At 49.7% G+C, this 222,699-nt stretch overlaps 6 protein-coding genes and 1 long non-coding RNA gene across 16 annotated transcripts; 4 read left to right on the top strand and 3 right to left on the bottom strand.

Annotated features, from left to right (window-relative positions):
• The first annotated feature begins 18,625 nt into the window (after positions 1-18,625).
• Positions 18,626-74,089, top strand: Coro7 (coronin 7). Of its 2 annotated transcripts, XM_046444245.2 has the most exons (28): positions 18,626-18,804; positions 21,192-21,288; positions 23,015-23,089; positions 27,070-27,140; positions 27,571-27,754; positions 31,398-31,474; positions 38,444-38,494; positions 45,433-45,519; positions 45,998-46,080; positions 65,989-66,043; positions 66,464-66,521; positions 66,599-66,744; positions 66,821-66,913; positions 67,104-67,235; positions 67,899-68,025; positions 68,416-68,591; positions 69,099-69,207; positions 69,323-69,409; positions 69,487-69,629; positions 69,703-69,807; positions 69,882-69,967; positions 70,670-70,811; positions 70,899-70,988; positions 71,774-71,890; positions 72,138-72,273; positions 72,613-72,704; positions 73,233-73,319; positions 73,450-74,089. In XM_046444245.2, the coding sequence occupies exons 1-28, from the start codon at positions 18,745-18,747 to the stop codon at positions 73,453-73,455; spliced, it is 2,772 nt and encodes a 923-aa protein (XP_046300201.1). In that variant the 5' UTR covers positions 18,626-18,744; the 3' UTR covers positions 73,456-74,089. The 2 variants fall into 2 exon arrangements, with proteins under 2 accessions (XP_046300201.1, XP_058435433.1); XM_058579450.1 differs by lacking the exons at positions 18,626-18,804; positions 21,192-21,288; positions 23,015-23,089; ... (1 more) ...; positions 27,571-27,754; positions 31,398-31,474 and adding an exon at positions 32,665-32,730.
• Positions 50,291-61,079, bottom strand: Vasn (vasorin). Its single transcript, XM_046444260.1, has 2 exons — positions 60,932-61,079; positions 50,291-52,930 (listed from the first exon to the last, which is right to left on the bottom strand). Exon 2 carries the CDS (start codon positions 52,919-52,921, stop codon positions 50,897-50,899), a length of 2,025 nt encoding a protein of 674 aa, XP_046300216.1. The 5' UTR covers positions 52,922-52,930; positions 60,932-61,079; the 3' UTR covers positions 50,291-50,896.
• Positions 74,090-75,989: 1,900 nt separating the features above from the next.
• Positions 75,990-83,852, top strand: Pam16 (presequence translocase associated motor 16). Of its 2 annotated transcripts, XM_046444313.2 has the most exons (6): positions 75,990-76,141; positions 80,890-80,974; positions 81,818-81,954; positions 82,301-82,366; positions 82,804-82,934; positions 83,461-83,852. In XM_046444313.2, exons 1-5 carry the CDS (start codon positions 76,139-76,141, stop codon positions 82,888-82,890), a joined length of 378 nt encoding a protein of 125 aa, XP_046300269.1. In that variant the 5' UTR covers positions 75,990-76,138; the 3' UTR covers positions 82,891-82,934; positions 83,461-83,852. The 2 variants fall into 2 exon arrangements, with proteins under 2 accessions (XP_046300269.1, XP_046300259.1); XM_046444303.2 differs by lacking the exon at positions 83,461-83,852 and having other exon boundaries at positions 82,804-82,956.
• On the bottom strand, positions 83,638-103,594 carry Glis2 (GLIS family zinc finger 2). Of its 3 annotated transcripts, none has more exons than XM_046444289.2 (7): positions 103,510-103,594; positions 89,626-89,868; positions 88,839-89,011; positions 88,162-88,338; positions 87,948-88,081; positions 87,747-87,868; positions 83,638-86,498 (listed from the first exon to the last, which is right to left on the bottom strand). In XM_046444289.2, exons 2-7 carry the CDS (start codon positions 89,795-89,797, stop codon positions 85,708-85,710), a joined length of 1,569 nt encoding a protein of 522 aa, XP_046300245.1. In that variant the 5' UTR covers positions 89,798-89,868; positions 103,510-103,594; the 3' UTR covers positions 83,638-85,707. The 3 variants fall into 3 exon arrangements, with proteins under 3 accessions (XP_046300245.1, XP_046300235.1, XP_046300227.1); XM_046444279.2 differs by having other exon boundaries at positions 87,747-87,865; positions 103,510-103,593; XM_046444271.1 differs by lacking the exon at positions 103,510-103,594 and adding an exon at positions 94,219-94,286.
• A 557-nt stretch (positions 103,595-104,151) lies between these two features.
• On the top strand, positions 104,152-143,799 carry Tfap4 (transcription factor AP-4). 4 transcript variants are annotated; one of them, XM_046444214.2, is made up of 7 exons: positions 104,152-104,611; positions 139,942-140,107; positions 140,208-140,306; positions 140,665-140,835; positions 141,444-141,584; positions 141,845-142,000; positions 142,800-143,799. In XM_046444214.2, the coding sequence occupies exons 2-7, from the start codon at positions 140,033-140,035 to the stop codon at positions 142,992-142,994; spliced, it is 837 nt and encodes a 278-aa protein (XP_046300170.1). In that variant the 5' UTR covers positions 104,152-104,611; positions 139,942-140,032; the 3' UTR covers positions 142,995-143,799. The 4 variants fall into 4 exon arrangements, with proteins under 4 accessions (XP_046300170.1, XP_046300161.1, XP_046300179.1 ...); XM_046444205.2 differs by lacking the exon at positions 104,152-104,611 and adding an exon at positions 132,321-132,576; XM_046444223.2 differs by lacking the exon at positions 104,152-104,611 and adding an exon at positions 136,654-138,191.
• Positions 142,490-145,872, bottom strand: LOC124092531 (uncharacterized). Its single transcript, XR_006851639.1, has 2 exons — positions 145,529-145,872; positions 142,490-142,838 (listed from the first exon to the last, which is right to left on the bottom strand). It is a non-coding gene; the product is annotated as an uncharacterized LOC124092531 (long non-coding RNA).
• Srl (sarcalumenin) lies at positions 145,339-196,921 on the top strand. Of its 3 annotated transcripts, XM_046444171.1 has the most exons (7): positions 157,519-157,591; positions 183,468-184,811; positions 186,608-186,709; positions 187,747-187,842; positions 191,093-191,209; positions 191,930-192,163; positions 193,736-196,921. In XM_046444171.1, the coding sequence occupies exons 1-7, from the start codon at positions 157,531-157,533 to the stop codon at positions 194,545-194,547; spliced, it is 2,766 nt and encodes a 921-aa protein (XP_046300127.1). In that variant the 5' UTR covers positions 157,519-157,530; the 3' UTR covers positions 194,548-196,921. The 3 variants fall into 3 exon arrangements, with proteins under 3 accessions (XP_058435419.1, XP_046300137.1, XP_046300127.1); XM_058579436.1 differs by lacking the exons at positions 157,519-157,591; positions 183,468-184,811 and adding an exon at positions 145,339-145,474; XM_046444181.1 differs by lacking the exon at positions 183,468-184,811 and having other exon boundaries at positions 157,493-157,591.
• Positions 196,922-222,699: the final 25,778 nt, after the last annotated feature.

The following is a 222,699-nucleotide window of genomic DNA, read 5'->3' as shown; positions in this document are numbered from 1 at the left end:
TGCACTTTGCCTGTGAACGACGTGGCTGAGCGTAGCGATTGTAACTGGCCTGAGGATTCTGGCCAGGAGGGGAACTACAAGTCCCTGCAGGCTACGCGGCCTTAGGTCGCGCGGATCCCAGCATGCAGCGCGCGGCTGCCTTCGGCTGACCCTGAAGCTTGCGTCTCTGAGCGTGTGGGTCGCTCAGGCAGCCCCGCCTCCCAGAACCTGCGAGCTGGATGGCGAGAGTTCTGCTCTTGCTAAGCATAGTTGCCTTCTCCAAAAATGTAGCGAACTTGCTGATCATTCAGAATGATAGCGGAGCTCCCCCAAAATGAGTTTCATAAACCTTGTGAACACCCATTGTCTCGTGCATCCGCGGTTTTATGCACTTTGTAGAATACTGGGGATAGGGAGATGAATGTCATACCATCCCTGCCCTGGAAGAGCAAACCTCACTTGAGACAGACTCCGCCGGGCGCAGTGGCACCCGCCTGTAATCTCAACGGCTCAGGAAGTTGAACCAGGAGGATCTCAAATTCAAGGCCAGCCTCTGCAATTTATCGAGGCCCTGTCTCAAAAAATTAAAAGGACTGGGATGTGACTCAGCAGTTAAGCGCTCCTGGGTTCAATTCCCAGTTTAAAAAAAAAAAAAAGCATGGGAGTCCTGAGGTTGGTTAAAGTGGCCCCGTTAAATCCCCAGTCCCCTCTCCCAGAAAAAGAGAGAGAGAGAGAGACGCGCGCTCCTTGATAAGTAACACAAGTAACAGTGTACTAAATGCTATTCTAGGTGTACACTGGTAAGGAGTCATTCTGGGGAAGTTGGATTCAACTGTCAAGGCCTTCTGAGAGGTAATGTTCGAATTGGACTTTGATAAAAAGTGCATCTGGTAGGGATAAAGTAATACAAGGGCAAGAATTTAAAAATCTAATGTCTGGAGATGCAAAAAGTGTTTGCTTAAACCCTAAAGTCAGGGTTTGCAAATAGGAGGCTAGAAAGGTAAGACCTGCCTGATAAGTTGCAAGGAAGTTTCAACTTGCATTCTTCCAAGACCATCACCTCACCAAGCAATAGGAAGGGAACCTAAGGGTTCATAGATGGGTTTAGGAAGATCACTGCTCCCCCTGCTCTCTACCCCCAGTATTGTACAGAATAGTTGTGTGTATGTGGATCTGTCTTTCTTCCCTCCTCCCTCCCTTCTTCCTTCCTTTCTTCTTCTTCTTTTTTTCCACCAGGAATTGAACCCAGGGAGAACCACATCTACCAGAGAGCCACATCCCCAGCCCATTTTTTTATTTTGAGACAGGGTCTCACTAAGTTGCTGAGCCTGTCCTTGAACTTGTGATCCTCCTGCCTCAGCCTCCAAAGTCGCTGGAATTACAGGTGTGCACCACCACACCTGGTTAGGCTTGATTCTTTTTTTTTTTTTAATATTTATTTTTTGGCGGACACAACATCTTTGTTTGTATGTGGTGCTGAGGTTCAAACCCGGGCCTCACGCATGCCAGGCGAGCACCTCTACCGCTTGAGCCACATCCCCAGCCCTAGGCTTGATTCTTAAGAAGAATCTGAGAAGAGTCATTGTCGGGGAGGGGTTGGAGGAAGAAGCAGAGATGGATAGATACTGGGGCTTGAAACCAGGGCCTCATATATGCTAGGCGATCACTCTACTACTGAGCTACACCCCCAGTCCTGAACATCCAAATGGGAGGCATTCGGGCTTTTTCTCTGCCTTTAGAGGAGTCTGGCCTATGGTTTTCTGTTTGTTTGGGGATACTGGAGATTGAACCCAGGGGTACTTAAACACTGAGCCACATCCCCAGACCTTTTTATATATTTTAATAGAGACAAGGTCTCCTGAGTTGCTAAATGCCTTGCTAAGTTGCTGAGACTGGCTTTGAACTTGCAATCCTCCTGCCTCAGTCTCCTAAACCACTCGGATTACAGGTGTGCACCACCGCACCTGGCTGACCTGTTTTTTGACTGGTGTTGGGGTACAGAACAGATACTTTTTATTTTTATTATTTATTTATTTTATTAATTAAATACTAAGAATTGGGAAAAAAAAAAGAATTGAACCCAGGGGCACTTTACCACTGGACTATATCACCGCCCTTTTTATTTTGAGACAGGATATCACTGAGTTTCTCAGAGCATCAGTAATGTTGTCAAGTTTGGTCTTGAATTTGCAATCCTCCTGCCTCAGCTTTCCAAGTTGCTGGGATTACAGGTATATGCCAACACCCCTGAAAGAGCAGATATATATATATATATTTTTTTTTATTGTTGATAGATCTTTATTTTTATTTATTTATTTATTTAAATGTGGTGCTGAGAATCGAACCCAGTGCCTCCACATGCCAGGCAAGTGCTCTACCACTGACCCCCAGTCCCAGCCCCAACAGAAACTTTTTAAATGATTCCCCAACCAAGCTAATGAACCCAATTAATGAGAAGGTTTGGGGAGAATGATAAGTTATTATTTGGGCTTATAATGTTTGAGATGTCTGACTGTCTTATTTTAGGCAATATGTATATGATTATGGAGAAATCTGAAAGCTGTAATGTGCTAAGAATAACTTCTTTACTTCTTTACAGTTCACAGTTCTTCTTCTTTTTTGGTACTGGGAATTAACTCAAGGGCACTCAACCACTGAGCCACATCCCCAGCCCTATTCTGTATTTTATTTAGAGGCAGGGTCTTCCTGAGTTGCCTAGCACCTTGTTGTTGAGGCTGGCTTTGAACTGGCAATCCTTCTTCCTCAGCCTCCCAAGCCACTGGGATTACAGGAGTGTGCCACCACACCTGGCTTCTTCTTATCATTTTTTTTTTATACAGGGATTGAATCCAGGGGTGCTTAAATACTTGAGCCACATCCCCAGCCCCCCCTTTTTTAGTTTAATAAATAAATACCTTTATTTTACTTGTTTATGTTTTATGCAGTGCTAAGGATCAAACCCAGTGCCCACACGTGTCAGGTGAGTGCTCTACCACAGAGCCATCCCAGCACCGCCCAGCCCTTTTTATATTTTATTTAGAGACAGGGTGTCATTACCACAGGAAAGCAGGGAGCTGAAACTCCTAACCTTGATTCTTGTGTTCTGATGAAAGAAGATTTAATGTCAGACACTAAAAATCACGTAAGAGAACTTTATTAGAAGTGAATGTGAGGTGAAAATACATTAAAACAAAAGTGAGCATTAAGCAAAAAGTACTCTCAAGGTAAAGAGTGGGCTATCTCCAAGCAGAGTAGGACAAAGGAGACAATGCCATCCCAATTTTATTACTGTTTGATGTTTACCAGGACAACTGGGGACCACCTTCTATACTCTTTGCCAACCAGGTGCTCCACTCTTCCTTCACATCAGGTGGTGGAGGAGTTTTTTACCTTAGTTGGTCCTCTCTAAAACTGTCATGGTAGCCATCCTATTTAAGGGGGCTTCATCTACAAGTCAATCCCATGTTAATGTGGGCACTAGGATAAATCACTGGTCAGAAGTTACCTTAGTGCACCTGTGCTACTAAAGGAATCTTCCTCCCCAGATAAATGGAGGCACCTTTAGCCATAATTCCTAGCTTCATGTCAATATCAGTGGACCCTATCAAAAGTTAATTCCATTAATCCTTTTCTCTTGACATGTTTCCCGATTAGCTCCTTTTGCTTCCATTTCTTTTCTACAAATTAACTACCATACTTTGCTTTCTTGTTTAGTTTGGAAGTAGTTTAAAGAAGACCCTTAAATAGTTTAAAGTACACCTGTGACCTTGGCTGCATCTCACCGCTTATTACTAGCTACTACCTAACATCAGTAAGTTGCTTAGGGCCTCACTGAGTTGCTGAAGCTGGCTTTGAACTCAGGATCCTCCTACCTCTGCTTCCTGAGCTGCTGGATTACAGTCACTTGCCACCATGCCCAGTTCTTCTGACATTTTATATTCCAATATGATCAGAAACTCTGTGAAGCGGGTAGGAAAGATTATTTTCTTTTCCTTTTTTTTTTCCTTGTACTGGGAATTGATCTCAGGGATACTCAACCACTAAACCACATCCCTAGACCTTTTTGTATTTTATTTAGAGACAGGGTCTCAATGAGTTTCTTAGCGCTTTGCTTTTGCTGAGGCTGGCTTTGAACTTGCGATTCTCCTGCCTCAACCTTCCAAGCCACTAGGATTACAGGAGTGTACCACCGTGCCTGGCAAAAAGACTATTTTCTCTAGTGGACACCCCTTCCAAATACAATAAATTCTGAAAGAATGTAAAGATTTGTTCAAGGTCACATGGCCAGTAACACCTAAGACGAGGTCTTTTTTTTTTTAATTTTTTAATATTTATTTGTTTTTAGTTTTTGGCGGGCACAACATCTTTGTTTGTATGTGGTGCTGAGGATCGAACTCAGGCCGCATGCATGCCAGGCGAGCGTGCTACCACTTGAGCCACATCCCCAGCCCCAAGACCAGGTCTTCTAACAGTGAAAACATGGCTCTTTCCTGTAAACCATGTGGCCTGTTATATCATTAGTTCTTAGTTGCCTAGCCCTTGATAATTTACAAAATATTTTCTCATGTTTCATTTCATTTGATTCTCACAAGAAGAGGGAGGCAGAACAAATATTGTCACCCTTATGTAGGAACTGTTGCCCTGCCTTCCAAAGCCTTCAATTGGGACAGGATACAAATTGTCCATCTCAGGCCTGTTGCCAAAGACTGGGAGGAGCACATGGACCACATCTCCCCGCATTCCTAGGCAAAGTAAGCCTCCTCTCCCTGTGCCCTGTGTTCTCCATTCTGAATTCCCCCATCTTGAGCTTTAAGGAGAAATAAAATTGCTTACAGAGAGCATGCAAGGCAGCAAGTGCATCCCCTCATGTGCTCTTCGTTTTACTAGACCAGTAATTCCACCAGGTTCTCTTCCGATCACATCTGTCGTTACATCTGAACACACTGGTAGACCTCCAGGGTGCGGGTTATAGGTAAAGAAAATGAGTGTCTATTCCATGATTTCTTGCTGAAACCACTGACCATTTGAGGTTAAATGGGAGTGAGCAAGTCCATGATGCCATTTGGCTGCAACCCTCCCATGAGTGAGGAGCCCTTCCAGGGAGGGCACACTCTTCCTGAGGCTATAAAGGCTAGCTCAGGCCAGGCATGGTGGCACACACCTGTAATAATCCCAGCAGCTCCAGGGCTGAAGCATGAGGATTCCAAGTTCAAGGCCAGCCTCAGCAATTTAGTGAGGCATTAAGCAACTCATTAAGACCCTGTCTCAAAATTAAAAAATAAAAGGGTTGAGGATGTGGCTCAGTGGTTAAGTGTCCCTGGGTTCAATCCATAGTACCAAAAAAAAAAAGAAAAGGAAAAGATGGGCTGGGGATGTGGCTCAAGCGTTAGCGCGCTCGCCTGGCATGCGTGCGGCCCGGGTTCGATCCTCAGCACCACATACAAACAAAGATGTTGTGTCTGCCGAAAACTAAATAATAAATATTAAAAAATTCTCTCTCTCTCTAAAAAAAAAAAAAAAAAAAAAAAGGAAAAGAAAAAGCTAGCTTGCTGGCAGCTGGAAGTTTTTCTATCACCAGAGGGCGTAAGTGTCCAACCAACAGCGCCACCTCCATATGCTGGGAGGCCCCCAACCCCCGCAGTTGATAGTTGGGATCCTGAGACAAGGTCTCAAATATTAACATGCCCTGTATTTGAGGCAGGAGGGCAGCGATTTTACCAAGTTTTAAATTTCAAAACAGTGAAGCAGCTAAAAGAGGCTGTAACAACCTATGGTCCTCAAGCACCCTTCACTGTAAGCTTGGTCGAATCCATTAACAACTTGAACATGACGCCAGCAGATTGGGCTAATATGTGTAAAGCTGTGCTAAATGGAGGACAATACCTGTTATGGAAGGTTGCCAATGAGGAATTTTGCAAGGAGACGGCTAGGCGAAATGCAGCAGCTGGTTATCCTCAGAGAAATCTAGATATGTTGTTAGGAAAGGGACCTTATGAGGATCAGCAGCAACAAATTGCATATGATCCTGGCGTATACGCACAAATTGCTGCAGATGCAATTAAGGCATGGAAGACTTTACAAGGACATGGAGGTTTACAAGGTCAATTATCTAAGGTAATACAAGGAGCTAATGAACCTTATGCTGAATTTGTAGATAGGCTTATTCAAACAGCTACCAGAGTTTTTGGGAATACAGAACAAGCAATGCCATTACTAAAACACCTGGCTTATGAGCAAGCGAATCGTTGGTGCAGAGATATCATTAGACCATGGAAACATGAAGATTTAAACACATATATTAAATTATGTAGAGACATTAATGAACAAGAGCAAGTCGTGGCAGCTGCAGTAAAACAGGCTTTAGATGCCAGAGACATTAATGAAAGAATTGATATAAGTTTGCCTTTATTATTTATTGTACTACCAACAAAAAATATTCCTACAGGAGTATTTTGGCAAGAAGGTCCATTATTATGGATACATTTATCTTATTCTCCTAACACTATTCTTACTAGGTATCCTGAGGCTGTAGGACAATTAATACTCAAAGGAATAAAAGCAGCAAAGGGAGTGTTTGGAATTTCTCCCAATAAAATTATTACTCCATATACTATGAATCAAATTGATGAGTTAGCTAATGAGTTAAATACTTGGGCAATAATCATGTGCAAATCTAATGTTTCATTTGATAACCACTTACCATCTAATCCTTTATTGTCTTTTTGGTCATTGCATCCTGTAATTTTTCCAAAAATGACAAGAAAAACACCTATCATGAATGCTCCAAATATATTCACTGATGGGTCAAATAATGGTACAGCAGCAGTAGTTACCCCTGATCAAACTTTTACATTTTTAGTACCCAAACAATCAGCTCAAAAGGTAGAGCTTAATGCAGTTTTACAAGCTTTTGTGATGTTTAAAGATTCTGTATTTAATTTATTTTCTGATAGTCAGTATGTAGTTAATGCTATAGTATCTCTTGAAGATGCTGGTAGGATTTCCCCTTCTTCTACTGTTTTCTCTTTGCTTTCCACTATACAAAGTCTAATCTGGGACAGAAAAGATCCATTCTTTATAGGACATATCAGGGCACATACAGGATTGCCTGGAGCCCTTAGTTTGGGCAATGATTTAGCAGATAAAACTACACATGACATACATATTTTCTCTACACTAGAAGAAGCTATAAATTTTCATAAAAAGTTCCATGTCAATGCTAATACTTTACAAAAGCACTTTAAAATAACTAAGGAACAAGCTAGACAAATAATAAAACAATGTCAAAATTGTGTGACCTTTTTACCACAAGTTAATCTTGGAGTCAATCCTAGAGGATTGATACCTAACCATATTTGGCAGATGGACGTCACACACTTGCCAGAATTTGGAAAATTAAAATATTTGCATGTTACAGTTGATACTTCTTCTGGATTTTTGATGGGCTCCCTTCATGCTGGAGAAAAAACTAAAGATGTTATAGCTCATTGCTTACAAAATTTTGCCACTGTGGGTGTTCCAAAACAGTTAAAAACAGATAATGCCCCTGGTTATACTTCTACCTCTTTTAAACAATTTTGCTCAACATTTGGCATTACTCATATAACAGGAATTCCATACAATCCACAGGGACAAGGCATAGTTGAAAGAGCTCATCAAACTATTAAAATGTACTTATTAAAGCAAAAAGAAGGAATTGGGAAGGGGTATATATTCCCCAAAGATAAACTTAAAATAACCCTTTTTACTCTAAACTTTTAAAATTTGGATTCATCAGGACTTAGTGCTGCGGAAAGGCATATGTGTCCAAAAAATGTACATAAGCCCAAGGTACTTTGGAAGGATATTCTAACAGGACAATGGAAAGGTCCTGACCCAGTAATTGTCTGGAGTCGGGGGTCTGTTTGTGTGTTTCCACAGGGAGAACAGCAGCCGATTTGGATTCCAGAGAGATTAACCAAGGTCCTGACCCAGTGATTGTCTGGAGTCGGGGGTCTGTTTATGTGTTTCCACAGGGAGAACAGCAGCCGATTTGGATTCCAGAAAGATTAACTAAAGCGATTTCTACAGACCAAAAAGAAGATGATTTGGCTCAAATCCATAACAACTGATATCCAAAACTCCAGTTTGGCTATTCTTACATCTGCAACAGAACCAGGATGCTTTTTTCAATATCTATTTTATTATTGCCCTTTGCCATATCATGAAGTTCTATTTTGTTTTTTGAGCTCATACAGACCTAGGTTAATGTTTTGCTGATCAGTTCTATTTTTTGACTATAGAGTTTTTAAACATTGCAATGGAGATTTCACCTGTAAAAAGTTATAAGGCCTTTACTATAATGTTATGTGTTGTATGTATTCTATTATGTGTGCACACTTGTGTTTTGTGTTATATGTTTGAATGTACGTATGTCCATATATCATATAAGATGAGTGCTCATGATAAAATGGATCCAAATATTTTTTTTTCACGTGATTTATATGGTTTAATTTAAATTGGGTAAACAACTGTTGAGGATTGTTTTAATATGTAAACAAAAAAGAAGGTTAACAGATCTGTTTGTTTACTTTCACCTTTCCTTTTCATTATATTTAATAATTCTCTTAAAGATAATGTAAATTGTTAAGAAAATTGTTTTCTTTTAGTGCCTTCTGTAATGTTACATAATTTTTTCTTTAGCCATTATTGCCAGAATTCCTATCTTCATCCCAGTGCCGGTGAAGACAATGTAAATTGTTAAGAAAATTGTTTTCTTTTAGTGCCTTCTGGAATGTTACATAATTTTTTCTTTAGCCATTATTGCCAGAATTCCTATCTTCATCCCAGTGCTAGTGAAGTCAAAGATAAAACCAATCTACAGCTTCTACAATATCCATCACTGAACTGCTTGCAGAACTTGCCTGGACACATTGTGAGCTCACCTGTATGCATTGTGAACTATCTGTTGGTACAACGAATTGTGGTAGTGCTGGAGTATTTTTGCTGATGGTGTCACCGGTGGTACAATTTTTCAAAGGAGCCCTCAATTGGCTTAATGTCATGGCATTTTGCATCCTCCTCTACTAGTGATGGTCTAAAATTTGGGGGCCAACAGAGGTGAGGCAAAGAACCTCACCCCCCCACAGGTGCAAAGGCCTATCCACAAGTATGGCTGTATGCTGGACCGGTAGTCAGTGACGGGTATGATCCAATTGCAGTGGTACCAACCTAAGACAGGAGGCTGACGCCTAGAGGTCAGTTCATCCGATGACGGGTAAGGACCATATGTTGAATTGGACTGCCTAACAGACACGGTCCCTAAGCCACATGCTTGTTGTTTAAACAGAGAGGGGGAGATGTTGAGAGCCACAGCCAAAGGGGCCCCAGCAAACTTCCAGCTGCCAGCAAACTTCCAGCTGCTGGCTGATGATTGGCTCACAGCGGCCCCAGCAACATCTAGCTGATTGGCTCCTCTGCGGTGATGCTCATTGGGCTGTTTCCCTGCCCTTTCAGACCACGGAGCTGCTCATTGGGGGACTTTTTTGACTCCGCCCACGTGACCCAGCCAATCGGCCTCAAGAGCAGGAGGATTGTGGGAGGTGGGGAGAAGCTTGGGTGGGAGAGAGAGGCTTGTGGAAAGCCGGTGGTGGCAGTTGAGGCTCTGAGGGTTTTTCCTGAGAGGCTGTTTTGTTTGGCGTGTGTGGTTCTAAAAATAAAGTTAGTTTCTTTTGACAAGTGGCTCCTGATTGTGCCCAGCCAGACTGCGGCACTAGCTCAGAATTTTTCTAATGTTAGCATTTCCTTTCTTCCTTAAGAGACTGTGGGACAATCCCAAAGGGGTTAGAATGTATGGTACAGATGTTCTGGGTCATGATATCTACAGTGGGCACAGATAAATCCCTACAGATGTTATGAGTCCTTGCCTCATTCACCCGGGACGGCTTTGAACTGACAATGAACACAATACCATTGGGATCACCATCTACCATTCTTTACTTTTTTTTTTTTTTAATTGTACTGGAGATTGAATCCAGGGGCACTTAACCACTGAGTAACATCCCTAGACCTTTTTTTATTTTTTATTTTAAGACAGGGCCTCGCTAAATTGCTGAGACTGGTCTCAAATTTGTGATTCTCCTGCTTCAGACTCCTGAGTTGATGGGATTACAGATATATGCCATCATGCCTAGCTTACACAATTTTAAAAATATATTTAGTTGTAAAATTATTAATTTCTGAGATAACTACATGTATCTCTCTTCGCCAGATCCTGAAGTGAATAAGGTGTGGTTTAAGTATAAAACATCTTCAATGTGTGTTTTAGTAAAAAAAATAAGTTCAGAGGCAGATAACTAGACTTAAGGAATCTGTGATTGACCCTGATGCTGGCTTTATCCATCTCTCTCTCTTGCAAAAACTCTGATTCATGGAAACCACTAATTTTTTTCCCTTTCTATTTTTTAAAACCACTGATTTTAAGGGGATACCATACCCAAAACATTGTTGGCATCACAGTTTAAAATTAGGATATAAAGCCTGGGGACATAGCTCAGTGGTAGAGTATGCACCTAGCATGTGCAAGGCCCTGGGTTCAATTCCTCTAGCTTCAAAATAAATAAAATTAGAATGTGTCCTAAGACTTAAGCTTTTGTGCAGATTGTTTGTTCTTGTCCTCCTTTTTGGTCCCTTCTCTTCTGTTAATGTTCCTTTAATTGGATGACATGTTTTGGGGTTTTCCAGAAGGAGAGCTTCCCACAATGGACTCCCAAATTCTGGTTCACTATTACTTATTCTCAGTTCTTGTTTTGTTTTGGTATTTACTGGGGATTGAGCCAAGGGCTTGACTCATTCTAGGCTCTTTACCACTAAGCTATAGCCCTAGCCCTTTTATTTTTTAAAAATTTGAACAGGATATTGCTGAGTTGCCCTGGCTTCCCTGAGCTTGCAATCCTCTTGCCTCAGCCTTCCAGTAGTTGGGATCACAGGCGTGTACCACCATTTATTAATTATTCATGACAATAGATCCTGTGAAATCTAGATCATTACACCATGCACCACACTAACCAGACATCATTGTTTTGCTGGAATCTGACCTACCCTCTGATAGTTACTGGGGTAGAGAGTTGTTTTCAGCACAATTGAGAAGTTGTCTTTGTTTGTAGATTATAAAGAAGTCAAGCTGGGCTGAGATTATGGCTCAGTACTTGTGGTAGAATACTTGCCTAGCATGCGTGAGGCACTGGGTTCGGTCCTCAGCACCACATAAAGTAAAATAAAGACACCTATAACTAAAAAATAAATATAAAAAAAGAAGTCAGGCTGGTAATTCATGGGCTTGCACTGGGAGAAATTTTGGTGGCCCTCCAGTCCAATTTTGCAACTGATGAAGTAATTTATTCTGCTCAAGTTTGCAGCAGCCACAGTGCTCCAAGCACTACTAGCAGGACTCACCCTCTCTAGCCAGAAAGGATTTGGGAACACATGAAACAGACTGTCACTCCCTGGATCTTGCTGTCTCTTTGTTCCTTTTCTCTTCCTGGTTGTGGAACTCAGCTTGGTCACTGTGTAGATAGAAGAGCTGTCTGCTCTCATCAGGCACCCACCACAGCCAGTGCCTAGGAGAGTAGGTTAAGAGTCACAAACTCAGGTGCTAAGGCCAGGTAGGTAAAGTATAAGAGTGAAAAGCACATGATTGTAGTTTTACCTATTCAAGAGGCTAAAGCAGAAGATTGAAAATTCAAGGTCGGTCTGGGCAATAAATATAGTTAGAACCTATCTCAAAAAAAAAAAAAAGAATTATGGAGTAAAAGGTGATAGAGCACAGTAGAACTGTGAAAACATCTGTTCCCCTTCCCCTGGGAATGAACCCCAGGGGCATTCTATCACTGAGTTATATCCCTGGCTGTCTTTTGAACTTTTAAGAGATAGATTCTTGCTTGGTTGCTGAGGTTGGACTCCTAAGTCACTGGGATTACAGGCATGTGCCACCATGCCTGGCAAGAACATCTACTTTAATTTTTCAACATCCCCATCCCCCAAGAGCACCTGCTTTAAAGGGAACAAGTACTATTCCGCTCTGGACCCATACCTATGTGAAGATATGGACCCAGAATCACCAAATCTTTCATTTTTCAAGAGTCTGAAATCCAATTGGGAATGGTCAATTCCTATATGTCAATCAGCAGATTTGGGAGGCTAAGGCAGAAGGATTGTGAGTGCAAGGCCATCCCTAACAACTTAGTGAGACCCTATCTCAAAAAAAAAAAAAATTACAAATTAAAAGGACTAGGGCTGGGGCTGGGGCTCAGTGGTAGAGTGCTCACCAAACATTTGCGAGGCACTGGGTTTGATCCTCAGCACCACATAAAAATAAATAAATAAATAAATAAAGATATTGTGCCCACCTATAACTAAAAAATAAATGTTTAAAAAAATTAAAAGGACTAGGGCTGGGCAGGGTGACACATACTGTAATCCCAGTGGCCTTGGGAGGCTAAGGCAGGAGGATGAGTTCAAAGCCAGTCTCAGCAACTTAATGAGGTCCTAAGCGACTCAGTGAGACCTTGTCTAAAAATAAAATATAAAAAAGGGCTGCAGATGTGGCTCAGTGGTTAAGTGCCCCTGGGTTCAATCCTTGGTACCCCCCACCACCAAAAAAAAGGACTAGAGATGTAGCTCAGTAGTAGAGCATCCCTAGGTTCTGAAAAACCAGCCTCTACCTCAGAGCAAAGCCTGTCCAAGGAAGGGACATGACCTTTGTCCTTGAAAGACCCACAGAGCACTCCTAGGCACATTCCCACCCTGCTAAGTGGTTTATCTACAAATAACAGGAGAGATCTGCTGCGCCAGGTATCCCTGACTCAGTCAGGCTAGGTGGGGATCCATAGCAACCCCCTAGCAGCCACCAATCAGCATGAGACAGAGAAATACTTGGGATGCCAGATGACCCTCCCAGTAGTTTATGGTGGTTGATAACGTGTTGGGAAACCATGTAATTCAGCATGAACACCCCTCTTGGCTTAAACCAATCAGTTCAAATGAATACCCCTTTTGTACTGACCAATCACCCTTACCCAACTTGTTCCCGCGAGTGAATGTGCTAATCATGTTTTAGAGTTGTTATTTGATTTTCCCGCGGTGTGTGAAGATTTGCTAAGAGATGCTATGATGTATGTGGGGGTCCCTGCCTTCTCCAAAGAATGTATAAAACTGCTGCAAACCCTGGGCTCGGGGCCTCTCAGTGTCACCAGTTGCTGTGTGCACGCAGAGGACAGAGCTAGCTTGCAATAAACACCTCTTTGCTGCTTACATCGATCTTGGGTCTCTGGTGGTCTTTTGGGGGTCCCGAATTCGAGCATAACAGTTCAATCCCTAGTACTGCAAAAGAAAAAAGAAAGTAAAATACAAAATTTTATATAATTTCCAAATTTTAAAAAATGCTATATAGGGCTGGGGATGTGGCTCAAGTGGCCGCGCGCTCGCCTGGCATGCGTGCAGCCCAGGTTCGATCCTCAGCACCACATACAAAGATGTTGTGCCCCGCCGGAAAAAAAAAAAACAAACTAAAAAATAAATATTAAAATTCTCTCTCCCTCCCTCCCTCCCTCCCCCCCTTTAAAAAAAATGCTATACAAACCAACTGAAGGACAGAAGTACTTCTGTCCCAGTTGGCTCTGGCTGCCTTAACAGAATACCACGAGACTGGTGACTTCACAACACACACATTTTTCTCTTGCTTCTGGAAGTTAGAAATCCAAAATCAGTGTGCTATCACAGTCAGATTCTTGATGAGGGCCTTCCTTGGTGCTTGCACAAAAAAGGTGAGTGAGCTCTAGTCCTTTAGTCCTTTCATGACTAGACATGAATGGATACAGCTCAGTAATATGGAGCTTGCCCTCATGGGTCTTCCCCTGTGGCATCCTCTAAACCTAATTACCTCCTAAAAGCCCTAAATCATAATACTACCCCACTGGAGTTGGAGGGGACATCTGGCACATGAATTCTGGGTTGACACAAATATATAATCTGTAACATTATCTGTGAACCAGATTTATGCCATGGCATGTCCATTTGTTACCTCTGGGGTTAATGGCTTTCTCTAAGCCATCTTCCTGCCCACCAGCACCCTGATATATTCCGCCTTCTCAAGAAACTTGCTATATTGATCAATCCTTCCCATTTCTATACTTCAACCCCTCTTACTTGTTCCTTCTCACCAGCATTTTTATTTATTTATTTATGGTGCTGGGGATCAATCATAGGGCCTCATGCATGCCAATCAAGCACTCTTCCACTGAGCTACATCCCCAGCCCTGTTAATAAACTTTTGCATTGTGTATGTGCTTTCTTAGGCCCATCTGACCCAATGGTAAATTTATAATAAAAAAAATTGCAAGGCGCAGAGGTGCACGCCTATAATCCCAGCGGCTCAAGAGGCTGAGACAGGAGGATTGTGAGTTCAAAGCCAGCCTCAGCAAAAAGCAAGGTGCTATAACAACTCAGTGTAGACCATGCCTCTAAATAAAATACAAAAAATAGGGCTGGGGATGTGGCTCAGTGATAGTGTGTCCCTGAATTCAATCCCTGGTACCCCCCAAAAAATAAAAAATAAATAAATACTTCAGGGATAGCAATGAAGTGATACCAAGCATATTTAAGAGGCTTATGTGAACCTTTTCATAGGTGTACAATTGATTCACATTTGAAGCATATTGAGTATTGTGTGAATGTCAGCTTAGGAGAAAGTTAGATCAAATACTACTGATACAAAAAAATTTAAAAATAAAAATAAAATTGAAAAAGCAAATACACATAAAAAATACTACTGATGCAAACAGTAACTAAGGAATGATACTAACCATCAGGAATTTTGACTTAAGAAGCACAATATTCTGGGCTGTGAGTGTAGCTAAGTGGTAGAGTATTGGCCTAGTATATCCAAGGCCTTGGGTTCCATTACCAGCACCAAAAAACAAAACAAAATCCCAAACTCAATACCAATTATGTGTTCCTCAAAAAATTAAAAACAGAACTACCATATTACCAAGTGTGGTGATATAGCCTCTGATCCCTGCTATAGGAAAATCGAGGCAGGAGGATCACAAGTTCAAGGCCAGCCTGGGCAATTAATATAACTCTGTCTCAAAATTTAAAAGACAAAATTAAAACAACAACAACAAACTCCCCCTTCAAAAAAAAAAAAAACACACACACACAAAACAACTTTTGGTATTGTCGCGTTTCTCACAACTAAGACTCTCCAAATGAACTGGGCTGCATGAAATAACCACACAAGAGAAAGAGATACCTTTTTCTGTGGGGTCCTGTGACAGCTCCTATGACAGCTCCTCTGACCTTAAGGGTCCACAGAGAGAGAGAGAGGGAGAGAGAGAGAGAGAGAGAGAGAGGGTCAGGTTTCAGGGGGTTGAGTCTAGCTTTCGGATGTCTGCTGTCAGCAGGTTGACTGACATCTAGAAGGCCACGTCAGAGCCAGAGAAGGGGGACACACAAATGGCACTTCCATGGAACATTCTATCCTAAACAGGGCAAAGGGGTAGTACTACAAAGGAATAGGAGAGTATAGCTCCTGAAGACATGCCTTCTAGTTCCTGGGCTGGGACAACACCCAAGTCACCATGAAATGTAGTGATTGGTCAGAGCCTCCTGCTTCAGGATGAAAGGCTTGGGTCATTCAGAGTGGCTCCCCACATGGTACGATCCTAGAAATCTCATTTCTGGGTATATATCCAAAGAATTGAAAGCAGGGTCTCATGGGCTGGGGATGTGGCTAAAGCGGTAGCGCGCTCGCCTGGCATGCGTGCGGCCCAGGTTCGATCCTCGGCACCACATACAAAGAAAGATGTTGTGTTGTGTCCGCCGAAAACTAAAAAATAAATATTAAAATTCTCTCTCTCTCTCCCCCCCTTTCTCTCTTTAAAAAATAAATAAATAAATTCAGTGTGACAATCTGCATTTAAAAAAAAAAAAAAGAAAGCAGGGTCTCAGATATTTGTATACCCATAACCCATGTTCCTAGCTGCATTGTTCACAATAGCCAGGAGTCCACTGACGGATGAATGGATAAGCTAAATGTGGTACACATACACAATACTATATTAGTCATCCTTTTTTTTTTTTTTGAGAAAGAAAGAGAGAGAGAATTTTTTAATATTTATTTTTTAGTTTTCGGCGGACACAACATCTTTGTTGTATGGGGTGCTGAGGATCAAACCCAGGCCGCAAGCATGCCAGGCGAGCACACTACCGCTTGAGCCACATCCCCAGCCATTACTCATCCTTAAAAAGGAAAGAAATCTAGTCACAGTCTACAACATGCACGGATGAAACTTTGAGGACATTAAGCTAAGTAAAATAAAGTCATGATGACTTGTATGAGGTATCTGGAGTTGTCAAATTCATAGAGGCTGGGGAAAGTGAGAGAGAAAAATGGGGAGTTATTGTGTAATGGATACAGTTTCTTTCTTTTTTGGTAGTGGGGATTGAACCGGGGGTATTTAACCACTGAGCCACATCCCCAGCCCCCCCCCCCTTTTTTTGAGAGAGAGAGAGAGAGAGAGAGAGAGAGAGAGAGAATTTTTTTTAATATTTATTTTTCAATTTTTGGTGAACACAAACAACATCTTTATTTTATTTTTATGTGGTGCTGAGGATTGAACCCAGCGCCCCGCGCATGCCAGGTGAGCGCATTACTGCTTGAGCCACATCCCCAGCCCTTTTTAAAAATTTTGAGACAGGGTCTTGGTAAGTTGCTGAGTCTGTCCTAGAATTTGTGATCTTCCTGCCTTAGCCTCCCTGAGTTGCTGGGTTACAGGTGTGTGCTACTGCATCTGGCCCCTGTGAATGCACTTAATGCCACCAAATTGTACACTTAAGAATGGTTACCAGCTGGGCGTGGTGGCACATGCCTGTAATTCCAGCAGCTCCTGAGGCTGAGGCAGGAAGAACACAAGTTCAAAGTCAACCTCAGCAAAAGCAAGGTGCTAAGCAACTCAGTGATAAAATAAAATAAAACACAAAATTGGGCTGAGGACATGGCTCAGTGTTCAAGTGTCTCTGAATTCAATCCTCCATACCTGTACGCCCTCCCACCCCCCCCCCCAAAAAAAAAAACAGGCTACTGGCTGGAAATATAGCTCTGTGGAGGAGCAATTGTCTAGCATGGGAAAGGCCCTGGGTTTCATCTCCCCCTACCTCAGTTAAGATAGTAAATTGTATATTTTTTTACCATACCATTTTAAAAGCTATAACTGAGGTAATGAAACTCCACAACCAACACAAGACTGTGCTGGAGGTGTCTTTCTGAAGCTGCTGGTATTCCAGATCTGGTAAGTGTGGGCACACTGCACATCTGTGGGTGCCAGATGCTTAAAGCTCTGTATCCTACACTTCAATCAACTCTACTGACATTCTATTTTTTACTCATCAAAAATGCTTTTGAATTGCTTAGTAGGATACAGGTAAGCAGTTTTCATAATTTACCTCTTTAGAAAGATCCATATTTCCGATTCCCTTGGGGCCTGTCAGCATTACCTGGTCTGTGCAGCCTATCACCTGCTGTGGAAAGGGAATTTTCAAAGCAGCTGACCATTCCAGACCAAAATTTCTCAGATCAAAATCCCTTTTACCTGCACGCTTGGGCAAGTGTTCTGCCAGTTCCAAAGCGCATAGCATTCAGATTGCATGGAGTCACTGTTTAGTGATGAGAAGATGGCTTGGAATGAACGGTCACAGGCAGAACAAACACTGTATCTTCTCGAGTCGCTGGGGAACTAAGCCATGCAGCGCCTCTGGAGACATAGCTTTTTCTTTTCTTTCTTTCTTTTTTGGTGTGGTACTGGGCATTGAACCCTGGGTCTTGTGCATGCAAGGCAAGCACTCTACCAACTGAGCTATATCCCCAGCCCAAGACATAGCTTTTTTAAGGGATTCTTATCTTTTGCTCTCTTTCCTGTTTATCGAAATGACTTAATTTATTGCGGGGAGCATTCCTCACTACACCCAAGGGCTGGAGGGGACCCGCCAGGACATAACTCCAAGGAGTTATGCTGAAGCCCCTCACCCTCCCACCTGCCCTGAGCAGGATGAAGAGGACGCAGAGGCTTTTGAGTAGGCCCTGAGGACAGGGATACGCGTCAGACTTGGGCTCCAGTTTCCCCTCTGTCATTTACATCGGTGTTACCTAGGGCCAAAGGCTTATCCTTTTTTTTTTTTTTTTTTCTCTTTGCTGCGGCCCGAAGTTAGGACCAGGAGCACGGTAGACAAGCACTCTACCACCGAACTATATCCCCCTAAGTCGGGTTTCCTGTCTCCGGAATCGCTAATTTCTGCCCTCCCTAATTGAGGAGGCAGGTAGTGCAGGAAGGGACGCCTAACACAATGAAAAGCCTCCTGGGACAAATCCTGCCCGCAGAATCTCCATTGCTGAGCCAGGTCCCCACGCGCGCCGCCGCCGGCAAAAAGCCGCAAGGCACGTGACCACCCACCCGCGCCGGCGCTTCCTCGGCATCTGGGCGTGGCTTCGCGGACAACCTAGCGGCCATTGGCAGGGAGGCGGAGCCGACGGCGCGCGCGCTCCAAGAGAGAGGTTGGGGGCGTGGTCAGGAAGCCCGCAGACGGCTACGATTGGCCGGGGGCGCTCAGGGAGTGGCCGTGGACCAAGGGTTGCGGGTGGGGCAGCAGGCAGCTGGAGTCGCGGCTGCTGAGCGTGCACCTGAGAGCTGACTCCCGGGTCACCCAAGCTGTGTGCAAACGGTCTCTGCCTCCATGAACCGCTTCAAGGTGTCCAAGTTCCGGCACATGGAGGCCCGGCTGCCCCGCCGCGAGGTGAGCCTGCTCCGCTGGCCCCGAGCCCATGCACCGGCCCCCTCGGGCCGCCCTCCCCCTGCGCCGGCCCCTCAGTGGACGCCCCGGCTTGCCAAGTTTCCCAGCCCTACTTCCCCCGGGCTCTCCCTTCAGGCCCAGGCGCCCGGGCCGCCCCGTCGCTGCTAGGAGGGCAGACGTGGCCCCGCTGTTCGGTGATCCCGGCGGCCTGCCTGGCCCGCCTGCCTAGCTCTGGGACCTCTGAGGCGAAGTATCCCTTGCGACTGGGGCCAGGCTTGAGACTTGCGAGGCTGCCTCCCTTCCCTGCTTCCGGTCGGCCTCGTTGGGGAGCTGAGATCTGGAAGCTGCTGGAGCCTGCCCGCTCCTCCCCGCCGCCGTGGACCGCCGTGGACCGCCTCTGCCCGGGGCCAGGCTGAGGGAGAGATGCGTCTCTTTCCCTGGCCTGGGCGAGTCCGAGTATGGCAGCTGTAGAAGGGCGCCGTTGGCCAGAAGCGGGCCCTCCCTCGGGTTTCCGCCAGCGCTTCCTCCTTTCTCTGCTTCAAGCTCTTCCTTTACTCTTGGTGATGCTGCCGGAGCCTGGGTGGGGCCTGGGGAAGCCAGAGCAGGTGGAGCTCAGAGGAAGAGCTGAGCCGAGTGCTGTGTGTGGGGGTACCTCTGACCTCCGGCAGGGCAACAGGTCTGATGAGGGATGTGCTGCACGGATGATGCCAACCTTGGTCTGCTACTCCCCGTGTTATTTGGAAGGCCTGGGAGTGTCCTCGAATAATTGGGTTTAGGAACTGATCTCTAGTGGCCCAATCGCGGCCCAAAGCAAGCCAGGGCCACCGAAATGCAACCGCATTTCCCTTTCTCACTGGTAGCCACATGAAGGAGATAGCCAGCAAGCAGAGAAATATACAAGGGCATTGCAATTTTTGGGGGATGCGTGGGGTACTGGAGATTGAACTCAGGGGCACTGGACCACTGAGCCACATCCTCAGTCCTATTTTGTAGTTTATTTAGAGATAGGGTCTCACTGAGTTGCTTAAATCCTGGCTTTTGCTGAGGCTGGCTTTGAACTCCTCTTTCTTGCCTTATCCTCCTAAACTGCTGGGATTACAGGCATGGACCACTGCACCTGGCCACATTGCAAGTTTTAATAAGTGCATTGAAAGACACTCATGAGGAGCAAAGATGGAGGGTGATGATGTGGGGGTTAATTTCAGTAGGGTGATGGGGAAGGTTGCCTGGATTTCAACTGAGGCTCAAAGGGTGAGAAGTGAGAAAGAGTCTGGTGGAGGACTGAAAAGAAGGCAGGTGGATGGAGAGCAGTGATCAGGGAAGCATAGTGACAATTAAGTGCAGAGCTGTTCTGCCAAGTCTGAGGGGCTGTGGAAGAAGTTGGAGTTTGTTTTCAGTGCAGTGGGGACCCTTTGAAAGGCAGAGGGAAGTTTTTAGTGTTTAAACTTGCATTAAGACCATTGCTGGCAGTGCAGTAAGTGCTCCTCAGGGGGTCTGGAGAGTACTTGGCTGGCCCTGGTGCTTACTCCTGAGTGGGTCTCAGTCCAGCAAGGTAAAGTGCAGAAAGGGGCGCCTAATGGAACCATAGATTGCAGTGAAAACTTGAATTTATATTAGGGAGACAGGAGAACAGGCAGTCTGTTCTCCTTTTCAGAGAGACTGTCTGTCATTATGCTTGTATGGTAAACATGAATTGGGAGGGAAAAATAAAGATGGTACTGATATTTTACTGGTGGCAAGTGAACTTTGAAGTAAGAAATTTAGGTGTGATGCTGCAGGTGGTTGGACTGGGAAGTTGAGTGCTCTGTCATTGGGGCAGGAAGGAACAAGGAGCTATGTTTTGACACCAACAGAGGAAATATGAGGGCCTTGTTGATCTCGTTTCAAAAAAAGCACCCCATGCCTGTGGGGGTAAGGTGTTCACTCATTTAGGACACTTAATGGAAGGGCATATTCTGATAAGGCCAAGCCTCAGTTTTCCCTGTTGAGAATGGGTGCTTTTCTCCCAGTGCTTGGAGGGGTCCCTGAACCCTGGCAGAGCCCTCAGCAGCACCACTGGGGAAGCTGAGCCGTCTTCTGTCTTAGCTACTCACTCCTCCTCCTCCTGCCTCCCTCCCTCCTTCCCTTTTGAAAGAAATAGGCTTCCTTCTGACAGCTTCTTCATCCTTTTTAGGGAACTGACTTATAAGCAAAATCACCCCCCTTAGTGACTTAGGTTATTTCAAGAACATTTTGCATTTCCTAAAGGACTGCGTGAATGGGAACAGGGTTTGAGCTAAATAATGCATCTCTAATGCTGCAGCTTTAGAGTAGAGTTTTCCTCTGCCCACTGCTTTAGTCTTGAGTAGAAATCTGGCCTTTACCACACATTTCTTATTCTTTATTTTCAGGCCTGGATCAATGACATTCGTGCAGGAACCACCCCCTCATGTGGGAACCAGATTAAATCGAGCTGTACCTTGATTGCCTTCAACTCTGACCGTCCAGGTATGGGGTGGACTTGGTTACAGGGAGGACATGGGACTTGGCAGACCAGAGATTTGGAGTGTCTTGGGGTAAAAGGGCTCAGATGAGTGCCTCACAGGGCCTTAGACACCTGCTTACTAGTTGGTATGCAGTAATCTGATCAATTTTTAAAAAATATCTTATTAGTTGTTGTTGGACCTTTATTTTTATGATCTCAGTGTCTTACACGTGCTAGGCTCTACTACTGAGCCATAACCCCAGCCCAATTTTTTTTTTCAAATTTTTTTTTAGTTATAGATGGACACACTATCTTTATTTTATTTTTTATGTGGTGCTGAGGATTGAACCCAGTGCCTCACACATGCAAGGCAAGCGATCTGCCACTGAGCTACAACCCCAGCCCTGATTGATTTTAATTAAGGTGTTCCTGTTGTTATTTTAAGGTACTAGGAATTGATCCCAGGGGCACTTTACTACTGAACTGCATCCTCAGTTTTTTTTGTTTTTGGCCTGGGATTGAACCTAATGCCTTGTCCATGCTAGGCAAGCACTCTGCCAGCTGAGCTACTCCTCAACCCCTCCTTTTTATGTTTTATTTTGAGACAGGGTCTCACTAAGTTGCTTAGGGCCTTACTAAGTTGCTGAGACTGGCTTTGAACTTGTTGTGATCCTCCTGCCTCAGCCTCCCAAGCCATTGGGATTACAAGTGTACGTTACTGCACCCGGCCATCCCCAGTCTTTTTTATTACTTATTTTTTAAAATTTTGATACAGGGCCTTGTTAAATTACTGAGGCTTGCCTTGAACTTGAGATCTTCCCAAGTCACTGGGATTATAAACTATTGATCCTGATAATACAGTGTACTTTTATATAAACCAGTGATTGTGGTCATCAAGAGTATGTCCAGGGGCTGGGGTTGTGGCTCAGTGGTAGAGCACTCGCCTAGCACGTGCGAGTCCCTGGGTTCAATCCTTAGCACCACATACAAATAAATAAATAAAATAAAGGTATTGTGTCCAACTGCTTCTAAAAAATAAATATTAAAAAAAAAAAGAGTATGCCCAGGAGGGTAGAAAGAGGACTGATGCTTCTGTTTCCCGCCCTCCCCATGGGCTACTTATTTTTTGTCTGTGGGCCTGGAGTAGCTGGGGTTAATAAGAGTGCAAAGATTTAAAAAGCCCTTGCATGAGTTGGGACACCCTTGGCTGTTCGTGATAACCTTTTTGGCTTGTCTGAGAAGTCAGGAGCTTTAGGCAGAGCTGTATCCAAAGATTTATATATACTGTTAGCCTCAACCTCTCTCTTAGTCACTCAACACTTCTACTTTGGGGTATTGGTTTCTTTTCCAGGTAAAGGTGGAAGAGGTGGCAGCCAGTGGCCCCACACTGACCTTATTATTATTTTTTATTTCTTTTGTGGCACTGGGGATTAAACCATGGATGCTAGGCAAGTATTCTACCATTGAACAACATCTCCAGCCCAAAGCTGATCTTTTATATGGCTCACAATGTAAGAAAAACAAAACCTCTTTTTTTTCAGTGGCATCTGTGTATCTGATGCACAGATGGTTCTTGTGTGGGGTGTAACCTAACTCTGGGCCACTATGTTCAAAGGGATATGAACTTATAGAGGCTCTGGAGAAGTCCTAGGCTGAGTTTTTGGTTTTTATCTCCTCTGGGAGCCCTGAGCAGGGAGGTAGGTAGTCCCCATTGTCTCAGAGTCAAAGAGCCCTGTGTTTGCTTAACAGGTATGTTGGGCATCATGGCCTTGGAAGGCCAAGGAGAAGACAAGAGACATGTGGCCTACCTGGGCTGTCATTCAGGTGAGTGGGTGCTTGACCCAGGAAGCCTAGAACTGGCCCTTCCTGGGGTCAGGGATTGCTATACATGTGGTCCCATGGTCCCCTGGTCCCATGGCTTATAGTCCTCACTGTGTTCTGCAAAGTGGCTGGACTCAGAAGGCTAGTTTAGAATTCTGGCCCAGGAAGAGAGGTGGGGAGCTGGACATTCCAGGTTTTCTAACCTGAAGGAGGGAGGTGTGCACTTCAGGGTTAGGTTGGCTCTCTGTCACTGTGGACAGAGACACGATGTGGGGGATTTACTCCTGTGTGCCTCCTAGCCCTGTATCTTCTGGAGCCCCATGGGGCACCTCTCACCCCAGGCATCCTCTGCAGTCAGGCCACTCAGGGCCCTCCAAGGAGGTGGCCACGCTGGGCTGCTGGGTCAGAGGTAGGCCCTCACACAGAGCTGATGTCTGCTGCAGCTTGCTTCTAGGGCGCTTGGCAGCCTGCCCATTTTGAGGAAACAGTTTGCTTTCCTTAGAACAAGGCAACACTGGCCAGACTGGCTTTGTCTCCTCTGTCCAGCTGCAGCAGCTCTGGGCCCAAGCACTCTGCTATGTTCCTGGCAGCCTATTGGGAGGCCTTGGGATAAGGGAAGTGGGGAAGATCCTTGATCCTTTGACTGGGTAGGCTGCTCACTGCAGGAATCCTGATAGTGACAATGAAGGCAATTAATAGCCATAGCCAATATTTATCCAGAATACTAGGTGCTAAGTTGTCTGTGTTGTATTTTGTTTTTGTTTTGTACTGGGGACTAAACCCAGGAGCACTTAACCACTGATCCACATCCCTAGTCCTTTTTGTATTGTACTTAGAGACAGAGTCTCACTAAGTTGCCTATGGCCTTGCTAAGGTGCTGAGGCTGGCTTTGGCCTTGTGATCCTCCTGTGTTAGCCTCTTGAGCTGCTGGGATTACGGAAGTACGCCACTGTGCCTAACTTCATCTGTGTTTTCTGATCTAAATTTTTTAAAAATATATTTTGTAGTTGTAGATGGATAGAATACTTTATTTAATTTACTTATCTTTTTATGTGGTGCTGAGGATTGAATCCAGGGCCTCACACTGAGCTACAACCCCAGCCCCTGATCTAAATTTTTAAAAACAACTATTGAGGCATCATTTACATACTATATAAACATTGCCGTTTTAAGTGAATAATTGATGCTTTTTATCAAAGTTTTAGAATTGTGTGTACCACAGTTCAGTTTCAGAATGTTTGCATCCTCCCCCAGAAGATTCCTTTGGAGTTAATCTGCTTCCACCTTAGGCACCACAGCCTCAGGCCACTGTTGATCTACCTTCTGCCTCTGTAGCAGACGTTTGTACATTGTTGTCATATCCAGCCAGCCACCTGTTTTCATAAATATTTTATTGGAACATAGCCTTATCCATTCACTGACTTGCAGTTTGGGCTGCTTTCTTGTATTAACTGCGGTGTTGAGTAGTTTTGCTTTGTTTTGTGCTGGGGATTGAACCCAGGGCCTTGGGCACACCAAATACCTGCTGTATCACCGAGTTATACCTCCTGCCCAGAGTGAAGTAGTTGACAGAGACTGTGTGGTCCTGAAATGCTAAAGTAGGTAATACCCTACCTTTTTTCTTCCCCTCAGTCCTGGGGATTGAACCCAAGGACACTTTACCACTGAGCTACATCTCCAGCCCTTTTTATTTTTTATCTTAAGACAGGGTCTTGCTAAGTTGCCCAAGATGGGATTACAGGCATTTGCCACTGTCTGGCATAAGGTCTTTTTTTTTTTTTTTTTTTTTGTATCTTGCAATAATGACTAATAATAAACCAGTTCTCAGTACTGGAGTAATAAGAGCTAATCTAAAGATACCAGTAGAGACCGGACCATGAGGGCCAAGATTTTTTACATTTTTGTTTTTGTCCACATTGTAGCTTTTGTTTTGGGGGGTTTTGGTTTTTGGTTTTGGCACTGGGGATTGAACTCAGGGGCGCTTAACCACTGGGCCACATCTCAATTCCTTTTTTGTATTTAGAGACAGGGTCTTGTTGAGTTGCTAAGTGTTTTGCTAAATTGCTGAGGCTGGCTATGAACTTGCAATCCTCCTGCCTCAGCCTCCCGAGTCTCTGGGATTATCGGTGTGCACTGTGCCTGGTTCAGGTTATAGCTTTTGATTGAGAACATTAGCAGTTTGTGATTTTTTTTTCCTCTACATTTTGGGGATTAAATAGATCAACTAAGATAACTGAGTATATGGATTATGATTGCTCTAGTGCCCAGTTTTTCCCACTGTAACAGATGGACTGAGTGGACTCATGAGTCCTGCCCAGGTGCCATGATTTTCAGGATCACACATTTTCTACCTTATTCATCTTATAACATAACTTATCCTGTGTGTGTGTGCATGTGTGTGTGTGTATGTGTATGTGTGTGTGTGTATGAATATATATTTTTTTGGTGGTACTTGGGTTCAAACCAAGGGGGTCTCATGCTAGACAGGTGCTGTATACTGAGCTGCATCCCTGGCCCTTCTTAAATTTTATTTTGAGACAGGTCTTTCTAAGTTGCTGAGCCTGTCCTTGAGTTTATGATATTCCTGCTTCAGCCTCCTCAGTAGCTGAGATTACAGGTGTGCACCACACTGGGCCTGGCTTCATGTTTACTTCTCGATGCTTTGTATCCATGGTGGAGCCACCCAAGTTGGTGGGTAATGTCTTTGAAAGGTGGTAAGCCCCGCCATCACTAGCATTCTATAAACAGATGCTGGACCACTCGTCTATGGGGTAGCTAAGCTCCAGCTCCCTCAGAACCTGCCCTGGAAGTACCAGGTGTCATTCACATAAGTGCCATTGGTAGGAGAGACTGGGCCCTGGCTGCTGCTCTGCCTCTGGGGGCTCCCCACCTGCAGAGGCTCTTCCATTTTCTCATCTCGGGGGCATGTCTGCCCTTAGTCCAGCAGCCAGTGAGGTGGGGCCACTGGGACACCTTCAGTGGTCCTGGGGTGTGGGTGGTGTGATAGAGGCTGGAGCCTATACCTGCTCCAGCTGGGGTAAGATACTGTGACCTTCAGCCACACCTACGCCCTTGATAGCTGTGTTTCTCTGGGTGGTGGTATCCTTATCCTCCAATTGGGGCGATGTTGCCTACTGCCTATAAAGATTTGATGAAGTCTGTGCAGGTGAGGACTCAGTGCAGATGCACTCAGACTACTTAGCTATGTTACCACATCCCTTTCCAGTGGGAGATGCCAGGCTGCCCACACCATCTGCTATCTCTGGCCTAACACCTGCCCTGCCCAGAGAGGAGCCCCAAGATCAGGGTAGCAGGGGTTCTTGCCTCTGGGCCCAGGGCTAGTGTGGGCCTGCTGGCTGGGAATACAGGCAGGGCTATCTAAGGGGTGCTTTTCCATAGCTATCCTCTCTTGTCTCTTTTGGCTATGAGGAAACTGTCTTGCTCAGCCCTACGGCAGGTAACAGGGATGCTGGCCCACAGTCCTGTCCACCGTCCACCCTCCCCATCCTCCAGCTCCAGCCCACATCACCAGCCTTGTTTCCCTTTTGGACTCTGGCTGACTTTGAGTGCCCCCATGTCCTGTACCAGCAACCTGAGACTAACTTCTGCTTGCTTCAGCCAAGGAAGTATTTGTTGGGTGACTTGGGACCTTTTGCAACTGAAGTCTGTGCTGCCTTGAGAGGCCTGGATTGGGCCACTATGTCCACACAGATGCCTGGTAACCTGAGGAGCTTCCTGCTCATTTTCCTGTGAGCCTCCTGATGCCTTTGACCACCCTGGGACAGCAAGGCTGTGGTGGACATGTGTCGCAGGAGGGCCCGAGGGCATTTGCTCCCATGGTATCTAGAAGGGCTCTCGCTTTTACCTCTGTCTGGGAAGAAGGTGTTACCTCCATAGACTTGAGCTTTGGTTCCGGCCTGGGGTGGATTCTGCTGAGTTGGAAACAGGACATTACAGCAAGTTCATACATTCTTCCCCCACAGACCTGGTAACTGACTTGGACTTCTCTCCCTTTGATGATTTCCTTCTGGGCACGGGCTCTGCTGACAGGACGGTGAGTGGAGCATTTGGAAGAGCTGGTCATGTCCCACCTACCCCAACTTTCTGAACTCCCACAGGGTCTTCACTTGCTCCCCTTCCTCAGGCCCTTGGGCCCTGAGTGCCTGCCCACAGCTATGGTGGTGACTAGCCTTTACACCATATTATTGCCCAAGGGAAGGAGTCTGGGTGATGTGAGAGACTGAAGGGGACAGCAGAGCCCCTGTCACCACTCTGACCAGCCTTTGGTCACACCCTGTGAGCTCTGAACTGGGTTCCCTCCCTCCCCAGGACATAGAATATGCAGCCCCCAACCCAAACAGCTGAGGTGGGTGAGGTACCCCTGACCAGCCAAAGGGTGTTTTCTTTGTGGACTGGCCTTGTTCAGCATGGGACCTCTCTGGGGCCAGGGGCAGCCCTGGTTTACAAACTCAGTTCTTCCACAGGTGAAGCTGTGGCGGCTGCCAGGTCCTGGCCAGGCCCTCCCCTCAGCGCCTGGAGTGGTGCTGGGCCCTGAAGCGCTGCCAGTGGAAGTACTGCAATTTCACCCCACCACAGATGGCGTTCTGGCGAGTTCAGCAGGCAGAGCCGTGAAGGTCTGGGATGCAGCCAAGCAGCAGTCTCTGACAGGTGTGGCCTCCCTGGTGCCCTGGATAGCCCTTTCTTTCCTTGTTGTTGTTTTGTTTTATTTTTTTGGTATATCCCCATCCCCCTCCTTTTTTTTTTTAATTTTTGTAATAGTAGATAGACAGGGGCTGGGGATATAGCTCAGTTGGTAGAGTGCTTGCCTTGCATGCACAAGGCCCTGGGTTCCACACCCAGCACCAAAAAAAAAGTAGATAGAATGCCTTTATTTTATTTGTTTCATTTTTATGCGGTGCTAAGGATTGAACCCAGTGCCTCACACATCCAGCCCCCTCATCCCTTTTAAACCTTTTTTTTATAACTTTATTTTTCTATGTGGTGCTGAGGATTGAACTCAGTGCCTCACATGTGCTCTGCAAGTGCTCTGCCACTGACCTGCAACCCCAGATCCCCTTTTAATTTTTTTTTTTTTTTTTAGAGAGAGAGAATTTTTTTTTTTAATATTTGTTTTTTAGTTCTCGGCGGACACAACATCTTTGTTTCGTATGTGGTGCTGAGGATCGAACCCGGGCCGCACGCATGCCAGGCGAGCGCGCTACCACTTGAGCCACATCCCCAGCCCCCCTTTTAATTTTTTGAGACAGTGTCTCACTAAGTTTCTTAGGGCCTTGCCAAATTGCTAAAGCTGGCTTTGAACTTGTGATCCTCCTGCCTCAGCCTCCCAAACTGCTGGGGTTACAGGTATGAACCACCATGCCTGGCATGTTGTTTCAATAATATGACTTTTAAAATTCGTATTAGGACCAGGCATGGTGGTGCAGTCCTGAAATCCCAACAACTTGGAGGCTAAGGCAGAAGGATGACAAGTTCAAGGCCAACCTTGGCAACTTATCAAGACCCTCCCTCAAAATAAAATTTTTAAAAGGCCTAGGAATGGAGCTCAGTAGTAGAGTGCCCTTGGGTTCAATCCTTAATACATAAAAAAATTTTTAAAAAGAAAAATATAGCAGGGTTGGTTGTTTAGCTCAGTGGCAGAGCACTTGCCTAGCACACATGAGGGCCTGGGTTCCATCCTTAGCAACACACACACACACACACACACACACACACTAAGTTTGCTAGGCGTGGTGGCACATGCCTATAATCCCAGAGTCTTGGGAGGCTGAGACGGGAGGATCACAGGTTCAAAGCTAGCCTCAGAAACTTAGGCCCTAAGCAACTTAGCAAGACCCTGTCTCAAAAAAATGAAAAGGGGGCTGGGGTCATAGCTCAGTGGTAGAGCACTCGCCTAGCATGTGTGAGGCACTGGGTTCGATCCTCATAAAAATAAATAAATAAAATAAAGGTATTGTGTGCCTCCACAACTAAAAAATTAAAAAAAAAAATAAAGAAAAAGGGCTGGGGATGTGGCTCAGTGATGAAGCACCCCTGGGTTCAATCCCTTGTATCAAAATATAAAAATAAAAAAGTATCAAAATAAAAAAGTTGCACAGTGCAACTTCTGTAAGCCTTATGATAAGCATCTGTCCCTCTCCACATAGGCATCTGTTTTCATTTCTTAGCTATTTTATTTTCTATTGTTTTCCTCCATTTTTCTACATAACTTCCTTATACTGTTATTGCTTGAAAAAAAATTTTATAAATATCTTTCTTTTTGAGTGTGTGTCAGGGGTAGGGGGTTGAACCCAGGGCCTCTTGCATGCCAGGCAAGTACTCTACCACTCAGCCGCACATTCCAACCCCTAGAACTGTTTTCAGTGTTGAAAACAAACCCCTGCCCTCCCAACTGGAAGCGGAGGTTTTGTTTTTTAAAGCACCCCTCCCATAGGTGCTTGTGTCTCCTCCCTCAATCCCCATGGAGAGGTCACGGTGCTGGGTCCGATTCCTCAGTGTTTAAGTGATGGTGATGTTGGCAGCCTGCAGCTGAGACCTGTGATATGCCAGTGTTGGGAGTGGACTGAGCTCACTATAGAGGGCTGTCAGCACAGCCTGTGTCCTAGGGAATCCTTTCCAATGCCTCAGTTACTGAAAATTCAGCCAGTGCCCACCATGAAGTCATTTTGTGCCATGGGGGAAAGGAAAAGTGAAATATAAGGTGTAGGTCTTGCCCTGGTGAGCCCCTGGGGTGGCCTAGAAGACCATCCTGACCCTGGAAGTGACAGTGGAGGTGATGAGGCCTGCCTCTTGTTAGGGAACAACCGCGGCCATACTACCCCTCCCAGGCTCTTTTTGTGTGCCTGACATTGTGCTGAGGGCCTGCACATCTGTCTGCACAGCAGCTCCTTTGGAATGTGTCAGTTCCTGCTCAGGAGGTCAGATAACTTGGCCATGGCTGTGGCACTCGTGGGTAGTAGAACTGGGATTAGTCCAGGGGAGGGAACCTTGGTGGTTATCTATTGCTTTGGAACAAATTACCCAAAACTAGATACTTAAAACAAATACAAGCATTTATTACCTCAGAGTCTTTGAGGGGCAGGGATGTGGGAGTGGCTAAGCCTGGCAGTTCTGGCTCGGTTCTCCTGAGGATGCACTTGTCTGAAGGCTTGACCCGTGCTGGGGGAGCCACTTCCAAGACAACTAACTCACAAGGTGCTGGCTGTGGACAGGAAGGCTCAGTTGCTCCCCTTGTGGGTCTCTTGATGGCTGCTCGAGTGCCCTAAGGGAACAGAGAGGAAGCATAGTGCATTTTCTGACCTGACTTGGGACCCAGGTCACACACTAACATGCCTTCCAGCTTCTGTATTTTGGAAGAGAGTCACTAATTGCTTCTCCCACTGAGAAGTGGAGAGTATTAGTGTCTAAGACTGCCAATGCGAAGAACCACAAATGGGGTGGTGTAAAATATCAGGAGTTGTTATCTAACAGTTCTGGGGTTTAGGAGGCAGATTGAGGTATAGGCATGATCAGCACCTCACGAGGCTGTGGGAAGGTCTGTTCCAGGGCTTGCCTCTAGAGCTCCCTGATTTGTGGGTGTCTATCTTCCTTCTTTCCCTCCATTCGTGTTTGTCTTGTTCCCATTTTTCCCATTCTCCCAAGTTCCCATTTTCATAAGCATACCAGTTATATTGCATTACAAAGAAACAATATTCCTTTTTCTTTTCTTTTTGATGCTGGAGCTCTAACCCAGGGCCTCTCACCTGCTTAGCACAAGCTCTACCCCTGAGCTACCCCAGCCTAAAAGAACCCAGTTTCAAATTATGTCACATTCACAGGTACTAGGACTTAGGACTTCAGCATCTTTTGCAGGGATACGATTCAACCCACAACAGGAAGAGTTTCAAAGAACATGTGGATGGATGTATTTGAAAACCCTTGCTAGGGGAAGAGAGTGGAGTTGGCAGGAGCAGAGGTCCAGGGCTGCGGTGACCCAGTAGGGATGGCAGAGTGAGCGGAAGTGAGCCTGGTAGGAAGTGAGAGCCAGGCTGAGGAACAAGGAGCCACAGGAGGTTGTTGAGTACAGATGTGACCTGACAAGGGCAGAGTTGTAGGAAGAAGCCCCTGGTATACATGCCTCCTGTCTGGAGGGAGCTGCTGCCTGTTTCTTCCTAGCTGAGTGGGACCCTTTTGCTGCTGCTGCTGCTGCTGCCTTAACCCTGGGAGTTACCCTACACCAGGCCTGCCCCAGGCCTGCCCCAGCCTGCTTCTCTGAGAGAAGAGCTGGGGCCTGACTTTGGCTGCTTCTCTGCAGAGCTGGAGGCCCATGGGGACCTGGTGCAGAGTGTTGTCTGGAGCCGGGATGGAGCGCTTGTGGGCACGGCATGCAAGGTAAGTAGGCAGTGAGTCTATGGGCCTCTGCACAGGGCCATCCGTGCCTGTCCTTGCAGGTGTGGCAGGATTTATGAAGCCAAAGGGCAATGAGGTCAAATGGGACATTTGTAAGCTCCCACCCCACTTGGGCTCTATCAGAATGGGCCTGAGCAGCTGCCCACTGCTGGTGCCTGGCCTTTGCGATTTAGCTCCATCCTGTCCTCGAATCAGCCTCACGCTACTGCCTTAATGGTTTATCCAAACTCGAGGCTCATGTTTGGTGGCTTCCATATGCAGGGTTCTGTGGCAGCCCCATGCTGTTGGACATGGCCACCTTCCATGGGTGGTACAGATGAACTGCAAGTTGTGATCTGGGACCTACCTCTGAAAGGGAAGTGGTACTTTGAGTTTGTCAGAGAGGCTAGGGAAGCTTGGCCTTAAGCAGGGGCTGTGGAGCAGAGGTCTAGGGTGGGGAGTAATCCTGGGAACAAGGAGGACAGAGCAAGCTGCTGGGGCAGGTACCTGGCTGGACGCCGCGGGAGACAAGTACCCAGGCCTCAGGGGCAACAGGAAAGCATCAAAGCATTAAAAGTCAGAGGGCAGGGCTGGGGCTGTAGATCAGAGGCAGAGCACTTGCCTAGCATGTGGGAGGCACTGGATTCGATCCTTAGCACCATGTGAAATAAAATAAAGGCATGCTGTACATTTACAACTATGAAAAAAATTAAAAAGTCAGAAGGCAGTTGGTGGTGTGAGGTGAGCAGTTTTGTTTTGAGTGCTTTCCTGGCTGCTGTGTGGACAGAGCATGGCAGATGGGCAGTGTCCAACACTGGATGTTGGACAACTTTCTAAAGGATGGAAAGAATAATTCCTTAGCTAGGGGTGATAGAAACCAGGGCAGACACGCACAGCCATAGGGAGGAGCGCTGAGTGCTAAGTGGTGGATTGAGAAAGGAGTGGACATCATGAGACTGGTTCCTGGGCTCCAGGAAGAGCCCCTGCACTGAGACTGGCATGAACAGTAGGTGCCACAAGGTGCCAGAAGGGCACCTTGTGTGGATGTTCTGGGTACTCCTAGAGTGATTGTTGGTTGTTCAGCTTAAGTACCTGAAGCTGTGGGAGTGAAGCGTCACCTAAGTCTCTGGCCCTAGTGGTGCCCAGAGCTGAAGGTGGAAAGGTGGGCATGGTTTTTGTTCACAGGCCAGGAGTGCCTCCAGGAGGAAATGACAGCTCATTGGAAGAAGGATCCAAAGCCTACAAGCAGAAGGTGGCAGGTAGAGAGCTAAGGCAGGGTGGTGCCTGGACCTAGGACAGAGGGTCCCCAGCATGGCCATGCACCAGGGCCCAGGAAGACCATGGGATCTGGGGATGTGGGCGGCCTTGGTGCTGTGCTGGACCTGAGGACACTAGTAGAGAATGGGTAGGTAGCAAGGGCCTGGCGCCAGGGCCTGGAGGAAGGAGTGGAAGGGGTGGCAGCGATAGAGGTGATGGGAGTTCTCCTGAAGTAGAAGGCTCCCAGCAGTAGACTCCTCTAGGCCCATGGTTCACACTTGGAGGGACCCTATTCTCTGCCTTTTTGGAAGGTGAATTTCCTAGTCCTTACCGATTGTTTTTTTCTGGGTTGTTCATTAAGCAGTAGGTTCCAAACACTGAGCCCTCAGGTTGAGAGGAAATCCAGTGGGGCTGCTGCCCCAGGAGTGCCCCTCTTCACTGCCTAGCTGAGGATCTCCTGGGGCCACGGTGAAGGGGCAGGTGGCCACTAGGGGGCACGCCAGCCCCTCGGATGGATGGCCTCTGCCGCCGGCGCCTGCACCTCCTTCACAAGTCTGCTCCTGCCCAGCCAGGACAGGGCCACTGCAGGGAGGCTGCATCCCCTGCAGGGCCAGCCCTTCAGGTCATACTATGGACTCCTGTTAGGACTTAGCCTTAAAGTACTGTTCCAGAGGGCTCAGCTGCCTCCATGGGGTGCTGTGCCCTGAGCCCCAGTAACCCACCTGTGAGTGGCACTGTTGTCCCATTGTCCTCATCCTCCTTCAGCAGGCTCAGGGCTTGCCCAAGTCACAGAGCTCATCAGTGGTTTGAACCCAGGCCCCTGCCTTTTCTCGCAGCACTGTGGGGTGGAGAGGTATTTCCCTTGACCTTCATCTCTGAGACCTGCTCTCCATCCTGTTTCATTTCCTGTGCCCTCTTTATGTTCTTAATCTATAGTTGTCCTTGTCCCTGGCTGTCTTCTTTGACTCTCACTGGCATTGTTTCTGTCACAGTCCCTGACTGTCTTCTCTGCCTGTCCCTGGTTGGACCTTCTCTGCCCTGTGCTGTCTGTCATCCCCTTCATAAGTGTGGTCTACATATGTCACCCCAGGACCCTTGGAGCCCAGGTTGTGGAGCACAGAGCTGAGAGGAGCTACTCCCTGGATCCTGCCTAGTGCCCACCCGGTGTGTGGCAGTTGCTCAGTAAACTGCATCTGGGAAGGCTTTGCCAGGAATGGCACAGAGCCCTGGGCCCCTTCCAAGTATGCCCACAAGGCCTGGCTTTGGAAGCCCTCTTTGCTAGTCCCTGCCTCAGCTGACTGTGCTCTCCTGCCTTACCCACTACCCCATGCACTCCCCCCATTACACCAGTACACTCCCACCTCCACATCATGCTCGGGTTCTTCCACCTTCCCCAAATGCCTTTCCCTTGCCAGAGTAAGAGAGCAAGTTCTGCTTGTCCTTTAGGGTTCAGCTCAGGTGTCAGTTCCTCCCCAAAGGTCCCTATGACTATTCTGCGGAGTACAGCCCTTGGTTTCAAGTTTAGTGATGGCTGGGCTGTTTGCTCATCTTTCTGTCCCCGGCACTCAGTGGGGGCTTCTCATAGCAGGTATTCACTTGGTTTTCCCTTTCTTTTTTTTTCTCCCCTAGTACAAGGGATTGAACCCAAGGCCTTGTACATTAGGTAAAGCACTTTACCAATGAGCTATTTCCCCAGCCCACTTATCTAAAATTTTGAGACAGGGTCTCATTAAGCTGCCCAGGCTGTCCTTGAACTCACAAGCCTCCTGCCTCAGCCTCCTAAATTGCTAAGATTACAGACTGTGCCACTGTGCCTGCCCCTAGTCCGTTTTAAAATTACTTTTTTTGGTACCAGAAATTGAACCCAAGTGTGTTCTACCACTGAGCCACCTTCCCAGCCCTTATTACATTTTATTTTGTGATGGGGTTTCAGTGAATTGCTTAGGGCCTCACTAATATGCTGATGCTGAACTCCAACTTACAAACCTCCTGCCTCAGCCTCCTGAGCTGCTAGGATTACAGGTGTGGCTCAAAATTACTTTTATGTTGAAATGGGCTAGGGTTGTAGCTCAGTGGTAGAGCACTTGCCTAATACACATGAGGCACTGGGTTTGATCCTTAGCACCACATAAAAATAAATAAATAAAATAGGCGATGTGTCCATCTATAACTAATATTGTATTATTTTAAAAATATTTTAAATAGGGCTGGGGCTGTAGCTCAAAAGTAGGGTGCTTGCCTAGCATGTGCAAGGCCCTTGGTTTGATCCTCCGCACTACATAAAAATAAATAAATAAACTAAAGGTATTGTGTCCAACCACAACTAAAAAATAAATATTAAAAAATATTTTAAATAAAGAAATATTTTTAAAACAAGAAAAAAGAAACAGGGTCTTTCCTAAATTGCTGAGGCTAGTCTCAACTTGTGATCCTCATGTGTCAGCCTCCCAAGTTGTTAGAATTATAGGCAATGCTGCTGTGCCCAGCAAAGATCTCAGCCTTTTTAATTTTATTTTGAGGCAGTCTCTCTAAGTTGCCCAAGCTGATCTCCAATTTGCCATGCTCCCACCTTGGCCTCTGAGTCACTGGGGTACCAGAAGTTTGCTCCCACCCAATTCATGGTTGAACCTTTAGTGTTCTCCTGATGTTATAGGCATAAATTATTTTTTTTTAAATTGTCAGTGGACCTTTACTTTGTTTATTGATTTATTTTTTTAAAATATTTATTTTTTAGTTGTAGTTGGACACAACACCTTTATTTCACTTGTTTGTTTGTTTTTATGTGGTGCTGAGGATCGAACCCAGGGTCTCGCATGTGTGAGGCGAGCGCTCTACCGCTGAGCCACAACCCCAGCCCTTATTGATTTATTTATATGTGGTGCTGAGAACTGAATCAGTGCCTCCCACATGCAAGGCAAGTGCTCTACCACTGAGCCACAACCCTAGCCCTAGGTATAAATTATCTGAAACAGGTATTTTGCAAATATTTTCTTGAGTCTATGGCTTTGAGTTTTGATCTTTCATTCTCTTGACAATGTCACAAAGCAGAAAAACAAATTTTCAGTATTTTTTCCCCAGTGTTGGTGATCAAACCCAGGGTTTTGCACTTGCCAGGCAATCACTACACTGAGCGACAGCCCAGCCCAGAAATTTTCAATTTTAATGAAGTCCAATTTGTGAGATTTTTCTCCCATGATCATACCTAAAAAGTCATTGCTGTATCCATGGCCACCTAGATTTTTCTTCTGTGTTATGTAACAAACGTTTTATGGTTGCACGTTCTGTTCTTAGTTCTGTAATGCATTTTGAGTTAAACTTTTGTGAAAAAGGTAAGGTCTGTGTAGAGATTCTTTTTTCCTTTTTCCTGAGTTGTTCCAGCACCACTTGTTGAAAAGACTACCCTTTCTCCATGGTGTTGACTGGGTTCTTTTGTTTGTTGATGGACCTTTATTTTATTTATTTATTTATTTATATGCAGTGCTGGGCACTGAACCCAGTGCCTCACATATGCTAGGCAAGCACTCTACCACTGAGCCACAACCCCAGCCCTTGATTGGTTTTTGTCAAAGATCAGTAGACTGTATTTGGGGGGATCTTTTCCAGGCTCCCTTGTCTGCTCTATCAATTTGTTTCTCTTTTTAGTAAAATTGGGTTTGTTCTCCTTTATTATTGTGTTGATTATTCTGGGTCTTTAGCTTCTTCATGAGAATATAGAATCAGTTTGTCGATATTCACACAGCAACTTCTGGAACTTTGATTAGGATTGTTGTGTGGACTCTGTAGATCAAAGGTGGAAAGAACAGATCTCTCTATGATACTAAGTCTTCATGTCCATTCATTTCTTTGATCTTCCTTCTTTTTTTTTAAACGCACTTTTTTAATATTTATTTTTTAGTTTTAGGTGGACATAATATCTTTATTTTTTTATTTTTTTGATAAGTTTTTAAATATTAATTTTTTTTTTTTTAGTTTTCGGCGGACACAACATCTTTGTTTCTATGTGATGCTGAAGATTGAACCCAGGCCGCACGCGTGCCAGGCGAGCGCGCTACCGCTTGAGCCACATCCCCAGCCCAATATCTTTATTTTTTTATTTTTATGTGGTGTTGAGGATCGAACCTGGCACCCCAGCACCCCACACATGCCAGGCGAGCGCGCTACCACTTGAGCCACATCCCCAGCCCCTTAAACGCACTTTAAAAAAATATGTTTTATTAGTTATTGAAGGACCTGTATTTATTTATTTGCTCATATGTGGTGCTGAGAATTGAACCCAGTGCCTCACACATGCTGGGCAAGAGCTGTACCACTGAGCCACAACCCAACCCTTTCCTTCCTTTCTCAATCTCTCTCTCATAGTAGAGATGGAATCTAGGAGCACCTTCCACTGAGCTGCATCCCCAGTCCTGTTATTTATTTATTTTTTCAGATTTTGAGATAGATCTTGCTACACTGCCCAGGCTGACCTTGATCTTGAAATCCTTCTGACTCAGCCTTCTGAGTTGCTGGGATTATAGGTGTATGCCACTGTGCCCAGCCTTCTGCAGTTTTTTCCATCAGAGTTTTGTAGATTTTCTCATATTTTGTCAATACATATTTTGTTAGATTTATAAGTGAACATTTCAACTCTTTGAATCTGATGCAAGTGGTAATGTTTTTAATTTTAAATTACAGTTGTTTATTTTTTATAATATGAAAGTAGGAATCTCTGAAACAGAAGTAGAGCTGCACTCAGACATAAAAATGACCTGCTGATGAGCCCCCACTGCCCCACCCCTGGTATCCAGCATTGACACCCTTGCCTATGTTGGTCAGGACCTTCATCCTTGCCCAGAGAATATCCCAAACATATGGGAACGTGGTCACACAAATAGAGATTTTTGTTTATTTTTGACCACAGTAGAATCATAGTGTGCCATGTTATTCTGCAACTTCCTTTTTGCACTTAACAATTTATTATGGACAGTTATGGCCAAGGCTATAAATAGTGGACACAGAGTCTGCCCTTTCTATGCACAGTTCTTTTTTTCTTTTCTTTTTGTGGTGCTAGAAGTTGAGGGGGCCTCATGCATGCTAGACAAGCACCCTACCACTGAACAGTATCCTCAGCCCTCTGCCCCAGTTGTCTATGTATATACACTTGGGTACACGTACAGATACACAGATTATTCCACAAAAATGACTTGAATGAGGTCTGGGAGTTTTATTTCAGTAGAGTTCTTTCTTCTTTTTTTGTTCATTTCTGCTCTCAGGTAGTATGGGTCAGTAACTAAGCTGGGTGGACTGTTAGAAGGTGTTAGCTCCATTTTCTGATTGGAAGTTCAGAAATGCCATCATCCGCGGAGCCAGGACGCCTTGCGCAGGGCTGGACATGCCTGCAGAAGCCTCCTGCTGGTTCTGGGTCTGCATTCTCCTTTTCAAGGGTCCTATTGATGGCACCACTCCATAAAGTCATTGGGGAGACAGGAGAGGGCATGCCTGTGACATGCCTGGTTCATAGTAGGTGCTCAGGAAGGTGAGCTGTTGCCCCCACCAAATGTGGTCTTCTGGGGGAAGTGGGCAGGAAGCAGGACCGGTCCATGCCAAAGGAGGAACTGGTTTGGGGCATGTAATGCCAGCCCTGGGTACAGAGGCAGGGACCAATCAGAATCTGGAGTGAAGAAACGGGCTGACTCTAATAGTATATTTTCTGTTTCCTCTTCTTTGCTTTTGCAGGACAAGCAGCTAAGGATCTTCGACCCCAGAGCCAAACCTGAGGCCTCTCAGGTGAGTTGTAGGGGTGGTGGGGTAGGTGGACACCTCCATGCAGGATGAGGACCCAGAGGTTGCAGCAGGTGGAGGAGGGCGGGCAGGTTCCTGGTGCAGAGACCATGGGCAGTGGCTGCTGCTGGTAGAGCTCTTCCTGGAAAGCCAGTTCTGGGTCCTGGGAGGGCCTGGCTTTGATCACAGGGTGGGAGCAGCCTGGCTGCTCATAGGCAGGCGGAGGAGGTATCCTGTGGCTTCAGGAAGGTAATTTGAGATTCCAGTTTCCTTCTTTCCTTTGTGACCCTCACCCCCCCCACACACACACACACTCTCCTTCCCTGGCATGGTCAGAAGAGACCAGCAGAGAGTATCCCCCAAGTCTCCCACCCTCTGTGCTCCTCAGGCCTCACAGAGACCCCTGGGGTAGGGAGGGCCTATCAGACCTACAGGACTGAGGGTTTCTGCATGTTTTGGTTGCACATGTTTCTGCAAGTGTATATTGCATGGGGGCACATGTGGCCATTTGCATTCCACATAAGGAGGCTGGGACCTGGGTTCATGCAGCAGACACAGAGTCATTGGGGAGTCATTAATTTATCCACCAGACCTAGAGGCAGCAGCCAGTGAGCCAGATACAGTGGCCCTGCCCTAGGTAGTACTGGGGGCTTCTCTTTGGGAATGGATTAGTGCTTTCTGAGCAACTGACATTGGAGCTTCAGCCTAAGTTTCATTTTACCAGGGTGACATGCACAGATGGCCTGAGGTAGGATGAACTTGTCCCAGAAGTCTGCTGAGGGACCCAGAGGGGAGGCAGGCCATGTGAAGAGCCTGTCCCCTGGGCTTTGGAAAGCCCCTAGAGTGTTTTAGCAGGAAGTGAGATGAGTGGATTTACTCCCCGCCCCATAATTTTGTATGGTGCATTATAATTATACATAATGATGGGATTTATTATTACATATTCACACATGCATGTACTATAAGAATATAATTTGGGGCTGGAGCTATAGCTCAGTAGCAGAGCACTTGCCTTGCATGTGTGAGGCACTGGGTTCAGTCCTCAGCACCACAAAAAAATAAGCAAATAAAATAAAGACATGCTATCCATTAAAAAAAAAAAAAAAAAAAAATATATATATATATATATATATATATATAAATAAATAATTTGGCCAATATCGTTCCCATTATTTCCCTTTCTTCCCCCTCCTCCCCTGGTCCCTGTTCTCTAGTAGTCCCCCTTCAGTTTTCATGAGATCCCCCACCTTTCTTTTCCTTTTTTTCTTTCTACCTTCTGCACATAAGAGAAAACATATGACCCTTGACCTTTGACTTTTTGCATTTAGTTTATTTTACTTAACATAATGTTCTTAAGTTCCATCCATTTTCCTGCAAATAACCTAATTTTCATTGGATTTAAATTTCTGATTTCCAATTTGTGATCCTCCTGCCTTAGCCTCTTAAGTAGGTGGGAATTTTCTAGAAACTGAAGTCTTCTCCCTCAGGGAGATGAAGTGTAGGGTCCTATTGCCAGCTCTGGGGAGACGCTCCCTAGCAAAGATACACACCCATCCACACCCTCTCCCCATTTCAAGGGCTCAATGCCCACCTAGGGCCAAGAGTAGATTATCAGCTCAAACCTGGTAGCCTGAAATTTGAGTTTTTGGGGGGCCAAGATGGTACAGTCAGTTCCATTCTGGCTGAAGACAGAAAGGAAGCCCTATCTGACAGGTGAATTGAGATGAAAAGTAGTTTGGTTACATCCCGCCTGTGCATCCTGGAGGGGCTACCTGGCCTCCTCCTCCCAAGAGGACATTTGAGTCTCAGAGAAGTGTGGGTGTGGACAATAGGCCTCACCTGGTAGTTTTCCTTAACTCACCTCTAAGCCTTTACCCAGAAAGGGGTCCAGGCTCTACTTGGAGGATAAACTGAATCCCCCCTTTCCCAGGTCGCCCTCTGCCCAGGGCCTCAGATGCTCGGCCTGGAGTACCTGCACTCCTACCCGCTGGGCATGCCATGCCCAGCCTCTGGGCCAACCCTGGAGTGATTCTTCCTTCTCTCCCCTCCACGCTACCTCCTTCCAGCCCCCGCCCTTCCTCCAGCAGGGCTGAGTGGGGGCTGAGGTGGAGCTGGAGTGGCTGCTGGCCAAGGGAGTCTGATTCCTAGTGGGTGAAGGTCTGTGCCTGGAGGAGCCTCTGAAGGGGCTGCAGCCAGGAGATCTGGGAGGAGCGAGGGCGGCTCCCTGACTGCAGAGACTGTGCCTGGCGCCTCGGCCCTGCTGGTGCCTTGCGGGGGCAGTGGGCCTGGAATGCCGTCCTCCGCCTGGCCCTGCCCCCCACTTCCGCCCAGGGCATCTGGCCCACACCTGGCTTCTATTAAGAAAACCACTGCTGGCGGCAGGGGTGGGCGTGAGCCAAGGGGCCAGCTTCGGGGAAGTCCTTCTAGGAGCACCTTCTCTGAGGGGACATGGCTGGGGCTCCTGGAGGATAGCATCCTCCTCCATCCCATTTCTTCCCCTCACTATTCTCGGAGCCTGAAGGATGTGCTATGCAGGGACGAGTCCTCCCTTCACTGTCTGGACCCTGCTTTGGGCCACCTGAGCTTAAAGCAGAAACCTTTGGGTGCCTCCTTCCGATTTACATCCCTGTTTTGTTTTTACTTTTTATTTTCATGTATGTATAACATGTATTTTTAAATTTGTTCTTATTAGTTACACATGATAGAATGTATTTTGACATACACGTACGGAGTATAACATTCTTCTGGTTGTACGTGATGTATAATTATATTGGTCGTGTAATCATACGTGTGCAATGATAGTAATGTCTGATTCATTCTACTGTCTTTCCTATTTCCATTCTTCCTCCCTTCCCTTCATTCTCCTTTGTTTAATCCAAAGTACTTCTATTTTTCCCTGTTGCCCCCTTATTGTGAGTTAGCATCTGTATATCAGAGAAAACATTTGGCCTTGGCTTTTTGAGTTTGGCTTATTTCTCATGATAGTCTCCAGTTCCTTCCATTTACCAGCAAATGCAATGATTTCATTCATCATTATGACAGAGTAATATTCCATTATGTATGTATACCACATTTTCTTTATTCTGTATGCATGTATTTTGTTTTGTATTTTTCAGTGCCAAGGATTGAACCCATGGCTTTCCTCTTGCTTGGCAAGTTCTCTACCACTGGACTTTTCCCCAGCCTTTTTTATTTTTTATTTTGAGATAGGGTCTTGCTAAGTTGTTCAGGCTGATTTCCAATTTGTGATCCTCTTGCCTTAGTCTCTTAAGTAGGTGGGATTATAGGTGTATACCAACACAGTCTAACACAGTCTGCTCTATATCTTTTCGAGATGTGGTCTCCTTTTGCTGTCCAGAGTGACCTTGAATGCCTAAGCTCAAGCATCTTTTTGCCTCATCCTGGGACTACAGGTGCATACCACTGTGTCTGGCTTCCTCCTTTGTTTTTCGATTATGTTTATGACCACTGTAGGACTTCCACCCTGATAGCCCCCCTAGAAAGTTGGCTCTTTGGATCTTTCTGAAGTCCAAGCTAGGATACCAGGGATCAGGATGTTTCTTTCACTGCTCCAGGGCCACGAGTAGAAGAGCCAGGCCTGTTCTATCTGAGCCCCCAGGCCCCTTTTGCTGCTCCTTCATTGAACCAAAGCCCTGGATGGGGGTTGGTGAAGCCCTGAAGTCTTGACTGTCTCAGGGAAGCAGCACGCTGAGGCTGGGAGATGCTTGGGGAGCAGTGAGGCCTCAAGATCCTCCTTAGGGACAGAAAGGGGCCCAGGATGAGCCATCTGACCTCTCTTTAGTGGGGGAGTATGTGCCTCCTGACCACCCCATATGACAAAGCCTGGGGGGCTGAGCATCTGGAACCCAGCACTGAGCCTGGCTCAGGTGAGGGTCTTACCACTGGAAAAAGTCTCCTTGCCCTAGGAAGGAGCCCAGGGCTTCCTGATGAGCAGCCCTGCCCCACACCGTTGTCATGGTAATCCAGAGGGGCTTTGGTTTCATTGCAGTGGAATGCTGGGTATGCACACACACACACCCACACTCACTGGATGGGCTGGTGCTGCCTGCCTGGCTGCACCTCCTCCTCTCCTCTTCCTGAGGCCAGGTAGCAGGGACTTTGGACCAGAGACTGAGGGGCAGTGAAGCCCTTCTCCATGAGCAGATACCCTGTTGCCTGTGGGGACAAAGGCCACCCCCAGGAGGACCTGCAGCCTCTTTGCTTCTAGGAGGGAACCTCCAGCCTAGCCTCTTGCGCCAGGGTAATAGGATGCCTGGGGCCCAGCTGCAGCCTTCCCGGGGGCCCAGGAAATTGAGATGCTGAGGGCTCAGAGGCAGGGCTTCTCTTTTGCGAGTCTCTCTGAGGTCAGCAAAGAACTTTCTATTTTTGAGATTGGAAATCACTCTAGTGATCTGGGGTTAGAGGTGGCTGCTGACTTTCTTCCCAACCCATGTGGCTTCCTGTGGCCCCTGGGCCAACAGCTAGGTGCACCCATAATGGGGAGTGGCTTTCCGAGTACTTTTGCAGGCCTTAGTGCTGTGTGTCTGGAGACCTGGTGCCCTACCCAGGGTGAGCTGATCCAGGATGCTTGCTGGAAGCCAGAGGGCTTCTGGGGTCGTCTTGGGCTCCCCTAGCCCCTCTCTCTGCTGCATTGCAAGTCTCTTCACCCCCAGTCTCATGTCCTCATGCGGAGTGAGATCATGGGACCAGCTCACAGGACTGGAGGCTCAGGTAGCCTCCAGCTGCATTGCTAGGTGACTGGGGAGAGGGCTTGCTTTCTCTAGGTCCTGGTTTCTGCACCTGTGAACAGAAGGTAGAAGATGCAGGCCAAAGTGCATTTCGCCTCAGCTGTGCCTCTGAATGAGAAATGCTTGGTGACAGCCTGGCCCTGCCTCACTCACCCACCTGTTGCCTGCACCATCCTCTCTGCTTCCATCTCCTGCTGTGTAGGTGTTAGTTCTGCTGTCTACCTCACACCTCTTTGCTCAAATGTTACTTTATAATGACTTCAGTTACACTCTGATTGTACACTGTTATCATCTTTAAAAATAGAGCATTTGAGGCTGAGTGTGGTGGTGCATTCTTGTAAGCCCATGTATTCAGGAGGCTGAGGCAGCAGGATCACAAGATTGAGGCCAGCCTCCATAACCCTGTCTCAAAATAAAATAATGGCCAGGGATGTAGCTTTGTGGTGGGCCACTTGCCTAGCATGCATGAGGCCCTCTATTCAATCCCTGGTACCCCACCTCATTTGATATGTGGCAGATTCTCCTGTGTTAATGTTCCTTGTGGCAGTCCTCCAAAGGAGGTCCTGCTACGGTAGTTTTTACAGACAGGGAAACTGAGGCACTGACTTTGTGACTCATTCTGGGATAGGGCCCTTGGGCAGGTCTGGGGTTTCATTCAGGCAGTCTGTCTCAGGTTGTGCCCTCACTTCCACTTGGCTGCTTTGTGGCGCTTACAGTGATGTTGAAGGCATAGTTATTTCCATTTGGTCTGGTCTGCCTCCCAGTGTAGATATTCCGTGGGCTTGGGGACCTTGTCCATTCTGTTCACTGTGTCTCCAGCTCCTGGCACATTGTGTGGCTTGGATAATTGTATTATGAAAGAACAAATGAAGGAGCAGCTTGATTTCACTCACATTCTTGGTCCTCTGAGGACTGCCCACCCCCACTGCTGGCTTCCAGCTTGGTCCTTGGCCTGAGGGAGGCCTCACATGTTTGTTGAATGAATGAATCATGTGCAGACCAGTTGGAACCATCCGGTTTGCTTCTTACATAGGGATATTTGTACACTGATGAGAAGACAGGAGCCCAGATGACACTTCTCACCTATTCTGGGTGTCAGGGGCCTGACCCTCTTCCTGACCTGAACCCCTCTTAGGTCAGGGAGAGGGGCGTGGGGCCCTGGTTCTCAGGCTCCAGCCCTGACTTCCTGTGCTGCTGTGGCTGGGTGGGAAGGGAGCAGTGAGAAAAGCCCCTGGAACCAACGGGTGGGGGAGTGCTCCAGGTCTCCCACGCTGGGGTCGCCTCTGTAGGCTGAGGAGGGGGCCCTGGGCCAGCTCCTCGCTGGCTGCTTCCCTCCCTCATTCATTCCCAAGGAGATCGTGGGAAGTTTGGAGGAGGCTGGCCATGGTTGGGGTGAGCTATTTTTGGTAACAGGGTCCTTGTCTCAGGCTCCAGGGGCCAGGGTGACTGGGAGAGAGCTGTTTGCATTTCCTCTGGCCCCCTCAGCCTCCCCCCCACCAGGGCCCAGAGGGACAAGGCTGCCTGCCCGGGATGTGAACTTCTCTCTCCTTCCTGGGGGCCTTGAGCCTTCCTGCCGGCAGCTCTAGCACCGTGGGAGGCCACGAGGGGCACTGCACTGCCCTCTCTAGGACTTCCCCAGAACTTGGCCCTAGGCCTGCCCTCTGGCCCGCTGGCAGCTTCCAGAGGCAGTGGTAATCCTGCTAATCCTGCGATTTGCACAGTGCTTTGCTGAGGGCAGCGTGGGTACCATGAGCCCTGTTTACAAGAGAAAAATGAGATTTTGAGAGGGTGTGGGGTCCCCAGGGTCATATGGCTCAGGGGTGTGGGCAGGGTAAGGGATGGGGTCTCAGCCTCTTTTAGGCACCTGCTTTTAGTCCAGCCCTCCCAGGAGGTGAGGCATCCACCAGGGCCTATTGACACAGCTGTCCTGGTGGGGTTGGAAGTGGGCTTTGTCCTGTGTGTATGAGGTCTCTTTTGGCTTAGATCAGCCATAGGAAATTCCAAAGTAAAGACCAATCTGTCCCTCTGTGGGTGCTCAGATGGGTGGGTAGCAGAACTACCCTAGTTGAGGCCCACTCCACATCTCCACCCCTTGTCTAGGGCTCCAGGGGCCAGTACAACTAGGAGAGAGCTGTGTGCATCTCCTCTGGCCCCCAAGGGGCCCTGATGGCTCAGCCCTGGTTTTGCATCCTGTAGAGCACAAAGGCCCACGAGAACAGCAGGGACAGCCGGCTGGCATGGACGGGTACGCAAGAGCACCTCGTGTCCACGGGACTCAACCAGGTAGGGACTTCTCCAGCGTGAGCAGGGCACTGTCACGTAAGTCCTAATCTAAAGGACTAGGGATTGTCTAGTCCTTTAGACTCCTGACCTAGGAAGGTGGGGTAAGGCTGGTGGGAGGTAGGGAGCTGATGTCCAGTTCCAGGCCTGTCCATATACGGCCTGCCTCTGCAGCTGGGTCTCAGAGCCCCAGGGGACTGAGGGCTGTGGAAAACTGGTGAATTCCATTTGCAATAGCTAAGCCTGACCCTGGGAGCTTTGGTGGCCCCACAGGGACCAGAGTCCATGGAGGGAACCGCCCCTGTCCTTTGTCACCTAGGGGTTGTTAAAGGAGCAGGACATGGAAACCCAGACCCTTTCTCCTGGCATGTCTTCCCCCTGCTCTGCCTTGTACCAGGCATACCCTCAGGTATTGGGTTTCAGGAGGCCCTGAGGTAGGCAGGCCAGGACCCTCTGAGCCTCTCTCTGGCCCTCCCCACAGATGCGTGAGCAAGAAGTGAAGCTGTGGGACACCCGTTTCTTCTCCAGTGCACTGGCCTCCCTCACCCTGGACACCTCACCCGGGTAGGAACTGCAACAAGTTGGGGGGGCTAGGACCAAAGGACCAGATGAGTGCTGAGTCTGGGTCTGGTGCATTAGTCATTGGTAAGGGTCCTTAATCCAGCTTGGCAGTGAGTCAGGCTGGTCACCTGTTACCTGGCTGCAGGTGCCTGACCTGGGCTACAAGGTCTATGTAAAAGACTGCTCTCCAGGAGCCCCAGGTTTCAACAGCAGGGGCACTGAGGTAACCTCCAGTTAGACCTGCCCTGGTAGACCCTGGTGGCAGAGTGGGTGCTGGGTCATGGGGTATGGCCTAGGGCTCACAGGTGTATTTTGACATTTGGGAAGGGGATTGTGACCTGGAAGATGCACTTGATTTTGCTGAGGATATTTGTGGGACTGAGGACCCTGGGAGACCTACAGGAAGATGGTTATGGGATGGACAGGTAGAGATGTTGGGAGAGATGAGCAGATTTAGAGGGGCCAGTGGCAGATAGGAGTGGGCTTGGATTCCACTGAGGTTTATGACATTCAGTCAGCACTTGCTACACGGCTGTCCCTGTCCGTCCCCAAGTGGGGCTGGTGCCCAGGAAGCATGGGGGAGGTCCAAATACACCTTTCCTTCCATCCCCACCAGAAGTATATGGAGGAAGGTTTGTGGAAACCCTGGTGGGGTCCCCAACCAGGCCGGCAGCTTTGTGCAGAGATGGCATTGGTCCACAGTGGCAGAGAGCCAGCCATCAGGAGGTCTGCAATGAGCACTTACAAGGGAGCAGTCGTTTAGTCTGCACGACCACCCACATTATAGCTGAGGAAACCGAGGCTTGGGAAGGTTCACACTTAGCCAAGCAAGGATATGGGGGGAAGGGGCAAGGACTTGGTCCCTGTCCCAAAGCTCCAGCTGTGACTCATGGAGGGGCTGGCTTGTGCTCTTCCAGGCAAGGGGATTGTGGACTGCTGGAGTTAGGAAAGAACCTTCTTATATTAAAAAAACTGAGTCACGGAGGGACAGAGACCAGGAGCAGCAAGGGCAATGTGTCTCCTTTGGATCTTCTAGAAGAGCCCTTGGCCAAGTGTTCCCTAGCTGAGAGTGCTTCCTAAAGAGGGGGGCTTGGTGAGGAAGACAGAGACCTTCCATCCCATCCTCTCACACCTAGGGAGAGGGAGACTGGGACGCTGTTGGCATGGGCAGTTTTACAGGTGAGGAAGGCAAGGCTGAGTGAAACTCAGGACTTTCTTCAGCCTCCTGCTGCTCTAGGCCTGGGGGACAGGGGGTTCAGGAAGGAAGTCAGCAGAGCCCAGCCTGCCCTGGGGGAACTGGAACAGCTGGGCCATGGGGTCCTACACCCATCGTCTGTTCCACGTACCCACCCCAGCCCTGAGATTGCCTTGGTGCTGCCCTGGCATCTTGTCCTCCAGACTTTCCCAGACCGTTGGCCCCTTCCCTGCAGGCCCCCAGCAGAGGCGTTGTGGGTGTGAAGGGACCCAGCATCGGCAGTCAAGTGCTCACCCGCCCACTGCTTCCTGCCTTCCAGACCCTGCCCTCAGTGATAGGTCCTCCATCCCCCGCAGAGCAACTCCCACCCAGCCCCAGCATGGCCCCTGGAAGTTAACGATGCTCAGACCCCACGGTGCCACTGGCCAAGGCTGACCCTGTAATTACAGCAGTTAAGAATAGCCTGGAAGGACCAGCAAGGACTGGAGCTTCTCAAATCACTCCCAGATGGGTGTCCAGGCCAGTATCTTGCCCCTCCGTCCCCAGCCCTGGCCCTGCCAGAACCCTTAGCAAAAGAGCTGGCACTCTCAAGCTAGTGGATGCCAGGGACGCATGCCAGCCTCTAAACTGAGAGGCGGTGGGTCCCCTGCTCCCATGCACCCTGGAAGCCAGAGCCCCCCGCTGACTGGAGATGGAAAGTGCACAGGGCGTCAGCTGTGGGCACAGCTCAGGGAGGCTGGCAGCGGTGTGCACTCAGCTGCCCTCAGTTTCTTCTGTTTTACAGATTTTCCATCTTGGTTTGGGCAGAACAGTGTGTGCTCTTAAGAGTTATAGGAGCCAGGGGTCAGGCATTCACCTCACTTCCTCCTCCCCTGGGGCGGGAGGGGCTCTATTGTGGTTCCCATCTCTGTCCTTCCTGCCATTTGTGGAGCGTCTTCACTGGAGCATGCCACAGTGGGAACAGTTGGGTGTACTGGGAAGCAGGCCAACCTCGGGCCGTGTGAAAGGCTGGCGGGAAGGGCAGGTACCTGGCACTTTTTGTATGTAAGGCAGGCCCCCTGCTTTGTGCCGGGTGGAGATGGGGGATATGAGAGGGACCAGCAGAGCTCAGTGTTCAAGAAGCAGCTTTTCCCTGGTCCAGGAGACATGCTTTTGGGTGTGAAATGGGAGGGGGTATGAGTGTGAGGGATCTGGAGGAACCTATGCTCTATCCCCTATAGCAGCAGGGGTCATGGCCACCGAATCTTCCCCTGTGGCTGGCAGCCCCAGCTGGGCCAGGGAGCAGGCTGTGGGCTCATCCTGTTTGGCTGTGAGCAAGCTGCTGCTTCATCTGCCTGAGGTGCCAGGGACAGAAGCAGAGCCCATGCAGCCCAAATGAAACTACACTTGTGGCAGGAAGGACCCAGAATAGGGGGCTGGCATGTCCCCATGGCTGCCCCTGGTCCCTGGCTTAAAGCCACCCTGGGTGAGGTCTGTACCTTTCCTGGGCCCTGCCACCCCACCCAGCCAGTCCCACGGGCCAGGTTTGCTTTGCAGTGGAAACATTTCCTTAGCAGCTGCCGTACTCAGCAGCGGCCCACAGGCCCACAAAGGTGCCTCTGATGGGGCTGCTGAGGGCAGCCGCCTCGCCATGGCTGCTTCTTAATGGAGCCCAGGCCTACAGGAAATCCACCTGGGCTGCTGCTACCACCACTGCTGCCTTAGGAAGAAGGGCCCCACCCAGGCCCACAGCCACCTCCTCTGCCACATGACTTACACCGCCTGCCTCCTCCTCCGCGTGCCAGAGCCCTCAGCAGCCACTAATTGAATCCAGAGCCTCGCGTGGCCAGGCCCGACTCTATGTTGACATCAACACCCCAAGCCTCTGGGCCTGGCTGTGCTTCCTTCTTACTGCTGGGGTGAGGCTAGGGACCAGGGCTGTGACCTGTGGGTGGACACTGTGTGGGGCCTCTGGGAGGCTTGCTCCAGCTTTTGCTGGGCTCCTCACTGCCCTGGGACCCACTGCCCCTCGCCCTCTGAGGGTAACAGGAAGAGATGGTGTACATCCGTCACTGTCCCCAAGCTGCCTTGGGGACAAGGCAAACCTGGCCTGTGGGACTGGCTGGGGTGGGGTGGCAGGGCCCAGGAAAGGTACAGACCTCACTCAGGGTGGCTTGGGACCCACTGCCCCTCACCCTCTGAGGGTAACAGGAAGAGATGGTGTACATCCGTCACTCTCCCAAACCCAGTCCGTGCTACAGCTCTCCTACACATCCCTGGCTCTGCCCCCATCTCAACCTGCAGTTTTGGGGGTTCTAGAGTAGCTGAGTACATCCCCAGTGCAGGGAGCAAAGGGACCCCATGGAGCCACCAAGCCTAGTGCCATCTGTAAGCCAGACGGCCCTTTCAGCCCTGTCTCTGACCTGCTCCTAACAGCTCTGGCTGGCCCCCTCCCTCTGCACCCATCAGGATTCTGGCCTTGGCTATCCACCCTCCCTCTACCCGTACCAAAACCCTCTTCACAGCTGGATCAGAGGGCAGAACAGGACTTCCCAAAAGAGCCTGTGGGACTGTGGGGAGGAGCTGGGGCCACACATACCACCTGGTCTCAGGACCAGACAGCCATGAGACCTGGAATAAGACAGCTTAAGGCACCCCCTCCCTGGAGGTCAGATGGTGAACTGCCCATGAGACCTGCCCCTGAGCAGGGGATGACCTCCCCTGGGTCTCTCTGGGCCCCATATCTGCCACAAGCATCTCTCAGACTCAGGCACTATAGTTCCTGCTGGCAGAAAACTGGATCTGGCTAGGGTGAGGCTGCTCTAACTGGTCCCCCTTTCCCAAAGACAGGTGGCCCTATCCCTGCCTGGGTCTCACTTCACTCCTGGCCGGGCTGCCCTTCTGGCAAGACCCTCTGTGGCAGCCCTTGAAGCCCAGACCTGATGCCCTGTGGGAGATGTCTGCAGCCTCCCACAGAGGCTAGCCTTCCCATCCTCCCTGAACCCAACCTGTGTATCCCAGGCCAAGCCTGAGAAGCACTTACTTCATTTTGTCTTTTATTTTTTACAAAAGGCCTTCATATCATCGTTTATCTTATAAAAACCAAAGTCCTTGTCTCTGAGTTTGAAAAACATTTTCCCAGCATAAATGGGAAAGGATTGCTTATAAATACACTTTAAAAAATGAAACAACAGAAGCAAGTCCACATGTTCCCAGAGCACCTTCCTTTCCAGTTTCTTGTGTTCCTGTGCTTCTGGGGCCGAGGCTGGGGCCACAGGGCCCATCCCCACCCATGTTCTTTCTGGGGGCTTCCTTCACTGGCCCCCAGTCTCCTTGGGTTGGGTGAGCCCAGCAGGGCCCCAGCCGCATTACCAGCACACGGCAGAGCCTGCCAGGCCCCAGGATTGCACATTGAATAGGTGGGGCAGATGCCAACCTTATAAGCACTCAGGCTAGGGGGCTGTCAAAGCTCATTACCTGGGCCACAGCAACTCACAGAAGAGATCAAGGCAGAGAGGGGCAGGGACTAGGAGTGGTCACATAGCCCTACCCAGCACATGTGTCCCCGGGATATGCACTGAGAACTTTCTTGTGTGGCAGCAGAGGGTGCTGGCTGAGAACTCAGCCCATGGCTCTCCCTGAGGCTTAGATATAGGGTTTTGCAGGGAGGGCACCTTGGAGGCTGGGCCCTGGGTAGCCCATGAGCAGCACCTCGCACTCAGGCCCACCTGGCAGGGCCTCCCCAGCACCCTCAGTTGCCTTGGGGCCTGGCTCCAAAGGGGCCTTGACACCTTCTAGCTCCAGGGGCCCTGCCCCTGGTCCCACCTGGCCCTTGCCCTGAGCCATGGCTGCTGCCCGTCCCCTCCGCACACAGTAGGCTGCCCCTGCAGCAGCCAGCACAGCCAGGAGCACAGCAGCCAAGGCAGGTGCAATAAGAAGTGGCAGATTGCCCTCTCGGGCCTGGGTGACTGGGGCATGGTTGGAGCGGACAGCCGGGGGTGTGCGGGCCTCCCCACAGGCCTCTCTGCCTTCAGGTACCCGCCCAGCTCCCAAGGGTGTGACGCAGATGGCGTAGGTGGCGTTGGGTCGCAGCTGGGTGACCGTGTACTCTGTGAGTGAGGCAGGAAGTCGCAGAGTCACCAGCCGCTTGTCAGGGCCTGACAGGTTGCGGTAGGTGAGGCGGAGGCTCCTGAGCTGCAGTGCGCTGCCCTGCAGGTAGCGCTGCAGTCCCACACGCAGGGAGGTGGGGCTCACTGGCTCAATGCCGAGGGGCAGGGGTTGGGGAGGCCCTGGTGTGTCAGGTGTGGGGCTGGACTGCGGCCCCTGCCCCACTCGGCTCTCACAGTACAAGCCCGTGAAGCCCACAGGGCACAGGCACTCCAGGTGCTGCCTTGGTCCTAGCTGGCAGGTGCCCCCGTTGAGGCAGGTAGATGCAGGGCAGTCCTGGGCCTGGGAAGCAGGCCCTTTGGTTGGCAGGGCAGTGGATGGTGGGCTGGGGGCCTTGGTGGCTGGCTCAGTCAGGCTCAGCCAGGTAGGAGCCAAGCTGGAAGGTAAGAGTGTGGGCTCCCCCACTACTGGTCTTGTGGTAGGGGCTGTGGCTGTGGTGGTGGTGGCTGGGCAGCCAAAGTCAGCATAGTCAAGCTCCAGGAGCAGTCGGCCAGCATTCTTTGGTGGAAAATGGCAGCGTGTCTCTTCAGGGCTGGCCAGTGTGATGTGGCTGTCACGTACCCAGGGGCCGAACCAGCTCAAGGGGCACACGCAGTTGAAGGGATTGCGGGCAGCTGCCAGGAGCCGCAGTCGGGGGAAGAGGCCTGCAAGGTCACTTGGCAAGGCCTGCAGGCTCAGGTTGCTAAGGTCCAGCTCCTGCAGGGCGGCCAGGCCAGCCAGGTCCTCAGGCCGCAGCTGGGCTATGCGGGTGTTGCCAGCCAGCCGCAGTCGTGTCAGGCCCCGCAGGACTCGGATCACAGGAGGAACGTGTTCTAGTTGGTTGTCAGACACATCCAGGTCATGCAAGTTGCGTAGGTGGCCAAAGAGCCCCTCATCCAGCTGCTGCAGCCCCAAGCCAGCCAGCCGCAGTGCCTCCACGTTGGCAGTATCCAGGATCCCGGGCTCCAGGGCCGGGAGGTGGTTGTGGCTGAGGTCAAGCAGAAGCAGGCGGGGCAGGTGCAGTGGGGGCAGTGCCCGTAGCTCGTTGTCCTGCAGCTTGAGCTCCAGGAGGCGATCTAGTGCATCGAAGGCGCCCGGCTGGATGTGGCGGATTCGGTTCTTGCCCAGGTAGAGGCGCTCAAGGCGCCGCAGACCACGGAAGGTCTCGTTAGTGATCTCACGCAGTTTGTTGGAGGTCAGATCCAGATTACTGAGGTTGGTGAGTGGTTGAAAGATGCCACCAGGCAGGCTGGTGATTTGGTTCTGTGACAAGTCCAGGAGCTGCAGGCCTGGCAAGCTGGCAAAGCTGCTTGCATCAAGTGTGGTGATGCCGTTCTCAAAGATGTACAGGCCTGCTGTGTCAGGTGGCACGTCTCGGGGCACTGTGGTCCCCTGGCGGGCAGTGCAGAAGACTGTCTGTGGCTGGTTGCACTGACAGCCAGATGGGCACCCCTGCACCCTGGGCCCTGGGACCAGCAGTAGAAGCAGCAGCAGGGGCTGTGGCAGAGGACTCCTGGAGCGCATCTTCTGTCCCTGGGAGCAAAGAAGCCATGAGTCAGGGCTGAGAGGTCAGCTACGCCAGGAAGGGCCAGAAGGGATTTCATCACTCCCCGCCCCCAAATGCAACAGAGCCCAGTGATTATGAGTCAGGTCCCCCGGCCCGGTTCCTGGCCCATCCCCATCACTCCCTTACCATGTGACCTTATCTTTTTTTTGCACTAGGGAGTGAACCCAGGGGCACTTTACCACCAAGCAACATCCCCATCTCTTTTTAGTTTTTGAGACAGTCGCTGGGGTTATAGGTGTGTTCCACTGTGCCTATCTGACCTCACAGTTACGATGTTGGCTGTTGTGAGCACTCCGTACGCTGATGTGTGCCGATGAGCACAGGGACTGAGGGCCACTGAGTACCCAGTGACCATGTACTCTTCGTCCTCCTGAACCCACATCTCCTACCTCTTCCTACCTGTGGTAGAAAAAGGGAAGATCAGGGAAGGAGAGAGAATTGTGTGTCATGGAGTGGCAGTCCTTCCCAGCAGCATCTGGGAGAGACTGGGCAGGCAGTCAGCCCAGGCGCGTAAGCAGAGAAGCTGGCTGCCCCAGGCTGCTGGCCCCTGGGCCACGTTCTTCATCCCTCCCTCCTCCAAGACCGCAGCAGGAAGACTTCACATGGAAACTATGGGATTGGTGTTTTTCCATTTGTGCAGTCAGACCTGCCCAGGACAGGGGCTGTGGGCTGCCAGGATGTGGCTAGGGGGAAAGTTCCTGGAGGAGGGGCAGGCTGGCTGCAGTCCTTGGCAGGTGTCTGCTTGTCCCAGGGAAATGGGGAAGCAGGGAGCCTGCCTCTTCAGACCCATTTCCAGACCAGGACAGAACTAGAGGTAAAGGGCCCCTGAGGTCGGGTGGGGGGCACTGGTGTGAGGTGGCCACAGAGGCAATGCCAGGCTGTACTGAAGCCCCAGGTTCACTCCTCTCATGGTCCTCCAGGTCTGCTCTGGGCATGACACTGAGAATAGTGGGCAGCAGCACCCCTCAGCAGTGGCAGTGTGCAGCTACTTCAGGGGAAGCTGCTCTTACCACTCCCAAAGGGACAAGAGGAAAGGGGGCCCTCAGAGGTGCCAGGAGGTCTGAGCTGTAGCCCAAGGCCTTAAGGGTTTGCCCCTGGGACAGGGTCCATACCTTCTATCTTTTTTTTTTTTAGTTGTAGTTGTACACAATACTTTTTTATTTATTTGTATGTGGTGCTGAGGATCAGACCCAGGGCCCCACATATGCTAGGCAAACGCTCCACCACTGAGCTACACTCAGCCCCAATGGTGTTCTTTTTTTTTTTTTAAATCTTTTTTTGGAACTTGGGGTTGAACCCAGGACTTTGTAAACGCAAGGCAAACACTGCCACTGAGCTACATCCCAGCCCAGTCCATGCCCTCTAGATGAAGGATGCCGTGTCTTGACTCTTGCTCCTAACTGGAACAGCTGAGACAAGATGGTCCACAGCTTGCCCCCTTCCCCCATAATGTAGGTGCCCAGAGCAGCCTGGGGCCATATCCAGGAATGGACCTCATATCATGGGTGCCTCTGAGACTGCTGAGTCTCATCTGGAGTGCCAGCCTCTCCCCCAGAGGCAGTCCTGCCAGTGGTCAGCACCTGCCTGATGCTCACTCACACAAGAGCCTTTTGTGCTGGAGCTGGGCCTCTCCTTCGCTCATGTGGCCAAAGCAGGTAACAAGACCCCCCCACCCAGCCTGCCTGCCCCAGGCTGTGGGGAGGAGCCCATCCACGAGCTCCCCGTCATCCAGGCACATGGCCCCTGGACTGTAAGAAGGAAAAGGAGTCATCCCAGGCTAGATGAGTCAGGTCCTTAGGGTCTTAGGCCAGCTCTAGGTGAAGAGGGAGCCCTTATCACCCAAGTTGGTCCTGTAGGCACTGCTCATCTGCAATGTCCCTTTGCTAGGGAAGTCATCTCCCCAAGGAGCTTCCAGCTGGGAGTCCCTCACTAGTTAGCAGTGATGAAGGCCCTTCAGAGCCCAGCTGTGAAAGCCTTCCCAACCCCCTTGAGTGCCCCCATGGTGTGACCTAAGGCCCTGTGTGCCGCACCCCCAGCCCTGTCCCCCTCTTGAGATCTGCTCCACCCTCGCTGACTCAGGATGATGGGTGGGGCCTAACCTCCAGATGTGGGCCATGAGTGCCCCCCCAACTGCATACATGTGGGGGGTGAGGTGCCGCCTCCTGAATCAACCCTCCCAGAGGGGCCAGGCTGGGGTCAGGTGGGAGGGGACCCTACACGTGGCCATCCTGGCCATATTGCTGCTTCAGCTCCCTGTGGGCCTCCTATAAGGTCATGGTTAAGATTTCTCACTCCTGGCAGGCAGCTCTATGCTGAGGTGTCCAAGCTGTGAGGCCACAGACAGCAGCTACACTCTTGTACCCACATTTTTCATCTATCTACCTCGGACATCTCAGGGCTGCAGAGGATAGGTGCATGTGGAACACTTAGCACTGAGTGTCCAGACTGGCTTTCAGGGGCTTGGAGCATGGCCAGGGAGGAACCCCCTACTCTGCAGGGAGGAGGGGTAACAGCTGTGGGCTCTGGGCTTCCTAATCTGTTGGGCTTTTAATCAGCAGTCATTGGATCTGGCTACAAGATGGCCACCTGGCTTGACAGGTGACAAGAAGGTGCATTTCAATTGGTGGAGAGATAGTAAGCTCAGAACAGGAGGGACCAAGGAGACCCAGCAAGCAGTAGTTAACTGCTTCCTGTTCCCCAAACATGCAGGGCTGAGCTCCTTTGCCAGAGTCCCTGCTCTACCAGGCAAGGGGAAACAGGAGTTTGCACTGGGGCCTTGGAAAACTCCAGATTTTCCAAGCTGTGGTCTTATGGCCAGGGGGCTCCACCATGGGGTTCCTGGCACCAAGAGCAGATGGGGAAGGAACCTGGAGAGGGCAAAGGCTGACCCTGGAGGGGACAGGTGCAGAGCAGCATGAGACAGAGTTCAGGCCCAAATTCTGGTGAAGTAGATCCCCAAGTCCTTTCATGACTATGGGGTTCAGTCACTCACTTGCAGAGCCAGCATAAGCATCTCTGTCTCCTTTACCCTCTGGAGCATTGCTCTGTTTGTTTTGTTGTACTGGGGATTAATCTAGGGGTGCTTTACCAGTCCTTTTTATTTTTTGAGACTGGGTCTCTCAATGTGCTCAAACTTGCAGTCATCCTGCTTCAGATTAAATGCTGAGATTACAGGTTTGAGTTGCTGGGATTACCGTCTTGTGCCACTTTGCCCAAAGCTGTTGTTTGTTTGTAAACAGGGATTCAGATGCATGCCTGATGTTTGTCCCCTTGGGTGGGGATGGAGGTATCTCCTGGGGTCTCTGCCCCCCTGTGCTATCCAGTGATTACAGCCCTGGCCTGCGCTTTGAAATCTGATCTGCCAAGCTGAGGCAGGGTAGGGAAACCTTTCCCTCTGCTAAGGGTGGGGGAGGGTTCTGGAACAACCCTGAGCTCGAGGGTGCTGTGAGGAAGGGAGGGCTACAGTGAGGGCCCCGGCATCATGACACCATGACTGGGTGTCAAGGTTCCACCACTTTTCGTTGTCCTCAGCACTTATCAGGTAGTCAGTGAACATTAGTTGTCAAGGGTGTTACCTGTACGCATGGACTCCTGCCCACCTGCCCACCCCACTAGGGGGCAAGTTTCCTGCAGGAGCCCACTGTGTATCTTTATGCCAACAGGAGGTCCCTGGACCCAGGTTCAAGGCCTCCACAGCAAGGCTGCCTCCACTGTCAGGATGGTGGGAAGTGTGGTGGAGTGTCCTTAGTTTTAGAAATGGGAATGGGGTGAGCTGTCCCTTGGCCAGCCCTCTGCTGCATATGACCTCTGGGAGGGGCTCTATGAGTAAGAAAGACTAAAGGCACTCATCATCTCAGCACCCTGAGGGACCCAGAATGCTCCTCACAATGAGTGTGCGACACACTTGTGGGCAACCACTTACATGCAGGGACGGGCACATGGGTGGGGTAGAGTCTAGGCATTTGGGTGACCACATCAGCCCTGAAGCTGGTACACCACACTGCTCCTGGGGAAGGCCATGTACCCAACTGGGCAGAGGACATTTGGACAGACTGACAGATGACAGAGCTCACACTCCCTCTCCTCTTGTGCTAGATGCTTCAGAGAAGGTGTGGGGGATGGGTGCTTCTAATCTGACCCCGTGGCTCTGGGCTCTTGGCTCCTGGTGCTGGCCCGCCTGGGCCTGGGCTCCGCATTCGCACTGCAGGCCAGGCCTGGCAGCAGCCCAGCCCCAGGAGTCTGCCACCCCCGCCCCTCCTCCCCAGGCAGGCGGGACTATTCTGGCGGCCGCCAAAACGGCTGGCTCCGGTTTCGCTGACGTGTCTGTGTCCAAGAAGGCTTACAGCCCCAGGCCTAAATTGGGTCCACCCCATCTCCCCTTCTCTGGGACACAGCAGCTCTTGGCCCACAAAGCAGGGCAGAGAGGTCAGGGGTCTCTGATGTGGGTCCTCACACAAAGGGCAGAGGGGCTTGGTTTCCTCAGAGGCTGCTCCTCAGAATGCGACCCCTCTGCAGGGGCTGGGGGCTGTGGCCCCTGCTGGTGGTTAAGCCAGGGACTCCCAAGCTGGCTCTGTTTATTCTGTCTGCTCTGTGACCTCACTCCAGCTCCCCGACCTCTCTGTGCTTCCATCTCCACCTGTAACCCTTGGGGCTTTTCCACCCCAACTTTTAGGAAGCTTTTAAAAAATTCTGATACCCTGGGCCCATCCAATAAAAAAACCATTAAGTAAGAACTTCTGGAGGTGAGGCCCCGGCAGAGCTGTATTTTAGAAATACAGCTGAGGTGAATCCTCTGCACAGCCATAGGTTTGCAAAGGGGACAGCCAGGGACATCAGCGTGTCTGCCTATCCAGGGAGGAGGTTCTGGATTCCCTCACAGGTGTGGACTGGCTGGCAGCTGGGCCCTCCCCCTCCTCTGTACCCAGGAGGATGGCCTAGCCCCAAGTGGGTGCCTTTAGTGGCAGCATGGGTGACCTGGCAGCTGCCAGACCTGTCAGCCCAGGGCAGGGAGACCAGTGACTAAGACTAGTCCCTGGCTCAAGTGAGCCCTCAGGGTGGAAGGACGTGCCATTTCAGTCAGGAGAGGTGCCACCTGTTAGGCAAGGACACCTGTGGCCCCTGGAGCTATGTGGTGGCTGTGGCCCAACTAGAAATGGGCCAGCCCAGATGCCACTGTTGGCACGTGGCAGATATGATGCTGCTTGGCCCAGACGCTGGGCCTCCTCACCACCCTGTCCCCACCCAGGGCCATGCACCCATGGAGTAAGGCTCTAACCCAGCAATTAACCCTGAACTTGCTAGAAGAACACTTTAGTCACCAATGGAGGTTGCCAGCCTAAGGTGCCTGGAATCAAAAGGGGTCTTGCCTTTCTCATTCTTGCTGTGTCCTGGGGTTCTTGGCCACATTGGCACAAGCAGCCCTTCCTGGGATCTGGGGACTGCCAATGGGCAGGTGGGCCACAGTCACCAAGCCATAACCCTGCTCCACATGGCTGTCACTGTTGCTCAGTGACTGGGGGCCCAGGGCTAGCAGGGGCCTTGGCTCCTTCTCAGTGCAAGCCAGCTCCCTCCTCCTCCTTAATGAAATCTCTCAGGCAGCCTCCAGGAATGTCTGAGCCTTATTGCATTCCCCAGGAGGAGCCCCGTGGTGGGGGGGGGGCTGTCCCCAGTCTTGGAGAAGAATTGGCCCCTTGCCCTACCCCACCCCCCCAAAACCGAGGTGGCCTGAGGGAGCCTCCCCCAGCCTCCTCACACCCAGGGAGGCTGGAATGAGGAAAAGCGGGGGAGGCCTGTGGGCCTGGACAGCCGCTGAGGGCTTGGGGAAAGCAACCCGGCTGCCTCTGGAATGTGGAAACCGATAAAAGGAAAGAGGCTAAGCCCCCAGCTCACCCTGCCCAGTACACACGACTCCCTGAAGCACCTCTGCCCGCCCTGAACACAGCACTGCTGCAGTCACGCGCACAGGCACACACCCACGCCAGATACACACCCACTGGGCCGCGCTCCTACACACACACACACACACACACACACACACACCCTCCCCCTTCTCCAAGAACTCACGCAAATTCCACAGCACTGAGGGGAGCTGGTTTTGGCAACACAGAGCCTTGGGCTCCCCAGCTCAGGGAGGGGCTCTGAGGGGGATCTGGGGATAGGCACTAAGCCCCTTCCCATGGGCTTGTCCGTGGTCAGGAGTGCCTCTGTGGTCTCCCAGGCCCAGTGCGACCCACTTTCCTGTCCAGGACTGTGCAGCCCAGGGGTGGGGTTAACTTAACCCCACAGGGACTTAACTTGCTTTACCTGGGTCTTGTCCCAGTTCCCCCAGGGATGTAGGGGGGTTAGTAACAGAAGCTGTTGGAATTGTGGGTCCATCTGGGCATTGCCCTGGCCCCAGGGCTGCCTGCCAGAGGGGCCTTCAGAGGAAAGCACAAGTCTGAGGCATGTCTGGGGGGCTCCTTGTGCTGAATTCCTCTTCTCCCATTTCCAGAGTCTGGAGCAAGTGATGTTATCTGGACAAATGTCCCGGGACACCAGCCCCCAAGTCATCCCCATCTGACCCACAGGTCTCAGATGGCTGTCCCAATGTGGCTGTCCCTCACCTCCTTGAGTTTGAGGGTGATAGGGGACAGGCAGTGCCCAGGCCTCCAGGCTGGCATGTGTGCTACTGGGTCCTTCCTCCCTGGACTGGGAGAGGCTAGATAATGGTCTGGAGGAGATCCAGCTGGGCTGCTCATTACCAGAGCCCTCTTCCTGCCTCTGACACTGTGTTTACAGAAGCTCCAGGGGCCGATTCCCTTGGGAGAAGACAGTAAACTCAGGGGACTGCTTTCCCATCCCCCCACCAGCCTATCCCAGCTCTGCTGGGCTTTACCAATAGCTGTGCCCCTACTGGACTTCACTTGCCCACTGGGCCAACTCTAACAGTTGCCGGAGAGTGCCAGCCTAGCTACCCTCTGTGCACCCAACAGCCTAGCAGGAATGGACCTTGGAGATTGGTCCATTCCCCAGCCCTAGGGGCTCCTGGCCTGGGAAGGGGCTCTAGATTCTGGTGCCTCTCTGGAGCTTCACCTGCCCTTGGTGTAGAAAGCAAGCAGGGGGACACCTGGACTCTGAGGGCCTCTTTCTGGGTGCAGACCCCACCCCTGCACCCAAGCAGGAGATGCTGTCAGCAACCCGGTGTAATAGTTAACAAGGGGTGGTGAGGCAGTGGCTGGCACCAGTCAGCTGGACTGCCAGTGACCACAGGGGACCTCGGCAGTCCTCAAGCCTCAGTGCTGCCAGCCCTGGGGACACAAAAGACTAAGCTGGCTCTAGGCCACTGGGTTCACAGCACAAGCAAAGCCCCTTTCCTGGCAGAGGCAGATGGGGCACCCTGATACCTGGAGCACAAAGGCCCTGGCCAGCCGAAGTCCATCCCCCAGCTGGGGGGGATGGGTCAATAGTTATCTTCAGCCGCCCCCATCCTTCTTGAGGGCTGCATGTCTGTGGCCCCCAGTTCTGGTGTAAGTGACACGGCCCTGAGGACCCCAGTCAGCCTGCATGCACTAAGGCACCGAACCGTCAGACCCCAGGAATGAAATGTAACTAAAGAATAAGGCTGGGCCATCCCCTGAAAGGGGTTTGATTCATAAAACTGGTCATGCCGGAGGGCCCAGCCGTGGGAGGAGGAAGCGAGGGAGGGGGTGTTTATTTTGTCTGCTAGCAGCCTCGCCGGCCGGTGAACCATACACACTCATGCACCCTGGCCAGCCGTGGGGCTCCTGGAGCCCTGGGACGGCCGGGGGAGGGGTACAGGGAACCCACCAGCCGCGGGCGCCTGGGACCGCCCAGGTGACCATACGGGGCTGGAAGCCACCGTCCTGCGGAAAAAGTGCGTGTGTGTGCGGCCGTGGTCTGCGCGCGTGCACGGCGAATGTGCGCAGCCAGCCCGGCGCCCCGCGACCCCCAGCTCCGCAGACACTCACCGGAGGCGGCGGCACCCAAGGGAGCCGGCCGGGCCGGGCCGCGGCCTCAATCCTTCGCGGCCGGCCGGGCCCGAGGGGGTCTTAGGTCCGCGCTCCCTGGACCTAGAAGCAGCGGCGTCCGCGTCCTCCAGCCCAGGCTCCGGAGTCGAATCGAGGGGGCGGGTCGCGCTTTAAGGGGCGGGGGCGGGGCCTCTTCCTATTGGTCAGGGCGGGGCCAACGGGGAACACGCCTCCTTTTCGCTGACGGGGTCATTGGCCTGGCCTGGCCCTTTCCCGCCTCCTCCCGACCTGGACGAGGAGAGACCTTTCCTAGACTCAGTGTCAGGGGCCCTCCGCTCGAGTCTACCCCTAGTTTGCTGTATGACACTAGATAGGTTCTGCTTTCTGTGTATAAAGCAAGCAAATACTGATTGTCACCAAGGGTCACAACCCAGATGCCCGTGACACCAGGCAGGTGACATATATATAAGAAGCAGACACCAGGACCTGTGGGGGCCGGTGAAGGTCTCAGCCCCTCACGACCAACCCAGCCTGCTAGAGCTAAGGATCCCCCGCCCCCATTTGGTACCAGGTGTTGAACCCAGGTGCACTTAACCATTAAGCCACATCCCCAGTACTTTTTAAATATTTTATTTAGAGACAGGGTCTCCCTAAGTTGCTTGAGGCCTTGCTAAGTTGCTGAGGCTGGTTTGAACTCCTTATCCTCCTGCCTCAGCCTGCTGAGCCGCTGGCACCACCATGCCCATCTAGCCTTTTTTTGTTTTTTGAGACAGGATCTTGCTAAGTTGCTTAGTGCCTCACTGAGGCTGGCTTTGAACTTGCAATCCTCCTACCTCAGCCTTCTGAGCTGTTGGTATTACAGGTGTGCCACCACCCCTGACCAGAGTTAAGGCTTTTTCTTAATCTTTTTTGTTGTTATTTATTTATTTATTTATTTTAGTGTGGTGATGGGGATTAAACCCAGGGCCTTATGCATGCTAGGCAAGTGTTTTACCACCAGCTAAGGATTTTTTGAGACTGAAGTCCCGATTTTCAGGTGAACTCTCTGAAAGTGTTGCTGTTGTTAGCTAATTCCAATTTCAAAACCTCCTGGGAAAGCGGTACAAAGCACTTCCAAGAGCATTCTAAGTACAGCCTCTGGTGCTGAGTTTGGGGTCCTTGTGTCCCATCATCGGGGTTTTGAGCATCTGTGGACCCTTTCCCCACAATTTAAGTGAAGGACTGAGACACAGGAAGGGAAGTGGTCATCTGCCTAAGGCCCAACAGTTACTGGCAGCTTCAGGTGCAAAGTGTACTGGAGATGGGGGCTGGGATGGTGGGTTTGGGATCTCACCAACCGTGGGTGGGGCCTGAGCTTCAGTTGACAGTGTCCTTTGATTGGGCAGGAGAGAGTGGGTGCCAGGGCCTGGACTAGTCCAGAAAAATCCCCTGCCATGGAGGATTCCGGGAAAACGCTCTGCTCTCCTCCCCCACTGTGTCTGTGGTCAGAGTCACGCCTCAGAGCCTTTGGGGACCCTGCTCAGTTTCCAGCTTCCGGAGAGCCCCTGAATATCACCACCCCACCCCATCTCCACCTGGCCTGCAGCCAAGGCCTTTGCTGGACCAGTTTGAGTCTTTTGGGGACCTGAAGGTTTACCCTGGAGGCTGGGCAACACCAACTGGGGACTTGTGTGGTCTCTGGAGGACTCTTAACTTCAGAAGGCAAGATGGCCTATGTCCAGTTGTTGTCAGGGTGTGACTGGGACAGTTGCCTTCTAGATGTCCCCTCTAAGTTTCTTGGTTTCCACAGGGTCATCTCCCCAGGACAGGTGGGGCTCCTCATTCCATGTTTTCTTGTATCATGGATATGGGACATGCCTGTAAACCTCGGCCTGGGCAACGCTGACCCCTGAGTGTGATTCATTTGGCCTGTGTGGCATGTTTTAAACTTTGAAGCCTTTGCCAACATTGAGAAGTCAGATGGTTTTGCATTAAAATGGGACTTCCCAGCTTGCCTTGAACAGGAAGTCTCAGCTGCCCTCTTTGGCCAGGGCCAGAGCTCAGGCTCACAGTCACTCCAGTCCCCACTACTCCCTGTTGTCTCATGCCAGGCACTTCACTCATTTCCTGCCTGGCCCACAATCATCTGAATGTGCAATCAGTGCTGTGTGGCTTCTGGTCAGACTGTCCCTATGCTACTTTCCTTGAGCCGTGTGTTCTCTGAGACCCTCAGGAATATCCACAGATGCTGCCCAACCCCACCCAGGAGGATCTGACAAACTCCAGCATGATTTCCCCCAAGGAACAGGACTTCCTGATGGCCTTTTGCTTCAGTGGCCAGCTTTGGATGATGAAGAGACCCTTTCCCCCACCTAAAGTGTTTTCCCGTCCTCTGGGCTCACACAGGGCCCTATCTACCAGGGGCTCAAGGCAGCTTCCAGTAGACCTTGCCAGTTTACCCAACTTTTCCTCATTGCTTTCAAGATACCATCCCACTCAGAGACTCTGAAAGGAGGGACCCAGTGAGTGTGGGGCAGGCTTGGCCCAGGGACCTTGGACTGCTCTGGACTAGGGGCAATGCCAAGATGTCTAGGTTAGGAGGAGGCCTGAAGGTGGAAAGATGAGTGGAGAGGAAAACTGGACATGTAGTCCTGGAGCTGCTTTTGCATGCACCCGGATCCTTCCACCATGAGCTCATCACAGGAGTGCTGGTGGCATTATCAGGGGGCCAGAGCCCTCCTTCACAACCCAGTTGATGCCTCTATTGTCCTATCTTTTAGGGCTGGAAGGTGGAGACAGATGTGGGCCCTTGACCTTTTATGACTTTGAGTCTGGGGTAAATCCCTGAACCTGGGGTCAGAGTCAGAGCCCTTTGAGGTGGCAGACCCTGGGGCCATGACAGCCAGCAAGGTACTGACACAACTCACCACCTTTGACTCTCTGCCAAGCCAGGGATTTCCTTCTGCAATCCAGACCCAGACCCGAGTTAGCTCTGTTTATGGGGCCCGGAGTCAGGCCCGTGCCAGCTGTTGGCCAACCCTTGGCTCTGGTTGCCATGACCCCAGATTCTGGCCTGTGCTGTGCTGTAGACAGCAGGATGCTCCTGCCTGGCAGAGCTGCCCAGCTGGCTCTGCCTGAGGCAAGAAGGACTGGCTTGACCTGTTGGAAGAGCCAGCCCTGCCTGCTGTGACTTCCTGCCCCCGCATCCTGAGTGCCTGAGTCAGTAGGCAGGAGCTGATGGGGTAGAGGTGAGAGGCTGGCCAGGCCTCTTCCCCTGACTCACCTGGCAGCAAAGGAGCCACGGGCAGCTCATTTGCTCTCAGCCTCTGCCTCATTCCCTCCTTCCCACTTCTCCTGGCCTGTCTCTGCAGTAGCCAGCACAGCCCTGCCCAGCACCAACCTATCTCCCATTGCTTAAAACACACCATCAGCTTTTTGTCACCATGGTGCACTGGAGGCAGAACTTCCCTCCTGCCACAGGCCTGTTCTATCTGGCTCTGCCCACACTAGCCCAAGACTCAGTCCTTCACCCTTACTGCCTGGGCTACCAGGCCCATCGCCTTTCCCATTCCTGGAAGGGCTGCACTTCCTCCTACCACAGGGCCTTTGTACAAGCTGCATTCAATGTCCGGAACTCTTCTCTGCGATGTGTTTGACTTCCCTAACACTCGAGTTGTAGGGAACACCCTCTCCCCAATGGGAGAGGCCAAGTAGGTAGGCCAAGTCACCCTGCCCCCTGCCACATGTCCTCAGAGGACCTTTCCTTCATCACATTTAGTTGTGGAATTGTGTCTGCCTCTAGCACTAGGCTGTGGAGCTCCTCGAGGACTGAATGAGATCTGTCTGACTGACCTCTGGTCTCATGTGCTGGCCAGGTGAGGACTGGGTAGGCCAGCTGCTCAAGGGAATGAATGATCGTGAATGAAGTCCTGTGGGAGCCACTGAAGGGGACCTGGTGCCAGCCTCAGCATGGAGCACCCCAGGTCACACCAGCTCTGTCTCCACTCACCCCTACCATCACAGCAGGCAGTGGTCAGGACAGGTCTTGAAGGGCAGTGCTGAGCCTGGTTCACCCTGTTGGCCTGAGGTAACTAGGAGTCTGTGTTACTCACAGGTGACCCACTCAGGGCACTCCAGGAAGCTGCGGAGACACCCAGGTACCCACCCAGCTTCCCAGCCCACTGTGTGGCTCCTAGCAGGGTGGGGAGAGGAGGTGTGCAGGGGAGGGGAAGGTTGGGCACCTTGTCATCTGGGTGAGGGACAGTGACAACTGCCACGGCCAAATTACGGCAGGGATAGGGTACAGTCTGGGGGTGAGGGTCCCCAGAGACAGGAAAGTGAGACCAAGAGCAAGAAACAGAAGGTGGCACCTTCCAGTTTCCCCTGGGTGCTTCCCTGAGTGCTGTGGTCTAGAAGGCAGCCCTCACCCTGATGGCTGTAAAGGGCTTCCTCGGAGCCCAGGGAAGGGTGGTGCAGATCCTTGAGCAATGACAGGCACTTGGCCAAGGCTGAGCCTGGCACTCAGTGGGTAGGGGTCTGGGGCTTCATGCCCACCCTCTATATTCCCAGTGCTGCCCCTCCTGCCATGACCTCCACCTCAGGAGCAGAGGGCAAGGAGTATCCTAACCACTTGGCCTGGCACAGGACTTGGGATTGGCATGGAGAAGGATGTGCTTGGTTCTTGGGGAATTTCTGCTTCTAGCTTCACCCCCTCTTCCTCCCTGGCAGTGCTGGTCTGATGTCTAGGTGACTGAGGGGTAGGGGAGAGGGGATGGAATCCATGTGGGGTCTTTTTGGAAAAGCCTGGAGTAGAGGTTGGATCTGAGGTGCCTAGGCCTAGCACAAGTCTGGCTGGGAACCAGGTGGACAGGTGGGGGACCCAGGGAAGGGTGGGTTGTGCTTGGTGTGTGGGCAGCACATGGAGAGGAAGTGGAGGGTCCTATAGGACACAGCAGGAGCAGCTAAATGGCTCCTAGTTACTGTGGCACCCTTCCAGGTACCCTGTCTGGGGTCATGAGGCACACAGCCCTCCTTCCTTCCCTTACCCATCAGTCTGCCCACTGGTCCTCTCTCCCCAGGTCTCTCATGCCCCTGTTGGACCCAGACTCTGGGCTCCTGGTCCTGGCAGGAAAGGTGAGTAAGAAAGATACATCTGGGTTCTTCTGTCATTGTCCCTCACCCAGAGGGACACATTCTGGTCCCTGGGCTTATAAGGTCCACCTCGCTGTCCCTGACAGAAGAGGAACTTGAGCTTGAACGCTGGCTCAGCCCTGAGGGTCCCCCTACCAGGTGCATGTTCACCTGGGTTGCCAAGATGATGTCTCAGCATGCAGTCTATGTCCCATAAGTGCTGTTGTACACTCCCAGTGTCACCACTGAAGGTGATGATGTGCAGATGAGGGACAGTCTGCCAAGGGCTCAGCTTGACACCCAGCACATAGCAATCAATCTCCTAGATGGCCACCATGGGTCTGTGGCTCAGGTCCCTGGGGAGCAACAAGGGTGAGAGCCAGGTATGGTCAGTGAGAGGGACTCAGGCTGGGCTTCTTTCAGGGTGAGCGTCAGCTGTACTGCTATGAGGTCACCCTGCAGCAGCCAGCACTGAGCCCAGGTGAGCTCATCTCTTCCCATTCTGCCACCCCCCTTCCTCTTCCCTCCCTGACTGTCTTCCCATGTTGTCCTTGACAGTGACCCAGTGTGTTCTGGAGAGTGTGCTGCGGGGTGCAGCTCTTGTTCCCCGTCGGGCACTGGCTGTCATGAGCTGCGAGGTGCTCCGAGTCCTGCAGCTGAGTGACACAGCCATCATACCCATTAGCCACCATGTGCCCCGAAAGGTGAGGGGGTGCCCAGGCAAGGGACTTGGGCCTGGGACACTTGGGCCTCACTGGCTGCCTGCCTGTCCATCACCAGGCTGTGGAATTCCACGAGGACCTGTTCCCAGATACTGCCGGCTGTGTGCCTGCCTCTGACCCCCACACCTGGTGGGCCGGGAGCAATCAGCAGGTAGGGCCAAGCCTGATTCCACCAGCCCCTGGAAGCCCCTCAGTTTGGCTGGGCCCTGACTTGCTGGGCGTGTCAGTGACCCTTGAACCCAGTTGACCCCTCCAGAGATTGTATTCCCACCTGGCAGCCTATGCCCCCCCCCCACTGTGGCCCGTACCTACCACTGCCTCAAATGCCAACCTCTCCACAGGTGCAGAAGGTCAGCCTCAACCCAGCCCATCCGCCCCACCCCAGATTCACTTCCCTCTTGGTGCCTGCTACAGAGGCCCCCCCTGACACAGTCCAGTTTGCAGAGGCACCCAGGGCTGATGCAGACCCAGCTGTAAGTACCAGGCTGCTCCCGTCCCATAGCCAGCAGGGGGCTGCAGTGGGTGCCCAGGTGAAATCAGCACTAGGTGTGTTTGTTGTGTCTCCCTGTCTGGTGATCTTTATTGTCCTTTCTAATTATCAAGAATGACAGGAGGAAAAAAAAAAGAAAAAAGAATGACAGGAGGGCTGGGGATATAGCTCGGTTGATAGAGTGCTTGCCTCACACAAGACCCTGGGTTCAATCCCCAGTACCACCAAAAAAAAAAAAGAATAACAGGAAAAAAAAATAAAAACAGGAATGACAGAGGATTGCTTGCTGCATAGATAGAAAACTTGAGCCGACACTGAAGAAGTGAGACTTCTCACACAAACTGGATTTCTGGCTTTTCTTGAAGCACTGGCAGCTCTAACTCACTGGCATATTCCCCCCACCCCACAAACCTGGGAGCCAGCAGCTGCCACCCGCTATCTTCATGGCCTAGAGCTTAGCCTGCCTCCTTTATCCATGTTACCCCAGCCTGTGCTCCCCCTGCCACTGACCATGCCCACAACAGTACTTAGACCCAACCCAGTGTTCCACAGCAGTTCCGAGCAGTGGCTCTGGAGTTGGGTGTCCCCTCTCTCTCTGGCTAGCGTGCCCAGGGATCCACTGGCTGATCTGGGTCCTTCTCCCCAGGGGGGCTTCTCTTCCCCTCCCAGCTCCCTGACTTCGCCCTCCACACCCTCCAGCCTGGGGCCCTCACTCTCCAGCAGCAGTGGCATTGGGACTAGCCCCAGTCAGAGATCGCTGCAGAGCCTGCTGGGTAAGCACATCAGGGTACTGACTCTGTCTACTCTGTCCCTACCCATTCTCTTCTGTCCCCCAACTCTGAAGGGAGGCCTTATGTGGGGCACCCAGACTTGCAGCTCCTAGCAGAATCAGTTGTCCTGTGAGCCACAGTAAAGCTGCTAAGGGTCATCTGTAAAACTAGAGGGTGGCCTGGAGCCCTGGATTCTGCTGAGATCCCTTTGGCTGCAGAGGAGCAAGGGCCAGCTTTCCAGGCAAGCTGTGTGTGCTGCCTCTGCAGAGGCCTCCCCTGGGCACATGACGGGCACCTTCCTATAGTGAGGGTGGCAAGCGGCCAGGAGCCACGGCGCAAGGTGTGCAGACATGGCATCCTTATGCAAAGCTCTGTGTCCCTGCCACCTGCCAGGACCCAGTTCCAAGTTCCGCCACACTCAGGGTAGCGTCTTGCACCGAGACAGCCACATCACCAACCTTAAGGGACTCAGCCTCACCACACCTGGCGAGAGTGATGGCTTCTGCGCCAACCAGCTGCATGTGGCTGTGCCCCTGCTCAGCAGCGGAGGACAGGTGGCCGTGCTTGAGGTGAGGGATTCCACTCCACCAGGGCTGCTCCCCAGGTCCCTGAAGGTGGCAAGGATGCTAAGGGCATTTGCGACTGTCAACTCGCTGAGCGCAGACCATGTATCAGGCTCCTGCCAGCATGTCCCTTAGTCTTCCCAGCTGCCCCAAGCAGTGTGTACCATTCTTGTCCTCATTTTACAGATGAGGGTGAAGAGGTACAGAGAGGTTTAGTGATCTATCCAGGTCACACAACAGCGTAAGTGGAGCTGGGTTTGAACCCAGGCCACCTAAGCCCCAGGGCTGAACTCTTTCCACCACTCTGCATTGCTGCTCTTCACTTTTTGGTGTCTCACACTTGGCATCGGGGGCTCAGAGCATGGGGTGGTTAAGGCAGAGAGCTTGGGTCACCGAGCAGTGGGGGCATCTGCTGCAGAGGGTGGGGACCCAGGCATGCTGTTGCTCTGCAGCACCTGGGACTGGCTCTCCTGCCTGGTTCTGATGGGCCATGGGGTGGGGCACCTCCTGCAGCTGAGGAAGCCTGGCCGCCTACCTGACACAGCGCTGCCCACGCTGCAGAATGGGGCAGCCGTGACTGATCTGGCCTGGGACCCTTTTGATCCCCACCGCCTCGCTGTGGGTAAGGAGGCTGGTTGCCTGGGCTTGAGGGAAGGTACTGGCCCTGGGTTCTGAGTGTTCTGGGGAGCCAGGGATCTTGGGCCCAGTAGTGAGGAGCTGCTGCTCTCTCTCCATAGCCGGGGAGGATGCCCGGATCAGACTGTGGCGAGTGCCCCCAGGGGGCCTGGAGGACATGCTCACCACACCTGAGGCTGTGCTCACAGGTCAGGAGGGCCTGTGTCGGGCTGGGTGAGGCACTGGCTTCCAAAGGGCTCAGCCTCACCCCATTCCCCTTCCTCAGGTCACACAGAAAAGATCTACTCTTTGCGCTTCCACCCATTGGCAGCAGATATTCTGGCTTCCTCTTCCTATGACCTCACCATTCGCATCTGGGACCTTCAGGCCAGGGCTGAGCGGCTGAGGCTGCAGGGCCATCAGGACCAGGTAGGACAGCTGCAGGAATGGGGGCCTAACCATGGGGCAAGAGGCTGCCTCTCACGTCCCTGCCTGTCCCCAGATCTTTGGCCTGGCCTGGAGTCCTGATGGACAGCAGCTGGCCACTGTCTGCAAGGATGGGCATGTGCGGGTTTATGAGCCCCGGAGTGGCCCTGAGCCCCTGCAGGTAAGCAAGTATGCATGGCCTTTAGACCTGGTGTGAGGGACACTAGTTGTGCTTCATGTGCTGTATCTCAACAGGAAGGTCCAGGACCTGAAGGGGGCCGCGGAGCTCGCATTGTTTGGGTGTGTGATGGTCGCTGTCTATTGGTGTCTGGCTTTGACAGGTGAGGACTTAGAGACCACCATCCCCAGGCTCTAGGCACCTGAGTCTCCTTTCTCCAAAGTAACAGACACCTTTCAGGCCTGCAAAAATTGTTCCTGCCCCTCAGTTACCGGGTGGTTGGGTGGGTAGTAGTAGAGGTTTGTGTGGATGGATGGATAAATGGATGGATGGATGATGGTAGATGGGTAGGTGGGTGGGTGGGTAGAAGTGAAGGCTGGTAAGGGAAAAATCAGTCAATATGGAAGCCAGGAGGTGAGAGCCAGGCCCAGGAGCCCAGGCCTGATGGGGATCAGCTAAAGCCAGTTAGAGAGCTCTGAGAGATGGTGCTTTGGAGGAAGGATCAGGAAGGGTCTCCCAAGGGAGGTATCATTTGATCTGGGCTGCTGACCAAGATCTGGAAGACAGAGTATTTGAGCTCTGGGGAAAGGCCAGGAAGCTGCCCAGAATAGGGAGAAGTCTGGTCCTGGGAAGCTACAGTCGCCTGTGACAGGTGCTGGGGTCAGCACTGTGCTGAAGAGGGACAGTGGTATAGCCGGGGATGAGGGGGGAGGCAGAGTGGCCAGTTGGGACATTGCCGCCCTGGCCAGGCCAGTTCTGGGCTGGACTCAGCTCTCACATTGCCTAGAATCAGGGTCTCTGCGGAAGTCTTCGTCTTGCCCAGGCCCCTCCAACCCTAAGGGCCTGCCTCTGCCTCCTCTTGCAGCCAGAGTGAGCGCCAACTCTTGCTGTATATGGCTGATGCCCTGGCAGGAGGCCCCTCAGCTGTGTTGGGTCTCGATGTAGCTCCCTCGACCCTCCTGCCCATCTACGACCCTGATACCAGACTGGTGCTCCTCACTGGCAAGGTGGGCTGGAATGGTCAGGCAGGGTGTTGGGGAGGGGTGGTGAAGCTAGCTACCTGTCACCTGCCCCATCTACCCTCTGTCCCCCAGGGTGACACCCGGGTGTTCCTGTATGAGCTGCTCTCTGAGGCCCCTTTCTTCCTGGAGTGCAATAGCTTCACATCTCCTGACCCACACAAGGTGAGGCCATCCTTGTACCTGATCCATCTCTGTCCCCGATGGGATCTTGGGGCTTCTCCGCCCCCTGGTGGCCATGTGGGGAAGTTAAGGAGCCTGTGAGGTCAGAGCTGGTTATGAAATATCCAGGAATTTTGATAGCTTGCTGCTATACTCAGCCATTATCAAAAGTTAAACTATTTTAAAGTTAAATAATATGAACCTGCAATATAAACCTACAAAAAATATATTAAAAACCAAAACGATAGCCCGGTGCCTGGCACATGCCTATAATCCCAGTGACTCAGGGGGCTGAGTCAGGAGGATTCTAGGTTTGGGGCCAACCTGGGCAACTTAGTGAGACCCTATCTCAAAATGAACAAATAACTGGGTAGTAGTTTAATAGTAGAACTTTTGCCTAGCATGCTTGAGGCCTTGGGTGGAATTCCTAGTACCACTAAGGGAGGAAAAAATAAAGAAATAACTATTCTGATCACTTTCTAATTATCATACTAGATTTTACTATTACTTGTGCCATTGATTGTATCTGGGAGAGTTGAAATGTGCCATGATGGCATGCCACTATACATCGCTTCTCAACCCTGTATTTAATGAGTCAAGTTAGTAGCTTGAGATGGGCCATGGTGGGAGTTTGTACTCTGGAAACAGGCCAACCTTCATAGGGCCACCCATTCACATTACCAGCACACCACTGTCCAGGGGGAGGCTGTGGTCCTACATAGGAATGTTGCCACACTGAGTGCCCAGGAAGAGCTTTTGGCTCTAGCTGTTACTCCTCTCCCCCCCAGGGTTTCATCCTCCTACCCAAGACCGAGTGTGATGTGCGGGAAGTGGAGTTTGCCCGATGCCTGCGGCTGCGCCAAACCTCCCTGGAGCCTGTTGCTTTCCGGCTGCCCCGAGTCAGGGTGAGGTTGGGTCCAAGGATTCCAGCACCCAATGCCCTCTTCCCAGCACTGGCCAGGGACTTTAGTTCTATCTGGCTGTGCTTCCAAACCTTCCTGCTCTCTGTTCTTTGGGGATACTGGCCCCTTATTTGCTGCAATTTCAGAAGTTATGGATGCCCCAGCATGGGGGGTAAGGGTCACAGAGCTTGATATTGGTGTGTTCTAGGTCTTAGTCAATGTCTCAAGACAGTCCCTTCCTCCCCCGCAGAAAGAGTTCTTCCAGAATGATGTGTTCCCAGACACTGCTGTGAGCTGGGAGCCAGTGCTCAGTGCCGAGGCCTGGCTAGGAGGCACCAATGGACAGCCCCGACTACTCAGCCTGCAGCCCCCTGGCATGATCCCAGGTGGAGTAACTAGGGTTGGGGGGAGGAAGCAGGGGAGTCTGGGCAGGGCCTAGAGGAGGGGGCAGAGGCCCAAGTTCAATCCTTCATCATTGAGGGCACACAGGACCTCCAGCTCTCTCAGGGATGGAGTGACCATGTCTTGAGACCCAATCTCTGAGCTCCTGGAGGGTAGTACCTATGTTTCCATCCCACATCCTACCCAACACATACCCTGGTCCCTGGTGCCTAGGGACTTCACAGAAACTTCACTAGCTGTTTATGCCACCTATCCCCTAGGGGCTGGCATCAAGCAGCCCCCACACAGGGGACTCTCTGATACCTGTCCTTGCCTCATCTCAGTGAGCCAAGCCCCCCGTGAAGCGCCTGCCCGGCGAGCCCCATCCTCAGCACAGTACCTGGAAGAGAAGTCAGATCAACAGAAGAAGGAAGAGGTAGGCAAGGGAGAGGGCTAGCTCTGCAGAGTGGACGGGGTCCTAGCTGTGTGTGGTTGTCCTTCATATCTCTAGTCCTGATCAGATGGGAGTTGTATCACACTGATCTCTGTGTCAGAGCTTGGTGGGGAGACCTTTCAGAGTCCTGCTGCTGACCTCCTGCTGCCCCCAGGGTACAGGAAGCCAGGGAAGGTAGGGAGAGCCCCTCCAAAGCCCACCAGGCCTAATCCAACTAAAACTGGAGGTTGGAGAGCCAAGTCCATTTGGGGCCCTGGTGTATGTTTGAGCTTTTTAGGCTATGTACAGAGACAGCTGCACCTGAATCAAGTGCCACAGCCACAATCTCTCTGTCTCTGATTCCCATCTCTTGTCTTTGTGTCTTCTTCAGTGAAAACCCATGAACTTTGCCACAGCTCTAATTAAAATGGCTCTTTTCACAACACTGTCAGGGTTAAAACCATGGGATCTGATGCTCTTGAGGTCTGGAAGTCCTATTCCTTTCAACGCTTCTCTGATCCACTCTTGCAGCTGCTGAATGCCATGGTGGCAAAGCTAGGGAACCGGGAGGACCCGCTGCCCCAGGACTCTTTTGAAGGAGTGGATGAGGATGAGTGGGTAAGTGAGTGGCAAGGGAGACCAGCCTTCCTGACCAGCAGTACCATCCCTCCCAGACACATAGCAGCACACACACCCTCCCTTCCCAGACCCTCTTAACTCTCTCCCACTTCTTGGTTTATCACACCAGGACTAGCCTGCCTACCAGTCACTTCTGGCCTCATCTGCTGCTGCCACCTCCTAGAACCACCTGGTGCCCTTGCACACCTCACATCTCTTCAACCTGGAAGATACCTCTCTGGCCCTGGCACGCCCCATCTCAGAAGTCTTAGTTTATTGCAGGCCTTGGGCACTTCCATGGTTGCTGGGCCTACTGCAACTCCCAGGGATTGTCTGTACTTCAGCTTACTTTGGGACCAGCTGCTTGTCCTCAACCACCTGCTAGCATGTGGAACCAAAGGACATGGGGTTGGGATCAGTACCATGTCCCTGGGCAGGCCCTGGGCTCCCTGTCTCCCCTGCTCTTTCTGCTGACTTGGGCTGGTCCCAGCCTAGGCTGGTCTTAATCCAGCACCTTCAGGTACTACATGCCAACCCATCTTGCCTGCTGTCCTAGTTCCTATTAAGGGTGTTGGGGGCTGGCCCCCCACCAAGCCATTTGGAACAGCTCCAGCCTGAAGGACCTGGGACCAGTTGCCCTGCTTCCCAGGGTTGCAACAAGGAGAAGGGGGCCTCACCAAATTGATGGCCCAATTAGGGTAGTGTGAATCCTGCAAGGACCAGCCTGCACATGCTTGGATGTTTTCAGCAATTAAATTTTTGTAAGCTGACCACCTCTTGTGCTATTCTTGTCTCTGGGATAGCTGGAAAGGGAAAGAGGACATGAATATGAGTGAGAGTGGTTGAATCTGTGCTCACCCTCATCCCAGCTCACTTTGTCCTTATGGCCTTTTAGCTGAAAGCTGCTGGGAGTTCATTCATTCAGCACTCAGGTGCCCAGCAGTACTCTGAGAGCCCAGCAGGGTTGGGGTCTTTCAATGAGCTTAAGCTTTCTATAGCTTTGTTGTACAAGGGAAGTAGACTGTGCAGAAGAGCAGTGTGAAAGGAGCCATGGAGAAGATAACTATGAAAAAAGAAGTGGGGCTGGGGATACAGCTCAGTTGGTAGAGTGCTTGCCTCATTATGCACAAGGCCTTGGGTTCAATCCCCAGCACAAAAAAAAAAAAAAAAAAGGAAGTGATTTGAATGCAGGGGCAAATAGGGTATTGAGAGGTCTGAGAAGTTGACTCCCATTTAAGCTGACACCTGAAGGAGCTTGCCACAGAGAATGCTACAAGAACATCTCTAACAAAAGGAAGGACAGCAGAGGTGCTGAGGGAAGAAGCGATTTTGAGAGCCTGAGGAAAGAAAGGGCAGTGCCAGAGCACAGTGTAGGCAGCCTGACTTCCATCTATTCTACAAATACTTGTGAGCACCTGCCACACGCCAGGCAGCCTTCCAGGTGGAGAAGAGATACACAGCTTGCCCCCTGGGAATTTGCCTTCTAGTGGGAGGGAACAGACTATAAGCAATAAACATAAAGGAACTATATGATACGGTAGAGGATGTAAAAGCCTCAGAGAAAAAAAACAGAGGAGGTCAGGGGGCTGGGGCTGTGCCTCAGTGGTAGTGCACTTGTGTTGCAGGTGTGAGGCACTGGGTTCGATTCTCAACACCACATATAAAAAATGAATAAAATAAAGGTCCATCAAACAATAAATATATATATATATATAAATTTAAAAAAGTAAAGGGGATCAAGAGTGGAGGAATAAGCTGTTCATGGTAATACACACCTGTAATGCCAGCGACTCTGGAGGCTGAGGTGGGAGGATGGCAAGTTCAAGACCAGCCTCAGCAATTTAGCTGTCCATAGTTGCCCTAAGAAACTTAGCCAGACCTTGTCTCAAAAAGATAAAAAGGGATGGGGATATGGCTCAGTGATAAAGTGCCTCTGGGTTCAATCTGCAGTACCAAAAAAATGAAGGAATACCCAGCACCACCAAAAAAAAAAAAAAAAATATATATATATATATATATATATATGAAGGAATAAGCAATAAGCCAGTCACAAAAGGCACTTGTAGTATTGATTCCATTTTTGTGGAATGTCTTGAAGGGACAAATCCATAGGGACAAAATGCAGATGAATGGTTGTCAGGGCAGGGCGAGGATGACTGCTGGTGGGCATGAAACTAAATGGTGGTGATTGTTGCACAGCTCTGTGAATATGCTCAAAGACACTGAATTGTGCACTTTAAAAGTGTGAGGTGTATGGTGTGTGAATTACATCTCAATAGAGAGAATGTAGGGCATGTCATAGTGGGGGACTCGGGGTGGGCTTCATTGAGAAGGTGGCATTTGAGCACAGATTTGGGGGAGGAAATTAGCCTCTCAGATTACCAAACAGAAGGAATCTGGACTGAAATCTATTTAAGTTCCCAGTTTTCTTAGATATTCCAGAAAATTTGGCATCCTACCTCATATTATATTCGTTTATTTCACATGATGTTTTCGTTTTAAGTATTTTTGGCAAAACTAAGGGAAGAAACAGTCTTGGCGCCCCAGCTAGAGGGCCACCTGGAGGGGCTGGGACCATCCATCGCTCGCCTGGTGATCCCCAGAGCCCAAGGAAGGTTCCGCCCACCGAAGGTCCCGCCCCTCCCGCCCCTCTTTCGTCACGACAGCGCTCCGTCCGGGCCGAGGTAACGCGCATGCCCAGCGCGGCCTCGCGCACGCGCCTTGCTGTTTCCTTTAACCTGTGACCCGCCGGCAGCCCTTGAGCCGGCGCGGCGGGGCCAGGAAGCGGGAGTCCGCGACCCCGAGGCAGAGCGGTCGCAATGGTGAGACCCGGGACGCGCCGCCGGAACAGGGAGGCTGGGGAGGGTGATGGGGCTCCGGCCGTGCTGAGGGCGCGCGTGCGGCGGGAAGCGGGGCGGGGGGGGGGGGCGGCCGGGAAACGCCGCCGGCGGAAGGCAGCGCACACCTGGCTGACGCACGCGCGGGTCCTTGCCGTCGCCGCCCGCTCAGCCGGGTGAGAGCGAGCCGCCGCGGGCGACCGGAGGGGGCATGCGCACACCTGTTCCACGGAGGCCTCCCGGGAACTTTGAAAAGGCAGGTTCCTGAGCACCGTCCCTGAAGGTCGCGGAGTTGGTATCCGCCAGTCGATGACTTGAGGGACTGTATCCGTAGGAAAGGAAAATGCTGTGGATAAGTATGATAGGAGGAGGCTGGGAAAGTTTCCCACCGGAGGTGGGCTGTTAGACGTCCAGCGACTCCCGCAGGGCTGGGGTTTAGACAGTGTCAGGAGGGAAGATATTCAAAGTGGAGGAATTTGGAGCACACGTGGAGAAGAAAAGTGTAAGAACTGATCTAGGAGTAGAGGGTGCATTTGCATTATGGGGAGAGGGGAAGGGGAGAATAAGGCGGAGAAGTTAGTTGAGGCCAGATGGAGAGATGTGAATGCCAAGTGGAGAACGGTGTGTGTATTGGGCAATGGCCAGAGCCCTTCCCCAGCTGAGGGGTTAGGAGGCATTTGGAAACCTTGTCTGGGAGCATAGAGTATAAGACTCCAGCCTTGTCTGAAGCGCAGCTGAGGGTGGTGTGGTTAACTGTCCATTCCTGGGCAGCCACATTCATTCAAATGCAGATTGGGCTCTGGGCCCCTGTGGTCCTGGCCTTTTTCCTGCCTAGCTGTGATACCAGCAGCTGTTTGTAGAGGCCCTGAGTGACCAGAGCCCCCTTGCTAGCTCAGCATGTCCTTGAGAAGGAAGTGAGTCTTAGTGGCAGTCTGCTCACCAACCTGAGGGCCTGCAGCTGTGCCTTGAAGGAATGTAGCACATTTGTCAGAAAGCTGAGCTCCTTTCTTGATGTACTTTTAGTGGGATAATCCTTATTTCTGAGTGTCTCCTTAATATTACTTGTGGTACTTTGCCCTAACTTCAGGGCTGTGGTCTTGTATTTGCCATGTTGCTTTACAGAAGAAAAAGCCTATGTGCTGCCCGCTGTGGGTCCCAGGTTGGAGTCCTGTGGCTCTGACCTCTGCTGTCTGCCTACTGCTTGACCCGAAGTTGATTGCCAATGGTTGGTCTTCACTGGGACTTTCAGACCCAAGTATCAGTCAGTGTATTATGGGTTGTTTTAGGTCTTTCCAGGAGGGGCCTCATCTGGTGGCACTTTGGATCACCTGCAGTGGCTGCAGCTTCCAGAACTTTGCCCACCATGAATCCCCAGCTGTGAGCATGGCCTGACCCATAGTCAGTGTTCAGGGAATGTTTGGGTTGGAATAGGTGGATGAGAGTTGGCAGCACCACCTGATTGCCAGACCATTAACACCAAACTGGGTCTGGCCCAGAAGTAAAGCCAGCTGTTGAACTCTTGCTTTGGCCTGCCACTGTGTGTCCAGTTGGTTTTACATGCATTCCTTTATGGCTTTATGACTCTCCTATAAGGAATGTATTCTTTTCTTCATTTTGCAGATAAGAAAACAGGGTTTAGAGAAGTTGAGTAACTTGCCCAGGGACACCCAACTAGTGAGAAGCAAAGTTAGGTTTCCAGTCTAAGTATCTCCCTAACTGCTTCCTGGCTCCCTGGGGAATACAGCATTTTGCAGCCTTCACCCCTGAGGAATCAAATGAACTGCTTTATTATAAACTTTGTTACTCCATACTGTCTAACCATTGCCAAGTTTTGTGAAACAGCAGTAGTTAATGAAAAGCAACACTTACTGATCACCTACTGTATTATTAAGGTCCATGCCAGACACATTATAGGCATTATATAATCTCTGTGACAGCCCTATCATTGTCCTCATTTTATAGGTGAGGAAATAGGCTCAGAGGGATTGAGATCTTTTCCAGGGCCACACAGCCAGGATTTGGCCACAGGTGATCCCGGAGCCTTCTGTTACCACTATACCATACTCCTTCCCCAGTGGTTTGTAGGAGGTGACCCTGCAGGAACTTTGGTGGCCTCCGTCTGCCCTCTATCCAGCTCCCTCCACCAGCCAGGGTAGCTGCTGAAACTTTGTGGGCCAATCCTGCCTTCCCTGCAGTTGTAGAGAGTTCTGGACAGTAGAACCACAGGCTACCATGCCACTTTGATTTATTTATTTTTTTCATTTTTGGTACTTGGATTTAACCAAGGAATACTAAACCACTGAGCTACATCCCCAGCCCTTTTTATTTTTTATTTCAAGACAGGTCTCACTAACATGCTTAGGGCCTTGCTAAATTGCTGAGGCTGGCCTTGAATTTATAATCCCTCTGTCCTCTGGGTCTCTGTTATTACAGGCATGTGCGACCATACCCAGCACAACTTTGATTTAAAACATGGAGGACATGGTTAGGGAAGTTTCCCAGTTACAGCCTTGGTGTTTTTGTTTTCTGTTTTGGGGTACTGGAGCTTGAACCCAGGGCTTTGTGCATACTAACCAAGGACTCTATCACTGAGGTATAGCCAGCTGTCCGCCTTTTTTTTTTTTAGTTGTAGATGGACATAATATCTTTATTTTATTTATTATTTTTTATGTGGTGCTGAGGATCAAACCCAGTGCCTCACGTATGCAAGACAAGCGCTCTACCACTGAGCTACAATCCCAGCCCAGTCTTTCCTCTTAATGTGCATTATTTAGCAATGGTCATTGGCCTCAGCAGAAAAGTAACCAGTGATTACAAGACTATGCTAAGCCTCTGGCAGCAGAGGACAGAGGCTTTTGGGTGGAGGTGAGATCACCTAAGGGGTTTTTCAGGCTCAGGGAACCTCTGGAGGTAGTGACTGCCCTGTCATGCAAGGCCAGTATTCCACCTGAGAGCCTGTAGCTTTTAGGCAAGGAGGACAGAAGACAGGTGAGATTACACAGTCAGCAAGCACACTGCTATTCCTCGTACACCTCCAGTACAGCTGGCTGCAATCTTGCCTTTGATTACATGAGGGTCTTCTTTAGGCTTTACTTTCTTGTATGAAATCCAGAACTTATGAAATTTCCACCTACTTGTGAAATGCAAACCAAATTGTGTTTATTCATTCCCCTGATGGCCCATAATCACATCCCTTCTGTTAGGGAAGGACAAGGCCTTGAAAGCCAAACTAGGTCACTTCTGGAGTCCGAATTCCACTGGAATCTGACAGCCCCTGCCCCTCTTTGGCTTCTGGATCAGTTTGCTTAGTCACCCTGCCTTATCTTGGGATTTTTGTGAGGCAGCAGCCCGCAGCTACCTTGTCACATAGCGCCAGCTCTGGGTTCCTTCTCCCTCACTCAAGTACTAGCTGCCTGTCCTTGGTCACTAAGCCCTTTGAGTTATTGGGATTATATGGCACAAACAATAGAACATGTTTGGCACAGTGCCTGGCACACAAGCTCAATCAGTACTTGCTGACCAAGGGGAACTCTAACCACAGGAAAGTACAAAGAAGAAAGGGCAACTTACTTGACTCTGCCACATGAACACTGTTAACCCATTTTGAGCAGCCTCCTGTGTCCTCTGTGCAACCCTGTTTGTACCATTTCATGGACATAGGATCATTTTTTTATTCATGTTGTCTATGATAATCTGCATGTCACAATATAGTCTATAAATTTTCCCATGTCATATGCCTTTCTGTTCTTATCTCTGGCTGCTCCCAGGATGTATCTTATTCCCCTACCCTGTTCCTCTGCTTCAGAGTCCTAAGATTCGCATCATGATTCTATCTGCTCTTCAGAACCTAGCCCAGGAGAAGCACCATCTTCTCCCAGAACCTCTCTCATTCCTCAGTGTTCCCTCTACTGACTGAGCGTCTGGTTGTGTCTTAGTGAGGTATGTCTGTGGCATGCTGAATCATAGTCTGGGGTCTGTATAACCTTGTTGTGCTGCAGTTGATTTCCATGCCAGGCCATGCAAGTATGTGGCCAGCTCAAGACAGGGACCAGGCTCCGTGTATGCTGTGCAGTGGGTGGTGTAGACTCTGGCTAGTGTTTGAAGGAGTAGGCGAACCAGTGGCTGAACAAATGAACTAGCCCTACTCTTGATAATCAAAAGGTCCTTCCTGTGATTGTCTAACTACCCTCCTAATGGGCCTTTAGCTCCTGAAGCTGGAGACTATATATTCTAAATAGACCTGTGGTAACTTTTTGTTGTATTGAATGGAATGAACTCCAAGTCATAGGACTTTATGGTTAGAATGGATCTGAATTTCCCCACTGGAAAAAAGAAGGTTGGACCAGATAATCTGAGAAGCACAGGAAGAGTCATTGTCAGTTCTGGGATAGAGGGTGAATTGGTAACAGGTCTGGGACTGTCCCTGTGTTCTGGATCCCAGGCCACAGTGTTTCTTACTAACGTCAGTGCCCTCCATCCCCTGTAGCCACATTGCTTTGGTTTTTCTCTGACTTTCCTGAAGGTCAAGGGGGACCAGTCTGCCTCTGGAGACTCCAGTAAGTATCTGAAGCCACCCCAAGCAGAAGCTTTTTATCAGGGCACTTTGGAGAAGGTGGCCTGTGGCTGCAGTGCTATACACCATACTCTCAGTTCCTCAGCAGCCATCTCCAGACTCCCCACTTTGCAGACCCTGAGAATGCAGCCTTCTAACCAGATGCCTATTCTGCCCACAGGCCAAGTACCTGGCCCAAATCATTGTGATGGGCGTACAGGTGGTAGGCAGAGCCTTTGCTCGGGCCCTGCGGCAGGAGTTTGCAGGTAAGCATGGGCCCCTCTCTCCTGAGTTGAGAGCTTCTGCCCAGGTCAGATCTTTCTTGGTAGCTCAGCCTGGTCATGAATGCAGTGATTCCCTCCACGAGAAAGCATTCTGTGGCTTGGGTGGCTTGGGGCACTCTTTTGTGGTAGGGGGTAATGCCAGACTTTGGGACCTTCCCATGTGAGAGAGAGGTTTATGTCCAGTGAGACTTGGTTAACGTGAATATCCTGGTCAGGAGCTGGCAAACTGGCCCACTTGTCCATCTGTTTTTGTAAATTAAGTTTTCCTGGAACATAGCCACATCCTCTGGCTGCTATCAGGGAGAGCTGAGTAATTCCAATGCAGGTGAAATTGACCAAATTTAAAATATTTTCTATCTGACCCTGTAAGGAAATGTTTACTGGCTTCTGATTTTAGTGTCACTAGAGGCAAGCTTGCTTTGATGGTCTGGGTGCTGGCTGGGCAGCCAGGTCCCAGCAGAACTATTGCTCCTCCCTTGACCACAGCTTCACTCCGCCTGGTCCCCATATCCTAAAGTGCCCCAATTTGCTCTGCCCCTGGGACCAGAGGTAGGGGGAGAAGAGGACTAGGTCAGCTTATGATCTAGTAGGGGACCATAACCCAGGCTTGATGGTCAGACCTTGTCCTCCAGTAAGGCTTGTCTGTCCTTACTTTCCTGCCCCCTCCCCCAAAAGAAACCAGTCCTGGAGAAGAGCTACTCCTGGCCAATTCTGTTCCTGTATGTCTCCTCTGTGCCACCTGGCAGGGGTGAGCCACCCATCCGGAAGGCTCAGGGGGAGCTTTGGGCCATGGAGGGCTGAGCGATCACCCATGTGTCCACACAGCCAGCCGAGCCGCAGCTGATGCCCGGGGACGAGCTGGGCACCAGTCTGCAGCTGCATCCAACCTCTCTGGCCTCAGTCTTCAGGAGGCCCAGCAGATTCTCAACGTCTCCAAACTGAGTCCCGAGGAGGTCCAGAAGGTAAGGGTGTAAGACTGGGGTAGGGGAGGCTTGGCAGAAGTGGGTAAGTGCAGTGGGTCTGACTGAAGCCAGCTGGGACTCCCACTGAGGAAGCCACTGTTGCTTGTTAAGTTTTAGGCCCCAGGCAGGGCAGTTGCAGAGGCAGAGCTGTTGGTAGTAGCAGTCAAGCTGTCCCTCTATGGGCATCTGTCCTGTCTCTGCCCCTTTAGGTCATGGCAGCCTCCTGGGTTGCACAGTGTGGCATACGGGGTGTAGAGGTCAGGCCCTTTAACTTCCCTTATCGTCAGCTTCTCCTGGTGTCTCATTCAGAGTTTGCAGTCTGCTCTCCGTCTCCTCTCCCCTGCAGAACTATGAACATCTATTTAAGGTGAATGATAAATCCGTGGGCGGCTCCTTCTACCTACAATCCAAGGTAAGTGCTCTTTGATTCTTCAAGAAGGATAAGCCACATACCTCCTCTCCTCAGTTGGGACCCCTGGCAGGGCAGCTGGCAGTTAGGGAGTTGGCAGGTAGTGAGGTATGCCAGGCCTTTCCCTGGTGCTCTAGCCTCAGAGAGGACACCCACCCCCTCAAATTGCCACTCCTCTGGCTGCCTCAGTTCTGTAGGGCTCAGCTGAAGGGACAGTGGCCCTCCCAGCATTCAGACCTTGAAGGAGCAGGAGCAGCCACTGGTGGTATGTACCAGACCAACACTGGTCTACTGGTGCAGAAACCCAGCCTTTAGGGCTCCTGTGGAGGAGGGCTGCCCTCCAGAAAGGTAGCCTGAGCCAGGAAATGAAGAATCCTGTCTGTAGGTGAGGGGCAAAAGGTAGAGGCTCTGCCGAGCCCTGATCTTTCACCTCCTTCCAGGTTGTCCGGGCAAAGGAGCGCCTGGATGAGGAACTCAGAATCCAGGCCCAAGAGGAGAAAGAGAAAGAGCAGGTGCCCAGAACGTGACCATGCAGCTCTCCTCTCCCTGCCACCTCTTAACTTATAGCTTGGTAATAAATTTCTTCCGTGTTTCTCCTGTGCATGTATCCCATTTCCAGGAGGCCAGTTGCTCTTCCTGCCTATTGTAGGGCTCTGCTGGGGACCCGGGGGGGGGGGGCGGGGTGCGGGCAACAGCTAACAGCCTCAGGAGCTGGGTTCAGGTGGTGAGATTGTTGAGCAGTCCCACCATGTAAGAGCCTGGCTGAGGGGTCACACAGCTGCTCCTGCTCCCATGGCACCTAGTTCCCCTCCCTCCCTTGCATCCTGCCAGATGGAAACCCATTACCATCCCACAGGTCTTTTCCTGCCCCACCCTCAGGGTGAAAGCCCCTGGCCCAGGCTTGGATATGATGTTTTTGGTGAGCTGGGCAGAATGCTCCCGTACATGACTGAGGGAGAACCTTGGCCAGCCTATCCCTGGACCAAGGCATGGCTCACCAGTCATAGCAGGTTAGGGACCTGAACCTTGTAATGCTTAGTCCAGAATCTTCCATCTCTGCTCCTCAGAACCCAACCCTCACGCTTCTTTCCTTCCAGTTCCCGGCTGGGCTGACCTGCTTTCAGCCTCACATTGAGGCTGGCACCTAAAGGCTGAAGAGAAACCCCAGATCAGGGGCTTTAGGTAATATAGTTGGGAGACCCCAAAGCTGAGCACAGAGCCAGACAGTCTAAGGTCAGCCCCGTTCCTAGCATGTTCATGACACAGAAACCATCTTTGCAACTCACTTTTATTGTTTCTTTATAAACTTCCTCTCACATGGAGGAATATATTGTTATAGTCATTAGCTTATCTCTTTTTTAAACTCTATGCTAACAGCAATGGAGCCAAGAGGAGGAAAAACATAAGCTACAATAGAAAGGCACTTAGAACCTGTTAAAATACTGATATCCTGGAATGTGCAACAATAAACCAACAACAACGAAAAGTATACTGGCCCTTCCAAGCCTGGTCTATCACCAATCACATGCTGAGCTAATGTCACCTTCCAGTGCCCTATTCCTCTGCTCCTGGGCTTGAGTCAAACCATACATCCCCCAAGCTAGGGACTGAAGGCCTAGGGCCCTAACAGGGATGAGGGGGGGTGCTTGGGTCCAGGGTGGACCCAAAGAAAGGAGACCTGCTCCTTTCTACCTTGCTCACAGCCCCATCAAGGGGCAGAGCCAGCATGGCCAGGCCCTGTCAGGACTGGGGTTCTAAGACCAGCAGCAGGGACTGCCAGGTCAGGGTGACCCTTCTGGGACAGAAGGGCAGTCCAGGAAAGAGTGGGATCAGAACTGCTCAGAGGAACCACAGGGCTATGGAGGACCCCACTGCCATCTGGTGGCTCTTTTGTTCTATGGGTGGGGAATTGGAGAGGATTGGCCATTTTGCAGACTAGTGACAAAGGTGCTCTAGAAGCCAGAGCTCCCAGCTGCTGGCAGGAAGGGAACAAAAGGCCCAGGGTTGGTTGAGTGGGACATGCTGGGATAGCCTAGCTTCTGGAGATTGGGCAGTGGGATCAATATCCTATATCCTTGGCATACTCTGCCCCTGCATAGTAGCTAGACCCTAGGGGAGCTGGCTGAGTGGGAGTCTCTTAGGATCAGGCTCAACTGAGAAAAAGCCAGAGGCAACAACATCCCAAGTCCAGCTCCTTCCTCCAGCCAGCTCTTCCCAGGCAGAGGGGCTGGGCCTTCCCGTAGCCATGCTTGGCTGCCCAGTCTCCCACAGACCCAGGCCTCAGTCAATGGCCAGAAAGCTCCCTCTACTTCCTCCCCTGCATGCTGTCTTGGTGCCTTAAGACCAGAAGCTGCCTCTTGCCTCAGTACCAGTGCCCTGTAGGCATCTCCATGAGGCCAGTCCCAGCTGGGATGACCAAGATGGAGCCTGGTCTGGCCCTGCCTGTTGGGCTTGGATTAAGTCCTAGCACGAGGACTGTCCATCTGACACCTTCCTTCCCTGGCTCCATGTTTCCCATACGCTCAGGATGCCTGAGTCAGATCATTCCAGGGTATAGGGGCAAGTGAGTGGTCAGCTGGCCCTTCACCTGGGAATGTTGCTGGCCCTCTGGCAGTGCAGTCTGATTCAGGCTGAATGAGGGATGACGGCAGCTGACCAAGCAGGCCTCCCTTCTCTAGCGAGCAGGAAGGCACCTTGTCATAGGGGTGGGTGGGGAACAGCATGGCTTCTTCCTGTGGCTTAGCCAGGGTCTGCATCTTATCTTCTCTCCCTCCAGGGGGTAGGCCAGAGGGAAAGGGGTCTAGGGTGAGACTGCAGGGGTGCTGTGGCCCCGTGGGGGCTCCTCACAGCTCATCACATGAAGTTGGGGGTGGTCCGGACCAGCAGGAGGGCAGATGCTACTTTGCCTGCTCCCAGTGTTGGGAAGCAGTCGCTGCTGGCCTCTGTGGCTGATAAGCGGGCAAGTGAGGGAAGACAACCTGCTCAAGTTGGCCCTGGGATGAAGGAGGCACCAGGGTGGGAAACCAAGGACTAAGAGTCTGGTGGAGGATGGGCAGAGGGCCTCAGAAGCTGTGGGGCAGGGGCCTAAGGGTGAGCAAGGCCTCAGCACCCAAGAGCATGGTCAGGGCCAAGTCCTCACTTGGGACCTGGGAAGGCAACAATGACCTTCTAGCACCATCCTTGCTGCCCAACTCATCTGGGACTGCAGCTTCCCAGGGAGCACAGACCACCAGGCCCCAGGGCAGTAGGACATTATTGCTATTTCGCAGAAGAGTTTCTGTTCGTCAGGGTGGGGCCCAGAGCTGCTGGCTGAGCTGTCATAGCTGGTAGGTAGGTAAGCAGGCTCAGTTCACTACAGCTGGTTTGAGTAGCACAGAGCCTGGTGGGATGACCACCCAGCCAGGAGTTAGTGCCTCTGGGCTGCTGGCTGCTGAGTTGACGCCTGTGGACAGGTCCAGCACAGTGCCTGGAAGCAGGGGGAGTCCATCGGGGCTTGGCCGGGAGCGGCTGCTCTCCGTCCTTTCGAGGGGAGTCTTGCAGCCCTCTGTGCCCAGGGCCCTACTGGGCACTGACCCACGCCCTTTCTCCCCCTCTGCCTTGCCGCCAGCGGAGCCAGTGAGGAGGGAGACCACAGGCAGGCCCAGTCCACCAGCCCCAAAGGGAGAGGGCAGCAGTGGGTTCTTGGCCAGATTGAGGGGCAGAACAGGGCCTGGCAGCCCAGGGCCAATACCCCCACCACCCCCGCCATTGCCACAGGCCAGGGCACTGAGGTCGAGGGGGCCAGGGGCCAGGGGCAGGGGCAGGCCAGGCAGGCTGGGGCCTCCAAAGAGGGCAGCAGGGTTGGGAATGATGATCTGAGCCCCACTAACATAGGGGCTGCTGTCAGGGGTGGGCAGTGGTGGTTTAGGGGGTGGGCGTAGCTGCAGGAGCTCCTGCTGCTCGTGAGACACGAAGTGGCCATGGGCTTTGATGTGCTTGCGCAGAGAGCTGGGGTCTGTGTAGCGCTTGTGGCAGCCAGGCATCTTGCAGTAGTAGGGTTTGTCCACGTAGTGGGTGCGAGTGTGCTTGAAGCGGTCACTCGAGTTGGAGTAGCGCTTGTTGCAGCCCTCATAGGGACAGACATAGGGCTTCTCACCTGCAGGGGTAGGCCACATAAGGGGATCTTGCCCTACTCTCAGATATTCCCACCCACATCCTCAGCATTCCCCAGGCCCAGATCTCTCAGATCAAGGATTGTGATTTGGGAGGCATCCCCAGCAATGTAACACAAGAGCTGACTCAGTTGGCTGCTGCAGGCAGAACCCAACCTGGTTAAGCCCCAGCTCTGCGATGGCCTTGCTGTATACCATCAGGTTGCCCCATGCAGCTGGTAAACTTAAGCAGGCAGAACTCCACCTTGGAGGTTATGTAGCTCTAGGTGGGCTCACTAGTGTTATTTACTAAGCCTTTACCACTGCACTGGCTAGGACAGCAACCAGCTGACTGCTATGCCTTTGAAACGCAGCTGGTCCAGGTAGAGATGTGCTGTGAGAGTGACTTATAGACCAGAAAAAGAAACACCACACTAGGTTTCAAAGACTGTCTGAAGTAAGGATTTTCAGTGTCTTACTGATTTTTTTTTTTTTAAATTGAAATGATTTAAATGGTAACAGTTTAAATATATATATTGGGGCTGGGGATGTGGCTCAAGCGGTAACACGGTCGTCTGGCATGCGCGGGGCGCTGGGTTCGATCCTCAGCTCCACATAAAGATAAAATAAAGATGATGTGTCCACCAAAAACTAAAAAGTAAATAAATTTATCTCTCTCTCTAAAAAAAAAAAAATAAATATTATATATATTGGATTCAATTAAATATATAATTGGGGCTGGGGTAGTGGCTCAGCGGTAGAGCGCTCACCTGGCATATGCAAGGCCCTGGGTTCAATCCTCAGCACCAATAAAAATAAAAATATTGTGTCTAAGTACAACTAAAAAATAAAAACTTAAAAATTAATGTCATCTATTTCTTTTCTTTTTAATGGTGATTAGACAATGTAAAACTAGTTCTATGGTTCTGTGAATAAGAGTTGGCTGTGGCTCTGTGGCTCTGGGACTAGGGAGCAATGCAGACCCAGTCTCTGCTGTCCTGAGGTAGCTAGCTATTAGTCAGATCATACAGATAGGACACAGGAAGTTGTGTCCATGCTCAGTGTATGTTGGGGTCTGACCCTTACGAAGGGCTCCCCCAGCAAGTGGCCTTCTGAAAGGGTCATGATCAATAAGATTTGTTCCTCATTGCTAAGGCCCAGTCCTTCCTGCCTGCCTGCTGGGTGCCTGCCCTTTCTGTCCCTAGCCTGCCCAGCTCTCCTATGTAGGAAAGACCCCCAACCAGGCCTCTCACCTGTGTGGGACCGGTTGTGGATCTTCAGATTCTCCAGGCGAGAAAAGCTTTTATTGCAGGTGGGGCAGCGGTGCGGCTTCTCGTTGGTGTGCGTGCGGATGTGGATGAGCATCTTGTACCTGCTCCAGGGAGGGCACAGGGGCACGCTCAGCTTGCTGAAGACCTAGCCCCTTCCTCCCGCCCTTGCCCCTGCTCCCTCACCTGGCGTTGAAGCCACGGCCATGGCGGGCACAGCCCTCCCAGTGGCAGCAGTACCCTGCGTCCTTCTCAGGCTTGACGTGATAGTCATTGACATGGTCCACCAGGTCTTGCAGGAGCTCGAAGAGCTGGTTACACTGTGGAGCCAGGCAGGGTTCTGAGCCTGTGTGGGGCCCCTGCCCTGGGCCCCATACCACTCTTCATGGCCCCCACTCACCTTGGCCCAGCGACACACCAGCTGCTTGGGCAGGGGCAGCTCTGGCGAGAGGCACTTGTCCTTGGAGGGTGTGAGGAAGGAGGAAGCAGGCAGATGCAGGGCCCCCCCAGAGCCCAGGGGTAGGAAGAACTGGAAGGAGCTGGGGACACTGTCCAGATATCGCAGTGGCTGGAAGTCCTTGGGAGTAAGGGCAAGGGGGAGAGCTGGTCAGTGCCCTCCTGAGACCCCCTTGCAGACCCAGACCCCTTCTGTCCCCTTCTGGAATGGGCTGAATGTTGTCCCCCAAAAAGATAGATTTAAGTCCTAATCCCTGGTACCTGTGCTTGTGACCTTATTTGGAAATGGGATCTTCACAAATGTAATCAAGTTAAAATGAGGTCCTGCTGGATTAGGGTAGCCTAAATTCAGTACCTGGTGTTTTTATAAAAGAAAAGAGAGGAAGATAAGGACACAGAAACTCAGAGGGAAGAAGGCCATGTGAAGATGGGGCAGACTGAGGTGATAAGGGTACCAGACTAGGGCTGCCAAGGAGGCAAGAAAGGATTGTTCCCTGGAGCTTTCAAGGGAACATGGCTCTGCCAATACTTTGTAGACTTGAGCTTCCAGAACTGTGGGAGAATAATGTTACAGAGCCCCAGGAAACCAATACACCTCTCCAAAATCCTCACCCTTCTTACCGGGGCAGTGGGCACTGGAGGCAGGTCCCCATTGCCCTGGCGCTCGGGGGAGAGTGAGCTGCTGCCATTGGGGGAGTCCAGTCCAGATGGTGGTGACAGGCTGAGGTCCACCAGAGGGGCTGCAGAAAAGCGTCCATCCACCTTCTCAGGAAACTTGGGGTTCAGCAGGAAGCCTAAGGGAAAGGCATGATTCAAGATGCTGGAGTCAAGAGTCCTGGTGGGCCAGGTCCTACCACCTCAGGATCCCCACTGTGATGTGGGGAGCAGATGTCAGCTAGGCCCCCCAGAGGACTGTGGGAGTAGCCCGCACATCTGACAGACGTAATGATACTGTCGGCTGTTGAACTTTCATCACCCTGAGCGCTCAGCCAACTGTGTAAGACAAAGTGGGATGAAAGAGGAAGTACCCATTTTATAGAGGAGACTGGTCTGGCACACAGGATGAATAATAGAAAAGAACTTGAACTCACCTGGCTCCCTGGTTGACCAACCTCAACACCTCAAAGCCCAGGTGAGATCTTGGGACCTATGCTACTACTTTTAGACCTCTGAAACCCCTTACCAAATTCTCCCAGGGCCCTCAGTTTGAACCCTGGCTCTATGTCTCAGCTCTCTGCTCCCTTCAAAACTGAACTGTTGGGAGGATGAATGGACAAACTTGTGGGTAGCACTCTAAACTGGAAGACGCCAGGGGCTGTGGCTGTGCTCTGGTGGACACACCTCCGCTCTTCTTACTGTTGTCAATGCTCGGTCAAGTGCAAGTCCCCCACCCTGCCTGGTGCAGTACCTGAGGGTGGGGAGCCTGGGGAGCCAGGTGTGGGGCTATCATCCACCAGGCCCAGCTCCCTTTGCAGAGTGCGGTGCCGGACCACACCCAGCACCCTCTCCCGCTTCTCTCTCGCCGCTCGGAGCTTGGTGATGCTCAGCTTCAGGTCAAGCGGCTCGTCCAAGGAGTGCATGGTGATGGGGTGCTGGCGTTGGAGGGGATAGCAGGCAGAAGGGGGCACCCAGCTGATCTTTAGGCAGGAACCTGGGGAAGGACAGAAGCTGTACTGTGACTCTGACCCCAGGCTCCTCCTCAAGCTGTACCCTAGGTTCTTAGGGAAAGAACCAACCACCTATTCAGAGGTTCCACGCCTACTTCCTCCAAGTTTTGGGGGAGGCTCAAGGCCTCCATTCTGCCATGAATGCTGAATTTTAGAGGTACTGCCTCAGGTCAAAGAGAAGTGGCAGAACTATGAGACTCAAGGCCAGACCTCTGACCAGTCATTTCTTTTTTTTTTTTTTTTCTTCTGGTGATGCTGGGAATTGAACCCAGGACCTTATACATGCGAGGCAAGCACTCTACCATCTGAGCTATATTCCCAGCCCCCCACCCCCCAGCAGTCATTTCTTTGAGAGGGGGAGCTTGCCTGGTCTGGGTCTGAAGACCTAGAAGCAGGCCGTGGGCAAGGAGTGTCCTCAAGGTGCCAGTTGATATTCCTCAGCAATCAAATGCTAGTGTCCCCTCTGTGCCCACCCTTGTCTATTCTCAGCAAGTAGCTCTGTCACCTCCAAGGGAGCCCAGCCCTGCTGATAGGGAAGTCTCAGGCAAGTAATGCAGAGTTTGGCCTCAAGGGACTGGGGACACTTCCCAGGTGGGGCCAGGAGAGGCATCCACAAGCCAATGGGAGCCACAGGGCTCTGGGCTGCCACCAGGGGGCAGATGGGGACTGTGGTCAGGCTGGCCAGAGCTGGGCTGGTGGAGCAGACCAGCTCAGTACATAAAAACCACATACAGTAAAGGTGATAACGCTCTTCTATTATATATCTCATGCTATAATTTTCATATAATTTCTCATTGGTGTAATTTTCACATAAATGGACTCAGGATCCTCTGACCAAGCTGTCAGCTCATCCCTCCAAGTTCAACACTTCATTCTCCCAGCAGCAGTCTTTACACACAGAGAAAACACTCCCACTGTTTCCTGGCCTTTGTTCATGAAGACTGGTGCACCCTGTAAATCTCTACTAACATGAGATCCTGTCACTCGCTGTATTTAATACAAAAGGGTGGACATGGTGGGTGGGCCACCACCTGGAAAATTGCACCCAAATTTGTGTCCTGGGGAGGCAGGATGGTGGTGAGGCTAGTGCACATAGGGATTCAGAGCTGCTGGAACATCCTCAGGAATAGGACAGGGATGACAACCCCCACGTCCCCTCTCATCCCTTCTCTAGACCAAGACCCCTTGGCAACTTCACCCACTCGATGCAGTTCATCCTTTCCCTCTACCTCCTACAAATTCAAAGCTTATTCAGAGACTCCCCAAGCACACAGGAAATAGTCCCTTCCTTCACTTGAGACCCCCTGCTTGCTGGGACAAATCCCCAGATCCTACAATATATGCATGGCTAACATGGAGTCTCTGAGCATAGAGAAGTTGTCCACCCCTCCGAGGCCTGCATCATTAGAGCATGGGTGGGCCACTCTTGGCTTCAAGACCCAGGTCTGTGACTTGTCCCTGTTGGAGCTGTCAGATCTATGTGTGCCACATACCCCCTACCATACACAGATCAAGCATTCCCAACAATATAAAGGAGGTGGGACCAGAGCACCACCCTTCTCCTCAGGAGGTCTAGATCCCAGCTTGCAGGTGGGTAGGTGGCAGTGATGGATGACCTTGGGTCCCCTCCTCCATTTCCCTGAGCAGGGAGCTGTCCTCTGCCTGACCCCCACCTCCCTAGTTATGTCTCTCTGTCTGTGTCTGCCTGTCCTTCCACCTGTTTATTTTTAGACACAGGCCCAGTCCAACCTCCCCAAAGCTCCTCTGTGCTGAGAGCCTGGAAGGAGAGGAAGGAAGTAAATATTTATGCTGATTAAGAATTCAGGAGCCAGGAAGGGCTGGTGGCCTGGTCCCTCTGCTGGCCCAGGGCCACAGGCCTCCCCATAGCCCCTGTCCCTCACCTCCACCCCAACCCTTCCAAAGAAGGGAACACAGGCATAATGTTTGGGGAGCTGGGAATCCAAGTGGATGCTGACTCTCGCTGGCAATGATGCCCAAGCAACATCTTTTGGCACCTGCCCCACTGTCCCCTCCATCCCTCCCAGGGAGCTGTGGGAGGAGCCATGGCCCTGGGTCACCTTGTTCTTTGAACCTGCCTTAAAACTGGTTCCCTGTCTCAAAATTGGGGAGGTCCCAAGAAAAGCCATCTTTATGGGGGGGCACAGTCCCCCCATCAGCAGGCCCAGCCCCCCCCCCATCCTGGTGCTGAGTTCTACCCAGGGAGGCAAGGGCTCATTCCTATGGAAGACAGAACTCAGCCCAGGCACCTCCTGCTCCTGGGAAAGGAAGAAGCCATCCCAAAGCCCTCACCTCCTAGCAATCCCATCCAAGAGGAGCCTGCCTAGAATTTTCCCTCCGCAGGGACCTACCCCCTAGGGAGATGGCCTGTAACCCCACTCCTGCTCTGATCTTGGCCAACCTCAAAGTGTTCCCCCACCCCCATCCACAGGCACCGGCTTGGCTCTGCTCTTTGTTCCAGGGATGGGTGAAAAGCGCAGGAAGGAGAGCCTGGTTCCTGCTCTCTTTAATGCCTCGAGTCCCGTCACCTCCTGCACTGGCCACACCATCACCTGATTTAAGGCATGGGGGGGCGGGGCGCGATGACCCTCGGAAGGGCGGAGCGCCGCCTGCCTTGCTCAGAGAAGACGTGCCTAGCCAGCGGTGGACCCGGGGCCGCTTTGTCCTCGAGGTCTCTCCCTCGCGGCGGGGCGGTCCCGAGGCAGGAGCCCATCCCTCTCGGACAGGTGGCGAGGTGCAGGGCCCGAAGTGGCGGGGTGGAGCGTGCCGACCCGCGGGTCACCTCCCTCCCGCGGAACCTCCCGGCGCGTTGGAAGGCGTGCGCCTCGCGCCCTGCTCCCGCGGCGTGGAGCTGCGATCAGCGACCCGCAGCCGCGGCTCGCAGCGCTAGCACAGGGCGGCCGGGGACGCGCGCGGCGCTCCCACGCCGACGTCCCGCGGGGTAGGCCGCGCGGCCCGGCCTTGCGCGGCTTCTCCAGCTGCAAAAGGAACTAATTAAAGCGGAGGGAGCGGGAGGAAGCGGCGGCGGCGAAGGAGGAAGCGCGCGGGGGCGGCGCAGGGACCACCGGGGCGGCGGGGGCTGTGGACGGCCCTCCCCCACCCTGGGGCGGGGGTCACCCGGAGGGTGGGCTGGGCGGGCCCCCCGCCGGCCGGGCCGAGACAATGGCTGCTATTGTGCGCCCGCGGCAGTCCTGAGCAGACGGCCCCCAGCTGCAGCGGCCCCCAGCTGCAGCGCTTGGCCCGGTAAACCCTACTGCCACCCCCAGAGGGCGGGTCTGGGTGCTTCCATCCCCACCCTCCCAACCGCAGGCCCCGACCCCGGTGGGGAAACTGAGGCTCAAGGTCACCAGGCTAACAGAAGACTGCTAGAACTGGCTCTGGATAAAGTCCCTCCTGCCCTGAGCCTGGAGGGGCAGAAGTGCAGGGTGGGTTGGGGGTTATTTGTACTGGACAGAGTGGGGCGTGACAGATGAGGAACTACGAACTGACAAACAGCCTAACTTGACCAGTTTCCTTGGCAGAAGCAGAGAGGACAGAGCCCTCTGTTAAACTAGGGAAACCTCCCTACTCACCCTACAGCAGCGTAGGTCAGGTGAGTGACCACCAGTGTATCAGTGTTGCCAAGAGCAACTTGAGGGGTACCCCTTATTCCTGGGATAGTCCTGATACTGCCCCTTTGGTCAGCTGTGGCAAGTCCAGCTTGGGCACCCTGTTCTTAACAGATGTTGAAATGGAAGGCCAGAGGGGAGGCACCTGTTACAGCAGGTGCTGTTTCATCCCCAGTTCTTGGATGCAAAAACTGAGGCTCAGAGAAACTTAAGGGGCCTGTCCAGGGTCACGTGGCTTGTCAGTGACAAAACTTTCTCCTGTGCTCATGGATGTGGAAGAAGTAGACCAAGAGCTTAGGCCAGGCACCCCCTCCCTGTCAAGGGGTTTGTGGGGTCTCAGTGCAGAGCCTGGGAGAAGGGGCGGCAGAGAAGGCAGTGGGTGGGCACCAGGGGGAGCAGACCTGGGTGGGGAGGCCCACTGGAGGCAGAGATGCTGCCAAAGCAAACGGCCCCACAGCCCCACATTCCTGGGAACTGGCTGTGGCTCCCTGCTCTAGCCAAGAGCTCCACCCTAGAAGGCCGCCCAGCCACCTGGGCTGGAAGGCAGGGGCAGGGCCTCCCTTTCTGACAGGCAGAAGGCCATGGCTCCAAATATGGAGCAGACCACCTGGGGCCCCAACCTGGCCTTGCTACTTCCTTCCCATGTCACCTGAGCCTCTCCATCCTCATGAATAAAGTGGAATGATGATAAAAGTAACAGGATCCCACCTGAGGTTTGGGGAGAAAGCAAGGCAATGCTACATATCCAATCCTGACTTGGTGCTTCCCATCAGTATGACACATTCAGCACCTAGAACAGGGCCAATCACATAGTAGGTACTTAGTAAAACTTGTCATATAAATTGTCACCACTGCTGAGTACCCAGCCTTTGGCAGTCTAGAGCTGTAGGGTGCTCAAAGCAGGACTGGCTCTCGGCTCTATACCCACAGACAGTTGGGGGGAGAACCTAACCTGGGAGAATCTTGGCTTTGCCAAAGCTACTGGTTGATCTTTACCCCTCAAGAAAGCCTTGGGCCTCTGCTGTCCTGTGGAGTGACCACAGCAGGCCCTAGCCACCTTCCAGAGCCTGAGTACTGAAAGCCTGGATTAGCCAGAGACAGACCTCCTCCCAGGCCTAAGGGAGGGGCTTGTCCAGAGGCCGGGCCCAGCAAGTCCCAGGAGAGGGGCCAGGGAAGGCAGCACTTCCTGGAAGGCCCTGGGGTTAGCCTTCCCTGGGAAACCTCTGACTCTACAGACAGCCCCTCCCTATCCCACAAGGGTACCTAGCCAGCAGCCCACCCCAATGGGAATACAAGGGGTACCCAGGTGGCCCAGCCAAATCTGAACTCTGTCCTCTGTAATGGGGGCTTCAGGGAAGTGCCCAGCTAAGAAGCACCTGAAGACAGTGTGTGCCAGGAACCCTGAATGCTGCGTGACCAGAGTCAGGCTACCTGGTTGCAGCCCCTGTGGCATCTCTGGCTGTGAAGCCTCAGTCAGGTCCCTATCACTCCGAGTCTCAGTTTCCTGGTTGGTAACTCAAGCATCCCGATGATGGTCAAGCCTTGTCCCCCTGCTTGCCACTAACTAGTAACCCTGATGATTCTCATTTCCAGCCCTGGGCAGGGGGTGCCTCATGTAGTAACTGGGGAGCTACAGCTGGAAGGCATGCTGGCTGTCTCCCCTGTGCCCCTCACCAGCCCCACACCAGATGTACTTCCTCGTCCATTGCCAACTGGGAGGGTGATGCCAGGCCTAGGGGAGTCCCAGCACACACGTGCACCCTCATACAGACATATGCTACAGGGCCAGCCTGGCACAATGGCCTCACCATGTCCTGGTGGCTCAGGCTTCTATTGGTGGCCCCCACCCCCTGCTGCCTGCCCGCCTGCAGCCACCTTTGCACAACTATGTCTGGTATTTTCCTGTCTGCCCAGCTTGTGGGGGGTGCATGGGGCTATGAGCACCGCCTGCACCTGGGCCTCAGCCAGAGGCAAGCGCCAAGCAGCCCCCACACCCGCCTGCCTGGCTGGGAAGGAAGGAGGGAGGGGACAGCAGGGCTGGGCCAGGCTGCCCAAATCCCTGGGAGGGGCCAACACTAGGGGAGCCAGACACACACCCAACACGGCCAGGCATGGGCAGCACTGCTGCCTGGTGGGCGGGCTGAGTTGGGCCAGTCACCAGAGCTCTTTGGGGCCAGCACAAACACTGAGCAGAATCCCATAGGAGGTGAATGGGAACAACTCCCCCGCCCCCACCCCGGCCTTCAGACATACAGGCACATGCATATGTTACACCTGTGCACAAACAGCACACACAACACATGAAGGTAACCTGCTCTAGTCTCAGAAACCAAGACTCAGGAGCCTCTGCTTAGGGTTAGCGGGTTGGAGGTCTGGTCCCCAGAGGAAAGGAAACTGCTTCCCAAACCAAACCTGGCTGCAGGCAGACCCAAACCCCCAGGCACCTTGCAAGTCCCAGGCAAAACCCCACCAATGCAGTGTTTGTGGCCCACCTCTCTCATCACCCTGGAGGCAGACCACTTTGAACAATTGCACTTGCCAACTTGGAGAGCAGAAAGGGGGTAAGGCAGTCTCTGGACTCTGGCCCTTCTCTCCCGCCTCATTTGTGCATTCCAAACCAGGCCCTCTGCTAGGTTCCAGGTGCCCCATGAGAAGTCAGATGGAACCGGGCCTTAAGGGCACCGGGACACATAGGCAGTGAAGAAACGGCGTTGGGGTATGCTGCTCTGCTGAGGACTGGGGGCAGATCTGAGTCAGTCATGGATGTGGGGTGAGGAGTCTCGGGGCAGGAGTATGGGGTCCCTTGCCCTTGTTGGGGACCATCCTGGTTCATCCTGGAGGCCCCATGAATGAGGCAGTATTCTCTCCGATTTCCAAATGAACTGCCAAGGTCATAGAGAACACAGCAGTGCAGCAGGGAGTCACCTCCTCACTCCAGAGCCCAAGGAAAGGCAGCAGAGGAAGAGGCCCATAGGAAAGGGCTGGACTGGGGAGCCATGAAGTGCTCTCTTTGTAGAGGAGAATGTCACCTGCCCTTTCATCCCAGAGTCTCCTGTCCTCTGGCTTGCCCCTTTAGCTCTTCCCTTTCTCAGTATCCTGGCCTCTCCAGAGCCTATGGCTGGCCTCTCAGGTGCCAGCTCCTGCTTCACAACTTCCAAGTCTCTAGCTGTCACTTCCCTCCTGCCTGTGTCCTCCAGGAAGTCTTCCCTGATTCACCCTTTCTGGCTTCAGCCTCTTCCCGTTGCCCAAGAGCCCCCTGAATGGGGATGTGCCCCTGTTGAAGACAGGGTGCCTCACCCAACAGTGGTCCTCTGCTACTTGCTGCACACAGCTTGGGTCCAGGCACTTGCTAATGCATCACTAATGCCATAAAGTCACCAGCTCTTGAGCATGCTGAGTGTGCCTGGTCCTTGAAGTGTCCTGTGCACTGTCTCCTGACCCTTATCTTCAGGTATCCCCTCCCTGCATCTAACTTTCAGAACCTCCTTTTAAGAAGGAAGACTTGGAGTAGGTAGGAATACCTCTGGGGCCCTGGGCAGCCCCAAGTCCACTGAGGATGAAAAAGGGAAGACCTTAACCCATAAACTGCTGCCCCATTTCCCATGGCCCCTGCCCCCAGACTGAACTGGGCCGCAATATGAAGTCCTTGGGATCCATGGTCAATAAACAGGCCTGATCTGGTGATGCAAGCCTGTTTCCCCATTTTGAAAGGATGGAGCTGGCCTGGAGTGGGACTGGCATTAGAACATCACAGTCACCCACCTCACATGACATCCTTGCACCTGCTCTTCCCTCTCCCAAGCACTTGGTCCTCAGTGGATGTTGGAGCAAATGAGTAGATTCATTTCTTGTCTCCCCATCAGAAAGGTATGTGAGGGCTTGAGGCTCAAAGAGGGAAGTGGCTTCCTAAGGTCAAGGTTAGAAGCAGGGCCATGTCCCCTAACACGAATGTCTCTTCATTCTGTCTGGGGCAAGGGACTCAGGTAAATACCTAGACAAGGGGCAGGATCACCCTGGTCACCTGGGATGACTGGAAGGGCCTAGCTCCTGCATTTCATCTCCTGCCACTCCCAGCTGACCCTGGCCCAGAGCCCCAGATAGCCAGGCAAGACCAGGTACCACAGGGCACCAAACAACCTCAGGCTCCACCCCATGCTCTCCCCCCTCCCCTACTCGGGGTGGAAAGCAAATCTGGAAGATAAGGCAGCTTCCAAAACTATCCCATCCTTTTCCTTCCAAAAGGAAAAACATTAGGCAGGTCCCAAGGTCCATAAGACCAAGCAAGGCAACCAGTTTATGTCCTTGATGCATAGTTTGCAACACATAGTTTGTGTTGGGGTGGGCGGGAGGGACTTCTGAACAGGGAAGATGATGGAGGACCCTACAGCCTTGGGTAGGGGGCATCACAGCTGGGGTCAGTGTGCATGGAGGTGTGGCAGTGGACAGTGGGGCTCTGGATGAAAGAGGGCAAGGCCCAAGGAGAAGTAGCCCAGGCAGTCTGAGATAAGGGAGTGACAGTATAATAGGGACAAGGGAATGACACTTCCTATGGACACATCTACCTCACATCAGTCCCTTGCAGTGAATTGGGGCCAGGAGTAGAGTTGGGAAGGATTTTAGGCTGAACTGATATTTCAGGGGTCAAGGCCAAGTAGCCCTAGGCCCTCGTTCCCCTCTGATCTTCCCTGACCTCATGTCACTTCAAGCCAACCCCCAAATTCCTAAGGTCCTGAGTTTCCCCCACACACCTTTTATAGTGTCAGTGGGGCACACTGTGCCCATGTTGGACCTTGACCATAGGGCAGGACTGTTCTAGAGGCTCCCAGCCGTGGTCTGACTCAGTTGCCTCAAGGGTCTCCTGGGGCCTCCACTGGCTTCCCACCACCCTTAGCCACAGGAGGAGGGAACCAGGGACTGGGTATGAGGTCCTATCTGCCAAGGCCAGAGAACAGGTGCATATACATGTCCCACCAATAGGCTGGGCCCCTTCCCATATGGGTACTACACCTGGCTTCTTTGGGCAGCAAAGACACAGGACATAGAAGGCCCACATAGCCACCCCCACAGGGCACTAGAAGACACCCAACCCCCCACCAGGGCCAGATGGGAAGTCCCTCAACTGGAATCACTTTCCATCTTCATGCTTCTCAGGCCCCTCCCAACCTGCCACCAGCTAGCCAGAGCCTCCATTCCATCTGGGGTGGGAGAATGGACCCAGAGCTACGGCCTCAGAGACTGCCCAGCCTGGAGACCCTTAGAGGGAGGAATCACAGGACTGCAGAAGGGCCTCCCAGGTTGGACTTCTGGACTCCTTGGGGACCAACTGTAAAGGAGGCTCCCGGAGGCCTTGTCCTGGAGGGTCCCTGAGCCCCAGAGCAGGAAGGGGGAGGAGGGCCAGGCCCCCGACCTCCCATCTCTTGTGGAGAGGCCTGGAGCTGAGTTGTGGGGTTGGGGATGAGACACCTCCAGGGGAAGGACAGGCTGGGGGACCAGGGCACACAGTCACCTGGTCAACCTCCCTCCAGAGCAAGGGCCCTGCTACTCACAGGCAGGGTAGCTAGCTGCCAGGATCCCTAGCCATAGCAGGCCCACATGCCCATTGCAGTTTTCCATCCTGAGCCTCAGTTTCCTCTGTTAACTGGGGATATGTGGGTCTCTCCACCAGGTTAACACAGCAGCGTCAGGTGAGGGATGCAGGCCCCAGCAAAGTTCACCAGGCCAGTGGAAGGCTTTTGTGGTGGTTGGATGTTTTTCCAGGGATCCTTACAAAGTGTTCCCCCCACACAGTATACCACCTCCTGTCCTGCTTGGGAACCTAAGGATGAAACTTTATTAATTGGAGAGATAGCTGAGGCTTATAGGACCAAGTTGGAAGAGGAGAGAAACCTGGGTCTGCCTAGGCTATGCCCCTGTGAAAGATTCCCCCACTCTACACTCATCATCGGTGAGTTCTTTCCTGTTCCTAGGATGGAAACAGTGGCTAGACTGAGGCCTATCAGCACTAGAGGTGCTTGCTGAAAATATCCAGTGCCCACCCTTGGCACATCTGAATTAGGATTTACCAGGTGGGACCCTAGGCAGACACCCCAGAAACCCAGGGGCCAGCAGCCATGTCCCATGAGCCTTGCTAGGGCCATAGTCCCTACACCCAGGGCTAGCAATAGGCTAGAGCAGAGATGATGTCCCACCTCGATCTGGCTCTGGTGTCCCCTAGAATATGAACCCCCACGGGCTAAGGTTGTGGCTCAGAGGAAGAGTGCTCGCCTAGCATATGTGAGATACTAGGTTCGATCCTCAGCACCACATAAAAATAAAATAAAGGGGGCTGGAGTTGTGGCTCAGTGGTGGAGCACTTGCCTCGCAGGTGTGGGGCTCTGAGTTCGATCCTAGCACCACACAAAAACAAATAAAGGCATTGAGTCCATATACAACTAAAAATTTTTTTAAAATAAAAAAAATTTAAAGGTATTGTGTCCACCTACAACTAAAATATAAATGTTAAAAAAAAAAAAAAAAGATGAATCCTCAGTAAAAGTTGAGACCTCAGCCAATCTCTGGGGACCCTTCACAGCCCTGAGAGGAGGCAGTGAGGCAGAGGGAGGAATGCTGTATCTTTTCAGCTGGCTCCTGAGATCCCTTCATCATCTGGGAGAGCCTCCTTTTTTTGGAGGGAGGGTACTGGGAACTGAGGGGCACTCAACCACATCCCCACACCCCCAGCCCTATTTTGTATTTTATTTGGAGACAGAGTCTCACTGAGTTGCTTAGCACCTCATCATTGCTGAGACTGGCTTTGAACTCATGATCCCCCTGCCTCAGCCTCTGGAGCTAAGATTACAGGCGTGCACCACTGCGCCCAGCTCGGGAGAGGCTCCTTTGTTGCTTAGCACATAGCCCTGACAACCAGGGAGGGCCCTCAACCCTGATAAGGGCACTTTTGGGTGAAGGGAGGATCCCCCAGTACCTTCAGGTGTCCCCTCTGGCCTCTGTCATCTGTGAAAGATAAAGTAACCATAACCTGAGTAGAGGAGGGATCCAGGGGAGCTTTCTACAGTCTCAGAAAAGGCAGCACCCCCCACTCATCCCATCCAACTCAGGGCCTCTCCTTTAAAATCCAAATTTCCCACTTGGGTAAGGGGCCTCCTTGGCCTCCCCTAGGATGCAGAACCTATGGAGGCCTGTGGAGCTGCAGGGGCGAGCCAGGAGTGGCAGTCTTCCCCAGCACACCTCCCAAAGAGTTCTGCAGGCCCCAGCCTCAACATCTGGTCCCCTAGCCACAGCTGCTACCCCCCCTCTCTCATGCTGGGATTGCCCCAAACTCTGCCCAGCACTGGTTCCATCCGCCCTTCTCACCCAGTGGGAAATTCAGCCTGGTAGGTAGAAATGCACTTGGAAAAATGTTGTGGGGCAAACATTCTTTCTTCCATACCAATGAGCAGACCCTGGAAGGGTTAGGTGGCCAGAAGACCACCTAACCTGGAGCCAAGGCCAAGCCAGGAAAGGAGATGGAAAGGAGCTTGGGGAGGTAGAGGTAGAGTCTAGTCCCACTCCAGGGCCCAAGCAGGGGGCCTGGCAGAACTTTGTCTTCCAGCAGCCAGTTTACCCTCTGGTCCCCAACTTGTACTCCCTGCAAGGGGAGCCCAGGCAGAAGAAATGGCCATGGCTACCCGTTCACAGCTGGGCTTTTCAGAAACAAAAGCTTTGGGGGGGAAGCGGTTCACGCGATTGTTTAAAATGAGGTTTTGGGATGTCTGTGGCATCCAGTTATTCATACTGGCTCCACCCACGGATAATTGAGAGTTGGCTTTTGTTGGATTTATCCTTTCCTTTCTCCCCATACCCGCCTGCCCAGTTTTCTCTTGGACTCTGGAGCTCAGGAAGCTCACCTTGTCTGACCCCTCAGTTCTACAGATGAGGAAACTGAGGCCCAGAGTGAGGAGAAACCTGGGCCAAGGCCCCCGCAAATTGGTGACAGAGCCAAGACTTGAACCCAGAACATCAGACTCCCAGGCCAGGGGCTTTTCCCATTCACCCTACAGGCCCTGGCTTGACTCCAGCAAATCCCCAAAAGCCACTGACCCCAAAGCAGTGATGCCTGGAAGTGAGGTGACTCACTGTCTGGCTTCCCAGGGCACCCCCTCCCTATTGGTGAGGGAGGGACTGGCAGGTGTCCCTGCACTAAGAGCCAGGAGCAGGGAGAGGCCCCCCAGGGGGCCTGGGCCAGGGTCACTCAGGGGCTGAAGAGCCCCAGCTGGAGGGATTTAACACCAAAGGTCAAAGGTCACAGACAGGGAAGGGCGGGCAGGCATAGGGGGTCAGGGGGTCAGCACTAATGGCAGCTCCGGAAAGGAGGGGGAGGGGAAAAGGCTAAGGAAAACAGGGCTGCTTCCAAGGGGTCCCCAACCCAAAAAACCAATGCTCTAACGCCATCACTGACTCCTGCTTGGCTGGCTGCAGACAGGGCTGAGAGGAGCTGGGGTTGGGTTGAGAAATGGGCTGGGCAGGGCTGGAGTGCCTCAAGGGGAGTGTACTGGGAAGGGCCCCCCAGGTGCAGCCCCTCCCCCAGTGTGGGTCAGGGCCAGCTGGGAGGCCCAGCCTGGGCCCAGAGGGGAGAAGGAGGAGCAGAGGGGGAGGGCTCCGAGGTCACCAGGGAGGGATGTGCGGGCTGGGCTGGGACAGCTGTGGTACTGTGGCACCAGAATGGGGCCTGGGAAGGGGTAGATGGGTGGGCAGGCTGAAGGGGCCACTTTCCATTCACTGAGCTGGGGATTTCAGAAAGCCCTGGAGGAGCACAGGGTCTCTATGCTGTCTTTCCCAAGCACCAGCTGGGCCCCACCTTCCCTCCAGGATGCCAGGACAGCAGGATGGCTGCCTACCACTCAATGTGCCAGCTTCAAGCACCATGGCTCAGGCAGTATCCCTAGACCAGACAAAACCCACAGGAGCCCAGGCTTTGGCCAAGTCCCCTCCTGGCCTGGCTGCCCCCTTGGTGTCAAGCTTTCCCTCCAGAGCCAAGATCCCAGTCTATGATGGCTGGGGGCCCAGGGCTCCTCCCAGTATCCCTTCCAGCTTCCCAGGCCCCAGGGCAGGGCCAGGCAGCTCCCTGTAACCATTGCTCCCAGGGCCACCCTCTGGCTGGGCTGGGCGGGCCCTCCTGGACAGGCAGACAGCCTGCATGCTGCACTGCTGTGGCCTGAGTACCCTGCTGAGCAGGGCAGTGTGCCAAAGCCTCCAGGTGCCAGCCAGGATTCCAGTCCCATCCCAGGGGGCTAGCAAGAAGCAGGCGGCACAGGCATCTCCCTCCCCGGGGATGCACCTGCCTCACCCCCCTCTTCCACCCCCTCTAGTACTTCTGGATACCCCTGCCCTCCCCACCCTGCCAGGCCCTCACCTGCTTCCACCCAGAGGGCAGAAGAGAACCAAACACTAGACAGGATTTCAGCTCTCAGTGCTGACCCTCAGGGACGCCCCCATCCTGGCCCTTCCTGGGCGTGCTATAGACAGCAGAAGGGAGACTTTCCGGGACAAGGGAGGCACCTTCCAAACCCCTTACTAGCAACAGCTCGGACGCAGCCACGGGGAGGGGCGGCTGCCCTGCTGCCCCAGACAACTTCGAGCCCAGGGTCCGGGTGCCCACCTCTCACCTCGCAGCGCACCCCCACCGCGTCCACCCAACTTCCCCGCTGAAGTTTGCGCCGGCCCCGGGCCCGGCCACGGCTCGTCCCGGCCTCCGGACCGAGGGAGGGAAGGAGGGAGGAGAAAGACCGAAAGACCGAGGGACGGGGCCAGGGAGCCGGCGAGGGAGGGAGCGCGCGAGCCAGCGAGCAAGCGAATGCAGGGGCCTCGGCGAGGGCTCACAATGGCCCGGGGCGAGGCGCAGACGCGCGAGGGGGAGGCGACCCTCGGGGCCCTCGGGCCCCCCGGCCCCGCAGCCCCTGCGCGGCAGGCGAGCTCCCCACCCAGTCCCGTCCCCACCGCGCCGCGCCCGGGGGTTCCTACCTCGGCGGCGGGGGCGGTCGTGCTCCCGGCTGCGGGCTCCGGCGGTCGGGGGCGGTGGGGGGCGAGCGGGGGAGAGGCCGGGGCGGGCGGGGGCCGGGGCGCGAGGCTCACGGGGCGCGGGCTCCCCTGGCACGGCCGCCCGGCGCCCGGCCGCTCCGCCACATCTGCAGCTCGGGCAGGGAAGGTGGCCGCGGCGGCCCGGCCGTGCGGGGATGTCTTAGAGAGGGAGGGAGGAGGGAGGAGGGAGGCGGCGGGAGGAGGGACCGGCGGCCGCGGAGGAGGGCGAGGAGGAGGGGCGCGGGGGGCGGCCTCCCTCCCTTGCGCGCCGGCTCGCCCGCTCCCGCCCTCGCTGCAAACCCCTCTCGCCGCGGCGGCCCCAGGCCCGGGGCGCCAGCTGCCAGGCGGGGCGTGCGCGCAGGGGGGAGGGGGAGGCCGGCTGGGCCTGGGGAGGGGAGGAAGGGCGGGCGGCCGCGGGAGCGGGCACCGGGAGGGCGGGAGGCAGCCCGGGTCGCCGCCGAGACGCTCGTCCTGCTCGCCCCCCCCGCGGCCCCGCCCCCGGCCCGAGGGCAGCGCTAGGACACGGCCCGGAGGTGGCCTGGGGGGGGGGGCGGGAGAGACCGAGATATCCCGCCCTCGGGGAAGCCCGGGAGTGGGGCGGGCGCGTGGGCCCAGAGGAAAAGCCCCGAAGACCGGGAAGATGGAGAAGATCTCAGCGGCCGAGGGGGCGGGGACCCTTGCCGCCTCCTGCGGGGTCACCTTGGCCAGGCCCCCCGCGGCCTCGGGCAGCTGGGAAGGCGGCAGGCCTCTCCGCAGGCCCTGATTTCTCCGCCCAGCCCAGTTCCAGGAACGCACAAGCAAAGGCCGCTCCCGATTCCAAACGACGCAAACCGGGTTCGAGGCTTTGCTCGGCCCGTCGCGCCCATGCGACGTGGAGGGTCCCTGCCTTCCCCTTGGCCTCAGTTTACTTCACGGTGGAATAAGGACAAGGCCCGGATCAGAACAATCCGGGCTTCCACTGTCTTGGTGACAGCAATTGGGACAACCTAGGTCCCCAGCCTCTGAACGCTGCGAGGTCCTCGATCCCGCCTGGACCTCTCTATTAGTAAGTACCATGAGTGGACACACGCGAGTGAGAAAGCCTGCGCCCAGCCACTAAGCAGTTTTCTGTCCCCTCACGTTGCCTCAGACTTGTGTTCTTGAGTGTTTTGTTTGGGCTAATCCTGAGCCCCCGCCCAGTATCTTATTGCCACTGTCTTGTCTGGTGACAAATTGTGGTTCAAAAACAGCCCTCCTGCTGCTGCCCAACCCTGCTTCACAATTGGCCCTGAATAGACCAGAAGACACTTTAGATTCAGCATCCTGGTTGTAATTCTGCCTTCGTTGGTGCATTTGATGCCACTGTAGCCCGCCAGAGCCTGAAGTACTTGGGCATAGCACCAGGCATAGCGCTTGGCACATGCTCCTGACCTGGTGTGCAGGTGGGCACATCATAGGTGCTCATGACATGGTGAACAAACGGACACATAGTAGGTGTTCATAACTGGTTGGGTGCATTCATAATAGATGCTCATATGTGTGCTAAGAAACATACTAGGTAGGTGCTTATTACCTATTTGGGCACGCAGTAGGTGCTGATGACCTGTTGGTAGATAAATGAAAGGGATTTAAGAAAGCCCGTTTACCGGGAGCAATAGATGTAAGGCAGCTATTTGGAGGTGACCTCCCCCCGCCCCGCGTTTCCCAAGTGTGGATAAGGTGGAGTGTGGCCGGGTTAAACATTAGCCGGCAGATGGACCCAGGGGAAGGCCAGCTTTGGGAACTAAAGCGTCTAGCCGGGGTACTACTGTTAAGGGCCGACTCGCGATCAGCGGACTAGTCGGGAGGGGCCTAAACTGAGGGCCTCAGAGCGCCCCCTCCCGGCGTCGGGAACCTCTGCGGTTCGGCCGGGACAACGGCCCTAAACCCACCTGGTCACACAATATGGAATCTTAGCCAGGCAGGGCAACAGCCCGCGGGAATCGAGGTGCACCGAAAAAGGTACACAGTAACCGGCTATCTTAAATCTGATAGCAAAGATGTTTATCAAGGGCTGGGGTTGTGGCTCAGTGTAGAGCCCTTCCTAGCACTTGTGAGGCACGGGGTTCAATCCTCAGCACCACATAAAAATAAATAAATAGAAAAAAGGGTATTGTGTCCATCTTCAACTAAAATATTTTTTTTTTTAAATGTTTATTGAGGGCTAGGGTTGTGGCTCAGAGGTAGAGCACTCGTCTAGCATGTGCGAAGCACTGAGTTTGATCCTCAGCACTACATAAAAATAAAATAAAGGTACTGTGTCCACCTACAACTAAAAAATAAATGTTTTTTTTTTAAATGTTTATTGAGGGGCTGAGGGTTTAACTCAGAGGCATAATGCATGCTTAGCATGCAAGAGCCCTGAGTTCAATTGCTGACAGCGTAGAGGATGCTTATCAGTGCCTGAAGGATGCTAGGTACTATGAAAGGGTGTGGATAAACTGCCAACAACCCCAGCTGAGGGAGACTTGGCTACAAGAAACTTCATCCAGGAGTGAGTGTAATCCCAGTTATTTGGAGGCTGAGGCAGGAGGACTGCAAGTTTGAGGCCATCCTAGGCAATTTAGCAAGACCCTGTCTCAACATAAAAAATAAAAAAAAAAAAAAAAAAACTATGCAGCTCAGTGACAAAACACTCCTGGGTTCAATTCCCAGTAGTACAAGGAAAGAGAGAGAGAGAGAGAGAGAGAGGGATAGAAAGAAAAAAGGGACTTTACCCTGGAGGGCATATCTCCAAGTCTGTTTTTTTCTGTACTTGTTCCCAGGGAGAACTCTGACCTGGGATCCCCACTCTCTCTGGATACAGCATTTGGATGACAAATAATATAATACCTCCTTCTGAGGCAGTTGTGAAAACTGAGGTACACGCAATACAGATTAGTAACCACTGCTATATGTTAGACCTGGCCCATGGCTTGGCCAACTCCAGAACCCAACTGGTGTCTCCTTAGCTACCAGAAAACCCCTAAATTTGTCTGTTTGGTTCCTATAAAACCAATAAGAGTAAAGAAAGAACTCAGTAGTGCTGACCCAACCAGAATCCCCTCATCCTCAGCCAGACCAATTCTTTCTCTCTGTTGGACTTTTTCATTATATTCCCAATAGCCCTGAGGATGGGGCCTATTATTATTCCCATTTCACAGAAGTGGAAACTGAGGCAGAAAGAAATTAAGGTAGCCATGGTTTTATACACCATTAGGAGGCATGGTGCAGATTATAATCTCAGTGGGCCTAATGTCTGATTCCAAAGTGCATTCTCAGACCCATTGACTCCCTGGGCATCAGATAACTGGCAAGGTGGGGGACACCCAAGAGGGCTGGCCTCTGAACTGTTTTCTCAGAGTTCTCTGCCTGCTTAGTGAAAGGTGGGCAAGGAGGAATGCCCACCCTTCCTGCTGTCTCCCAGGGCTTTCTCTCTCCAGGGGTCCTTGCTGTGAGCATTCATCCTTCCTGTGTGCTCAGAACATGGCTGCTTGGCAGGAGGATGGTTTACCCTTTTAGACTGAGAGTTCCCCAAGGAAAAAGACTTAGGGACATTGCCCTGTCACTCCCCCTGCAGAGTCCTGCACAGGACCTGGCACGTAGAAAAGCTTCCTAAATATCACTGAAAGGTATATTTGGTGGCTAAATTTGGTGCCCTAAACTTTTTCAACATTTACTGAAGGCATACTGTGCACTGGGCTAGGCACCCCACCCATACCTTTGAGGAGATCTAGTGGTGACCCCTTACCTGTCAGGACCCAGAGGAAATGCTACTCACTCGTCACACACATGTACCTGCCCAATGAAAGGAAAGTGTCCTGTACAGGGTAGGAGTTTACAGTTGGTAGAGTGCACGCCTAGCCTGCACAAGGCCCTGGGTTCAATTCCCAGCACCTCCCAAAAAAAAAAAAAAAAAAAGTAGGAGCTTAGTAAATGGCTCTTAAGTAACACAGTGCTAGGTCCAACAGGAAATCAGAGGTGTAGGGACAGTTCCTATCTTTTCAGAGCCTGAGCTGAGCATGAAAGACACAAGGCAACAGTGAAGTGAGCCTTAAGACCCATGATGCAGACACAGACAAAGGAACCAGGATGGATAAATGGTAGCAGGTCTCATGTTCCAACTCTTGACCTTGGCCAAGCTCTCTGACCTTTCTGAGCCTCAGTTTCCCTAGCTGTGAAATATCAATTATTTTTTTTTTAAAGGTGTAGTTGGACACATGTCTTTATTTATTTATTTACTTTTCCTTTCATTGGGCTGAGGATCAAACCGAGGGCCTCGCACGTGCTAGGCAAGTGCTCTACCACTGAGCTACAACCGCAGCCCTGAAGTATCAATCTTCAGGGAGCCTACCACAGGGCTGTGTGAGGCTCGGTGCAGAATTCGTTGAAAAAACTTCCACCAAGCCAGATGCAATGGAGCATGCCTGTAATCCCAGCGGCTCCGGAGGCTGAGACCAGTGGATTTTGAGTTCAAAACCAGCCTCAGCAATGGTGAGGCGCTAAGCAACTCAATGAGACACTGTCTCTATATAAAATACAAAATAGGACTGGGGATATGGCTCAGTGGCCAAGTGTCCCTGAGTTCATTCCCTGGTACCCCCCAAAAAATAAAAATTAAAAATAAAAAAAAAAGGCTTCACCATCATCTGGCAGGGAGATAGAGGAAAACAAATGATAGCTATTATTGTTATGAATGAACCTGCAACCCACAGCGAGCAGGGCCCAGGCACAGGAAGAGTGATGGAGGGAGTGAGGTCAGGATGACTTATTAACCTTGAGCTGGCGGCCTTGGGAGCTCTCTCTGTTGGTTGGTGGTGGCTTGTTGAGCCTGCAGGGCTGGGGCTGTCTATGGGCGGGGTGTTTATTCTGGGAATCAGCCCTGACTGCATCTCAAGCCCTGCTCCAGGGAAAAAGGAGGTCTTCAAGGTTTGATCCAGGTGGGCTTGGTGTATACGATATAGCCTACTCACAGGACTCAGGCTGAAAAGAGCCTCTGCCCTGAGGGCCTGGCTGGGTCTTGTGGGTTTGGGACATATCCACCTTGAGGGTCTCACCTGACCCCTAAGAAACTTGTCCTAGAGCCAGGCTTGGTAGCACAGGCCTGTAATCCCAGTGGCTCAAGAGGTTGAGGCAGGAGGATCAAGAGTTCAAAGCCAGCCTCAGCAAAAGTGAGGTGCTAAGCAACTCAGTGAGACCCTGTCTCTAGAAAATAGGGTTGGGGATGTGGCTTAATGGTGTAGTAGTGCTCCTGAGTTCAATCCCTGGTACCCCCACCATGCAAAAAAAAAAAAACCTGTTCTAGAGAGACTGAAATACTCAGTTTAGGGGAGACTGGAGACTGGTCCCTGAGTGCCAAAGCAGGATGCAGCTTCTGGGCTCAGGGGAGAGTGACATCACAGAGAGGGAACATCCATGCAGACTGTACTGCCTTTGGAGTCCCTGGGCCCCTTCAAGAACTGTGTAGGTGCACAGGGACAGGTATCATGTTCTGCTGTCACTGGGCTCCAGTGTTTTTATTTTGTATTAAGCAGCCTGTCTTGCCTCCCTGCTGCTTTCCTGTGAGTACCTTCTTCAGGGCATTGGGCCATTGAGACCCACCCCTCAGCCACACCCAGTAAGACAGGATGACCTTAGGGAAGCCTCTTTTCCTAAAGGGTGGTAGACTAGCACCAATCCCCTCTGAAAAGTATGAGGCCAGCTGTGTGATTGTGGTCAAGTGACTAAATTGTTCTGATCTTCTAGATATAACATTATACACACTTCATTCAAATAGTTGGGAGGCTTAAAAGAGGTAGTTTCTATAAAGGGCACAGCACCTGACACGGAATAAAGAATAAGCACTCAGATGCGCTCAGGAGCCAGCTGCAAGGGCGCAGGCCTGTAATCCCTGCTGCTGGGGGTGGGAGTTGAGACAGGAGGATAGCCAGTTCAAAGCCAACCTCAGCAAAGGCGAGGCACTAAGCAACTCAGTGAGACCCTGTCTCTAAATAAAATACAAAATAGGGTTGGGGATGGGCTCAGTGGTCTAGTGCCCCTGAATTCAATCCCTGATACCGCCCCCACAAAAAAGAAGAAAGAAAAGGAAATTAGAACTATTATGTTTATAAAAATGAGAATGAGGGCTGGGTCTGGGGCTCAGCAGTAGCGCACCTGCCTGGCATGTGTGAGGCACGGGTTCGATTCTCAGCACCGCATATTAATAAATAAAATAAAGGTCTATCAACAACTAAAAATATATTTTTTAAAAAATGAGAATGAGGGCTGGGGTTGTGGCTCAGCAGTAGAGTACTCGCCTCGAATGTGTGAGGTCCTAGGTTCGATCCTCAGCACCACATATAAATAAATAAATAAAGGTATTGTGTCCAACTACAACTAAAAAATAAATATTAAAAAATGAGAATGAGAGGGCTGGGGTTAAGGCTCAGTGGTAAAGCGGGGGCCCAGCACATAGAAAACGCTGGGTTTGATTCTCAGCACCACCACATAAAAATAAATAAATAAAGATATTGTGTCTATCTACAATTAAAAAATAATAAAAAATTTAAAAAAAGATATTATGTCCAACTACAAGTAAAAAAAAATATTTAAAAATTAAAAGGGTTGGGGATGTGGCTCAGTGGTAAAGGACCCTGGCTTCAATCCCTGGTTAAAAAAAAAAATGTGGCATGTGCCTGAAATCCAAGGACTAGGCTGAAGAAGGAGGATCACAAGTCCAAGGCCAGCCTCAGCAATTTAGTAAGATCCTCAGCAGTTAAGCAAGACTCTGTCTCAAAAATGGGGTGGGTGTGGTGGAGCAGGCCCGTAATTCCAGCGATTCAGAAGGTTAAGGAAGGAGGATCACAATTTGAGGCCAGTCTGGGCAGTTTAGGGAGACTGTCTCAAAATCAAAATAAAAAGGGCTGGGGATGTAGCTCAGAGCTAGAGCGCCCCTTGACTTAATCCCCAGTACCAAAAGATGATGATGATGATGATGATGAAGAAGAAGAAGAATGAGGATGGGGCTGGGCACGGTGGAGCGCACCTGTAATCGCAGAGAAGAGACTTTGGGGTTGAGGCAGGAGGATTGCAAATTCAAGCCCAGTCTCAGCAATTTAACGAGACCTGTTTCAAAATTCAAAATTAGAAGGACTGGGGATGTAGCTCAGTGGTAAAGCCTTTGCCTCACGTGCGCGAGGCCCTGGGTTTAATCTCCAACACCAAAATTTAAAAAAGGAAAAGAAAATGAGAATTTAGCACAGGCACCAACTTGGAGTGAGGGGAGGGGTCTGCTTCGCATCCTTACAGACCCACCCCCAGGAGGAGTCGTCCCTCACATGACTCCGCCCCTCCGGCCTTCAGAGGGAGGAGACCCCCACCCTCCCGGAGCAGGGACGTGAGGGTGGAGGAACGGGCGCGACACATTTTTGAGTCGTGACCAAGTGGAAACTCCCTCCCCAGGGCGGAAGCCGGGGGCGCCCCACTGGGGCCCGAGTCTCCGCCGGGGCGGGATCCCAGGCCCAGGGGCGGGGCGCCGCGGACCAGCATGGCCCCGCCCCTCACCCGCCTTATAAATATGAATGAGCCGAGTGGGGAGCGGAAGTGCCCGGCGGCCTCGGCTAGGGTAGCCCCGCCTTCGCTGCGGGCTCTAGGGGCGTGGTCTGGTCCTGGCGCCCCGCCCCTCCCTCCCCGCGCGGGGCCTCCTTCCGGCCGGCGCGCCCCGGACGTGACCTCGCGGGTACGCGCTGCAGCCGCTTGGCTGGAGACGCCCGCAACCTAGCGCAGGTGTCGCGGTGCTTTGTTTCTCCTGGGTTCCCCGGGTTCCTCGGCAGAGGAACACGTCTGTGTTGTCGTCATTCATCCCGGTGCTGGGGACTCGAGTGAAAAGTGGAACAGAGCTGTCCTCGGGGAGCTTGCGTTCCAGGCACCAGGAGCCACCTGCGAGACTAATAAATGAAACGTGTAGGCTCTCAGATAAGGACCCAGGCAAGAACGTAAGCAGGGGAGCGAGTCACTGGGAAAGCTGATTGAGTAAAGACCTGAAGGAAGCAACAGAGCCAGCCATACAGGGAACTAACGAATACTTTCCAGAAAGAGCATTCCGGGTTTAGGGAACCAGAGCAGCCGTGCTTTGAAACCTGCTGGTATGGCAGAGGTGGAGAAAAAGAAGTGGGGAGTAAAAGAGGATGGAGTAATGATGATGATGGCCTACGGTTTTGAGCAGGTTCCAGGCAACATGCTAAGGGCATTGTACATCTTTTTTATTTCATCCTGGGGATGGTGGGAGATAGGCACTGCCATTATCTGGGAGGAAATCAGACTCAGGGTGGTTAAATAACTTCCCCAAGGTCACACAGCTTGGAAGTGGCCAGACCTGCATTGGAACCCGATACTGACGTCATTGCCTTAAATGCCTATGAGACCGGAGTGGGACGGCCTTGACCAGGACCTGGTCCTCCCTTTCCTCCCAAAGGGTTGGGACTGACCTCCAGAGGTGAAGGATGGACTCGCAGGGCCTTTTTTTGCTCTTGGGTACCCTCAGAGCTGGCCTGCACACCCTGAAAATCAGTACATAGAGCAAGGGCATGCAGAGCCTTTGCAAAGGTCTATTCTCCCACTAGATGATTTTGTTGTCTGAGAAAGTGTTTGTCACCTTTCCAGGCTCTGGAGCAGGTACTTTGGGGAGAGAGTAGAAGAGGATATGGATCAGGGAGCCTGGTGTGGCTAGTATCCTGATTATCTCTGAAGTAGTAACAAAGCAGTCTCAGCCAGGCTGGCTGTATCTGCCACCAGCAACTGCAGACAGGCAGAATTACCCAGTCATCCTCCAGGCCTGGAGAGGTAAAAGCACAAAACCCACTGACTCCTCTCCTGATGTCCTGAGCGTGGAAGGGCCTCAGAGTGCCAGTCTGGGTGCTGATAGCTCTTCTGGCTTCTCTGCAGCAGGAGGGGAGGAAGAAGTGTTTTCCTCCTGTGAAGGTTGGTCTGAGGTCACTAAAGGGCACAGGAATGGTGAGTCTTCTAGAATTCACTCCTTCCCCAGCCTGGTGCAGCTCCCTATCCTGGTCTTTAGGCTCTGATGTAAAACATGGCTGGGTCAGGAAGCAGGATCCAGCCCTCTTTTGGGGAAGTGGGCTGTTATTTGAGCCCCTGCCTCAGATCACCAGTAAGTCTGAGGTACTGATGGGACAGAACCAAAATGGAACTCATTATCAGGCTCATTTGAGAAGGAGACTCAGAGAAGTTACATGTTTCTCCCAAGAGCACACAGCTGTGAAGTAGGAGGGGTGGAGTTCAAATCTAAACTGTTTGACACTAGAGCACAAGCTTGGTGGGTCCCTTACTTACAGACCTCTTTCTCCACTCCCCACACACACTGGGGAGTTGTAGACATGGCAGATGGGGGGCAGTGACCAAAGGGGACAGGCACTTTCTGCTTTTCTCATCCACACAATACCTGGGCTTTGTATTTGAGGTGGGTCAGCCAGCCCCTCTCAAGAGTGGCACAAGTATAGCTGGAACCAGTAGCTGGGATTATAGATGGGGACACCATGCCTGGCTGAAGTTTGGTCTTAAAGCTGGGCATGTTGGGTGCCTGACTCCACCTGAGTACCTGAGATCTCTCTGACCTTGAGCTGAAGGGGCAACTAGAGCTATAGCACTATCCTGGTGCGTGATGAGTTGTGTGCTGGGGGTAGAGAGGTAGTGGGATCCCCAAGGAGTCTCAGAGAGACCCAAGACCATCCGTATGAGTCATGGAGAGAGGGGAGTGGAATGAGATGAGCAACTGGTGGGAAATAGTCGAGCTGAGCTGAGCATTGCTAAGCATTGAACTGTCTGTCTCCCTCTAAGGAGTCCCTACCTCTCTGGTGACATTCTGAGGCTTGGAGCCCCAGTGGGTCCTTGGACAGGGCATGGTGAAAGTCCAGAACAGGACCCAGGGATCTGTGTTTTCAACAAGTTCCTCAAGTGATTATAGTACACGTGGTCCTCTGAATAAACCTTCAAAACCATTGTCCTGGACCTCCCAGCCAGGCAGCCAAGAGAAACCCCTTCCGGAGCCTTCTAGCAGCCTGGAGCCTGGTGTGTGTAATTGTTTTCCATGACTGAATTTAAACGCATTCCAATCTCTGCAGAGCACTGTCATCAGCCAGAGCTTCTCCTCTGTTTAAAATAAATGTCTCAAGCCATGGCCCTGTCTCCAACCCTCCCCTGCCAAGTTTCTCAAAAGAGTAGGCCACCCCAGGTCACCCAGTCACTGCTGAACTGTATGCTGGCTTTCTTCCTCTTGTGCTGTGTCCTAAACTGTCCCTTACTGTCCTTTTCACACTGTGACCTCCTCTCAGCTGAGGCCCCAGAGCAACTGGCTTTTCCTTTAAATTCCAGCTCCTCCTCTGCAGGTGGCCCTTGAAATCAAGCATCACTGATATCCTGGGACCTCCTTGTCTTGAAACTTTTCCTCTGTCAAAGGGGCAAAGTGTAGGCTGGGGTTGTGACTCAGCAGTACAGTGCTCGCCTAGCATGTGTGAGGCCCTGGGTTTGCTCCTCAGCACCACATAAAAATAAATAAATAAAGGTATTGTGTTCAACTACAACTAAAAAATGAATATTAAAAGGGGTTGTGGCTCAGCGATAGAGCGCTTGCCTCCCATGTGCAAGGCCCTGGGTTCACTCTTCAGTACCACATAAAAATAAATAAATAAATAGATAAATAAATAAATAAACAAAATAAAGGTATTGTGTCCAACTACAACTAAAAAATAAATATTAAAGGGGGGGCAAAGTGTGGGGAACTCCCATCTTCAAGAGTCTCCAACATTTATGCCTGATGTTTGGGACACACTATGCCTGCATTTTTAGGGGCTATATTGAATCTCCCCTGGGCTAGCCCTCTGGAGCCCTTCCAGATAGAGTCAGAGTCACAGAAATCTAAATCACCTGTCACCCTTGAAAGGCCCAGGGATATGGGTTCTTCACTATTCTTGCTGAGAGAGGAAAGAGTACCATCCTTGAGGGACCAGGCTTCACTGCCAGGAACTTCTGACTTATGTTTTGTTTTCCCTGATAAAATTACATGTATTTTTATCACGTTCCACATCCCAGCACCTGAGCCCTTCCCTCCACTGGGTTCTGTCCCAGAGCCCTACAGTCTCAGGGTTGTCTCTTTCCAACCGCCACCCACACATGGCCCACTCAACCTTCGCCTAAGAACACCTCAAGTCATTCCCTCTCTAGGGGTCTCAGAAACCCTGCGATGGCTGTCCCTCTTTGCTGGGGCCCCACAATGGGCCAGGCACTGTGTCTAGGGCATGAGCTGGAGGGGTTGGGACTGACCCATCATCCTGGCTGTGACATTTCAGAGACCTACCTACCTGGCTTTCCTACACCTGTTAGTGTCCTCACAGCACTGGGCCGAAGCTCCTGTCCAGTGTCAGTGGTGGAGTTTAGTTCAGTTCTGGGTTTTGCCCCCACCAGCCTTAGGCCAGATTCCTTGAGCCCTGGTGGGTCTGTTTCTTTTACACGCTGGCAATGGAACCCGAGCACTAGGCAAGTGCTCTGCCTCTGAACTGCAGCACCCCCAGGGCCTGAGTTTTGGTTTCTTGGATCTGACATCGCAGTTGGTCCTGTTTCATGTATTGTGAGGACCAACATGGCATTAGGACATTACATGACCTGGTCCTTAAAAGTTGGCACAAAATATTGCTTGATCTGTATTATTGCATTTAATTCTCAAAACCTCTCTTTGAGGGATTGGGGATATAGCTCAGTTGGTAGAGTGTTTGCCTCACATGCACAGGTCCCGGGTTCAATCCCCAGCACCACCAGAAAAAAAAAAAAAAAAAAAAAACTCTCTTCAGGTAGATCATCAGGCCTCTTTGGCAGATGGCAAGAGGGAAGCTCAGGGACACCAAGTGCTTTGAGTAGGAACACACAGCTCTAATGTCACAGAGATGGGTTTTGGGTCCAAACTGTTTCACTCCACTACCTGAGCTCCCAACCCCTATCTTAAAATCCTTTCTTTCTTTTTCTTTTTTTTTTTAACCTTAACTTTATTTATTTATTTATTTATTTATTAAGAGTGAGTGAGAGAGAGAGAGAGAGAGAGAGAGAGAGAGAGAGAAATTTTTAGTGTTTATTTTTTAGTTTTTGGCAGACACAACATCTTTGTTTGTATGTGGTGCTGAGGATCGAACCCAGGCCGCACGCATGCCAGGTGAGCGCGCTACCGCTTGAGCCACATCCCCAGCCCAACTTTATTTATTTTTATGTGGTGCTGAGGATCGAACCCAGCACCTTGCACATGCTAGGCGAGTACTCTACCATTGAGCCACAGCCTCAGCACAACCCTTTCTTTTTTTACTTTTTTTTTTAAGAGAGGGTTTGGAGGCATTGGGGTCCTCGGCCAAACGGGCAGTGTAGGCAGGGTTGGAATGGGGTTGCCGTTGGGCACCCTGACACACAAGCCAGTTTGAGAGCAGATGGATCACCTGGAAGAAGCCACCATGTTATACTGGGTCTTGGGTCCCCCCCAACCCAGGCCATATCAGACTCTAGAAGCGCTCACAAGCTTGTCCATACTCACCAAGTTCCCCTCCATTATCCACAGTTCACCTAGTTTGGGTTTGGAATGAAGAAGAGGGTTTGGATAGTGTTGCTGAGGCCCAAAGATCCACGAGCTTCCTCCACTGACACTGGCTTCAGCACTGAGGTTCCTGAGGCAAACTGCAAACCAAAACCTCAGGGAGATGCCACTTCATACCCATGAGGATGGCTATAATAAAAACAAAAAAACAAGTGTTGTCGTGCCTGGTGGCACATGCCTGTAATCCCAGCAATTCAGGAGGCTGAGGCAGGAGGATGGCAAGTTCAAGGGCAACCTGGGCAATTTAGCGGAACTCTTTTTTAAAAAGGACTGGGTAGAGTGTTTGCATGTGCACGGCCCAGAGCTCAATCCCCAGTACTGCAAAAACAAAGTGTTGTAAAGGATTTGGAGGGATTGCAACACTGACACACTTTGGGGAGGACATCCTAAGCCACTTTGAAACCTCTGACAGACCCTCAAAATGTTACATAGGGGCCAGGGGTGTTGCTCAGTGGTAGAGACTTGCCCAGCATGCATAAGGTCCTGGGTTCAATTCCCAGTACTGAGAAGAAAAAAAAAAAAGTTTAAGCCTACTTACCGGATGACCCAGCAATTCTACTCCTAGGTGGAAATGAAAATATATATCCACACCAAAACGTGTATGGAAATACCTATTACAGCATTATTCCTAATAGCCAAAAAGCAGAAACAATGTCTATCAACTGATGAAGAGATAAACAAATTGAGGTCTGTTCTCACAGTGGAATATTATTTAGCCATAAAAAGAAATGAAGCACTGATTCATGTTACATGCTGAAGGAAAGAAGCCAGCCACAAAGAACTAGGTATTGTGTGATTCTTTTTATATGTAATGTCCAGAATATGAAAATCCATAAAGACAGAAAATAGATTAGGGGATGGTGGGGCCCCTAATCTATAGGGAGTGACTCTAAGCAGGGTTTTTTTTTTTTTTTGATGATGAAATATTCTGAAATTGATTGTCGTGATAGATGCACAACATCATGAATATACTGAAAATCACTGAACTATATACTGAGGCATAATCAAAGTCTGAATTATTCCAGTGGCTTGGGAGGTTGAGGCAGGAGGATCCCAAGTTTGAGGCCAGCCTCAGCAACATAGGACTTAAGCAACTCTGCGAGACCTTGTGTCACAATAAACAATAAAAAAGAATTGGGGGTGTAGCTCAATGGTTAAGCACCCCTGGGTTTAATCTCTGGTACGAAGAAGAAAAGAAGAAGGAGGAGGAGGAGGAGGAGGAGGAGGAGGAGGAGGAGGAGGAGGAGGAGGAGGAGGAGGAGAAGAAGAAGAAGAAGAAGAAGAAGAAGAAGAAGAAGAAGAAGAAGAAGAAGAAATAAACAAAAAGAACTTCCTAAGTGCGGGGAGGCAGTACATAGGGGTAATACTGCAATGGTTCTCCTGAAAGGATCGCCAAGAAGTGACTGGAAGGAGGAGGTTTCTTTTCATCCTTCAAGGTCTCAACTCACATGGCATGTCCCCAATCAAGACAGGCCTCACCACCCATAGCATAACCCTCCCTTTGTCACTTTGTCCTCTGTCAGCCCGTTTCTTCCCCCTTAGAATTCTTTTCTGTCTGTGGACTTGGTTTTGCGTGACTCTCTTGCTCAACTGAGCTCTATGAGGTTGTGCTTGTTTGTATCTTGTTCCCCATGTGGTAGGTGCTCAATAAATACCTGCTGAATGAATGAACCCATGTATATTGATAACAGCTGTGAGCACAGTGGTCCAGGCTGGGGTCAGTGGCTGGTGTTGGGGAAGCAGCCTATAGGCCCAGAGTTTCTCTGGCCCGGCAGCATGCTCTCTGCGGGTTCCAGTGCCAGTAGAATGTCTCTGGAAAGGAAGCCCACAGCCTGGTCTGGCTGGGAAACAGCAAGAGGGGAGGGGGTGCTGGGCTGCCAGGCCTGGGGAGGAAGTCTGCAGCCCCAGGCTGCCTCGGGCGGGCGTGGCGTCTGTGTTTGCACCTTTGGAATGTGGCTGATTCACTCTGGGGGGAGCCATGGGCCGCTGCTGCCGCTGCCTTGGATCTGACATCTGGAGACTGAATTCCAGGAGGAGAGAGATGGATTCCTGCAAGCAGATGCCAACTTTGAAGGTCAAATGGAAACATGGAATTGCCTTAAGAGGGGGCTGAGAGGATCTATCACCTACTTCCAGGGCCTAAGAGAGAGGAGCGGACCCAGCTGTAGCCTTGACCCAGCTCTGGAGCTACAGTAGCCTCTACGGGTATAGCCTGGGGCAGGGAAAGGGGCGGGAGCTCAGCAGTCAGACCTGGGTTCAAAGACAGTTACTTAACACATCCTGTAATTGCGAGGGCTAAGGGCTAGCTGGGTCTGGGGTGCCGACACTGGCTTGCATCTCTCAGCCAAGCTTCCTCTGCATTCCCTTTACTTTCACCACACCAGCACCTCCTAAGGGGAGACCATGACATTATAGGCCCTTGACCTCCCAGCCTACTTTTCTCATGGGTTCCAGCAAGATCCTAAGTTTGTCTCTCCTTGACCAGAGTTGGGTACCAGCTCATTCCTGAAAGGATCACCATGCAGCTGATAGGATGGGTGTGGGTCAGGAACTCACCCCACACAGGGTTGGCACCCTGGGAGTTGTATGCAGAATATGGGAGTGGGGACCCCAGAGGAAAAATACTGTAGCTCTGCTGCTGCCCGCCTGGGACTGGTTACTGGGACTTGTTCCAGGCATTGAGCCTGGCTTTGTGGGATTTTACTATCAGGGTGTACCTTTGGTTAAGTCTCTGCCTTAAGCTCTGAAGTTCATTTTCTTTATGAAATCTCCAGTTCTTTTAAGAATTGAATAAGACAATGCATGAAAATCCCTTGGCACATGGCTGGTCCCGAGGAGGTACAGCCAGTGATAACTACCATCCAGTCCCTTTCTCTTGGGTTCTATATGATATGCAAGGATGCTGTGTGTGCCTGTGCCTGTGTGTGTGTGTGTGTGTGTATGTGTGTGTACAGCCCCCTTTCTGATCCCTGATGTGTGCTATATTGTTGACATGTTCCCCACCCCGCCCCCAGGAGGCTGGGGGCAAAGAGGGTGGAAGGAGAGAAACACAGTCCAGTCCCAATGTGTGTGCCCCAGCTGCAGGGCCTGCAGGCTCAGGCCTGCCTCTGGGAGTCACCTCCCCCACCTTCAGCCTGCTGGTGGCTGGAGGAGGGGCCCTGGAGACCTCAGCTCCAAGAAGCTGCTGTCCCTGTGCCTCCCCTGCTACATCAGGAGGATGTCTGGCCATCTGACATTGGAAGGTCCCTGGATCAGTCTTGCAGGCCATCTCTATTCTCCGGGGCTTCGGGAGTTTCTGGGAGGTGGAGGGCAGGCCTCCTCTGACCTTTTGCTGCTGTTTGTGAATCACTGGAGCAAAGCACCTATTGGAACTCGCTTGGGGCAGCGAGTTAGAACCAGCGTGCCATCCCCAGCTCAGTGACCTCTATTGCTGCCAGCTCTGCTAGCTGTCACACCTCTAAGCTGCCCCAGGCTGTGGTGCTGACCTGTCCCTGGCTCCACCCAAGTCCTCCCAGTCTCATTCCAGTTCCATTCCCACCTCCTCAAAGAAGTTTTTCTGGATAGCTTTTCTCATCTTCATGACTGGTCTTGGGTTCAATGTGTCAACACGATGGTCAGTGGCTCCTGTATGACTGCACAGCCATCTGGTCACTCGTCCATATCCTGCAGACACAGAACATGCTTGTAACTCCTTGGCTTTGCCAGATTCTCGCTACTCAGCCCTTTCTTTCTTTCTTTCTTTCTTTCTTTCTCTCTCTCTCTCTCTCTCTCTCTCTCTCTCTCTCTCTCTCTCTCTCTCTCTCTCTTTTGGTGGTACTGGGAATTGAACCCAGAGGAATTCTACCTGTGAGCTACATCCCCACATCCCCAGTCCTTTTTGTTTTTTGAGACAGGGTCTCATTAAATTGCCCAGGCTGGCCTCAATCCTGTCTCAGCCTTCTGAATCAATGGGATTATAGACATGTGCTACCATAGCTCACTTCTTAAAAAAAATATATATATTTTTTTAAGGGGAGGGGGCAGAGATCAAACCCAAGCACACTTAACCACTGAGCAATATCCCAGGTTTTTTTTAAGTTGTAGATGGACATGATACCTGTATTTATTTATTTATTTATCTATCTATCTATCTATTTATTTATTTTTATGTGATGCTGAGAATCAAACCCAGTGACTCACACATGCTACGTAAGTGCTCTACCACTGTGCCACATCCCCAGCCTTTTTTATTTTTTATTTTGAAACAGAGTCTCATTAAGTTGCTTAGGGCCTTGCTAAGTTGCTGAGGCTGGTTTTGACTTTTCGATCCTCCTACCTCAGCCTCCAGAGTCACTGGGATCATAGGGGCATGCCATCACACCCTGCTCAAATGTTTTTTTAAATGTGTTCACCTAGTTTCTTCTGTTATGTGACCTATTCCCTGAAGCTAAAGGATAGCTACATTTTTTTTTAAAGGATACTGGGGATGGAACCCAGGAGTGCGCTACCACCAAGCTACATCCCCAGGTCTTTTTGTTTCTTATTTTGAGATAGTGTCTTTCTAAGTTGCCCAGGCTGGCCTCAAACTTGTGATCCTCCTGCCTCAGCCTTCTGAGTAGCTGGAATTACAGGTTTGTGCCACAGATTCCTCCTTATTCCTTTTAACTCTGAATAATATCCCATTGTAGCTCCTTTGTCAGCCATCGATAGACATTAGGGTTGCTTCTACCTTTGGCTGTTATGAATAACCTGGCTATGAATATGTATGTGTGAACTTTTGTATGGATGTAGATTTTCAATTTTCTTTTTCTTTTTTTTTTTTTTTTTTTGTGGTGCTGGGGATTGAACCCAGGGCTTTGTACTTGTGAGGGAAGCACTCTACCAACTGACCTATATCCCCAGCCCTAGGTTTTCAATAAAAAAAAATGTTTAGTTGTATGGACACAATACCTTTATTTTATTTATTTATGTGGTGTTGAGGATTGAACCCAGCCCACGCATGTGAGGCAAGAGCTCTACCACTGAGCCCCAACCCCAGCCCCTTAGGTTTTAAATTTTAAGACCTCTTTTTTTTTCTCCCCTGTCCTGGAGGGATGGAACCCAAGAGCCTAGCAGGTGCTAGGCCTGAGCCCCTCCCCCTTTATTCTTTAAGGACTCTCTGACAAAGACCTCACTTAACCTTCACAGCGACCCTGCAGGGTCCTTCCTGGCATCCTCTCCCTTCTTCAGACAGGGAAACCGAGGTTCTAGAGCTGAGATGAGGCCAGGCTCAGGTTGGAGCTTGGACTGTCTGGCTCACTGTGGCTGTGATGCCTCCAGAGTCATTTCTGGTCCTCGTTGGCGCTGCCTCGCGGAGCGCTCCTCTCCCCAAATGTTGCTGACTCTTCAAACAGGCTGTGCAAGCCTCAAACCTCAGAAACCTCCGTGACCTGTCTAGTTGAGCACCCAGCAGTGGTCTGTGGCCCAGAGGATGCACCTCTGGGGATTCAGGCAGTCCCTCCTGCTGCTGCAGAATCCCTGTCCCCTCACTTCCTTGGGGTGCTGTTCTTCGCCTGACCCTTTTGTTTGTTGTGGACCACTTCCTTTGGGTCCCAGGGCTGTGTTCCATTTCTTGCTTTCTGTGGGTTTGGCACACAGACCTTTGCTAACCTGGTAATGAACTTCTTCCATCTCTCCCCATGGCGTGGTGGGTCTGAGTCTAGCTATAGACAAGCCCAGGTTCAAGTCAGCTGTCTCATTTTCTGGCAGTGTGGCTTTCAGGAAATTTTCTGAACCTGTGAGCCCCGGTTCACTGGGGGTCACAATAATAGTAGTACTCACAGGATAGCTGGGGTATTGACTAAGTGAATGGCTGGTGGCCCAGCACCTCCACCTCGCATCTCTTAGCTGGCCCTTGCTGCGTGTCTGTGGTCCTTGTTCAAAGGCAGCCTTGCATCTCTTGCTGGCCTTGAGCAGCAGGAGGCTGGGTCGCCTGGGAGGCTTCCCGTGGTCAGTTCTGAGTGAGGTGGGTGAAGTCGAGGTTGGGACCCTGCTGCCTGGCAGCTGAAGGGTTTGGATTTGGATGATGACCAGGCACCACCCTGTGTGGGTGCCACAGCTCCCAGCCTGAGGCAGGAGGGGCAGCCACAGGGCGGGGACCTGAGCCAAGGAAAGGAGGTCCAGGCAGCCTGCTCTGGCTCCTGCCAGGGAAACCCTCTCTTCTTGCTGTTGCTCCTGCTCCCTCAGCCTTCCCAGCCCTGCCCCTGGTGTCCTGCTTCTCACATTTCAGCTTCTGAGTTACTGGCAGCCTGTGCTCTTGCTGCTACTGCCCAGGCGGTTGCACCAGGAGACGTTAACCCTCTGTGTGCTGGGTGCAGCGGCAGCGCTGCTGGGAAGGGCTGCAGGCCTGAAGGCTTGAGCGGGCACAGAGCCATCCTAAGACCAGTTCCTTTGCCCCACACATGCTACAGTGCTTATCTTTCCTCCTGCCTGCCTGTCTGTGGAAACCTGAAGCTGAGCACTACAAATTGTCCTTCCCTTTAGACGGCAGAGCTTAGATTATATATCACCTTGTAATTGACCTTGTCATTTTATGCATGGCCATGATTCTCCCTCCCTATCCCTCACTGCCCCCAGCAGGACTCTCCTCTGGCACCCAGCTTACTTGGCCAGGACTGGGCCACCAGGGCCAGGTGAGCTCTTTTGAGTTCAGTAGTCAGTGTGGAAGCCACTCTCCAGGGCAGCTCACAGGGTGACTGGAAGGAGCCTGAAAGACTCTGAGCCCTGGCACTAATTAGCCACAATGATTATGGGCAAGTCCCTAGAGTGCAAGGATAGCACTTGAGGTGTGTAGTGAGGATGAAACAAGTAAGTCCTCTGGAGGGGCCCTCACACACAGCAGGCCCATGGATGCTACTGCCCACATGCGCATGTGCCCCTGAGGCTGCCCCTCCCCAGGGAAAGCAGCTCCCTTCCCTGGCTGGGGCTTCCACCTTGGAGCCCTATAAGTCCGGTTTCCAACTAGAGCAGTCCAGCTCTTTATTTTTCTAAATTTTATTTTATTTTTCTGGTGGTGCTAGTGATTGAACCAGGGGTGCTCTACCACTGAGCTACATCCCCAGCTCCTATTATTTTATTTTGAGACAGGGTCTCACTGAGTTGTTAAGGCTGGCCTCAAACTTGCAATCCTCCTGCCTCAGCCTCTGGAGTCACTGGGATTACAGGGATGCACCACTGCTCCTGGCAGTTCCAGCCCTTTCTTTTCCAATCTGAAAACGGAATTGGCTCCAGTAACAAAATAAGTAATTAAATAATATAATAAAAAGGAATGGGTTGGGGAGTAACTCAGTGGTAGAGCACATGCTTAGCTAGCATGCCTGAAGCCCTGCATTCAATCCCTAGCAACAGAAAAAAAAAATATTAAAAAGGGACTTAGTACTCTGCTGTTTCTCACCCACCTCTGTCCACTCAGTGGAGATCAGCTAGCTGACCCCCAACCCTGATACTAGAGACGGATACGGCACTTCCTAGTTCTCTCCAGTCTCCCTCTGTTCCCTATCTTTCTCTTGAACCTCAAACCCTCCCTCTTAGTTCCCCCTGAGCCTCCTCTGACCCTTGGCCTTCTCCAGCCACATTCCCTCAGCCCCTTGGCTGGTTATCCTTTTATAAGAATAACTGGACACCTGAGACTCTGTCCTCCCTACCTCCTTTGCTCCTGGTGAAAGGGCTCTGCTGGGCAGCAGGTGCCTCTGTTCTGGTTCACTCTTCTCTACTAATTTTTCGGGGGTCTTCCATGTCCACATGCCTTGGGCTGCTGGTCTACATGATTGAATTATTATAATTGTCCTCACTGCCTTACAGAGAATCAATTTAGGAAGCAGTTAGCAGCTTTTCTGTCTGAAAAAGAAATAGTACATCTGCACAGCTACCACTTGAGTGTTTATAAAAGGGGACAGCCCAATTGACACAGCCAAGGCTCTGGGTTCCTCCTGTCACACACTGAGAAGCAGAGAGACGCTTCCCTCAGGGACAATCCTTAACCAGCTGAGGTGGGAGGAAGCAGAGGAGCTACATGTTGAAAAGAAGAACCAGGGGCTGGGATGGTGGCTCAGCGGTAGAGCACTCGCCTAGCACAGGCGGGACCCTGGTTGGATCCTCAGCACCACAAAAAAATAAAGGCATTGTGTTGTGTCCATCTACACCTAAAAAATAATATTAAAAAAAAGAAGGATCAGCAGGGAAGAGGGAGACAAGGGCAGGTGCCCACCACATTGGAGCAGAGGGTAGGGGACAAGGGTAGACTCCCTTCATTTGAACACCTTGTTTTCAGTAGCTTGCTTATGACTGAAGTGAATTAGATGGGGGCAGGTGAAGGAGGTGGGCATCCAGAGGTCAGGTTCTTTGAGGCTCCTAGATTACTAGGCACCACCTGGATCTGCAGGGCTTTGGGAGCATGGAGAGTCCAGCCTCCACCTCCACCCCAATACTGCCTTGATTTCCCCAACTGTGTTCAGCTACTGCTTGCCCACCGAGCAGCGAGTGTGTGCTGAGCGCCCCCTAGTGTTTGGGGGTCTCAGTCTGGTTGGTCCAGAGCTCTTCATGAGCACCGAGGAGGAGAGGGGACCAGGGCATCTGGTCATATTAGACCAGAGTCTAATATGACTTTGCCCTGTGGCCCCACCCTCATTCTGCCTTCCTGGGAACACTCAAGTTCCTTCCCCAGGCAGGGACTTTTTGCTTCTATGGTTCTCATCCTGTTGCTATCCTTTGATATCTGTCCACCCCTCCTCACCCCTGCCCAGCTCCCAGCAAGTTCTGGTTCCCCACATGCACCAAAGCACACCAGGACAAAAATGGACTGGTCCATCCACTGCTCCTGGAATATGTGTGTACAAGAAAAAGCCTCAAATTAAGTTTGGGGACATAGATTCCTGTTAGATTCCATTTCTAGTTGTCTGTATGTCCTCAGAAAGTCTCTTAACTTGCTCTAATCCTCCTTCATGTTCCCCCCATCTTTGGTAGTACAATTCTCTGTGATCTCCAGTGACCCTCAGCCTGGTGTAATCCTTTCCAGTTGAATGAATATATATTTTAGAAATATATATTCATATATAGTTTATTTTATTTTTTAATTTTTTTTATTTTTTTAAATTTTTTAATATTTATTTTTTAGTTTTTGGCGGACACAACATCTTTGTTTGTATGTGGTGCTGAGGATCGAACCCGGGCCTCACACATGCCAGGCGAGCACGCTGCCGCTTGAGCCACATCTCCAGCCCCAATATATATAGTTTAGAAATGAGAAAAATCTATCCCCTCTCCACACGGGTGCTGCTTGTAGAGTCAAAATCTACAGCCAGGCCAGGAGTGTGGCACGGTGGAGGGGTGCTTGCCTAGCATGTGGCGAGCCCCGGGTTGGATCCCCAGCATCACACACACAAAACACAACCTGCAGCAGCCCTCTTGCTGACAGCGCTCCCTTGTGGCTACAGTTCTTGATTCCACATTTCTCAATCAGCAACTCCCAACCAGCCTAAAAGGAGGGTGTTGTTGGGGCTAAGAAGGGCTGATGGAACCCTCAAAGCAGCCAGGACCCCAGGCCAGGGAGGAAAGTCCCACTGTGTCTGAGGAAAGAAGCCCTGAGCCCACTGCTCTGAGGCCCCCTGGACTTCTGTTTTTAAATAGCAGCTCTGTAGCCTGGGGGTGTAGCTAGTGGTAGAGCATATGCTTAGCATGTGCGAGGCCCTGGGTTTGATCCACAGAGCTGGACAAAAAAACAAAAAAAAACAACAAAAAAAAAAACTTGCCAATAATAGCTTTATTAGATATAATTCACATGCTACATAATTCACCCATTTAAGTTATAGAATTCAGTGGTTTCTAGTGTATTGACAGAGTTGTGCAACCGTCACTAATTTTAGAACACTTTCATCATCCAAACATAAACCCTATGCCCACTGGCATTCATCCCCTTATCCTCCAACCCCCATACCCTAGCACCACCAATCCACTTTCTGCCTCTATGGATGTAACTGTTCTAGACAGTCCTTAGAAACAGAATCATAGGACATATGACCTTTTCTGTCCCCCTGCCCCCACTTAACATGTTTTCAAGATTCATCCATGTTGTAGCTTTGTTTTGGGGGGGGTGGGTACCAGGGATTGAATTTGGGGGCACTTACTCACTGAGTCACATTCCCAGCCCTATTTTGTAATTTATTTAAAGACAGGGTCTCACTGAGTTGCTTAGCGCCTTGTTTTTGCTGAGGCTGGCTTTGAATTCTCAATCCTCCTGCCTCAGCCTCCTGAGCCACTGGAATTACAGGTGTGCACCTCCGCACCCTGGCCATGTTGTAGCTTTTTTTAAAAAGCTTTTTTTTTTTTTTTTTTTTAGTTGTCAGTGGAGGGGTCCTGGATGCTATTTTCATTTATTTATTTATATGTGGTACTGAAAATCAAACCCAGTGCCTCACACATGCTAAGCAAGCACTCTACAGCTGTGCTACGACTCAGCCCCTTGTTGTAGCTTTTGATTTTGACTGTGGTAAATAATGTGAACATGAACTTGTTGTGAACATGGGCATACAATGGTCCACAAACTAAAAGCAATATATATATATATATATATATATATATATATATATATATATCTCACAAACTCTCATGAAAATAAACAAAACCAAAAAAGAAGAGAAAGGATGATGTGGCAGACAGAATAAGTCCCCCTCAGATGTTCATCCTAACCTTCAGGATATATGGGAATGTTATTTTACATGGCAAAGGTGAAGATGCCACCAAGGGCTTTGCCATCAGGAGGTTTTTCTGGGTATCTGGGTGGGCTCAAGGTTATCACAAGTAGGAGGCAAGAAGGTGAGACTTAGGGATAGGAGGACAGAAGCAGAGGTTGAAAGGGTGTACCTTAAAGATGGAAGATGGTGGGAAAAGGCAGGAAAACACCTCCTAGAACTTTCTGGAGGAATGCAGCCCTGCTAATACCTGAATTCAGCCAAACAATAAATTTGGCACTTTTTGCTTTTGTTTCTGGTGATCAAACCCAGGGTCTCATCTTGTGCTATACCAGCTTTCTGCCCTGAGTCACACCCTCAGCCCTACCCCACCTTTGTGGAGACAAGATCTTGCTGTTTCCCAGGCTGGCCTTGAACAATCCTCTGACGTTAGCCTCCTGAGTACTTTTGGCTACTCACAGTGGCCCAAACAATGATTTTAGGAGTTGGGAAGAGGTTTTGACTGAGGGATGCACAGAGCCTCAAAGGAGCAGAATCTGGGGACTCCTTATGTTACTGCTGGAAAAGGGACAAGTGATGGAAGGAGGTTAGGGAGGAGGAGTGGTGTCCAGTGATGGTATTTCAGTTTGGGGATAGGACTGGGCTGCACAAGATAAGGAGTGTTTGGATTTGCACTTCTGAGGCATGGGAGAGCACTGGGCTGGGGACACCAATGAAAGAAAGGGCCTTAGCAGAAATGGTGAAGCCACCGAGCTCGGTGGTGCATGCCTGTAATCCCAGCAGCTTGTGAGGCTGAGGCAGGAGGATCATGAGTTCATAGCCAGCCTTAGCAACTTAGCAAGACCATAAGCAACTCAGTGAGACTAAATAAAATAGAAAATAGGTGGGGCTGGGGCTGTAATTCAGTTGCAGGGCGCTTGCCTAGAATGCATGAGGCACTGGGTTCAATCCTCAGTACCATATAAAAGTAAACTAATAAAATAAAAGGCATTCTGACCATCTATAAATACAAAAAAAAAAATTAAAAATAAGGCTGGGGATGTGGCTCAGTGGTCAAGGGCCCCTGAGTTCAATCCCCAGTACCTGCCCTCCCCACCAAAAAAAAAGAAATGGTGAAGCCATTCCCAGTGTGCCCTCTGGGAACTAGGCTTAGTCAAAAGAATAGGGACATGTGTGCTTCTTCCAGCTGTCATTCATTCCAAGCACTGGAGAAATTGCTCAGTGTATAGTTATGTGGCCCAGTATTGTACGTGTCCCCAAATGTGGTCATTTCCTAAGCAAATTCCCTGTCACCACAAGAAGGCTGTGAACTCTTTGAATGCAGTTTGTCTGCTTTGACCTCTGTCTTGCCAATTTAGGGTTTGTCACCTGTTAAGGCAGGGAGAAGCAGCAAGAACAGGAATTCTCCAAGGCTGGGCAAAGGTTTCCCACCTTCCTCTGGAGAGATGTAAAAATGATATCCATGTCCAGACCCAGAGGGGATGTAGGGAATTTGGTGGGTAGCCCTGACCTTGCTGCCTCTTGCCTTGGTCATTGTGAACCACTTCACTCAGCAGAAGAGGGGACTGTCATACAGCAGGACTCACGGGAGACCAGTGGGACACTCGGTTGAAGGACAAAACATAAGCAGGCACCAAAAACTCAGTAATCAAGGAAACAAATTTTTTTTTTTTTTTGTATCAAGGATTGAATCCGGGGGCACAGAACCACTCAGCCACACCCCCAGCTCTTTTTATTTTTTGAGATAGGGTCTCACTAAGTTGCTGAAGGCCCCTGCTAAGTTGCTGAGTTTGGCTTTGAAATTCTGATCTTCCTGCCTCAGCCTCCTGAGCTGCTGTGATTACAGGCATGCACCACTGTGCCTGGCAAGAGAAACGATTTTTAATACAATCAATTAAAAATATATTTTATTTTAAATTTTTTATTATTTATATTTGGTACCAGGGATTGAATCCAGGGGCGCTTAACCACTGAACCACATATCCAGCCCTTTTTCATATTTTATTTATAGGACAGAGTCTCACTGAATTGCTTAGGGCCTTCCTAAGTTGTTGCCGCTGGCTTTGAACTTGCAATCCTCTTGCCTCAGATACCTGAGCCACTGGGATCCTAGGTGTGTACCACTGTGCCCGGCAAGAATCAAAATTAAAGCAAAAGAAAAAATTCAATAAACAAAATATCTTTTTTTTTTTTTTTGGTGGTGCTGGGGATCAAACCCAGGACTTAATGCATGCTAGGCAAGTGCTCTACCATTGAGCTATATCCCCAACCCAAACTATCATAATTTTGGGGGGGATGCTAGGGATTGAACTCAGAGGCACTAGGCCACTGAGCCACATCCCCAACCCTATTATGTATTTTATTTTGAGAAAGGGTCTCACTGAGTTGCTTAATGCCTCGCTTTTTTTTTTGCTGAGGCTTGCTTTGAACTCGAGATCCTCCTGCCTCAGCCTCCCGAGCCACTGGAATTACAGATGTGTGCCACTATGCCCAGCTCAAACTATCATAATTTTAAGAATGGCTATATTCCAGGGGTTGGGGTTGTGGCTCATGGTAGAGTGCTTGCCTAGAATGTGTGAGGCACTGGGTTCGATTCACCACATAAAAAATAAATAAATAAAGGGCTACCAACAACTAATAAAAAGGAAAGAAAGGCTATATTCCAGAGCTATGTAAGACTGTATTGAATCCTGAAGGAAAAATAAAAATCATAATATTGAATCTTCCATTAAGACGTGAGCATTTTGGGGCTGGGGATGTGGCTCAAGTGGTAGCGCGCTCGCCTGGCATGCGTGCGGCCCGGGTTCGACCCTCAGCACCACATACAAACAAAGACGTGAGCATTTTGCCCATCATAAATTTTGGGCAGTGATTTTTAAATTTTAATTAATATTTTGGTACTGGGGATTGAACCCAGGAGTGCTTAACCATTGAGCCACATCTCCAGCCCTCTTTTTTTTGTTCCTTTGCTTAGGGCCTCACTAAGTTGCTGAGGCTAGCTTTGACCTTGCAATCCTCCAGCCTTAGCCGCCTGTCTCTGGGATTACAGATGTACAACACCTACCTGGTGATTTTGAAAAAAAAAAAAAAAAAGAAGAAGAAAAAAGTGCTGCGTGGTGGCGCTAGCCTGTAATCCCAGTGGCTCAGGAGGATGGAGAGTTCTAAGCCAGCCTCAGCAGAAGCAAGGAGCTAAGCAATTGAGACCCTGTCTCAAAATAAAATACAGAAAAGGGCTGGGGATGTGGCTTAGTGCCTCTGAGTTCAATCCCTAGTATCCCCACCCCAAATAAAGTTATGAAGAAAGACATGATTTTTTTTGAATGTCAGATTTTTTTTTGTGTGTGTGTGATTCCTAAGTTTTGCTATTTCATTGCATTCCAAGGTGTCTGTGTGGTCTTGGAAACGACTCCCAAGAGAAACAAAAAAAGTAGTCCCGTGTTTCCTCTGTACCTTCAGGCCCTGGAATGCTACCTCTTTGAGTAGAAAGGGCCAAAGTACAGTCCCTGTTCTCTGGGAGAGAAAACTGGACCAGGTAGACATCTAGAGATGACTTTAAAGCTACATTTAACATGACAGGAGGGAGCACCCCTGCACATAAGCAAATCTCAGTACAAAACAAGTCCCCAGTCACAGTGTTGGAGGGGTGGTGGGGTATAAAAGGCATGGGCTTAGGAGGTTCTAGTGAGTATTAGTCTTCTTAGCTGCAAAATGGTATAGTAAAGAGACAGTGATGCATCAGAATATCCTGCTCCAAGGGGAGTAAAAGATGAACTTCCCCAGCAGCACCCAGCCCATTCAATACCCCTGAGGTAGATAGAGCTCAAGGATGCTACATTTACTGGCAGCCTGTAATCTCAGTGGTTTGGGAGGCTGGGGCAAGAGGATTGTGAGTTCAAAGCCAGCCTCAGCAACTTAGTGAGGACTTATTTAAAAAATAAATAAAAAATAAAGGGCTGGGGATGTGGTTCAGTGGTTAAGCTTCTGGGTTCAATCCTCGGTATGGCGGGGGTGGGGTGGGGAAGGACTGTTACATTGTCAATTAAGCCTCCTAGGGATTCTGGAATCAGTACCCAGAGAAACTGCCTTAACAGGTTGTTTTGAGTACTGGAGAATATGTATGCAAAACTGGCATCTACACAGCGTTGTCAATACGTAATAACAATAATGTTTCCTAATAATAACTGTAACAATTGTTATTAGTAGGAGCATTTCAATTAGGAAGCGCGATTTGGGCGGAACCTGGAAGGCGGATGGGATTGGGAAAGGCGGTGGGCAGGAGTGAGGACATTCCAAGGCAGGCGTGGGTTTCCTGAACCAGGGGAGGGACTGTGGCCGGAAGGTGGGGGGTGGGGGCGGAGGACGGAAACTGGCCGCTACAGTGTCCCCCTCAAGGCACTATGCCATTACCCCCTTGTACAGAGCGCACCCTAGCGGAGGAGCAAGTTCCGTCCATGCTTCACTATGTTGTGTGAAACTGCAGTGTTCCGCCCCCAGAGGAGGAATGTGGGGGGAGACCCGGCAGCAATGATCAGACCTCCGGGCTGCGCTGGCTGCCTGTCCCAAGGCGCCGCCGCCGTTCTTCCCCCGCTCCCTGCCCCCCAGGCTTCCCAGGGCAGCTGCATCCCAGGTGCCCAGCTCGCTGCCTTCGCGGTCCCCTCCCTGACTCCGGGATTCCTAGGCTCTGGAGCTGTCCGGGCAGCCAGCAGGGCAGGGACGGAGGGGGGAGGCTGGTCGGCCTCCTGAGTCAGCCCCAAGTTACAAGTGGGAAGAGGTGGCTGTGACGCAAGTTTCCAGGGGGCCCTGGGTCGGCTCGGAGGGAGCGCGCCAGAGTGGCTCCACTCCGTGTAGTTGCAATCGTGAAAAAGCGAAAGCCCAAGCACGCATCCCAGGCCGCCTTCCCGCTGCCGCTGCAAGCGGAACCCAATCGCGTCCCCCATCCCCGACTCAGGGCCCTGGTGAGCATAGACCCTGCATTGGGCAGTCCCCAGCGGACCCCGAGCGGCAAAGACTGGGCTCCCTCACAGAGGCTGGCCTTTTTTTTTTTTTTTTGCAATGCTTGCCAACCTGTCAGCTGATGGACCTCATCACCCATAGTGGCGCATGTAGCTGGGCCGCAGCTCGCTCAATTCACGCCGCGTTTCCCCAGCCGGTCCGCAGCCCTGGGCCCCCTGCACCTTCGGGGAGGTCTGCAGACACTGGTTGCAGGCGGCCCCCCGGGGCCCATGCCCCTCTCGCCTCGGCCTTGCGCCGCCCGGGGGACTCTGCAAATAGTCCTTTGTTTACATGCAATTCCTTACTCCGCGGAAGGAGGCCGGGGGAGTGCTGAGTTTTCACCAGCTGTTTCCCGCCTTGAAACAGACATCTGATCAGCTGCAAACACACACACACACATACACACGCCCGGGGAGGCAGGCCGGAGAGACCTCCCTCCCGCCCCTCCCGCCCGCCTCCCTCCCCTCGCTGCCGCCGCCGCCGCCAGCATCTGGGACCGGCCGATTCTGCACCTCCGTCCGGCGCTGCCCTTTGATTCGGATTTCCATCTTGCATTCTCCGGCGGACCGCGGGACCCAGCTCGTGCAGAGGAGGGGGGCCGATCGCTATGGAGTATTTCATGGTGCCCACTCAGAAGGTGCCCTCTTTGCAACATTTCAGGAAAACAGAGAAAGAAGTGATAGGAGGACTCTGTAGGTGTGTACTCCTCCTACCCCCACCCCTTCCTACCATTGCAGCCCCTGGCCAGCCCGCCCGGGCGGGCGCGCGTGTGCGCACGCATGGCCCGCGCTGCCGACCCTGCTCTTCTTTCTTAGCCACCGGGGTGGCTGCAGCCCCGTGCCGTGGGCTTGAGCCGCCTGGGGACCTTCCTTTCTCAGAACGTGGGGACCCCGGGCGGCCCCAGCCACTTTTGTCCGCTGCAGGCGGGCGAGTCGCGACGTTTGTAAATTGCAAACAGACCCACGTGGTTCTGCAGCAGTCCCGGCCATGCTTGGTGCTGGTGTCTTTACCCCCTCGCTTCCTCCCCCCTTCTCGCGGCTGCTTCCTTCCTTTCCCTGCTTCCTTGTGCTCTCAGAGCCCCCCTCCAAGGGAACTGGAGGGGTCCCAGGCGCGCGTGGAGCCCCGGCGAGGGCAGCTACAATGCAGCCCTGCCGCGGATCCGGACGCGGGGGGGGGCGGGGAGCCGGGTAGTGTGCGTGTTTGCAGAGAGCGGAGTTGCTTCGGGGTTGGGGGCATGCTTGTGTAGGGCTGCGGGGATGGGCGGGCCCAGAGGGGCAGCGCGGCGGGCTGGAGCGCCGCGGCCCTGGACATCTTGGTTACTGCTGGGTCGCTCGCTTGCCCGCCCGCGCCCGGGCGCTGTTTACTAGCGAGGCCTGGACGTGACTCTGCAGCCCTCTTGGAGTAGGCGGGCCTGTGCGCGCGTGGCCTCGCGGGAGCTGTAGTTCTCCGCGCGCGGCTGTTGCGGCATTGTGGGACTTGTAGGCACTCTGAGGCCACGCTTTCCCCGCACAAAGCTCAGCCTCTGCTTACAGTAGGGGCGAGACAGGCCAGGTGGGGAGGCCTTTTAGGTACGCGGCACCTGAGGGTGGCCTTGGCTGCGCAAGGCCGCCCCTCTCCGCACGTGAACTTTCCCATCCCAGGATCCTTCCCTCAGCGGTAAACCGAAATCGCTCGTCTGGTCACAGCCGAGTGGATGGCCCAGGGTCCTCAGCCTTCCATAGAAGCCGCTTTGCAAGCTTGGCTCTGGCTTGCCCCAGATCTATCCTTTACCAAGGGTGATGGATTCTCTGGCCACTAGTAGTGGAATCGCCCTGGATACGTTAGAATGCACAAGCCTGTAACTCTGATGGCAGGGCCCGGGCATCTGCTTATTGTGGACCCCGAGTGGCCAGCCAGGGGTGCGCGCAGAGATGGGGAGTTTCTCCAGCTCGCACAAGTTTGGGACCTGCAGTCTTTTTCTTGCCGTGCTGCTCCAGAAGCGAAATGGCTCCCCAAAGCTGGAGCCACGTGCTCTGCCGCCCCGGGCAGGCGGGGCGGGGTGTTAGGGAGGAGGAGCCCACATGGTGTATCCCAGGCCGGTGGACTCCACTGCACAGGCACACATCCCGCCTCAGGCCTCCCATCTTTCTCAAGTTCACAGTCAATACCAGTTAATGGGTCTGGTAGCTGGCAGTAAGAAAAGGTCCAGCAGTAATAAGTCGCTTTACTAGGGTTTTCTCATTGAGTTGTCATAGTCTTCCTCTGAGACTCCTTGTCTTCTGATTCCTTTGTAAAGATGAGAACATGGAGGCTGGCTAGACCAAGTGGTGGAGGTGGGTCTGCAACACCGATCCCAGAGGCCTGCCCTTCCACTTGCTATTGGTAGCTGGGATGGGCAGTGGAGGTGAGATTGAATTCCAAACTATTGAGAGGACTCCTTTGGCCTCTGACCTGTGCAGTCTTGGGCAGTGAGACCCTCTGACTGCCATGCTTGGGCTTTGGTTGAGATTTCTGGGGCCTATTAAGATTCTGGCTTCACTCCATCTCTGTCCCAAGTCTCCCTTTGAAGGAGGCCAGCAGACCACTAGGAGGTATTAGCCTTGGCAGACCCAGTGCTTGAGGTAGCAGGGCCTGCCTCCTGGTGCACAAGTCCTCAGCCTGACCCTCTTCTAGGCAGTTACCAGCTATGCACTGGGCCAAGAGTCAAGGCCTCTAAGGTTTGTTCATTTTCACCTGGGGCCACAGGGTGACATGGGAATACTGACCTTCTGGCTGGGTGAATTTGATTCTCTGGGTTGTCTCAGGCTGGAGGACTTCACTTCATTTCTGTCTAGCTGAGCCTTCCCTGCCCCTCTCCTCTGTCTCCCAGGCCAAACGGGGAGAGAGAGGGTTGTAGGGTACAGTGCTGCCTGGAGGTTTTGGACCTGTTGTCTAATGGTCCTTAGCCTTGGAAAAAGGGAACACCTCTGAGAAAGTGTCTGGAAGCTGTTAAAGTGTCATTCAGACTCTGAAGAGCAGGTGGCCTTATCTTTGTAAGCTCTTTATAAAAGTGCTGGTAAAAAGGGAGTTAGAAGGCTGGGGTTGTGGCTTGGTGGCAGAGCACTTGCCTAGCATGTGTGAGGCACTGGCTTCAATCCTCAGCACCATGTAAAAATAAATAAATAAACAAAGTAAATGCTCCTAATTAAAAAAAAAAGAGGAGGGGCGGGGAGTTAGAGAAAATTAAAGGCTTTGGATTATGGAGTCCCTGATCCTATATTTAGAAACACCAGCTAGATGCTGGAACTGAGGATACAGCAGTGAATAAGACCTGACCACTGGTGCTAAAGGGTCCTTTCGGCCCCTGAGAGAGCCACAGGGTGTTCTGGACACCTGGGTGCAAACCCTGGGAAACAGGGAATCCTGTTATCCTCCTATTATGTTCTCTCTCATTTATTTATTTATTCATTCATTCTGGGGATTGAACCCAGGGGTCTACCACTGATCAGCACCCTGATCTCTTGAGAAAGGTCTTGCTAAGTTACCTGCAATTCTTCTGCCTCAGCCTCCTGAGTTGCTGGGATTACAGGTGTCTGCCACCATACTTCTCTCTATCTTCTTTCTTTTTTTTGGTACTGGGGATTGGGTGCCTAACCACTGAGCCACATCCCCAGCCCTTTTTATTTTTTGAGACAGGGTCTTGCTAAATTGCTGAGGGCCTCTCTGAGTTGCTGAGGCTGGCTTTGAACTTGGCGATGATCCTTCTGCCCCAGCCTCGCCAGTTGCTGGTATTCCAGGCGTGTGCCACCATGCCCAGCTCTCTCTCGTTTACATTTTACCATGACCTTGTGAAATGAGGCAGTATTTCCACGTTTTACAGGTGGGGGAGACAGAGGCTGTATGAGAGACACAGTGGCACAGCTTGTGGTTCCACAGCCAGCAGGTGGCTAGGCTGAAGTTGACACTTGAACCCAATACAGGGTTCCCTCTGATGGGCTGGAGGAGCTGGAGGGAGGTGAGGTGGGGGCAGAATGTCTGCCTGGAGCAGCTTGGGCATCCTGTGTTCTGGAACCCAGGAGGGTGGCGGACTGGCTGTGGTAGGTTGGAGAGGGGTGTATGGCTAGAGGCAGTGGGACCTGTGCAGACAGAGAAGTAAGAGTGCCCTGGGCATCCTTGGTGGGCAGGTTCTCCCCGCTTCCTGTTTTTTGTGTGGACTTCCTCACCTTTGTGTGGATGTTTAAGTGACTCTGGGATGTATGAGTTGAGGGGATTGTGAAATGAGAGTTTTCAGTGACCCGTTGGAGGTAGAAACTGGGCAGTCAGGTTGAGGGGATAGGAGACACTTGGTCTTAGGCTGGGCAGGAGGAGCACGTACTGGTCAGGAATCTAGGTGTGCAGAGTATACCATTGTCCCTGAACATCTGTGTGGGTTGCTGCCCGTCTTCCCAGATTTCTAAGGATACTGTTGTAGGAGGGATAGCAGCCCTGCCCTTGACCCCCAAGCCTGCTGCCCAAATTTTACACCTTGACTCTTTGGCTGCCCAGTGTCCTGCCTTATTCCTGAAGCTAAGCAGGCCCTGGTCAGCCCCAGCAGACTGGCTGTCAGAGGACAGTGAGGTGAGGGGGAGAAGAAGCCAGAGCTACCTGCTGCCAGTGGCCTCTAGTCCCTTCTCTGCCCACCTGGAGGAGTAGAAGTTGGGGAGGGTAGTGGGACTTTTTTTTAAAATATATTTTTTAGCTGTTGATGTACTTTTATTATTTATTTATTTATATGTGGGTGCTGAGGATCGAACCCAGTGCTTCACACATGCTGGGCAAGCGCTCTGCCCCTGAGCCTCAACCCTACCCGGTAGTGGGACTTTTACCATATGGTTGGTTACTGTGAATGGAGTTTACTTCTGCAACACACAGAAAAAGCTGTAAGGAACTTTCAGGTAGTTGTAGGAAGATCCACTTTATGCAGTGCATATCTCCTGGAAATGACAGTTAACTATCTTTCATCAGTAGGAACCTTGAGTTGGTCAGTATTTAGAAGCCCTGATTGGTCATCATTCCACCAGTCAGCATTCCTGGTTAGATAACACTCCACGAATCAGAACTTCAGGTTAGCAAGTAGTCCATTAAACAGTTCTAAGCTGGTACTTGTGGTGCTGTTCAGATGAGTTATAATTGAGAGTCTTGGTGGCAAATTCAGGTCTACATGAAGAGCCGTAGCTGAGGGGAAGTCTCTTTTCTTGGAGTTAAGCAGCTGGTTCCCAAGTCGGGGCTGGACTGATGGGTTTGGAGGGAGTGGGCAGGATGGGACATTCGGAAGAGCTGGGCTGGTAGCTTCTGGTGCAGAGGAGGGGCTGACATGGGCCATGGCTCTCAGGGTCTCTTCCTTCTGGAATTTTGGGGTTGGGCCTTTCAGGACCAGGGCTCCATGGGTTCCTTTGAGCTCCCCAGTTAGGAGGCATCCTGCGGGGGTAGCATAGAGAGGCTGAGGGTCAGCTCCCTTGGCTGAGTTTCATGGTGAGACTTGGGCAAGGAGTCACAGGAACATACATTCCACTGCACCCTGCTTCATCCTCTGCCAGGTGCGACCTTAGGCAAGTCACTTCTTGTGGGCCTGGCCCCTCATTGGGGGAGGGCAGGAACACAAGCACTGTTCTTGCAGCTACACCCCTTTTGCTGAGCTGCCCTAGGCTGGGTGTGAACAGTCCATAGAGGGCACCAGCAGCTGGTGGGGTGTCTGCAGGAGCCTGCTGTGCCTTGGTCTGGCTATTTGATCGTGGGCATATCCAGCGCGTAGCCCTCTACATGGATGACTGCTCCCTGTTGGTCAGTGGGGATAATGCAGAGCCTGTTCTGCCCCATAGCTCCTTACCTGCTTGGGTCCCAGCTCCACCACTTGCAGTAACTTGTCCCTTTCCAAGACTCTGTGTCTTCCTCTTTATATGGGAACCATCAGGCCACCTGACTCAGGAAGACTGTGACAATTCAATGAAGAAATGCTAGCAAAGTGTGTCCAGCACATTACATGAAGAATACAGAACATATTTTACTCATTCCTCTATTCTAAGCCCTCCAGGGGCCAGGCTCTGAGGGCACTTGAGCCTCAGCTTCTGCCCTGCTCTTTTTCTTTTTGCAGACACCCTGTCACTCCCATTATGGGGCAGAAAATTGTGAAAAAGGGAGGCACCTTGGCCTGAAGACAGGGAGATGGATGTTCAGCTGTCTGATCTAAAACTGTGGCTTTCCAGACTCTGGACCCTGAGTGAAGGGGAACGTCATCTGTAAAGGGAGGGATGTGGTTCCCTTCCTAGTGCAGACATTCCCAGGCCCTGTGAAGGGTCTGCACCCTGGGGCTCTGGGTGGGTCCCAGCCCTGGCCTTTGGGCATTGATGTGGGTGGGTGGGTGGGGGGCCTTGGCTTGGTGAAGCAGGAAGGGGCTGATTTGCCTCCAGACCCAACAGCAGCTGATGGGGAGCTAACTCCTAGCTGGCCACCCTCTGTTGGGAGAGGAAGCTGAGGCCTAGGAAGGGGAGGGATGTGTCCAGAGGCCCTCAGGGAGCTGAGGTGGGACAAAAGGGGCAGGTTGGGTGGGGCAGAACAGGCCTTGACTGTTTCCATCTGTTCCTCTGTGTTCTCCCCTGGGCTGCTGTGTAGCTCCTTTTCTTTTGGGGATAAGGACAGAGACCAAGTCACAGCAAAGGAGTTAGACCAGGCTCCTCCTTGACCTTGATGAGTGCTCCACAGAGACCTTTCCCTATTCCCCCGTCCCAGGAGCACAAGCTTCCTTGGCTAAGACCTGAAACAGGTCACCCTGGGAGGGCCCCTCAGGAAGAGGCCAGGCTGTGGCTTTGGGTGGGGCTGGCGGCCTCTGCTAGGAGCCCAGCATCTGGAAGCCATCAGGCTGGGGCTGGGTGGGGGAGTTGCAGGGGAGGGCCGGGAAGTGGGGCATGCCTCCTCCAGGCCACACACAGGCCCACCCCTCGGGAGCAGTGGCGCAGGCCCACAGGCTCCCCTGCTGCCTTGCCTCCTCTAGTGCCCGCAGCCTCGCCCCCTTCCTGGCTGCCTTCTCTCTCACCCCACTGGCTACTGCTCCTGCACCAGGCAGTAATGTCGCCCACAGCCTGCGGGGAGTCTCACTTCTCTGGCACAGAGTGGGCCTGCCTTTTGGAGTAGGTGGGCTCTGCGGAGAACTGTCCTAGGGATTGTTGGCTTGGTGTCCCCTCTGTGGAATGAGTGGTACCCATCTTATCTTTTGTGAAGTCTTAGTCTGCGGGGCTGGGGCTGGACTGGGGTGCTAGGGGAGTGTAGCTGGAGACACGGCTGTAGGGGTAGGAAGGGAGGAGGAGGAACATTTTCTCAGTCCTGGGGTGGCAAAGGCTGAGTCTGAAGGAGATGGTCCAGATGCACGGCCTGGAGCTCAGACATGTCCCAGCAGTGTCTCTGATTGTGGCCTGGGGTCCACCTGCTCACAATCACAGGGAACAGCCATGGAGGCTACAGGGCCTCACCCAGACCTTGCTAGATACTGGAGCCAGCATCTGGGGGTCTGTAGTATATAAACTCCTGTGTAGTAGTGTGTGTGTGTGTGTGTGTGTGTGTGTGTGTGTTGCTGCTCGAGCATAGGGCTTGGCGAGCACTCTACCATTGAGCTACATCCCTATGTAGCCCTTTTTTAAAATTTGATTTTGAGACAGCATCTGGCTAAGTTGCCTTGGCTGGCCTCAAGCTTGTGATCTTCTTGCCTCAGCCTCTGGAATAGCTGGGATTACAGGTGTGTGCTACCTCACCCAGATTCCTGGGTGTTTCTGATACCCAGACATGTCTGGGAGCCTCTGATCTGGAGGATACCTCTTTCCAGGAAGGAAGCCAGGGAAGGGTTAGGTTTGGAGCAGGCTGCCCTTGCCTGAAGCCAGCTGTCCAGGGAGCACCTCTCTGTCATCTTAGGTGATCTGCTGGGGTGTAGGCATCTGTGTGATCTGGCCTCTTTTTGCAGCAGGGCAGAGATGCAGGTTACACCCAGGGCCCTCAGGAGATGAATTTGAAGATAGGTCCACTGGGGGTGGGGTTCATACTGTACCTAGCCTGAACCTGCCCCGTCCTTCCTTGCAGCCTTGCCAACATTCCACTGACCCCCGAGACCCAGCGGGACCAGGAGCGGCGAATTCGGCGAGAGATTGCCAACAGCAACGAACGGAGGCGCATGCAGAGCATCAACGCAGGCTTCCAGTCCCTCAAGACCCTCATCCCCCACACAGATGGAGAGAAGCTCAGCAAGGTGAGTAGGGAGGGCTTCCTGGAGTCAGTGCAGGCTGTGGTTGGGAAGGGAAGTGGGCTTGGGTAAATACCACAGCGACTTTGTTCCTTCTTGCCTTCAGGCAGCTATTCTCCAGCAGACGGCAGAGTACATCTTCTCCCTGGAGCAGGAGAAGACCAGGCTCCTGCAGCAGAACACACAGCTCAAGCGCTTCATTCAGGTACCCAGAGGGGGCCTCCTTTTCTCAGCACCCTCCTCCTGGCTCCCTCACCTCAGCATGGGCAGGCCTGGACCCAACCACTGGCCTGGGATGCAGATGCAGCAGCAGGTCCCATCTTGTCCACCAACCTGCCTACTTCACACACTTGCCTTCCTGCCAGGGCCTCAGTTTCCCGTTTTGTGTGGTGGAGTGGACTCTGGAAGGCATTTGGCCAGTTTGTTGGATTTGCAAAATGGGCTTCCTAGGTGGGTCCATCTCTGTTGGGCAGCTCCATGGGGTTTGCAGTGGAGCCCATCTCCATGGTGGTGTTCGTGGTATGGGGGTGTCAGCACACTCACCAACCCCTTGGGGTCCCTAGGAGCTGAGTGGCTCATCTCCGAAGCGGCGGCGGGCAGAGGACAAGGACGAGGGCATTGGCTCCCCGGACATGTGGGAGGATGAGAAGGCGGAGGACCTGCGGCGGGAGATGATTGAGCTGCGGCAGCAGCTGGACAAGGAGCGCTCCGTGCGCATGATGCTGGAGGAGCAGGTGAGGCAGTGCCCTCTGCCGGCCGGGCGCGGTGCCGCGGGCGCGGAGGATGGATTCTGTGGTCTCTTCTGCCCTGGCGCCTTCCGTTTAGCAGGTATTTACGGGAGCACCTGCTTTGTGCCAGTCTTAGGAATGGAGAACAGCCAGATAGGGCCCTACCCTCCAGAGCCACCTTTTGCGTGGGGGCGAGGGGAATCAGTCATAGTCTGGAACCGAGGGCTGGGGTATAGATCAGTGACAGCACATGTGTTTAGCATATAAAGCTCTGGGTTCAGACCCAGCGCCAAAACCAAAAAAAAAAAAAAAAAGAGAAGAGCTGTGCCATCAGGAGGGGATTGACCTACTTCTCCAGGGGTACTCCCCGGTTCTACATGGAAACCAGCTAACCAGACACAGAAAGGAGAAGGGTGCTCCAGGTGGAGGGAAGGCCCAAGGGCTGGAGGGGGAAGAGGCCTGGTGGGGCTCTGGTGAGGACTTTGGTCCTCACGCTGAGGAGGGCCAGGATTTTGGGTTGGGGCACGCTCTGTGCTTGGGCTTGAGGGTTTAGTGAATGGCTTGCTTTGCTGCTGGTTTGGCCTGCTCTTGACTGCTGTGCGCTCCACCTGCAGGTGCGCTCGCTTGAGGCCCACATGTACCCGGAAAAGCTCAAGGTGATCGCCCAGCAGGTGCAGCTGCAGCAGCAGCAGGAGCAGGTGCGGCTGCTGCACCAGGAGAAGTTGGAGCGGGAACAGCAGCACCTGCGGACCCAGGTGAGCAGGAGGCTCTGGGAGGGGCCCCCTGAAAACTGCCCTGGGGTTCCACTATCTTCTTCAAGGGCATCCCCCCCACACCCAGTAACTTATAGACCCCCACTAGAGCCCACACCACCTTGCCATAGTGCCACGCCAGGGACCACATAGATCTTGCTGGGGGGGGGGCAAATAAGACCCAAACTACAGGATCCCCATGAGTAAGGGAGGGTGATGGGCTGGAAGGGCCTTTGGAGAGACTGAGGGCTTCTGTTTTGCAGCTCTTGCCCCCTCCGGCCCCTACGCACCACCCCACAGTGATTGTGCCAGCACCAGCCCCCCCCCACTCCCACCACATCAATGTTGTCACCATGGGCCCCTCCTCAGTCATCAACTCTGTGTCCACTTCCCGGCAAAATCTGGACACCATTGTGCAGGTACTTGGGCTTGGGGAAGGGGCAGCTTGTGGGGGGGACTCTGGGAAGAGACTTTTTAGGGGAGTTAGAAAAAATGGAAGAGGAGCCAGAGGGCCTTGGGTTGGGTGAAGTCTGGATGCCCCTGGGGAGGTCTCCTCCCTGTGTCTCTGGGGACAGAGAACTAGAGAGTGGCCGGGCAAAAGAACTGTGTTCTTTTCCTTGTCGTGGTTTTGCTGAGAGGCTCCTTTAAGCTCAGAGCCTCCTGGTTACCAAGCTCCTGCAGTTTTTGAGTTGATCCAGAACTTTGTCTCACCTCCATTTCCCAGAACTTGGGATAGAGGTGGAGGTGGCAATGGCTGGGTGGGTTGTCCTCACACCTTTTATAAGTCTGTGGACAGCATAAGGAAATTAGTTAATTAATAATGAAATAATCTAAAAAAGCCCAAACAGGAAAAAACCCTTCTGTCCCCCCAGACCTTTAGTTGCCCATAAACCCAGCACACTGAATAATGCAATAGTAACAAAGGCCTTTAATGAGCTAGCAGGCAGACTTTAGAATGCATAAATATGTGAGAGATGCTCATTTCTGGGCAGCACTGGGACTATGGGTTCTGGGAAGGGGTTCTTCAACTTAACGGAGGTGGGGGTTTCTAAACTTTGTTCCTCCTGGACTCTGGCAGCACTCCCCTCTGCCAGGTTTATTTCCGCACAGTTCTGGGGTATGTGTTTTGGGGGAGGTCACGGCCGGCTGAGGTCGCCCTTGTCTCCTGGCTGGCTGGCATCTCCAGCAGAGCTTCTTCAGTGGCCTGTTTCTGCACAGGCAATCCAGCACATCGAGGGCACCCAGGAGAAGCAGGAGCTGGAGGAGGAGCAGCGGCGAGCGGTCATTGTGAAGCCAGTCCGCAGCTGCCCGGAGGCCCATACCTCCGACACAGCCTCCGATTCGGAGGCCTCAGACAGTGATGCCATGGACCAGAGCCGGGAGGAGCCGTTAGGGGATGGGGAGCTTCCCTGACCACCCCCAGCCCTCCTCTCCCTTGTGGGGGCTGGAGGGGGCCGGGGCAGCAACAGGGAGAAATGTGGGTGAATGAGTGAGAAATTTTTACAAAATTATGATGTCATTTGGGTCTCTTTTATGACCTCTTTTTTCAATACTGTAAATCAACCTTTGAATGACGCCACCCAAGCCAAGGTCCCGGGGCTGGGGTGGTGCAGAGCGTGTGGGAGCATTGGGACCCCAGGGTTGGGCCTCGGCCCTGGGGGCTGGGGGACGCTGACACTGAGGTGCCTGGCCTCTCTCCGCCAAAAAACATTTTTTCATTTGAACGTGTTTTTAAGAACAGGGAAAATCAAACGAAACCCCAAGGTATTTCCTCCCTCCCCAGAGCCTGTCAGTCTCAATCCTTCCCTCTGTTTGGTTTTCATATTTCTTCCTTAAGCACTTACATGGGTTGGGGGTCAGACTGGGTCGGGCTTTCTGGGGGCCCGGGGGTCTGTGTTGCTTCTTGGTTGGGGTTTGCTGCTGCCCTTCTCCCTTCCCCCTCCCCATCTCAGCACCAGGACTCTCCATCCCCCAGCCCACCTCTCCCTCCAGGTCCCATCCTCAACCCCAGAATGTCTTTGTCTCTCTCTCTTTGTTTTGTTTGTTGTTGGTTTTATTTTGGTTTAGGTTTTGTTTTTGTTTTTGTTTTTTTTTTAAACAATTTTGAGGTTTTTGTGTCCAAGGAGAAGCTATTATATTTTGTTAAAAAGTGGGGGAAAAACCAAGAGGCCACTGTGCCTTTGTAAAGAAACAAATAAAGTTTGTACTTTGTTTTTTAGATTCTGTGTCTCTTGGGGTGCACTGTCTTGAGGACCTAGACAAGGCTACCTGACCAGTAGTAGGACCCCCAACTCCAGAGGGGACTGTGGAACATAATACCCACATTGCGTGTGGGTTGTGATGAGAAATTGGGATCCCCATATTCCCTGGGTATTCTGTAAAGATGGAGGGGGGTGTTGCGGGTAAGGGGAAAGAGCAAATGAGCCACAGTTTCCTAACTTCTGGAGAAGAACACGGGTGTTCAGGGGTCCTACTTCCTAGGCTTGTGTAATTCCATTGAACCGCAGTCTCTTCATCTGTAGAAGGGAATGGAACATGCTCTTATGGTGTGGTGTGTGCCCAGATCCTAGCCTTGGTCTGCCAGTACTAGCGTTCTGCCTCAGACAAGCCACCTCCTCTAAGTCTGTTTCCTTTTTGAAATTAGAGGTAATGATATCCCAAGGGCTTTATATATTGACAACGTTACACAACTTACCAAGTTCCCAAACTCCAAAACTCCAGAAGTAATCCATTATCTGTTAAGCGGTCACTTCCCATTCCCTCTCCTCCCGGCCCCTGCAGCACCAGTCTCAAGATTTTTAGTTTTGTGGTGCTGAGGCTTAAACGCAGGGGCATTACCATAAGATACATCTGTAACCTTGTTTATTTGTGTTTTGAGACAGGGTCTCCTAAATTGCTCAGGTTAGCCTCCCACTTGCTGTCCTGCCTCAACCTCCCAGAGAGCTGGGATTATAGGCGTGCGCTACTGCTCCCAGCTTCGTTTTAGTTAAAAAAAAAATAAAAGTATAATTACATCCGGTAAAATTAACATTTTAGGTTTTGGTTTTGCGAGTTCTGACAAGTGGCGTTCAGTTGGGTGACCGTCATCAAGATGTGGATTGGTCGCTCATCCCCAGGGTTCCCCCAGGCCCCTCTGACCAACACAGCGGGGCACCCCCTCTGATCTATTCTCTACTGGTACAGTTTTGTCTTTTCCAAAAATGACATATAAAGAGAAATATACAGTATGTAGGCTTTTGAGCCTGGCTTCCTGCACTCTTTTTGACTGTATTCAGCCTAGTTTATATGAAGTAGGAGCGCCCCTGAGGGATGGGGCTTAGCTGGGACCTGGGCGGGCAAGCCCCTTCCTAAGGCTGGTGGAGAGACCTTTTCCAGCCAGGTGTGAGGCAGCAGGCCCAATGGGTCCACGCAGCTCCTGAGAGGACCAACAGAGGGCGCTGTGGGCCCAGGATGCCCGGACCGGGCCAGGACGGAGGCTCCGCCTCCTTCCGGTCCCTGTGGGCCGCTCCATAGGCAGGAGGCGGGGCTTGGGGCGGGGTCAATGAAATTCCTCCCCGGGACCAGTCGCCGCGCGTCCCAGCAGGCAACGGAAGTCGAGGGCGCGGTTGAGGCCCCGCCCTTTCCCGGAATAGCTCCTCCCCGACCCCGCCAACGCGCACGCCTTTGACGCCGGAGCGGGGTTTCCTGAGCGCGTTCCTGCCAGCACGCTCTTTTGGCCCCGCCCCCGCGCCCGGCGCCGGTGCTCTCACGCAAGTCCGGCCCGTGGACGCCCGGGAGCACCAAGCGCGCTGTATCCCAGCTTCTTGCGCCCAAGGGTGTTTCCGGGCAGCGGGCACGCTTTCTCACGTGTGACAGAGTTTTCCGGAAGTCACCGTAAAACAGTCAAGAAACAGGTGACACGGTTTTCATAAGGCACCTAGTTCGTCCGAAGTATCCGGCGCGGTTACCTGGACGGGTGGCGAGAGTCCGAACGTAGCCGTCGGGGCGCCTTCCCTTTCCTGGAGTGCGGGCGTGGCGGCGGCCGACGCGGAGAGGACGCGGGCCACCGTGTTGCGCCGGGAAGCGCGGGTTTTAGGCCTTCGGGCAGGGGAGCTGGGGTGGGAGTGACGTGAACAGTGCAACTTTGAGCAGCACCCAATTTTTTTTTTTGGTGTGCTGGGGATTGGACCCAGCGCCTGGCGCATGCTCAGGACGCCCTACCCCCGAGCCCCAGCACCTGTTTAAAAGCGTCCCTGTGGGTGAACTGTGTACGGTGTTCAGAGTTGGACGCTTACGAATTTTCACAAACCGGACACACACGACAGTAGCGTCAAAGCCCTAGAAGCCCTCTCTTGCCTTCTTCCTGCCACTGTCTCGCAAATGCCTTTTCTTTTAAACATTTCGTACTTTGAAGTGATTAACCACGTACGGGGGGGGGGGGTCCTGCGCAACTTCACCCGGCTCCCTCCGGGGCGGACATTCGTGCCGTCCTTACAGAAGCCACGTGACTGGCTTTAGCGCGGTCCGCCGGTTTTCTGCATACACCTGCAAGGTAGGAGGGTTCTAGTGGGTTGGTATCCTCACCGGCACTTAGCGTTGTCAGATCACGACAGTGACTTCAGGCATTCTGGTAGGTATAGTGGGATGTCAAGATGATTATAATTTCTGTCAACATGTATTAATTTTGTCTCTTTTAAAACTTTATATAAACCATGCTTTTTGTTTGTTTTCTTTTACCCAACATAATGTCTCTGAGATTCATTTGTGTTTTTGTGTATAATCAGCAGTTTTTTGTGCAGTACTATTGAACCCAGGGGTGCTCTAGCACGGAGCTGTTTCTGGCACATTCCCCCCTTCCCTTACCTACTGAACCACATCCCTAGCACTTTCTATTTTTTATTTTGAGACAGTCCTGAGTTGCAGGGATTACATGTGTGTGCCACTGCGTCTGGCAACATTTTTTTTTTTTTTGGTACTGGGGATTGAACCCAGGGCCTCACACATGCTAGGCAAGTGCTCTGCCACTGAACAACCTCTTTTACTTTGTTTTGAGACAGGGTCTTGCTAAGTTTTTGAGTCTGTCCTTGAACTTCCTGTCCTCCTGCCTCAGCCTCTAGAATTGTTGGGATTCCAGGCATGCACTTTGGGCCCAGCATCGTTTTCTTTGTTGTTGTTCATTCTTATTGCCAAGTACTAGTCCATTTGGTCCACAGTTTGCTTATCCATTCACCTAGTGATGGGCATTTGAATTGTTTCTAACTTATGGCTATTATTACTCCATTTTAGTAAATACTGTCCCTCAAATGGCTTGTGTCGGTTTTTTTCTCCTACACACAACATATGAATTGGTTTAAGTGGCAATTCAGATTGTCCCTGAGTGTGCACTTGACCCTCTTTGGTGTGTTTCTTTGGGAGAGGGGCTGGAATTCTTGTTCCTGGTGTCCTACCAAGCCTACTTTAGGGTCTCTGTTAGGGATAAGCTTCAGGGGAAATGTGTTGTGTCTCCTGAGAATGTTGTCAAGGAGTGTTACATGTCCTCTTTAAAAACAATTCTTTTTTTTTTTTTTTTTCCATACTGGACATTGAACCCATGGCTCCATGCACGTTGGCTAAATGCTGTACTACTGAGCTACTTCCCTAACCTTTTTAATTTTATTTTGAGATAGGGTCTTGCTAAATTGCCTAAGCTGGCCTCAAACTTGCAGTCCTCCTGCCTCTGCCTCCCAAGCAGTTGGATTTACAGGAGCGTGCCATCACACCTGGCCATCTCAGGAAATCTTTTTTTTTTTTTTTAAATTTGTTCTAATTAGTTATACGTGACAGCAGAATGCATTTTGATTCATTCAATACAAATGGAGCACAACTTTTCATTTTTCTGGTTGTACACAATGTAGAGTGGCACTACATGTGCAATGATACATGTACCTAGGTTAATGATGTTATCTCATTCCACATTTTTCCTACCCCCATGCCTCCTCCTCTTCCCTTCTTCCCCTTGAAATTTTTGTTCTTATTTTTAAGAAAGTTGGGCATTGGGCAAATGGTCAAATTACATACAAGTGAGGGACTTAAATATATAGTGTCATTTATTTTTCCACTAGGCTTACTAATGTTTCCATTTTCTGTCCCTCCTGTTTCTCTTCTGCTTCTTCCAATTCATGCTTGCACATTGTATTTTGTGAATTCTTGAGAGCTATCTTTATACATTTTTGGTATAGCATAAGGACTCTTGTGCCATGATTTGGTATTGTCTTTGGCCATGCAGGAGAGCAATGCCCCAGCTCTGTTAGATGTTTGAAGGAAGAGGATGCCCGGTGGAAGAGGGGTCCCTTTCTATGACCTTGGGCCTCCTTAGTGCTGACTACTTACCTGGCTCAAGACCAGTATGTAGAGCACATGCAAATCCTCAAGCAGCCTCTTGGAGCTGGCTGCTTTGCTGTCCTTAGCCCATCCTACTGTCCCTCCTGTACCTAGCTGCTTCTGTGTGCTTCCTTGATGCTGTTGGCAACGTAGCATTTGCCTTTTTCACACTCAAGTTCTGCTTGCCCTGACCAAGTCCTGGGGTTGGGGTGAGGTTCATCCCTCTGCTTTAGTCTCTACTCTTTTCTTGCCCTGCTGAATCACAAGTTTCTTCTGTTGATTGACAAGAACGTGTGCTAAGAGGAGGGGGTAGGACTGGGGGCTGCAAGAAAGCAAACCCTAAATCTGGCAACTGTACAAAGGAGTGAGTTCCTCAGGCTGGCTCTCCTCACCATATCCTAGTGTTGAAAAGGAGCTAGGAGTGACAGCTGCAAAGTTTCCTGAATTAGGGGGTCTGAGTTAAGGGTTCCTTCAGGGTGTTGTCTATCTTAGTGGACTTTCTCAAGATTATGTAGGCAACAGGCAAATGATCGGATAAGGTTGCAGGTGCTCTGAGCACCTCAGAGATTGGCTGTTTCCACATGTCTCTCCTATTATCATCTGCCCTGTAGGAGGCAATGACTTCTTGAATATTCTGGATACAAAGAGAATTAACAAATATTGGGTATTCTTTATTTGGTACCAGGGATTGAACTCTGGGCACTTTACCACTGAGCTACATCTCTAACCCTTTTTATATTTATTTATTTTGGTACTGAGGATTGAACCCAGGGACACCTAACCACTGAGCCACATCCCCTTTTTATTTTTTATTTTGAGACAGGGTCTGGCTGTGTTGCTTAGGGCCTCATCAAGTTGCCGAAGCTGGTCTCCAACTTGGAATTCTCCTGCCTCAGCCTCAAGTCACTAGAATTATAGGCATGTGCCACCATGCCTGGTGTATTTTTTATTTTGAGATGAGGTCTTGCTAAGTTGCTGAGACTGGCCTTGAACTTTGAATCCTCTTGCTTTAGCCTCCCCAGTTGCTGGGATTACAGGTGTATGCCACTTTGCTTGATTCTGCAGTTTCTTTGTAGGAGAAAGAAATGCCATTGAGGCTGGGCTGGTACTGCGGGTTGAAGGGTAGATGCTTGCCATCAGGGGAGGAGCTGTGTCTCTTTTTGGTGGGAAGTTGAGCTGGCAGGTGGAGAAAGTTACAGCACTATGGTTGATTTAAGACTATCAGTGTATTCAACAGCAGAGTGGCTGCTCTGGTGGTGAGCTCCTTATCACTGGGGTTATTTAAATAGGCTAAATGTGTAACAGTAATTGAGGAAGAGATTACTGCAATCATGAAATTTGGGTCCTATCTTAGAGATAGATAATGTATAGTTTCCAAGATAAGTGGGACATTCCTTTCAATGAGGGTTACTTGTTGGGCCTGCTTAGTATACTCCATACAAGAGTGCAACCTATCTGAACACAAATGCTGCCTGAGTTGTCAGGGTCCAGCCCAGGTTTCCCGGACCATTGAGGAATGTTTGAGATATGGATTGATCTAGCAAGTTGCAGCCAAAGAGAGAGCAGGCTATAGGAACTGTGTGCGAGGACTGTTAACATTCTAGGTCCACCTAAAGGGGCCTGTGTCCTTTTACTTTGCCTACCCACCTGACACTCCACCATCCCCTGCCCTTTGCACTTTGTGCTGATTAATGGAGCTGCACGCTTGGCTCTTGTACTTGCCAGTGTGCTGGTTGTAATTCAGTGAAAAGTTAAAATATCTGTCCTGCTAGCATCTTGCTTTTTCCTCACAGTGGTTCTGTGAACTTGACTACCTGAGGTCCTGAGAGGCCACCCATTTTCCCCATTCTCTCAGGTGTATGTCTCCAAGCTTTGCCCTAGGTGTTTTCTCCACCAGAGAAGATATGGTGGTTCCTTAATAGGAGCACTTAGGGAAGAGCAGCCATCTGAAAATGAAGTGGAAAAAGAGGTAATTGGTTAGTAGACCTCCACTGAAATGTCCAAGACAGGGTATGGCAGAACCCTCCTTTCCTTCACAACTCTGAGCTACCCAAGAGTCTGTCCCATCTGTGACTTTTCTCAAGGTTACCACGTGCTGGATAATTTCCTTGTTACTCCACTCTAGCATGTGCAGGGACTCTGGACATGGCACATAATTTTGAGACAAGGATATGGGCTGGACTAGAAGTAGACAGACCCAGGAATGTGCTTCCTGCAGAAACCAGTCAGGCCTGAGCTCAGGAAACAGAGATGTATGGTAGATTTGGGGAGGGTCTCTATCAGCTTTGCAGCATTATAACAAAATAGGTTACTTATGAAGTAAACAAAGTTTTATTTTTTATATTTTATTATATATTATTATGTAATATGTTATTTATCATATTTTTTGTTTTGTTTTTGTGGTGCTAGGGGGTCAAACCCAGAGCCTTGCACACACTAGGCAAGAGTTCTACCAGTGAGTCACATGTTCAGCCAAAGAGTTTTATTTTGGCTCATGATCCTGTAGGTTTAAGTAGAAGGTTTGTCGTTTTGGCTAAGGGTGGCACATCATGGTGGGAGTATATGAGGGCATGAGTGTTCTGGGTTGAGCTAGGAAGCAGAATACAGTAGTGTCCCACAATCCTTTTTGAGAGCACACCACCAATAACCCAAGGCCTCCCACTAGGCCCTAACTCCTAAAGGTTTATAGCACCTCCATACTGCCACCGTTTAAGAGACCTTTGAGGGGTACTATCTAAATTCAAACCGTTACACTCCCCTAGAAGACATTTCCCCCAAAGGCCTCCCCAGACTCAGCCTTTCAGGTAAGGAGGGAAGGAAGGCTCTAGTTCAGTACCCCTCCCAGAACACCTGGTCTATGCTGTGGACAGGGTACTTAGCCTGTTCCTGTGCTGGCAGTTAAACCTAAACATCTTATACTGATTTGAAGGATCTGGTGTATAGCTCTTGCCAATCCAACTTGACTCTGCCCTCAGGAACCACATAGAAGGAATATTTAGCAATTAAGATAAGCTGTCTGTTCCTCCAAGTAAATGTTAGTGATCATGGTGTTGATTTTCCAGTTCTGAGGCTTCTTATTTCATAGGACAAAGTTTTCCAGGGATATGTGGTACTACTTTCCCCTTCTAAAAATGCCTCCTATGTTCTGTCCTGGAACGTGGCTCCGGAACCAGTTTTATGTAGCCCCTCACAAACCTACTGTCCCTTTGCTCCAAGACAATGTACCTTCCACCCATCCAGACCCCTAACCCCCATTCAATTCAGCCACACATAGGAAAACCCAATGTGTAAAGCACTGATGCAGGTGATCCTTTACCAAAGAACTTTACAATGTTAACATCATCCACTGCTGCCACCACCTCCTAGTTAACTCACAAATGGTTTCTTGCAAACCACTGCCCAAAACTAGCCCACTGCTTGTTTCATAGGTCAAGTTTAATTGGGACACATCCATGTCTATGTTCATCTCTATTTTCTTTGATTGCTCTTGCAAAAGAGCAGAGTTAAGGAATTGCAGTTGCCTATAAAACCTAAACCTTTTACTGCTTGGCCCCTTAGGGGAGAGCTGGTCATCCCCTGTTTCAGGGCATTGAAAGTGGGTTCTGAATGGCCACGGTATAGGGTTATTCTCTGGCAACACACCTCTTAATTCTCAAATGTGTTTCCTCCCTGTTCATCCAATGATTGTCTCAAGGAGCTTCAGCCCAGGGTGGTCAGGAGCAGGCAAGTGTGGGATGGATGGCTTCTGAAAATGGACTGGGACCCTCAGACCAAGTGCTTCTGTGTAGAGGCTGAGCTCTGAAAGGGGAGCTTCTGGAACTAGGAGGTGGTGGCAGCAGTGGATGATGTTAGGTGACTGATTCTCAGGGCTGTGTGAGGACTGTTTCAGAATTTGTGATTCAAGAGTTTTTGTTGTTGTTTTTCCCCTGTGATACTGGGGACTGAACCCAGAGGCCTGTTACCATTAAGCTACATCCCCAGCTCTTTTCATTTTTTATTTTGAGACAAGGTCTTGCTAAATTGCCCAGGTTTGTCTTGAACTTGTGGTCCTCCTGCCTTGGCTTCCCGAATTGCTGGGATTTCAAGAATTCACTTTCATTTGAGCCTGTCTTCCTTTTTAATCTCTTGTTTTCCAGACAGTACCTTTTCATCCTATTTTATGCTCATTTTGTTGTTCTGGGGATGGAACCCAGGGCTTCATGTATACTAGGAAGATACTCTACCAGAGTGCCCTGGTAGGTTTAATCTCCAGTACGAGAAAAAACAAAAACAAAACAAACACAAAATAAAAATTTAAAAAGGCTGAGGATGGGGCTGGGGTTGTAGCTCAGTGGTGAAGTGCTTGCCTCACATGTGTGAGGCACTGGGTTCAATCCCAGGCAAAAGAAAGAAAGAGAGAGAGAGAAAGAGAAAGATAGATATTGTGTCCATCTACAACTAAAAAAAAAAAAAAAGTTTTGAGGATGAGCTGGGTGTAGTGGTACATGGCTGTTAAGTCCAGCACCTCAGGAGTATAGAGGATTGCAAGTTTGAGGACAGCTTTAGCAATTTAGTGAGGCCCTAACCAACTTAGCAAAATCCTGTCTCAAAAATAAAATGAAAAGGACTGGGGATGAAGCTCAGTGGTAAAGTGTCCCTGGGTTCGATTCTTAACACCAGAGTGGATGGGGAGATGGAGGATGTATTTTAGTGGTAGAGCACTTGGTTAGCATTTTGTGAAATGGCTTCAACCCCCAGTGCCACATACTAAAATTTTATATATTTACGTATACATATATATTTGGGTGTTTACACACACACATGTGTGTATATAGACATATATATGCATGTGTATATAAAATAGAATTATTTAAGTAATTTAAAATGTACAATTCAGTGGCATTGAGTACTTTCACAGTGTATAATTATCATCATCCATCTTTGAATTTGACTATTCTAGTACCTCATATAAATGGAATCATAATGGGGTTGGGGTTGTTGCTCAGTGGTAGAGCACTTGCCTCTCACGCGTGAGGCACTGGGTTTGATCGTCGGCACCACATAAAAATAAAAAATAAGATAAAGATATTGTGTCCATCTACAACTAAAAAAATACTTAAAATAAATAAATGGAATCATAACAGTTGTATGGAGTGGACTGAATTGTGTCATACCTGCCCCTCATTCCCACTCATGTGTTGAACCTTAATCCTGGTACTTCAGAATGAGGCTGTATTTGAGATAGGGCCTTTAAGAAGGTAACTAAGGTAAAATGAGGTCATTGGGGTGGGCCCTAATCCAGTCTGACTGGCTTCCTTATAAATGGAGATAGGATAGACACACAGAGGGAAGACTATGTGAGGACACAGGGAGAAAGCACAATCTGCAAGCCAAGGACAGAGGTCTCAGAAGGAACCAAACTTGCTGACACTTTGATCTTAGCCTACTGGCCTCTGGAATTGTGAGACAATAAAATTTCTATTGTGTGTTTCATGGTATTTTGTTTTAGTAGCCCTGTGAATACATAGCCTAATGAATACATTGTCCTTTGTGTCCAATACACAGTATTTTGTGTCTGGCTTATTTTTGTTAGCATAATTGATCCATGTTATAGCATGTGTTAGAGTCTGATATCTTTCTATGGCTACATAATATTCTGTTGCCTGGATTGACTACATTTGCTTATCCATTCATCTGCCAATGGACACTTCTGGCTGTTGTTCATGGTGCTGGTGTGAACATGGGAATGCAACAATCTGTTTGAAACCCCAGCAGGTATAACTTCATCTGGGCAGTACTGGGCTCACCCTTTTTTGCTGCCTGGGTTTGGGGTTTTGGGGCTTGCTTTGACCCTTTAGCTTAAGCCTTTCCTATGTTACCCACACTTCCCCATAGTCCTGAACCTCCTTTCCTTGACATGGTAATTCCTGTTTTCTCCAGTGTGTTCACGTGGGTAGATGGCAGCCACAGGTGTGTAAGTTAGAGCTGGTTCAAATCTAGACAATTCTATTCTTTGTTGGTGATACTGAACCAGTCATTTCACCTCCCTGACCCCTGATCTCATGTGAAATGAAGGATGTGTTACACAGCACCTGCCTCCTTCATTACATGTAAAGCACCTAGCAGAGAGGAGGTGCTTCATTTACCTTTTTTTTTTTTTTTTTTTCCGATACTGGGAATTGAATTCAGGGATACTTAACCACTAAGCAACATCCCCAGCCCCCTTTTTGTTTTTAATATTTTTTGTGTATTTTTATATGGTGCTAAGGATTAAACCCAGGGCCTCACATGTGTGAGGTAAGCACTCTGCCTCTGAGCCACAACCCAGCACCCCAGCCCTTTTTTGTATGTTATTTTGAGACAGGGTCTCACTGAGTTGCTTAGGGACTCACTAAGTTGCTGAGACTGGCTTTGAACTCATGATCCTCCCACCTCAGCCTCCTGAGCCTCTGGGATATCAGTGTGCCACTGTGCTCGGCTACTTTTTTTTTTAAGGACAAAAGCAAATTTGTGAATTTACTTTTCATTAGTGTCAGCTCTTTTGACAGGCACTAACTGAAAATTGCATACTAGTGTCACTTACTCTGAGTTTATTTTAGTTCCTTTTTTTTCCCATGATTGACTCTTCCTCCTCCCATATTGTGAGATCCTCCCCCCAGCCATGTCCATGGTTGGAAGATTTCATATTGATATGCTAGAGTTTTCCAGAGAAGCAGAGCCAATAGGGCATGTACTTAGAAAGATCGTGGAAGCTGGCAAGTCTGAAAATTTCAAGGGATGCTGACAGGCTCAGAATTCCAATGAGATTTGGTGTTGTCTTCAATCTAAAACCACATTCAAGGTAAAATTCCTTCATCCTTGGGGACCTTCAGTCTTTTCTCTTAAGGCCTTTGACTAACAGTATGAGGTTGCTCATGTTATAGAGAGTAATCTCCTTTATTCAAGATTTTTTTTTTTCAGTTGTAGTTGGACACATACCCTTATTCATTCATTTATTTTTATGTGGTGCTGAGGATCTAACCCAGGGCCTGGCACGTGCTAGGTGAGTGCTGTACCGCTGAGCTACAACCCCAGGCCCTTTTATTCAAGATCTTTACATGTTAAAAATACCTTCACAGTAACATCTGGATTGGCACATGAGCAAACAACTGGCACATGGCCTAACCAAGTGGAAGCAATCCACCTTCACAATTGGTCACTTAAACTGATGTTATTGGATTCATTGTAATCTCGGTTAAAATCCAAGAATGCTGTTTAAAATGATTGACAGGCTGATTGTAAAATTCATATAGAAATGTAGGAGAACTAGAATTTTGTCTGTCTAGAACTCTGAAAAAGAGCAAAGTTGGAGGATCCACAGTACTTGATTTCTAGACTTAGTGGGAAGTCGTGGTCATGAAGACAACATTTTAATGAAAGAACAGACACATAGATAATGCAACAGGATATGGTCCAGAAGTAGACTCACATATATGGTCAATTTTTGTTTTGCTTTGTTGTAGTTCTGAGGATTGAACCCAGGGATTCTATGCCACTGAGCTATATCCCCACCCTTTTGAAATTTTTATTTTAAGACAGTATCTTGCTTAATTGCCCAGACTGGTCTCAAACTTGGATCCTCCTACGTCAGATTATAAGCATGCACCACCATGTTTGGTGAACTTCTCTTTGAATGACTTTTAATGGCTGGGAATATGGCTTAGTGGTAGAGCACTTGCCTAGCAAGTATGAGGCCCTGAGTTCGATTTCTACCACAATATATTCATAAATATATAAATTAACTTAAGTACATGGAAAGACAATTGAGACTAGGGGAAAAATATTGTAAATCATGTCTGATAAAGGACTTGTATCCAGCATGTATAAATGACTCTCAAAATCAAATAAAACAATATTCTGTAATAACTGAATGCAGAGGCGCTTCATCAAAAACACTGAAGAAGTAGATGGCAAATACACACATGAAAATACAACGTTTGGGCTGGAGTTTTAGCTCAGTGGTAGAGCACTTGCCTCGCAAGTGTGAGGCACTGGATTCTATCCTAGCACCACATAAAAACAAAAACAAAGGCATTGAGTTCATATACAACAAAAAAAAAATTAAAAGAAAAAAACAACATAATGTCATTAGTCATAGGAAAATGCAAATTAAAACTACAGTGAGAGGGGCTAGGGTTGTAGTTCAGTGGTAGAGCGGGTGCCTAGGAACTCTCATGATTTAGCCATTCCACTTAAAGGCATTTATCCAAGAGAAAGGAAAGCATATATCTGTAAATTGATAGTATACAAATGTTCATGGGTATATTTTATTTTTCTACTTATTTGTAGTACTGATGGTTGAACCTGGGTCGTCGCACATGCTAGGTAAGTGCTCTACCACTAATTACAACCCCATCCTTTGGCAGCTTTATTTGTAATATTCCAACCTTGGAAATAACCCACATGTTTGTCCTCAGGTGCATGAATAACCATAATCATTATATGTTGACCATATAATGAAAGACTAGTCAGTAATAGAAACAAATGATTAATACAACATGAATAAACCTCAAAAATTATGACAAGTGAAAGAAGCAGCAAAAAAGGACATAGTATGTTTCCATTTATAGCAATACTTAGGAAATGCAAACCAACATATATGGATAACAAGCAGATCAGTGGTTGCCTGGGAAGGGTTCAGGAGGGACTGTGAAGTGAGCATTCTATTCCTTATCTTGATTGTATTAATCACTTCACAATTAAACACATGTCAGAATTTATCAAGGTGAATTGTGTGTTGTGTATTGATTATACCTAAATAAAGTTCTAGTGCCTGACATACCTAGGTTTTAGTTCCTTTCCTCCAGGCTGACTCTGCAGCCTCCCCTCATGGTGACATTGTTCCCTCCAGCCGGACAGGCCCGTGTCTGTTGTCCTAGGGCTTCATACAGCTGGCTTTCTGGACCATCATGTGCCCTTAGGAAGACTGCATCAAATGACACTTTGCAGAGGTGATGTAACATTCTGGAGCCCCTGCCCATTGGAGATGGATCTCTCGCTTCACCTCTGACTTACATCATAACCTCAGCCATATCTCTCAGTGTCCCCCTTTTCCCTCTGCTCAGCACTTTCTCTCTCCACAGAGGCCCAGGAAGGTTAAGCGCCCAGCCGTGGACCTCAAAGGTCAGATGTCACAGGCTTTCCTTAACTGGACATTCCCTTGAATGCCTATCAGTGGCTATCAAATAGAATCTCTTAGTTTGCCCTACAGCTTCTTCAGTTGGAGGCATGATCAGGGCCTTGACCTGCCCCAGACTTTACATCAAATTAGAGCAAGTCCTGGGGCCTTCCAACTCCTGGACCTAAGCCCAAGGGATACCTCACTTTGTCTCCCTCATTCCATCTCATACGATCCCAGGGCTGCTGTGGGTAGGGGAGAAAAATGCAGTCCCTGACCCTGCCTTCCAGGGCCTGGAGGCTGGGACAGTAACTGCTGCAGTTTGTTGGGGTCTGGACTTCTTCCTCTCTGCCCAGTTGCCCTAGTGACTGTGTGACCCGCCCCCCACCCCCGCCCCGCCCTTGCATGCTGCTGCCTCCCATACCCACCATATAAATAGAGGCGAGGAGCAGCTGGGCTCTCTTGGCAGTCACCATGAGGGCGCTGCTCCTGCTCTGCTGCTTCCTGGCCTCGCTCCTGCTCTCAGGACAATCAGGTACGCCCCCCTACACAAGTGGACCCCACTGTACCCCAGATGCTTCCCTGAGGTTTTCTGTTCCCTGGAGTGGGGGCTTACAGCCAGTGGCAAAGCTTTGCTCCTTTCTGGTGTCACTGTCATTACCCTTCTCCTTGGGGTCTGGGCTGTGGAGGAAGCAAGGTGCTAGAGTGAACTGGGGGATAGGATGGCTTGCGGGAGGATAGAGGAAGTAAAGAGAGGCAGATGGGCCTGAGAGCTAGGCCAGGGTCAGAGAGAGGAGCCTGGATGGCCGAAGCTGGGAGAGAAGACCTCCACAAATCAAGTCTGGAGGAGACTCCAAGATGGACAAAATAACAGATTGGAGCTGGAGGTCATTTGGGTTACCCTCCCACTGGGTGGGAGAGAGGGCAAATGTCTTGGCTCTGGCTAGAGCCCTGGGTTTGCATGACTGAAGATAGAGGTGGATACTGTGGGCAAATTTGGGGATCATTTTGCAAACTGGGTTAGATTTGGAGTTTTTTAATAGGGTTTGATATAGATTTGGGATTTGGGCTGGAAATAGAATTAGATGCAGAGTCCAGTGAGGAGGGGGACCCATTTTGGATGAGATCTTCTGTGAGGGGCAGGGGCTTTCATCAGGAAGGGGCTTAGCTCTGCATGCTCGGCTTTCCTTTGACATCTCAGCACTTTGTGTGAGGCAGAGCCGGTGGCTTGGGTTGCAGCATGGAGGTTATTTATAGGCTAAAGAGGGGACACCAATCATTTTGTCACCTCTCATTCCTAAGACTCCAGGGGCTAGCTTCCCCTTGGGGATGCTTTGGGGAGGGGCTGTGGGATCCCCCTAGGAATCTAGGACTCCCACTGTGTCCAGGCTCAGCCTTTAACCCATGTCTGCACATGGGACTGTGGGGACCCGGGGTTCCTGTCTCTATAAGTCTGAGGTTCTGTCTCCTGAGAACAGGGGGCTGCAGAGGCATCATCCCGGCAAAGAGCAGAGATCAAGAGCAGCAAAAGCCATTCTTCTGGGGGTTAGGGGTTCTGCAGGGGGCTCCGGCCATAGCACATGCTGCTGGGCCCTGCCCTTGTCTGCCCTTGAGTTAATTTGGGCTCTGCAGGGCTGCAGTGGCTAGAGTGGTGAGTATTCCAAGCGGCTGTCAGGTGGCTAAGTATGGAAACAGCTATGTAATTGGATCCTGAGCCCCAAGCCACTGCCACCCCCTCCCCTTTGCAGCCCCTCCTCTGAGGCCCAGCCCCAGCTGCCACCTCTAGGCCTCCACATAGCAGGGCCATAGGAATTACTAGCCTTTTACGGACATCCTTCATCTTTCCTCCCACTGAGGGAACTGGGCATCTGTGATGTTCCATAGGCCATGCTGGGGGCTCTTGCTTCAGGGAATAAGCAAATGCTTTGTGGGAAGGATCTCTGTGCTATTTCCTTTCTGGGCCCTGTGCTGTGCTCTTCCTCTGGCACGTCCCCCAGTGTGGAAGCACCCCTTCCTCCTTGTTCTTGCTCACCTTATCACCACTCTGCCTCAGCTGTAGATTGCTTAGTCAAAAGGTGGCTTTCTCCTGGGCCTATGGGAGCATCCAAGCCACCAGGTGGTTCCCCAGGCCTCCATAATGACAAATCTTTCCTTGTGGTTGATTTTCCCAAGAATTGTGCTATCCTGGCCAAAAGTCCTGTCTTTGTCCCTGAACTCTTCTCACTCCCCCACTGTGTATTTCCCTCCCATTTCTCTCAGCTCTCATTTGGATGGCAATAGAAGCCCCTTCTTGCCCATTTCAAAGGGTAGGAACTATGCAGTGCTGCTTTCTTTTCTACTTATGCTGTCCCTGTGTGGCTCTGGACTAGGGTGGTTGGCTCTGCAGCCCCTATCACCTACCAGGAGACCAAGCATCCCTCTCTCTTTCACCTGTGCCAGGACTCAGATGAAGTAGCAAGGCCCCTGTCACCAGACACCATCCTGGTTTCCACCCTCAACCTGCTTCCCTAAGTCCTTGTAACTATCTGGGTTCCCCCATGGTCTGGGTCATGGGACAGGTCTGCTCAAGGACAGGGGGAAAAGACCCTAGAGATAGCTTGATGATCTCATTATCCAGAGATGGTAAGGAAGGTCAGAGAAATGACAGATTTGTTTGAGTCAGTGACAGAGGCATGTCCAGCAGTGTTGATCTCACCCACCAGGATTTGCTTCTGTCCTCTCTGTCTCTTTGACAAACCTGTCCTGTGGGTGGGTATGAAACTGGGGTGGATAAAGTCACCTGAGGGAGATTTCCCAAGAGATCAAGAGAGTGATGCTTTTGTTCCTCTGATTTCGTGGAAGTGGGGTGAGGTAGGTGGTGCCCAGAAAGCATTTCTTTGGATTTAAGCCATTAATGTTTATTGGTGAAGGCTCATTGAGTACACTTGTGCTTCCTGTTGTCCCTCCTGTTACTTGATGCGGAGATCTGTGACATGGGGGTTCTGTGTCCATTTTTCCTTCATCCTCCTTCACACCTAGCCCTGGTTTGTAGACCATCAAACTGCTCTGGCCCCACCCTGCATCCCAATAGCAAGGAATTTGCATGCTGAGGGTATCCATTTTTAGTCCTAGGACTAAAGTGTCCCTCCTAAAGAGACAAGGGTACAGTATGAATGTAAGGAGCCCTCCCCTAACTGTGATATTTCCAGGAGGAGTTTTCATTCCTGTCACCTCAACAGGGCACTCCACCATCCACCATGGGGAGGCTGCTGAAAGAAGGGAGAAGTTCAGGGTCTTGGGGAGAGAGCAGACCCCAGAAGCCCTTCCAGCTCCCTAAAACCATAGCTTCCACCCCTAGCTTGTCACAGTTGAGTGACCCTGTAGGGAAAATCTAGTCCCCCATTTCCCACAAAGAGTCTGGAATGGTAGACCAGGATATACTTATGGATGCATCCCCCTGCAAAAGAGTGACACCTTGCTTGGTGGCCCATGTAATAGAAGTTTAAGAAATGATGATTTTGTCCCATATCTTAGCGTTACAGTGAAGGTCATACAGAAAATCCATGGAAGGCTAGAGCTGAGATTCAGGTCTCTTTGTGCCTTGGCCAATGCTTTTGCCCCCTTATTCCCTTCTGAAGTCCAGATAGGTTCGATTGCATACTACTGGCCATTCGGTACTCACTCTGGTGTGTGGACTGGGAAGGAGCCTGACCTGTGTGGACAAAGAAGGAAGATGGCTGCCTCTGCTTCTGGCTTAAGGAACAAGGACAAGGCTAGATGTTGTGCATCCTGTATGAACATCCATCATGAATGGAGGAGTGGGACAGGGTGGGGCCCACTGCTGTGGGACACTGGGATGGAGCACCCAGGCTTACCTCTCTCTCCTGGGCACATTCCTACTCCAGAAACAAATCCAGATCTCCCATGGCACAGCCCTTGTAGGTAAATGTTGCTTAGATACACAAAGCCCTTCCTTCAAACACCTCGTTGCATTTCATCATTTTAGGGACTCATCCCATATTTATTGGGTTGCTGTTGTTTTCATATATGGGACTAGAGGAATGCAGATAGGTATTCTGTTTTTGGTGGGCTTACAGTTCAGTAGGGACTCTCACTGGAAAAGTGAGGTGGGCTGAAGGAAGGGGACAGGTTATCTTGGACTAAGCAGGTCAGAAAGTAAAGATGAAACTGGGCCTTGAATAAAGTAGGATAAGGACATAGGGAGACATCAGGAAGGGAAATCCACGTAAAGGGAACCGGATGAGGCAACTCATGGAATCAGAAGAATGGGGACCTGAAGAGATCCAGGAAAATGTACCATTGTTCTTTCTTGGATGAGGGTGGGCAGATGGGAGTGAGGCAGCAGGAAATTTATTTGGAAGGTGAGGTTGGGGCGGAAGTGCAAGGCCTTGACTGGTAGGCCAAGAAGGGCAGCTTTATTCTGTGGACAGTGGGTAACCATGGAGGGCTCTGGTAAAATACACAGTTGTTGGTGGAAGGAGCAGGATTAAATGTCTCAGAGAGGATAAGAAGAAACTGATTGGTCAGACATGCCAGGAATTTAAGCAGGGTGGTGGTGTGGACTTGGGCAAGGCTGGGAACAGGGAGAAGGGGGAACCTCAACAGAGAACTGGGGTGGAATCAGATGAACTTCCCAACCTGGTGAGCCAGGGCGGGGAAAGGAGTCCTGACAGGCTTATGTAGGTTACTGGAGAACAATCTTGCCAGAAGAAGACACCATGGAGTGTAAGAGAGAACAGATTCTAAAAGTTTATTTTGGGTTATTTTGAACATCAGGTGCTGGTGGGATGCCTGTATGGGGATTTTTTAGAGTGGTTAGAAAGATGGGACTGGATCCTAGGAGGAAAATCAGACCTGGGAATCTGGACATGAGATTCATTTGGGTAAAGATGAGAGTGAGGCAGAAACGGAAGAAGCTGTTGCAGAGAGAAAAGAATGAGATTTGAAGACTAGTCCTGGAAGAAACTGGACTTAAGGAGTAGGAAGAGGAAGAGGATAATAAATGGATTTTAGAAAGATGGGAGGGAATCCAAGAAGAGACAGTGGCTTGGCAGCTAGGAAAAGGATGTCTCCTAGAGGAAGGGGTGTTCCACAGGATTAAATGTCACAGAGATGTCGAGGAAGAGATGGTGTTGCTTTCGACAACCTGAGGTCACTGACATGTTATAAGGGGTTTAAGAGCAATTAGTGAGGACGTGGAGGCAGACATAAAGGGCTGAACATGGTGGCACAAGACTCTGATCCCAGCAGCTTGGGAGACTGAAACAGGAGGATTACAAGTTCAAAGCCAGCCTCAGCAACTTAGGGATATCTTGTCTCAAAAATGAAATGAAATAAAATAAAAAATAAAATAGGCTGGGAGGGCTGGGGTTGTGGCTCAGTGGTAAAGCCCTTGTCTAGCACATGTGAGGCACTGGGTTTGATCCTTAGCACCATATAAAAATAACTAAAACAAAAGTATTGTGTCCATCTACAACTGAAAAAAGGAGGGTCCTGGGAATGTGGCTGAGTGGTTAAGTGACCTTGGGTTCAATCCTTGATATCCTGCCCCCCCCAAAAAAGACTTAAAAATTCAGTTGAGGGGCTGGGGATGTGGCTCAAGTGGTAGCGCGCTCACCTGGCATGTGTGTGGCCCGGGTTCGATCCTCAGCACCACATACAAACAAAGATGTTGTGTCCGCCGAAAAAAATAAATATTAAAAAAACTTCTCTCTCTCTCTCTCTTTAAAAAAAATTCAGTTGAGTGAGATAAAGACAAGTAACACTCTGCAGAGGTAGAGAAATTTTTCAACACTAGAGAAGTGCTAATGGGCCTGTAGGAAAGGATTTTGTGGAGAGAGAAAGATGGAAGGAAATGAAGAAGAGATGGGAGCCGGGTGACTGAAGGCTCGGAACACTTGAGGAGGGTAGGAAAAGTCAAGGAAGGTCTAATGGGGAACATATCATGACTCTGGGGAGAAGCACTGGGGAGACCTCAGGTGGGCAGCATACGTTAGAGATAGGCTCTGCAGCCCCATGACAGCCAGCAAGCCAAACTAGGGAACATGGGTGTGGATCCTGGTCTACACTGGGGATTTCTCCAGAGGGCATGGAAGGCCATGGAAGGAGGAATGAGTCTAATCTTCTTAAGAATCTTGTGAGGTAGAAAGGGAGACCTCTTGCCCCAAGTTTATGATGTTGAGGCTGAGCCCAGTTCCTGTTATCCACTGCTGGAGGAACCAGGTGATGCCTGAAGGAGGAGGCTGAAGGCGATGCCACGGGTCAGTGTCTCAATCCCTGAATGCTCAGGGGTCTGCCCCCTTTGGCTGACACCTTAGAGTGGAGGGCAAAACTAGCTTCCAGGCTCTGTCGCCTAAGATATGTGTTCAGCTAATGTCTGTTGGTCTACGATGGGTGAGGCACAGTATTTTGACTCCATGGTGATTAGATTTTTAAGTGGAAACTGATGTGGGAGGCACATGCCTGAATTACCCAGAGGCTGACCTTGGCCTTGTTCTTTCTTGTGGGATGGAACACGGGTTCAGCCCTCCTTGGTGTCTTCCTAGTTGTAAGGCCTGTACCCTTCTCATGGCCCAGCAGTGGGGCACCCTAGAGATGAGGCGGGTAAGTGAGAGGAGCACATCGATGGGGGGCTTGTGATTTTCAGGAAATCCTGGCTCCTCAGAGCCCCTGGCCCTGCTCTCATCTGTCTTTTCAGGCAAGCATTGGAACTTGAGCAGCCAGCCTTCAGACTTTGTATCCACTCTGTGTGATCCGTGTGTTTCCTTTGGGTGGCTCCCTTCCCTCCTCAACACTGGCACCTGCCCCATCCTCCCTCCTACTAGCAAGATGTATAGATGAGAACGGCTTGGCTCACTCCGGTGGAGGGCCAGTGGCTCAACAGCTTGCACTATTGCTCTCTCAGATGTTGTTTTAGAGGATCCAGAAGACCTTAGCTCCAGGAGTGCATCTTTAAGGTGGACTTGCCCATTGCTTTGGTGAGCAAGGTTTTACCCAGTTCCTACATCACATCACAGAAGCAATAGGTAAGCCTGAGTGCAAAGGGGCCAAGCTGTGGAGTGGGACTTCCTCCACCTGGTTCCTGAGTGAGTGTGAGTGCTCAGAGAACTGGAGCCATGGCCAGCCCAGCTGTGTAATCTGCCCAGCAATTGGGTTTGCCTAGTGTTTCCCGTCTCCTTATCCCACCCTAGTGTGCTGAGCAGGAGGCAATGGTCTGAACAATTCAGCAAATGGAACAAACTGGATTTAGCTGAGCTTCTGGAGAGTTACTTCTTTCTAGTCTATGTCAGGCTATGCTGTCATGATGTAGAGTTTTTGTTTGTTTGTTTTAAGATACTAGGGGTTGGGGCTGGGGATGTGGCTCAAGCGGTAGCGCGCTCACCTGGCATGCGTGTGGCCTGGGTTTGATCCTCAGCACCACATACAAAATAAATATGTTGTGTCCGCCGAAAAACTAAAAAATAAATATTAAAAAATCTCTTTCTCTCTCAAAAAACAAAAAAAGATACTAGGGATTGAACCCAGAGGCACTTTATCAATGAACTATACCTCCAGCTGCCCCCCCACCCCCACCACCTTTTTTTTTTGGTACTGGGGATTGAACTCAGTGGCCCTTAACCACTGAACCACATCCCCATCCCTTTTTTTTTTTTTTATTTAGAGACAGGGTCTCACTGAGTTGCTTAGGGCCTTGCTAAATTGCTGAGGCTGGCTTCGAATTTGAGATCCTCCTGCTTCAGCCTCCTGAGCCAACTGGGATTACAGGCATGCACTACTGTGCCTGGCTGCAGCCCTTTTTACTTATTTATTTTTTTCTTTTGAAACAGGGTTTTACTAAGTTGCTTAGGGCCTCACTAAGTTGCTGAGGCTGGCCTTGAATTTGAGATCCTCTTGCCTCAGCATCCTGAGCTGCTGGGATTACAGGTGTGTGTCACCAAATCAGACTTGGGGAGTCCTGTCCCGTCTTGTTTCATCCTCTTTTCTCTCCAGCCTGAAGGTGGTTTTACTCACGGACAAGGTCAAAGGCACCCTTGGAGCAGCTATTGCTGAGTTGCCTAGTTACAGAGTTGGGTGGCAGTATCAGAATTGAAGTTCTAGAATTAAATCAGCAGTGGATGTAACTATGTAATTAATAATCAGAATATAATTAAGTTAAGTAATAAAATTAAGTCAGAATTTCATTTAATCAGAATTAGAGTGCCTGAGCTACTAGGAACCCAACCATTCACATCTCCTAGCCCAGGGCCTTATAGTACCTCCTCTCCCTAGCCCTCCAAGTTCCTCCCCAGGTGGTGTGGAAGGAAAGCCACTTGGGCTGCCCTGGGGCTGGTGTGCCTAATGACCTCTTTCTGAGGGCAGCATGAGACCTTCTTGGTGGACCCCTTCCCAGGAGCCTGTGTTTCCTGAGAGTGCTGTGGGGAATTCAGGAAAGCAGGGTGACTAATGCTGCATCTAGTTCCAAATCTGGGGTCAGGAGGATCCTGGTGGAACATTGCCCAGCCAGGGTAGGCTCCCCTGGTTCATTGCAAGGGTGCTAAGAAATAGGAAGAGGCTTTCTCCCTCTCATCTCCTTCCCCCAGGTTCCTTGTCCTACACAGCTTTGAGAACCCTTCCTTTTTCCTTCAGTTCAGAATAAGTGTGGATTATGTGCCAGGCCTCAGGTGCCAAGGGGCTCAGCACAGAGTCCTGGAGAATGGGAGATGTGGCTGTCCTTGGGGAAAAACTCACCCTTTGGTCAGGGAAGCAGAATGGACTTGGATATGAGGTAAGGGTCAGGATGTGATCAGAAAGAAGTATGAGGGTGCAAGGACTGACGTGGATGCTCCAGGAACTTGGGGGAGGTAGAGGAGTGGGGTGTCTGACAGGAGAGGAGGGAAAGGAAAGGCAGATGCATGGTTCCCATAAGGCCCAGCTCTCAGTCCCTTGTCAGCCCGGCAAGATCCTGGCTAGGCCACATGGTGCAGGAAAGAACAGGCTGTGTGTCTCTGCCCCCAGGAGCTGACCTTCTATTTGGGGAGATGACTCGCACTGAAAAAAAATCTAACTAACACCCCCAGCAGCCTACGCATTGATTGGAGTGTAGAGGATGGCTGAGAAAGTTGGACTATCAATTCTGAGGGGACAGGGGCTATGTTTCTGTTTAATTCACTCACAGAGTGGTCCCCCTTGTTTGTGGTTTTGCTTTCCATAGTTTTAGTTACCTGTAATTAACCATGTTCCAAAAATATTAAATGGAAAATTCCAGAAATAAACAATTCATAAGTTTTAAGTATAATAACTTTTCTTATGGCCTATTGTTATAATTGTTCTATTTTTATTAGTTATGTTTATCTCTTACATGTCTTATTTATAAATTAACATTATCATAGGTATGTATGTGTAGGAAAAACAGCAAGTACAGGGTTCTATATTCTCTGTGGTTTCAGGTGTCCACTGGGGGCCTTGGAGCATACCCCCTGCAGATAATGGGGAGTGTTGTACTGTATTGCGAACCCAGCACTGCTCTTGGCCCAGTGAAAGCATTTAACAATGTCTAATGAATGAGCAGATGATTTGCGCAGGCAGCGTCATCTGAAGATGGTGATGGAAGCCAGGAGGTGAGGAAGCTCAGAGGATTGCACTGGCAGGAATGGGATGCAACCAACTCAGGCTAGAATGTGAGGCTCATGTTCAGGGGAGCCAAGGCCACCCTGATGGGTTGGGGCCAGCTGGGAAGGGCCTTGAATGCCTCTCCAAGTGGCTGTCTCCCTAGGCCCTCAGCAGACTCCAGCAGGTTCCCCTTCTGGCTAGTCCCCCCACACCAGGTTCCTCACAGATATTTTTGGATCCTACTAGATCAGGGACTGCAAAACTCTGAGCTCAAGCAGGTGCAGGCAAAATCTGGCCTGGAGTTCTGGATTCACAGGAAGTGGGTTGTGCTGGGAGCTTGACCCAGCACCAAGCCAGGAGAGAACCCTGGGGTTTGTGAGCCCCATCACTCCCTCCACCAATGGGTTGCTGCCAAAACTGCTATCCCTGGTCCTCCTCCAAGGGCCACTGGGTTAGGACCCAGGCCAGCGCAGTTGTCTTGCATAAATTTTCCCTAGATGGCAACAGGTAAAGGAATGGCTTTCTTTGGAAAACATGTTTCCAACGCACATCTGATTTACACTGAGTTTAGGTCCTGGCACCATGTGCCCTACACACCTGCATCCATATCCACGAGAGGCCTTAGCTGATTTGTTGGTTACTCAGTTTTCCCTGCATTTCCGCTCACCTTTATTCCAAGAATCAGGTGGAAGATGACTTATTTTCCTACCATGTATCCAAGGAGATTGAGCACTCACCTTGGACAGGTGACGATCAGGAGAATGAGCTTGGGGACAGCAGTGACTGTATCACAAGTCTGGTGGCAATCTCATCTCTTTCTCCTGTCTTCCTGCCTGGGTTTCCTTTCTGAACTGGTGGGACACCTGTACTTGAGGACAGAGCAAGCACTAGTTTTGTCATAAAATAACCACCAAGTTCCTTACGCTTCTCTGCACCTGTTTCTTTGCTAGTAAAATAGGGATGATAATACTTGCCCTGTTTATGGCATGGAGCTGTTATGTGACTAAAAGAAGAAAATCTTCTTTGATATCAGATATTGTTTAGGGTTAAAAGGGTTTTGACCTTAGTGACATAGTCTTACTGTTGAACATATGCTGCAGCTTGACAGTTGCTGCCAGTTTCATTAAATATCATGAGAGATGAACAACCAGGGGAATCCATCAACATTTCTGCTCCTGTTCAGGACCATTAATATCTTTGGGATTCTCTGTCCTCAAAGAGCTTATAACCCAGGAGGAGGGATAGTCCATGCTCATGAGATGAATAGAAAACCATATAAGGCAGGTGGAATCAAGGGCTAAAAATAAGCAGCTTGAGAGTCCAGAGAAGGGGGAGCAGTTGTTGGAGAGGCTTTGTGGTTGGGGACAGCTTGAGCTGAGTTTCAGAGCATGTGGATACCAGGTGGTAGGGGCAGGGTCTGGGGGCTTTAGAGCCAACAAACACCATCTTAATGTGAGAGCATGTGGGGAAGATTCCATAGGGCCAGGCTTAGATGTTGGTTCTTATATTATTTTCTTGTGGCTGCTGTAATAAGTTGACACAAATTTGTTGACTTAACACAACAAAAATCTAGCCAGGTTCAGTGTTACATGCTTGTAATCCAGCTTTTTGGGAGGCCAAGGCAGGAGGATTGCAAGTTTGAGGCCAGCCTCAGCAACCTAGTGAGACCCGTCTCAAAATTTAAAAAAATAAATAAATAAAAAGGGTTGGGGATGTAGTTCAGTGATGATGTATCTTTTGGTTCAAGCACCAAAACCAAAACCAAACCAACCAACAGAAATCTATTCTCTCACAATTCTAGAGGCCAGAAGTCCAGAATCAAGGTGTTGGCAGGGCTGCACTCACTTTGAAGGCTTTAGGGAGGATCCTTCTTGCTTCTTCCAGCATCTGGTTGCTGTCAGCAATCCTTGGTGTTCCTGGGCTTCTAGACTCTTTGCTTTAGTCTCTGCCTCTCCTTGCCTATGTTATCATGTAAGAACATTGAGGACTTTGGATTTAAGACCCACCCTAATGCACTATGATCTTGTCTTAATTAGTCACATCTACAAAGACCCTATCTCCATATAAGGTCAATTCTCAGGCTCTTGGTGGACAGGAATACTGGGAAGATACCATTCAGCATACTACAGTTCCTTACCCTGGGACCCAGTTGTCTAACAGTTGCTGGCTTTGAATGTTTAGTCTTGTCTTTCTCCTAGGAGACAGTCTTCTGCTGGGCAGAGTTGGCACCTGTTCCCTTGTGCTCCCTGGTCTTACAGCCCCATGGTGGCTCCAGTGGCTAATTTGGAACTAACTCTTCTGACACACCCACAGCAAGTGTTGAATGAATGTATGGACAGCTGACGGGGGCAGAGGATTCCTGAAGCAGCCTCTCTAGCTACAGTAGTCCTGGGGAGGAGGGTGCCTGCCGGGTGCCTCAGCTGCAGATCAGGTTAGAGGGGGCAGATACTGAGGGAGGGAAGGCTGATTCCTGGATGGGAGTGTGATGCAGAGAACAAGGACCAAGAAGACCGAGCTTTCTCCCCTGCCCCCTGCCTGCTGTGCCCCGATCTCTTTTCAGTGGGGATTGAACCCAGGGGCACTTTACAACTGAGCTGCATCCCCAGACCTTTAAATTTTATTATTTTAAAATTTAATTTAAAAAATTTCTTTAGTTGTAGATGAACATCATGTCTTTCTTTCTTTATTTATTTATTTTATGTGGTGCTGAGGATCAAACCCAGTGCTTCACATGTGCTGGGCAAGTGCTCTACCACTAAGCCAAAACCCCAGCTCTTAATTGAGACAGGATTTTGCTAGGTTGCCCAGGTTAGCCTCAAACTTGAGATCCTCCTACCTCAGACTTGCAAGTAGCTAGGATTATGGGGATGTGTCACTGTGCCCAGCTGGGGTTCCCATTCTTTTTTTAAAAAAATATTTTCTTAGTTGTCAATGGACCTTTATTTTATTGATTTATATATGGTGCTGAGAATCGAACCCAGTACCTCACACATGCTATGCAAGTGCTCTACCACTGAGCTACAACCCCAGCCCCTGAGGTTCCCATTCTTACAGCACCTTTCTGCTAGTAGCAGAGGTCCCTCACTGGAAGGGCAGAGTAACAGAATCTTCTTACTGTGGATAGCAGGGTCCCTAAACTGGAGTCTGAGTGTGTGAACAGCTCTGAAAGCAGATTGCTATGGTTCATCTGGTTCTTGGGGAAACGGGATGAGGGGACTGGCCTCCACCTCTTTCCAGCTCAGGGTCTTCAAGCCTTTTCAGAAGTATTCACCAATGATCATGGGGGCCAGTGTCAAGGGGCCCTCCTTAACCTGTTGTTCTGGGCTTTCCTCTGTCTGGCTCTCTCCCACCTTCCTAAACATAGCCGCTGGTTACTTCACATGTCTGGCTGGGCTCCTGCAGTGGACCACCCAAAATGTGCCTTCGTGAGCAGCTACTCAGAGCCCCAGGGATCTGCACCCCCACTCAGGCACTGAGACTTTGCCCGTGTGGTTGGATCTCTCTTGCTGCCTGCTCATCTCCTCCATTCAGATCCTAAAGTCTGTGAGGTGGAGCTGAGTTCAGCGGTTCCATTTTGGTTATCACAGGTGATAGCTGGGACAGCAGCTCTCCCTGAGGTTCATTCATTTGTTCTTCTTGGCTCTTTCTTTCCCTCCCCCTCTCTTCCTTCCTTGTACTTTTCTTGCACTGGGAATTAAGCCCAGGGCTTCACACATGCTAGGCAAGTGCTCTAACACTGAGCTACATCCCCAGCCCTTTCTGAGAACTGGGCTTGGAGGGATTTAGTGACTTGGCCCAAGGACACAGTTTTGAATACTGGTCCTCTCCTGTTTTCTGGAACTCTTTGCCATTGACTTGAGGAAAGATTTTTCATTTTGCTACCATCCATCTATTTATCCATTCATCCACCCTTTTTCCATCCATTCATCCATTCATCTATCTATTCATCCATCCAGCCATCCAAATGGCTGTTCTAGGTGATGGGGATACAACATCCCTGACAGATAAGAAACCAAGTAAGTAAGTTATATAGTTTATTAGTAAGTAAATGTGATGGAGAAACATAAACTACGGAAGGGAATGGGGAAGGCTGATGGGGAAACAATCTTAATGGGGTGGCTAGGAAGGCCTTACAGAGAAGACAGAATCAGAGCAAAGGCTTAGAAGGGGAGGGAGTGTGCCTGCTGGTTGTCTGGGGAGAGTGTGCTTAGCAGAAGGCACATCAAACACAGTGAGGCAGGAGGATTCCTGCCCTGGTCAAGAAAGAATGTGTCTGGGCAGCTGGACAGAGAGGACAAGTTGACTAATCAGAGGAGATGAGGTCACAGGGGACGCAGGGCCAGAGGGTAGGGGCCTCTAGGCCACTATAGGACTTTGGCTTCTCCTTTGCATGAGACAGGAGTTGGTGGAGGACATGCTTGAGGAGTGCTGTTCCCCAGTCACTCTTTTATTATGGGGAGCACACGCAGAGGGCATGGGGAGGGGTGGCTGAGATGGAGCACAGGAGGTGGGCAAGGTAAATGTTTTTCTTTTATGTTTTAGTACTGATGAAACAGGCCCAGAAAAGTTCAGTTACTTACTCCCCCACTGCTGATTAGGGGAGAAAACTTGGGCTCCTGATGCTGATTTCTGCTGGCTCTTTCCTTTTTTCTCTTCCCTTCCTCCTGCAAAGTCCTCAGAGCTGCTCCCCACCATGCCTCACTGGGTATCTCTGCCTGACCTCCAGGGTTATATCAGCAGGTTCTGTCTGCAAAGGCCTCTTTACCGCCTGGCCAGGTTAGCAAGGCTAGCTATTCCTGAACCTGCAGATAGGCCCTACAACTAATGGGCTTCAACTACATTTGGCAACTGTGGCTTTAGAGATGGGGCATGATTTGATATGGGGTCTCAGGGTCAAGGATGGTACATCCTTGTACAGGTGGGTTCCACCCTTTATAACCCATAGGTCTCTGGGAGGATGGGTATAAGTTGATTCCCACGGTCAAGGCCAAAGGTCAGTGATTCTTAAGCTAGATATTAGTGTGTGTGAGGATCACCTGGTAGCTGTTAAAAAGACTCCTGAGGCCTCCTATCTCACCTGAGTGTGGTCCAGATGCTTTGAGGAATTGGCCCAGGAAATGTACTCTTAACTAGGTGCCTTTGTGATCCTTTTGCAACTGGCCCTTGAGTCACCTGGAAAAACGCTTACTGAGAGAGGAAGCTCCTTTTTGTCAGGTGTATCCAGTAGGCACTTATACTTCAGGGATAACTTCCAATCCCCAACTGAACACCTATAATACCCCTGGGGATAGAGGCCATCACATAGGTGACAGGTGCTGTGGGAACCTAGAGCAGACACACCTAACTCAGTACTGAGGGGTCACTGGGTGGCCTCACAGAGGATAAGCTTCAAAGCTGAGCTCAGAAATAGGAGCCAGAATTATCCCAGGCCCAGGCGGGAGCAGGGGGTGCCAGTAGAATTCATACTCTGGTGTTTGGCTAGAAACCCACCCTGAGTGAATTAGGTTCTTTAGAGAACAGTGGTGCAGGCCGAATGGTGTGAATCTCTATGCTCACTACTTTCTCATGACCTGTGGGGATTTGGCATAGCCCTTGTCCTGGAGATGTGCACCTGGAAGGGAAGATAGGACACACATGTACAGCCTCCTTACCCCAAGGTCACAACCGCAGAAGTCAGATCTGTGCCTTGTCACTTTGCTCAATGTGCAAAGTCATGGACTTAGTGAGTTGAGGCCAGAGAAGGCGATCTGTGTGGCCTCAAGTGGTAACAACCAGAGGGCGCTATGAAGAGTGGCAGGGTGGGGGCTGGGAGCATAAGACTGGGCAGGTGGGAACAGGTAAGGCTGGGATCTGTAGGGAGGCAGGAGGCCTTTCCAGGCAGGTAGGCTATCAGGGTACCTTTCATGGGTTGGATTTTGTCTCCTAAAAAGACATATTGAAGTTCTAATCCCAGTACCTTAAAATGTGGCCTTATTTGGAAGTAGGATCATTAGAGATGTTGTTAGTTAAGAATGAGACATTGTGGCTGGGGATATAGTTCAATTGGCAGAGTGCTTGCCTTGCATTCACAAGGCCTTGGGTTAGATCCCCAGCACCACATTTAAAAAAGGGGAAAAAAAAAAAAAAGAATGAGACCCTGCTAGGCTTGGTGGCACAGGCCTGTAATCTTAGCAGCTAGGAAGGCTGAAGCAGGAGGATTGAGGCAGGAGGATCACAAGTTCACGGCCAGCCTCAGTAATTTAGTGCAGCCCTAAGCAACTTAGTGAGACCCTGTCTCAAAATTTAAAAAAGGGCTGGGGGGTATGGTTCAGTGGTAGAGTTCAGTGGGTTTAATCCCCAGTATTCCACCTCTCCCCCACAAAAAACTGCTGGAGAAGGTGGGCGCTACATCCAATATGGTGGTTTTCCTATGGGGAGTGGAGAGATACAACAGATAAGGCCATGTGAAGAAGGAGGCAGAGACAGAGGAAGGTAGCTGTAAGCCAGGGGTGCTGGAAGATGCCAGGAGCTAGAGGCAGGAAGGGCCCTCCCTACAGGATGCAGAGGGAACATGGCCCTGCTGACTCCGTGATTCAGACTTTGGCCTCCAGAACCGTGAGAGAATGGATTTCTATCTTCTGTGGTACTTCATTATGGCAGCCCTAGGAAACTGACACGAGATCAGGTTCAGGCATCAGTGCAGGCATTTGGCTCTTGTCCAGCTGGGGACTGCAGGGACCCTTACGGCAGGCTGGCCTGTTGAGCTCAGAAGTAGCCTTGGGGTGGCTGTGTGTGGCGCTTGGCATTGATGGGGTGGGGAACGGGGGTAGGGCACAGTAGGGCAGGGGTCAGCCTGGGTCACTGAGTGTGGAATGTGCATTTGCTTTACCTCTGTTCTTGGCTTTGACCTTCTCTCTCCAGGGGAACCCCATGGGAACTAGGGAGAAGATGGCCTGCCTTGGCCTTCTGCATGGCTATGGGGTTGCCAAAGGAAAAATATGTAATAGCCCAGGGCTCCCCAGTGGCAAGAACTTCATATGGCTTTGGTACTTGAATAAATGAGATGGGATATAAGAGCCCAGGCTCTTGGTAATACTACACCAGAGAAGGGGACTGCTCTCAGACTTGCCTGCTTATAATATGTCTCCTGAGAAGGAGGATGTCCACAGAGGGAACTTTATAGAAGACCTCAGAGGCCTGGCCTGAAGGGCCTGGGTGAGCCATGGCTCACCCAGGAAAGTGTGTCCTCACATGTTGAGGTTCAGGTGACCAGGCTGCTTGGGCATATAAACTGGAGGCTCTAGTAAGGCTGCTTCCAGGGCAGGCAAGAGATTTCTGGAATGGTTCCCCCTTAAAATGGCCTGAGCATGCTGGATATCTTTGCCAGTGGTATTCCAGGTTCTAGGAGCAAAAATACAGGGAAATGAGAAGAAATGGTGTGAAGCTTTGAGAGTTTGTACTGTTTGCAGAGCACCATGGGTGGGGTCCTTCCTTGGGTGACCAGACTCTGGAGGGGTCTTCTGGTCCCAATTCTGTGGCTTCTGCCTTTGTGAATTCAGGTAAGAACTGATGCCACATGGCTTTCGCTGAACTGATATCCTTTGTCTCCTGGTGATGACCCTAATGAGACCGTTCCCTGCATTCTTCTGGTGACAACAGGACTACCACATACCTTATGGCAAGGGTCAACAGCTTAAATCTCACTCAAATCCTTCCTAAAATCTCCATACAGAGCTGTGCTTAGGGAACTAGCTGGACTTCAAATCCACTCTGGATACCTCTGGCATGGTCCTCCTCAAGTGGCCATCCTTTGGAGAAACAAACAGGAGTGAACGAACAAGTCCAGGAATACCAGGTCCCCTGAATGGGTGAAATGTGACCACTTTAATATTATAAATACCAGGAAGGAAAGGAAGTGCTTGTTTGGGAGCCTGAGTGTGCAAACTGTGGCGAGGAGTCTAGAGACCTGGGGTTTAGGCCTGGCTCTGCCCCTACTCACTGGGTGACTTCTGACATATTATTTTCCTTCCCGGACCTTGTTTCCTCATCTGTGAAATAGAGTGTTGGGCTAGTTAATTTCTAAATTCCCTTCCAGTTTTAGAAGTGTCTAATATAAACATAATCATAAGGATAAAGAATAACATGAGATTTGGGACCATGCATGTTAGGACCCAGGGGTGGAACTCATCTGTTGTGGTTGTGGTGGGACTCTCTGGGGAAGAAAATGGAAAATCTGGCCTCTTGGTGTTTGAACAGTAACACTTCCAGAAAGGTCTGTGGGCCAGGGAGCCCAAGGCAGAACATCTGTATTCTTACTGACCTAGCCTCTGCCCTTAACTTGACTTTCCTCCTTTACCCATTCTGAGAATGGGCAGTTTCTCCCGTCTCTGTGGCAGTTGGGGCAAAAGCTATTATAGACACCTAACTGCCAGAGCGGGCAGTGGCCGTGCTGGGCACTGTTTGCCAGGCATCCTGGTTGTGGTGCTTCCTTTCACCTGGTCTTCCTATCAGCAAGAGCTGCAGGTGGTGGTGGAGGAGAGGGGTAATGTACAGCCATGCAGGCCTGTGTTGATGGCTTCAAAGCCCTGAAAACAGGAGCTCTGATTTCACTTGAGCAGCCTGAGCAAAGCATCCCTCAGGCAGAGCTGGAGCTGCTGGCCCTGTCTCTGAGGCTCACTGTGTGCTCAAGGGCTGACTGTTTTGTTCCTTACTATGAAGATGACAGTGCCTGTGCGGGTATCTCTAGTGTCCTCTCTCCAACTGTGTTGCTATTTTAGAACATCTTGAAGGGCACTTACTTGTTCTCAGCCTTTGGAAGGGCTTTCTTCCATTCTCAGACAGAAGCCTTGGCCATGGGTCTAAATGTCCCCTTGAGTGTGCATTTGTGTTGGGGATGAAGTTCAGGAGCACCTCACTTCAGTGTCTTCATGTAAGAACCTGGAATGTGGGGAGAGGGAAGTGGGAAGTTCCCTCTGGTCATGGATGTTTCTGGGTGATTCAGGACTGACAGAGGCAGTGACCATAGGACTTATCTTTGGGCTCATTAGGATGAGCTCTTGGCCCTGGGAGTGTGGCAGCTCAGGCCCTTTCCTATCCCCAGACCAACGGAAGTCTCAGAAGAGAGCAGCACAGTTCCCAAGTCACCTGTGGCCCCAACCTGAACTGCTGCATTTGATGGCAGAGGAGAAGGAGCTCTACCAAGAAAGACATCCTCTGGTCCCCTGACCAGACCCTCAGGCCCAAAGGGTCAAAAGGAGCAGAGTGAGAGTGAGCTAGCTTGGCTGCTGTTCAACAGTGGTTCTGTTTGGCCACTCAGTGAACTTGGGATTTAGCCAGGAATCTTTCCCCTTCTAGGAAATAATGGTGACACCTGAAACACATTAAATGCTTGTGAACATCACTATATGTTTAAAAAACTCCCAAGGGTGTTGCCAAAGCAGGTATCATTATCTGCATTTTGTTGGTGAATGAAGTTTGATACATTAATGAGCAGCCAAGGTCACACAGCAGGCTGGTAAAACAGCAAGGGCCAGAGCCTCCTGACTTCCAAGTGCATTCAGAGAGGTGAGTCTCTTGACTCCTCAGCCATGAGGCTTGGCAAAGGAAAGCCCTAAGGTGTGGTCCTCTCAATCTAAGACATTTCAGATGTACTTCCCAAGCCGGAGAGTCCAGCAGACTTCCTCCAGCCCAGTGGGCTGGGAATGAAGTGGGTCTGGTTTCATTGCTCCTTTACCTGCACAGCCCAGATGACTCTGACTTTAACTCAAAGCATCTTAGAGGGAGCTGTACTCTTCTGGCTTCAGCAGGTTTCTCCTTGCCTGGCGCCTCAAAATTAAACCATCAGCCCTCTCACATCTCTCCCCACAGATCCCAGGCAGATTCAGTTTCTTTGAGCTGGAGGTGGGGAGGTAGCAGGAGGCCAGCCACCTGCCTCAGTCTGTCTCAGAATCCACCCTACATAGCTTCTTCCTTCCTCCAAAGGGAGGAAATTATTGCCCAGTGAGCTGATCTTGGAAAAACTAGATGCTCAACTGAGTATCCCTTTTAACAATCATCTTACACTGAGCAGGTATGACTTAATGTTTTGCTTCTGGTATTTGCTCTTCAAAAATGAATGAGGCTGGGCATGGTAGCACATGCCTGTAATCCCAGTGGACAGGGAGGCTGAAACCAAGTTCAAACTCAAGTTCAAAGCCAGCCTCAGCAATTTAAGGAGGCCCTAAGTAACTTAGCAAGACCCTGTCTCCAAATTAAAAATTAAAAAAGGTCTGAGGATGTGGCTTAGTGGTTAGGTACTTCTGGGTTTAATCCCCAGTACCATCAACAAAAACAACAACAAAAAGAAGGAGCATTTACACTCATGAATGCCTCCAGGCATTAAAGACAAGCATGGATTAACCCCCCCCCCCCCAGACACACACACATACACACAGGTCATGGGATTTCTAGTAATTTCTCTATGTATTTCTCAAACCAAGAATTCTCAGGAATTGGGGATAGGATGGAAAGTAGTTATTCTGTCAATTCTCTATACTTGAAAGTTAAAGATAATTATGTTGAAATCTTTAACCATCATTTTTATTATTTATTTATTTATTTTTGGGAGTGGTGTTGGGAATTGAACCCAGTGCCTTATGCATAGGCAAGCACTCTCAACTGAGCTATATCCCCAGCCCTATTATTTATTATTTATTTTATTTTTTGGTACTGGGAATTGAACACAGGGGTACTCTACCACTGATCTACATCCCCAGCCCTTTTTATTTTTTGTTTTGAGACAGGGTCTCATTAAGTTGCTGAAATTGACCTTGAACTCACATTTCTCCTGCCTCAGCCTTCTGAGTCACTGGGGTTACAGGTGTGCACCACCACTCCTAGCTAAGGATCAATTTTAAAAGGAGGAATAAGTGGGAAGGCTAACAAGTTGCTGCCCCAAGGCAAATGTGACCCCTCCTATTGGCTGAGTAGAGGTGGTGGTTGGAATGTGGCCCAAGCTGGGACAGCTCCTGAGACTTAGAGATGGTAGGGAGCTGGGTTCTAGAAGCAGCTGTTGCTAGTGAGCAAGCAAGCCCTTCAGCCCTGGGACAAGCACTTCCCAGAGCTTGAGACTTTTGTAAAATCCAACCAGTTGATGTGTGAGACGGTCCCTTTTGACTCCAAATCTCAGGTTTCTCTCTGATTGCTGCCTTTGTCCTGTCCCCTGTGTGAATCATTTTGGGGCTAGAGTCCAGCCAGGGACAAGCTGTCCCAGTGGGATTATACTTGACTTTAGGAACTTGGCCAGGAAGCCAAATAAACCTTCCAAGAATGGCTGCCTCTTTCACTGCACCCTAGTCACCTTTGTCTGGGGAAGAGGTAAAGGCCAAAAGAATGAGCAGTTAGGGTCTCAGTCTTTCCTGTGCTAAGGTGTTGGCTTTTTGGTAAGTTATCTGATGAAGGCTTCATCTAAGAAGTGGAAGAACAAGGGGCCCTGAGTGGTGAACAATCGACTCTGTGGGATAAGGTGGAGAAAGAATGAGACAGCAGAAGAGGCCGGCCTTGCCCAGGAGTGTTCAGAGACAAGACTAGAGAAGGAAGCTACCTCAGCTGCGTGTCTCTGTGTGCGACATGTTCCCAGCCACTCTGGAGTCACAGCCTATGAGAAGCCATTACATGGGTTGAGGGCAGCAGAGGATGACTTGTGACTCCTCTGTGCTCCAAAATTAGGGGTTCTGACCACCTGAGACAGCCAGATCCAGGCATAGAATGAATTTTTCCCTGGGATTTTATTATTAAAGACTTGTTTACATAATTGAGTATGAGTGATGGTCAAAGGGTGTATTTATGTGTGATTTTGAACTCTAGAGTTTCTGTTTGAGTGACTAAGAAGTCATGTGAAAGAATACCTCTGCAGTCTTTGTTAGAAATATCTGCTAAGGAGACTCAGGCAGGCTGGAATGGAATTTGCATTGAAGTGGGCTCAAAACAGGCCAAGAAAACAAATGATCTTGGGTTCTCAGCTATAATCTTCTGATCTCCACTTTCAAATTCCAAATGGCCCCCTTGGTGCTAAGGGAAGTCTTAGAGGAGTCTCAGATGTTGGTGTTCTTTGGAATTACTTTGCAGAACTCACAACTATGCTCTGACTCCATTGCAGAGAACAGGGTCGTGCTTGAAAATTCTGCAGGTATTTCAGTTATCTGTGTGGAGTTTGGTTCCCGGGCAGAGCTCTGCTGGCTTGGCTTGTTGAGCCTGTCCTGTGTCTACTCCTTCATTTCAAGAGAGGTTGATACTCCTTCCTTTTTCTGCCTTAGAGAGCTGGAAGGAGGATCATAGAATAAGAATAGGAAACATGAAGTTCTAGTGAGGGCGATATAGGATTTAACTCAGAGCCTTGCATCTGTGGATGGACAAAGTGAAAAGATACTGTGAGGGAGGCTTTTGGGGGATGTTGGAGAAGTTGGTAAAGAAGAGATAAGAGGAACTTATTTATAGAGAGAGGAAAAGAGCCCTGATTGTCAATCTCCCTCTTCTCTCCCCTTCCTAACAGTGGAGCAGACAGATCCAGGAAGTACCGAGGGGGCGATAACCCTCACCTGTTTCATCTCTGCTCTCCTCAGGCACTTCTGTAGGAGCCTAGCACTTCAAGGGACATGGTTTGTGAGCCACCTGGGGAGCAGAAAGAACTCTAGGCTTTGGAAGCAGGCCGAATCCCAGCTTGACCCTGTCCTCCAGCAAGCCTTTAAAGCTCTCTGGCCAGGGCTTCCTTTTTTCCAGTTGTACTCACCAGGCCCTTGGCAACTCTGCAACACTCTGAGTCTATGGAAAGTGCTTTGGAATGAGTGAGGAGCTGAGGAAACAAAATCAGGGTGTTTGGTTAGTGGTGGAAAGAAGAGAGGAACTGAGTCCAGGGCAACAGCTGAGTCTGTGGGGCTGGTGGGAGAAGCTGAAAGCCCGGCTCCCAAAAAAGGGCTGATGGCGGAGGGGGCATCCAGAGAGGAACAGGACTGGTTTGTGCCATGCTTAGCCTGGATGGGTGGGACTGGCCCAGGACTGGCTTGGGCCTTCTGTGGTTTCTGGGGCTGAGCTGGGGACCCTCTATTCATATGCTCTGACATCAGTGTCCAGGCCTATCTGGGGCTGGAGCTGTTGTGTTGGCAGCAGCACATACAGTATGGTACCTCATGTCCTGGAATGGGCCCAAACTCATTTTCCCAGGACTCAACCCACACAAGGGTCCTCAGTGCCTTCTTACACCTTCTGCTCCAGCTACCAACAGGGGCTGTAGCCAGGGAAAGAGGGAAAGACCTGGCACTGGTCTTGGATCTCAAGAAATTGAGCTGAATGTAATGGGAGGCTCCTTGGGTCTCTGATGTGCACCCCAGGGGAGACTTGGGCCCAATTGCACAGCTGCTTCCTGGGTTGTAATCTCTAGGGACCCAATGACATAGCTTGTTTCATTAAGGGACTGTATTAGAGAAGTTTTTTTTTTAGCTCAGGAAAGAAAGTCACAGGGCATGAAGCTATCACGCTCAGTCTTTTTCACTTCAAATTGTGTAGCAGATGGCCAAGGGCAGCACAGTACTAAGCTGTAAACACCAGGGAAGGGTGTAGACATAAATGTGTGCATACATGCATACACTCAACTTCCTGACCAGGAAGTGGAAACACACAGCGTGAAGGTCATGGCAAGCTAGCGTCATACCCCATTGGGAATCCTCTTACTCTGACAGGGTCAGAGAGTCTTTTGAGAATATCAGAAATGTTACAGGAAGTCAGAACTAAAGTCCATGTGTCTTAGTATCATTGCCACGACTGCCATCATTGTTATTACTACACCACCACCATCACCATCATTATCATCATCACCATCATCACAACCATCATCATCTTCATCATCGTCATCATCAGTCAACAGGAATCTGTGGAAAGGTTCCACAGAGGAGAAGCTTCAACCACTGCTACTACAAGAACAAATGCCAGGCTATGGGAGACCCCTAACCTAGGAGCCCCCAGTAGGTACCCTCCCCATGGGGAGGGCCTAGGAGCACAATCCTTGGGGTGAGGGTTATTTGGCTTAGCAGCTACAGTGGTTCACGATCTTAATGTGTTAGAATTGCTGAAGAATTTTTTTTTTTTTTTAAGTCTGGATGCTGGGGTTACAACAGAGACTGTTTAAATCAGAACCACTGAGGAAGGAGAGGAAGTATGGGACCAAGAACTAGGTGATTCCACCATGCAACTATGTTTCATGGGTGTTATAGACCAGCACCTCTCACACCATAACTGAGGATTTTGTTAAATGCTGACTCTGATCAGTGGGTCCTGGCAAGGGACAGAGAGCTGTCTCCAGCAAGCTCCCAGGTGATGCTGAGGCAGCTGGTCCCAGACCACACTTTGAAAAGTGAGAACCCTGCTCAGAGGTTGGGCCATCTCCTCACAACTCTGAAGTCAAATGGCCCCAGCTAGTTATTAGCTATGTGACATTGGTGAGGTCCTCAGTGTCTGGTTCCGACCTCATTTATAAAACGGGGCTTCAAGTAATACTTGTTTTCCAGAAGCAAGTAAGAGTAAGTAAAATCAGTGAGATTAAGGAAGTTCATGCTTTCTATTGCCTTACCCTGAATAATTATAAAAGCATATCTCACCTTGTGTATATTATATGTCTTGCTGCTTGGAGGACTACCAGTCTTTCCTTGGGCTAAAGCAAATTCCTGCCATGGATTCTTCTCCAGGCTAGGGGTTAGGAAACTAGAGGTGCAGGGGCAGAATCAGTACTTAGAGGGAGTGGAAGTACTTAGGTGGTAATGAAAGCATTTTTCCCCCCGGTACTAGGAATTGAACCTAGGGTGTCATGCATATTAGTCAAACATTGTACCACTGGATTATATCCCCAGCCCCTCAGCCTCCATTTAAAAAAAATTTCCTTTTTAGTTGTAGATGGACAAAATATCTTTATTTTATTTATTTACTTTTATTCAGTGCTGAGGATCGGACCTAGTGCCTCACACATGCTAGGCAAGCACTTTACCACTGAGCAATTACCCAACAAGCCCCCATTTTAAAGTATTTTATTTTGAGACAGGGTTTTGTGAAATTGACTATGACCTTGCACTTGCAATCCTCATGCCTCAGTCTCCTGAGTAACTGGGATTTGCAGGCGTGGGCCACCACATCTTGCTATGAAAGAAAATTTAAATGAGTAACATCTAGCATCCCACCCTATCCACCCCCCACCACCGCCACCAACTAAGGGATCTTACTTGTACCTGTATGTAACCTCTTTTAGCACTTTCTATGGGTCAGCCTGTGACCTGGGAGTACAGAATTAAGACATGGTTTCTACCATCCATGAGCAGTCTGGAGCATGAACCAAGAGGGAAGGCACCTTCAGGAAGGGACTGAAGTCACTCTGGAAAGGGGTTTCCTGTGCCCGCTGAATATATCACAGACCAGGAGTTGGCAGTTCTGGGTTTTTTACCCCTTAGTCACCTGGTAGCCACATGTCTGGGGCAGGTCAAAGACCATCTACTAATTTGGCCCTAAAATTTGTCTGGCAGTAATGAAGGAAGTTAAATGTGGTCATGTTTGTGAAAGTGCTTGCAGAAAACTTTATATATTAGTATAGGGCTCCTTTGTTATAAAAAATCCCAAAGCTTTCCATCCTTCTGAATTTCATGTAGGCTGCATAAAGGGACTAATGAGAAAATCTCCCTTCCTGACCCTGGAGGCTGCCCCAGCTTTCTGAGAACCAGGGAGAGGGTACTCTGAGGCTGAAAGACTTTTCTTTATGGGACACAGAGATGGGAGCACCAGGCTTGGCCTGAGATGAGAGAAGGGTGTCTATACCCAGCAGAGGGGTGGGGAGAAAGAGGCCTTGAGAGTCAAGGGAATTGGGGTTGTCTCAGCCACCTCAAGGTGAGTTATATGCAGTCCCCTGATCCCCATAAGCCTGCACTGTCCTCCTATGGTGGGGCCTCCTCTTCAAACAGATCTCAGTCTGGGCAGGAGGGGCAAAAGGAATAGGCCCAACCCTTGCTTCCCACCCCATTTTCCAAAATTATTAAACTTGACCTTTGGCAGCAGTCTCTGGCACAGACTGGGCTCCTGTATGCTCTCTCCTGCTCCCTCTTATGCCCTCCCTCTCTGGGTAAAGCTACAGGCCCTTAGAAGGGGATCCCCTTAGAAGGGGTTGGCTGAGGCCACTGGGAAGCCCAGGCCTGCCTGTTTTGGATATCTCCTCTTTAGTCCCTGTCCCCTCTAATCTAAGGTAGTGAGGCCAGCAAATGCCTGCCATTAAGGGGACAGAGTTAGATGTGTGACTTAATAAGGTTGAGAGCCACAAGTAATCCCCTAAGTACTTTGCCATGTAACCTAAGATTATCTGGCCTGCAAACACCTGTTTTCACCCCTTTGCTGATAGCAGTATAAAAAGCATGCTGGTTAATGACTCTAGGAACTGACCAGGGGTGGAATGTACAAACATTGTCCTATCTTGGAAGTGTCTCCTCGTGAGCCAGGTGGCACGTGCCTGTCAGCAAGGTTGAAGAAGGACTGTAAGGGCTCACCCAAGTTTCCAACCATTGTAATCATCAGGACCTAATGGGGACTCGAAGGTCGGGGATAGGTCTTTGGGGCTCTTGGGGTAGTATATCATCTAACTCACTTAGTGATGGACGATGGGTCAGTCCACTAACATCTTGGGATGGAGGCAGGTGATCATGACAACCTGGGGAGGGAGGCATAACCCTGCATACCAGGCACACGCCATATTCCCATCAGCGGGAGCTAGATTCTTGTAGACTCTTGAGAAGCAGAGCAAGTGCCAACCCCGTGAACTGACCAATCATGTTCTAATCATTTAGAACTGCAAGTCCCTGCTTCGGGTGGCACAGAAGATGTTGGCAATTTGTTGGAGAATCATTTCTCTGCTGGAGACGCAAGTCTAGAGGAAAAAGAAAGGGCGCTTAATGCAGATGCGGCCCCTGGAGACAAGAATCTGCTCCTTCACTACCCAGACCACAGGGAGGCTGAGAGCTCGGAGCAGACCGCCACCGGGGCCCCTCCTGCTGACACTGGCCCAGGCCCCGAGCCAGAAGCCAGCCTCTCCAATGCCTCAGCCTCAGAGTCAGCTCCACCTGGGGATGCTACAGGGACTGGGGAGGAAGAGAAGGGGCCACCAGTGGCAGGCACCCTCCTTCCAGGAGGGGATGAGGGTCCCGTGGAAGAGGAGAGACCAGAGCTCAGTTTGGGAGAGGGACCAGGAGAGGAAGAGGCTGGGCTGGGGCACCCCACTTTGGGAACTTCCAGTGGGGAGGCAGAAGGACAGGAGGAGAGTGACAAGGAAGCCAGGGGATTCCTAGGAGACAGCTCCATGCAGGGAACAGTATCAGGGGTGACAGAGCCTGAAGCCTTGGGGGCCTCTCCTAGGGGAGAGGATAAAGAGGTCCACACCCCAGAGGCAGAAGGCAAGGGCAGCCCAGGGCCTGATCACCAGCTGGTAGAGCCAAATGGAGCCCCCATCACCACATCTGCTGGAGAAGAGTCAGAGAATGACAAGGACACAGAAGCTGGAGAGGGGGCTGAGGACCAGCCACAGCCCCAGGCCGATGATGCCCTGGAGGCAGAAGGCGAGGGCATCCCAGAGCCTGACCACCCACCAGCAGAGCTAGATGGAATCCCTGTGGCCACACCTATGGGAGTAGAGTTGGAGGCTGAACTGGACACAGAAGCCGGGGAGGGGTCCAAGAACCTGGGGGAACCCAGCCTCAGCCAGGAGGCTGGCCTAGCCACAGAGGCCAGTGAAGAGTCTGGGGGTGCCCAGAGCTCCAGCACCGGGGAGACCCAGGAGGACCTTCCCCCTGAGGGCTGGGCACCAGGGATGCCTGAGGAGGAGCCAGATGAGGCCTCCTCTGAAGAAGAGGGTGGTGAAGAAGGTGAAAGTGAGGAAGAAGGAGGAGTTCCATCCAAAGAAGAGTCTGGAGAAGACAGTGGCGATGGGGCTAGCTCAGAAGAGGAGGGGGGCACCTCCCAGGAGTCTGGGGAGCCCCAGGAAGCAGCAGGAGCCACGAACTCTGGGCAGGAAGGGGCCCAGCTTGGCACAGAGGAATTAAATACAGGGTCTGAGGGTGGTGAGGCCCAGGACTCTGATGCAGAAGAGCCGGAAGAGGGACATCAGGGGAGGGGGAATCCTGTAATTGCTCCTCAGGGTAGGAATTGATTCCTTAAGGCAACCCCAGAACCTTGGGCAGTTCCATTCTTCATGGAAGTCTTGTATAGGACAGGACAATCAGGGATGGGATATGTGGGAGAGTCCCTAGGTAGTTGTGGGTTTGCCAGGTAGGGCCTGTTCGGGGTACCAGCCTGGGGAGGTATCCTCTGTCTTCTCCAGTGTGGGGGGACTGAGCAAGAAGGTCCAGAGGGACTTGGCCATTTCCGAGTCTGGCTCTCTGAACCCCTCCTTTAGGGTTGCTAGATGGACCAGTGCCTTGAGGACAAGGCATAAGAGGACTGATGGCAGGGAATGAGGCCCCAAGTCCGGCTGGTGAAGCAATGTGCAGTGAGTTGGAGGGCGGTTGGGAACCACTAAAGTGATCGCCTTGTGAACTAGTTCCTGGGTCTCCACTTGAACACCTCCTGTAGGAGGAATGGGAACTGCGACCAAGAGGCCAGGATCACAGAATGAGAACTTGGGCTGACTATGGCCACTGATGTCCCTGAAACGTCCACCTGGAGTAGAGTAGCCCTCAAAGGACTAAGGAATAGGAAGGGAGGGCATAGGGCAGGGACGAAGCTATTGGGCAGTGATGCTAGGACCCTCAGGATCCTCAGTCCTCATTCCCCATGACCGCGAGTAGAACAGAAGCTGGGCTTTCGGGGTGGAGGTTGGGGTCAGGTGTTCACTTTCCCAGACAGCTTCACACAGGTTTCCTTGCAGAACTTAATGTATATACTCTGTCAAGTGCTTATATTCTCTGTAAGTGGTGGGCCTGCAAGCAGTAAGCACCTTCCTATTCCCTGTCTTCCCTTCTGGAGACGCATGGGTTTGAACTCAGATACTGCATGACGCATATGGATACTGGTCTCCCTCTGCCCCACAGATCCAAGTCTACCTGCTCCTAATCTGAGACCCTCTGAGCAGGTGGCCTGGCTAAAAAGGTTGTGACCTTAGAGGCCTAGGGAGGTGAGCAGCCTGTGCCCTGGAGCTAGCTGGTGGTGGGCATGGCCATCTGTTTTTTGCTTAGGGTCCAGAGGGACCTGGACCCTAAACACACACACACACACACACACACACACACACACACACCCCAGACACGGCAGTGGCCTTCTACCCATTCTCCTGCCAGTGTGATCCTGATAACTCATTTGTTCTGTCAGTTGTCTGAATGGCTCCCGCTGCCTTGAATGAAATGCAAACCCCCATGGTGGCCTTTAAGGCCCCTGTGGACCTCTTCAGCTCCCCAGCACCCAGGTCCCCTTCTCTGTGACCGGCTATAGACTGCTTCTCTGCATCTTGCTAAACAATTCCTATATGGTCCTTCATAGAAACTCCTCTCTCTTTACTAATTAACCCCTTCTTAGCTGCAGACCTCAAGGGAGACTCCTCTGACTCCCTGCTAAGGCTGTAGGCACAGCCCTAGGCCCTTAGCTGCCAGGATTCTTTATCTCATAGCTTCCTTACTGTTCTTAATTATTACATGTTTTAAAGACTATTCATCATTTATCTCCCACTAGACTGTGGGAAAGCTCCCTGTGGGCACCACTGCATTCCCAGCATGACACTAGGTGCTGGGCATGTAATAGGTGTTCAGTAAATAAAATGGATCTCAATACTTCGAATTTAAATTTGGATTTTCTAATTCTATCCTAAAGGCAGAACTCAGTTCAGTTCAACCTGGCAACTTGTTCAGCACCTGTTTGAGGCCCAGCCCTGGTCCCTCTCTCTGGAGCTTAGAGCTCAGCTGGCCTACTTTACCCTGACCCTGTTGTCTGCTTCTTCCCTCAGAAGAAACGGAGGATGTGAGTGAAGAAGCCCCAATGAGGGACCGCTCCCACATCGAGACCACCCTGATGCTGAATGAGGACAAGCCAGCTGATGATTACTCAGGTAACCAGAGAAGAGAGGGAGACAGACCAGCCCTGTGGCCAGCAGCCAGGCAGAGTCTGGGAGCAATAGAGCCTCACGGCTGTCACTCTGAAGCTAGAAGGGACCACAAGGAAGAGAAGAAACCTGGGAAGGGGGGGCGGTGCTATGTGAGGCATCTCCATGAGCAGAACCAACACCGGAGCCTCCAGGTTGGAAGGGAGGCAATCCAAGCTGAGCAACTACCACAAGGGCTAATGGCAAATCCCAGGGCCACCTCCATAGAATATGCCCACGTCTGTGCTCTGGCAGAGAGGATAGTTAATAAGAACTCAACTCATTTGTTTTGACTTTTAGTTTACAAGGCTCTTTCCAATCCAGTGTTTCATTTCATCATCATAATAACCTGAGAATTTCAGTAGGGCTTGTCCCATCTTAACTGATGAGCTAGCCAAGGTCAGAGCAAGGCAGCAATTTGTTCTTGGTGCACAGCCAGAGAGGAGCAGAGTGAGGGCCAGAGCCTCTCTAGCTTGTTTCTTGGTTCCTGAGCTCACTCTCCCAGGAAGACACCTAGGGATGACTGGGTCCAACCAGGGGCACTGGGGGTGCGGTAGGCAAGGGCTTGGGTAGCTGTGCTGTGGGCCTGCTGGGCACCTGGCCTCTTTGACCTCTGGGTCTAGGGCAGCACAAGCAGAGGCAGGCAGCAGAGATATAAAATAAATGGAATTCTCATTTTTCAAGGAGAGGACCTTCAGTTGGGCTGTAGGCTGAGCTAGTGTTTCCAGATACACTGTTGAGGTAGGAGGGAGAAAAAAGTTAAGTTTAAAAAAAGAACTCAGGAGGCTTTGCTGGGTAAGTAGGAGAATGCTTTTGCCTTCAGACATTGGGATGTGGACTAGTTCCCACCACAAAAGTGAGCATATCACACACTCTCTTGGGTTGCCAATGACCGTGCTCCCCACCAGACAGAACTGCCTAGGGTATGAGGTCACCCCACAGTGAAGGAGCTGCCTAGAGTCCACCTAGCCTGATAGTCTCCTCTTACCCCTCTTTGCCCCCAGCGGTGCTGCAGCGGCTTCGAAAGATCTACCATTCATCCATCAAGCCCCTGGAGCAGTCTTACAAATACAATGAGCTTCGGCAGCATGAGATCACAGGTACAGCATGGCCCAGAGTGGGGGCCACACCTCTGAACCATCCTGACTATGCCAGTGCCTACACATTTCACAAGTTCCATACGTGCTATGTTCAAGTACACCAGGGGCTGAGCTCTCCTGAGAATTGGGCAAGACAGGGACCTTAGTCCTGTGAAGCACCCATGTCCAGGAGGAGTGATAGATAGTGTACAAAGCATTGATAGATAGCATTTCATTGTTAAGCATTTATGTCTCAGTAGCACAGATTTTGATTTCTGGGACGGTGATGCCTGGTCAGGGAGCTTCTATTGCTCCTGTGTTCGTGAGCCCTCCAGGGCTTCCAATTCACTTGTGGATCATGTCTGAGTCCTCTGATTGGCCTGTATACCTCCCTTCCTACCTGTCATTCTTACCAGGTGGCTTGTGTTGGACTGGTGAAAATAATAAAAATGAGGCCTACTTCTTATAAAAAATTGTTTTAAAATAGTGCATAATAGTATAAATTGGGGGGGGGGGGGAAACACTTCCTTTCTTGATCTCTCACTCCTCCAGTTCCATTCCCAAAGATGCCCTGTTGTAGTCTCTCATGAATGCTTCCAGACATTTCCTCTGCAAACATGAGCATAGAGAAGTCTGTCTTTCTTTTACACAAATGGGGTGTATTGTGCCGTGTGTGTGTATGTGTGTGTGTGTAGATCCCTCTTCTTTCTGGTGCCTGCTTGGTCCTTTCGTGGTCCTCTCATGTTTTGTATAACCAGTATCCTCCTGATGGACATGGGGTGCTTTTCATTTTCCATTTTAAAAAATGTTCCAGGCATTACCATAATCGTATTTTATGTAAGTGTACTCGTAAGATGTTTTTTTAAAAAGTGCAATACTGAATTAAACATTTTGATACTTGTTGCCAAATTTCCTTTGACTATACCAATTGGTAAAGAACAGTAGATAAGCGAACTTATTCCCCCGCAGCCATGCCATTTTTAGTGTTACTCATCTTTGTGGTGCTGGTGATGGAACCCAGGGCCCTGAGCATAGTAGACAAGTGCTCTACCACTAAGCTACACCCCAGCCCTATTGCTGTTTTAATTGTGATATTGCAAATGTCTTCCTGTGTTATCTCACTTGATTCTCTCAAATAGCTATATAGTAGATAGGGTATTATCGGGTGTATATTATTGTTTTACAGAAGAGGAACCCAATGCCTAGGAAGCACTGTGTTTCCTGGGTCACACACATGGGATTAGGATGGAGACTCTGTATCTTCTCCCAGGGGAAACCCTGTTCTATAGCTTCCCATACTTCTTCTCACAATCCTAAGTAGTGCTCTTCTCTTTCACAGAGAACATAGAGACCTTGGTGTGAGGTTACAGTCTCCTAGTGGCTCTGCTCTGTCCTCCACACTTACCTTCTCTCCAGCCTTGACACCAAGAATGGTGTGGCACTCCCAGGAAACCCCAATCTTGAAAGCAGCAGAGGCCAGGAGGCTGCCGGTTGTCCCAGGAATGGTGCTCTGGAGGGAGGGTGTATGTTGCTGGCTCCTGGTCTCACTTTCTGAACTTGGCTCTTCTCCCCAAGTCCCTCGCCAGTTTCCTGCATGACCTCCTGTCTCTGGCACTCTTTGCTGGTCTCTCCCACACATGCCCGTGATGCCCCCCTGCTGTTGAGAGTAGGAACAGCAGAACCTTGTCTGGGGTCTGTCTCAGAACCTGCAGATCTGCAGGGCCCGCCTTGGCCTCCCTCACCCCCACCCCCACCTCCACCTCAGGGCCTGGGTAAAGAGACTTTTGTGAAGTCTCTATGGCTATAACTGGGAATACCTGTCACCTCCCTGCCTGCCCCAGCCAGATGGGGACCTCTGTGTATTTACAGGCAGGGAGGGAAGGGGTATGACCATGGTATCCCTTCCAGGCAATGTATATGTGCCTGCATTCATAAGACATAATCTTCTAGGACTTAGCTTCACTCCAGAGAAAGAAAACCAGTGCATAAAACATCCAGGTGCAGAAGAGGAAGTACTGTAAAAAGACAGAGGGGAACATGATATAGATAAACACTGCTATATATGCATTGAGATAGCGGAAAAAAATATGTTAGAAATTAGCAGTGGCATCAGACACAGTGGCACATGTCTGTAGTTCCAGCTACTAAGAGTTTGAGACCAGCCTGAGCAATATACTGAGACCCCTGTCTCCAAAAAAAAAAAAAAAAAAAAAAAAAAAGACATTGAGCAGTGGTTACCTATTAGAGATGGTGTTGTGGCCCAGGGAGATTGGGGATAGGGATGGAGGTTTTTTTCATTGTGTATCTTTTTATACTTCTGATTTTTGAGCCAAGGACTTAAATAAAAATATAAGAATAAATGAAAGAAATAAAAAGGAGGATTTTAGTATTCTATGCAAGCTCAGGGAGACAGAGACATCTGAAGACTTAATTATGTAGGACTGATTATTCAGAGAAAAACTGAGAGAGGTACTGAGGAGGCCTGCAAATCAGCAGTGGGACTGACTGCATCTCATGTCAAAAGCCTCTCACCCTCCCCTCCCTGTTGTGTGTGTGGTACTGGGGATGGAACTCAGGTCCTCACACAGGATAGGCAAGTGCTCTACCCTGAGCTACACCATCTTTGCTTTTTATGCTCCCTAGCATGGACTCTAGAAGGTCCTTGTACACAGGGCCCTAGAACTCTAATATACCCTGTTCAGTGTTTGGTCTTGGACAAAGGCAAATCTGTAATGGAATTTGGACACTAATAGTAGAGACTGGCCCTAGAGCCCAGGGTTGAGTTAAGCCTAAGGTGAGGATTTGGGGAGCCAATGAAGAAAACTGTAGAGCTGGGGACAAGGCAGGTCCAGAATTCAGATGGTCCCAGATTGTATAAGTTTCTTCCATGTCCTTTCTTTCTCTGTTATCAATTTGGGTTACAGTTGTAACTTCTCTCCTTGTAGAAGCTCTTTCCTTCCTTTTTTATGAATTGTTCTCCCAGAGTAAGCACTAAACCAGTGCTTGTGGAATTCACTTAGCTCCTCCTTCTGGTGCGGGCAGATATGCCAAGGATCTGGGCAAGGTCAACACAATAACTTCTTTTAAATAAGTGATTGCATTTACAGAGCAAGAGAAGTGCCACTGATGGCTGCACAGAACCAGTGCACACAGAATCCCTCAGTTCAGTTGGATGATGGTCAGGGATGCAGAGTGCTTTAGAGAACAGTGTCACCCCTACAGTAAGAGCGATTGTTCTTTCACTTCCATTTCTCATCCCTGTTGTCTACAGATGGGGAGATCACTTCCAAGCCAATGGTGCTGTTCCTGGGACCATGGAGCGTTGGTAAATCCACCATGATAAACTACCTTCTTGGGTTAGAAAACACTCGCTACCAGCTCTATACAGGTAAGAGATTTTTTTTTATGTGATTGTTAGTATTTGAATGTCGTATGTAAAAGTACTATGAAAGATTAAAACATTTATATAGTCTTCAATAATAATTAAAAATACATACAGGAAACTGGTAGCTACACCAGTGTTCATAGCAGCATTATTTAAAGTAGCCAAAAAGTGGAAATAATCTACAAGTCCACTGATGGGTAAATGGACAGTCAAAATGTGGTTTGTTCATATAATGGTATGTCACTTGGCCTTGGAAAGGGATGATTGTGCTATGAGAATGTATCAGATACATCTGACAGATGCTCTAACCTTGATGAAGCTTGAAAGTAATATGCTAAGTGAGAGAAACAAGAAACCAAAGGTCAAATATTGTATGATTCCACTCATATGAGGTACCAACAGTAGGAAATTTTGTAGAGAAAGTAGAATAGTGGTTGCTAGGAGTTGTGAGGAAGGAGAAAAGGGAGTTACTGTTTAATGGACACAGAGTTTCCGTTTGGGAATATTGAAAAAGTTCTGGAAATGGTGGTGATGGTTGCACTACAATGTAAATGTGCTAATGCCATTAGGAAAGAAAGAAAGAAAGAAACAAGTAGCTTGGCAAACATGTCCTGCCCTTGTGGCAAACCCTCCCTGAAAAGTCTTGCTCATTCACCTTCTTTGCAGCCATCTGTTTCTCAGAGATGACTGTTTTCCTGCAATCTCACCTCACCCTGCATGTAGGTGCTGAGCCCACCACATCCGAGTTCACGGTACTGATGCACGGGCCCAAGCTGAAAACCATCGAGGGCATTGTCATGGCTGCTGACAGTTCCCGGTCCTTCTCGCCCCTCGAAAAGTTTGGCCAGAATTTTCTGGAGAAGCTGATTGGTATTGAGGTTCCTCACAAACTTCTGGAGCGGGTCACTTTTGTGGATACACCAGGCATCATTGAGAATCGCAAACAACAAGAAAGAGGTAAGTTAGCACCCATTTTTGAATAGCAAGAGCTCTGTCTTAGAAAATTACTTGAGAAGGAAGTTTGGCCAGTGTTGCCAAAGACCAGGAGGTGCATTTTTTACCTCCACTTTCTTCTCCTTGTCACTGGGGTGCCACTGGGTTTTGGAGTGCCTCATCTTCCTACCTCCCCAAGGACTGATTTGGTTTGAAGATGGTCATTATTTTCCCAGAAGGAGAACTAGTTTTCTCTGCAAGAGCTCCAAGAGATCTATGCTATGACTGACTCGTCTTTGGGAGGCCCAGTCTGTCCTGGGTAGTCAAGGGCCTGGACTAATCAGATCCCAGTCAGGTATATTTAATTTCTGGCTAAACTGGGCCTGGGGCTCCCGGGCTTGCTCTGGGTTGCACCTGACGTTCGAGTCTTCCTAACTCCCAGTTTCTGTGTACTCAGTTCTGCTTCTGTCTAAGCTTTTATCAGACTTTCTAGGATCCTGCTTGCCTTCAGGTGTCAGGGGAACACCACTTTGGGCCTGGCAAGCCTGAGGCCATGGCATAGGCTACTATGTACTGTCATGACACTGGCCTATCTGCATTGATGAGTCCTAAACAGGGCAGTTGTAGAAACATGTGACCAGATGCCTGATTTAAGTTTATGGTTATGACCATCATTTGGGTTATAACTAGATCCTGTTTTATTGGTGATGATATTATCACTCACAATTATAAAAGTAAATTAACCTTATTGTACCCCCAATGTATATCCAATTATACACTGGATAATTTTATGCATTATTGGTTGGTCATTGTAAAAAAAAAAAAATGCAGGGCTGGGGTTGTGGCTCAGGGGTAGCACGCTTGCCTAGCATGTGTGAGGCACTGGGTTAGATTCTCAGCACCACATATAAACAAATAAATGAGTAAAGGTCCATCAATAACTAATAAAAATTTTAAAAATGCAATGTTTTCAAGATAGGTATTCCTCATCTCATTTTGTAAATAAGAAAATCGAGGAAATAAGAAGCAAAAGGAGTTAAAATATATTGGGCACCACTATATGACTGGCAGCTTTGATTCTGTGCTTTCCTGTTCATCACAATATAATAATCTTCTCATCAGTTTTGAAGTTACTGCTTTTCTTGTATTGTAGGTAAGGAGCTAGAGCTTAGGAGCATTTGCTATCCAGCTGTCCAGTGGCAAAGCCCAAATTCTGTCAGTCTTAACACTGGATCCTTATTTCTTTCTCCTAAATCTTGCATCCTCTATCACGTTCTTCCAATTCCCTGACTTCCTTAACAGTTTTTCCATTGCCCTAGATTTTTTTAGACAGTTGGAAAATCTCCACTTTGAACAAGTATTTTAATTCCTTAGAGACTTGGATTCCACTGTAGATGAAAGGAAGGATCAGGCTGTTCTTGGTTAGAGATTGACAAAGAGCAGGAGATATGCAATTAATTCTTTAGTAGTCTTTAGAAACTCAGAAAATCCCTAGAGCATGAACTTTCAGCCCACAGAATGATTTGGTTCTGAAGGGAGGTATGCGGGGCTTTGCATGAGCTCCACCAGCTTGACTTCTCACTCTGTCTCCTCAAGGATACCCCTTCAACGATGTGTGCCAGTGGTTCATCGATAGAGCCGACCTCATCTTTGTTGTCTTTGACCCCACCAAGCTGGATGTGGGTCTGGAGCTGGAGATGCTCTTTCGCCAGCTGAAGGGACGTGAGTCTCAGATAAGGATCATCCTGAACAAGGCTGACAACCTGGCCACACAGATGCTCATGCGAGTGTATGGGGCCCTCTTCTGGAGCTTGGCCCCTCTCATAAATGTCACAGAGCCTCCAAGGGTTTATGTCAGCTCCTTCTGGCCACAAGACTATAAACCTGACACTCACCGGGAACTGTTCCTCAAAGAAGAGATCTCCCTTCTAGAAGACCTGAACCAGGTGATTGAAAACAGGTTGGAGAACAAGATTGCTTTCATCCGCCAACATGCCATTCGGGTCCGCATTCATGCCCTCTTGGTTGACCGCTATCTGCAGACTTACAAGGACAAAATGACCTTCTTCAGTGATGGAGAACTGGTCTTTAAGGACATTGTGGAAGATCCTGATAAATTCTACATCTTTAAGACCATCCTGGCAAAGACCAATGTTAGCAAGTTTGACCTTCCCAACCGAGAGGCCTACAAGGACTTCTTTGGCATCAACCCCATTTCCAATTTCAAACTCCTTTCTCAGCAGTGCTCCTACATGGGAGGTTGCTTTCTGGAGAAGATAGAGCGGGCCATCACCCAGGAGCTTCCCAGCCTCCTGGGTAGCCTCGGGTTGGGGAAGAATCCAGGTGCTCTCAACTGTGACAAAACAGGGTGTAGTGAAACCCCAAAGAATCGCTACAAGAAGCACTAGATAGTGTGTAGCTCTTCTCGGGTCCCTGTTGGTGAATGAGCTTGTGTCTGAGAAGTCCTGGTTTATTAACCCTTTGAGCCACACTGGTGAGAATCAGTACACACTGGAGATTTGGGAGTTTTGTTGAGGCCTGTGGTAGGTGAAGGTGTGTGGGTCTAGGAAGGAGAGCGGAAACTGTGAATTATAGTGTGCTTTTCTTGTTGCTTCAGTTAGGAGGCCTGATTGGGGCAAATCAGGCTCTACTTGCTTTTCCTGGGTCCTGTCTTGAAGGGACAGAGAGCAGCTAAATTCTAGTGTATACTAAATGAGGGTCAAATAAGCTAAACACAGCCTGAGTGAAGAGGGCTCTCAGGTCCATGTTGGCTCCTTCCACACACGGTCTTCTGTTTGTTCCCCAAACCTCCTCTACTCTCTCCCAAGCTTGGGCTGACTTTCAAAGGCAGATAGCCTCTTGGATCTAAATTTACCTGAATTTTGAGCCTGTCCCAAGTACCTCTTCACTGTTTCTCCATAACACTGAGAGAGAACAAGAGTGCCTAGGTCAGGGTGAGGATCTGCCTCCCAAATGCCATTTCTGTGATGTCCCAGCTGGGGAGATCAGACCCATCACTGGCCCCAAGAGGTGGTGAGTGGGTGGTGGCCTCAGGCTGTTCCCTCTTGGATGTAACTTAAGTGAGGGTACTGGAAGGGCTCAGAGGGTTAATTGGTTTGCAGTGTGTCTTTGTCTATTGCATGTCTTGGAAAACTCAGATCCCAAAGGTGTTGGGTTTCAGAGTGGACAATGGAGACTTTGTTCCTTGTCCTTAGGGACTTTGCTGGGCAGTCAGCCTCTCCCAAATTTAGGAAGAGGCTGTTCCACAATTTCTCTGTGGAAGCACTTGGCAGAAAAGTTGTTTCTTCAGTTTTCCCATTACTATGGCTTTTCCTTTCTTTTCTTCTCCATTCCCTGATATACCAACACTTAAACCAGAGAAACTTCCTACGATGAGAACCAGCACCAGCCATCTGGCATCAGTGGCAACTGAAGCTTAGGGTTTAGCGTCCACCTGTCCTTGACATGGATAGCTGTGGACTGTACCACAGGACATCCAGGGCTTTCAAACACCAGTGAGTGTGGATATGTGTGTACATCATCCAAGAGAGGTCAGGAAGATGACAAACCTGAGGCCACAGAGAAAGAACTCATCATGAGAGTCCTGCATGGCCGGCAAGCACTGTCCCCTCGGAGGGGCACAGAGACCCAATGGATAAGTGCCCTTTGAAGGGAGCATGTACTGTGAGATGTGTGCATACAGGGATAGCCCAGGCCTGCCTTGAAGGGCTCCTTTTGATGGACACATCTGGCCACTCCTCTTGGGAGCAAGCTATCCTTGGGTCCTTAATCCTGTCCTGGGTCAGGACCCACCAGCACTGAGTAGTCATCTGGATCAGAAGGAAATTTTGAGAAAAAGGTTGATTAGGAAATGTAAGTAGATTGGTGATCAGATGGGGTCCAGAAAGAACCCCAATTTGATTTAGTATTGCTCAGAATTCGGAGCAGTCCCATGCCTGCTGCAAGAGAGGCTGCTGCTTTGGACTTTATGGAGGACTCAGATCCTCTCACGGACAGCCAGAGCCTCCAAACCCACCAGGACACTGTTTCAAGGAGCAAGCCAACTGGAAAAGAAAAGCGAGTTCTGTAAGGGACACCCATGAAGCCTGGTAGCTGGGGCAGATGAGTTGCAATCTGTCCTTGGACTTTTCTTCTCCCCCAAATGAACAACCCCAACCCCTTGGCCTCACTTCCAAACCACTTATCCTCTTGGAAGACTATCCCTCCTGCCTGTCTCTTTCACACTGCTCATCCCTGTTGGTTGCTTTTGGTGAATCTGTTTTTTTTCTTAATGCAGTCAGGGAAATAAAAAGTTCAGGACTATATGGGCCTTTTTTTAGCTGTGATGTCACCATAATTTTGGGAAGCAGGGGGGATGAAGCTAATCAGTTCATGCAGTATTAGTATTTTGGGGGGGCTATATTATCAGTGTGTCCTCCCACTTTTGGATTTTTCTTTTCTCCATCTATTTTCCTTTTCTTTTTTCTTCTTTCTCTCCATTCTGTTCCTCTCCTCGCTGTCTGCCTTACCTTTCCTTGACTGCCCACAGGCCTGTTGATCAATCAACACAGGTTCTAAGTGCCCGTTCTTTGCCCAGCTCCGTGGAGGATTCTGACTCTTAAAGATGATGGGGCTGGGAACTGGGGAAACTTGGGACCCAGAGATTCCCCAAGAGGGGTCCCTGTGAATATTTGTGGAGGAATAGGGGCTGACCCTTTCCAGTGACCTTTAGATTCTGACTTTACCAGGGAGAATATTTCAATAAAGTTCCTATCTCTTTAACATCTTCTCCTTCCTGATTGTCTCCAGCAAGATGAATCTCTGATCTTGCTTTTTTATGTAGGAGAATGTACTCATTTTCAGATTTCTTGGGGATAGGTTGGGAGTTGATAAAGTGCTTATTCTTGGTTTGGATGCTTTCTGGCACCCTCCTTTGGTAGCTCCCTCCTGCTTCCAGCCTCCCAGGTATTCAAGATGGCTTGTTCTTTCAGCAGTTGCCGCAGTCTGGCTGGGCACAATCAGGAGCCACTTGTCAAAAGAAACTAACTTTATTTTTAGAACCACACACGACAAACAAAATAGTCTCTCAGGAAAAACCCTCAGAGCCTCAACTGCCACCACCGGCTTTCCCCAAACCTCTCTCTCCCACACAAGCTTCTCTCCACCTCCCACCATCCTCCTGCTCTTGAGGCCGATTGGCTGGGTCACGTGGGCGGAGCCAAAAAAGTCCCCCAATGAGCAGCTCCGTGGTCTGAAAGGGCAGGGAAACAGTCCAATGAGCATCACCGCAGAGGAGCCAATCAGCTAGATGTTGCTGGGGCCGAGGAGCCAATCAGCTAGATGTTGCTGGGGCCGCTGTGAGCCAATCATCAGCCAGCAGCTGGAAGTTTGCTGGCAGCTGGAAGTTTGCTGGGGCCCCTTTGGCTGTGGCTCTCAACATCTCCCCCTCTCTGTTTAAACAACAAGCATGTGGCTTAGGGACCGTGCCTGTTAGGCAGTCCAATTCAACATATGGTCCTTACCCGTCATCGGATGAACTGACCTCTAGGCGTCAGCCTCCTGTCTTAGGTTGGTACCACTGCAATTGGATCATACCCGTCACTGACTACCGGTCCAGCATACAGCCATACTTGTGGATAGGCCTTTGCACCTGTGGGGGGGTGAGGTTCTTTGCCTCACCTCTGTTGGCCCCCAAATTTTAGACCATCACTAGTAGAGGAGGATGCAAAATGCCATGACATTAAGCCAATTGAGGGCTCCTTTGAAAAATTGTACCACCGGTGACATCATCAGCAAAAATACTCCAGCACTACCACAATTCGTTGTACCAACAGATAGTTCACAATGCATACAGGTGAGCTCACAATGTGTCCAGGCAAGTTGTGCAAGCAGTTCAGTGATGGCTATTGTAGAAGCTGTAGATTGGTTTTATCTTTGACTTCACCAGCACTGGGATGAAGATAGGAATTCTGGCAATAATGGCTAAAGAAAAAATTATGTAACATTACAGAAGGCACTAAAAGAAAACAATTTTCTTAACAATTTACATTGTCTTCACCGGCACTGGGATGAAGATAGGAATTCTGGCAATAATGGCTAAAGAAAAAATTATGTAACATTACAGAAGGCACTAAAAGAAAACAATTTTCTTAACAATTTACATTATCTTTAAGAGAATTATTAAATATAATGAAAAGGAAAGGTGAAAGTAAACAGATCTGTTAACCTTCTTTTTTGTTTACATATTAAAACAATCCTCAACAGTTGTTTACCCAATTTAAATTAAACCATATAAATCACGTGAAAAAAAAATATTTGGATCCATTTTATCATGAGCGCTCATCATATATGATATATGGACATACGTACATTCAAACATATAACACAAAACACAAGTGTGCACACATAATATAATACATACAACACATAACATTATAGTAAAGGCCTTATAACTTTTTACAGGTGAAATCTCCATTGCAATGCTTAAAAACTCTATAGTCAAAAAATAGAACTGATCAGCAAACCATTAACCTAGGTCTGTATGAGCTCAAAAAACAAAATAGAACTTCATGATATGGCAAAGGGCAATAATAAAATAGATATTGAAAAAAGCATCCTGGTTCTGTTGCAGATGTAAGAATAGCCAAACTGGAGTTTTGGACATCAGTTGTTATGGATTTGAGCCAAATCGTCTTCTTTTTGGTCTGTAGAAATCGCTTTAGTTAATCTTTCTGGAATCCAAATCGGCTGCTGTTCTCCCTGTGGAAACACATAAACAGACCCCCGACTCCAGACAATCACTGGGTCAGGACCTTGGTTAATCTCTCTGGAATCCAAATCGGCTGCTGTTCTCCCTGTGGAAACACACAAACAGACCCTCGACTCCAGACAATTACTGGGTCAGGACCTTTCCATTGTCCTGTTAGAATATCCTTCCAAAGTACCTTGGGCTTATGTACATTTTTTGGACACATATGCCTTTCCGCAGCACTAAGTCCTGATGAATCCAAATTTAAAAAGTTTAGAGTAAAAAGGGTTATTTTAAGTTTATCTTTGGGGAATATATACCCCTTCCCAATTCCTTCTTTTTGCTTTAATAAGTACATTTTAATAGTTTGATGAGCTCTTTCAACTATGCCTTGTCCCTGTGGATTGTATGGGATTCCTGTTATATGAGTAATGCCAAATGTTGAGCAAAATTGTTTAAAAGAGGTAGAAGTATAACCAGGGGCATTATCTGTTTTTAACTGTTTTGGAACACCCACAGTGGCAAAATTTTGTAAGCAATGAGCTATAACATCTTTAGTTTTTTCTCCGGCATGAAGGGAGCCCATCAAAAATCCAGAAGAAGTATCAACTGTAACATGCAAATATTTTAATTTTCCAAATTCTGGCAAGTGTGTGACGTCCATCTGCCAAATATGGTTAGGTATCAATCCTCTAGGATTGACTCCAAGATTAACTTGTGGTAAAAAGGTCACACAATTTTGACATTGTTTTATTATTTGTCTAGCTTGTTCCTTAGTTATTTTAAAACGCTTTTGTAAAGTATTAGCATTGACATGGAACTTTTTATGAAAATTTATAGCTTCTTCTAGTGTAGAGAAAATATGTATGTCATGTGTAGTTTTATCTGCTAAATCATTGCCCAAACTAAGGGCTCCAGGCAATCCTGTATGTGCCCTGATATGTCCTATAAAGAATGGATCTTTTCTGTCCCAGATTAGACTTTGTATAGTGGAAAGCAAAGAGAAAACAGTAGAAGAAGGGGAAATCCTACCAGCATCTTCAAGAGATACTATAGCATTAACTACATACTGACTATCAGAAAATAAATTAAATACAGAATCTTTAAACATCACAAAAGCTTGTAAAACTGCATTAAGCTCTACCTTTTGAGCTGATTGTTTGGGTACTAAAAATGTAAATGTTTGATCAGGGGTAACGACTGCTGCTGTACCATTATTTGACCCATCAGTGAATATATTTGGAGCATTCATGATAGGTGTTTTTCTTGTCATTTTTGGAAAAATTACAGGATGCAATGACCAAAAAGACAATAAAGGATTAGATGGTAAGTGGTTATCAAATGAAACATTAGATTTACACATGATTATTGCCCAAGTATTTAACTCATTAGCTAACTCATCAATTTGATTCATAGTATATGGAGTAATAATTTTATTGGGAGAAATTCCAAACACTCCCTTTGCTGCTTTTATTCCTTTGAGTATTAATTGTCCTACAGCCTCAGGATACCTAGTAAGAATAGTGTTAGGAGAATAAGATAAATGTATCCATAATAATGGACCTTCTTGCCAAAATACTCCTGTAGGAATATTTTTTGTTGGTAGTACAATAAATAATAAAGGCAAACTTATATCAATTCTATCCAAATGCATATTTTCCATATATGTTTCAATGATTTTTAATGCCTTTCTTGCTTCAGGCGTTAACATTCGGGGTGAATTTGGATCTGATGGACCTTTTAGGATATCAAATAAAGGTCCCAACTCTCCTGTTGGTATACCTAAATAAGGCCTTATCCAATTTATGTCTCCTAATAACTTTTGAAAGTCATTAAGTGATTTGAGTTGATCTATTCGTATTTGAATTTTTGGTGGACGGACCATGGTTGAGGATAATAGAACTCCTAAATAATTAATTGGAAAATTTAATTGTACTTTATCTATTGCTATCTCTAGATTATAATTTTTTAATAAGTTTGTAAGTGTGGCATAACATTCTAGCAATGTGTTTTTATCTTTGTGTGCTAATAATACATCATCCATATAGTGAAATATTTGTAGTTCAGGATTTTGATTTCTAAGTGGCTGGATTACTTTGTTAACATAAATTTGACACATAGTTGGGCTGTTAGCCATCCCTTGAGGGAGTACTTTCCATTCATATCTCTGATCAGGACCTTCATGATTCAGTGCAGGGATAGTAAATGCAAAACGTGGACTATCCTCAGGATGAATTGGAATTGAAAAAAAAACAATCTTTAATATCTATAACTAAAACATACCAGGTTTTTGGCAAAGCAGACAACTGAGGAATCCCTGATTGAGCAGGTCCCATAATAACCATCTCATTATTAATGGCTCTTAAATCTTGCAATAATCTCCATTTACCAGATTTCTTTTTGATGACAAAAATGGGAGTATTATGGGGAGATACAGAAGGTTGTATATGTCCTTCTGCTAATTGTTGTTTGACCAGGTCATGGGCTGCTTGTATCTTTTCTTTAGTCAGGGGCCACTGAGGAACCCATACTGGTCTTTCTGATTTCCAAGTAATTTTTATTGTCTCAGTGGCCCTTTCTGAAAATCCAACCCATGTCTGTCTGTTCCTTGATCTATTTGTATTGGTGCTGCTATACCTTGTTCTTGTTTTTCTAATCTTTTTCCTTTCCTAAAACCTTGTCTAGTCATAATAGTGGGTGCATTTTGGTTGATGTTATTTGTTAATGTCAAACCTAATTGATCTAGGACATCTCGTCCCCATAAATTTACGGGAAGATGATCCAATACATATGGCTGTATAGTTCCTTCACATCCTTCAGGATCCTTCCAATCTAATACCATTGCACTTCTATGGGGATTAGTCGCCACTCCTAGGCCTCGAAGCGTTTGAGTGGCTTGTTGTAATGGCCAATGTTTTGGCCATTCTTGACGAGAGATGATGCTAAGGTCTGCACCTGTATCCAGTAGCCCATTAAATTCATGTCCTTGAATATTTAGTTTTAGCATGGGGCGAGAATCTAAATTTAAAGAAAGCATAGCCCAATCTACACCTGTGGAGCCTAATCCCTTGGAACCTCTTTCTACAGTACGACTGGAAAATTTATCATGTAGGCTGGGTATTATTAGTAACTGTGCTATTCTATCTCCTGGTGAAATTACTGATATACCCTTTGGAGAACTGGCTATAATTTTTATTTCACCTTCATAATCGGGATCAATTACCCCAGGACTTATCATAAGTCCTTTTAGAGTAGAAGAGCTGCGTCCCAATAATAAGCCTACTGTTCCTTTGGGAAGAGGTCCTTTCACCCCTGTGGGAATGATTTGAACTCCCATCTCTGGAGTTAGTACTGCTCTGGCGGAGGCGCAGATGTCCAACCCTGCGCTCCCTCTGGTTTGTCTGATGAGGGATCTGATGGACAATGTGTCCTGGGCACTACCCTGATGGGGTTGCTGGGTTCCTCCAGTGCTCCGTATATTTGTGGTTTTGGGCCCCGGAGCATTGGGCCCCCCTGTCCGTTTTTTGGCAATGGAGCCCGATGCCTTTCTCCACGATATCGTGGATAAACACCTGGTCCTTGTTCGTTTTTTGATAATGGAGTACCCTCTATGGTGGTTTGAGAACGGCATTCATTAGCCCAATGTCTCCCTCTACGGCATCGTGGGCAAATACCTGGTATTCTACTCCTTTGATACCTAGTTTTGTTAAACCCTCCTCCAATGGGGCAATTCCTTTTAAAATGTCCTGTTTGTTCACAATTGTAGCATGTTCTTGGCCTGGCATCTAAAGCCTGTTTTACTGCAGCTGCCACAATTTGCCCTTGTTCATTAATGTCTCTGGCATCTAAAGCCTGTTTTACTGCAGCTGCCACGACTTGCTCTTGTTCATTAATGTCTCTACATAATTTAATATATGTGTTTAAATCTTCATGTTTCCATGGTCTAATGATATCTCTGCACCAACGATTCGCTTGCTCATAAGCCAGGTGTTTTAGTAATGGCATTGCTTGTTCTGTATTCCCAAAAACTCTGGTAGCTGTTTGAATAAGCCTATCTACAAATTCAGCATAAGGTTCATTAGCTCCTTGTATTACCTTAGATAATTGACCTTGTAAACCTCCATGTCCTTGTAAAGTCTTCCATGTCTTAATTGCATCTGCAGCAATTTGTGCGTATACGCCAGGATCATATGCAATTTGTTGCTGCTGATCCTCATAAGGTCCCTTTCCTAACAACATATCTAGATTTCTCTGAGGATAACCAGCTGCTGCATTTCGCCTAGCCGTCTCCTTGCAAAATTCCTCATTGGCAACCTTCCATAACAGGTATTGTCTTCCATTTAGCACAGCTTTACACATATTAGCCCAATCTGCTGGCGTCATGTTCAAGTTGTTAATGGATTCGACCAAGCTTACAGTGAAGGGTGCTTGAGGACCATAGGTTGTTACAGCCTCTTTTAGCTGCTTCACTGTTTTGAAATTTAAAACTTGGTAAAATCGCTGCCCTCCTGCCTCAAATACAGGGCATGTTAATATTTGAGACCTTGTCTCAGGATCCCAACTATCAACTGCGGGGGTTGGGGGCCTCCCAGCATATGGAGGTGGCGCTGTTGGTTGGACACTTACGCCCTCTGGTGATAGAAAGGTGTTAGTAGCAGTCTCCTGTAGAGGTGGTGCTGTTGGTTGGACACTTACACCCTCTGGTGATAGAAAGGTGTTAGTAGCAGTCTCCTGTTGTAACTTTCCCCCTGATGGCTTTTTCTGTTTTACACTTTCTTTCTCTGTCTGACTAGCTTGAGAGGCCTTCTCTTTTACTTGAATCTTTTCCTCTGTCTGACTAACTTGAGAGACCTTCTCTTTTACTTGAATCATTATGTCTTCTCCTTCCTCTACCATTGTCTGAACTGAAGGCTTTGGACTAAGCAAACAAGATATGAATGTCCACAATGGCAATGTGCCAACTGGCAGAGTCCCTGGGCTTTTCTTTTCTATTCTTTTTAAATCTTCACCATGATGGTTCCATTGTGATATATTTAACAACTCCTCCTTAAAAAGCCATGGGCTACATTTTTGTATTGTATCAACGTATGCCCTGATTGTTCTTGATTTTACTGGGATGCCTCCTTCCTCTAACAATTTACTTAACACTCTTTCAGTTTGTTTTTTACTAATTTCTGATCCCGTATTTCTACTATAATACAACCCAACAAGATGACGCCAAACAAAACTGAAACTGAGTGAAACAAAATTGGAACAACACAAAATCATTATAATAGCCTCCTGAAATGTCCATCCGTCCTTTCTCCCTATCTGTTCCTCAGATGTGAGCGGTTTTTCTTCCATCTTACACATCTCCAGGGACAGGCAACTTAAAACAAAAGTGAAACAAAATAACAAAAGAAGAATCTTAAAATGGCTACCCATCCTCTCGCCCTGCCCTCAGGGGCGAGCAGTTCACTTACCCTCAGTCGCTCCCCGTGCGAGCCACCAAATGCCGCAGTCTGGCTGGGCACAATCAGGAGCCACTTGTCAAAAGAAACTAACTTTATTTTTAGAACCACACACGACAAACAAAATAGCCTCTCAGGAAAAACCCTCAGAGCCTCAACTGCCACCACCGGCTTTCCCCAAGCCTCTCTCTCCCACACAAGCTTCTCTCCACCTCCCACCATCCTCCTGCTCTTGAGGCCGATTGGCTGGGTCATGTGGGCGGAGCCAAAAAAGTCCCCCAATGAGCAGCTCCGTGGTCTGAAAGGGCAGGGAAACAGTCCAATGAGCATCACCGCAGAGGAGCCAATCAGCTAGATGTTGCTGGGGCCGAGGAGCCAATCAGCTAGATGTTGCTGGGGCCGCTGTGAGCCAATCATCAGCCAGCAGCTGGAAGTTTGCTGGCAGCTGGAAGTTTGCTGGGGCCCCTTTGGCTGTGGCTCTCAACAAGCAGTCATGAAACTAAGGCCTATTCCCTTTAGAAATAGGGGTCATTGACATTTTTATCCCCAGATCCCTCACAGAGATGGCTCAGGTAACTATACCAGTCAGCCCATGCCCTCTGCCGTTCAACTGCCTCCAGATGCCCATAGCCACTGTGGAGGAAGCCTGAGGTCTGCAGGAATGGTGAGGATGGCTGCCTCCCCTGGCTGCTCCAGAAAGTGATTGCCCTCTCCACCTGGTATGGGCATGGGCCTTCTGTTTGTTACCTTCTGAACACATCCTGGATTGCCCTTCCCAGCCCAATTTGCTCTTTTCAGTGTCCTGGAAATTCAGCAGTGCTCTTGAATTTTGAAGTTTTCCCTCTGGTATCCTCCAAGAAATTTCACATCTTTGCTTGAGGGTTGGCTTTGAAAGAGAAAGAACAGGGCCCTGGGGAAGAGGTAGGAGGTTGGAATGAACCAAAAAGGGAGAGCTGGACCTAAAAATCCAGGCCATTGCCATACAGTTGTGCCCAAGAGGATGCCAGACTCAGGTGACATCCCTGGGTACTCCAGGGTGCTCCTGGCTCAGCAGTGGCTGGACTTAGGGCTGAGTGAGTGGAGTCACGCTATTCTTTGTTTGCTTCCTGATCAGGGAAAGTCTATATGCAGTCCACAGTCTTTGAGCAACTGAGCAACCTGACCTACTAAAGTCACTCCTGCTCACCTGCCCCACCTCACCTTCTCCTACCCATTCTTGGAGAAATTGAGTGCTTTCCCTACAAGAGAAAAGTCACATAAAGTCGGTGGGTTTTTTTTTTTTTTTTTAGTTGTTGATGGACTTTATTGTCTTTATTTTTATGTGGTGGTGAGAATTGAACCCAGTGCTTCATACATGCCAGGCGAGCACACTACCACTGAGCCACAACCCCAGCCCCAAAGTCGGTTTTGAACAGAAATGTAATAATCCGCTGGATCTGTCTTCAAAATTGTGCTGTTTCACAAACCTCATAGCCCTGTCACCTTTAGGTTAAGTCTGCCTTTAGGGTGCTAGAGCAACCAAACAGAAAATGGAGAAAGCAAAACAGAGGCTATTCTAAACATACCCAGGTAATGTGAGGGGTTCGAATATAAAGAATGAATTTAAGGGTCATGTCATTGGAACATTACAAGTAGTTATACAAATAAGGGGCATGCAAAAACATACATGTGAAGTTCTTATGTACTGGAAAACAGATGTGGGTGTGCAATTTTGTGGCCAAATGATGCCTGAGTACCTAGTCCAGTGTTCAACACCTAGGAACTCTTTACCTGACCCCAAACCTTTCGTTCCCCTTTTTTCACATGGGCTCTAGGAGAGTAAATGTGTTTTGCGTTGTGTGTAGATGGTCCTTGCCACAGAGGTATGCCTGGTTTGGGCAAGTGACTGTGGCTGTGAAGGAGTAATTGTATTCATATGTGAGAGTGGAATACAGATTATGGGAATATGTATGTATGGGCAGATGTGTGAATGGGGTGAACCCGGATAGTCAAACAGGGTTGAGACCCAAGAAGAGGCAGCCATGGAAAGACATCTTACTAGTCCCTGGCTTTGCAGGTATGCCTTGCCACAGTGAACTAAGGTGAAAGGACTTTAGAGAACTTAATACATACTGGCAACATTTCATGCCAGTTCTATCTTCTGAGACATTAGGCTCTGGCTTCTCCCAACCCAAGGAACCCTTACTTTTTCTCTAGAAGACCATAAAGACAATACAAAGAAAGCATTAAGAAAAACAGAAACTGAGAGTAGTAACATAAGGTTGTCTGTAGGAAAGGTATATTCAATAGGTTGGGCCAATCTCTTACCCTCAGGATAAACATTCATATAGGAGTTTTTCCACATCTGCTTGGACCATGGAACATGTTCTGTTTTCTGATGATGTCTATGGGGAAGGGAACCAATTCTAGAGGATCTCCTTCGTGCCAGGGCTTTAGACCCACAGGCCTCACTTATACCTTCCAATGAAGTGCTAATCATAGTGCTGTGCACTTGGGACTACTCTGAGTGCTTTATGTACATCATTTCATATAATCTTCACAATAACCCCATAGGGAGTTAGATGGCTTGCACATTTAAGAGCACGGAGTCTGATTGTTTGGGATTGGTCCTGGGCTTCCCCACTTGCTACAGGGCTGTCCTAGGTAAATAATAAAATTTCTCTGTGTTTCAGTTTCCTTACTCACAAAATAGACACTGATAGTCCCTCCCTCCCATGAGGACTATCATAGTGGGGATTAAGTGGCTTGATATATGTGTGTAATATGCTTGAAATCATACATCGTATGTGGCCCACAGAGAATACCCAGTAATTGTCAGTTGTTATTACTGTTAGTATTCATATTTTACCCATGAGAATGATGGTCAGAGTGGCTGAGATGATGGCTTGTGTGCACAATTCTACTTGACACTTGTCTCCCCTTATGGGTTATGCTAGGGTACTTGCTTGGGACTTTCTTCTTTTTTGGCAGTGGGGGGATTGAACTCAGGAGTACTTGACCACTGAGCCACATCCCCAGCCCTATTTTGTATTTTATTTAGAGACAGGGTCTCACTTAGTTGCTTAGTGCCTCACTTTTGCTGAGGCTGGTTTTGAACTCACAATCCTCCTGCCTCAGCCTTTGAGTTGCTTGCTTGGGATTTTTCTGACCCCACACCTTTCTTTCCCCTTTCTTCACAAACTGGCAAAGATTCAGAATTGCTTGATTTTTTTTAATATTTATTTTTTAGTTATAGGTGGACACAATGTCTTTATTTTACTTTATGTGGTGCTGAGGCTCGAACCCAGTGCCTCACTCATGCTAGGCGAGTGCTCTACCTCTGAGCTACAACTCCAGCCCCAGAATTGCTTGATTTTTAAAAATACTTAAAAAAAAATTTTATGTGGTACTGAGGATGGAAACCAGTCCCTCACACATGCTAAGTAAGTGCTCTATCATTGAGCTACAACCGCAGCCCCTACTTGATTTTTTTTTTTTTAATGGTCATTCAGCACGTTGAACAAAATTTAAAATATTTAAAAGTAATTTTCGGGGCTGGGGATGTGGCTCAAGTGGTAGCGCGCTCGCCTAGCATGCGCAAGGCACTGGGTTCAATTCTCAGCACCACACAAAAATAAAAAATAAAAGATATTATGTCCACCTAAAACTAAAAAATAAATATTAAAAAAGTAATTTTCATCAGGAAATGTACTGAGGGTTGTTTCTTAAACACATACTTAAAAGTAAATTTTAATTCCATTTCACATTTGATCTTCTCCATAATCTTGTAAAGTAGATGGGAGGTATATTTATTATCCCTAGTTCCAAATCCAACATGAGGAAACTGCATCTCCAGAGAAGTCCAAAGACTTCTGCCTGAGTTTACTCAACTCATACACAACAAACACAAAAAAGTTGATTTTCTTTTTTCTATTTTCTATCACATCAATTTGTGCTAATCTGAACCTAAACCAAATTGTGTATAGTATATTTTTATTGTACACTAAAAAAGTGATTTTGTATTTATAAAGAGTACAAAAATATTTGTTATATTTCCATTTAAAATTTTTTTTACTTGTAGTTGGACATAATACCTTTATTTTATTTTTTAAATATTTATTTTTTAGTTTTTTTAAAGTGGACACAATATCTTTATTTTATATTTATGTGGTACTGAGGATCAAACCCAGTGCCCCATGCATGACAGGTGAGCACTGTACCACTGAGCCATAACCCCAGCCCCACAATACCTTTATTTTATTTATTTATTTGTATGTGATGCTGAGGATTGAACCCAGCACCTTGCACACATGCTAGGCCAGTGCTCTACCACTGAGCCCCAGCCCCAGCCTCTAGTATACTTCCATTTTATCCAAACATTTGAGTTTTCCCCAGCACAATTTCAAAAGATTTAGAAGTTTTGAGTAACCATCTAGTAAGAGACACAAGGCACAGGAAGGGGAGTTATCAGGGAAGAGACATTTTTCAATTCATAAACTGGGATACATGGCCTGGCAAAGGATTTGCTTCCTCATTTGTTTCCACTTTTATTTTGAGATAGCCTCCCTGTGTTGTCCAGGCTAGTCTTAAACTCCCACACTCAAGTGAATGCTGGGATTACAGGCCCTGCCCCTTCTCATTAAAAAGGGACTAACATATATAAACTGTTAAATTTATTTAAACTAACTTATTTAAACTTCTGTTGAGAAGACTCCACTCAGATAGCATCAAACTGAGAGTACTAGAACACATAAGGGGTTATGCAGCTTGGGGAGGGAGTGGAATTTTAGCTATACTTTGAGGGGTGGGCAGGTTTGGCTGGTCAGAGATCAGAAAGATGATCCTGAGGAAGATCAGGAGTTCACACTCAAAGATAAACTGTGTGGTGGTGATGAGGGGGAAACAATCCAGGTGAGAGGAGGAAGTTAGGGAAAACTGGGACTTAAATGAAAGCCCATGGGGTCTGGGCTTGAGGCCATTTGCAAGTTCCCGGGCAAAACAAGGTGTGCAGTACCACAGAAGATCCAGCTGGCAGCTGCACTGGGGTAGGGAGGAGGAGGTGGGAATGCAGAGGCCAGAGCTTAACACCAAGACGCCTGCTGCCTGCCCCTGGGCCCGCTGGATTGGGGCACTGGGGTCTCTGCCCCACTAGAAAGAGCTGGGAACCAGCCGATGGAGTCCCAGAAATAGGCCAGAGCAGCAGACCACCCCATCAGCCTAGCCCTGCCTGGGAGCTCCTGTTGGGGCTCTGAACCCCCACCAGCCCAAAGGAGGCCACAATCTGTGTCCTTTCTCTGGATCCCTGTGACATTTTAGGTCATTCCATTTCTAGAGACAGTTAACACAACAGGTGAAAGGACCAGCGAAGAGGAGGTCATGCTGTCCTGCGTGGCTCTGAGGCCCTACCAGGACACTGGGCCCTCCATCTCCTGGCCCTCCACCTTCCCGTCCAGCGTAGATGAGTCATAGCGGGAACACGGGCAGGGACGGAAGCTGCATCCTGTGCGGGTACAGGCCTGCAGGAAGATGCATTTGTGGACGGATCTCCCGGGCTGCGTCCTCCTCGTACAATTACCGTAGGCGCTGCAGCCTGCATTCCCAAAGGGGCCAAGTCTGGGCGCTCTTCCTTCGTCCGAAAGAAAGCGGGCGGCAGGAGGAGCCTCGGCCTTCCCCAGCGCACCTTAGTGGGGAAACTAAGGCTGCAGCAGGGCAGCTCTGAAGAGGGGTCCTGAAGGTGAGCGAAGCCGGGATCCTGGCTGAATGTTGCCTCTTCCCTCAAGCCCAGCTCCTTACGCGCAAATGACTCACCCTGAGAATGGGGAACTCATCACTCGTCTTTGAGGACTGGGGCCGACGTTGTGGCTGCCCAGCAGTCCTAGATCCCGGGATCTAGCCCAGCAATGCGCTCTGCCCTAAGCCAATCTTGCTCTGAAGATCCCAGCATTGTGATCGACCCGCCCCGCCTCCGCTCGCCCCGCCCCGCCTCCGCTCGCCCCGCCCCGGGCTGCGCTCTCGGGCTGTCACGGGTCATGTCTGGCGCAGGCGCAGGCACAGGCGCAGATGCGCAGGCACAGGCGCAGATGCGCGGTCGCGGTGCTGACAAGTTGCGGCCGCGCTCTGCGCAGCGTCAGGCGAGCAGTGACTGGGCGCTGGGGACGGGCGGCGGTGCTGCTGGGGGCCAGTCGGGAAGGGCCAGGTTCCTTCCGTCGCTACTCAACGCTGCGGGGTCGCTCTGGGGACGGCGGGGCTGCCGCGTCAGACGGGGCTGCTTTGTGGGCTGTGGGGCAGACGACCTGGGAGTCCCAAGAGGATCTCGAAGGCTCGGTTGTGGCCCGCAGAGGCCTCGGACTGGCAAGTCACAGGTGTGCAAAGAACACCAGAGCAGTTGGTGCTGCATTTATTAGAGTGACTTTGGCCCTTGAGGCCATCCCCCAGGTAAAATGAGGATATTAAGAGATCCCCGCTGCCCTCTCGTCCCGCCCCCGTGCCCGCTTCTCCGGGCCAGTACTCATTGGAATTGCGGCCCTTGGGGTTTCCTGAATCATGGATATTAGGAGCTGGGAAGAGGTCATTAGCCTCGCCAGGCCGGTGGCCCCACCTGTGATATCAGCTACTCAGACTGAGGCAGGAGTATTGCAAGTTTTAAACCAGGGCAACATGGACCCTAATCTCAAAATTCGAAATAAAAAGGTCTTGGGGTATAGCTCAGGGGTAGTGCGTCCCTAGGCGTTCCCTCCACCTTATATAATCTCCATTATCCTCTATTTGAAACGTCCAACAACAGGGATCTCAGTCCAGGGCACTTCATGTCTTTTGACAGGATGAATGTTTAGTGCACTCCATTCTAGAAGCCAGCTGTCTCTCTGCATTTCCCAGTGCCTAGACAAACCTTGCTTCCCTGTGCAGCTTGTGGAGAATGCTCTGGTATCAGTGTATAACTGCTTCCCTGCTGCAACCTCTGGGTATGTTAGAACCTATAAAAGGGGCTCTGTGGTTAAATTGGTTGGTCAGTTAGTTCCTGAAAGGAAGGATAATTGACTTTTAACTTCATGGGCTTTCTTGAGAGTTGCTTTGGAGTGGGACATGATTTAGGCATAAGCAATAAAAAAAAAAAAACACCTTGAAAAGGAGATAGGTATAATGTTCTCTTCAAGAGGTCATTAGCCTTGCTGGCTTCTAGGTTCTTCCCTGGGTTTAACTTCATAGAACATTTAGTAGGGGCAGGGAATTGTAGCACAAAAGAGCTACACAGTCTAACCCTCTTTATTTTACAGGTCAGGAAGCTGAGGCCTAAAAAAGGAAAGACTCTTTGAGGTCCATAGAGCAAGCTAGTGGCAGAGATGAGACTTAAGTTCAGGTCTCCCTATTCCCAGGCAGTTTTCATTCTAACCCTTGTATATTTTGGGTGCCACAGAAAACAGATGGCACATTTAAATTGGTTAATTTGAGGTAGGATGTAGGGAAACAGCTAGGGATAGTGGAATCTTGCCACCTGTACTTCTGGAGGTGCAGATGCTATGTGGAGGATCGTCTTACTAGAGGTGGGACTTTGGGTCAAGAAATTCAGGAAAGGAGTTGGAATAAAAACTGCCCTCACTTCTTCCCTCTGGTCTGTCAAAGCTTCCCCTGGACCCAACAGAATTGGAAATCAGGGCAAGGGAGTCTTGAGTAGTCCAAACAGGGCAGTTCTAAAGCATAACATGATAGAAAAGAATGAAGAATGTACCTAGAAGGACAAATGAAAGCTATCCAGCATAACATGCAATCTGGCTTCTAATATAAAGTTTACATTAATATTTAAACCAGGTATAGTTTACATTTCTTGAGCATTTGCTCTCTGCCAAGCGTGTCTATGATCTCATTACATGTTCGCATAAATTCAGTTTTCTCCATTTGACAGATAAACTGACCAGTGAAACAACTTGAGGGATGAAGGTTTGAATAACCAAGTTGACATCAGTGTCTCCAGAATCCTGAATTGTAAACAGTCATTACTCTGTGGAATGAAAAGAAAGTGAATAAAGAGCAAACATTCAAGGCTCCCTGAAGAGCCTTCCCTGTGCTCGTTCTCCTGGGACTTGTGGAAGCTCAGCTGCAGGGACTGAAGGCCATCTGCTGAGCTGAGTTATATGCCTGATGGGGTCTCACCTGCTGATTTATAATAGGCCAACATCTTGAGGTTAAAGGAGCCAGTATGGAAGACTGAAAGCATATCTTGGTCTTCTGCTTTTCTTTCCTAGTGGAGGATAGCTTTTGGAATTAAAACTTTCTCTCAAGTCATCTTTACCCACCCCCTGATTCTTATACCCCACAATCTGGGCAGGGGCCCAGAGTGCTGCCTCTTTTCCCTGATCAACTCCTACTCACTGTTCCACCCACAAGCCCTGTTCTGCTAATTGCATTGCTGGTGCTGCTGCTGGAACATAGCGTTCTTCAGGGATGAACCAACAACCAATTTGATGAGGAGAGTTTTACTAGCACCCCTAAAATGGCCTGCTGTGGAGCAGAAAGCTCAGCTTAACAGCATTGGGCTCTATTCTCCAAACTTCCTCTCCCTGGTCACCTCTTCTCTTCAGAATCTCTTTTTATTGGCCTCTTCTTTCCTAGATGGTCCAATAACTCTTTCATTTGTTGTTGGGTAGAAAGTAGGGACCTTGCAGAAGCAAGAATTGAAACTTTGGCTAGGGACTTGTCCAAGATCACACAGACGTTAAGGATGGAGCTGGCATTTGAACTCCCAAGGTTCATCCTGATAAACTTTCCATTCAGAATAAACCTGATGCTGCAGCATTTGGGTTCAGAGCCTTTTCCTCATGCCATTGCCTGTGTCCCTGGGGCTTGTTCATGTCAAATCTACTGTTTCAGCTCACTCTTCTGGGTTTCCACATCGATTTGCCTAATATTTGGTACATCCTCTTACAGTCCTTTCCTGGTGGTGTCTCTTCCATCAGGAGGTAATTTCACCTATTTCTTTTTTTTTTTTAATTTTTTTAACACTTTTTTTTGAAGATTGATGTGATTTTTTTATATACCTTTATTTTATTTATTTATTTTATGTGGTGCTGAGGATCGAACCCAGCGCCTTGCACATGCTAGGCCAGCACTCTACCGCTGAGCTCCAGCCCCAGCCCCAATTTCACCTATTTCTACTGGCAACATCCAACCCATTCACCAACCTAGCTCATGCCACCTTGTCCACAATATCCTTCCAGTCTCATTTGCCTGCAGATTCCCAAGCTCCCTTTTGTAGGCCTTCTCTAAAGTATTTCTTGTATTATTTATTTTGTTACAGTGTGTTAGTCAGTTTTTCATTGTTGTGACAAAGTACCTGAGAAAAACAAAAGGAGGAAAGGTTTATTTTCACTCAAAGTTTGAGAGGTTTCAGGCTGTGGTTGCTTCACCCTGTTGCCATGGGACCTTATCAAGGAGAACAGTAAGGCAAGGAGGGCATAGCAGAGCAAAGCTGTTCACATTAAGGCAGCCAGGAAACAGACAAAGAGGGAGAGAAGAGATGGAGGAAGGGGAAGGGGCTCTAGACAAAATATTCCTTTCAAGGACATGCCCCCACTGACATACTCACTGCAACTAGGCCTTCCTTTCTAAAGTTTCCCCACCTCACAATAGTCCATTAAGCTGTGAATCCATCAGTAGATTAATCCATTCATGAGGTCAGAGCCAATCACTTCCCAAAGATCCCGACTATGAACACTGTTGCATTAGGGACCAAGCCTTCAACACATGAGTTTTTTTTTTGGGGGGGGGGAGGGGGGACACTGGGGATTGAACTCGGGGGCACTTGACCACGGAGCCACATCCCCAGCCCTATTTTGTATTTTATTTAGAGACAGGGTCTCACTGAGTTGCTTAGCACCTCACTTTTGCTGAGGCTGGCTTTGAATTTGTGATCCTCCTGCCTCAGACTCCGGAGCCCCTGGGATTACAGGCATGACCACATTGCCTGGCTTCAGCACATGAAGCTTTTGGGGGGCATTTCATATGGAAACCAAAATATACAGTAATCTGTGTATGTAGCTTTTTTGTTTGTTTGTTTGTGGGGTGAGGGGATTACTGTGTCAATATTTGGATCTCTCTAATTCCTAACAGAGGACTTTACATATTACAAGCCACAGTGAACAGATGTTTCAGGGGAGCCCTTATGGTGAAAGAGTTTGCAAAAATTAAGATTTTCCTCTCGTTATTATGTGTTCACTTTGCTTAACATAAGATTCAGCTATTCAGGGCTGAGGTTGTGGCTCAGTAGAGCGCTCACCTAGCACGTGCGAGGCCCTGGGTTCAATCCTCAGCACCACATGAAAACAAAATAAAGGTATTATGTACAACTAAAAAATATTAAAAAAAAAAAAAGATTCAGGGCTGGGGATGTGGCTCAAGCGGTAATGCGCTCGCCTGGCATGCACGGGGCGCTGGGTTTGATCCTCAGCACCACATAAAAATTAAGATGTTGTGTCCACCGAAAACTGAAAAATAAATATTAAAAACTTCTCTCTCTCTCTCTCTCCCTCTCTTAAAAAAGAAAAAAGATTCAGCTGTTCAGATGTCTTGGTTGAGTCTAGCCTGGTGTTGGGCCCTTGTAAGAGCTTGTGTTTTCTTGAGAGCTTCAAATTTAGAAATGAAGAGACACCAGTAAGGACATTCAGTGGAGGACAGGCTGCTTAGGTACAAGGGGCCAGGCCCCACATATCTTTTTCTTCATATGGGGCCCAACAGAGTAGTGAGCCATGTCTCTTGACCTTTATCATGTGCTGCAGCTTTTCTGAGGCTGTCCAGAGAGCAAAGGCCTTTACACCTCTTGGTCTCATCACCAGGAATGAGGGAGAACTTGGCCATAATGGCAGCCCTCCCTCCCTAGGACCTGAATTGGCTCAGAATACCCATTTCCCATATCACCCAAGACAGACAGATGCTGGGGCCCTTCATCAGAGAACGGGTGTGGGCTGGGATGACTCACCTGCTCTGTCACTGCCTACAGCTTGGCTTCAAGCCCTTGGGAATCAAAACACTTTCCTAGGAAAGACACAGAAGGCTCTCCTTAGAGATAGCAGCTTGGGTTCCTGCAAGTCTGCAAATGTTGGTCACTGTCTTGATGTTCAAAGCCCAGGGCAGTGAGGAGCCATCTAGCTGAATGGTCATGAAAACAGGTAAAAGCAGAAGTCTTAGAAAGTAATGCCCTGATCTGGGCATCAAATGGCATAGATTTTTAGTTGGACTCTGCAGTAGGTCCCTATACTTGTATAAAGGAGGTATTCACTCTTTTCTTTTTTTTTTTCTAGGCAAGAAAGCTCTACCACTGAGTTATTGAGCTATATCTCCAGCTCCAGCCTTCATTAAGTAAACTTTTTTTTTAATATCTTTTTTTACTATGTGAACTAAGGGCAGAGGAGTTATGCAAAGTCAAAACCTATCCCCCTACCCATTGATGATCCTTCAGTCTCTGTAAATGTATATAAGCCAGGGTAATAAATGCTATATTGAGGTGTTTTGTGAGAATGGAAGAGAAACTAACTTATCCTTCCTAGGGAAAATGGTCAAGCAAGGTTAGATTTAACTGAAGAGACGGCAGGCCTCGGAAGTTGCAATACTCTTGACAGGTATAAGTTTGTGCATCTTTGGGGAATATTGTGCAGTGTATTGACATTGGAATGTGCAGGTGTTGAGGGTGAAGAGAGGAGATTGCACCTGCAGGTCTATCTGGATCTAGCAGTAAGAGGTTTTGTAAGTCTTGCAAACTTTGGGCCTTATAGTGAGTGCAGAGGGGAAACATTGAATTATTTCAGTGTTAAGCACAAAGCATGATCAGATCTGTGTTGTATAAAGATCATGCTAGCAGTAATTTGGAGGATGAACTGGAAGGATCAAAGATGAAGAGAGACACTAGTTAGAAGAGAGTTAGAATATTAGAATATCACAGGAAAACAAGTTTAGGGTCCCAACTAGGGGATTAGAGAGACAGATAAATGAAAAAACAAAGTTCTGTACCCACGAGCTTACTTATGCTTTGGTGCTTCTTACCCCATTCCTTAATGATTACCTTGATTGCTTGCTCATGATCCATCACAGGACTGTGACCTGGTGGTTTTTATTATTATTATTATTGTTGTTGTTGTTGTAGATGGACAGAATGCCTTTATTTTATTTGTTTATTTTTATGTGGTGCTAAGGATCAACCCCAGTGCCTCACATATGCTAGACAAGTGCTCTGCCACTGAGCTACAGGCCCAGCCCCGCTGTTTGATTTTGGCCCTGTGTCATTTCCCTGGTGTTCTGTTCACCCAACACTTGAGAGACTCCGCTCTCTGGAGACCAACTAGTAGGGAGATGCTGTTTTGCCTCAGAGTCCTTTTTGCTTCCACCTCCAGTTCCAATTCTGCTGTTTCTTGCATTGGACCTGAGTTCTCCAGATAGGCAATGGCATCTATGCTGTCCTTCCTGTTACTCTTTCCAAGAGGAAGGATGAGACATGATGTCTCATTGTAAGTTGTTGACAAGCAGGAACTAGAAAAATGGATTAAAGACTAAATTTGAGATCTTGGACTAAGAGAAGAAGGTGAAATACATGGCAGTCCTACATGGTGACCTAGCAAGTCTGAGCACCTTGATTTAAATTTAGATCAGTTCTATAAAATGTTACCCCAAAACAAGAAGGATGTGCCTTCTAATTCTTTCACTATTCTCAGGCCAAGTTTACAATGATGTCCCTTCTTGCTCTCCTTGTTTGTAAAGTTGTCACCTCATGATTCTTGGGTCTATATACATTAGCAATTAATCAACAAATAGGTTCCTAGTACTCATGGTGTGCGCCTAGCCTATTATACTCTGAGGCAGGATATAGATGCCCCTGGGCTATGTTGTTGTTGTTGTTTTTCTTCTTCTTTTTAAATGTTTTTTTTGTTTGTTTTTAGTTGTAGGTGGACACAATATCTTTATTTTATTTATTTATTTTTATGTGGTGCTGAGGATTGAACCCAGTGCCTCACACATGCTAGGCAAGTACTCTACCACTGAACTACAACCCCAGCCCTGGGCTATGTTCTTAAAGAATCAGGAGACTGTTATTTTTAGTCTAATTGGGACAGCAAAACCATGAGAGCCAACTAAAGAACAGAGAAAATGAGTATTTAGGAGGGCACATAGGATTTTTGTCAAATACATAGGACCTGAGAAAGGAGGAAGCAAGTGGTATAGGTCTTTGGTTGCTTCAGGTTAGGGTTAGATCTACCTAGATCTAGCTCAAGGGTCCACAACAGATCCAGCTAGTCTTAATGTGAGGTTGGGGTCCAAGAAGCACTTTATGTAGCCTCATCTGGACAGGGTGGGGAGTATGTCCCTAAAATGCAAATGTTTCCTTACTCTGTGTCTCCCTGGTCAGAATTCTTCATTCCTCCTTCTAGGCTCAGCCCAAATGCCTCCTATCAGCCAGAATTATTGCTGTCTTCTCTTTCCTCTGTAGTCCTTTGTTTATAGCTCGGCCATGACGTTAATTTCATTTTGTCAGGTATTTGTGAGTGTTTTTATTAGTTCCACTTGATTGTAAGCTGTTTGTTAGCAGGAACCATATTGGATTAGTTTCTCTAACTCCCAATTACTAGCCTGGAATGGGATCTGCTCAGAAATATTTGCTAAATGGATAAACAGCAGTTTAACAGATTCTGTTCTCCTTGATATCTCAGTTATACAAAGTCAGTTCTATAAAAGTAATCCTAAAACCAGAAGGAAGGGGAAGGGCCTGTTATCTGGGTCCAGTTTTTTATAGGAGAAGACATAGATTATAAGCCATTTTAAGTAGGAGCTGCATGGACACACAAAAGAGGAGTATCCAGTCTCCTCTTCATCTTGATTCTTTAGGATCAAAGGGATAAAAGTGGGTTATGCCAGCAAGAGGCTCTTCCAAGCTTTTAGAATCAGAAAACCCAGGGACTGTCTAGTTTTCATCAATCTCTGGTGACATAATACTTGCCTTGTCAACAGTAAGAATGGTGAATTCTGCTGGGCATGGTGGTGCAACCTGTAATCCCAGTGACTGGGGAGGTTGAGGCAGGAGGAGTGCAAGTTGGAAGAAAACCTCAGCAATTAGCAAGATTCTGTCCCACAAATAAAAATGGGTAGAGGGTGTAGTTCAGTGGGAGAGCATCCCTGGGTTAAACCCCCAAGACCCCCCTGCCCTCACCACTAAAAAAAATATGAATTATTTGGAATCTACAATGATACTTGCTTATAAGGCATCCTTATAATTGATTTATAATTGATTTTCCTCTTGCTTTCTGATCCCTATCTCATATATATATATATATATATATATATATATATATATATATATATATAATTTTTTTTTAGTGCTGAGGATTAGATCCAGGACCTGGCACAAGCTAGACAAGCACTGTACTACTGAGCTACACCTTCAGCCCTCCATTATTTTTCAAATCATCAGTCACTGATGTCAGTTAGAAAGAGTTTAACCATCTCCATTTGAATTCCCTCTTAGGCCCAAAGACCAGATCCAAAATGTAGAGAGAGAATGTGGTCTTTTTGCTTCTGAGTCTGAGTAAATCACTTCCCAGTTTCCTCATCAATGAGATGGAGATGGTAATCTCTACCCCACCTTACTACTGGGGCCAGTGGGAAGGTCAGACAGCAGAGTGTGAAAGTGCCGTATGAATCGTCAAGGCCTGTGTGAATTCTATGGACCTATTTTTTAGGTCCAAGCCTCTGTGCTTGAGGCTCTGGACAAAACTTTCCAAGGCTGCTGCACATCTAGACAGTGACATCATATGCATGTTATTAGAGTCCAGGGTGGGGCACAAAAGAGAGGCCCAGAGTCATGGAGGCAGGGAAGGATACAGAAGGGAGCCCCACCCACTGCCTGCCTGTGGAAGACCTGTTTTCTGACTTAAATAAATTAATTCTCTTAAACAGTCATAGACTCTGCCTGACCTCTGTGCTCAGGGGATGCTCTGATTACCCCCTTAAATATAAGGACTAGGGCTGGGGATGTTACTCAGTGACAGAGTGCTTGCCTAGGATGTGTGAGGTCTGAGAAGTTAGTTCAATCCCCAGCACTGATCTGGGGATTGAAAAAAAAAATAGTGTATGAGAGACTCTGATTTATCTCTGTATTGACCTTGGGGCCTGGACATGGCAGGCATTCAGGATAAGTTTGTTCAACAAAATACAGGTAGAACATTTTGTGAGATCTCCTCATCACCCTCATTCTCACTTCCTTTGTGTTAGCAAATTCTACTTGTAGATAAGCATAAAAAACCAGGATGTGATTCAGGGAGATGGAGGCTCTACTCATGCATGAAGATGTTATTGGCCAGTATTAATGAAAGGGCTTCATTGGAGTGTTACCATTAGGTACTTTGTTAATCCCAGGAGACTGTGAATCCAGGGCCTGGTAGGAAAAGCTCTCTGTCTGCCAGTGGTCAGGTTGCTTTTGAACCCCTTCACTGGTCCTGCCAATCACTGGAGCAGAAAGAAAATGGCTTAATTAACAAATGTTTGTGAGATTTTATTGTGTGCCTGGCCCTGTTTTTGGTGCTTTGGGTAACACAAAGAAGGTCCAATTGTGCCTTCTGAATTGGAAATATGCACTACAGTTGAGAAGATGACTTGTAGAGGCTCAGGGAATTCCTGCTGCCAGGCAGTGTTAACATAGGGCCAAGACAATGGTAATCATTGACATCCAAGACAGAGGCGGGGAGATCTTCAGAGGCCCTAGGGTTGGGAAGGCTTTCCAGAGGAGGTGGAACTATGTGAGGGAGAGAAAGGCAATCATGGAGACTTGCCTCCTCCACTTCCCACAAATCTTCTTTCCCTTTATGGTACCAATTAGGAGAATGCTTTAGTTTTCAACTGCTGCAAAACAAAATACAACAAATTTAGCAGCTTAAAAAAACATTCATTTATCACTTTATAGTTCTGCAAGTCAGAAGTCCAGGCATGGTGTGCTTAGCTTCCCTGCCCAGGCCTTACAAGATTGAAATCAAGGTATGAGCTGGCTGGGTGCTAGAGGTTCTGAGAAGTGACCTCCTTGGCACTCCCAAGCTCATTTAGGGTGGCAGAATTTAGTTCCTTGCAGTTGACGGACAGAGGTTCCTGTTTCCCTGATGTTGTTAGCTAGGGTTGCTCTCAGCTTCTAGAGGCCACATTCTCAAGTCCTTTCTTCATGGCTCCCTCCATCTTCAATCTAGCACTAGCATATCAAATCTCCTTCATATTTTGAATTTCTGACCTCCTTTCTGGCACGAGATGAAGAAATGTTCTGCATTTAAAGGTCTCTTGTGATTTTCTCCAGTGCCTCTTGATGGTCTCCTTACCATCAGCTCAAAGTCAATTGAGAAGTAATCTAATCCACTTGCAAAATCCCCTTTGTCAGGTGAACTAACATAATCAAAGTCCTGGGAAGGGGGATAGAAAATCTTGGTGGGAGTTATTTTGAGATTTATTAATAGAAAGAAAGTTATGAGGGTCTAAACTCAGGTGTGGGCAGAGGGATAGCAGAGAGGGGAGAAGCTGAGAGACAGCAAGCACTGAACCAGGTACTTTCACAAAGGACGTCTCCATCCTCACAGCAAAACTGGAAAGCAGCATCATTCTCATTTCCTCATTTTATCCATGAAATGCTGAGACTCAAAGAAAAGAAGAGGCATAGCCATTAAATGGCAGCTCTGCCTAATTCCAGAGCTTTCCTGTTCCATTTGGCTGTCTGAGAAAGGAGGAGGGGGCAGTGTAAAATACCCTGGGGAGATCAGGAGCACAGACCTTGGCAACTGATTTGCTGTGGTGCAAAGGTTGGAGAGGAATCCAAGATGATCTAAAGCACTGAGTCTAGAGGATGGGAAGATGGTGGGATCATTAAAAGAAATATACCTAAGGGCTACTTCAGCCAGGTATAGAAAGGTCACCACATTTCTGTGTGGATTTCAAATACTCAGTACTTCCAGGCTCTGTAAACACATGCCTTTACCGTCATAGAAGCTGAGTCTCCTACCAAGGAAAGGTTAGGAACCCTCAGCTGTGTGTCTTGACTCCTAGCAACTGTTTCAAGCCTAGGAATAGCTGGAATCCTGATGTGCTAGATCCCAGCAGGGTGAGGCAAAAAGGGTTGATACCAGCTGGTGGCAGCATCTGGAGCTGAATGTAGAAACTCTTCTTTGCCAAGTGTTCTGGGCAGCACTCAGTGTTCACACCAGTTTGACTTTTTGGACTCTGATACAGAGATCAGGTGGGTAGTCACACTAAGATGTCTGTACATGGCTCTTAAGAAGTTGTAGCGCTGTCCTTGCAGCTCCTCTAGGACAATCGTTCCTGGGCTTACCTGCTGTTTCCCCTTCCCTGTCTTTCTTTATCCATTCTGTCTGCATCAGGTGACGAATTCAAAGGCACTTTAATGTAAAATATGGAATTTCTGTTTAGTAAGTCCCTTTCTGAGACTGTGGCTTGCTGGATTAGGTGGTTCATGTGTTGTTGTGCTCTGAATTTCTTCTTCACCTTGGTTTCTCCAGAGCAAGGATGTGATCACTCAGAGAAGGAAGGCACTTTTCTGTGGTCTGTCCTTGCCCATTTTGAAAACTTACCATTTCAACAAATATTAACACCTCCAACAGTAGCCAACATCAGCTATGTTGTAACTAAGAGTTTCCGTGGGAGGCATGGCTAAATTGGGTGTTTTCTCTAAGGGCCATTTCAATTGGGGTTCTCTGTGCTTGGGGAGTTTAGTTGAGAGGGACATTTGGAAGGACTGGCATTAAAAAGGTAGATGGAGGAGAGGATAGGGTTGCTTACACTGAGCATTAAAGGATGGCTGGCGCTGGGTTAAGTAGCCAGAAGTCCTCTCAGGCAGGGTGAGGACTGAGCGAGGATGTGCAGGTTCCAGGGAACATGGTTTATGGGATGTGAGTGAGGCTCTCAGGGTGAACCAGGGAGGTAGAGGAGGTGGAGCCACCCTAATCTGAGAAAACACTCTCTGTTCTGTTTCTTTTCTCTTTAGGATTTTTTAGCCTCCTCCCCTATAGGTGGATTTGTAGGGAAACATTTTCTCTGGCCTAGCCTCAAGGGCACATTGTGGAATACTATATCCCTTTTAGGTTTATTCTCTGCCTTCCTGTGAATATCCTTTCCTTTCCCCTGCCCCAGCCCTCATTTCTTTAAAAAGTACTGTTTTTACCAAGCAAACTTACTTGTTTTCATTTCTGCAGACAAATGCAATATTTGAATGCATTTAATTTAGGCACTAAGCCATGGCAGTAAACCACGATAACTGCCCCAAATGAATAATTTATGAAGTGGGAGGATCCCCAAAAGACCATAAAACCCCAAAACATGGGGGTACCTCCTCTCTTTGGGAAGCTCTGCTTCATGTTCCT

Source organism: Marmota monax, unplaced genomic scaffold, assembly GCF_021218885.2.
Source record: "Marmota monax isolate L192 unplaced genomic scaffold, Marmota_monax_Labrador192_F-V1.1 WCK01_AAM20220418_F8-fsc00035, whole genome shotgun sequence".
NCBI classification, from domain to species: Eukaryota; Metazoa; Chordata; class Mammalia; order Rodentia; family Sciuridae; genus Marmota; species Marmota monax.
The sequence above is the reverse complement of the archived record's forward strand: the minus strand, read 5'-3'. Positions and strand labels throughout refer to the sequence as shown.

Bases quoted from the DNA above. Each gene is read 5' to 3' on its own strand.
- Pam16 (XM_046444313.2), top strand. The intron at 80,975-81,817 runs GTAAGCATGGGC...GTGTCCACACAG, and splicing joins CCTGCGGCAGGAGTTTGCAG to CCAGCCGAGCCGCAGCTGAT. The intron at 81,955-82,300 runs GTAAGGGTGTAA...TCTCCCCTGCAG, and splicing joins GTCCCGAGGAGGTCCAGAAG to AACTATGAACATCTATTTAA.
- Srl (XM_046444171.1), top strand. From the start codon at position 157,531: ATGAGGGCGCTGCTCCTGCTCTGCTGCTTCCTGGCCTCGCTCCTGCTC. The intron at 184,812-186,607 runs GTAGGAATTGAT...TTCTTCCCTCAG, and splicing joins TCCTGTAATTGCTCCTCAGG to AAGAAACGGAGGATGTGAGT. The intron at 191,210-191,929 runs GTAAGAGATTTT...CCCTGCATGTAG, and splicing joins TCGCTACCAGCTCTATACAG to GTGCTGAGCCCACCACATCC.
- Tfap4 (XM_046444205.2), top strand. From the start codon at position 132,488: ATGGAGTATTTCATGGTGCCCACTCAGAAGGTGCCCTCTTTGCAACAT. The intron at 140,108-140,207 runs GTGAGTAGGGAG...TCTTGCCTTCAG, and splicing joins ATGGAGAGAAGCTCAGCAAG to GCAGCTATTCTCCAGCAGAC. The intron at 140,307-140,664 runs GTACCCAGAGGG...TGGGGTCCCTAG, and splicing joins AGCTCAAGCGCTTCATTCAG to GAGCTGAGTGGCTCATCTCC.
- Vasn (XM_046444260.1), bottom strand. From the start codon at position 52,921: ATGCGCTCCAGGAGTCCTCTGCCACAGCCCCTGCTGCTGCTTCTACTG.
- Coro7 (XM_046444245.2), top strand. From the start codon at position 18,745: ATGAACCGCTTCAAGGTGTCCAAGTTCCGGCACATGGAGGCCCGGCTG. The intron at 18,805-21,191 runs GTGAGCCTGCTC...CTTTATTTTCAG, and splicing joins CCCGGCTGCCCCGCCGCGAG to GCCTGGATCAATGACATTCG. The intron at 66,044-66,463 runs GTGAGTAAGAAA...GGCTTCTTTCAG, and splicing joins TCCTGGTCCTGGCAGGAAAG to GGTGAGCGTCAGCTGTACTG.
- Glis2 (XM_046444289.2), bottom strand. From the start codon at position 89,797: ATGCACTCCTTGGACGAGCCGCTTGACCTGAAGCTGAGCATCACCAAG. The intron at 89,012-89,625 runs GTACTGCACCAG...CCTTTCCCTTAG, and splicing joins CCCAGGCTCCCCACCCTCAG to GCTTCCTGCTGAACCCCAAG. The intron at 88,082-88,161 runs GTGAGTGGGGGC...CTGGCTCCACAG, and splicing joins TGGTGTGTCGCTGGGCCAAG to TGTAACCAGCTCTTCGAGCT.